Genomic DNA, 268,074 nt, shown 5'->3' on the forward strand with positions numbered 1-268,074 from the left:
GTGCTTGCAGGGTGATAAACATCCCACACTGTAGTATCCTGAATTATACAGTTCTGTCTCCTCATCTATACCGTGCTATGTGTCACTAAGCTGTGGTGCAGACCTGCAGTTAACTTCTACGCATAGTTGTGGGATACCAAAGTGGCTGCAGTCACAGATTAACATGATTTCCGATACAAAAGCACACCCAGGTCAAGGAAATCTCACCGCTACAGTCATGGATTAGTGCATGCAATGTCTTTTACAGCTTCACAAAGCATCTGCTCGCTCTTCATTCAACTAATCCATCAAATGCAGAGGCTTGTGTCCAACCACAGGATCAAGTTTTGCTTTTAAATAAAGGGTGGTGGGGAGCGGAAAAAGAAAGATGCCCACATCACCTGTCCCATGTATGCTTTGAGTAGTACCTATATAATTACCTTGCTAATACCACCATTGTTGCAATCCTCTTCCTATCTCATTACGGTCTGGTTGTATTAATATTTTTTAGCTGCTCAACTCATAGCATTTTTTATATATATACATAGTTAGGCCAAGCACCTTGGTAATAAGAATGTGTAAGATGAGAGAGTTGTTTCCTCTGTTTTCCCCCTACATTACATAAAGAAATACATGTAAAATGTAGAAAAATGAAAAAACTGTATCATAAATTAAGTAAAAATGCATATAACTTTAATGATATTTTCTATGTCAAATTAGTACTGAGAGACAATTTTCCAGTAGCTTGTAACAGGAAATTATATTAATGGCTTATTAGGAAGCAGTTTCCTATGGGCTAGTGTGCTGAGTGTGTAGGTAGACAGTGAATTGCAATTCAGTGTTCCAATTTATAATGGATTATCATATTTAAATGTCATCAATATGTAGATGAAGAATGCTACTGAAAAGTCCCGAGTAGCTGTGCCTTACAGAATCACCAGCTTACCGCCTTCCACTTTGTCACTGAGCACCACAATGTGAAAACTGGTACTGAGCAATAAAAGCAGGCTTACTCTTGAGCTGTAGAGGTTTGGCTCTTCAAATCTAAAACCCAGGCCATTTGGACAGCAGCCATTTAAAGACTGTGTTTCAGTACACTCAGTTGAAAACTAAAAAAAAAACATACTTTTTTCTTTCAAATAAAATGCAAGGAAGTGTTTTAATAATTTTCTCATAATAGCAATATATTGAAATACAGAGGATGGCAGTATTTCTGGTTGCACAGAATGATGATTCACGTACATTCCTTTGCTGTGGTAAGTACATTGCAGGTATGATCATAACTTTGGCCAAAAGCACAATAAGGCAAAAAATGTTCACAGGTTCCCATTATGCAATGAGGGAGCAAGTGCCTCTCCTCTTTGTGAATTCAGCACCTGCAGTCTGCAGCTGTGGCAGAGCTGAAGGGCTGGACAAATGAAGTTAATTTTTAATTATAGCGTGATAGCAGAAAAAAGTGTTCATGTACACTTTGGTTCCAGAATTGTCGAGAAAGTATATTACATTTTTCTCGGAGTGGTAATTCTGTAACAACTAATAACTCTTTGGGGTTTCTTGGAACATTGATGTATCAATGCAGATTCCACATGACCATGACTGAAAACCAATAAACCAATTTGCATTCAGTCTCATTGTAAGTAGCAAAACAAACTGGTTTAGAAATAGGCCTTATCCACGAGATTCCAACCAGAAGGAAATGGGAAAGGCAAGACTGGCATAGGTTAGAAAATCTGTGCTGGAGGGTGGCCAAACAATTTGGAGCTAGAGCTGTCTAAAGCTTTATTCTGAGCACAAGCTTTGTTCGGTCATGTTTTCTAAAGGAGGAAACTGCTGATAGTACAATCTAATAATGTATCCTACGGGAAACCACAGACTCATAATTTTTATTTCTGGAAATACTAATTATGAATCCAGAATAATGCAGGTCACAAGCAGCGTCTCTCGATGCTTCCATTGCAGTTTGCAGAGGGAATCACTTTTTTTGCAGAAGAGTAAGGGTCACTGCCAGGTATCGCTTTTGATTACTGGTTGACAGATGAGAAAGGGTAAAAAAAGTTAAGATCTCTTGAGCTGAAATTTGTGTGTAGATGAACACACTCAGCATGCTGAATTATCAATGAAGTTGTAAAAACTATTTTAAAGACCTTACTGAAGAAATTGAGCTAACCAGATCATTCAAATAGTAGCAAGTGAGAGAAATATTCACTAAATATCAAGGAATTAATAAAAAGTGTTTGTTCCCCCCATAGTTACACACTCTTTTCCCCATAATGGTTATTCATCTAGCAGACCTCAGCTGAGTGATTTGAAGTTTGTTACAAGAATAATACTTTTATTACATATGACGTGTGTTTAAAAATACATTGGCCTGAAATACTACAGGAATTCATTAGGTTTACTATATAAAAAAACCTACTACTAGCCAGATAACTGATGTTTGTAAGAAAATGCTTAGTCAAAAAGAAGCCTATTCATAGCATTTTAATACTCTCCTTTTGTCAAGAACATGGAGTCCAAGCGTTTCCATGAACTTTAGGCCAAACAATTACAGCATATCAAAACAGCAGTTATCTTGCTGGGGGAATTAAATCTTTAATCATTTACAAGACTTTAGCTTAGCTAAGCAACATTAAAATATTCTAATTAGATGTGAACAAAAGGTTCTGCAGGTTCAGTTCTCGTTAGAAAATTTTCATTACCCTACACAGACTTTTCTTTGGAGGAAAATATTCTAAACTTACTGTTCTTTTTGTTTTGTTTTGTTTTAAATAACAGCTTGACAATTTATGCAAATTACATTGTGACCTGTAATGGATTAAAGTCATCATATGCATTTCTTAATTTACCATGGTACCATCTGTCTGCTGAAGTTCTCACTGATATTTGTGACAAAGCTCTCAACTCAAGGTACAACTCTTTATTTTGATAGCAAAAAGATCTCTAAAACTATAGTGTAGGGTATCTTAAGTAAAATAACAATCAAAGTAACCAAACAGCACAAATGTATTTCTCAGATTAATTTTTATTTTCTGGTGTATAATTAATACGATTTCTTAATCTGAGTTTCTAACCATGTATTACAATTTAGAAAAAGTTTTCTGCATCTTAAAAAATTAGCTATCCTTAGGCTTCCTAGGCAGAAGCATTCTGAATATTTTAATGCTTTTTAACTCCTGCTAGTTTGTTCATTCTTCATTAAATATTTACAGTTTCACTTTCATGGCTTCTTCAGGCCAGGTATAGGAGTCAGCCACAAAGCTGTTATAATCAGTACTGTAAACCTGAGAGCGGATGAAGGCTTCTAGGTCCTTGGGCTGAGGATAGGTGGAGGCAGTGTTATTCCTGTAGGCTTCTTCTGCGATCTAGAAGGATGCATTAAAATCCTAATTAGTGCTGATAAACTATTTGAGTACATTTAACAGGTTTTAAAAACAGAAGTTCAAAATCAATGTAAAGTCTTACATCATCTTCTGCGGTGCTGAAAGTCACCTATATTTATACTATTTATACGCTATATACTATCCGGGATAGTATATAGCGAATAAGACTAGGAAACAGGATGATGTTTGCATTTAAGTGAGTCTGACATGCTACTTTTGAATGGGATTACATGTCTTTGCTGTTACAAAGCTCCTCCTCATCCAGTAGTATCTTAGCTTTTATTGTGCAGCAGTGGATAAAATATTCCACAAACCCTGCCTGGACACAGAGTGTCATTTTCTCTCTTGACAAGCAACTGATAATCACAAAGGGCCAAAAACCTTCAGCTGTGCAGCTCGCGTGACTGTAAGCCTGGGGACCAGCTCCTAACTGGTGGACAGTACAGTTTGGGCTCTACAGACATAAACACCTGCTATCGTTCTGTATCTTTGCTTCTTGTGTTTGCACTATATTTACATTTAGGGATTTAATTTTGAAACTGCTACTTGTCCAAGATGGATTGACATAAACCAACTTCAACTTATGTGAAGGTGTGTTAGTTGATCAAATCAAATGCTCGATTATGTAGAGAGCACGGGAAGAAAAGAAGCCACAAAAGACTGAAATTACTTACCTTCACAGCAATTTTCAGTGACACGTGCTGAATAGTGACTAACGGAGGGTACAGACGACCTTCCTGTAAATTCTCCTCTGAAACTTGCTGAGCTATTACCTAGAAATAAAGCAGACATGTTTATCTTGAAATGCGGGTGCAGCTGTAGCTTTATTAGACAGTGATCTACTCTTAAGCAAAGAAATGGTTCCACTTTGGCAAATCACACAGACACTGCTTAATCCACCTAGGCAGTGGTTTTTACAACCAGCCTTATCATTAGGAGTAGCTACACAAGGCTAGAAATCTAGGGAGTTATACCCTTTTCTCACTCAGACCATAAGACGTATTCAAGTCTTGAATAAGTCCATGACACACATAAACTAGCAAATAGTTCACCATGAGATATAAATTCCAGCCATCAATTGTAATCAGGTCAAAGACTGCTAAAATTAAAGAAGCACCTGTTATTCTGACAGTTGTGAAGTCATCCTGTGCAGAGAACAGAGCTGAAACCCTGAAGTGTAAAATCCTTCCCATAAAGTTACTGGTGGCTGAGCAGGCTTCTTGTGCCTTCATATCTAGCCTCTGTGTGATCATAAAAGTAAGTATGATCAAACACAGAACAAAGTAAAATAAAAGTAGGATTATCCAGGGTCTTTTAAAGCCCTGCTGGTCATTGCAGGCAGGTTAGAAATAGAAGGTTTAATGCTAAATTCTGGCTTGCTGGGACAGAAAAAAACAGTGCTGCTAGAAAACGTCTGTCCACTCCGCTTGAAGACTGCAGTGGGTTTGTCATCTCAACCATACCAAGTAACTAAAGAAATTACTTTGTTCTTTGCTTGGTTTTTCACCAGACTGACCAGGGGAAACAAGTAATGATACAGAAGTTCTGATGCACGTCTGAGTGGAGCATCTCCTCTGTGGCCTGAGTACTTTTGCTTGGTCTTCCTATCAAGACTGGAAATGTTTTGTTGTCATCTCCAGCAATGAACAGATCAGGAAAGCATAGCAAGCTGGAGAAGTTGCTTTTTACTGTTTACTCATTGGCCATATGAAAAACCTTCTGTTACCATGAGGTGTGAGGATGTTTTCCACAGAGGAGAGGCACTGTTTGCACTGTCTGCTTATGGGCTGAATTTATGACCTTCCTCTATTCCCGCAACCTTTTAAGAAGCAAAGGGTCCTGAGGCTGGCTTTGGGTCTAATGATATTTCTGTTATCATTAGCTAAAATTTGTTTTTCATTTGGGGATCTGAAGTAGAAAATGGCCTTTCAGGATGATCTAGATTGGGATCTGCTAAGCCTGAGAATTGGCTGATGCCAATTCACTAACCTGTTTTCTACTTTGTAATCTCTTCGGTGGACTTGAAGGTTTCATTTCTTTAACTCCCCACCTTTGTACTTTTTAGGGAGCTGCTAGTTAGAACCACATCTAAATATTGTGTAACCAAACTAAGCACAAAATTAATATATTAAAAATGGTCTGACTTTATGCAGTTTTTAATAGCCACCTTCACTAACATTCTCTATTACAATTCTCAAAACAAGTTATTAAAAAACATGAAGAGATTTGCATCAGCAGAATCCAAATTTCAAATTTTTCTATCTTGCTTTGGGACAGAAAGGAAATGACTGTAATGGAGGGATGTCCTCTGCCCCTTGAACAGCTGGGAACACATTCACAAGGAAAGGAGGTTCTTTGTACAGCACAAGCTCATACTGTTTAAATCTGTTACAGTTTATAAGAAGTTTCCATTCATATTTAGTACATGAGGCTTGCTCCTGGAGTGTATCCTTCCATTTAGTTTCATCCAAAAAGAAACCAGTCCCCCTCTCCTCCCAAGACCACACCACACTGTGGACCAAGGTGGAGCATGTAGGGACACCAGGGAGATGTGCTCCAGAAGACCATTCTGATGCAAAATAGAAGAGTAATGTAGAGGCACCCCGAGAGTTCCCATCAGGAGGATGATATATGTTTGTGCAATTACAGCTTAGGTAACAAAAGGTTAGAACAAATCACTGTCTTGTCCAGGAGCGTGGGGATACTGCTGTGTGATGTAACTTATAGGGGTATTCTGCGGATGGAAGGAAAACTCTGGTCTGGATAGCATCCGGTGGAGCCATGTATGACCCATCAAGAGGTTCTAAAAACACCAGGGAAGTCCAGGAAACACTGTGAAATGAAACTGGTAACATGGCCCAAAGAGAAAGCAAGAAGTGCACTTCTGAGGGAACGTACTAGGAAGATACTTGAAACAGAGCACAAACGGCTTCCTACAGTTCCTGTTGTATGTGGGAAACAGGACCTCGTGTAAAGGAGTAAAGAAAAATTATTTGTTTACATTTTAATCTGGTCTTGAGAAGTGCAGCAGAGATAAAAACTCACTAGGGGGAGCTCAGACAATGTAAGATCTAGTTTTTGCGTTCCATAATAGCAGCTAGGTTATTTTAAAATGATACACAGCCCTTTAATAAAACAAGACGTGCATCTGAATGTGTAAAGAGGAGCTTACATCACGAGATTTCTGCTGTTAACAGTTCACTGGGGCTCTGCAGGAAAGATGAAATCTGAAGAAATCAACAGCAAGTTGCTGTTAGTGTAATACATCACAAAAAAAAGGTTCAGCAGTAGAGTACTTCTGTTTTGTGATGGGGTTGATAGAAAGCAAGCCACAAAACATTTGGGCAGTGCTCCAAGTGGGAGAGGTAGCATGCTTAACTAAATAGATGCCATGCTGTTCTTTCTGACATACTCCTGTAACGGCATTAAAAACTATGCAAAAACCACAGAAAGAAGCATTTTCAAAGAGAATAGCGCCGCCTTCATGTGGTCTCTGAAAAACGCTCCTTGAGAACATCAGTTCAGTGGCAGGGGGAAAAATGGGGAATCAACATTTGGAATTATTAAGAAAATAAGAGGTGATGCAGAAATGTAATTATGCCAATGTATAAATTCACAATGTAACACTGCTTTGAACAGTATGCATTTTTGCTTTACCTACTTCAAGCATGAATCGGGTGGAATCATGACTGGTATAAAGAATAACAAGGTCCTTTTTTTTACAAGGGGACAAAAACCAACAAAATAGACTTGGGGGGAAAAAGGTGAAGACTGAAAGAAAATACAAAAGACAACAGAAGGTGAACACTTCTCAAATTATCAGACAGCAGAAAACCGTAAGAGGAGAGTTTCTTCTTCCACAGAACTCATAATTAAATTGTGACACTAATTGCCAAAAGATGTTAAAATGTATAAACATGCTTAAAAAGTCACTAGGTTAATTTATGAAAGAGAAATCCATACAGGGATAAAGCTTCCATTATAGTACAGGCTGTCAGAAGATGAGAAGCCATTTCAGCAGAAGGATCACTCTGTATTTTCCCCTTATTTATCCTGTTTTCCTCAGCTTCTGCTATTGATTACTGATTACAGGAAGATACCGAGCTGTTTGGATCTTAGGTCCAACCCAGTATAGCTATTAATTCAAATTTTTTAATAGAGAAATTAGCTAAGCCTTATTGCAGAACCTAAATGAAAGGCAGCTAAGACAGGACAAATGGCATAAAGCAAATGAGGGCATCTTGGCTTTTGGAGGACGTATTCCCTATAATGAAAGGATTTAACAGCATTATTTCTGGAGTAACGTAACAGTAGGTCACGCATGCCAAGAATATTTTATTAGTTCATAATTCTCTGTCCCTTTTGTTGTGTTTGGTAGGAATTATAAGAATAGGTAATGACCCTTGTCATCACAGAGCAATTGCCTGCAATTAAAATGTATTACAGCTCACAGTGCCTTAGATTTATCATCCAAAATGAAAGTTACATTCTATTGTACTTGGCAGGAAGAAACGAACACTGAAAGTAGAATGGGTTGTAGATACAATAAGCTATTTGTGACTTTTATCAGATTTAATTGTAGAGGTGGCAAAGCAGGCAGACAGGAGGTGCAGGCATGCAGCCTGGGCTGCTTATCTTTTATACTTTTTTTTTTTTTCAGGTAAGCTACCACTACAATCTGAGAAGGCCCTTCTGTCCAAAATGCATGGTTTTGGTGCTTCAAATTTTGCAGCATCTTGGGTGCTTCCATTTCAAATGGAGAATACTAACCGCTATTCTAAAACCCACATGAAACTATTTTGATTTTATCCTTCCATTAAAAAAGCAAAAAAAAAAAAAAACAAAAACCACTTTTGCCTTTACTTCATACTGTAATTTCAGCTAAGGGCCTAGGCAGCCCTCCTGGCCTTCACACCCCTGACACCTCTTCTGGCAAAGATTCCTCTGAAATCCCTCAGTCGTCGCCTTGCTCAGTAACTGGCTGTAGCCCACCCAAGCCCCCGTCACACACCGCCTCTCACATAGGCAGGGAGACCAGGTGGGACTGCTCCTAGCTCCAGCTGTAAGGCGAGTAGCTATCCATTGATCTTGCCGCCAATAGAGACTTTCCACGCAAGGAAAAAAAAATATATTTTGACATGTCAAACTTTTCTAGGGATTTTACTAGAGGGTGGCAATTATGTAGCAAAACTGCTAGCAAAACAGACGAGTCAGGAGAGAACCTCTACCCCAAGAGAGAATTTAAAAGCTTCCTTGCAATTTCTGATACCGTCTTACTTCCCTGACTGTTACGTTTCTTTGTTAAGTTTCTTTGTTCAGAACTGATTTTTTTGTGACTTAGTAGACTGCCACTTGAAACGTCATTCAATCCACGTATGTGTCACCTTTCATCCACAGAACTCTCTATATAGGAACCATTTCACCCAAACCAAAATGAAGCAACTTCTAGAATTAAATAAGACAACTGTTTAACACAGCAGTTTAGTTTAGACCAGTAAGTGAGGATCATGATATCCAACTGAAATTACAGGGAAGGATTTAAAGGGAGGATATAATTATCCAAAGACTTACGAGATGGATTATTGCCCTCCTAAGATGGTTAAAGCCAGTGGAGACAGTCTGGGCTTTTTACTAATTTTAAAGATGGAAATAGTGAATATCTTTCTTATAGAGGGCAAGCTGCTGGCAAACTTTTTTCAAAGATGCCACAGTACACACCTTAAAAAAACCCTTCAGAAATCCAGCACAGGCAGCGTGCAAGTGCTCACCCTTTAAGAAAGCTTCATATCACATACTGCCAGTCGTAGGATCATGTTGCCTATCAGTTGCCTCCAAGTGATAGTAGAAGGGCATTTTCTTCCCTTTAATCCATGAAGAGGACACAAAGGAGCAAGAATCCTGGAATGCAATATCCCTTAGAGAACCTGCAACAGCTGAGTCAGGCATTCTCAGTTCTGCTAATTGGGGCAACTTTTTTTTCTTCTCTTTATTTTTTTTTTAATTGTTCCATAATAGTTGCTAATAGCACTGCTCTGAAGCTTCCTCTGTGTGTTGCCTACACTATCCATGTATTTCCAAGCATGCTTACACAGCATCTCTGAAGATTAGGACACCGCACTTTCATGAAGTTCTGGGGATTGTAATTTATATGAACTGGACTGGGTAGACATTACCACTGAAGTGCATCTAGGTTGATTAGAGTTAACTTGGTAAAGTGAAGCTAGCCTCCTTCCTTATTTCCACATCCTTTAAAAAAACCCCAAGGCATCAGGCTTTCCGTGACTTTGTATGGACATGGTCAGACCACCATGCACTGCAGGGCTCTCTAATAACCGTCTGTATGGAGCCTGGGCTCTCTCTGGGCAGGGTGAGCTTGGAAGCACATTCCTGGGTGCAGAGTAGCCAGGAGCTTGAGCATCACTGGTTATCACATCAGTCAACAGAAGGAAGCCAAGTCATGTGAGGTTCATTATGTTGCTCCTGGTGCCAGCCAAGAGCAGAACCAACAGAGGCAACGGAGGAGACAGGAACTCCAGAATAGGGCAGGAAGGGGGTGAGGTGGAAGGGGTCAGAGGAAGGAGTAGTAAGGGTGCTATGATGCTGTAGTGGATGAAGAGCACAGATGCTGGACCCAGAAAAGCACAGAAAGTTACAGTTTTCTTAAGTGAGAAACAGCTACAGAAATATTGTCTTACTGTTATTTTAAAAAATTGTGTTAAGCATTTGATTTCAACTAGTGCTGGTAAATTTGTTTGAGTAAGAGATTCTAAAATAATAAAGGGAGAGAAGATTCTTCTCCCGTATATGTTGTAGATACAATCCTGTGCATTTATGATGTCCTACTGTAAGACAGTGGATGTCAGATTTTGAGCAATCCCTGGAAGTAGATGGTGAATGACTCCTAGAACCAGAAGCTTTCTGTTCATCTCTTGCCCACTGAGTGGAGATAAAGAAGGAGACATCAGATGTTGGATAATATCAGAACAAAGTTCATAAAAAAAAGCCTGAAGAAAGAAAAGAACGAATGCAGAAGAGGATAATAAAAAAAATGGGAAGAATAACATGGCAATTGTGTCAAACTCTGGTGCAAGGAACCACATGGCAATGGAGCACTTTCACCAGCTCTTGACAAGGGATGTCCACAAAAAATTATGCCAACAGGTCTGCTCAAAAATAGCAAAAAGCTAAAAAGCTGAAAGAAGTTCAAATAATTTTTGCAAGCAAAACACCCACAAAAGTCACCCCAAAGCTACCAATATGAAGATATAGTTCCTTTCAATCTAAAATCAAACCTATGTGCACCTGTATGCAAACTGTTCATATGTGCATTCACCTGTAATAATACACTACTAAAGTCTTTATCTTTTTTCCTTGCCAACAGAAGGTGAAGTTTATATCAGCTGACCTTTGGACCAAGTATTAACTTTTTAAAAATAACTTGTTCAAATAGAATTTATGAAAAACAACATACCCTGCAAATAAAGACCTTACACAGACAGCACTATTTTTCCAATTTAAAATATAATGTTTAACTATTTCTGTTTAAATGTTCAATATTACCACGTTACTAAATTACGGAATTTAAATATTTTTTTAGTACAATACCTCAGCAGTTGTGAGGAACACGTCCTCGCCAATATGTTTCAGTCCACATGAAATAACACCAAGGGCAACTCCTGGGAACACATAGGAATTGTTACCCTGGCCAGGATAGAGAGTTTGTCCGCTTGGAAGAGTGACAGGATCAAAAGGACTTCCACTGGCAAAAATGCCACGTCCCTAAATTGTAACGAGAAAGCCAAAGAAAGCACGTTAGTTGAGAGGATGCTGTTGAAATACTTCACACATCCTTTTAAATATCTACCACTGTGGAAGCTGGGCTGCATCCATTTAACATGTCTTCTGAGAGGGTGCTAGAGCTATTTGACTGAATATGTTTCAAAAGCATCAGGATGCTGATCCTAGAGATCACTGGCGATTCTCTGTGGCTGCGTGATGTCAGAGAATAACGGCTGCCTTATTCAGGTAAGACTTATCCGTAGAATTTAGAGGAGAAAGTGAAAGCCAGCACTCATTATTCACTTTGTGTATCCATGCTAGAAGAAGGGCACATGGGAAGAAGGTATACACCCGGAGTGTAAAACTCAACATAGACAGTACTGTCATGGTAACAATGAGTCATGCTACTGCATTTTTTCCCAACTGCAGATCATCCGCAACAATGACACTCAGGCCACTAAATGTTGCACTTCTGGATGTGGCAATTTCTGAGGACCTGTGGACAGGCAGAGCTCTCTGTTCCTCCCTTCGTCAGGCCCCTCAACAGAATGACTGAGGTGCAAGCTCTGTCCCAGGAACATCATCCCATGGTGCAACCTAAAGCACAACTTGGTGATGGGACCTCCTCTGCTGGGACCTTGTGGCTCTCCTTATTGTAATATACTGAGCAGGGCTTGGGCACCAACTCAGGCACTGGTGTGTGATCACCCAGTACTGATAAACCACCAGGATGTTTCCCAGCAGATTTTTGGGTAGTGCCAAGTAGCACTGTTGCCACCAGGGCCCGAGCACCATGCACAGACTGGTCCCAGCAGGCAGTAGGGAGAAGCCAGCCTGTTTTGGGGAACTAGAGAATTTACCTGTACGGATATGTATGTTACACCATAACACTTGTCCTGAGGACAAGAGAACTAGCTCTAACTCAGTTTATGTTGTAGTTCATGTGGGACATCTAAATCTTTTCACAGGACCCAAACAGAGGCATAGCTCCATGCTGGCACACAGCATGCATCGGGCAGCTGCAGGGAGGGACAGAAGCCTATGGGGTGACCCAGAAGTAGAGACAGGGCTCATGTTGCTAACGGCTTAACATTAGCTAAGAGGAATATTAGGCTTGGTGTCACTCAGTAGCATGCGTCTTCAGAGCTGTCATACCATCGGAGTACCAAGAGATGGGCTGTCAGGGAGCTGCAAGTCTGACGGAGTCTCACTGTTGCCCTGGAATGAGGAAGACCCCGATGGGAGCTGGTGACGGCACCATCAAGTGCCGTTCAAGGGTGGCAGAAGAGGCACCTCAGAGGTTACTCGCCTGCAGCACTACTATCCAGGTTCTCCCCAGATCATTCCTGACACACAGGGAAAGAGAAGTAATTTCTACAGCAGGCAATGCAGTTTTGGACTAATGAGGGGAGTGACATTGTGCAAGCTCTACATCCGCAGCCCAAAGGCCCCTGCCTTGCTGAGGAGGGAGCACCCTTGAATTTCAGCAGTAAATTTAGGTGGGGAAGAAAACCCAGCCTTTATTTATGCTAGCGTTGCTGAAGTGATAAATGTCACCGTTAAATACTTCAGAGGTGCTTTGTATCAGAAATATCTATGCCTATTTCAGAGAACTGGAAATGTGCATTTTAAAATATCCCACTGTTGCTATTCAGCTCTTCAGAAGAATATTTTGTTTGGTTTGGTGTCACACAGTATTATCATGGCCGGCTTATTATATGTTTTGGTGACAGATCAAATACTTCAGTGCATCCTCTGCTCTGCCTGTTGACCAGTTGTCATTACCCACTATGACCAACCTTTCATGTAGGCCTCTTCCCTGGCTCTTGCATTGTGCTGTAATTGTGTACTGTGCAGTGGGGAACAGGCATGCTAAATTTGTCTTTTAAACACTGTGAAACTGTTCTTCAAACTGCCCTGTATTTGCCAAGAAATCCAAACACAATCCGCTATGAAACACATACAGTCAAGTACTCATACATTTCAAATTCGAGACTGAATTACAGGATAACGTGTTTATTAGCACTTCTGTAATATGATAATAAATAAGCAAGTACAGTTCTCTCAATTTTCACCTATGTTTCCATAATAGAAATCTTTGTAGAATCATAGAATCATTAAGGTTGGAAAAGACCTTTACGATTATCCAGTCTAACCATTAACCCAACACCACTATGCCCACTAAACCATGTCCCAAAGTACCACATCTACACGTTTTTTGAACATCTCCAGTGATGGTGACTCCATCACCTCCCTGGGCAGCCTGTTCCAATGCTTGACCACTCTCTCAGTGAAGAAATTTTTCCTAATATCCAATCTAAACCTCCCCTGGCGCAACTTGAGGCCATTTCCTCTTGTCCTATCACTAGTTACTTGGGAGAAGAGACCAACACCCACCTCACCACAACCCCCTTTCAGGTAGTTGTAGAGAGCAATAAGGTCTCCCCTCAGCCTCCTCCTCTCCAGACTAAACAACCCCAGTTCCCTCAGCCACTCCTCATAAGACTTGTGCTCCAGACCCTTGTAAAAGGAGTCAATTGCCCCAGTTCTTAATAAAGAATTATTTTAAAGATTCTATATCCTGTATTGAACTATTTTCTTACCCTAAAGAGTATTTATAAAATCTCAAATGAAAAGCATGCCACTATTACACAAAGTGGTACAGTTTAAAAACGGGCATAAGGCTTTAATGATTGACAGTTACTGATGCTTCGGTTATAATAAAGTCTGTGAGTCTTTCCTGACACCAATAAAAGTTATTAAATGCTTTTATGAGGGTGCAAGCATGTATTGACTTCAGTGAAATTGTATTGATAAAATCTGAAAAACCTGTTGCTTTAACTCATTTTACCTACACACAAAGACATGATTAGTACTTGCTACTCCACCCTCTGTCTTCCTCCCATTTTAAATTTAATTTCAGATTTACTCTTCACTACATATATAGGAGAGATGTTAATCTTTGGTTACCTCTGTATATTTGTAGCACTGCTCAGCAGTGCATTCTGCTTTGCTGGTAGGATTGCTGAGAGCAAAAATAATAGGACGTTTGTTTAAGGCAGCCATATCCTGAAGAATTTGTTGAGTAAAAGCACCACCAATTGCAGCAACTCCTAAAGAAGAAAAACACACATTTAACAAGCAGACAAATGCAATCGGTTCAAGGTAAGACATGCATGTCACTGAAAAGAACAAAGCTCCTTTTACTGCATACCTCCCTCTTTAAAATGGAGTTCAACCTTTTTCCTAACATGGTTAAAATAAAGTTTTGTATAAAAGATTTTGCAACAGTGAAACTTCAGTATTATTCCTAACGTAAGGCAGAAACTATTCACCCCTGTACAGCTTGGTAAAATTCTCACTTCACTTTTCTCAGGCCCCTTAAATAAAAAAAGTAATGTGTCACCTAACCTGCAGGTAAATCCAATAAGGAGTAGAAAGATACAACTCTGTCTCCTAAAGTCTCATGCAATAGACTGGATAGTTTCTCCCAAATCCAGTGTATTAGATTTCAATTTTTTCTAATGTGACAAGTAAGGTTTCTGCCTTCTACAGCTGATCATTCTGTCATCTCCAGCCTCAGATGATGCAGCATAATCCCAATTTTGAGTCTAAGGCTTCCCTGACAGCAACAATTTTTGTTAACACATCCCTTTCCATCCCACCAGAGATGCTTTTCTCTTCTCTATACTGTACTCACAACCAGAAAGGGGTGTGTGTGCTGTTTTTGAGATGCCAATAAGCCTGTATTTCTGCCTAACCTACAAGGGTTGGGAATTCAAGGATGAGGTCCTTGCTCTCCACGTCTTCAGTGAAAAACAGATAAGCAGACCTTGGAGTAAACCGAAGCATCTTTATGTCCAGGGAGGCCCCTATCACTTGGCTTGTAGAGAAGGGAGCTTCCTCCTCGCTCAGACCCCCAGGGCCTGGCTCCCTGCTCTGCTTTCCACACAGCATCCAAGTTTCAACAGCAGGAAAAAAGCTGTTGTTCCCTCTCTTGGGGGAGCAGGAATGGATTCAAACCCAGGCCAGCAGAGGGTCTCTCTAGGGTCAGTACTCTAACCTCTCATTACTCACACACAAATGAGCATCCCAGCTTTGCTCCCTCTAAAAGGACAGCTTGGTGTCTGCCCGAGGAGAGCACAAGGTACTTGTGAAAAGGGGTCCTCACTTCGCAGAGCTGGCCAGAAGGTCATACACGCTCCAGGTCTAGTATTTCTTAAAGGTGTCTCAGAGTATTTTTTACTGCTTCTATATAATGCATGGTATTATCTTACAGAGGCATCTTCAAGCACAGCCTATGCCCTCAATAGAGAGAGGTAGGTGCCCTACTGAAATTTCCTGAATTGTTTTAAACTGAACTTTCCCAAGAGGTCTACTGAAAGCCCAAGCACCCTACAACAGGCTCTTTAGATGCTGTTTAGGTGCTTAATGTGGGCCCAATAATGTCTAAGACCCATTTGATTTTGCATCTGGCCAAATCTCCTTTGTTCTGATCCCTTGGTAACAAAAGAGGCAACTCCTCAATTGATGGAAATCGATTACTTCTCTCAAAGTTTAAACATCTCTTGCTCAAACATTTCTGTCACATACTACTACTTTTTGAAAATCTGAGCTCTCTGTACTTCACTTTCTACGAATGGACAAGGATGCTTAGATGCAAAAGATTTGCTAGACCACCTGGGCCACAGTATGCTTGATGAACAGTTATGGCAGTCATGATTTTGACCCGCTTGTGTAAGCCTTTTATACACCTTAGTTTCTGGTTAAGTCTGCAGTTGCCACATGTTTAATGTCTTCTAAAACTGATTCTGGACAGCGAATAGTAAGAATGACAACTATCTTCTGATACAAAGTTAAAACAAAATGCTCTGAACAATCTCACTGACTACTTCTTTTTTGGTTTTTGTTTTAAAATTGCGATGTCTTATATTTGGTCAAGCTAAACTGAGGCTTTTCCTTGAGCCGTTGGAGGCGATTAAATTGTGTATGGGGGTTCACTGAGACAGAGTTAAGTAAAACACTGGGAGGAGGAGTATCAACTTATTTCCCCATGACTCCTGCTGTCCAGGGGATGATCCTGAATGACTCATCCTCCAAACCAAAAAAAAAACCCCAATATTAATTTTGATTGCTGTTTCTGTTGGAAGAGCCTTCATTACACAGTATGGATAGGAGAAAGTGACCTTGAGGGAAAGCACTGCATAGACATATATAAAAATGACATAGAGTAAGCATCCATATTTCATGACAGCAAACATTCCCTAAGCATCCACACACCTTTATCTAGATAAATATCAGAGATCATTCAATCTATTCTTCTGTTCCACTAGGTTTTTCAGCCTTGTATTCTACTAAAATTCTCTAGACTACTTGGTCTCCATCTTTCAGTCATATCTTTATGTAGCATAGAAAAAGATAAGCTTCATTTACCTAATTCATGATCATTGTCAAAAGCAGATTTTACTGAACCAGGACCATGTGGTCTAGGCATAGTCAAAAAGGTAGCTCTTAAAATGTAAGATAATTTTCACTGTGGCATTTCAGATTTGCCAGCATCTGATGAATGATTTTACTAGCCAGACAGATTAAATTTCAAGACTTACATATTAAAAAAATGATTCAAGAGTACTTGCAGTTCATTCCTGAAACTGCCACTGAAATATAATAACCAAACTGCAGAAAGCTGAGCAATCCTTTACTGAGATCCCAAATCCTGCAGCTTTTATGAAAGAAAAAGTCTTTGTAAAATCTGTGTTTTGGTCTGCACGAAGGACCGGTGGCTAAAGACCTAAATATGAGGGAAAAGAAGAGCCAGCTATAGCATGCTCGTATTTGCACAGCTGAGTTTTCTCAGCCTAAGTTTGAGGTTATTTGTATTACACCATCCACATTAAATCAGAAGTAATTTAGGAAGGTGATAAGGTTCTCCATCAGTTGTTTAAACCAACTCAGATTATTCCCTCTGTAAAATGGATGGCTTAGAGTGAAAGCAGTGTTACATGCTTGGGTAGCTACTATTTGTTCAGTTGCTTAATAGAGTCCATTATGCGCCTAGTGTTTTCTGAAAACACACAAAGGTAAACTCTGTTCAGCGGAACTTGATCTTGTCTTCAGACAAAGCCACATCCCCATTTTTCTCCAACAAAGAATAAGGTTGTCGGTTTAAAGTAAAAGAAATTACCTATTAGCACAGATGGTTTTATATCTTTAACAATATCTTCTAGATTTTTCATTTCACTATGTTCATGGGCAAAACGTTGTTTCTCAGATGTTAATGAGGCACGCCCCTGAGTAAGGAAAAAAAGAAAAAGATATTTATTATAAATGTAATGGAACCTAATATCCTGGGAAAATCAGTTTACAAAGTATCTGGTTTAACATGTCCTATTTTCATTTCTACTTTTGCGTCTATCACCAAATACCATATTAGACAAAGTTACACTGTGCACAGCTAACACACCTAGGATAATTTAGGATGAATCTATTTCTCTAAGCAGTAGTTAAATTAAATTCAGTAACTTTAAATTCATAACTGCTCTAGAACACTTCTATATTAACAATTATATGAAAGCATCATTAACTTCTTCTTTAAAGTATTCTTAAAGCTGTTTTACCTGTTAACATTTGGTCAAATGATAAAGCATAAATATATTTATATAGCAAACAGTACGGATGTGCCAGGGCAGGGGAGATTCATAACTTAGCAGAACAAAAATAGTTTCTCCTAGCTTTTTCAGCTTTGCTCTCGTCTAAAACTGCAAAGACTGGGGGGGGGGGGTGTGGTGTGGTGTGTGTGTATATAGAATATAGGGGAGCCTGTACCTCACTCCACATTTTTCATATTTAAATCATTCATTCTTAAGGATGGAATAAAAATAATTCTAACCAGATGTCTGGTGCACCATTTTTGAGTTAACTAAATTGACTCAGCTGTGAAACAACTTTCGCCCTGATCTGTACCGGCAATTTCCACCCATCGATGCCCAGCAAGTTTTCCAAATGGAATAGGATAGATGCAGGAAAAAGGGGTGTAGAGTATCGTTGACATTGACTGGGCTGCAAACAGGATTTGAGTTCAGTGTAATGTGGAGCGCAAGGCAAGAAGGGGCCAGAATTTGTGAAAATTACATTAGTTGTCTAAATACGTGGACCTCTGTCTGTACACAGGCATCTGAAAATTTCAGCAGAAGAGTTTAAAATGCATACACCTCCACCCTTCATTTTACTCTCTTGCCTGCAGAAAACATCACTACAAAGGCACTTTTCACACAGCAATCTAGAAGATGGTCCCAGCCCCTTAAACAACTTAAAATTTCAGACAGGAGGACGTAGATGATACAGATATATAGGCAAGTACACAAGGAAAATGGAACACTAAATGTAATTTTGACCAAATAGCCAGAGCAGATATAAATCATCTCCCCAGCCACATCTTTTCCAACTTGTAAGATGAACATTTCCTTAATCTTAGAAAGTTAATTAAGACTATACTGAAGTATTGAAACAAAATTCATTCCACGATTCCACCAAAGTCTACAAATTTGATGACTCCGACTCAATTTAGGACTGCGTATGTTATTGGAATCAAGACAGGATTAGTTTTTTAATGGCACTTTTGCTTAATTTTAGCAAAAAAGAGAAATCCAGTGCTACATTTCAGACAACGATTCTGCGATGTAGCAACATGTGGCTGTGCCAGTTCCACCACCGTAGCTCCTCTGCTGGTCCTTGGACGGCCACTGCAAGAGCTGGTAGGCAGGAGGGAAGGCCATTTTTCATTTCCAGTTGCACGAAAAGCGTTTCCATCCCAAGGGTACCACAGGAAGCCACGGAAGGCTGTTATGTGGTTGGGGCTGACTGAGCAGGTCTGCCCCACAGGACATCAGCTTCTCTTGGCTCACCCGTGATCACAAGGAATTTCCAGAGATTTCTCCTCTTCTACAGACTTTTCTTTTTATATGACCAAAATACAGAATTTTTAAATTAAGAGGGTTATGTCTGGATGTGCTTATACAGGTCTTAAGTGTTCTCCTAGAGCGATTAGCATGGAAATACTGTGATAGGGACACCTGGTTTCCTTTGTGGGTAAAATGTGAAATTCTCAGCCTCGAGAGAATGCCGCAATATTAACAATTTTTGGCATATTCACACTCAAATCATTCCACCGTCAATATGCATTTTGAAGTCTGCCGTGTCCCAGCACCCCAGCAGATGTCCCCACAGTCTAGACGCATCTCATTTTAAAGCAGGAATTTTTCTTACCATTTTCAGGGGAAAAATCTGAAGTTTTTCTTTTTAGTCACCAAAGAAAAAAATGCATTTATGACTTCCAGGCCAAAAGCTTGTTGCTAGGCATAACTCAAAATGCTATAATAAAAGCCACTTTTCATTCTAATCAGCTGGTTGGTTGACACTGAAATGCTTGACGGAGCCTGACTTGCAGGCCAGGTTTCCTGGGGAGCTGGGAATGGGTGCCATGGGCGACCAACCTGGGAATGGGTGCTATGGGCAACCAACCGATCCCACGCTGCTTCTTCAGTTGGTTCCTTAAATAGCTTATCAGGCTGCTGTTAAGGAAGCCATTTTTCAATCCGGTCTTAAAAGCCAGTCTCCAGGAGACTGCCCTGGGCTACCAAGAAAAAAAGAAATCACCTCTAAGAGCTATGACTAGCTCATTCTTCAGGCTGTGGCAGGCTGGTAGCTCTGAGTGCCTCCAGGTTTTGCACGTCTGGGCAGATCTCTCAGGAGAAGTGACCTCTGATTTTTCCACAGTGCATAACAGGTAAGAGGCCAGGCTGACATATTAGTGGAGAAAAATGTTGCTATTCTTTCATTTTTATTTTTAATCAAAACAAATAACCAAAATCCTGCATGAAATAGAGTTACTTCTTTATACAGTTTTACACTTGATTGTCTTTCCAGGACGTATTTCAACATTTTAAAATTAAGGTAATGGCAGAGCTGTTAAAACACTTACTGATGCAACAGCAAAGATTCAAAGCCCCATTTCCTACTGACACTGACAATCATCTCACATTTAATTAGCTACCAAGGAGTGCTCAAACAGTAAGCTGGATGTGATTCATTGCAACCCCTTCCTGGCCACTGGCTAGTGAGACTAGTGCTAGCCAGATGGGTGAGCTTAGGTCAGATTCACTTCTGCCCTATTTTAATTTCTATCTGCCCTGAATTTCACACAGGGCATTCTACCATTCTTAAAAAAAACAAAACAAAAAAAAAAACCAAAAAACCACAGCCCAAAACCAAACTGCAAATAATTTTAAATTTATTTCTTTATTCAGCTTTGGTCTGAATTAGCTTGATCCCGTTAGTCAGAATGAATCATGTCTCCAAGTAAATATTTTTCTAGTATATTAACTAAGAATGAAATATTAAATTCTGTGGCTTTGCAAAAATAACAACAGCTATGTACATAGAGATTTTTGCTTGGAAAATGTTTATAAAAGAAATTCTATGGTTGGGGGGGTTATTATATGTATTTTAAATAGATTGTCAGAAATGTATTTAAATTGTTAATTCAGTGATCCTAAAGGAGCTACATAACACCTCCCTAAAAACTGTGTCCAAGATTTCAAGACCAGCCAGTTGATTTGATTACAAAACTCCAATAATTTAGAGGACAGTGCTTCAGATAGTATTTTTTGTCCCCAAATTGGCAAATTCTTAAGTTCTGCTCTCCACAAAGCAGAGAGGCGGCAGCAAGAGCACGGTTAGCTTTCCTCCGTGCCCTGCCAACAGGGCAAGCAATTACTTGCAGGAAGAAACAATTCAGTTTTGTGCATGCTTAACCTCAAACTAAGGGGTTGCCAGTCCATTTAGTACAAGCTTCCAGACATCCGCCCCTGAATGCCTATAACCGGAATGAGAAATCACGGAGTTTTTGTCAGTCAGAGAGAGCAGAGGATGGAGCCAAAATGCAGGAGTCTCAACTCTGGATTTGTGTGGTTTTCTGTCTTGTCTCCCTCCTGACACTGGAGAGATGCAAAGCAGATGGACCTGTCAGTGCAGAGCTGCTCTGACTGAAAGATCTTCCAGAAGCGCAGAGCCCATCTTCTGACATTCCCATTTCCAGGCCCGGCTTAGCTAGCTTTTGTAACTCTGGCTATCTGCTGCTAGGAAATGAGCTGCAGAGGATCAGCACAAGGCAGCACAAATCAGAACCTGCTCTGGCCTGCTTGCGTCTCCATAATCCTAAGATACTAACATGGCAAACAGCTCACTGATATTTCCCTTCTTCTTCTAATAGGAAAAGGAAAAATTTAAAATATTCGATACTAAGAAAGAATTTGAATGAGCTCTGGGGTTCTGTGTATGAAGCTTTTAGTCTTTTAAGCAGAAACATCTTCTTCAGTCATATTCGTATTTGTCTTCTAAGTCCACAGCCTTGCTCTTTTACAGAATCACAGAATCACTAGGTTGGAAAGGACCTTCAAGATCATCAAGTCCAACCATTAATCCAGCGCCACCATGTCCCCTAAACCATGTCCTGGAGCGCCACATCCACACGTTTTTTGAACACTTCCAGAGATGGTGACTCCACCACCTCCCTGGGCAGCCTGTTCCAATGCCTGACCACTCTCTCAGTGAAGAAATTTTTCCTAATATCCAATCTAAACCTCCCCTGGCGCAACTTGAGGCCATTTCCTCTTGTCCTATCACTAGTTACTTGGGAGAAGAGACCAACACCCTCGTCGCCACAACCCTCTTTCAGGTAGTTGTAGAGAGCGATAAGGTCTCCTCTCAGCCTCCTCTTCTTCAGACTAAACAATCCCAGTTCCCTCAGCCGCTCCTCATAAGACTTGTGCTCCAGACCCCTCACCAGCTTCGTTGCCCTTCTCTGGACACGCTCCAGCACCTCAACATCCTTCTTGTAGTGAGGGGCCCAAAACCGAACACAGTATTCAAGGTGCGGCCTCACCAGTGCCGAGTACAGGGGCACAATCACTTCCCTACTCCTGCTGGCCACACTATTCCTGATACAGGCCAGGACGCTGTTGGCCTTCTTGGCCACCTGGGCACACTGCCGGCTCATGTTCAGCCGGCTGTCAACCAGCACCCCTAGGTCCCTTTCCGCCGGGCTGCTCTCTAGCCACTCCTCCCCAAGCCTGTAGCATTGCATGGGGTTGTTGTGGCCAAAGTGCAGGACCCTGCACTTGGCCTTATTAAACCTCATACAGTTGACTTCAGCCCATCAATCCAGCCTGTCCAGATCCCTCTGCAGAGCCCTCCTACCCTCCAGCAGATCAACACTCCCACCCAACTTGGTGTCATCTGCAAACTTACTGAGGGAGCACTCGATTCCCTCATCCAGATCATCAATAAAGATATTGAACAAGACCGGTCCCAGAACCGAGCCCTGGGGAACACCGCTTGTGACCGGCCGCCAGCCGGATTTAACGCCATTCACCACAACTCTCTGGGCTCGGCCATCCAGCCAGTTCCTCACCCAGCGAAGAGTAAACCCGTCCAAGCCACGAGCCGCCAGTTTCTCCAGGAGAATGCTGTGGGAGACGCTGTCAAAGGCTTTACTAAAGTCCAGGTAGACAACGTCCACAGTCTTTCCCTCATCCACTAGGTGGGTCACCTGGTCATAGAAAGAGATCAGGTTGGTCAAGCAGGACCTGCCTTTCATGAACCCATGCTGGCTGGGCCTGATCCCTTGGTTGTCCTGCAGGTGCCCTGTGAGCACTCTCAAGACCAACCACTCCATAATCTTCCCCGGTACAGAGGTCAGCATTATTAAAAATTCAGAAAAACCAGCAGTCTAAAGACGTGCCCCTTTCCGTACACCAAGCCTTAACACACTCTCACTGTTTCACTGAAGGACTCCAGTGCTTGCCACACAAGGGAGGCATTTTTCCACGGGTTCCTAACAAAGGATATTATTGCACCGTTGTTCAAATAGCAGTATGAAGATTTATCTAGGCCAGACAGCAGCTATCTTAAGTTGTAGTATGCTTTCTATGATGTATAACAAGCATCTTTCCTGCATCAGGTGACACTCCCTAAATCCAAAAAGTCTTTCACACTGAAATCCACAGATGAACTAACAGACTTAACATGATACCTGTGCAGCTATTCAGAGAGGAAGATACAAACTCACACTCTTTCAATAGGAGGAAGGTAAAGTTAGAAAAAGAGACTATATATCCTTCTTGCTTTAACTTCCCAAATGCATTCAGCATCCCAAGAAAGAAATTTTAAAAAGCACCAACATTTCCTTATATAACTTTTCGCAATGCTACGTATTCTTATATTATTTCTTTATCATTTATAGAGTAAGTGATTTGCTAGGGGCATTATAATAAGTTCCCTTGAATAAAAAAAACCAAAAAACAAAACAACATACTAAAGTACCAGGAGGACAACCATAGCATCTTTAATGCAGACTCAGGCTGCCTGAATAAACTATACAATATACTTTCACTAGAATTCTGAAGGTGAAGAATATTAAAAACACTCGAAAAGATTAATACACCTTAAGTCCAAAGACTCAGTGAAAATGTCAGAAATTACTTCAGAGGGGAAAAGTATTGCCTCTATCACAGTACCATCTTGTACCAAGAAACCTATGGGATATTTTGGATTTGAACAAAAGCGAAAAAGCAACCTGAAAACAGATATGTTGCTATATTAGAAGTCACCATGGTATCTCAGATGGAAAGTAATATGAGCTAAATGCTTTATTAGCAATGAGTTACAATGTGGACTGTGTTAAGTCAGCAGATGAAGTACAGAGATAAAGAAACAATAGCAGCATTCTCTGATGGTGACATTATGTATGAAAGATCAAAGATCTTGGCAATCCTAAAATGTCTATACTCCCTAATGGATGACAGTCATTAGTGTTATATATTATTATTACAATAGTAAAATATAGTCACTAGGACACCAGGAGGTTTTAATTCAAGGAGCAAAAGGAAGTAACAGGACTCAGTAGTTAATAGTTTTATGAAAAACTGCTTGTACTTTGGATTTGAACTGAAAGCAGTTCTTAGGTTTAGGGAGGGTTCTTAAGTTTTTTGTTTTAGTGGCTGATGAACAGCAGAAGAAGCAAAGGAGATACTGGGATCAGACTTCTAGCAAATGTACATCACAGTTTCCACAGAAAGTTACTCATATCATCATATTATATAACCAAATTGAGACTCAGATAACAAACAAAAATGACCCATCAATAAAACCCTGAGAAAATTCATAGAAAACAGCTGTAAAAACAGGAGACCAGACTGCACAGCAGACATCTATATGGGATATTACAAAACAGGAGGCAAAGCTTACAAATACCACCAATGTGAAGTCTAATGCCACGGTCTGTTTGAGCCGGTCCTGCCGGGGCTGCCCCATGAAGCAGGGCTGAGGAGCCGAGCAGCTTTATGTCAGCGAGGTGAGGGACGCAGGGCTGGAAGTTCTCCAAGATTTGCCCTTTCCATCAGCCGGGAGGCAGCTGAGCATAAGCCAGAGCATGCCGATGACTGCGCTGTCCCTCATTACAGGCAGTGCTGGCACTCGTCCCGTCTCACAACCAGGGAGGCACAGATCTATTTATATAAACACTTGCCTCCATTTGACTCTGTCAACTGCAGCTTATTTAAACAAGAGAACAGAGATCAGTACACAGATAAATTAATAACTTCATCTGAAGTTCTTCAATACCGAAGACATGAGAACCACAAAAGACATGAGAACTGTAGACCAAAAAGCAAAGCAGTCCCTTAGTAAGCTGAGTATTTCCAACTGCTAAATGTTTTGGGTTTACTTGCATGTTTCCTGTGAGTTCCCTATTGCAGAGTTAAGAACAAATTAAAAAAAAAAAAAAAAAAAGCAGCTGCTAAATCTTCAAGGAATAAGGGGAAAAAAAAGGATGTGGTTAAGAGTCATGGGACAAGGTGGTGAAACATCTCCCTGTTGGGACATGATCTCTACATGGCTTCTTATCTCTTTCATCACAAGTAAATCCATGGTCTAAAAGTTGTTGATGAACCATCTGGAGGGCTCTAAGCAGGGGCTGTAGACAGCGCTGGGAGCTGAGGGACCTCTCTGGAGAGTTGCCCAGAAGCATGCAAGGGAAGGGACAGGAGAGGCAGAGACATGCTAGGAGGGGGCAGGCCGCCCTCCTTAGCCAGAACTCCAAGAGAGTGTTGGTTACGAGGCATCGCAAAATGCCAAAAAAAGAAAGGTGGAGGTATGGATACGGACTCCTTGGTCAGGGGTTACTGAAGCCCCAGGGCTTGCAGGTGACAGGCACTCCTGTGCTACCTCATTTAGGAACCAAAAAGCAGAGATATACGAGCCCTCCCGAATCCCCATACTGTGGTCCTAATTATAAAGTGACTGTGCCTCCTGCTCAGGCCCATAACCTAACACCTAAAGGTGAAGAGAGCAGATTAAAACCAGACGAGGGAACTTGGACACAGAATTAATAAACAGTTGGTTGCCAACTGTGTGAAAAACCACAACATTTTGAGGAGATAATGTCATAATGGTTGGCAGTAAAACGTACGATTTAGGTAAGAAATGTAATTCTGGTGTTGACTTTGAAACACATTGTTAGAAGATTAGGGCTGTTTATTTAAGTCCTGTAAAACCTATAAAATACCCTTTTCAAGTAAAAAAGCACACATGGCAGGACAAAATTTATAAAGACAATTATTCAAGAAGGTAAGATATGAGAAGCAGAGCAAGTCAGGAACCCACAGAACAACAGAAACAAAATGGAGCAAAACAATCATTCATTTCAATAGCAAAGCGTGAGCAAAAGAAATCATAAACCATCCACATTAGGCCACCATCCCATCAGTACATCTAATGTACATGGTGTCAAAGAGGAAACAGTTACATGCTAATAAATTTAACACCCCAATTTTTGGTGGAGTCTCTTTAAGAGAAAGTAATGTGGGTATTCCTTGAGCACACCCAACCAATCATGCATTCGCCTGTCCTCACTTCTTTTCATATATTTCTGACCGAGTATGAGCAATGTCATGAGCATTCAAAGACAAATTAATGTGCTTCCTTTCTGCAAAACTTCTAATTCACATAGAACAAGATAAATGCAAGATGAAACTGTGCAGATTAATTCCCCAGACACCAGAATAACTGATGTTAAAAGCAAACAGGGATTGTTTTTTTGGGATAGTACATGGCAAGAACTGCTTTCAGTGACTGTGGCACCTTGGAGATACCCAAGATGCTGCATCTTTGCTAAGACGCAAAGCAGGTTTTTTGGCTCAAAAAGTCATAGCCAGTTGCAGTCAGCCATAAATGAACTGATCAAGGACAAAAGTAAAGAGAATAAGTGACTGTTGATAGCTAGAAATAATTAAAAGTTAGCAGAAAAGGCAGACATAATATTAAGTGGTATATTCAAGTTAACATTAAAAACATTATCAAATTAGTATCTAGAATGAAATCCAAACTTTTAAAAAAAGCAATTATTGCTAAAAAATAAGAAAATTCCGTAACAATCAGACAGTCAGGATGGGATTCCGTTCAATATTAAGATACCTGATTGTGAGCTCTAAGGCTCTTTCATGTATTATACAAGCTCTGCTGACTGTAACAGGCGTGACCACACCTATATGGCACTGAAATTCTGCTATCAGTCCCAAATGTCCTCCTTTCTCTTCCATCATTCTCTAAGCAAGATTGAACTATGTATTTATCCAGCTTTCACCAAACCATGAACTCTAATCAGGGTCATATCCATGGACAGTTAATTGGTTGTGAGGAACTTTTCCAAATAAGATTGCCAGGGATATTCAAATGGGTGAAGGATGAGGGAAAATGAAAACATTTTGGGGGATTATCTACAGGATTACCTGGGTATCTCCATTCTAATTATTTAGGACCACATAAATTAAGTCCTGTAAAACCTATAAAATACCCTTTCCATGTAAATAAGCACACATGGTAAACTTTTGGGGTCTATATCAGTCCTCTTCTTACAAAGATTCTGAGGCCTTCAGCTACTGGACCTCAACTGATGTTTTTTTCTTGCCATTCAGTTTGGGCTTCACTCAGATGACCTGAAATCTTACAGGGGTTAAGATCATAGATCTAATGGACATTTAAAATACAAAGCACTCAATTGGTCACAAGTATTACTGTGCTGAACTATAAAGCATAGAGTACAAAACTGTCAAAAGCAACATTGCTCCATGTTGACATACTCTTTAAAATTAAGGATAACATTCACCCCTATGTGAGGCAACTTCATTTGTGCACTGGAGATTATGTGGCATAAAAAAATCTAATGCTGTCTTGCATTACAGACAAACTTCACCACAAGGGAAGCATGTTTGGTAGCTGAGGAACACTCCCATCAGCCTGTCATCCAGTGGAGGGGCATCCATTCTTGGCAGAGAATTCTTGCCTATAACCCTACCCCTGTTCTTGGTATTGCCTTCAAAAAAAAAAAAAAAAGAAAAAAGAAAAAAGAAGCATTTGCAGCACATTACTAAAATGCTCAGACAATGGTGAACCTCATGAACATCCCAGTATTGTTTATCACTTTCTGCCTCTTCTCAGCTACTTGACACAAAAGAATTTACTGTCTTTGAAGTTCGTGGATGAACATTTGGCCACTAATATAGCTAAGCATGACACTATGGCAGCTTTAAAGAAGACACAAAATGTGTGCACCACACATCGCACATTTACGTATATTTGTGTGATTAACAGAAAAAAAAATTGGAACACTGAGAACATGTGGGAGACATTACCCATCAGTTTGTTCATATAGGTAAATATCTATTCATTAATCAGCCAGAATGTGACAATGTGACAGAACTCAGAAATTCACAATTAAAGATGAGTCCCAACTGCTTATGCATAATCTCCAAGTACACAAGAGTACAAAAGCAACTTTGAAAGTGTCTTTTCATTAGACATTAAAACTTCCATCTGAATGCACTGGGATACTTAAGACAGGCATTTCAAGAGGAGTCATATCTGTTTCAAGGAGTACAGTCATATAGTTCAAGTGGCAAAATGGCAATGATATTATGATCTGCAAACTTTCCTCATCCACCTTTGGAGAAAAAACAGTTTTGAAAGTTTAAAGCATACTGAACAGATTAAAAAACACCTCAACAACCCCAAAACATTATCAGATCTCTGGAATGAAGTAGAGAACACAACCATAGACAGCATAACAAACATAGCCTTCATCACCAGCTCTTTCACCACAACATAGCAGAAAAGTTGGTCATCAAACTTGGTTTAATGGAAAAAGATGGTTCCCAGGGGAAAAGAAAAAATACTAACAGGAAAATGAAAACACAGCTGCACTTGAACAATTAAAAAGCCACAAAGGAAAAATCAGCTACAAAAGCCCGATAAGTGTCTTCGTGGCAGCTTTTGGGGGCAGGGGAAAAAGAAAAAGGTGGAAATTTTTTGCAAAGTTCCAAGGTTATTTTTCTTCGGTTTGCACTGGTTGAAATACTACAGAAAGTAGATGAAAGGAGAAACAATGTTTAAATCTATAATCATGCATTGCAAAATTAATGATCAAAGGACAGCATAGAATAAAAATGATGTAAAAATTAGTTTAGTTGGACAAAGTAATCGCTGAGTCTTCATAAAGTCTGTTGTTTCCCGTACTGCTAAAGCAACAGATCACAATATTTCTAGGACCGAAAATGTCTCCCTGCTTCAAACAAAACTCTTCTGATCAGGCAGTTTTTGATGGGGCAAATTTTAAAGGACTTCTGTTGAACAGGTTTCTGTGGATAGACCTCCTTAGTAGTGAGAAATAAAAGTCAGTTTAGTTTATGCTAAAGATGGTTAACTGGTGATCTATGCTGTGGCTCTGTGGCTTGGCAAATGTTATCTTTGCAATAATGAAAAGGTTTCTAACAATAGAGTCCTTCCCGTTGTACAGTTTTCTCACCAATCTTCCTCATTTTACTTCTCTCATTTCTAAGAGTTTGGAAAGTCCTTCAAGTCTTGCAGCACTTTTCTGCAGTTAGCTAAAGGCAAAATAATTTCCTAAGTGGACCTAAAATACAGCCTTCTCTCTCAGGCCAGAAAAAGGAACCAGGAATAGCTTAATTATTTACTTACTGTATATAAGACCTTCCAGCACTTAAATCACAAGCTTCAACCAGCTTACGTTGTATTTTCTTTCTTGGGGGGGGGGGGGGGTGTGCTTTTTTGTGCTTTTTTTTTTTTTTTTTACGTTTTAGGGGGAACATTTAGCTGCAGAAGAAAGCCAAGAGAGGACTTGCAGAGCCCTAGACCAAAGGCGGGCTTCCTTAAGCCCAGCTCAGGCCTCGCACTGAAGCATCTCCAGCTCCTAGGGCCAGCGCGCTCTGCACTCGAGCACACCGCAGCAGTAACCACCCACCCGTTCTCAAGCCCCTCCAGGATGGCCAGACAGGGAGACTGATGCTCTCAGGTCTTCCATGAACACCAGCAATGACCCGAAATGCGCACTGTCAGCTCCCGCTGCTGGCATCAACATCAACATTTGGCCACAAATTCAGCTCTAATCTATTTCAGACAGCTGTTATGTCTGGCTATCATGCGCAGTTCGCAAATATACTCCAGGCAGGACATGAAATTCAGTGGACTGCTTTTTGGACAAAACCCAAATTAAAGCCCCACCAAGAAGAATAAGCAGAGGAGAAGAACTTAGAGGCTGTGTGAGATGCTGATTGGTTTTGGCCCCGCTTAAGAGCGTTGAAGCTAGAAGGTGGTGAGGAAAGAACACAGTCACCACGTCACTAAAAATTTAGAAACTGTGAAAGGAATTAGTCACTGCGTACCAAGAACAACAACCCAGCTTCTCAGCTGACTAGCAAATTAGCAGCAAGAGGTATAAAAGAAGAAGGAAGAGGGAACGAGCAGGAGAGAAGAAAGGCTGGTTAACCACCTTGGCTGGACGGACACACAGCCAAGACCTGTTTTATGCTTTAGGGTTGTAAAGTTCCTATACGTATGCCCCTGTCAGTTCGTTTCCCTAACAGCACCAGGAGGTGATTTTAGTTCAGCTGTATTATTTGACAATCCCAGTCCCTATGGTGGAGGAAATTGTGCAACACACCATTCTTCTTCAACCTCTAGGTTTCAACAGCCACAGAAGATACACAGGCCTTCAGTCACAGAATCACAGAATCACAGAATCATTAAGGTTGGAAAAGACCTTTAAGATCATCAGGTCCAACCATCAACCCAATAACCATCACGCCCACTAAACCACATCCTGAAGTGCCACATCTACACATTTTTTGAACGCTTCCAGTGATGCTGATTCCACCACTGCCCTGGGCAGCCTGTTCCAATGTTTGACCACTCTCTCAGTAAAGAAATTTTTGCTAATATCCAATCTAAACCTCCCCTGGCGCAACTTGAGGCCATTTCCTCTTGTCCTATCACTAGTTACTCGGGAGAAGAGACCACCACCCACCTCACCACAACCCCCTTTCAGGTAGTTGTAGAGAGCGATAAGGACTCCGCTCAGCCTCCTCTTCTTCAGACTAAACAATCCCAGTTCCCTCAGCCGCTCCTCATAAGACTTGTGCTCCAGACCCCTCACCAGCTTCGTTCCCTTCTCTGGACACGTTCCAGCACCTCAACATCCTTCTTGTAGTGAGGGGCCCAAAACTGAACACAGTATTCAAGGTGCGGCCTCACCAGTGCCGAGTACACGGGGACAATCACTTCCCTACTCCTGCTGGCTACACTGTCTGTGTTTGGACAAAAAAGTACTTTAAGATTATTAGATGAAAATGAAAAGGATTAAAAACACTCATTAAAACAAACAAACAAAACAAATACCAGCAAAAAAATCTGTGTCTTAGTAGCAAATACCAGCGTTCTTCTGTACCTGATCAGGCTACCTTTGTGCTTTCTGGCAAGGGATGTCCAGGATGACCTTAGTAATACTCTCCCATTTCAATGTCTGTGATTCTACTATTTTCTTTACTTTAACAACATATAATCATACTTTAACAGCATGAGTGAAAGGTGCTGTGATGCTGTTCAATGAAACAACATAGATACTGACTGCAGAATCACAGAATCACAGAATCACTAAGGTTGGAAAGGACCTTCAAGATCATCAAGTCCAACCATTAATCCAGCGCCACCATGTTCCCTAAACCATGTCTTGAAGCGCCACATCCACACGTTTTTTGAACACAATGCATGAATGCATGCTCCTGATGCAAAGGTGTGTGAACTACAAAAGATCCTAAATATTAGACAGCTGAAGAACACTGCGCAAGGGTCCACTACCAAACAAAGATGACCATAAATGCTGCTAACCAACGGGCAAGGTGAGAAAGCAAACCCAACAGGCCTCTCATCCATTTGTTTTAAGTAGCTCACAAACTATTAAATACATAACCACATTTTAAAATATACCAGTTTCTTTATTCTGGCAGATGGAATTCCTAATGTTTCTTTATTTTGGCACACAGAAGGAATGAAGTAAGGGTGACTGATGAAGTCTCTCAGCAGCTTCAAATTCTGACCAGTGTTGATAGCACTGCAGACCACATCTGCAATATGAGCTACATCACTGTGCATAGAAGCTATTTGATGCAATATATCTCAGTTCTTGCAGAAAGATGACATGCTTGCAACACCAGGAAAATACTCTCTTCAAAAATATTTTTGTTCCTTTTAAAAAATCCTTGAATGCTATCCTAATAATGTATCTATACATCTTTGTGCAAAATCGTGCTAACAAATACTAGTCACATTAACGTGGGAAATATTAAACCCACAAGTTGAACATTTCCTTCCTTACACGTCTTTTAATAAACTGCTGAAAAATTCTCTTCATTATGTGCTCATCCGAAGTAGAAATAGAGCAGGAACTCCAAGCATAATCATGCCCTCATCCCCTGAAGTAACATGGGAGCCTGTCATTCATTTAATACACTTTAGAAAAGAAAAACAGCTTGCTGTATCAACAGATAAATTGTTGTAGTTGCTTTCACAAAGAACACATTCTTTCCTTTACCTACAGACCACAAATAACTATCATGATTTTTAAAGCAATAAGAAAATTGTATTACCTTTACTATTAATCCCTTTGAGTCAACCATCCATATCCTTTTGACAGCTGCATCTTTAGATACCCCTTCTTTTTCCATAGCCATAACAATTAGGTTTGCTATCCCCAGTGCAGCCTGAAAGAGAAGAAAAGTATATGAATCTAGAAATGAAAGAAATACCCTGCTCACTTGTTTCCTTTACCCACTATTTTAGATAAGTTTCTTAATTTTTTTTAACAATAAAACTGAATAGTTATTTTTCTCATAAAGTAAACACTAATGAACTGTTGCTACCATTTGGTAATTAGAAGTCATAATGTAGATAAATAGTATAGATAAATCTTAAATCATATAGATAAACAATAGTATAGATAGATCTTAAGATGGCATTTTACAGTGTGGAGAGCATAACAAATGTTTAAACTCTAATTAAAAATGCTAAAAATAACATTTATTCCACATAATCATCTCAGAATACATTAAATATTTTTTCTTCTTTGATATTTTATTTTGTTCAAAAGGGTTTTTTTTGTAATTTAAACCACAGGAAACCATACTCTGCATGCCAGAAAGTAAAATGCAGTCCTAAAAGATTTTTTGCTCTTATCTTTTTTTAAAGTGTCCATCAGGAAGGTAAGTTTCCTTTTACCTACCATTCATGTGTTTTGTAACTCTAGACTTGGCTGTGCTCCCAGTGAAAGTAGGGGCAAGGAAAATTCACTTATCAATATTTTGCTGAAACATGTATCACTCTTGCTAGATTTTATAGTATTTCATCCAACAGATCAAATGTCATACAGGTACAGATTGAAAAACAGGCAACAAAATGAGCCAACAGACCACTCAGTATTTCTGATCGCAAACTCATATACATATTTATGGGATTGATTCTGCTTCTTGTTCTTTATTATTCAGTTTTGCTGAGAATCAAGTGAGATTCCACTTTTTTAGTTAAGAAATAAGTAGTTGTATCAGGAATGAGTTCCCATGGCAGGGATGATATCTACAGTACCTCTTTGCAGCAACAAGCACACTGACAATACTAATGAACAAAATAAACATTAGACCATGGATTCATCTGTCTGTTGAATATGGAGTAAAACCAGGGGACAAAACTTCAGAGAGATGGGCAGTCTTGATGTACAAAGGCGTTGACATGCCAGACATGGATGCAATTCATTCTGAAAACTACAGACCTGATCTCAGTAGCACCAAATATCAAATCAAATTAAAGATACCTAGAATACCCAGAGCTGGATTAGTATATTGCACCTATAGAGGGGTTTGGTGACCATGAATAAGAGTTTTCAGAAGCCTGCATGGGGTTGTAGACTTCATACAAAAGATGACAGCTAGCCACACTGTAGATAAACGCAACCTTCACTTGTGTGTTAATGGCTGAGAAATTTATACTGCAAAGTTAGTATCAAAAAATAATGTGCATTAAAATCTTCAGAAATGGATGATCTCAACATGCAAAATACTGAAAAACTATATCTAATGACAGGAAAAATCAGAGGGGCACTTCTTCTTACTAAATAACACTGAATCGAGTAAATACATTTTATTTCATTTCTCTTCGGTGGCCTGATATATTTCTTCATCTTTCCAAAAAGTTTTGTTTGTTTATAATAAGAGCAGTTCAATAATTTACAGCTGAATTGCTAAAACCTGAAGTTTTAAATGGACAACAGATCTCTGCAAAATGTCCTTGGAAAAATATGAGGCTCGACCAGATGATCAGAGATTTTTCTGTAAATTTACATTTGAATTAAGAATCAACTTTCAGAAGGTGTTAGTGATCATTCTACCCATTTAATCTTCTTGTTAACTGGATACATATCATGTGATTAAATATTATGAAAAATCTTCGTCGTACAATTTTTCCTGACATATAAAAATATATACCTCTCCAGCTCCCTGGAACAACACTGTGTGATCTGATAACCTGTTCTTGGTGATACGCAGAGCTGCAAGAAGACCTGCAACGGCCACAGATGCAGTTCCTGAAATAATAAAAAAAGAATATATTTGGTTATTCTGGAAATAATTACAAAGCTTTTTTTTTTTTTTTTAGTAATTCCACAGCATCTTTTGGCTAAAAGATACAAATACTTAGGGTAGTAACAAAAAGTTCAGTGGAATGCTCTACTTTATTCTTATGACAGTTAAATGTAAGTGGGAATATCTTCAGAGCAACATTAAATAAAACATGATTGACTGATTCTACTGGATGGGCATAATGTCTGGGGCATTCGAACTATTACAAAATAGTCTGGTTATGACCTTTTTCATAAGAAAAGGGTGTGAGACCCCAGACAGAAGTATTTTGAAGGACTCCAGATACTGAAAATTAGGACACTGCTCTCATTCTTCAAATAGATGTACTTCAAATACAGTAAAATACAAGACTAAAATAAAACTATTTCTCACGGGGACGTTGTCAGAGCAGAAGAGCAACTGTGAACTTTTACAGAGAAGCTAAGCTAGCTGAAAGAGTAAGGCCAGCTTTTTTAAGACACCAACTGTCCTACTGCACCTGAAAGCCCTCAGGACTCCAGTCCATTGTGAAAGGGGTTCCAGCTTACTAGCATCGAAAACATTGGAAGTAGCTTTTATATCTAACTTTGAGTTATGCCACTAAGGGAAAAAGGCTAACATTTAGTTTTAAGATTTAGCCTGTAGAGGCCTTTCTTCTCCAAATCAGAAACACAAAGAATGAGATACCTGTCTGTCTGTGAATGGAAAGATTTTGGTCCTCACCATAAGAAACATCCATCAATAAAAAAGTAGGGCAATAAAGGGATCTCAAGCAGGCATCTAACCCAAACCTGTTCACAGTGGCAGGATCAACCATACCTCTGCAAGTGTCTAGCTTGTTCCTAACATCTTCTTTCGAATACTCCTATGATCTCCTCAGCAAGCTATTCCAGTACTTCAATATACTTTTTGTTGAAAATTTCAAATCTAAACTTTTCTTCTTCCTCTTCTTCCTCTACCTCTTCCTCTTCTTCCTCTACCTCTTCCTCTTCTTCCTCTTCCTCTTCCTCTTCTTCTTCCTCTTATTCCTCTTCCTCTTCTTCTTCTTCTTCTTGTCTTCTTCCTCTTCTTCCTCTTCCTATTCTTCTTCCTCTTCTTCCTCTTCCTCTTCCTCTTCCTCTTATTCCTCTTCCTCTTCTTCCTCTTTTTCCTCTTCTTCTTCCTCTTCTTCCTCTTCCTATTCTTCTTCCTCTTCTTCCTCTTCCTCTTCCTCTTCTTCTTCTTCCTCTTCTTCTTCTTCCTCTTCTTCCTCCTCTTCTTCTTCTTCTTCCTCTTGCACTTCCTCTTCTTCTTCCTCTTCTGTTTTGGCCTCTTACCTACCACTCGAAAACCTGTTCTTTTGTGTTTGCAACAAGATGTGTATTATATTTGAAGACTCATGGTGTCCCAATCTACCTTTCTTGTATGGAACAATCCCAGTTTTTCCACTCTCTCAGAAAGTTATGTTTTCTAGAACACAGCGCTCGTTTCTCTCCTCTGGACTTTATCCATTTGTTTCTTATCTGTCTTGAATTGCAACACCCAAATCTATACACAACACTGCAGCTGAACTGTCAGCATTGCCGGGTCTAGCTGTCAGGTCCTGTCATGCTGAAGAAAGTTGTATTTAGTCACCAGGACCTGATATCCATCCCTTCTGATCCAAAGACCAGTTACTCCTTCTCCCCAACAAAGCCTACTGGAGGGTGAAGACCTTCTTTCATGGATTACTGACTTCAGGTAACAAACTTGTATTTTTAACAAATCATCATCATCACTAAAGCCCAGGCACAAGGTGGACCAAAAAAAAGACAGTCAGACTCGTTCTTCCTGCAAGGAACTTGGATCCATTGAATACCGGAAAAAAAATGGAGAAAGTGCATCTGCTTTCAACAAGTTCACAGAACCCATAAAGACAACCTGTGGACAGGGATATGGTAGTGAGGTAGATGACATCACAGCAGAAAAGTGCTCAACATGTCTTTTTAGAGAGATTGCAAAGAACCAATAGCAGACAGCATCGATTTCATCAGAACTGAAAAAGCTGTATCAGCCACTAATGATTAGGTCTTGAAAGTAGAAAAATGGGTTTCAACAGCCTTTGAAGATTTATGATGTCTATCTGATTCAGAAAGAGCTGAACCACAGGGATACGAACACAGGCCCTGAGATGTCCCCCTTGTTCAGTTCTGGGAATAAGAACTGAATTCTTCCTTCTCCAGGCAGTGGCTGCCATTGACTGACCCAAGGAAACCAAAGATGAGGCCGTAAATGATTTCCAGAAGTCTGCAAGAATTTGCAAGGAAGAGATCTGCTGGCTTCTACAGTTTTGTTTCTGATGACCACAGCCCTAACTGCAATTGTCTACAAGCCACCTGGTTGCTTTTGAGGGGAGAATTCACATTGCTACTAATTTTTCCTTCAGAAAAATTATGAAATAGGTATGACCACCCCTCCAAAAGCACTTGGCCCAGAATCTGCTCATTGGACATTTGCCCTCAACATGCAGCAACCCTGAAGGATGCACTTTTGCTATTCACAAGTCTACTTTCTCATAAGCAAGATGAAGTTTAAAGCTGAGATAGCAGTAATATGTACATTTAACTCAAGGAGATGCTCAAAACAGTATTCATATTGCAGGCACACAGACCATTAAGTTTCAAATACATGTAGCTAAGGAACTAAAAGAGCAGAAGTAGCAAGAAGCCTGGTACTGGGTAAACCTCTCCTTAAAAGACATCATTTGGGTGTTGAAGGCTGGCTTTGAATCTGTGGTTCATAGGTGGGATCATCTGTGTTTCATGAATGGTTTTTCTTTCTTTTTTCTTTTTTTAATTTTCTTTCAAAAAGAAAACCAAAAAGTAACCCTTAGTAAAATTTAAGAGCACATTTTAAAGTTAGAAAGGCCCTTAGAAAGTCACTTTTTGAAGTAAACCCACCTGAACAGTTCAAAAACATGTATCTTTAGAACTAAAAAGTTTGTTACGTGCTTTTGATTATGACTTTTCCCTTCAATCATCACAAATACAGGACACCTTGTTCTCAGCCCACTTAATGTTTAGACCATACAAATTTGTCATTTTTAGTTATTTAGTCATTTTTATGACTTGTTCTAAGAGCTGAGATCATTTACTCTCTTCTCCCTCATTTCTAAATAAAAAAAAAATCTAAAAAATGGTTCCTCTGAGGCACGGCTTTGGGAACAACCATTGGGCTGCGACACTTCCGCCCCACAGTATCCAAGGGCTAGCTTGTTTCTTTCCCAGATGAAATTAAGTCTTCCTCTGACGAGTGCCAAATTGGCAAAGACCAAAAATGGCAAAAGACAGAAGTCAGACCACGCTCTCAGTTTCCCTTGGTATTCTACCAAACAATCCTCATAACCGGCAATAAAAAAATCCCATCCTCTCATTGGATGCCAAATTCTTTCTTCTATTTTATATCACACAGCTGTGCTTGAGGGGAGGAGGAAGCCTACATAACATGGCTTATTTCTAAGACCATCGATCTGGTCTCCTGAAAACGAAATCTGAGCTGGAGCACTGTAAGGTCCTGTTTCCAGCCCTTGAAGACAGAAGTCGTGGCCACCGCAGCACTTGGCCCTCGTCAGAGGACTTCTCAGAGAGCTGGGAAAGCAGTTCTTCAAGCCACTTTGGTGACAGAGACAAAATGAAACACTGTCAATTTATAATGAATGGGAACGCTGGGATCCTGCTTATCTTCATGGCTGATGTACTGTTGCTAAGTTTGTTAGCCAGAAAAATGGACTACAATTAAGTATTACCAGTTGGGATACTTTTAGAAACTCTATTACAATACCATCTTCTTTTTTAAGGAAAAAGAAAAGACATATGACACATTAATAAAATACTTCATTGAATATCAATAATATTTTGCATTGATAATTTACACGGGATGTGAATTATCATTACCTGTGAGGGTGATTCAGAACGGAGCTTACAATAGCAATATATAAAGGCTTAAATATCGCATTTCTTACAAATCACGATTTACACAGAAGAACTACTCTAAAAATGGTATTTCAAAAGTACTCCACATTGGTTTTATTCAGCCATTTGACTCTAAAAAGCATAATAACCCAGTTTACTAGATTACCGGGCCCACTATCACTGCTGCTGGCAGTGGCTGTCATCACTCCTCATCAGCAGCTTCCTTTATTCCATCCTACTGAAAGGGGGGCACCGTCAGCGTGAATAGCAGATCTGTTTGACCGGAACTGTTCTGACTAACGGCATGACCTTACATTTCACCCTGAACACTGAATCAAAATGCAATTCACATCCATCTGCCGAAGCCTGACCACTTCTCGTGGACATTACGAAGCAGAAACCGAATTTCGCTGCTTTTCTGACTGTCATCACTATAGGAAGGAGAGAAATGGCTTCGCCTCCCTCTCCCAGAGAGCACTGGCTAAATCCCTTCTGTGCAGAAAAAGATAGATACTGTTCACTGATACGATTTTGAAAACCAATTCTATTTTCCCCAAATTGCTAGAATAACCACAACAAGTTTAACAATGGTGGATATTTTTCCAAAGCAGTGTCAGTTGCTGTGAAAGCAAACACTCTGTAATAGTTTTCTAGGAAGGTGAATCATATCTCGAAAAAATATTGTCGATGTGAAATTTCGAAGTGCAGTATTTATCAAGTCTTTGTTTTCTGTCCAAGATTCTTTAGCCTTACTTGTTTCTGTAAAGAGTATGACTGAGCATGAATATGTCGAAGGAAATCCTAGAGACCATGGTCTTTTGGGGTTGGCACATTATAAATGCTTTGGAGCACAAAGTCTTCTTTCAGCAGATGCAACAATTAAAAGAAAAAAGGGATGAAGAAAGCCCCAAAACATGAGGAATGAGAATTTCATTTTTATTGGATGTAGTTTAATTTAAACTAGCAAGAAATGGCTTATGGCACTGAAGTACTTGTTCATTATCTGAAGTTTCAAAAAATAAAACTTGTAATCAAGTATTAGCAGTTCATTGACGTCATTTTCCCTACGTCATCTTAGAAAGTTAGCAAACAAGAAGAGGGGAGGAATTTCTGCAGCACATCCTAAAATCTGAGCTATTCATTCTGGACCAAAAGATTAGGAAGTGGTAAAAGTAAAATTCGTATTTCTCAATACACAGCATAATAGAAATCACATGTTAACACGGCCAGTCTTCCAAATAACACTGCACAGAGTGCCAGGAAAGAAATAATCCCTCTCCTACAGTTCCTGGGAAAAAAGGTGCGAGTAAAGATCCTATCTTAAATTGTAATCTCAGTTGCTAGTGATGCAAGTGCTATGGCTGTGGGTAGTTCAGAAAGACCCTCTTTTAAGAGACAGGAGCTCCTTCTCCTTGACATGAACTGTCTTTTCAAAGCTCCATATGCGCCCTGCCCCGCTTTGCAGCTGCAGCAGGCAGGCATCGTGAAGAGGGGGAACAGCTCTAGTGAAGGAGAAATGGAGCCTTTTTAAAAGAGCAACCGTTTGGTGTATTTGAAAAGGGACACAGAGTCCCAGAAGCACGGAGTGGCTGAGGATGAGGAGGTCATCTGGTGCAACCCCCCTGCTCAAGCAGGGCCACCTGGAGCTGGTCACCCAGGAACATGATAAAAATGGATTTTTTTTTGCCCAGAGAGGTGGTAGATGCCCCATCCCTGGAAACGTTCAAGGTCAGGTTGGACGGGGTTCTGAGCAACCTGATCTAGTTGAAGATGTCCCTGCTCACTGCAGGGGGGTTGGACTAGATAACCTTCAAAGGACGGACCCTTCCAACCCAAACTATTCTATAATTCTATGAGGAAAAAATCAAACAGAAGAATACTTGTATATACAAATGCTTGTGTATACACATACTGGTATATATGCATGGAAAAGTATAGAAAAGCTACAGTGGGGGATATACTTGAAAGCATACTGATTTCAGTGTAAATTTTCCACCATGTAATAGACAGGTGATATTATGAATATACTGGAAGAAAAATACTCTTCACGTAACTCTACATTATATGGCTTAATATGAGGTTTTTAATGATTTTTAAAATCCCAATGTCTCACAAGGAAGCAAAAGTTACCTCATATTATGAAAGACATTTTCTACAGTTTGCACATAATATCAGAATTTGAGAGTATGATATCAACATATGAGCTATTAAATGTCATTCAACTTTGCATTTTCCAAATCCTTGGTCAGAGAATGAATTGGAAGCTCCATGCCCATCATAAGCACAAAAACAAACTCCAAACCTTCTTTACAATTTGATTTTAAGAACCGGAATTTCAGGGTACCAAATGTATTATTTCTGATCTTCACATTAAAAAGAATTAAAAAGGAGAACGCTTTGTGACAAAGAAATTCTGATTTCTGAGAGCTGCACTGACTTAACATTAAAATGATCATAACGTAACTTCCAGGTATAATTTTCCTAATTATTCAAATGGCAGTCTGCTGAACACTTAGTATATATTTTAAATCAAACCACACATGTAAGATGGAATAATAGTCTTAAATTATATGTGCTCTATATTTTTATTTTAGGTCTGCTGCTTTTCATAAAATTTTGATGCAATTAAACAGCACAGCTGTTAAAAACTTACGACATCTAAGGTCATGATGGATACTGAAGTTAATTCCAATCCAGTGCAATCTCTCTGTGTAAATATTTTTGTTGGCATAATATACAGGCTCTGTGTCCATAACGGTGGCATAAAGTGAAATAGAGCTATATCACTAGAATAAAAAAAGTATTATACTGCATAGAGAAACACTTATTTTACATAGATTGGCTGATACTGCAGAAGTTTGTCATTGTCAATTGATACAATTTTAAAGTACAGTGTGAGGAAAAAATCAAAACAATTGAAATAATTGAAATAATTCACCTGCACAGAAGCAGAAAGACTAGAGAAATTTATGCCACTATTTCAAATTTATCCATGACAGCAATGACTACAACAAGCTACCATGTGATAAGCGCTGAGAGAAAAAAACAAATACACAGCTCCCAAGACGTGCAAACTTGCCTTAAGCCACTGACTGTGCTCAAGTAGCAAAAACTCTTTCAACAGACACATCAAAACCAATATGGGTGTGGAAAGGGAGCACTACAGCAGCTTGCTCTGCCCCAACTGGGTTCGATGAGGGGCAGGCAGGTATGGCCCGAGCTGGTCCCACCCCCGAGCGTGATTTCAGACACTGCAGTCCTGGACTTGTACCTAGGACTTCTTCTTTAACTGATCTTAACAGACTTGTTCAATGTCCCCACAGCAGGGAAGAGAACAGGTTAGTTTCTCCAAGGGGATTTTCAACCTCCTACACCATGAATCCCAACCCTGCCTCCTTCCATGGGTGATCAAGCAGAGAACATCCTCCATCCTTATGAACAGCTCTGTTTGGCAACACAAGCCCCAATTCTTCTTCTGGCATTGGTCTGTTCCCGGGCAGGGAGTGAAGAGAACCACATCCCAATTCATATCTTAAAGAAAATTCCACCCTATCCTTATGAATCCTCCTTCTTAAAGATACTGGAGATGAGCAAAGTTATCAACCTGATCTAATTCAGGTATTTGTAAATGTTGTGAAGCATGACGTTACAATATTAATTAATATTTCTCCCATATAGGAAATTATGATCAAAAATTCCCAATTTTGGAAAATGTGCTCTAGTAGTTAAATAAAAGTATTTGTTTTGAACCCAAGGCTTTCACTGATTTTCATTTCCAAAAATCATATTCTATATGTTTCAGAGAGAAAAAAAAGAAGGAGCAAACTGATGTGTGGTCAGAGTAAAACCAAACAAGAATCCAAGAAAAAAGGTGGATATTTTCTCCCTAAAGCAACATTATTGCCATTGTGTTTGTAAAAAAATATTTTGAAAATATGAAGAAATTCTCATAATCGCAGAGGGAAAAAATTCACCACCCCTCCAAAAACCAAGATGCTTTCTAGAATGATAAAATAAGAGCAATTTTATTATTCCGATACAGATTTATAGCAGTTGCTCAGAATCCTGTTTGCCCTTGTTCCCAATTCCTTGAGTACAGAAAGGGGACGTAGAAAAAGTTACAAAGCTTTTTCCAAAGGAAAGGATGTGATGGTGCTGTAGCAGGGATGGAGACAAAACTGTTTCCAGAAATTCTTAAATATATCTATAGGTGACCCCTTAATGGCCAATCTTTAGTGGTTTTATAAGATCAGTGTTTTGGCAGACACATTTTTCCAAATGTTCTGCAATGGCGTCAGTTAGGGGCGTGCTGACACCCTGCAAATAGCTGTGAGCTAACAGGAGGCAACTGCATTTGTCCAAGTTACTACTTGCAAATGAGTATTCAGCTTGTCATATTTTCTTTATCTTTTACAGTGTCTGGCAGTAGTCAGGATCGTATATTAGTGGTTTTTTTAGATCTGAGGTGCTTAATGGTCCTCGTTGCATCACTAAGTTATATAGGAATCCTTTGTCTGGATACCCTACGGCAGTGAAAAAAGCTTCAAGCCCTTCCATGAAACACATTAAACATTTCTTTTGATCATTAAAGTAGGTTTGGCTTGACAAATATTTGGACTAGAAGTAACTATGTTTAAATATCACGTAAGCACTATCCTCAGAAGGTGATGGCAAATTAGATGCAATGTTGTGTTTGTTTGCTTTTATTGGCCTGATGCTACTTGTCAGCTTTACGGCTCTAAGGGGTAGAAAATACAACTTGCATACAGAGAAGACCACTCTTTCAAGCAGCCTAGAAAAAATTATGCCATTTACAAACTGAAAATCTCTAAGGATTGCTAAAGAAGTTAGCACCATCTATCCTCATTAAAGTTGTCAGGTGAAAGATCCTTAGGGTTTATAAAGCTGGAATAGAAAGAGGAGAAAAGATCACTGCATCTGTATTTGGGCTGTTGTTATTGCACTGCCACATTATAGGGGAAGATGACATCCTACAAAAATGATACTGAAGGTATTTATGGGGATCTCATGACAAACAACAGTGATCAGAGCAGACTAAATGCATCTGCTTTCACCTCTTGGAAGCTACACAAGCATTAAGGATGGAGATCACCCAGAAGTCCCAGACATTGTTTATAAAAATCTCAGATGACCAGCAAACACAAATTAGATTGCAGAAACTGAATGAATTAAAAGACTGCATGTGGCTGCACTTCTAAGGAAGACGAATAGCTGCTACAGCAGCTCAGCCAAAAGCCAAACGGATACCTTCCAACAGTTTTGAACGTGAAGACACCTCCTTCCAAGGTGCATGAGAGAGAATGCAGTGGTTTTAAAATGCATCTAGAGACACAGAAGACTTTCTCAGCTTAGCTTACCCATATTTGGTACACTTCTGCTGAAAAGCTTCCCTTTCATTTCTTTGAAACTACATTCTAGCTGAGTCTCTTTTTGATTTGCGGTGAGGACCTTCATCTTGTAAGGAAAGAGAATTCCCGGTGGGAGTTGGGTCTCTAAACAACTAAGGAAAGTCCCAGATGCTGTTTGGTCTGCTGTATTGGACTATTGTAGCCATGACTACACTCAGACCCTACAGGGTAAGAATCACCGTGCTTCTTACAAAGGGAAATGACATTTTATAATTAGCTTATTTCCCATCTGGGACTTTGTCCTCCATAATCTGTTTCAGATGCAGGAATAAAACTTAGACAGGCTTGTAACAGAACCATAGTTCATGTGGCTAGCCAAGTCCCTAACATCAGAAAGACAAGGGCTATTTGAATCCAGCTCCATGCATTGAGTCCTTGAAATAAGACCTGGGTCCCAAGAATGGCTCAAGAATGACTTCTGGAAAACTCAAGCTCCTAGCACTTGACTTAAAGTGTCACTGCAAACTGTTAGAAATTAAAACAATTAAACTCCCATTTTTGATCCTGTTTTGTCCTGCTGAGGATCCTCCATCTACCAAGGAAACATGAGGGGGTAAGAGGCAGCTGGGTGCCCAGGGCCCTTTTTGGGTACCTCTCTCCAGCAGTTTGTCTGACTTGAGTCTCCTCACAAGGATGGGAGCCAGTGCACTTACTGCCCTAGAGACAGTTATTTTCCAGTACTCTTTTCCTGACAGGGAATAAGGCAACCCAAGCAGTAGGATCCATCACTTCAGACCTGTGTGCCTTTCTTCTCGGGAAGGAAGGGACAAGACGTCCATCTAGATTGAGCACTGGGGGAATCCCCCTTGCTGACTCTTCCTCTTCCTAGGTCTTTTCCTTTTGCCAGCTGCTACAAATGATTCAGATGGGAAAGTAGAGTCAGGGGGATAATTTCCCTCTAAAATTGAATGCAGCCCTGAGACTTCAAGGAAAATTAGAAAGATATTTAACTGAGTTGTCAGTTTAAGAACTGAAATACAGTTTGACATTTATCAAGCAAGCTCTGGAAACAAGCATAAAGGAACAGTGGAGCAGTTGTCACTGCAGGGACAAAAAAACTGAAGGAAGTACAGTCCAGGCCCGAGCTTTGACATTTGCCCAAAGATCTGAAGTTAATAATTTATATGGAAAAGCCATTCACACATTAAACTGTTAAAAAAAAAACCCTGAAGAGTGAACATCTAAATAAAGCATGAGGCATAAATGAGAAGGAAAAGGTTAAGAGCAAAGAGAGCTCAGAAGAAACCCATGCTGAGGAAACCCAAGGCAAAATGTGACCTGTACTGAACACCTTCAAGTATCACAGGAAAGCTGATACATTTTTTCCCCTTCTGGTACATCAGTTAAGACTTATTTTTCTGGCTTGTGAGCATCACAAGGGTGAAGACAAGAAAAGAGTCTGTTACCTTGGATGTCATCATTGAAAGTGCAATACTTGTTACGGTACTTATGCAGGAGGCGGAATGCATTAGCATTAGCAAAATCCTCAAATTGAATGAGGCAGTTCATGCCATACCTAGAAAGACAAAAAATTGTGCATTACATTAAAAATAATACATACTTGTATATTAGAAAGCTATTAACATTTGCAGTCAGATTTTGAATACAAGTTTAATATGATTTATACATCTATTAATAAGTTTCTATTCTATTCCCTATCTTTACCTTCATATAAATTAGAAGGCATAATTGGACTACTAAAATGCGTTGCTCTAAGTTAAGGGTAAAAGATCAGGGGAAAAGGCCTTCATCTCTCTGCAGACGTCTCAGCAGAAGTCTTTGCTGAGCAATCAGCTAGTGAGCAGAAAAAATTGGCCCCATAAGGAAGGTAGTAAAAAGGTAACATATTCAGACCATGGATATTGTCATCATGCAAGTCAGCAGCATGACATCACTCACAATGTGATGCTCGACCATTCTTATTATAAAACAGGTATTGATCAGAAACATGGTTAATCTAGACATGTAATAAACATGTGAGAATACTGTAAGGAAGGAAAGTGATAGCTGCAAATTTGAGTCGAGTTACGCTTGGCTAATATGCACTAAAACTTTGGGTACATGCAGAAATGAGGTTATCTACATTTCTTACACCTACTGCTTCACTGGATTGTCAAAACTGATTTTCTGATATGAATACTAGATGTTTCTTAAACAGTATGCTAAGAATCAATGTTATCATCCATTTCAATGTTTTATCATCCTTGTAGCTGTCCTGGTTTCAGCCAGGATAGAGCTGGTTTTCTTCACAGAAGCCAGTGTGACACTGTGTTTTGGATTTGGGATGAGAAACTGTTGATAATGTGCTGATGATTTGGGTTGCTGCTGAGCAGTCAAGGACAGTCCAGCTTCTCGTGCTGGCCTGCTAGCAAGGAGGTTGGGGGTGCACGGGGAGCTGGGAGGGGACACAGCCGGGACAGCTGACCCAGGCTGGCCAAAGAGATATTCCCTACCATACGACGTCATGCCCAGTACATAAACTGGAGTTGGCTGGGGGGCGGAAATCGCTGCTCGGGGACGGGCTGTCGATCGCCGGGTGGTGAGCAATTGCTGTATTGGGCATCACTTGTTCTTGTACATTCCTTTGTTGGTATTATCATTGTTGTTTCCTTCTTTCTTTCTGTCCTATTAAACCGTGTTTATCTCAACCCACGAGGTTTTTTTCCTAATTCTCTCCCCCACCCTACTGTGGGAGGGGGAGTGAGCGAGCGGCTGCGTGGTGCTTAGTTGCCGGCTGGGGCTAAACCACGACAGTCCTTTTTGGCGCCCAACGTGGGGCCCGAGGCTTGAGATAGTAACAGTTGCAGGTCACAATATCAGTTTATTTGATTTGCATGATGCTCTCGTCTTTGTTGTACATGTTAAGGATCGGTGTTGGTCTCTGCGGGCTGCTGTACTCGCCTGCGAGTTTTGTTTTTAGAGCACTGACCTTGAGCTTAATGTGGTATCATCTGAACTCTGTACTAAAGCCGTTACTGTATTTTGGCTACAGTCTTGTGGAGACGATTAGCAAATTATACTTCTGCCTCTGAAAGGCTTTCTATGGAGGAAATGCAGAATGGTACCTTTGCTACCCTCTATCATAACATTTCCTCCTTCATCACAGTAATTTTTCCGTATTTTGAACACCCTTGGCTGGTTAAAATACCTCTATTGCTACTTCTGGGGAACATTGCTTCGGTTTTGTCTAAGGTTGGCAAGCGATTTAAGAATATCACCCGGAGATCTGCCCCAAGGCTGGATAGTTATGAATGGCAGGGCGTGTGGAACAGCATGGGCAAATGCCTGGGGCGGTGGGCACCTCCGGTGTTTTGGAGCTTCACTCCCGAACAAGTGCAGAATCCTGATAAACTAGCAGAATATTTGGAAGAAGTATGCTGTCAGCCTGGCAGCTCCAAGGAGACACAAATCATTGCCATGTGCTGGGGCCTGGCCCATGCCTACCGAGTGCTATTTAACACTGTGCAAAGGGGAGAGAGGGTCTCTGGGTCTGATGGCAATGTGGCAGGCACTGTGACTACTCCAACCCCTGCAACAGGCACCGTAGCTACTCAAACCCCTGCGGCGGCCACTGTGACTACTCCAACCCCTGCAACAGGCACTGTAGCTACTCAGACTGTTGCAGCTGAACCAGAGAACCAGCCCATCCCAGTATCAGTTGCCCCTGTACAAAAGAAGAAATCTTGGAAGTGGAAGTCAGCTCGTTTAGTAAGGGATGAGGAAGATTCTGCTAAGAAGGAGCTAGAGGAAGAGAGTGAGGAGGCAGAGTGCTCTGAAGCAGGGCCATCACAAGGACTGAAGAGGGAAGAGAGCAGGTCATCGCTTGAAGAGGAAGAACTCATAAAAGAGACGGTAACCACCCTATCTCTATCACTGAGTGAACTGCGAGATATGTGAAAGGATTTCAGCCGTCGTCCAGGTGAGCACATTGTCACCTGGCTGCTCCGATGCTGGGATAATGGGGCCAGTAGCCTGGAATTAGAGGGTAGGGAAGCCAAGCAGCTGGGATCCCTTTCTAGGGAAGGGGGCATTGACAAAGCAATTGGAAAAGGTGCACAAGTCCTCAGCCTCTGGAGACGACTCCTGTCGGGTGTGAAGGAAAGGTATCCCTTCAAGGAAGATGTTCTATGTCACCCAGGCAAGTGGACCACCATGGAGAAAGGTATCCAGTACCTGAGGGAGCTAGCGGTGCTGGAAGTGATTTATGGTGACTTGGACAATGGACAATCATCCAAAGATCCAGATGAAGTCAATTGCACGCAACCTATGTGGCGGAAGTTTGTACGGAGTGCACCATCATCATATGCCAACTCATTAGCAGTAATGGCCTGGAAGGACGGACAGAGACCAACGGTGGATGAATTGGCTGGCCAACTCCGGCAATACGAAGAAAGTCTCTCTTCCTCCCTACGGGCCTGCGTCTCTGCTGTAGAGAAACTGTCCCAGGAGTTCCGGCAATTCAAAGAGGATATGCCCTACCCTCCACCCATACGGACCAGTGTCTCAGCCATTAGGAGTAAGCGCTCTTCTGTTCAAGAGAGAGGATATAGAGGATACACACCGCGAGCCACCCTGTGGTTTCAATTGCGTGACTACGGAAAGGACATGAGGAGGTGGGATGGAAAACCTACCTCGACCCTAGAGGCACGAGTACGCGAGCTGCAAGGGAAAACAATTACAAAAGGGCATTCAGGTTCCTCCAGAAAAATCGTCGCTCCACTTTCCAGTGGGCAGCTCCCCAGAAAGAATAGAAGAGCTGATCTCACCTCTGATCCTCTTGAGGGGACTTCTGATTCCTATTTACAAGAAGTGGGTAACGAGTACTATGAGCAGGACTAGAGAGGCCCTGCCTCCAGCCAGGCGGAGGAGAGGGATAACCGAGTTTATTGGACTGTGTGGATTAGATGGCCTGGCACATCAGACCCACAGGAATATAAGGCTTTAGTGGATACTGGTGCACAATGTACCTTAATGCCATCAAGCCATATAGGGGCAGAACCCATCTGTATTTCCGGAGTGACAGGGGGATCCCAACAGCTGACTGTGCTGGAGGCCGAAGTGAGCCTAACTGGGAATGAGTGGCAGAAGCACCCCATTGTGACTGGCCCAGAGGCTCCGTGCATCCTGGGCATAGACTATCTCAGGAGAGGGTATTTCAAGGACCCAAAAGGGTACTTTTGGTGGGCTTTTGGTATAGCTGCCTTGGAGACCGAAGAAATTAAACAGCTGTCCACCTTGCCTGGTCTCTCAGAGGACCCTTCTGTGGTGGGGTTGCTCAGGGTCAAAGAATAACAGGTGCCGATCACTACCACAACAGTGCACCGGCGGCAATATCGCACCAACAGAGACTCCCTGATCCCCATCCATGAGCTGATTCGTCGGCTGGAGAGCCAAGGAGTGATCAGCAAGACTCGCTCACCCTTTAACAGCCCCATATGGCCAGTGCGAAGGTCTAATGGAGAGTGGAGACTGACAGTAGACTATCGTGGCCTGAATGAAGTCACGCCACCACTGAGCGCTGCCGTGCCAGACTTCATGCTAGACCTAGACATGCTAGAACTTCAATATGAACTGGAGTCAAAGGCAGCCAAGTGGTACGCCACCATTGATATTGCTAACGCGTTTTTCTCAATCCCTTTGGCGGCAGAGTGCAGGCCACAGTTTGCTTTCACCTGGAGGGGTGTCCAATACACCTGGAATCGACTTCCCCAGGGGTGGAAACACAGCCCTACCATTTGCCATGGGCTGATACAAACTGCACTGGAACAGGGTGAAGCTCCAGAGCATCTGCAATACATTGACGACATCATCGTATGGGGCAACACAGCAGAAGAAGTTTTTGAGAAAGGGAAGAAAATAATTCAAGTCCTTCTGAAAGCTGGTTTTGCTATAAAGCAAAGTAAAGTCAAGGGACCTGCACAAGAGATCCAGTTTTTAGGAATAAAATGGCAAGATGGACGTCGACAGATCCCAACAGATGTGATCAACAAAATAACAGCTATGTCTCCACCAACTAGCAAAAAAGAAACACAAGCATTTCTGGGCGTTGTGGGTTTCTGGAGAATGCATATTCCAAATTACAGTCTGATTGTAAGCCCTCTTTATCAAGTGACCCGGAAGAAGAACGATTTTAAATGGGGCCCTGAACAACGACAAGCCTTCGAGCAAATTAAGCAGGAGATAGTTCATGCCGTAGCCCTCGGGCCAGTCCGAGCAGGACAAGATGTTAAAAATGTGCTCTACACGGCAGCCGGGGAGAATGGCCCTACCTGGAGTCTCTGGCAGAAGGCACCAGGAGAGACTCGAGGTCGACCTCTAGGGTTTTGGAGTCGAGGATATAGGGGATCTGAGTCCCGCTATACTCCAACTGAAAAGGAGATACTGGCAGCGTATGAAGGAGTTCGAGCTGCCTCAGAAGTGGTTGGTACTGAAGCACAGCTCCTCCTGGCACCCCGACTGCCAGTGCTGGGCTGGATGTTCAAAGGGAGGGTCCCCTCTACACATCATGCGACTGATGCTACGTGGAGTAAGTGGGTCGTGCTTATTACACAGCGGGCTCAAATAGGAAACCTTAATCACCCGGGAATCTTGGAAGTGATCATGGACTGGCCAGAAGGCAAAGATTTTGGAATATCACCAGAAGAGGAGGTGGCGCGTGCTGAAGAGGCTCCACCATATAAAGAACTGCCAGAGAATGAAAGGCAATATGCCCTATTTACTGATGGGTCCTGTCGTATTGTAGGCAAACATCGAAGGTGGAAAGCTGCTGTATGGAGCCCTATATGACGAGTCGCAGAAGCTGCTGAAGGACAAGGTGAATCAAGTCAGTTTGCAGAGGTGAAAGCCATCCAGCTGGCTTTAGATATTGCTGAACGAGAAAAATGGCCAATACTCTATCTTTATACTGACTCATGGATGGTGACAAATGCTCTATGGGGGTGGCTACAGCAATGGAAGCAGAGCAACTGGCAACGTAGAGGCAAGCCCATCTGGGCTGCTGAATTGTGGTATTGCTGCCCGACTAGAGAATCTGGTCATAAAAGTACGCTATGTAGATGCTCACGTACTCAAGAGTCGGGCCACCGAAGAACATCAAAACAACCATCAGGTGGATCAGGCTGCTAAGATTGAAGTGGCTCAGGTGGATCTGGACTGGCAACATAAGGGTGAATTATTTATAGCTCGGTGGGCCCATGACACCTCAGGCCATCAGGGAAGAGATGCAACATATAGATGGGCTCGGGATCGAGGGGTGGACCTGACCATGGACGCTATTGCACAGGTTATCCATGAATGTGAAACGTGTGCTGCGATCAAACAAGCCAAGCGGTTAAAGCCCCTCTGGTATGAAGGACGATGGTTGAAATATAAATATGGGGAGGCCTGGCAGATTGACTATATCACACTTCCACAAACTCGCCAAGGCAAACGCTATGTGCTTACCATGGTGGAAGCAACCACCGGATGGCTGGAAACATACCCTGTGCCCCATGCCACCGCCCGGAACACTATCCTGGGCCTTGAAAAGCAAGTCTTATGGCGACATGGCACCCCCGAAAGAATTGAGTCAGACAATGGGACTCATTTCCGAAACAACCTCATAGACACCTGGGCCAAAGAGCACGGCATTGAGTGGGTGTATCACATCCCCTATCATGCACCAGCTTCCGGAAAAATTGAACGATACAACGGACTGTTAAAGACTACACTGAGAGCAATGGGTGACGGGACATTCAAACATTGGGATAAACATTTAGCAAAAGCCACCTGGTTAGTCAACACTAGGGGATCTACTAATAGAGCCGGCCCTGCCCAATCAAAACTTTTACGTACTGTAGAAGGGGATAAAGTCCCTGTGGTGCATGTGAGGAATATGCTGGGGAAGACAGTCTGGGTTACTCCTGCCTCAGGCAAAGGCAAACCCGTTCGTGGGATTGCCTTTGCCCAGGGACCTGGGTGCACTTGGTGGGTAATGCGGAAGGATGGGGAAGTCCGATGTGTACCTCAAGGAGACTTGATTTTGGGTGAAAATAGTCAATGATTTGAATTGTATTATGTTAATTGTTACACAATACAGTATGTCATTACTACTATGGTTGCTATCTACCATATCGATGGTATTACAGTAAGAATCACCCAGACTGATAAAGAATGAGCTTCACCGAAACTAAGCAACATGCAGCAGTGATGGAACCAGAACTGGCTTCAGCAGCTTGTGCCCAACAATTCCCTCGAGACCGACATCTTCGACCTGCAGATCATGGACATGGACCATGCCAGATAACGATCCAACACCACATACCATCTCCCCTGCCCTGAGAGACTGCTATGATGGATGAAGCCCAGAGTCATGGATTGAATGAACTACATAGACATTTTAAAGTGATGGCCCATGGACTAAGAAAGTGATATCTGTGTGTATATATTAAAAGACAGGAAGAGTAATACTGAATAATTGGAATGTATTGAAAGTACAGGACCTGGGCATGACGTAAACAGTATGGAATAAGGGGTGGATACTGTCCTGGTTTCAGCCAGGATAGAGCTGGTTTTCTTCACAGAAGCCAGTGTGAGACTGTGTTTTGGATTTGGGATGAGAAACTGTTGATAATGTGCTGATGTTTTGGGTTGCTGCTGAGCAGTCAAGGACAGTCCAGCTTCTCGTGCTGGCCTGCTAGCAAGGAGGTTGGGGGTGCACGGGGAGCTGGGAGGGGACACAGCCGGGACAGCTGACCCAGGCTGGCCAAAGAGATATTCCCTACCATACGACGTCATGCCCAGTACATAAACTGGAGTTGGCCGGGGGGTGGAAATCGCTGCTCGGGGACGGGCTGTCGATCGCCGGGTGGTGAGCAATTGCTGTATTGGGCATCACTTGTTCTTGTACATTCCTTTGTTGGTATTATCATTGTTGTTTCCTTCTTTCTTTCTGTCCTATTAAACCGTGTTTATCTCAACCCACAAGGTTTTTTTCCTAATTCTCTCCCCCACCCTACTGTGGGAGGGGGAGTGAGCGAGCGGCTGCGTGGTGCTTAGTTGCTGGCTGGGGCTAAACCACGACATAGCTAATGAAACAATTCAAACTGACATTTTCTACAGTATTTTGAAATCCCTATATATTATATTTTGAAAATATAGTATGCAGTTGCATCAGCTGAACAATTTCTGTCATTGAGCTCTTATAACTACCTAGTCAGTTCAACAGCACAGGTAAGTAACTTTTGATGAACCTTGTGGTAACAGTCGCAAAGTTAATGCCAGTCACTACATTTCCAGAAACAATTTACGGTGCTATCTTGCTGCCTTGGACCCAATACATACCAAGGCTGCACTACCAACAGGGAGCAAACAGCAGTGTTTTTCTAGTATAGGTAGGTGCCTATTTTGACTTCAACAGGCATAAGGCATCTCAAATACATCTAAAAATTATTGAAGAGAGGAACACAGGAGTATTTTTAATTTTTTTTAAATAAGGAAACTCCAGACTCCCAGCAGTAGACATTAAACAATACCTAACAAGAAAAAATTGCTTGGGTGTGCCAATAAGGTTACTTCTAAAATGAAAGTTAATAACAAATTAAATTAATATTACTACTATGCACATCCTCCAGTCCTTAGATGCATTTCATAATAGTACTGTCTCTGGATTCCTTGCTTAACATTCCCAATACGGCATTTTCAAATACTTTCTTAAAACAAAAACAAACAAAACAAAAAACCCACAAAACAGCACAGACATTTCTAGACAAAAAAGAGTAAAGAGTGAATTCAAGCTCACAGCACACTGGCAACAGGAAAAAAAAACACCATAACTTGAATACTGTTAATCTAAGGGGAAAAAAAATTGAAACATGAAAAGTTTAAAATACAGGGTTAGTACTAAAACTGTACAGATTTGGATCTGGAAATATCACATAAACATTACTCCTCCCTGGAATAATATTACAAGAAAAGTTTTTTTTTTTTTTAAAGTACTTTAAACTTAAATAAACCTAATGGCAGTTTGCACAGACTAAAGAACCATCTGATTAAGACTTTAAAAAAATTTTGCATTAAGGTGTTGCTATGAAATTGTTACCACTAGGGTCTAACAGGGCAAGATCTCAATAGTGCACATCCTGTTTGAGCTAAATGAGGTATTTCTTTATCTGCTTACAGAACAAATCCAAGACAGACAGTCAAGCAGCTCCTACTTCATCCACAAAAGCAATATGTACATATACTGAGCAGTTCAGTACAAATAATCTACCCTAATGTTAACCAAGTTTTTCTTTAAACCATACATGTGTTTGGCAATCATGTTAAGCAAAGCCATCGATATAAAAAAAAGGGACAAAAATTCCTGTGACTAAATTAATTTCCATGGAAATCACATATTTACAGCCATATTACAATTAGCCAAAACTACTGGGATTCCACTGGCAGGAATGGTAATCCCTGCTGAAAATAAATACATCTTCAGGTTTTATGGAAAAACCTGGACTCCTTCAGCAGCATAATGACAGGCAACTGTCAAGAGAATTTGGCGAGTAAGTAATTCAGTACAGTAAATCACACCCGAGTTCAAATAAGAAACTGGAGCTATTTTTCAATAATTCATTTAAATTTCTAACCTGATTCAGTATCTGACATGAATTTCTGTGATTCCGTAAGGGTCCAGGACCTGACAGTTGGGTAATATTATAAAACTAATGAGATTAACACTCTGGAATGCTGGAGCTCGGTTAGAAGTGTTTCTTGGATGTCATTAAGCCAATGTCTGTTTCTTTATTTTACCATATATAACATTCCATTTTCTCATCTGCATTTGATTTTTCTCAATTTTCTTACCCATTGCTTTTGTAGACACAGATCAAAACTCCCTGTGAATTATATTAAATCAGTGTCCCTGTAGAAAACACTCATGCTGTACTGGGCACACTACCCATACTAATTCTCTGAGCAAGATATCATGGCTGTTTAATTAAAATGGAAAAAATGCAGGCAGTCTAATTCCAGGTCTCTGAGATTTTGGTATGACAGCAGAAAAATTTCTAGGCAACATTCTTATTCGTTGCAACTGTCATACACGACACTCAGGTAAAAACCTGTAACTTCAGTGCTGCCCATGACCAGTAGTACCTCATAAGATTCATGAAGTTTGAGGTCTACGTCCTCAAAAAAGTCTAATCAAACCCCATCACTGGGTACCCATGATAAACAAGGAAATGACACGATGTTTCTCTGCTTGGAGTATTCCCACTTTCAAAACCACTAGCAGATGAGGTACTATAAAACAGTTAATCTCTGGTATCCTAGAAAATCCCCTTGCAATAGTGAATTGGCTACACAGGTGCCACACGGTTCTGGAAGCAGTGACCATACCAAAACAGCCACCGATTCTTCTATGACTTCCACATCTTACTATCACAATAGCTTACAGCAGAAAGTCAAGCAAAAACCTAAAATGATGTTCACAGCCAACAGCTCAGCTGCACTTTCCTTCCCATCTCACTCTGCAACAACCGCCCACCCCTACCGCGCTCTGACGGGCGCTTTTAGGTTGTGGCTTCTCCACTATCAAGGGAAACTGTTTGAACCAACCCTCATGCAAGCAGAACGTGTCCTCTCTGTTTGCACCTCATACCCTACTGTCATCACAGATTTTCTGTTTGGAACTGCACCCCTTCATAGATGGGTATGGTAGACAAATGACTGCTGGAGGAGAAGGGAACTAAGCACTTCATTGCTTGCCCACGTGCAGCCATCAAATCCTGTCGTGCCTTCCAAACCACTTGAATTCCAGCTACTGTGAGCCACTGCAGCGCTGTAATTCATATTATCTTTCAAACATTATGGAAAGTGAAAACAAATCATACAGCTCTCCTAAAATGTGACATTCTTAACACCCATCATCAATACTTTATACAGATACGGCACAGACTGACTTCATTGAGTTTCCTCAGATGACACACAGTGACTGATCAGGTAGGTCCAGAAGCAAATAACAGATTTGTGAACTGGGTCTGTGTGGCAAGGTTTTGGTAGCAGGGGGGTGCTCCAGTGGTGGCTTCTGTGAGAAGCTGCCAGAAGCTTCCCGTGTGTCCCACAGAGCCAGCGCCAGCCGGCTCCAAGACAGACCCACCGCTGGCCAAGGCTGAGCCCATCAGCAACGGTGGCAGCACCTGTGGGGGAACGGAGTTAAGAACAGGGGAAAAAAAAAAGTTACAGCAACTGCAGGGGAGAGAGGAGTGAGACCATGTGAGAGAACAGCCCTGCAGCCCCCAGGTCAGAGTAGCAGGAGGGGCAGGAGCTGCTCCAGGCGCCGGAGCAGAGACTCCCCGGCAGCCCCTGGGGAAGCCCATGGCAAGGCCGGCTGTGCCCCTGCAGCCATGGAGCTCCACGGGGGAGCAGATCTCCACCCGCACCCGGGGAGGGCCCCACGCCGGAGCAGGGGGATGCCCGAAGGAGGCCGTGACCCCGTGGGCAGCCCAGGCTGGAGCCGGCTGCTGGCAGGAGCTGTGGCCCCGTGGGGAGAGGAGCCCCGGCTGGAGCAGGGTTGCTGGCAGTAGCTGTGACCCCGCGGGGGACCCAGGCTGGAGCTGTCTGTTCCTGAAGGACGGCATCCGTGGGGGGACCCAGGCTGGAGCAGTGCGTGAAGAACTGCAGCCCGTGGGAAGGACTCACGTGGGAGAAGTTCGTGGAGGATAGTCTCCCGTGGGAGGGACCCCACGCTGGAGCAGGGCAGAGTATGAGGAGTCCTGCCCTGAGGAGGAAGGAGCAGCAGAGACAGCGTGTGATGAACTGACCACAACCCCCATTCCCCGTCCCCCTGCGCCGCTCGGGGGGAGGAGGTAGAGAAAATCAGGAGTAAAGTTAAGTCCAGGAAGAAGGGAGGGGTGGGGGGAAGGTTCTTTAAGGTTTGTTCTCAGTTCTCATTACCCTACACTGATTTTGCCCATGACGGTAATTGCTGAGTGATCTCTCCCTGTCCTTCTCTCAACTCACGAGCCTTTCACTATATTTTCTCCACCCTGTCCAGCTGAGTGATAGAGCAGCTGTGGTGGGCACCTGGCCTCCAGCCAGGGTCAACCCACCACAAACTGCTGTAAACAAAATCAGATTTAAAAACACCATTGAAATGGTTGACTGTTATAGGGGGCATGCTAAAAGCAAAGGGCCTGTAACTGAGTGCCAGCAGCTCCAGGGAGGACAAGATTAGGAGGCAAACATCCTCAAACAAGGAACTGTCATGATAGGAAACACTGTAAGAGATATTTCTCTATATTTTAAAAGTAGTAGACTACATATCATTATAGGCTTGCCAATGTGACACCCGTCTACAAGAAAGGCCGGAAGGAGGATTCTGGGAACTACAGGCCTGTCAGCCTGACCTCTGTTCCAGGGAAGATTATGGAGCGGTTGGTTTTGAGAGTGCTCACAGGGCATCTGCAGAACAGCCAAAGGATCAGGCCCAGCCAGCATGGGTTCATGAAAGGCAGGTCCTGCTTGACCAACCTGATCTCCTTCTATGACCAGGTGACCCGTCTAGTGGATGAGGGAAAGGCTGTGGACGTTGTCTACCTGGACTTTAGTAAAGCCTTTGACAGCGTCTCCCACAGCATTCTCCTGGAGAAACTGGCGGCTCGAGGCTTAGACGGGTTTACTCTTCGCTGGGTGAGGAACTGGCTGGATGGCCGAGCCCAGAGAGTTGTGGTGAATGGCGTTAAATCCGGCTGGCGGCCGGTCACGAGTGGTGTTCCCCAGGGCTCGGTTCTGGGACCAGTCTTGTTCAATATCTTTATAGATGATCTGGATGAGGGAATTGAGTACTCCCTCAGTAAGTTTGCAGATGACACCAAGATGGGTGGGAGTGTTGATCTGCTGGAGGGTAGGAGGGCTCTGCAGAGGGATCTGGACAGGCTGGATCGATGGGCAGAAGCCAACTGTATGAGGTTTAATAAGGCCAAGTGCAGGGTCCTGCACTTTGGCCACAACAACCCCATGCAATGCTACAGGCTTGGGGAGGAGTGGCTGGAGAGCAGCCCGGCGGAAAGGGACCTAGGGGTGCTGGTTGACAGCCGGCTGAACATGAGCCGGCAGTGTGCCCAGGTGGCCAAGAAGGCCAACAGCGTCCTGGCCTGTATCAGGAATAGTGTGGCCAGCAGGAGTAGGGAAGTGATTGTGCCCCTGTACTCAGCACTGGTGAGGCCGCACCTTGAATACTGTGTTCAGTTTTGGGCCCCTCACTACAAGAAGGATGTTGAGGTGCTGGAGCGTGTCCAGAGAAGGGCAACGAAGCTGGTGAGGGGTCTGGAGCACATGTCTTATGAGGAGCGGCTGAGGGAACTGGGGTTGTTTAGTCTGGAGAAGAGGAGGCTGAGGGGAGACCTTATCGCTCTCTACAACTACCTGAAAGGGGGTTGTGGCGATGAGGGTGTTGGTCTCTTCTCCCAAGTAACTAGTGATAGGACAAGAGGAAATGGCCTCAAGTTGCGCCAGGGGAGGTTTAGATTGGATATTAGGAAAAATTTCTTCACTGAGAGGGTGGTCAGGCATTGGAACAGGCTGCCCAGGGAGGTGGTGGAGTCGCCATCCCTGGAAGTGTTCAAAAAACGTTTGGATGTGGCACTTCAGGACATGGTTTAGGGAACATGGTGGTTCTGGATTAATGGTTGGACTTGATGATCTTAAAGGTCCTTTCCAACCTAGTGATTCTGTGATTCTGTGATAGTGTGAAACCAGGTCGTTAATCTGTGTACTGTTTATCTAAGTAGCTAAGCTTGATCATCATATACCTTAGGAGAATTTCAGCTTCCTATTTGAAATTTTAAGACATACACATTTAAAATGTAACCTAAAATCCTTTTAATTTGAATGTGTCACCAACAATAGAGCAAGCAGACATTGTATGCGGCTACAATGCTGCAAGCATGACCACACCTTACTGCTTGCCCAAAACAGGCAACATTTCTCCAGCTACTACTCCTCCTGACGCAGGGATACATAGGGGATAATTGGGGAAATGGAGAAACACATAACTAACACACATGTTCATATTGAAAGGTGGTACAAATAAACCGAAGAGGGATACCCAGTGGGCATCAACCATCTTAACCGGAACACTTGAAATCATGGATCTAGTCCTAGACTACCAAAACTAAGAAAATAAATGAAAATACGGGAGACATTCCTCCTCAATGTGCACCCATAACAAATGTCCTAGTGAATTCTTAACTGTTTTCTTGCTCTGGAAAACACTTCTCTAATAGCAATAGCTTGGCTTGAGTCACCTGGCTAGGACTGCCGGTCTCTCACAGGCAAGTGTTCTGTAGCTGTGAATTCCCCTCTTCCGCCTGTTTGGGATCTGACACTGTGGTAGCTAATTAAACACACATAAATCATCCAGATCACTGTTCCCCCTCATAAACCCTGTTTTGTCACCCATGTCTTGCTGTGTACTTGGATCTTAGTCTCCTGCTTCAAGTCATACAGGCAGTCTGAATCAGGATCCAACAGGACAGAAGTTCAAAGCCATCTTTCCTTTTTCTGGTATGGACAGAAAATACAAGCAAGAGTGGTGGCAAGCATGCAACATCAGATTTGTCATCAAGTATGGGAGGCAAACACTGGACAGTGGATCAAAAAGAACTGTCCCACTGAATAACATATGGTTGCCAGAAAATGCTGTTTCAAATACTTCTCCCAATTTACAACTTATTTTGTGTGACAGACTTAGCTTAGTTTTCCCCATTTATAAATAAATTTATATTCAACTGTCTGTGACAACAACGTTAATCTTTCAAATCATTCTACAGATTATATCTTTATATAACAAGCTGGAGAAAAATGTCCACAGCTCTTTAACCATCCCAAATATACAGTACTAGCATTCTGGCAACCTGATGCTCTTAAGAACCTCAAACAGGGCAAAGCCTCAAGAATCCAGTGGGAGCTATAAAAGTTTGGGCATCATTTTGAATTCAAACCATATGATCAGTAAAATCCATGCTTGCTTCTACAGCTAAGAAATTTCTCTGGAAATATATTTGGATCATTTGTTCTTACTGCCAGCCATTGTTTTGGAAACCTTCCTAAAGGAACAAGTGATTGCTTTTTAGGTTTTTAGAGCTTCCAAAGTCCTATTTGACTATTTTCTTTGTTCATGTGGGCCTGGAACTGAAAAAGCCTTAGAAACCATCAGAAGTGGTTGCTGAGACCCATTCCTAAGAAGGAGCAAAACCAAAATGATAGCAACGTTGGCACGCTCTCCCTTGCCTCCTGCGTCACGCATCCGCTCCGCCAGCCAGAACCATTTATAGTGCACCAGGACGATGTGGAAATCATCTCCTTCCTCCCCACTCCAAACACTGTAAGCTGGTTCATTTCCATATAGGCCACTGCTTAAATCAGATTTAAAGCATAATGGCCACTGCTGTAACCTCTTTGGGCCAGGGCTTTCATGAAAAGATGCCTTTCCACCTTCCCTCCTGACAGCTCTTATGGCCTGGATGCCTTCTCTTCCTGCTCTCCCCCAAGATATCTTTTAAGTTCATTTCATACAGCAACTAAACTGCTGCAGTGAGGTCACACATCCATCCTAGCACCTCTTCCAGTATGATTTTAACCTGCTGGTTAAATTCAATCAAATTTGACCGAGGCAGATAGAGTTTTCCACAGTAATTGCTGCCTATATGTTCTGTGGAAAAAGGTGGCCAAGATGAGAAACCCTCCAGCAAGCACCGCAGCCGCTCTGCAGCAGATGCTCCTACTCACGCTGCCTGCCTACCAGCCTGATGTGCTGCAGCTGCACAGGACAGAAAGCTGTCCAAGGTGTACTCAGCTCTAGCCAGTGCTACAATGCAAAAACCTTCCCCGAAGAGGTATCATTAAGTTACAGATAACTTTCTCTCTCTGTCCTGAATTGGACCAGCAAGTCTGAGACAGGACATTCTTCACAGGAAGAGATTTTCTAAAGAACTTGATAGAAACTGTCAGCATCTCTGCTTTCCATATGAATGACTCTATTTAAATTTATTTTTTTTCCTCCCTCCAGGCAGCCATTGTTTTTATTTTATCTACAGAAAGCATTTACTTCGGAGAATTTTTCATAGCCATTTTCTGTTTCCAAACCAATCCTTGCCCCAATAAGCTCAGTACATATCCAAACTAGGCATGGAGGTAGGGGAGACGGCAGCATTTAGCACCCACCCTAGTACCAGCAGCAGGTACCTCCTTCATTTGTGTTCTCCTTAAGGAACTATAATTCTATGGAAGTTTTCCATGTTATTATTCCCTGGCAAGACCACAATGCTATAGTGTCTGCAGTGCAGCCCTTCTTTGTACCAGTGCTTCTAACATCCCTCTGCTTGTTCTTCCCTTCTCCATGGTCTTCCTACCCCAGAAGTGGTGAGGAGAATGGGCTAGAGATGGCTCATCATTTCCCTCCTTCTTTTTCCCTCAGCCAACAGCACTGCTATGTGTGTGGACTTCACAGGCCTTGGGAATAGCAAAGTTTAGGAGCAGAGCAGTGCTGAATTAGGAAGGTCTTGTGGTTGGTGGTGCTAGAAGTTGTTGCTTGTAAGCAGAGAAGCAAAACCAGATTCTCTGTCCACAGTCAGGCACTATTTACATAAAGGGCTTCTCTTAGGCAAAAAGGGAATTAAATCAAAAGCTTTTGTGGTATGCTAACATAAACAATTGCTACAAGAAAAAGATGGTCTGATTTTTTAACTTCATTTTTCATCAGCTTGGTTGCATCACACTCTGTAGCGAGGACTACATGCTCTTTAAATTGAAGTCTTAGAAGTCCATCCTACTGAAACATTAAGTTGAAAACACTTCTAAACATACCCTGTCTCACTTTTTGTGCATTTTCAAAATGCTGGTAAAGTATTAATATCGATGGTCACTAGCGAACCTGAACTAGTTTTCTTCTACTTCAACAGCTGATTGAATTAACTCTCAGATGTCTCAGGGCTGTAAAACGAAAAGGCTGTGAAATAATTAAATGTAAGTTACCATAGTTGTAATGATTCATTTCTTCTTGATGCAAAAATATTTGTATTTTATTTTGGATTTAGATATTTATTCGAATGTACTTCACAGAACAATGTTGTCAGGAACTGGGCTTGATCATAACTTTGACTTTTCCAGTGCACATGTATAGAGTCTTGTAACAGAAGTAAAGTGGCTGGTATGAGTCAAGTATGAACAGAAATATATGCACTACTGGAAGCAGCAGCAAAACAAAGGTGAAAACAGTGGCACACACAATAACAAAGGACAAAATTGACTGCAGGAAACTAAAAATGTCTTGTTTACATGAAGACGAACAGGCCTGAGCCCCAGCAAAGGCCATAGCACAGCCAACTCTTGGACCAGGACTCTGCACAGCAGAAGAGCAACAACAGCAATTCGCTATCACAGCATATCACATATGCCACTCCTTCCCCTATGGGCACAACAAGAAGTCATGTTACAGTCCAAAGAAATTCAACATGAGGACACACAGACAAATGGACAGCAGAACTGCCTAAAGCTTATGAAGGCTGAAGTAAGCAAAACGCTGAGGCAAAACAACTATGCCAGCATAGCTATTGGATCCTTAAGGCAAAAAAGACCTGTATAAAATCAATCATCACCAGGAGCCCAGAAAAAGCACTGGGGACCTGACAGCCAGAGCCCTTTTGCCTTTAGTGTCGCACATGAGCAATCCTGGCCAGACCACACGAACACATACAACCTGATGCTTTGAGTATGCAGGTGTGAGACTGAGTAAAATCAACTTGTTTAGAGATTTGGTAACATAAAAACACCTCTCTCTTCTGTGAGGTCTTGCACTGAGTGCTGTCAAATTGATTTCCTATGGTAGACTGCATCAAGTTGCCTCCTCTCCACTGTGAAACAGTCCCCTTCACAGGAAGGTGGCTGCATGACACAGTACTGAGATACAGTATAATGCACATAATACAAATAAATTATACTTTTGGAATTTCACAAAGTCAGACATGACCCAAACTCTTACACTCAATTCTTGGCAAACACAAACATCAGCACCAGCAGACTACATCACTGCCATGAAAAAACATACCATGCAAACTTCAGCAAACACAGAACTGTGGGGGTTTGGCTAATCCTCAAGTTAAATCTGAGGAGGAAGAAAACTATATTGTAAATTTTGGTAGTTTTCCTCCTCAAAAAAAAGTTCCATGTAGATTTAAAGTAAACAGCAAATTGAATTACTGTGACCTTTCTTCATGAATTTGCATTGGTTCATTTGTTACTTGATTCTGACCCCACCTAAGTCAAAAGTAAAACTCCGGGAACCTGAAAATGTAATTCTAGCTCTTCTAGCTATTCTACGGCTTTTTCCAGTGTTACCACTTAGCTGATTTAACTGTGACTTACACCAAAGAACAATCTCAAATTACCTTCAGTCTTATATTCATTTAAAAGAGATGAGTGCAGATTTGAGACAGATGATCCGAGAGGTTTTTTTTTTCTTTTCTACCTCTTCAGTTCTTCTTTAGAGACTTGGCACGGTGACACTTTTGGCTGAGGAAGGGAAAGGTACTGAACAGATGTATTGGTCAAATGTCTGAGCAGGCTAAATCAGAAAAACAGAGAACCAAGAAAGAAATCCATCTCAGCTGGAAATAGTGAGTAGACTTATTCCTTGTGAATTTTTAGCAGTAGCTAAAGGTGTGTGTAACGTCCTGCCCTCCCAAATATAGAGTTGTCCTTAGTAAGCCCTTCAAACTTACTTTTTAAATTTAATTAAATGGTTTTACACTAAAACATAAAAGTAACTGCTGCTATTAAAAAAAAGAGCATATAAAATATATTATACTGTACGATAAGTCACCCTACACAGCTTAAATCATTTGAATCTGGTTTCAGGATGGGTGTTTCCTGGTCACTTCATAACTGCAATCTTTAAATGTGTGTTCAAAAGTTCATGATTATTACTGTCTGTTTTAGATTGTCAGGAATTTTACTTTGTCAAGAAAAGCATCAGAAAGCCACAGTTCTGAGGTTTCCTCTATGTTGGCATGCACCTGTACGCTTTACAAATAAGATTTTTAACGTTCTCAATTTTGACAAAAGTTATCAAAAAGAAGTCAGTACAGCAGCACTTGAACAGTGGCCAACAATAGAAACATAGGATAGTTTGGGTTGGAAGGGACCTTTAAAGGTCATCTAATCCAACCCCCCTGCAATGAGCAGTGACGTCTTCAACTAGAGCAGGTTGCTCAGAGCCCTGTCCAACCTGACCTGGAATGTTTCCAGGGATGGGGCATCTACCACCTCTCTGGGCAACCTGTGCCAGTGTTTCACCACCCTCATTGGGAAAAACTTCTTCCTTACACCTAGTCTGAACCTACCCTCTTTTAGTTTAAAACCACTACCACTTGTCCGATCACAGCAGGCCCTGCTAAAAAGTCTGTCCCCATCTTTCTTAGAGGCCCCCTTGAAGTACTGGAAGGCTGCAAGAAGCCTGCTCTTCTCCAGGCTCAACAACCCCAACGCTCTCAGCCTGTCCTCAGAGGAGAGGTGTTCCATCCCTCTGATTATTTTTGTGGCCACCTCTGGATCTGCTCCAACAGGTCCACGCCTTTCCTGTGCTGAGGGCTCCAGAGCTGGACACAGGACTCCAAGTGGGGTCTCACCAGAGCGGAGTAGAGGGGCAGAATCACCTCCCTCGACCTGTTGGCCACGCTGCTTTGGATGCAGCCCAGGAGACGGTTGGCCTTCTGGGCTGCAAGCGCCCATTGCCAGCTCATGTCCAGCTTTTCAGCCACCAGTACCCCCAAGTCCTTCTGGGCAGGGCTGCTCTCAACCCCTTCAACCCCCAGCCTGTACTGATACCGGGGGTTGCCCCGACCCAGGTGCAGGACCCTGCACTAGGCCTTGTTGAACCTCATGAGGTTCACATGGGCCCATGCCTCGAGCTTGTCCAGGTTCTACTGGATGGCATCTCATCCCTCAGGCATGTCAACCGCACCACTCAGCTTGGTGTCATCTGCAAACTTGCTGAGGGTGCACTCGATCCCACTATGTCATTGATGAAGATATTAAAGAGTACTGGTCCCAGTACAGACCCCTGAGGGACACCGCTCGTCACTGATCTCCATCTGGACACTGAGCACTACCCTCTAGCATAGGGCTGCCACAGGGAATGCCTCTATAGGTCTTCTAGGATGAATGATACTATGTTTTATATATCACCATTCATAATTACTGTGATTAGTAGAACCATCTATTCCAAGAAGCCTGGATTCCTAAACCTTGACAGGAAATGTTTCTCTGGGCAAGTTCTCAGATTTCTGTATTAAAATGAGAGCTGCACTTGGAAAAGGTAAAGGTTCCCATTCGGCTGCCCAAATCAGATTTGCATTGACTGTGTGTGCTTTAAGGTGGCATTTGGCTTATACAGGCTTCATCTTATTTTCCTGAGAATGAACCTTCATATATTCACAGCCCACATGCTAATTTTCTCCACTTTCCAAAAAGGGGGGAAGATTTGCATTACAGCAACAAAAATAAAAAGAGATCCTTGGCTGATAATTCTACACCAGGAAGTTTCATAATAATTTTTCAATTTCAGTTATTTAACTGCATCTAATAGCATTTAAAAATACTACTTCAATAAAGGCTAATTTATTAAGGTATTTACTTAAACATATGAGAATTCCAGCTTGGGTCAACAGGATTGTTCCTTTGCTTTAACTTAAGTGCATGCTTTGATGCCTTACTGAATCAGGCCTAAGTGATTTATAGCAAATGCAATGCCTTTTTGGAAAAAGATACTGCATCTTTTGCCAGATTCTAAAGATTGCTAAGTGGCTTTAGGAGGTTAAAACAAGATGCCTGCATTTGCTTACATATTTAATTATATTTGTATGAGTTTATAGACATTTTGCCTAAAATAAAAGATACAATTGGATAGCCAAATTAGTACAAAGCCTGGGGCAGCACATCTGTTCTTTTTCCCTGCTATTTAAGCTATAATGAACAGATGGAAATCTCACTTCCACCACTGACAGCCTTCAGCTTGACTGTTAAAAGGCAAAAAAGTAATGACCTTTCAGAAATGTCAAAGGGAGGCTGGTAACAGGAATACCTAAAGTATTTCCAACAGATTAAATACAAATCTTTGTACTGTTCGATCATTTATGAAACATACCTCTCCCTCCCCAAATTCTTGATGGTGTTTTTAAGGCATTAAAATACCTTATGTACCTGCAACACAAATTACACTTGAGAAAAGAAGCACATTGGAGGCTAGACCAAAGAAATGGAGAACGTAGAATTAAAGGAAGGAGGAGCTTACTATTTTCAAAGCTTTATTTAGACAGCATACTGTTTGGCTTGAGCAACTGTGAATATGACAACTGAATATCACAGAATAACAGAATGGTTGAGGCTGGCAGGCACCTCTGGAGATCATCCCGTCCGCTCCCTGCCTCAAGCGGGGTCAGCTAAAGCAGGCTGTGGTACGTCCAGATGGCTTTTGGATATCTTCAGGGATGGAGACTCCACAACCTCTCTGGGCAACCTGTGCCTATGTTCTGTCACTCTCACAGTAAAGAGGTTTTTTTTCTTAAGCTTAAACTTCTCTTACATTTAAGCACAATGTTTGTTTCTATTTTCTCTTGTCCTGTCACTGGGCACCACTTATAAACAGCCTGGCTCTGTTTTCTCTACACCTTCCTTTCCAATATTGGTACACAGTGATGAGATCCCTCTGAGCTGCTGCTTCTCTGGGCTAAACAGCCCCGGCTCTCAGTGTCTCCTCACAGGAGACACCCTCCCGTCCATCACCTTAATGGTCCTTCACTAGTCACTCTCCACTATCTCTCTCCTGTACTGGGGAGGCCAGAATTGGATACTGCACTCCAGTGCTCCAGTGAATATGGATGATAAAAGCTAACTAACCATATAATGTGTAGAACATTAATTATTTGACATAATACAAAGACCTATTTCTTCTCCAATGAGGCAAGACAAATTTTGAAGTGTGGAAAATAATTTATATGTAAATTAGGAGACTTAATGAAAATGTGGATAGGATAGGATTTAGATAGTTTCTGAGTGACAAACCCACTTCCGTTTACATTAATGTCTTTAGAACTAGATCTAGGTGACCCATACTATAATTATGAAGGTAGCCCTTTATTGTACACAAAATCAGTAACTCCATTACACTTAGACTTGATGCTGGCCATTACTCAACATCCCTAACTGAAGGGGGGAAAAGGTGGTTTCTTCTGCATACATGTAAGCCAGAACAATTACATTTCTAAAGCATTCTTCAGCTTTCCACCCTTCTGGATTACAACTACTTCACTGGCTCTCTATACACTGCACTAACTGTAAGGGATTGAGTTGCTTTTAAATCTTGTGGATGCCTTGAGTTGGAGGTACCTGACATGCCATGGGGTTGGATCTGAAGAACAGACTTCCTTCTTCCACAATGGTTCCACAGCAAACACAGCATGCTATACTGCCTTTGCACTGTAATCTCAATTATGTCTGAAACCTTGAACTGGAACCCCCTGTACTTCACAATGGAGCTATTATTCCAGTGTGTAGAAAAGATTCACCTTTATTACATTTATTCCAGGATCAACTTCAAAGGAGAATTGCCAGGATCAGACAAAATCCTGGGACTTCAGGAATAGTATTTGAGAAGCCACTTGGGACTACATACTCTCATGGTACTTGATGGTAAAAAAACTGGTTCTTTAAGTCCCTCCTCTTATTTTCCCAAGACTGAAAGAAAGTGTCTTGCAAGAGAATTTTTTTGTAGGTTTTACAATTAGTGATTTTAATTTCAAATTTCTACAGTTAAAAACATGAAACATTGCAGTCTACCTTGGACACATCAGACATTTTTTCCAAAATAGCTCATAGCATTAATGATCACCATTTACCTATGTGAAAATTATTCCATGCCCCTAACTGCCTAGCATGGTATATTCCTTAACTCAGTCTTTATTTTCCTTAAGCATTTCTTGGAGGGAAGGGAAGCATATAGCAGAAATTTATCTCAAGCATCCAGGAAGGACAGCTAGGACTTCTGAGTGCCCCAGCACCCACTGAATTCTGTAATGTGGACCACCCCAGCCATTGGTAGCCAATATATTCTAGCACTGATAACTTGTGCGAGAAACTGTTTTTAGTATGCAGCCATTTCAAAACTAGAGAAGTAAAAAAAGCTCAAAATTAATTTGGAATCCCTGCAGCCATTTCAAAACTAGAGAAGTAAAAAAAGCTCAAAAGTAATTTGGAATCCCTTCAGTCAAAATCAATACTGCCGACTCATTAAAAGAGGATCAGGCATATGAAATAATTTTCCTAGATGACTAAATGCATGGGTTGAGATCTAAGTGACATTTCAGTAGGAGAAGATGGAGCCAAGGCTTGAAAGGAAGTGTCACATCTCATCTTAAGCACACTGGGACAGAATTGCATCTTATGCCTGGGGTGTGTACCATAGTCTTAGGCATGTGGAATAAATGCCCTTGGAACCATACACAGGGAGAGAAAATCAGCAGCGATGTGAACTCAGAAATCAGCAGTGATGTGGTGAATGGCGTTAAATACGGCTGGCGGCCGGTCACAAGCGGTGTTCCCCAGGGCTCGGTTCTGGGGCCGGTCTGTTCAATATCTTTATAGATGACCTGGATGAGGGGATCGAGTGCTCCCTCAGTAAGTTTGCAGATGACACCAAGTTGGGTGGGAGTGTTGATCTGCTGGAGGGTAGGAGGGCTCTGCAGAGGGATCTGGACAGGCTGGATCGATGGGCAGAGGTCACCTGTATGAGGTTTAACAAGGCCAAGTGCAGGGTCCTGCACTTCGGCCACAACAACCCCATGCAACGCTACAGGCTTGGGGAGGAGTGGCTGGAGAGCTGCCCGGCAGAAAGGGACCTGGGGATGCTGGTTGACAGCCGGCTGAATATGAGCCAGCAGTGTGCCCAGGTGGCCAAGAAGGCCAACAGCATCCTGGCCTGTATCAGAAATAGCGTGGCCAGCAGGAGTAGGGAAGTGATTGTACCCCTGTACTCAGCACTGGTGAGGCCACACCTTGAATACTGTGTTCAGTTTTGGGCCCCTCACTACAAGAAGGATGTTGAGGTGCTGGAGTGTGTCCAGAGAAGGGCAACGAAGCTGGTGAGGGGGCTGGAGCACAAGTCTTACGAGGAGCGGCTGAGGGAACTGGGGTTGTTCAGTCTGGAGAAGAGGAGGCTGAGGGGAGACCTTATCGCTCTCTACAACTACCTGAAAGGGGGTTGTGGCGACAAAGGTGTTGGCCTCTTCTCCCGAGTAACTAGTGATAGGACAAGAGGAAATGGCCTCAAGTTGCACCAGGGGAGGTTTAGATTGGATATTAGGAAAAATTTCTTCACCGAGAGAGTGGTCAGGCATTGGAACAGGCTGCCCAGGGAGGTGGTGGAGTCATTATCTTTGGAAGTGTTCAAAAAACGTGTGGATGTGGCACTTCAGGACATGGTTTAGGGGACATGGTGGCGCTAGATTAATGGTTGGACTTGATGATCTTGAAGGTCCCTTCCAACCTAGTGATTCTGTGATTCAGTATCCTCAGATGCTAGTTGTGGTTTTATGGACTTCTGTATTTTGGACAGAAATACGGCAGCCTGGTCTCTTGTGACACACTTTCCTTCCAAAGTCAGTCTACAGGACACCTGCTTAACAGAATATCCTCTCAGAGCCTTATAAAGAGGAGCAACCTCAGCTTCTAGTCATTGCGTCTAGAAGAGATACTGAAGGACCAAATCTCAGGACACTGGTAAAATCTCTGTGTCTGTGGTTCACCAGCTTCCCCAGCATGCAGGTCAGCACTGTCAAAGACTAGAGCCCAGAAACGTGGGATTCAAGGCTTCCTAAGAAAATCAGCAAGTTGTATGTCCTTGAGCGCACCGAACCTTACAGATTTTCTGATCCTAAAGAGGAAAGGAAGATGACCTGTTCAGGCAACTCTTCAGTTCCACTCTGACTCAAAAGAGAATGAAAGAAGCACCAAACTTCTGCTACACTGGTGTCAAGATGGTTTATGGGTTTTATGCCCAGTACTGCATTAGAGAAAGAAGTCTGCCCAGAAAAAAACTGAACTTATCCTGTGTGATTTTAAAATTCTTCATAAACATGCTGTGATGATGCAGTTTCTGCTACCATCCTGGTCAGAGATTTTTTTACCTATGAAGAAGTAACCTTGACATTTATGATTGCCTGAAGTCAATCTCACTGTCTTTAGGGATGGCATTACTCCAGAAAACACTAGGTCAGTGTTCCCCAACTCTTCTATAGTCTAAATCTTGTGTCAGATATAAGCCCAAAGGGCATCCAATTTCCAATTTCCCTTTTGACTCTTTTCCAAGAACACCATCTACATGGACTTCAGGATGTTTTTCTGCAGTATTTCTTAAGCATTTGATCTTTTTAAAATTCCACTCTATTTGCATTCTTAACATCATTCAGACATTTAAACTATACAACTAAATCGCTGCTCTCCATTACATACAATCTAAATACCATGGCAAGACAGGTCCAAGGGCAACTAAATGAAAGGAGATGGGGAGGAATAGGAAGAGAAAGAAGCATTTATCCCTCTAGTGAGCCCTATAGGAATTCATGCGTAGGCACAATGTTATTAATTATTTTACAATAATAACAACTTGGGAAAAAATAAAATTGTTATGAATAAATTTTACACACGACACAAAGATTTGGATTGTCATAAATTATGAAATAGAGTGCTCTCTTGTAAGCTGGGCAAAAACAGAAATATATTTATTTCAATGTGGCCAAATGTAAATGTATATAGCAGGGAACAAAAGTGAAGAACTCTATTCAGGAAAGATATATTTCAAAGAAAGCTATAGGTAATGGACATATACCATTGCTCACCAAATATCACAGCCAAACTGGTTAGCATATATAAGGACTGTACAGATAAGTGATTATCAAATATGGATGGTGAATGGAGTAATCTTACCTTTATATTTGGTATAGTATAACTAGTGCTATAGTACTCTTGACCATTTCTGATGTCTATAACTAAAGAATTAAATAGCAAAACCTATTTACTCTACCCAAATGCCTCATTTTATGCAGAAGGTCAGACTAGTTTAAAAAATGTTTTCTGGCTTTATAAACTTGCAGTACACTGAACATGGCTAGAAATGCTTATAACATACAAGTCATCTCACATTCGCTTCCAATCATTCAATTGTCGACACACTTAGCACTCCACAAGATGGTTGAAAAGACTGACGAAAGGTAGGTTTTGAACAGCAATCTGAACAAGTGAAAAAAAGTTGTGTTGTAGACATAAAGAGGGGAAGGCTTTCCACATTAAATATGAAAAAAAATTCCTCTTCAGAAAAAAGTGGAAAAAAAAAGGTGTGGGTAGCAGAGCTGTTTAACTAAAGCAGGCATGAGATAGAGCTGGAAATAAAGCTGTGTAGAACTGTGAAAGAACAAAAATTATGTTGGTGCAGTAAAGCAATGCGCAGCCAATGAGGACATTATCTAAAGAGGAAGTATGAACAAAGCGCAGGAGAGGAAGAAGAGTATGGCAGCAGCATTTGGACCACCTGGAAGGAAACCAGGTGTGTATCAAGAAGGCCAACTATAAATGTTTTGAAGTCTTTTCAAAAGAAGATAAGCATAGAGAAGAACTATGCCCATGGAAAGACAGGGTCATCTGACACATCCTACTGAGATGGAAAGTGCTGTTATTTTCCTCAGAGAAGCTGGATGGGTTCTGTTTGAGTAGCATTGCTAGTGCAATTTAATTTTCCAATAGGTGACTTAGCAGAAAATAAACATATGTAACATTACCAGTGCACATCATACAGAAGATACCTCAAACCAGAAAATGTTATAAAAAACATGTAATTATGTGTTCAGACAAACTCTTTAGTTCCTGTGAATGGTGACCTGCCTCTCCTCAGACAGCATCCTTCCTTCTTTCTGCCCTTCCCTGAGCAGTTACATAAAACAGAGAGAATCTGTATTATAGCTTCCATACCATGCCTTATTGTAAGAGGATCAGAGATTCTTTAAAGATAAATGCACCAGATACTTTTTGGGTCATGCCAGAAGATTACCATTCTGTATAAATAAAAAGCTTTTCAAATCAGTTCCATCAGTGAAACAGCAACCCAAGTTAATAAATATAGGTTTAATCTGCAGCAGTTGGCACCAGCAAGCTAAAGTGATCAGAAATTAATACAAGTTCAGAAGGTCTGCACAGGCTCTACATAGTGCCTTTAAGAAGAATTCTCCTAGACTCATGATGGTTGGTCTAATACTTGAGCACTTCCCACTCAAATATAGAGCATTTTGCATCTCCCCTAGCACACATGGTGTTATGACCAACCCCACCAACGTTACAAAACCAGGTTGCAACTGCTTGGTTGCTCTCTGATTTCACACGTGATGGATGGCTCTGGTTGTTCTGGACCAGGAAAGGGAGGAGGTCAGAGGGAAAAAAAAAGTATTCTTAGATCAATGACCGCAGAAAATTACATCGGAAGTATATCACACATTTTTAAACACAACTTTGTACTGATGAAATTCAGTATTACATGTTTAAAAGTAAGAAAGAAAACAAAACTGAGCGTAGTCAAGTAATTAACTGTTTTTAAAATATTAGCGAGAATTTAAGGCAAACTCACATTTCATTACTACCAGCTAAATTAATTTTTCTACAGGTTTACTAATATGGTTTATATACATCACAATGTTTAAAGCTCCACACAAGGAGTAAACCCTCAGACTAACAAGACCCCTTTTCATTTCTGTTACTACAAAAGTTGCCACCACTATTAATATTTAAATGAAGTCAAGACTTCAGGTATTAACTTCAAAATTACCCTAATTTGATTTATACTTGGGAAAAATTGGAGGAATGTTTATAAACTTTGCCACAGAAGTGGAATACTCAAGCTCAATAAAATGGTATATTTATAAGAGTAATGTTTTTTCCAGAAGTCATCATAAAGAAATAGCAGCCGCTCTTGCTTTCATCGCAGAAACAGGAGCTTTCTGAAATCCCTAGAGAGAAAGGGAAAGTATGAACATTGTATTTTACATTGAAAAACTGGAAACGCTTTCAGCTGCCCTACACTGGACGTATTATTGCAGCCTGTGCTAGCAGCTATGGTTGCATTTTATCATCATGAATTTAGCTTTCTTAAAAATTGCCTTTGAAGCAAGTTCAAACTTTTCAGTCCAAACTGTCTCACTGGTAAACTTATATTCAAATATTTATTAACAATGACTGGAAAAAAGGTTAATTGGAGACTAAATTAAGGTCCCAGAAGCGTTCTAACTCTTTTTTAACAATTTAAGCAGTTGATTAGAAGTTTCAGAGGGCTCCTCCTCATAGTCTCTTCAAATATCCAAGATCCTGGAGATATATCAGTGATCTCAAAAGAGTAATGTATAAAATTATAGCTCTTATAATTGGAAACTAGGTGAGAGAAGGAAGCGGCTCAACACTCCTCAGAACTGTTTATAATCCTCTGCTAAGACCAGTGCTATCTATCCTTTTCACAACATTATTTAGGCCTTCCTCAGGGAATCTCAGATGTGTACCAAGTGGTCTCCCAGTTTCTGGTCCAGACTGAAGTAAGAAATTGATGCTTAACATGCTATTTATAGATTATAGAGGCAGCACACCAATGACATGCAGGTTTTTTTTCTGATTTTATTTCAGTCTGTTTCGAAACTAATGCTACATCTACAGTAGGATCCTTGGATGTGACTGTAGCATATAAACTTTTCACAATACACATGTACTTCAAATTAGCTGGCTCAGATACCAACTTTGGTGTACTGAGAAAGTAGAATGCACAAAATAGTTAAAAAATATTTTTAATGTTCTTTCTAAATTCTATTTCTATCTATACTTTTTTTTTGCATATAATTCCACTTATTCTTTGGATTTCTGAATATTAATACAACAAAAAAAATTCTGTATATTTTAGTGGACTTGGTAAATTGGTTTTTCAGACATGAGCTGCTGGAATTCCTACTAGATTCAATCACTGTTGAAGATTCATAGTACTGTAGTTCTGAAACTACACCCAGGCCTCACCTTTTTGGAAGGACTGAGAGGAATCATGAACAAAATAAATATATACTAATTCCAGACTCTCTTATTTTGGTGTTTGAAGCAGTTTCTTCCAGTTACTTGTAATTACTAGTAAATTATATGACTAATTATTACAAAGGTATTAATACATATGTATTCCCATGACTTCAGAGAATTGGATTGTTTTAACAGGCATGGTCAGGATATGATGCTTTAAAAAAATACTTCTCAGTTACTTCAGGAAGTTCAAGTCCCTTGTTCATGATTTATTGATCAGAGATCCATCTGTCTTTTAAGATTAGTGTCATGGTTTAGCCCCAGCCGCTTGCTCACTCCCCCCAGGTGGGACGGGGGAGAGAATCGGGAGAGTAAAAGTGAGAAAACTCGTGGGCTCAGATAAAGACAGTTTAACAGGTAAAGCAAAAGCCGCGCACACAAGCAAAGCAAAACAGGGAATTCATTCACTGCTCCCCAGGGGCAGGCAGGTGTTCAGCCATCTCCAGGGAAGCAGGGCTCCAGCACGCGTAATGGTTACTTGGGAAAAGAAATGCTATCACTCCCCACATTCCCCCCATTCCTCCCTTCCCCTTCCCCCAGCTTTATACACTGAGCATGACATCACATGGTATGGAATATCCCTTTGGTCAGTTGGGGTCAGCTGTTCCAGCTGTGTCCCCTCCCAGGTTCTTGTGCACCCCCAGCCCTCTCGCTGGTGGGGTGGGGTGAGGAGCAGGAAAAGCCTTGACTCTGTGTAAGCACTGCTCAGCAATAACAAAAAGATCCCTGTATTATCAACACTGTTTTCAGCACAAATCCAAAATATAGCCCCATACTAGCTGCTGTGAAGAAATTTAACTCTATCCCAGCCAAAACCGGCACAATTAGCTAATATTCCTTTTCACTACCCAACAATCTGACTTCTGTTCTTTGTTGTTCTGGTCAGCATTAAAATGCTAACATCCATAGTTAGAATTACTTGGTCAACATACAATAATAATTTTGAGTACTCCAGAATTACATACAGGACAGTGTAGCACCTATTGAGATTGGTCATATTGGAACAGTTTACAAATGCCAGTTAATACAACTTACTCTTCTTTAACAGTTACTCATTCACAAAACTATAGAATTGGATTCTCCAGTCTCCTAAGGCCACCTTGAATCCCAAAAACCAGCATCGTAAGTCACAGAAGAAGTCAAAGAATTTTGCTTGCGTAGGTGAACGGTCCTGTCACCTCAAGCCAGTCAGAAACTTAACTTCTAAAGTAAAGAAAATGTTTTAATAGGTTTTGCAGAAAAAATATGTGGATGTGGGAAAAACATGTCAAAGCATTCTATTCCTGTGCAATGCCTACACCATGTAATCAAGCCCATAATAAAGTAAATCAAAGTAAAAGTACTTTTTTCTTCCTGTAGTGCCGTCTTGAGAATAAACAAGTGCAGCTTGAGCTTCCCTAGCATGGCAGCAATTATTATTACGCAGCGTAAAGCAGAGCACCTGAATTGTCTGTGTACTTCCTGTGACTGCGAGTTTTCTGAAAGAGGTCTGATAACGTATTCATCGCATTAGATTACACAGTCTAAAAAAGCAACCAAAGGCTAATGATGCCTATTCTATAATAATAATTTTATGTTTCTTTCAACTACCTGTTTGGAAGCTATTTTCCCTGTCACTCACCTAATACACGTGAACTTTTAAAAGGCTATCAACCCACCACATGTTGGGATGATGGCGAGTGCAGAACACCCACAAAAGCACCGTGTGACCCAACAGCCTAATGAGTGCCTGTAACTGAGTGAACCTGATCACTCTACTCCATCTTCAGCAGTAGCACTGGATAACTCTCTAAATACTTATTTTTGCAAAATGTAGCAAGGAAGTAGATGGAAGCTGCTACAATCATTTTTCTTCCAGTCATGCAGAAGCAAATATACATATGCACGTGACCATTCTGGTAAGATACACTTAAATGGGAAGAAGTCTTACGAAGAAATGAGTTAATAGAATTAATAATGCTTCCAGCTTGCACACTATCAGGCAGATACTTAAATGCTCACATTAAACATTCACTGTGGGCCCCAAAATCCATACCCCACTCTCTGGTTGCAGTTCAATGGATGCATATGATCCATAACATACTAAATATAATTATGCTATCAAAAGCTGTTCCTTTTATGTAAACTCTCACATACTATCAAAGCAGCTCATCTGGACTCCATTAATGAAAAATTACTTGCTAATCATTTTTTTTTCTCACACAAGATAGCTTAGAGCTTTACATCTATATTTCTTCTTATTCCCTAATTCTCCAAATTCCATATCTCTGTGAGTTAAAGACAGAGCTAAAACTTGGTTTGATTAATATTTTTATTTGCTCATAGGCTTTAGTAGCTAAAAATACAAAAAGTTTCAGAGTGATTACATCATGAGATTTGCACATACTGGCAAGATCATCTGTACATTAAAATAAAAAAAGTAAATAGCAAACGTCTCTACTCATTGCCAATAAACAAAACAAAACTGTTTCAGAACCACATATCGTATTCAGTCATGCTCAAGCAAGGCAGAAGGTAATGAAAAGACCATTACTTCTATTTCAAGAAGCTATGAAAGAAGAGACTGACTAAAAAGAATGTCACAAGAGAGAATAAGTGTTATGCTTTGAAACTGCCTATTTGCTTAGAATTGCAATGTTTCATTTAATAGATTAAACGGGAAGCTCATATAGGAGCAAATGGTCAGGAATATCAGACTGTCCATCTACCCTACTATTAAAGTACCTTGGATTTTCATAATTTATTTTTGTGAGCTGTAATAATCAGCAGAAGTTATGACTTATGTGATTTATATTTGTATTAATGAAAAGGATAAATTGCAAAATGTACTTTTCAAAAGGTTTGGGAAAGCTGCCATTTAAGTCGGCTCTTCGCGATAGGATGACCACTGAACATGGAGACTGCTGTCAATAGCGGACCACACCACTATTGAACATCCCCCTTCAGTATTCTGAAGGAAACTCCTCTGGAATCTGGGAAAATTTCCTCCTACACAGAAACCCAGCCAATTTCTTTTTGTTTTCATTTGTCTTAGGGCTCTGACAGGCAATGATAAACTGAACTTGGCTGAAAATTAGGATCAGATGGTGAACTGAGATTAGTTCTGTAAACTCAAAATTTGACAGTTCTAGCACAAGAAAGTCACCCCTCATTCTACATCTCTCCCCTATATGATTTAGGAAGCTAGATCATCTGACTCAAGCCATTAGCTACTGTAATCAGGGTCTTTTTAATTTAATTTATTCCGTTTCTCATCCAAATGCTCTGACATTGACACTGGGATGGATTTTTGGTCAGGAAACATATATCCATTACACTGCTTCCCTCCCCCCACTTCCCTCAAGAAGGCCAGGAAAGATGTACAATAACTGTAGCTGTCTGCAAAGTCTCTTCCCTAGAGATGGGAATAATGAACTCTTGGAAATGTTTAAAGTCTACTAAATAAGAAAAGCATCTAGCAATGATCTGGTAAAGCAGTTTTAATGCCATGAGATTCCACTCAATATCTCCAGTACTATTATTTTTAACTGAAAAACTAGGACTACAGCCAATTTTATACTTCTGGAATTATTATTGTTTTATAAATTTATACACATACACACACACATATATTTTTAAATGTCTACATTTCCTGGCATTCAATGTAGACAGCTAGTGCTTCAAATCTTGACAAAATTAAGCTAAATAATCAAGTCCCCACCCATCTCCAAATATTTAAAGTATAGATGTGTCCAAAATATTTTCCATTTCTTTCTCTTTGTTTCAGATATTAAAATAAAAAGCATTATGATTTTGCAAATTCCTAAATATTATATCATTTCTGGGATAACAACACAGAAGATACTGGCTCTAGGAATTCCTCCATGAAGTTCCTGGTTGGGAGTGTGGATAGTGCTGTGCAAATAGTTACAACATTCAAACACAGTGAAAAGAATTCAGCTTATGCACTCAAAGCCAGTGTACAATGGGTAGCAAATATGAGCTACTGCATAGTATAAAGACTAACAATCCCCACACAAAGAAACCCTACAAATAAGAGCTCTGGAAATCCATTTGCCAACTTTCAGATATTGTTTCTCACCCTTCAAGCATCAACAGAGGCTAGATGCATCATGAAAGCTAGCATGCACTAGCCCAACCTGCACAGAGTTGGTCTCTTAAGTGTAGCACTCAGCAAGTAAACTTTTTCAAAGCTTGGATCAAGTCTCCAGCAAAAATTCTAGAAGACTCCTGAAGTCATGTATGATAGTGCCATGCCCTGAGAGCTCCAAAGGAACCTCCTCTGTGTGAGGAAGAGTAACACTGTGGCTTTCACTCTGTCCTACAAAAAAACCCTCATTAACTCTCAGCTTTCATCTCTAGTCCAAGAAAATCTCTCCTGCCTTTTTTGTAGCTTCAAAGTACATTAAAAAATTTCTTAACAGATCAACGTGTTTTATAGATGCTGGAATCTCATATTTTTCCTGATATTCTTGCAGTGTTTGCTTGATACAAATTTGAACATCGATCCAGTACGTGTTGCTGTAGCGGACAGCATTATCTTTGTGCCAAGAGACATACAACTTGTTCTCCTAGAAGTACAGGCTATACCCTAACCAGGACTATCTGGACCACACCTCATGTCTGAAAAAACAACAATTTTTCAAACTGCAACACTACAAACAAACTATAGAATCCATGTTTACATTAACACTGAGAACAACTGACCATATTGCACCATACAAGGTGAAAAATAAGTACTTCTCTCAACAAAGGCAAAGCTCACAAAGAATAGAATAGTTCCACTTGGAAGGGACCTATAATGATCATCTAGTCCAACTGACCACCTCAGGGCTGACCAAAAGTCAAGGCATATTATTAAGGGCATTGCCCAGAAACCTCTTAAACACTGACATATTTCCCTTTGGTCCAAGCAACAGCTAGGAAAGAGAAAGAAGCATGTTAGTGCAGAAGTAAGGCTTCACAAAATTTAACCTTTAGCTGGATCCCTTTAAACACGTTATCTCTGCATGTCATTACTTGACCAGAATAAACCTAACTGGAGAAGCTTAGCAAGCTGTGAAAAAGGGGGCTGCATCCCAGACATTAAGACCAGATGGTTGTTACATGGAAAACAGGTGAGATCTGTCACTGGAAAGGAGCAGACACATACAAAAGGAGGAAAAAAGGCATGCGGAGCAAACCTGACTCTCTCAAATACATTTACATCTATTTACAACACAACTCACTGATAATGACCATATGCTTTTGACCGTAATTTTATGTTGCAGCATCAATGTTCAAGTAATATTATATACCAACTGCAGAAACACTCCCCAGGTTTTCACATTTTATTTTTGTTTAGTAGTAGGGTATGTGACTACAAATATTTTAAAACGAAGTATGACAGATTTGGAATCACACCAGTAAAATTCGTAGTAGTGTAGGAGCAGGCCTTGGGACAGTAGGATACGTGGCTAAAGTCCCAAGTCAGTATTCACCACACACTCTTTTTTTGGATATTTTGCAGAGTTTAAATCATAAACAGATGTTTGTGGAAAGAAACTCTGTCTCCTCTTTCTTACATACAATGTATTAATCACTCTAAAATAAGACTATAAAGATAGTATCTTGCTGAGTCCTTAGTACTTAGCAAGGTTACTAAATACTTCATTTACATCCTGTTTGGGACAAAGCTTAAGAAGCAAAATTTGAGATGCTTCAGTGATCTATAAAAACAGTTATAAAAACTATTTAAATATTTATACTCTCCAGGCTGACAAAAGGAACTGGTGCCCCACCATGCTGGATGGTGGCAGAAGACAGAATCTCTGCTTTCAAGGGTTACGGGTCCAAAGAAAAGAAACCACCCTGTGCCCTTCCTGAGACTGAATATACAAGCGAATCATTTTCAGAAATAATGAACACGATTTAGTTACATTATGACATTCCTTTCTTATTTTTAGTGGGGACAGTGATAGCAAGGAAGTAGTAAAGAAGCTGAAAAGCAGTAGCTGTTGCTTATCACCTGTTTATCCCTTATTAAGAGACGGGGAAGGACAGGGCCAGCCAAGGAACCAAGGTTGTGGGACAAACCACAGAGCGTGTTGGGGCTAGGATTTCAGTCCAGCCAGAAAAGCGTGGCAGAGACAGAAGCACGTAGGAGATCATGAAATGAAGTAACTAAATAAGAAAACCAATACTTTTAGAAAACCTCAGACTCAGAATCACGAATCAGCAATCCAGAAAGATATGAAGGAGTGAACAGTCGTGACACAGAAGGATTAGAGATAATTATGGGTAAGAACACAAATGGGTAAGAACACAGGTAGGATTGGGATTGAACAAACCTCTCCAGAGACAAGTGGGCAATAAAGGAGAAAGCAGAGTTGGAACCTGTAAAAGTCAGTCACGAATAAAAGACAACAGGATGAGATACCACTGGTAGAAGGCAGCTACAGGAGGTAAGCGAAAACAAATATAAACAGACAAAAAATATGGAATGAGCAAGTCAGTGAAACGCTGCAGACTGTCACTACATGCAAGCAAGCATTTCAGAACCCTTAGGTCTGATTTCTACACTGACTTAAAGCTCAGACACTGCTCAGACCATAAAGCTGCACAATATTTCATGCTAGCAAGCTGCAATAGATGGTCTGCTACAAACCTTCTCATTTACCAGTGAGGTATGGTGCTGTTATATTAAGCAAAGAACAACCATCACACCAGACAAGGTTTTTGTCTTTAACAGATTCTGTCCCCCAGGGAAGGAAAAATTCAAGCAGACCACAAATAATTGTGCCATGACATTCAAAACCTAACTAAGGTCTATACCATATTAGGGGAAAAAATATGCAATTCGGTCATTCTGCCATCAGCTGCTGGATCAGGAATTCTTAAATCCACGAAATCTGGAAATTTAGGTTTGTTTTTTTTAAATGCCTTCACTGTTCTTAATGCCCAGCACTGGTATAATAGAGGTTGCAGTCATTTAGTGGTGGTCTAGTTCGTTCATGCACAGTGGTCCCTACAGTCAGGAATCTCAGCTATCATTTAATAGCACAAAAAGTATAACCCACCAGTGGACCTCCCACACAGCACATGAAAAGCAAAGCATAGAAAAACGAAACAACAAATTTTGCTGAGCAGAGGACCATCTCCTCCAGTCCTGTCACAACCTCCTTTTGAGGATATGTCATGCCCGCATTAGAGTCTTAAAGTGACTTCCGAGCAGCACAATGCTGGACTTAATTACCTAATTGAGCTAAATGAGAAGGAAAAAGCCTAACATTAAGCTTATTATAAATGCAGGAACACAGGTTCCTGTAAATGTGATATTTAAATAAAATCTTCAACCACAGGCACAATCTGAATCCCAGTATCAGGCGCTGTAAATGAAGAGTGTCCCTAGCATGGACAGTGGTTAAGTTCATGACTGCTACAAACCGAATGACATTTCACAATGATAAAAGCAATCTAAGCCAGGTTCTATTTTGGCATCATCAGCACTGCTCAAAACTTCAAAATCAGTACGTGGCACTGTCTTGCTTTATAACTGACAAGTGGGTAGCATGCTAGCACTCGTTCCCTGCCTCCTACTTCTCCCTAAAGTCAGTCCCTTTTATTTTCATAACATTGTACTACAAAAAACTGCCCAAAATTAAGACCATTTTAATTTTGCATTACCATAATTATAACAAAAGTGGAATTGCTTTCCATTCCAGCCATTCTTATCCAAAGGAGATACTCACCAAGGTTTGTACACACACTGGCAACTCAGCTTCTTTGGGCCTATGTTAAAAACACCTATACATCCATATTTTTCTTCTAAAATTGGGCACCGAAGTGGAATTTGATGCCTTCTCTAAAATAACCACTTTTTTCATTGGGAATAAGCACAAGTTAGCCTTGGCCATTTTTCTTGCAATGATTCAACAGTTCCAAAGTCACTTCTGCTACCCCAGAGAAGACATGCTGTGGAAAACACCTAAAGCCTGTGCAGTTTAATTATCCTTCATTTTTCATTTTTAACTTTTATCTTATAGAAACGGGCATTTGTATAAAAGTCTTTTGATTATATATTTATTGTCTTTCTTCGTTTATATGAGTGTAGTTAAAGTATATACCTGAAACCCCATTAAAACAACTATCTGCAAAACAGTAATTTTGATGACTCAAGCACTAAGGCGCAGAACATTACTTAAAACCTCCAGCCCCATGAGTGATATCACTATCAGACAAAAAAAGTAACTTAGGTGGATTTTCCTTTTTTTTTTTCCCAATCACAGCAGTATTTCTAACTAAGAAGGCAAGGTGACAAAAATGAGATAACAGTCAGAAACTCTTATATAGTGCAGTGTGGCAGTACTTACTGAAGCTGAAACTAGTTTAGCGGTTTTCTTTGGCGCTATGTTCTTTGTCAAGAATCTGTTTTGTCCCATGTTCTGTGAAGTGGTTATTTGACATCGCCTCCGCTCCTTAAGCTAAACCTGCTGCCAACATGCCTCAACTCAGAAAACACTATAGCCCCAGTGACCTTTTCAACTGCGTAAGTGCGTATTAACTCCTTGTTCTCAACCATCTGACCTCCTGCTCCCAAACACAGAGTAGAAAAACCTGTTTTAGCACCTAATTCTGAAAGAAAAATATGTTGCGCAGATATTTGAATCCTAGGAAACGCAGCCATTTCCTTGCCTTCTCCTCCCGAGTTTTCTCTATAACATGCTTTTATACCAATAACTGCAATTACAACCTCCACTATTCTGATATTTTGTAATACAACAAAAGCCCAGAGAAGCAGAATGATGTCTACAACACATCCTGTGGAAGAAGAGGTTTTCCACAAATGCTGAATATTTGCAGAAGGCGCCTTGAGTTCAGTAAGGGCGTATGGGGATCGACTCCAAGGAAAGTATGACAAGATCTTTTTTACGAAGTCACTGTAACAGGAATATTGTTGAATGTAATTTCAGGACAAATATGGCAATTTCTTTCCTATGGGGGAAAAAAAAAAAAGTCTTTTGGAAGTCTATATAAAAACCAAAACAGGGTTTTCCAGAGACCTGGCAAAGCTCAAAATGATTCTAAGCGAACCTTTTTTATATATGTTGTAATGTTGCTATTCTTCATGTACAAAATTTAATGTGTTTCCATAATATTTAGTATTTTTTTTAAATAAAGCAAGTAAAAAACGCCACAGCGTCTTTTTATATTGATCAAATCTACCTTTTAAAATCTCCCATTTTATTAACGTTTGTGTTTAATAGTAAGGAAAAAAATACAAAATAATATTTAGCCCCACAAAAACCCTGTGATACTTATTAAACACGAAAATTGAATGCAGACCAAACGAACTTGGCCCCTAGCCTAAATCAAAGGCCTTAAGAACGCCCTGTTCACTGCAGCCCTGTGTTTGACTCCCACTAACAATCCAACGTGGGTTTCTTCCTTTGGTTGTCAGCATCTCTGCTGCAAAGGCAGGTCTCACTTAAAAAACACGTATCCCATACTCCCAGCGAATTAACAATAACAGCAGCAAAGCAACGTAGTCCGTCTCTTCCCGCCTCCATCTCACTTTTCCTGCCTGTGCCAAAGATCAAAACCAAAGCACGCCTGCCTACGGAGCGTCAAAGGCCATCAAAGCACGCCTGCCTACACAGCTCAAAGGCGGCGGCAGGTAGGACAAAAGCAAAGTGGTGCCAGTTCTTCTCTCCAGAGACCAACCTGGAGCCGCCTGCTCAGATGACGGTGTCTGCTAATGCAATCGAGCAGCCCAGCTGCAACTAACAGATTAATTCAGGTAGAGAGCTCCTTGCTGACGCACAGCGGAGGCTATACACCACGATTCCCTCATTAGTTTTATTTTGGATATGTTGCAAACAAGTCTCTCAAATGCCTTCGGGATAGGCGCCTGCAGCATTTGAAGATGGTGCTGCGACCAGGTGAGGACACGAAGCTCACATCCAGTACTCCTCGAGGTTACTATTTCAAAAACGGCCATCGTGCGACAAGCAGCGTATGCTGGCATTTTAGCTAAAAGCAACAGATGAGCAGCTGGTTCCCATTTTGAAATCTGATTTGGAAAATATACCAAACCAGCTGCACTCAGTTCTCTTATCCTGAAAACACTGTTCTTTTAAAAATATTTTCCATATATAATTTACATCTTCTATACTTTTCTGGTGAAGAAAAGAAAACAAACCCTAACACTGTGTAGTCTGGCTTAAGCTGGAAAATCATCTTTTAAATACAAATTCAGAATCATTAACAAATTTAATAGAACACTTCTTTGTAACTGTTATGACATTCTTAAATCACCTGGTATAAATGTGAGGGAACAATGATTTAACTAGCTTTTTTTCCAGTTATAAACTCAGTAGAATAACTGCAGTCCCACAGCTGAAGAAATGTAGTATTCCAGAAGCCAAACGCATGCTCACATCATAATCAATTTTTCACAAGAAAAGATTAATCAAAGCCTTTTCAATAAAAACTCAATACTGTAAAAAGATCTCTGAATGTCTGGACCATTATGCCCAGCCACAGAAATGGACTTCATAGGTTTTCAGATGACTCCAGGGCTGACAAATGCAAAACCTCTAACAAGGCAGGCTTTCTATTCTCCATCTACTGAAAGAAGCTAAAAGAAAAAAACTTTTAAAAATCCATTCATTTCAATGGTGCAGGACCAAGGTATATGTAAGCAAGTGGACTTAAATATTATTGCTAAATTTGAAGGTTCTTGTAGTTCGTTAAAGCATGAGAGATACGAGATTATTGTGAGAATTGTAGTATTTCAGAGACTTGCACCACAAGTGTTTTCTGTACTTACGTATGGAACCACAAACCCAGGTAACATCTAGGCAAAAAATAAGCTGGTTAAACATTTTCAGAGCTTGTACAGAACCTAAAATTAATACAATATAAATTTAATTCTATGTGGTGCCTAATGGCTAATTAAAAAGAAAGAGCACTATTTTTTCCTGCATTTTTTTCTCAATGTGCTTTCATTTGCAGACTCTTCTGCTATTAACAGCTATCATCACAACATCTCAGTTTATCTAGCAGATGCAAATAAGCTTGCTCTTATTCATTTATTTTGTAAAAGAAAAAAGAACTCCTGTACATGTTTTGTAGATCAGAGCTCTACCCTGAGCAAAAGCAATGTGTTCAAAAAACGTGTGGATGTGGCGCTTCAGGACATGGTTTAGGGGACATGGTGGTGCTGGATTAATGGTTGGACTTGATGATCTTAAAGGTCCTTTCCAACTTAGTGATTCTGTGATTCTGTAATGATTCCAAATATCTATTCCATTAAGATCTTTAAAAGAAGGGAAACAAAAAAAGAAGGAATTTACTTTTAGCAGGAGGGATTAATCACACAGCAGTTATAAAATGGTACTATAAAATTCATTTTTAACTAAATATTTGTGGAAATAGTATCTTCTATCATTCTTACGATTCTAGAAAGAAGTTTTAACTTTTTCTAGCAGTATTTAACTCCGTTTTTATTAAAAACTGCATAGTTCACTTTCAGCAAACCCTGCCAGCAATCTCTTTCCAGTAGCCATTTAGGCTTGCTACAGACCAGCAAGTAGGTGAATGATTAACTTTGATGGTAAAATCCACCAAATTCTGAAATAAAGTTAGCCAATTAAGTGATATTGCTCTCGCTGTTTCCAAAGTCTAATGTTTGAAACAGATAACTTTCTGGTTTTGTACTAAGCTAAACCCCATTTTTAGAAGGAGAAATATCAAAGTAACACTGTGCCAGAGATAAAACAGTGAAGAATTTCCTTCTGCAAGAGCCAATGCAGGGAGAGCAGTAGAAATTCTTCCCCCTCATTATTAGCAAGATCTAAAAGAATAAGAGATTAGGAGAAAAAGCTCTTTGAATCACTGAAACCGCAAGTCTATTTTTCAAAATGTGTTCCTTTTTCCTCTCAAATACACACCCCAGTTATATAAAGATGACCTACCAGATAACTATTATCCGCTTCTGGGGACACAATCAGCATCCCTTGGAACTCCAGAAAGACAGTTATTCAAACAAACTAATTTATAAAATTGCAAAGACCTGTTGTAATTCTGTAATTAAACAAATGCATTAGCTAGACAGATTACATGATTTATTCAGATGTTGTTAGCACTGGCACCACTGTGGGCGTCAATGAAGTGTCAGTTAACTACACTTACATATGGTAGTGGGTCTGAAGTGTCGTATTGCATTTTTCAGACATTTCCAGGCTAATATTTTTTACAGTGGTGTATAAACACTAGTGATTGCTAATGCAGAAATAAGATGTGTATCTGGAATTTCCAAAGTGTCAAAAATTCTGTGGATACCAAGTACTGTCTCCTTACCTCTAAATTAAATAAAAAGACAATGAATCAGTAAAATAAATCAATTCCATGATCCTGCAATTAAAAGCAGCAGTCTTTAGCTCCCTTCAAGTAAGCAAGCTCTCAGTATGCCTTACTGGCATGAAACTGGTATAGAGAGGCTGCATGATTAGGAGAGAGGCAGTTTTAAGCATTCAAAACAAGTCAAATGCAAAATCTGTGTGCAACCTCTAATTCTACCAAAAATATATCCGTATGAGAAGTTGTTCAGGAATAGCTGTATAGGGGGAAGGCTACCCCAAAGGATATTCAGGGTTCTCCTCTATTTGCTATAGTCTTCCTGTGCAACACTAAGAAGGTCACTCAGAGCCAGTGTTTGAAAGCCTTCAAGCACCTAAAGATACAGATAGACATTGGGGCTTGACGTAGATGCTCAAACACAGGAACCTAGTGCCATCCAAGACACTCAAGGGTATCCACAGCACCTGCACAGAGCTGGCAGATATGACAGAGGATGTGTGGGACAACTAAGGTACCTGTACCAGCAGCTGGAGGCCAGACAGGGTATGACCTGGACCCCTGTATTTAGGTGACCTGATTGTGCCCAAGAGGACATCTAAATCCAGTTTTGTCATATAATGCTCCCAAGTATAAAAAGGGAAAAATTTTACTCTACAACAGTGTTAAGGACTATCAAGGGGCCAGACTGATGGAGAATGCAGTAATAGACGCTGGATATGTTTATTATACTGAAAAGACATGGGAAAAGTCTCTACATAAGATGTTCCTGACATAGAAGATACTTCATTTAAGGTACTCTATATTATTTTTAAACAGATCATACTTACTGATACTGATAAGGTACATAACTCCAGAATTCAGTTCTGACATGCTTTCATTGCTATGTAAGGACATATGGATTACTGCTGAAGAGTCTAGGATGGACAGGAAAGCCGCTGAATTTTCCATTGCAATTTCCTAGGAAGACCGTACAAAAACTTGTTTGTGAGCCTTCAATTCTAGCGAGTGCTCTGTCTCACAACAATCTCAAGGAACATGGATAATTAAATTCTGGTGATATTGTGGTTTGTCTAAGCTGGGAGTACAGTTGTTTGTCTAATGTCACTATCCATTTTTACTACAGTGATAATGCTTACAAGAAAAAAAATTTGATACTCGGGTATGAAAAGATCTAAAATAATTTACTTCAGTTCTAGGATATCCACAGAAGATCTGTGGCAATGTGTCTATTCTGTCATGCTATATTTTGTTTTAAAAGGGTATAACTACAGTGAAAAACACTCTAAAAACACAGTTATACAGCAATTTGTAAGTACCTGACATACCAAACAATGAGCCATGATGGGTAAGGTAACAGATGCAGCTTAGACTGCATATATTTGATAGGAGCATATATAATATTGCATATTACATATGTAATCAGAGACAAGTGATACACAAACACCACAGTAGCATCCGAAATCTAAAAGCATATCATATGAAAAACACAAGATGTCAATACTATCACCTGGTTTTATGAGCCTCAGGACAGAAACGGGTGAGGAAAAGGCCTGTGCGGAGTTAGGGCCGCCCATGTCTTGGGGACAGAATAAGTTCCCCTCAGTGACACCTCCCGCTGCAGACGCTACCATAGGATGAAGTTCCTCAGAGACATGTCCTTGAAGCCCAAGGACATTGCCCCCTGCCTCAGCTCAGTATATCCCTCCTGCTTGGGATGCAAGACATTAGGAAAAAAGATCCTTGTCTCCAGTTACTGCTCCCTAACTCGTGTCAAAAGGTTTAAAAAATAGCAGATAACATATTCATACCGAAACATTTACGGTGTTACAATACTTTCTTCCCCCTTTTGTATCATCTGAATCTTTTAGTGTCACTGACATTGTCCACCATTAATGTCGACAGCAGGTCATGATTATATTTATTGCATCAGCCCAGATGCAGGTTTACTCAGTAAATCAGCAAAGGAACTGAGAAGGTATCACAGACTCTCTATTGGGAACAAAGCAAGACAGTCTTTCTGGCAGAGCCTGTGTTGGCCTGTTACTTTTCCAGGTGCAAGTGATAAGGGATCACTTTACAATAACAAACAACAGTGTATATCTCTATTCTCTATGCTAAGTTCTAAACAAAAGAATAGAAAAGTAGGTCATAACCCAGACTGTATTTTCAAAATTATGCCTGCTGATTTTCAGTTTTCCAGCATTTCTGTTCAGAATCAGGTCCAAATGCATCTGTAGATGCAATACCTTAAAGCATTTAATCTGCCAGTCACCTCTAATAATTTCCCTCTACCACATTCATACACTTGTTCCAAATTCTCTCTGAGGTGCATCAATTATTACATTTTTAGTCTAGTCCAGTCAAATAATGTAACACAGTGATGTGTTAATAACCAAAAATAAAAAATCTATTTTATTGCAAAATCAGCCAGCGGCAAAACAAGTTAGTAACATCCATATGATTAACAGGTTATGTCAGTGATATTTATGAATGGCTTATTACTGGTAGGCAACCAGGCACCAACAATGTTTATAATCCATTGCAGACATAAACCAAGGGAATTACTCTTACGATACATGCCACAATTGCATTGCTCCAGACAACAACGGACACTTGGGTGGTGGTGGTGTTTTTTAGGTCCCACCAAACTCATGGGGAAGCTCTTAGATGTTCTGGATCTGGTCAAGTCATGCACTCTCCTGAGCAGTGGATCAGTTGTGCTTAACTAAAATGTAGTGGCCCCACCACTCCCTGGGTCTGCAGCGACAACTCCACTATATCCCCTATATCCTCTTAAATATTTCGTGTTCTATAGTTTGCATTTTATCTCATAAATGCTGTTTCTTTTAAAAACAGAAACTGCACTGCCTGAAACATTTTTCTGTCGTGAAGCACAACGGAGAAAAATATCTGCAGTCTCAGGAGTCTGGGCAGGTTTGCAATATCTAAGTTTCCTTCTTACCCCTGTGATACTTATTCTGTGAGACTAGCAAGCAGATCTGTCTTCAAAAGTTGTAGTCAAGCAGGAGATCAGAAAATTCAGACTACCAACTGTTTCATCTATATCACCTACCCAGGGTGGTCAACAAGTCAGGTGCTAACTTCTTGTAAGTGGCACATGTGCCTCAGAGGGCGCAGGGAAAGGGGAGATCTGAGACTTTCCTAGGTGGGAGATGACCGCGGCCCTCGGTGGGTCCAGGCCCTCCTATGCAGGGCAGGACTGGGCTGGGCAGGGTAGGACATCTCGGTCAGTCCAGGAGGACACTGCTGACTCTGGCCTCAGCAGTATCTCCCGCATACTGTACCAGCAAATCTCTGGCTGCCAAAGCCCCGCTGCTGTGGGCGTCCTGCAGCCCCAGCCTGCGAGCTGCGGCAGAGGCACCCATGGGCACGGGCTGATCCGCGGCCACAGATCAGGAATCTCCGGTGGGAGCCAGCACAGTTCGGGTGTGATACTCTGAGTAAAGCACGGTAGTGTTGCCATCTGGCAGGGGTAAAGGACCAGGGAGATACACGGAGATACCCAATCCCACTAGACAGACTGACAGTGAATGACAGTTTTCCTGAGAGCTGAAATCTAGATAGAAATAATTCTTGGCATGTAACGGCAGAGACAGAGGTGGGATAAGAGGGACAGATACCTTATTACATTCTGATGTGAACTGCAGCCAAAAACTTAATATTTTACTTTACTGGAATTTCCAAAGGAAAAAAATAAATTAAGAAACTGCTGGTCCTGACGGCCTGGAAAACTACTATACTTCTGTAACAACAATATAAACCTTGTTAAAATATTACACTCACACAAATTATTCAAATAAATCAGCATTCACTCCATTTACAATACAGTTGCACCAGCTGACTTCTGTTGAGAAACCTGCCCACCACTTGCTAGAGCTATAAAAGAGGAAGGAAAGTAACTGAGATTACCCAGGCCTTTTCCATTTGAAAAATCCCTTCTTAAAATAGTTCAGAGAAGAAAAGCCTGAGAACAGCGTGTTCTTCTGTTGGGTTTTGAATGACTGCAGCAAGTCTGGAACATAGCTGAGCAGTATTAGAAAATGGATACATCCAATTCTGAGCTCCAAAATCAGTTTTGGTACAAAAGGCATATTAAAAATACTAAAAATATCCCCCATTCTTTCGATCTTGTCCCACAAAAACAAAACAATAGCCTTCTCCCTCAGTACTGTGTTCGAGAATCTCATTACTTTTCGTTTTCTTCAAGGAATGAATGAAGTTTTATTTCTTCAAGGCTCCTCTGCTGATCTTTGCTAAGAATTTCTCTAAAGTCTCGCATTACAAATAATAATAGGACACTCTACAAATAAACTTGATGTGATTAGGGTCTGTCTATCCTGCTATGATTTTGCTTCACTGACAGATTCAGTTTTCCTTATGCCACTTACTGTGTCTGAAAAGTTTGTAAAGCATATATCTGTAACTTTTCCAGCCATCAGATATAATTTAACTTGGCCTGCAGCACTGATTTTTCTTTTTACTAGCTGTAACAAGTTTTCAAATTAATCACAAAATGAATATGCAGAAGTCTTCAAAGCTGTCAAAAGTTATCAGTCTCAAAATCCCCAAAAGATCATATTCCAGAGGCACAGCTGCCAGTGTAACTCCGAGTCTATTCCTTCTGCTCTGCCCATTCTGGAAACCGAGTCAAGCAAGGTTCTAGGCAAAGCCTAGAAAAAGATGACGCCATGAATGAACACATAGCCCATACACAAATAAGACTGGTCTAAAATTTAGATTTTCTATCTTTCCCATGCTAGATTTTACAACTGTAATAGTACTCATTAGCACAGTTTTATTTTACTTTTGGTTTATTTAAAGGTAAAAAAAACCCCCCTCTGATACTTGCAACTGCAAATCTCCTTGAGCTTCCACTGATGAAGGCTTGGGCATCAGGAAGCACAGTACAGACTTATATCATTTGAGCAACTCACCAGATTATTTGGCAACAGAAAATAGCATTACAAGAGCTTCAGAAAAACCTTATAATTGCATTAAAGAAGATTCAGATCACACATGAAATGAAAAACCTAGTGTGACTTGGCCTTCGTGCCCATTTTGCCATAGGGTAAACGTTAAGAAACTGAAATGGCTACTGAGGCCTTTTTTGCCTCAAAGTAGGACAGCACATCCCACTTCTGCACCTTCTCTGAAACATTCCCAGCAGTGTCCACTGCTGCTGCTGTTTTGACTGTCACCTAAACTCAGAGGATGGAATATTTATATTTATTCATCACTGCTCTGGCAAGCTGTCAGCATTTTTCAAGAGTATGCAAAAGAAAGGAAATGATGAATCACAACAGTTTACATCTTCCTGAGAGCCGAGTGTAGTTTCAGATGACAAAGCATAGGCCCTTCCCTTGCCAAGGACATCGACTCAGAGCTTCTGCACAGAATATTCACGTTTGGGAAATGACGAGTGCTTCTCCTGTGACAAGAGATGGTCCTATTTTTAGGAGAGACATGTTGTTATTGGCTATTTATACAATAGAGGCAAACAAAAAATCTTAATCAAGCTGATCACCATTGTGTTAAGCTGTAAAAGTGACAGGCCCAGAGATGGAATAGAAGCAAAAGCTATTGAGAAGGATGAATAGAAAGCACCCTACTAGAAGTAAGATACATACATTTTCTTAAGTTAGGTGGGGCAACTTAATCAAGCAACACCTGCTATCTGTTTTCAAGTTCCCGTTAATGAAAGCACAAATGAATTGTAAGGAAAAATGTGAAGGTAGATAAACTAGTGTCATGAGCCACACATTTCTGCAGTTCTAAGTCCAGAGAGAATAAGCACCACAAAATTTCATGGCTGATTTTGGTGTTAGAGAAAGCAGGATACAAAACTCTGGAAATACAGATTATGGCAAAACAGAGGATGTGATTAAACTGGGGTTTTAAAAGAAGGAAGCAGAATTCGGACTTCCTGCTGCAGGAGGCCAGTGAACTGGTTTTGTCCAGGCGTGTCAGACAACCACTGCCCATAAAATCGATCTTAAGAACTGTAGCACCAACTGAACCAGGAAAGGGAAGAAGAGGGGTACAAGGCATGAAATGACAAAAAGAAAAATTCCTTGCCTACATTCTTCTTTTTTGTGACATATTGTTTGTAAGGATGTTCATACTGGGGTGAGTTAATGTACCTGCACCCCATTACCTAATGGAATATACAAAAGGCATCTGCCTTCTATCCAGTTTTCTTTCCCCTGCCTCAGAGTCCCCTGGATTTGGCAAATGAAGAAGCAGCAAATGTGCACACAACCGTTCAGTCTCAAAAAAACATACTACAGCTAAGTTACTTCTCTTTCTCCCCTACATAGGCAACTCCAAGCAGGGTACCCCACCAAGCACCACAGCCTCGGGAAGAGTTCGAGGTTCCTTAACAAACTTCCTAGAGGTGACATCATCTGTTGAGAATTTAAATGTTGCAAGTGATAATAGTTACAAGTCATCATCCTGGTTAATCACAAAAATTGAAGATTTTCCTCAGGCAAACCATCACAGCTGCTTGAAGTAGAATAAAAAATAAACCCTGATTATCAAAATGTTTGAGTTTACCTCTTCGACAACACTCACCATTATCCAAAGGAATAGTACCTGTTTCAAAACCACAATGTTTTTGAGTATGAGGGCCTTTTTTAATAGGCAAGCAACCTAAAGATCCTCCTGAGTGGTTTTACCTTGTCAGTGCAAAAGTAAAGTCTGCCTGGGAGTCTAGGTGGGCAAGGAAGCCTGAGTCCTGGGACCAGCAAGCTTCAGGGAGAACACAAACCCGTCAATGACTGGAAATAAACCTCAGATGTAACCTCAGGAAGGAACTGAGGGTAGATTCAAAGAGCAATTTTAAGTGTAGTCAAGGCAATGTATGGGCTTTTGACTAAGGACCCACCTTTCTCCTATCTTGCGGTCCACTGTGATCTTCACTAGGAAGGTAATGTTCACTGAACAGTGGAAGGAACATGCAGTCATAGACTTGAAAAATTGGCTCAAAGGGCCTAAGTCCCACTGAGGGACAAAATCTCTAAACAGAAAGATCTTCACCAAGTCTGCCATAGGACAGAATTCTTGCAGCATTGTTACTTCCTGGCATACATTCTGACAGCCCCTTAAACTTGAACAATATGGGAATGTATAGGCATGATACATGTCTTGGTCTTGCACCACCACAGGGCAGAAGAGGACAGAGGCCGATGTTCTTGTACTCACAATCTGTACCCAAATGTACTGTCAGAACCATTGTGGGGTCCCACCACTTCCTTAACGATGCACAGCTACAATCACCTTTTATGTTGACTTCTTACCATTATATTCTCTTACCAAAAGTAAGGGCTGTTTGAATTAATTAAGTTATTCACAAATTCAATTATATTCTAATGAAATCTACTAAATGAAAACACCTATTAAAATATTTGTGTCTTTTTATTTTGTGGATATATTACTCTTATAGTTGTTCTCAAAGTTAGATAAACCGTACTTAACCATAAAACACTGTTTTAAAGTAACACATGATGTGAAATGAAACCCTGCTACCATCTGTGAATAATGTAATCAGGCAAATGAGGAATAATGACTACACCATGGTAATTTAGGACAGAACATACTGAATTACAATTGTCAGCAGCTTGGTTTATAGCTCACAAACTTCAGAAAAGCACAGCATATAAGAAGAGTGGGGACGGATTTAATTAAAATATGATTACAGAAGAGAACATAAAAGACACATGATATTACTTTTCAAGGGTCCACCACTTTAATTTGCATCTTGGAAGTGAAGCTGAAAACTCACCATCACATGCACACAGAAAGATAATTTCAGTGATATAGGGTTGCTTTTACGCATCACAAATCCATGGGGTTTAGCTTATAACAGAATAATAATTCTGCCCAACTCTTTGGGGTTGCGGTAAGTGGGCAAGGAAATAACCTACGGGAATTAATCCATATTCATTCCGTTCTCTAAAAGTTTCCTATCTGTTCACAGGCCAGAGGTTCAAGTCAGTATTGTCCCTCCTCAGTGCACAGTGACTTCCACTGGGCATGGGCCACAGCAGAAAGCAAGCTGGTACGATGCTGTTCTTCCCTATTCTGGCATTTTTTGGAGGGATTCAAGGTAGAGTTATCTTTACCAGATTTGTGAAAATGAAGTCTTCTTCAAAATAAGGAAAAAATTTCCAGACCCCTTAAATCTACTTTTTGCATCAAACAAGGAAATTCAAGTCCCTGTTGATTAAAAAGCGCCTTTTTTCCTCTCCCCGCATTTCTTGTTCCATCTCCGTTCTACATATTTTCCCCTCAAGCGTTTCCATAATTCCTTCACTGTTGTACATTAATACCTCTTGGCCACTGATACATTTCTCTTTGCACCTCTACAGGCAAGTAGGGAAGAAATAGGAATTGGAATAAAAAGATAGAGTTATTTCCTCTGGTTACACAGGAAGCCTTGGTGGATCAATCCCAGCTACCAAAGTCTTATTTAGCAATCCCTCCTCTCAGAGTTTCCTCTGTAAACATATATATTTAAGAACAACTTGTCATTTGGAAAAATTTACTTCTCTGTATAAAATGTTTTATGACTCATTTCTCCATAGGGCATTGTGCTGGTTTTGGCTGGGATAGAGTTAATTTTCTTCACAGCAGCTAGTATGGGGCTATATTTTGGATTTGTGCTGAAAACAGTGTTGATAATACAGGGATCTTTTTGTTATTGCTGAGCAGTGCTTACACAGAGTCAAGGCCTTTCCTGCTTCTCACTCCACCCCACCAGCGAGCGGGCTGGGGGTGCACAAGAAGTTGGGAGGGGACACAGCTGGGACAGCTGACCCCAACTGACCAAAGGGATATTCCATACCATGTGATGTCATGCTCAGTGTATAAAGCTGGGGGAAAAAGAAGGAAGGGGGGGACGTTCAGAGTTACAGCATTTGTCTTCCCAAGTAGCCGTTACGCGTGCTGAAGCCCTGCTTCCCTGGAGATGGCTGAACACCTGCCCGCCCATGGGAAGCAGTGAATTAATTCCTTGTTTTCCTTTACTTGCGTGCGCGGCTTTTGCTTTACCTGTTAAACTGTCTTTATCTGAACCCACAAGTTTTCTCACTTTTACTCTTCCAATTCTCTCCCCTGTCCCACCATGGGGGAGTGAGCGAGCGGCTGCGTGGGGCTTAGTTGCCGGCTGGGGCTAAACCACGACAGGCAGAACGTAACAAACATTTCTGAATTCCAGTGTGATTTACGTTCTTCAGTGATGAAGATATCTGTCTCTTTTTCCTCATGTTATAAAACATTCCTTCCATTTAGAATATTCCTGTTCCCCTAAATTACCACACCAACACAAAAATCAAGAAACACCTGGTGAAGTCAAAAGAAATTGTAGCACCTGCCCTCAGAGAGAGCAGCTGCTGGCACTGGTAATTAATAAACAGATAAATGTATACATATGTAAATAAATAAAAGCTGTTCACTGGATTTATGTCAACAGAAATCCAGATACTTTCCATATGCTTCTGCTTCCCCACATCTGGGAAAAATCACATTATACTAGTTTCATTCTGCCATGATAGCACACTGGATACTGTACCAGAATCTTTTAGTAATGGATGGTTTAAGTTGTGGGGTTTTTTTTAAATCCTGACTCTTTCATAAATAATTGTGTTTCATGAGACGAACTTATTAGGGATGAATAGCAGTTGAGGCTGAGAAGAGGAAAGTATTCTAGCTGATGAAACTATACCTTCATACGACACGCTTTTTCTTTATTACGCATCATGACATTCATTGTGTAAAGGTGACGTTTCAACATGAAACACTATAAATAATGCTGCATCAGCTTATAAAAATCTAGGTTTTCAGAATTTAACAATCCGTCAAGATGATGTGCATGTCTATGAAGCTTCCCTGGAAGCCAACGAAAAGCCTGTACAAAGAGCACTGCCTCGTACAGCTGCCTACTCCTGCTGGTTCCCAGGCAGTGCTGCTAAAACCGGGCCCTAACTTCTATTAATGCATTTGGCTTCTCTGGAGAATTATAAAGGTGAAAAGATCTAAAACAGGCATTTAACACAGTTTTCCAACTTCCTGTCTTTTCTCTTGAAAATATTTGTCATCGTCTTAAAAGCTTGTCTTTGGATTTGGTTTATTAAAAATACACGATAGCCTTGTGCTTTGTGACGTTCATGGTTATGTGTGTCTTGGAGGTGAATACTGCATGGTACTGAAAACATGACAAGAGATTTCCCCAGAACTTCTCCCATTCCCAAAATTGATTAGGCAATGCTAAATAAGATGGCCTGTTCTGGAGTACCATGGCAATAGCTAACAATAAATATGACTAACCTAAAATGTAACAGATCAAACATGCATCTAAAAGTAGCGAAGCCAATACCCCCTCTGTGAAACAGGCAGCATAATCCAAAGAAAAGTGAAAAGAGGAAAAACTTCAGAGAAACTTTCACAAGGAAAAGATAACTAACAGTTAACCAAAGTATACAATTACCTAGATCACCACAGCGGCTGGCAAGAGAAGGTAATACACAATAAAACAAACCATGACCTGCATCTTCAACAGTCAGACCCACCACATCAGAATCAGCTGCAAGCGCTGAGTCTGACAGTGCCACCCTAAACACAAATTTGAATTTAGGAACATATCAAATTATTGAGCAAATGGACTCAATTTTGTCTTAACTGCATCACTTTTCCCTTCTCATACCATAGCAAATGAGTATTGTAATCAAAATAGATGTCAAACCACAGCCAAAACAATTCACAAGTAAACCACACGAAGTTTGGATTATAAGTGCTCCACTTTAAACATGAAATAAATGACACCATTGTAGACCATGACTGATTTAGCTGAGAACAAAGTGATCTTTCAGAAGGTCACGCAAATATAAATTGCTCAAAATTGCTCAAAATTATAGAGTTCTAAAGACGTTTAAGTAAAAAAAGTATGTCAACCAGACCTTCAAACATTATTGAGATAATCTTCTGCTTGACTTTGATTATTTCCTTCAGTATAAAGAACCATGGTTCATTTTAAAGAAAGGGTGAGTTAGTGAATGCATTAAGTCAGAGATTCTCAAAACGTGGCTCACAGAGCAGTTTCTAATGATCTGAACCTTCAATCAGGAAGGTGAAAATGCATCAATTTCATCTGAAAGGGAATACTCGGAAGAGGAGCAAACACATTACAGGGTAGAGCCAAACCAGCAACTTCCACAGCAAGGCTGTTGCAAGAACAAGGCAGTGTCAGCCAGCTGGGGTGGTGGGGAAGGGTATAGTAATACATGAAGGAATATGTGCTTCAGGCATGGGAATTAATACAGTTTCTTTTGCACAGGAACCAGGGCAGGAAGAACGGAGGTGGTGCACATCCAGGTAAGGTCCCAGCATGGAGTCAAAATGCAGATGGGGCACAAGCCACAGCTGAGGAGCTGCATAGTACTTCCAGGTCCCACAGCTCAGCCCCAGCTTTGGGATGCATATGCAGAAAACACATTCTGCTAAGGATCCTGGCACTTGCGCTATTTTAGGTATACACATTGAATGCAGGGGTAGAACTCCAACTATTTTAACAAACAAGGAAAATATGAGCAAACCTGTTATTTGACATGTGAGAACTATTTTATACATCATGTTCTAACAATAAATGTAACTACTTTCTGTATAGGAAAAAAAGAAGGAAGAGAAAGAGCTGACTTGGTATAGGTCCATACCATGATATTTAAAACCAAAACACTGAAAGCTTAGTCCTGTTGTGGTTTTGGTAGGGACAGAGGCTGGGGTTTGCCAAGTATGATTGCTTCTTTCAGGATGCTGACATCTAACATATGAAATCATGGAGACAGAGAAAATCATGTAGGCAGAGGAAATCATGTAGGCATAGTGCTAGGCATAGAAAATTATTAGGCAAATACTTAACAATCCAAATCTCAAAAAAGAAGTTTGAAAAACTAGTTCACTCATGTCAAGATGAGTTTTATCACTCATGCAGTAAATTCATAAAACTGCAATATTAAAGGCAAGTAGTTCAGGCAGTTATAAACTTATAAAATACTATGCTCAAAAAAAAAAAAAGATCAGGAACCTAACAACTCTGTCTTCTTTTCATAAGCTACTAACCTTTATTTCTCCCAGGATGAAGTTCACAGTGGAATTCATCAATGAATAGCACAGATATGTCACATACCTTGAAGTCACAGCTTCCATGAATTCATCAAGAAGATCATCATAGGCTTGACCTCTGATTCTCTTGTGTCTCAGCCCAATATATAAAGGATCTTTCAGCAATGCCTATTAAAAAAAGATGTTTGAACTATTATATGAGCAAGTTACACTAGTAGACTCTAAGTTAATAAGAAGGGGGACAACAATACAGTGTTTGAGGATCAACCCAAGCATATGAAGTACACATCCATTTATCCACCTCTATATAAAGACTGAAGAAAGGCAACAAAGAGATTAAAGAAACACCCTTTTGTATCAAGGAAAAGGGATACCCTAGTCTCAAAGGAAGTGTATTGTTTCCAAGTGAAAAAATGAAAGTTTATTCTAGGAAGGCAGGTTTCAAAAATATCTTTTAAAGCTTTAGTGAGTACTTTTCTCTTCTTTCTTTACATCCTGACAGTTTTCTGACATTTTAAAAAGCTATTTCCTTTGCCCTTATCATCATGTTTCACAGATCTCTCCCAGAGTACACCATTTCAACTGTTGATGAGTTGCTATTCAGAAAATGTGCTGCTTTCTAAAACTGAATATGCCAAAGCATAACAAAGCCTTTGACCTTTTCCTTCCAAGCTTTATAAATTATCAGTTTAGATTCCAGCATTCTCCATTTCAGTTATCCATGTCATAGAATCATAGAACAGTTTGTGTTGAAAAGACCTTTAAAGGCCATCTAGTCCAACCCCTGTGCAATGAGCAGGGACATCTTCAACTAGATCAGGTTGCTCAGCGCCCCATCCAACCTGTTCTTAAATGTTGCCAGGGATGGGGCATCTACCACCTCTCTGGGCAACCTGTGACAGCGTTTCACCACCCTCAGTGGGAAAAATTTCTTCGTTATATGTATATATAGTCGAAATCTACCCTCTTTTAGTTTAAAACCGTTACCCCTTGTCCAATCGCAGCAGGCCCTACTAAAAAGTCTGTCCCCGTCTTTCTTATAGGCCCCCTTGAAGTACTGGAAGGCTGCAATAAGGTCTCCCTGGAGCCTTCTCTTCTCCAGGCTGAAAAATCCCCTCTCTCAGCCTGTCCTCACAGGAGCGGTGTTCCATCCCTCAGATCATCTTTGTGGCCTCCTCTGGACCCGCTCCAACAGGTTCATGTCTTCCCTGTGCTGAGGGCTCCAGAGCTGGACACAGGACTCCAGGTGGTCTCAAACTGTCCATCAGTTGGGTATGATAACTGAATTTGTCTGTGCTTAAAACTTGCACATTTTCTTCCTTGAATTTATGATCCAGACTTTCTCCAGGTCCACAAACACACCAAGCCTGTATTATTCCATGTCTTCCCTACTGGAAGGTTTTGTTTTGGTCTGATTTATTTCCGAATTATAACTTACAAACTTTCTAAACATGTTCAAAATTTTTTGCAATCACTTTTGAAAATTCACTCCAGCTACAGCAAATTCCCCAGCCTCAATGGTTTCACCGGCTTTCCCACGAACTCTCATATTAAGACACTGTTTGCTATTATTTTTCACAGGCCTCTGAAAATGAATAAGCTAATTTCTCAGTTGTATCTAGTGTGCAATACTCTCAGACATGCCCAAACAGCTTGCAGAATCGGTCAGGAGCTTCACTAAACATTTTTAATCCAAAACCAATTTGCAAAACCAACATGGCTGCAGAAATTTGTAGACCAGCTTCCACTGGCCTACAACATCGTAAAGAAAAATACAGACCACCTCTCCTCCCAAGAGAGAGCCTTCAACATGCAACAAGAAGCAACAAGGTTGGATATCTTGCTCAGCGCGCTTCAGGCTTATTTATATGTTGTAGAACTGAAAAATCCTTTGGGTCACAAGCCCCAGTTGAAGACTGGTTTGAATCACTATGAAACTTAAAAGCTTTGTGGTATTCTGCCCCCCCTGGGAGTATCCTAATACAGACCTACAGATAGAGATGTTTGTCTCTCCCTCACTTTTCTCTCCACTTCAGTAAAAAATTAAAGATATCAGATTATCATGTTTAAAAAAATCAGTACAAAAATTCAGCAGGACTAAAAGCTGATTTCTAAAATTGTTGCTAAATTCAGCATCATTTCAAAACAATTTCTATACCTTACTTATTCACTTTCAGAAGTGTTAGTTCAACTGTTTGAATTGGAGAACAAATAAAGTTCAAAATTATGTTATTCTTATCAATGAAGGTGAAGTCATTGTAATATATTGTATTATTATGTAATGTATATGTAATATATAAAGATATTTATTTATATAATATATATAAAATAAATGTAATATATAAAAATACATTGTATTTTATTCGTTCCCTTCAGCAATTCTATCTAGCATTCATATTTAAGTAGCATATTCTTTGGCTAAAATTATTTTACCTGTGTATTTACGTTACTCTATGTACTATAGCAGCAAAATCATAGTTATATACCTATTTTAGTTATTGCAGGAAAAACTGGCAAGAACTTGATGTCTGGTACCTTCCAAAGTAATTTTTCCTTTTGTATGCTCTTCTTTTTTTTATATAATCACTTCCAAATTTGTAGCCAAGGACTATTTCTGGAATTATTTTTTCATTTCCATTTTGAGTTTGCCTAGTTATTTAAAATGACCTGAGCAAAATCTGACAAATCAAGGATAATTTTATTTCTCTAGGGGATAAATTCACAGGAGTTGCAAAGGAACTGTTTAGCAATATGAAATCTTAAGACAAGTTTGGAAACCCCATGGGAGTTGCATCATGCTTCCCACCAGCCTGAGCACACAAGGTTGGAAAGCAGAACTACCAAGGGGCAGGAGCCTCTGTCAGGAGCATCACGGTAGGACTCAGAAACAGCGATCCCATTTCTAAAACCGCATTGCCGCAGCTCTCCATGCCAGCAGGCTTCTGCTGCTCCACGTCATGTGCAAGCACACTGCATGCTCCATGGTCCAATTCGGCGTAACTTATCCCCTTTCCAACTCCCGTAACGCTTCTTTCCAAATTGATTTGCTCTTTTAACCTACTTCCGCAAGATTTTTATTAAAAAAATCAGTCGGTGTTCCCATTTTGTAAAACAATGCCCAAAGTGGAAAAAGATAGATATATACATCTTTGGTCCCTTTATTTTTTTTAAATTCTGAAAACATATTTCCAAAACACTTTGCAGCCAGACTGAGTCACACTGATTGCTTCAAGAAGCCAGGTTATGTTGGGCAGTGATTCTGTGAAAGTTCAAGATAAGTAAGTGTTCACAGTTACGCTGTTTAAAAAGTGCTAAACAAGCCACGGGCCTGCCTTGAAGCATAGGCTCTTGCACTGCTTTTGCCACTTTTGCATCTTTCACGTCTCTGAGCGTTTAAACCTATAGCCAACGCTAAAACTCAGAACTCTGAAACATCTCCACTGACAAGGCCACTATATCAATTAATTCGCATATCTTTGATGCAGCAATTTAATGTGGAATATCTAAACCACAATTAACACAATGTTTCTGGGGTATGTTTAAACTGCCAGCCTGGGAAGTCTCGCAAGCAGAGACAATTAATTCAGCAAGGCATCTCTGATGAAAAGCTTGGCCAGCTATATACCCAGAGTTCAAAATTCCTTTACAGCTCAGTGCATTCTGCTTCACAAACGTTACAGTTCGACAAGAAACAGCCCCAAAAAGTTCCTTTATAGTCCTGTTTGGAACAACGTACGAAGAAACCCGGGGCAGAGACAAAAGAATGAAACATTCAGTAAGTGAAAAGAACAGTGGTCATGTCTGAGCCCCGAGTGGCAAACCATTGTGGGACCGCTCCCTTTCCAAAGGGCACTGAAGAATGAGTAAGCTGCTTAAGCGCATTATCCCCTTATTCAGGTCAACACCATGCAAACCGGGTGTGTAGTGGTTGTTATTTTTAGAGGGTTCACACATCTTGAGAGATTAACATTTGCTATCGACTATTTCATGGCTTTCAAAACAGATTACCGAAAAGAAAGTTCCATCCTACAATCGAGTATGTCAAGCTGACATGATGATTAGGTACTTTTCCTGAATGACTTAGGTTTCTTTTGTTCCTCAGCTTGTTGTCAAAGCTTAAACTCTGTTTTGTTCTTTTGGAAATCGAATCTCCTTCAAAACATAACTCTGCTTTTTTCAGCTCAGTGGGTTTGTTACGCGTATTAAATGATACTGAAAAAGTTGATGCTAGTTTATTTTTAGACACACATACTCTAAGGCTAAAAAAAATAGTTCTAAAACGTTCAGGTTTAGCAATGTGGTACCTACAAGCTTTAACAGAAATAAGCTTTTACAAGAATAAAAGGCTTAATTCAGGTTCTGGTACTGGAAATACCATGTAGATCTACTTAAAATTAGCTGTGTAAAATAACAAAGAGTTCTTTGAAGCACCACCTGAGCATGTAATGACCTTTGGGGTTCTAAAAAAAAAGGCAACCTGTTTATACCATCTTACTTGTGCACACTTATAGTAAAGAGATCAGCAAACTATCAAAGTTCAAGCAAGGCTTGAGCTGTGCACCTGGCTCTAATTTAGCTATAAAAGTCAAACCAGTGAGAAACAGAAAATTGCACACTTTTGTATTTCATCAGTTGAGAACAGACATGCTGAAATGTCATCTATTCTCAACCTTGGCACCAAGGCGTTTCTTTGGAATAGATACATATTTTAGTGAACAGCTTCATGGAAAATTGGAGGTGAAGACCTGCGAGACACCGAGCCTTTCCAGCCACAAAGGTGGCAGCAGAGAGCGTCCAGAACCTCTCCACGCACCTAGAAAGCAGTGTATGGTAATGCTTCAGAGCAGCAACTCCCCTCATGCCATTAAAGTGCCAAAACTCTCCAATTCTGCAATGGGAAATGATTTGCATTAGAGCCACAGTTATAAAATTAATGGAAAACTACATTTGTATAGGACATCAGAAGCTTTGGGACAAAGATATGAAATGAAACACATTTCAGAGTATGATTGGTCTAACAGGGCACACAGTTACTAAGAAAACCGGGGGAATGCTGCTGCTTTTTCAAGTGTTAATATTTTCTTATATTAATACATTGTAAATTCTTTCTGTAAACTTCTTCTTGTATCATTTTTCCAAGGTTGGGGAAGGGCTGATGAGCACAAGGGAATTTCTGTTCTCCAGGAAAGTCAAACATTTCAGACTTTTTTTTTTTTTTTGGTTCCACGAGACTGCAATTTCACTCAATCTGAAACTTTTTCCAATAAAAGAATTAGCCAGTCAGAAACAATGTCAACATTTTGGATTTAACTTCAGCTTCTATCAATACTAATTACCCAGTAATCAATCTGCATTCATTTCAATTTTTGGTTTGTAAGCATTAACATGCTGAATCACAATTTTCTGTCCTGCAAGAACTGCTTACAGCTGCAAAGTGTTTTTTATGGCATTAGGAAGAATGTATAGTATTTCAATTTATATTAAACTAGAAAGCCTTTTTTTTTCATTTAGTAAGCTTATTTTGAAGTCTGAAATACTTCAGGATGATGCCCTTAATACATGTAACAGATTCAGTGTTTCCAAATGCTAACTGAATTTCGGATGTGCCGAATGCTGCAAATAACACTGATGCTAACTGGGTTTGAGGGTGTAGAATACTTTGCAAAAAGAAGTTTCATAATCAGAGAGCTAAAGATTTTTTTATTTTCCTTGAACTAGAATGGCCCCATGATATACTTGCTAAGAAGAGATCATGGCCCCTCCAATCTAAAGACTAGACCTTTGTCAAGACATCTGCAAACTGCAAGGGGCCTCTTGCACAAGAAAAAAGGGGCATTATCATCTGTTCCTCCACAAAAGAGAGAGACCTCATCTTTGGGAGTCCAAGCCAACACTTTACCTGGACATCTCCAACAGACAGGTACTGGCATACAAAGCATCACCTCTCTTTGCCCATAGGAGAGGTTGTCACAAAAGATCCCAAAATAGGAGTCCAAAAAATGGGTATCACAAAGGGACATTCTAGGTATAAATAAAGGAGGAAAAAGCCCACACATTGGACATGAATTTAAAAAGTTGAGCCCAACTGTGCTAGGCTTGCCAAACCCAAGTGGCTGCCAGTACTTGAGACACAAAGATATTGTGTATGCAGACAACAGTTGTACTATAATTAACATTTTCCCATCTGTAACCCTAAAAACATCACTGAAAACCGTCCATTGTCTGTCCAGACAAAATTCTAGACCTGCGATAGTCAAGAATTTAAAAGATAATACATTCATATTCATATATCATCCTTTGATATAAGTCTTAAATACAAGTGCTCGAAGGAAACAATTTATGTGGAAAAAAATAATAGCAAAGAATATTATGTATTTTTGAGACAGTTCTAAATAGAAATATTTATTAATACTCTGATGAAGCAACATCCTAATGTAACAGAAAAGAAGATACAGTATTGCAAATTCTCTTTAAAACAATTTAGGATTGTGCTAAAAAAACAGATAATATATTCTCTTCCATACATGCATAGTGATCCTATAGCTTTGCACAGCTGCACTAGACGTTTCCAGTTATTTCTCCTTAAAGACAGGCCTGACTTATCCAGTCAAACTTGTTCTTTCCTTTCATAATGCTGTTTATCTGTCAATTTGACTTTTACATCCTTTGCTTGCCGCCTTCTCAGGAAGCTTACTCATTTCTTAACCTGAAGAGGAATTACCAGTTGTAGCTTTGCACGCTGAACACCATTGCTTATATTCTAGTTATTTCCAACACAGGCAGACAGCTTTACCCAGATGAAAAATTCTCTGATCCAGCAAACTTTAATTTAACAATAAAAATCACTTTAATGGCTGGAAAGAATGCTTCATGAAGGAACCTTGTAACATGCTACGAAATTACCACAGCCTGTCCCCAAGCAAGAGACAGCACAAAGCCAGGCTGTGCCAAGGACATTCTGTGGGCTGCTTCCGGCGCGTGTATGTGGCACCGAATAAAGGCCCCCGTGCGCGAGGGCTGCGGCCAGACGGTGGGCTGCACGCCGAGTGGGTGCCGTGCCTCCGTCCCCCTCGCACGGCACGCTCCGCCTGCATCCCTCCTTCCCTTGTCATGGGGCTCTCCCAGGAAGCCAAGCTCATTCCCTTGCACGAGCATGCGAAACTAAAGACCATTCAACCCCCTAAGGGTAACATGTACAAAAATACATAAAATAGCGCAAGCAACGTGAGCCGTCGCTAGCGAGGGAGCATCATGTACAAAATCCAAAGAGAAAAAGTTGCTGCAGCAAGAGGCAAGATGCACCTGATTTTTCAAGAGGCTGTCCTGCTGTCTGCTCTTCGAGTCACGTAATGTGTTGCTGTTTGTGTCCATGAGTCAGTCTGGACATCAAGTGACGGGGGAAAAGCTCAAGGGCTGTTGATGGTACAGGGGAGGGTAGCAGTGTTGCCTTCTGGTCTGAGTCTCTTAGGTACATCTGAGTCACTCTCTTAGCTTACCTCCAAAATACTGGAAATTATAAAATACTTTTTAGAAATCAAAAGTGTATCTACTAATTTTTAGGTGTAAATCAGGATTTCCAAGTATCTGAAACTCACAAGAGCAGTTACAGCCCGGTGCCCATCAAGGATGCATATGTCTAAGGAAGTTCCTTTCTAGGCTGACTTTTCCATTCACAACAACCTGGAATTCACAGGGACACCTGAAACTCTCTTCTGGATTGGCTCTGAAAATTACACATAACACACATTATAGCTACGCTAACTGTATATTTGGCCATGCTTCATACTGAATAGCATCTTTTTTTAAAGACAGTAATTTATGAGACGTCAGATGAATCATATCTTTTTCAGATCAGACTTTTGTTCCACCTGCTCACCTTTCCAGTACACAGTGTAAGAGATTCACACAGGAAAGATCGAGCTTTTCCAGCAAATTTGCATTGTTATTTTAAAAAAAAATCTGGCAGTAAAATTTATGGAGACTCTTGCAAAAACTGCTCTGTACACCTTGTTCTTTATGGCAATTTGAAATTAGGAAAGACCTGGAGTACAACTCAACAGTGAAGCATACCCAGACTGCATCTTTGCTAGACAAGAGATAAAGTAAAAAAATAACAGTCTTTCCCTGAAATTTAAGTGCCATTGGAACTTTTTTTAGGTAAAACAGCTTGTTGACTCTTTCCAATCAGCTTAACTTCTAAAAACTATTAGAAGCAAATATCATACAACCGCCATCACCAAATCTGCAGTACAAGCCGTACATCACAAGAAAAGCTGATGTTTTCCTCTGGACTGGATTAGACATTGTTTATCAAGGTACTGTAATTGAAGAAAAAAAACCCCTGCCTTCAAAGCTAGCAAGTTAGTTTGTCAATTTTTCACACTAGAAAGATGAAAAACTAAGGGTTTTTCAATTGTAAACATATGATCGTGCCAACATCTTCTGTTAACTGAATGTTAGCTTCAAAACTAAAATTCATAAACTCCTTGTTTATAGCACTAGAGTTCTTTTCCTAGTACCATGCTTGTGTACCACCACCACACAGATGCATCAGGTCTGTCTTTTAAATCTTTTAACTTCTACACCAAGTAGCAGCCACGCCAAGCATGTCATTACTAAGGCACTTGATTGCTAGGAGGAAGGGGGAAGGGAGACAATTTCTAATCTTGGAATTTCCTTAATTTATACAAAAGAAAGAGTGCAGAATGGTCCATTTTCTGTGTGACTTGTGCCAATCTGAAAATAATGGCATGTTTTGCACAAACAGGGCAGTCACAGGCAGTTGTATTCCAGGGATGAGCACTAAGTGGCGACAAGCAACATTATCTACAGTAACACACTTCAAACATTTAATTTGTTCTTTACTGAAAAACTCTTAAAAAATGCTGACTTCACATCTCCCAACAGATGCCTGAAAGTTTTGTAGGGACAACCAGCACAAAACCTCCCTGAAACTTTTATTTTATCCTTATTTATTGTTTGAAGGACCCTAGATAAATTTAAGTAAAGTTCACCAGAGGTTTTCTAACTCTTCTTCCTCATCATCATCATCATCTGACTATACCCTTTTTCTCCATAGACAGAAATATGTGATTGCACATAAATAGTTACAATGCGTATTTTCTGTGCTACTAAGCTAAAAAACTCTCCCGGTTCCTCAGCTTGACGATCACCTTTCAAGAGAGCTTTATAAATGAAATAAGACTAAAAAAACCCCTCATCTTTCATTTAACAGGATAACGTCAAGAGTGGCTGAAGGATGCCCTGGGTTGAGGAAGCCCTTAGAAGGAGTCACCAGTCCGGAATTCCCAACCAGCCATGAGAAAACCCTGTTCTGGGCAATTCTGACAAGCCCCTGAAAAGTGCAGTTTCCCACTGACAGAGCTCAGACAACAGCCTGATCCTCTGCCTACGATTTTTTTTCTCTTCCTTAGACATAACACATTTGTCCCACTAAATACTGCCTTCTGCCTCTTCCTCTTAGGAGTTTACAAATGATTTTGCAACAAAAGAATTTCACCACAATGTCCAAGGTGGTACCGCTGCAATAATTCAGGCTAGCATGCATCATATGATCTGCTGCCAGAACCGTACCTAGCAGAGCTAGTAAAAAGATCAGAAAAATAAAATAAACAGCAAGATAAATACTCTGCATTATGTTTAACAGACTCAGAGAACTCTCCTAATGTTAACATCTGTCTGCAGGGATAGGGACGATGCCAATTCCACAAATGCCTGTAATTTGAGTTGGAACTTGGAAGACACCCAGAACCATGGTCTCAGAGCAACATTTCATCAGACACAATTTTAGGATGCATAACTCTTTTTATACAGTAAAACTGAAAACAAATGGTTGTCTGCATGCCAGTGGCATTTCTTGAAAATCTTAATCATTTGCCTATTGAGAAAACAATAGTCCTGAAGAACCCGACACCATTTAGGACTTCAGCAGATTATGCTGCATATAATCATTAAGATTTTAACATACAAATAATAATCAGAAATCAAAGAAATCTGACAAGTCTCTTGTATTTTACTTATGTAATTTTCAGACCGCCTAACAAGAAATCTCCTAAAACCCCTGACATCTACTTTCTACAAAAGCTTTTACTGAATCCCAGCAGAGACCCAGACTAACCATTAAGCTCTCTACACAACTGATCTCCAACAGCCCCCATACAGTTAACGACTATCATTTCTTCTTCATGAACCCCAGCAGCTACATGGCTAAAATCTCAATCTGCATGTCCTGTCACACATCAAGAAACATTTAACAATACCCTGCATACTACATCTTGAAATATAGCTGACAGAAAACAGCAACTGAAAGCTATAGAAATAGATCTAAACTTTCAAAGTTTATTGCTCTCATAAAACACGAGGGAGGACATGCTGGACCGTACTTGAGGGTCCAGCAGTAAGTGCTTACAGTAAATCACAGAAGGTGGCCAAAAAGTAATATTCAAGAAGGGCCAAAATAGTGCCCACAGTAGCCTACATAGTACCTTAAAACCAAGTCTAGCCTCAGTGAAACTCTTTATAGAAGTTGGAGATATTTTTCTTAATTTTTTTCCTGAAGAGTTACCAGGACTATAGCCATCTTAATAAATTATCTTCTTCAGCTTAATGAAGAGAGAATGGCAAGATATAGCTGCTTGAGGTGGTTCAATGACTTCAAATAAAACAAACTTTCCTACACCATTTTTGCAAAGCAGCTCACATCATTCCCTTTATTTTCATCCAGTTATATTTCCAAATTTTGTTTGGGACAGGCAGCTGAAATGTCTGAATGCAAAGAGTCATCTCCAGCTTTTGAAACCAGACAAAAAAATAATTAAAAAAAAAAAAAAATCAAACAACAAACCACCAACAACAAATTGAATCAGACTTACCCTTTTGAAGAGGACATCAGTGATGTTATTAAGTAATAACATTCAGAACAATGCTATCTTAATAATTTTCCTACATCTTGTAAATGACAAAGGTAACAAAAACTTTTTTTTAAAAAGTCTCATTTTCATTACTCTTTAATATTCTATTAATAAAAAGAATTTTGCTAATATTGTATCAGCTCACATATGTTTACAGCACACTTTGTGTGCCTTGAGTCCATCACATAGTTAAATTGAACTGAATTTTAACCTATCAGCAGACACACCATTTACAAAACTGAAAATCTTTTTCTATCTTATCAGTACATCTCATTTCTGCATCAACAGTTCTGATATTTTGTTTTGCTTTCTTTTTTTCATTCCCATGTAATCACAAATCGCCATCACCTGTTATGGCCTCTCATCAGTTCTGTTAAACTTATATCTACTTATTTCATTTGCTTCCATAAGTTACTCCCACGTGGTCCTTCACCAAAATATCTTTGATCCTGACATCCCTGTCTCCTGTGCTGACACTCAGCCATTTTCTTCACCAGAGCCAAATGGTTTTGGCTTTTTCCTACACAAACAAGTCACATCAACAATGTCCCTTTGACTGACTGGCAATTATTAAACAAGTCTGGTGATATATTTTGGCACTGGCATCTCAGCTGTTGACTATATTATCTGTCCTACATCAGAAGAGAAAAGGGAAAAGTAGTTCCATGCACAAAATAGATCTGCTAGTGCAAGACCACCTTTACAGTCAACAGGCGACATGTTTTGTCCCAGACACGAGGCCGACTTCTGTGGAGGCACAAATGATGCATCTTACCCTACCTTTTGTGATAATAGCTATATTTATGGCTCATTCCCTCTCTTCTGTTCTGCCTGTCAAACTGCTGAGGAGGCAGATAGCTAGCAGTTACTATTTCAGAAAGAATGGAAGCCAACAAAAACAAACACTATCTGTTGCTGTCTTCTGAGTATGAAGAGTTGGAAATGCCTAATTTATCTTGAAATAAAGTCTGCCATCAGTTTGGTCTATAGATATTCATGCATGCTGTCCAGAATAAGCATTTCCAGATATTCTTTTCTGCCCTCTTTTATAGATCCCCTTGTGCTGAAAAGTGAAGTAAGAAGAAATGAAATGGACTGACAGAACTGCTGGTAACATCGGTACACAGCTCGTTTTTTCTAATGTCAGCTGAAACCGAGACTTAAATCCTGTATCACCATTTATGATCTTTCTGCTGAAGCCCTCTCCTCTTCAACTTCTCAGGTCTTAAAAATCACTGCTGATATGCTCTTTGGTAAATGTGAAAATCTGAAGCACCACCTGGCTTAATCACATTTTCCATGGTCTAATGAAATAGAATATTTCACAAAAGAAATATTCAAAAATAGCATATTTCATAAAAATAAAGGAACAGTCTCAGAAAAAGAATACCTTATATTCCTAGGCAAAATGGCAAAGTGTAAGGGATGACAATGGATCAAAAGTAAGAGACAACTGCTGAGGTTTTCTCATGCACTAAGCCGTAGAATGGCATTTCTCAAAGATAGAAAGAGTTTGTTTATTAAGAGGTTGACTTAAGTTCAAAAGCAAGTTTTAGTCTCTGTAGAAGCCTCCTGAGCCACACAGCAACATGTCAGATGCAGAGGAAGGCAAGTGAAGTGCAAACTGAGTATGAATTCATGTTAACTAACTTAAGAACCTATACTGGATATTTCAATACCTAAGCTAGTCTAAACTCTTTTTATAGTCAACAGACAAAAAAAATAGTTTTAAAAGATAGTTTTAAAAAAAAGAAAGTTTCAAAATACAATTAATCTGACCAATTTCAGACAGCTAGTCTACAAGAAGCAGCATCTGCTCCTCTTCATAAAATTAGCCTAGGATGATTAGCTTAGGTTCAGATGACTCTCAAGGTCCACGTCTCTTTCTTGGTCATTCTGAGCTTACCTGGTTTGGTGTTGGGGCCCCAAATTCTCAAGACTAATAATTCAAACACAAGGTTCTAATTGTCCATTCCACTGAATCTTAAGTATGGGAAAGATAAAAGACAACAGGCAAAAATACTGCTGCCTAAGTGGATATACTAGAAAAGTCTAGATTTGTGTTTACTACACAGGCAACATAGAAAGGCTGGATAGTTCCAAGAAGATTACAAACAATAATCTTGAGTATTTTATGATAGCGTAAGAGGACTTTAAACAGAGGCAATATAGGATGATGGTGGATGTGAGTCTGGCATTAAAATATATAATAATGTGTTATTTTACATAACATACATATTAAAAAGATAGTATGAAACTGAAAGTTTCCTTTAACTTAATTGTACTAGAACAATTGGATGAGTTTTAAAACTTGCAGTAACCTTTTGTTGTACAATGACAACAATAAGCCTCCAGTGAAAAATAAAAAGACTTTGCTCTGTTGTTTTTTTATTTATTTAAAAAGGACTCTAAGTATTTTTGCTACTGAAAGGAAATGTAGATCATGATATTTTTCACCCCCATATTAGGGCAAAAGGAGAGGAGCATTATAATAGTAGTAAGGTAAACACAGAATGCCTTTCTACTATTACAGTAAAGAACAAAGACCATTATAAGTGAATGCAGCATTAAGCAAAATTCTGATAGCATACATATGAAACTGAGAAAAATATTTAAAGAGAATAAAAGTTTAAAAGCCAAACCCATTTATATTTGAGTTTTATTGGTAAAACTGCTGGTACTCCTAGTTGCTGAGCTATGCATAAGAAAATATGAGAAAAGCATCTAAATGAAAACAAGGGAGTTGATGTAATACATTCCCTGGAAACACCATGGTAAAGAATAGCAAACAATCTTCTACATTTGCAAGTAAGCAACAGCTCTAAATATGGTGGGAAATGCTATTCCCCTTTGTACACAATTATTTCATAAAAGGGGGAGGCAATGTTTTGTACTTCAGCTCTCTTGTTTGTGGCATGCTTTAGGATGCACGAGACATTTATACCGTCTTCTACTGAAGGTTTAATACAACCAAGGAAATACATAGTAAGGCAGGAGATACAGAAGAAATAGTAATTAAAAGAAAATAATTGCAGAAGACTATGGACAAAATAGAAGACAATCTCAAAGGTTCTTCAAAAGGCAGTATTTAAAAGACTGAAACACACTGGAAATCTCAGTATCTTACGTAAATTTAGTCTCAAGATTCCCTCTCTGGAACCCCATCTCAACAACACGCTGCAGCCACTTCAGGCAAGGGTTTTAGTCCATAGAAGGTAAAAACCCTGCCTGACTAAAGCCATATGCAGTTTTGAGGATATACTTCGAAGTATAAATTAGGAAATTTATTATTTGCGTATTCAGTAAAAAATTAACATTTGGTTCTTAAATTTTTAACTGCAGAAGTGAATTCTGAAATATAGCGACATTCACTATTAAACCCAACAAAATAATCGTGTGCAACACACCATCAGCAAATTACTTTCTGATTTCTTGCGAGAAAATCATGATGCAAGAGGTCTCTTTGAATGTTACTGAGCTGTGATTTTTAAGGCTACCTAACAGATAACGTTAACTGCTAACATTGGTTTCCTTGGCATTCGCTCAAAGCTGAGGTCCACCTTTGGACTTTGAACTCTTACTGGCTCAAGGAGAAAAGCCAACAGTGAAGAATGAGCCACTTTCCTCTCATTAGACTAAAGACAGCAACTGTTTGTCTAGTAAGGTTTTATGTCCTTTTCTGTTTTTCTCGCAGTTATGATCTGTTACTCTCCATGAGCATTGCTTGATGCATCTTGCCAGTGAGCGTGCCTACACACATCACATCATTGATACGTTTGGGAAAAGAGAGTCTGTGAAAATTGGTCATAGCTCCCAGAATAAATCTGGACAGAAGGCAAAGAAACATACGGAGAAAAAAAAGCACAGACAAAAGTCAGATGCAAGGTACCATGCAGACTGACACATTTAACAAGATTAAAACAAGAAACGCCATTTCCAAATAAATGGTTTCCCCTCATCCAGATCATTGATAAAGATATTAAACAAGACCAGTCCCAGTACTGAGCCCTGGGGAACGCAACTTGTGACTGGCCGCCAACTGGATTCAACTCCGTTCCCGACAACTCTCTGGGCTTCACTGTCCAGCCAGTTCTTTACCCAGCAAAGAGTAAACCTGTCTTAGCCACGAGCCACCAGTTTCTCCAGGAGAATGCTGTGAGAGACCCTGTCAAAGGCTTTACTAAAGTCCAGGTAGACAACATCCACAGCCTTTCCCTCATCCACTAGGCGGGTCACCTGGTCATAGAAGGAGCTCAGGTTGGTCAGGCAGGACCTGCCTTTCATGAACCCATTCTGGCTGGGCCTGATCCCTTGGTTGTCCTTCATATGCCCTGTGAGCACCCTCCATGATCTTCCCTGGCACGGAGGTCAGGCTGACAGGCCTGTAGTTCCCGGGATCCTCCTTCTGGCCCTTCTTGTAGATGGGTGTCACATTGGCAAGCCTCCAGTCATCTGGGACCTCCCCTGTTAACCAGGACTGCTCATAAATGATGGAGAGTGGCTTGGCAAGCTCCTCTGCCAGCTCTCTCAGTACTCTCGGGTGAATTCCATCAGGCCCCATAGACTTGTGGGTGTCCAGGTGGCTTAGCAGGTCCTTAACTGCTTCATCCTGGATTATGAGGAGTACATTGTGCTCTCCATCCCCGTCTTCCAGCTCAGGGGGCTGAATACCCTGCGGATACCTGGTCTGGCTATTAAAGACTGAGGCAAAGAAGGCATTAAGCACTTCAGCCTTGTCCTCATCCTTGGTGACAATGTTCCCCTCCACACCCATTAAGGGACGGAGATTCTCCTTGCCTCTCTTTTTGTTGTTAATATATTTGTAAAAACATTTTTTGTTGTCCCTTATGACTGTGGCCAGATTGAGCTCTAGCTGGGATTTTGCCTTTCTAATTTTCTCTCTACATGACCTAATGAGATACTTGTACTCTTCTTGAGTTTTATTCACCAGAAATGAAGGAACGTTCTAAAATTCTGACGGATGATCAAGTTTGGGTTTTTTTCTTACTTCAGTTAACAGCAAATAATGTAGTTTGAAATATTAGATTTCCAAATAAAATCTGTGGCAAAACTGTAATTATTAAGTATTCCCATGCTTCTGCTTGCTCACTATAGTAATCTGTATGTAAGGCTCCATGACAGTCCATACAACCCAGGGTTTACCTCACCAGCTCAGCAACAAGCAAACACAATCAGACAGAAACTCCTGATCCGCAGAGAAAAAGTACTGAGGTGTGAGACATCCAAAGTGATGGAATCAGCTTTAGGATTTAAATGATAGTCCTCCTCCAGCAAATATATAAATAAAATGCAAAACCAGTCTATCACACTATTTATCAGTGGTTTTAGAACAATCCCATGGATGTGAATCCTTGGAGTACAGGAGGTTTGGGCTCAGGTTTGTAGTGGATTCCAACAGAGAGAACATATTTGATGTATTACTCTAAGGAAAAAAAAAAGTTTATCATATCCTGTGAAGTACTCACCTCATGTCTACAAAAACAAGAAAACTATTCAGGCTATGGAAATATTAATGAGACAAAAACAGTAGTGATAACATACAGCTTATAAAGGACAACACGAAATTTTAATACACATGAAGAAAATACAGAGATTATGATATGTATAAAAGCCCAAAGAAGACCTGAGAGATGTTAGCATTTGCCAATGATATGCTTCTAACATGCAACAGATAAAGCATTAATATCTAGCTAAAAATCCTCTGTAATAATAAAAATAATATAAATAAACCAAAAGCTGCTCTGTAATAAGAAAAATACCACTCTGTTTGAGTATTTAAATTGCAGGTGTTTTGCTTCAGGTTTTTATCAATTACCTTTTCAGTATATATACTTCATGACTGCATAATTAATTATGTCCTTCACTGAATATGCCACCTAAAAACTATTACCCAGAATCTGGAGCATTTTTGGCAGCAATTGAACTTTGAAATTAAAAACCAGGTGCTTCATGATAAGTAGTAAATATTTTTTGTCACCGTATTACACTCATTTTAAAATAATTGTACCTTCAATAGCATGTATAAAAACCTGTGCAAACTATCCTCTCACTCTGATAGGGTTTAACAATTTTGATCAATATTTCCTTCTAAGAGTAAACTAGGCTTGTCAAACTATTGCCTTGGATATACAATACACCACAAGATCACATACATAGATGTTTACTTTTCAATTTATTTCAAGTTTCCCTTGAAGCAAGCTTATTTAATGTAATTTCTTGTCTGTTGCCTAAAGCCTGTGATTTCATTTACTCTTCCTCATCTGTTTTATTACTTTCTATGTGCTCTACTGACCATCCAACCTGGTGAGCTTACAAGATTAAATACCTGAGAAATAGAAAGCTAGGAATTTGTGGAACAGACTAATGTAAAATAATATTTTTGGACAGAAAAAGCGAGCTACAAATTAGTCAAAAGACAGAGTTCGACATATGTCAGTAACAAATCAGCAGTGTACAGCAGAAACATATTCAAACGGTAAATTTAAATTTTTTATTACACTTACAAATTTTTGACACATCTGAGTCAAAACAACTTTCAAAACTTTCAAGTCGTGACTATATTACCAGACATGTTGTGACTGTTCACTAAGAGAACATTATAGAGCAAGAAAAGGAAAGCTCTCAAAAAAATTACTGAAACACATCAGCTGTTGGATACTTGTGATCCACTCAAGCACGTCATCCAACAGCCCTTGCACTGAGGGGAAATGGTGGCTCTCATAAGTATCATCCCTTCCCCAGGTCATTCTTCAGGTTTGCAAGTGTAATCTGGACATTGGCACAGTTTCAGGTGTCCCTGTTATTTTGATACAGCATGTTTAGGAGCAATGGGCAATGCCATATTTATTTTAGAGTCATCTTCTGAAACACACTGGAAAGATGACGCTAAACCCCCCCAGGTTGCACTTGTCCATTCTCTCCTCCAATGCATATTCAGTCTACTCCAAATAACTGAATAGATTTAAAAGGAGATTACAAATTCCTGCAAATTAAAAAAATGTGGGGTTTTTTCTTCTGCACAATGGGCTAGACAGAATTCTAATTCAGAAATTATTTTCCTTTTCAGTACTTCTGAACACTGAGAAGAGAAAAGGAAAAATGACTCATGACATTGACTCTAGGAAAAGTAATATCCTACCACAATATTTTCTAGCCAACTGAAAGGGGGAAAGAGGAGGAAAAAGGAATATTCATGTATTTTCTCCTTTGTTCAAGTGCTGGCAGTGTCCTTCCAGGGAAGGATCTAGCAGCAAGATCTAAGGGTGAAAAAAAATTCCACTTGTAAAATAGAACTAAATTTGTGAAAGAGAATGCAATTATCTCCTACCAGAATGGCATGGAGACACAGTAGCCGAATCATAAAAAAAACCACAGAAGATTTACTCTATCAATAATTTTGCAAATTTTCATGCCTGGATTTCAGCATCATAGAGCCACAGCATTACCTTTGAGCACCTTATCTGGCCTGACTGTTTTGTGGAACATGGAAAAAAGCCTCTCTCAGTCAACAAGGTTAACTTGGTCAGTGACATTTTAACATAGCTAAATGAAAAGCTGTGTATCTAGAAACCTCCTCTTTTGATCACACATAGTGTCATTTGTATTTCAGAAATACTCAAAACTACTAGGGAACACACTGGAGAATATAACCCAGAAATGAGATCCCCATATATGCACCAGATATAAAAATAGATCCTTTTTATATAGACAGGAACAATCTCTATTCATAGAATTCAGGAGATGCTACTACTATTTTACAGTAAAGCTATCACTGAAATGCTGCCTCTAGTTCTAGCAACCATCATTCAAGGGAAAGGCAAAAGGACCTTTTTAAATTTAGAGAGCATAACTATTCCATAATACATTCATTACACAAAAAACTGTGTAAAAGTGCCACTCATCTACATACAAATGCCAGTTGTGACTGCCTTTTTAGAAATCCCTACAGATGTACACAATTCACATGACTTGTTTGATACGTTTATATCTATAGATTGAGAAGATACGAACTTGCAGGTTTCCTCTATACTGAGCTTTCTTCTGTCCCAGTTTCTATTTTGGTTGGAATACGAATAATAAAAGCAAGTTTGTTTCTATTTTCTCAACAGTTTCCATTTGCAAATTCATAGGTAGATATTTTTCAAGAACATGAAACTTGGAAGGCTGGTACCAGCTCTTATTACAATTGGAAGTAATTTGGGGACATGCAGAAAGCTAATGAGCACAAGTTGAAGAACTGAGCTTGAAGTTGCACCTCAGTTTTCTGGTTTCAGTCTTCCACCACAGATGGCTGTCATTCCTCCGGAGGAGTCAGAACTGCCAGCCCAGTCATGCTCATTGACCTATTTAGGGCAACTGTGAGAACTGCCACATTCCTGCATTTAAATGTTTGTAGTAAGTTAAGGGAAAAAAATATTCCAAAGCAAGCATGCAGCAAATAACTTGAAATAGCAGCCCACAAGTCCCTGAAGGGTGGCAGATGAAGGACGAGCTGCCCTAGCAGCTGCCCCTGCATATTTCTCTCTCTTGCGCACTGTTCAGTGCTTAAATGCCTGTATTTGGCAGTTATACGAATAAAGAAAGGCTTCAGAAACACATTTGCAAAAAGTGAACGGACCGTCATGATTCATTTTCATGGCATATATATATGACCAGCCAACTATTTAACTGTCTACCAAGCGCAAGAGAAGGTTTGCAGGTCCAGCTTCTTTGAAGCCAACACAGGTGCATCTGGAGTGACTTCTGACACCTGAGCAATCCTGATGGCTGGCGTGTGGCCACTGCCCCAGCACTCAGAGCACCAAGATGTCTTCTGCTAAAAGCTGCCTATGTAAAAAGTTCTTACAATACCAGCTGTCTTGGCTTTTCCGCATTGTGTGGAAGTACTATTTAAAAGAGTGGAATGCTTTCTACCTCAGCTGAAATTTATGGTAAATTGTTTATATTCTTAACACACAATCTTTCCAAAGCTCCCACAACTGGTCAGTACCAGTGTTGAATTTACTCATGAGATCACACTCTGGCAGCCCTGAACTTGTCAGAGCTTCTCTTGTAAGGTACCAGATAAACACAGTTTTCAATCCTCTGTTATGCATCCATTATTAGATAAAGATTTTTATGGTCAGAAGAAACCCTTTCACCACTGATTTAACTTCTATATAATGAATGCCATCAGTCTTCCTACATTTCATTCCTGCTCCAGCTGGATAATAGTACTTTAACTAAACCATGTCTCACCTATGACCCTTAGACACCAAAAATATTGCCTCCAAGTCATTGATAAAGATACTAAACATCACAGAGCTGAAAAAAAATCCTGAAATACCATCAAACCACAACTGTGTTATTATTGCTTACAGAAATATATGTTTTAAATTACATTTTCTCCAGTAACACAGGAGGCCTGCTTTTTTTTTTTCATTGGTCCAGTTTCTTAAAAGGAACAGTATGAATTCAAATGTGTTATTGAAGGTAAAAAATAAAAGTTAACCAAAAATCTAATTTTTTCATAATTCTTGATTAGTCAAACTTTCTGATTGTACTCAATTCTTTGTCTCAGGTTACAGCAACCAGGACCATTGTGTTTTAAGTAAGAGCCTTGAAAAAAAGTACTTCCTCCCCACCCAGCTCAGCATGGTCCGGAAAGCTTTTACCAGAGTTTTTTTCAAAAGAACTGGCCAAAGCATTATTTGGACATTCTGATTTAAGGATCTTGTCAAGTTTTTAAAGCTTTTGTTTAACATATTCATTTGCTGTTAACAAAATGGAAAATGAAACTTCTCACCAAGATAGGTAAAACTGATATTTTAAAAATATCTACCATATTTATATTGACGATATAATACTTGCACAAGTACCACCTTTAAGGTAAAGCATCAGGAACGACAGAAAATCTCATTCTTGTTTGTAATTAATATGGATTAAGTTTCTTCTCTTTTGTGTCTTTCGCTTTTTTACTGCCTGTAAACCCAGTTTTTTAACTTGGTTTCTATTATTGGGTTTTGCTGGTTTGGGTTTTTTTTAAACTGACAGTTTTCACACCCCTGTAAGCTAGGCTGATTTTTAAGCAACAGGCTTGCCTCAACATTTGTTTACTTTCTGAGGGTTTAATAACATGTTTTAAGCATCAAACAATTGTCTTTCGCATTTTAATGTTTAAATATCTTCCCTTGATTCAGCTTAGTTGTTTCTATCATCCTTAAACCATCCCACTTACAGTGCTGAGTACATGTGTTTCAAGTAGGTCTCCATTAAGTTGTAGTTGCTTGTACCTTGACAACCATTCTTTTTTCCTCCGCAATCTGTGTCTTTAACCATTTCAAGGTGATTAACATAGACCTCTATAACATTAGATAAAAGCCCAGAACCCGGAGATCACATCACCTTAGGATTTCCAACAACACACTCTTATCAGTACTGAGACTAGTACTTGAGTATGTTTTACTTGGATTGAAATCCCACCTGAGAAGTACCATCCTCATAACCTGGAAAATACATGGCTACTGGGTAAGGCACAACTTTTAGTGAGATTGTCACGGTCCGTAGTAAATAACTAATAGTACTCCAAATAATGTTTTAAATGCTTTGGAGAAAAATGTCCTATCAGCAATTACTTGCCTTCAATTTGTCAATGACTTACGAAACAGGCATATTATTTTTGGCAGTGGTCAACCTCACTTCTTTTGGACACTCAGTCCCACACTGATTATATGGAGTAATTTACTAGATTGGTCACGCACGTCTTTCTACTAAGTCAATTTTTACTCATAAGTAAGCAGTTTCCATTCCTCTTGCTTATTATCCAGACAACTGTATAAAAATGCTTTATTTGCCTCTCTTCTCTTTCCTTGGTTTTATGAGTAGCATGATAATACCCCAGCTAAAAATACCTCTGCTAAAACTAACAGTAATAAGATTTTTAATAACCATCAGAAATTGAGTGAGTTGCTCCTCAGAGTTACTGGTTTGGATCCTATACACAACAAAACAATACAGGATGAGAATTTGTGAAGTTTTTCTTGCAATCTGCTTTGGAGTAAGATTTAATCTTTCTGGAGAATTTGCAGGTTCTGCACAACCACATTTCAGTTGCCAAAAATACATATTTTAAAACGTATTTTAAAGCACTGAGGCCCCCACAGAAAGGGAAAAGGAACTAATCTAAATGGAAAACATCTGCACATTTCAAAAAACATGTTCAGCATAATTATTATTTATATGTGCTCAAGTTATGACAGTGATTTCTATTGTGTCTTATTATGGAAAATCCTGGCCAGAATAAGAAAATATAGCATAAAAATACAGTTATTTGTCCAAGAGGTTTAGATTTTAAGATAAGGAATTGCAGTGCAATTCCACAGCAGCTTGACCTAATATAACCAGCTTAGCCAGCAAAATGTGATAGCTTTTCGGTCATTTCAGTTCTCTGCAGTGGCTCACCACCTGGTCACACAAACACCAGCGTTAGGGAAGGAACAGGGATGTGCTGCTGGGGGAGAGCACGGGTGTTAGAGGGAAGAAATTAAGGGAGCTGGTGCCCCAGGACCTCTGACTCTGACTACAGTAGCTAGGGAACTGCACCCAAGCTCCAGTTAATGAATATCACCAGGCCCATGCAGTCTCTTCAGACAAGGGGTACACGAGTAGAGTCCTACCTGTTCATAATCCTACAGCAGAATTCAGAGGTCTCCTTCCCACTTACAACTGTTAGAGAAATGCTTAAACAATAGAGCAACCAGTCCCCGCTAGAAAAACCCACCAAACATCTACATTTTGAAGTGTAGTCTGGCTCAACCCTGAATGAGCAATTGTGCTGCCTCTAGAGTTGACCGTAACCCAACCAAGACTCACAGCCTTGACTTCTCCCAGGCTGCTGACTTCTCCCCCTGCAAAAACCCAGAGCATAAACAGCACTGATCCATAAGCCAATATAATTCCTTGCATCTGCTACAGCACTAGAACAAAACAACAAAAATAACTCTTTACTCCCATTGATTCTAACTTACTTTAAGGTCTCTTGTACCAGTAAATTTAGCTGGGGATTTGACTGTCAGGCAGCGCGTGCATGGAAAAAAAGCACCCCGACAGAAGCAGTCCCATCCTCCACTGCTAACCACCATGCTGGCTGGGGACTAAAACACACTCAGCCTCTCATTGCACTGTATAGCTAAACTGAAGCAGTTCATAATATAGTCCCAAAATAAGAAGCCATATCCCAAAGCGAAACAACAAAATACATCCAGAGCAGCACAGACATAGCTCACATAATTTGTATGCAGCTTGTAATACTTTAGGTTTGCCACGCTTTCATACACATTGAATTCATTGTTTGGTCACAAGAACAATGACATGAAAGTTGAGCTACTGGTATGGGTATGCTTTTTTTGCTACTTGTGTGTGTATATATATATGTTTGATATATTTCAAGGAAATAATATGCTGTGAAAAATTAAAAATGACAGTGAAACTCAGGCATAAAAGCAAAATGTAAAGACTACTGCAGCATCAGAAGTAGCTGATGCAATTAAGTATCTAGAAACATTCAATAATAGATTAGATAACTGGCTCAGCTGCTCAAACCAGGAATAAAAATATTTTATAGCTAATGAGACTTGTATGTGATTTGATATGGCTATGTGCTACAGTGTTCAGATACATCTCACAAGTAAGTCTGTCCATTTGCAGAAGGGGGTTCTTGAGGGATAAAGAGAGAGCAGCAGTCTGTCTCTCAGTTCAGTAATGCTTTCATGATGTATTGTCTAAATTATCCCTGCAGGGCAGGGGTGGAGGTGTGTGTATAAAGTTGAAGATGCACACACCCACCCCAACAACCTAGAAGTCCCAATTAATTTAATGGTACGAGAATGCCCTATTTAGCTATAATAGACATAAATCTCTGATACATTTATCATGCATAAGTTTTAAACACTTCTAGTATAATAATATTTATATTATAACATTTGTTTAATTCTGCTAAACCATAATGATATTTATGATATATGATATTTATTTATGGTGATATTTAATTTGACATCATTTAGAGTCACTAAATCAAGTATTCACAGCTCAGGCTATAGCTTCAAGCTGTCCACCAAAATGAGGGGCACAGTCAAAATTCACATCTGAAATCACTGCAGAGGAATTCTGCAGCAGAATTGGAGAAAGAATGCTGCCTTAAATTGTATTTTTAACTCTATTGTCCTCCTCTTCTTGAGATCTAATTTCCCATACCACTTTTTAACATGCCCGATGTATGCAGCGCATTTTTACAGCAACAGTGTCCTTAATTACTTGAGCCTTAAGAAACAGTCTACACTGTGTATTAGGATGAGACTTTTTCCACAGAACTTTTTAGTTTGCACACAATCAAAGCCAGTATCATAACAAAGAAAAACAACTTTTTACAATTCAACTTTTATATAGTTCCCTTCAGCTAATACTACACATCAGAAAAGTATTTACCTCATTATCTGTTCCCACATCCAACATCACGGGTAGACACTCATGAGGTTTTACTCCTCCACATGCTGTATAAAGTGCCAGTTTGCCAACTGGGATGCCCATTCCATAACAGCCAAGGTCTCCAAGACCAAGAATACGTTCTCCATCTGTCACCACAATAGCCTGGAGGAAGAAATGAAAGCACTGTAAAAATCGCTTCTTTGCTTGTATGTACTAAGTACTCCATTACCTTCCTACCATCATGTTTTAATTTTTATGTAAAAATTCTAACAGGTACAAACAAATCAATAGTATAACAAAGGCCCAGAATTGTTTTATTGTATTTCACTGTGGTTTTGTTACTATTTTAGACTCTTGCTTAACTGTAAATGGGACTTTCATATAAAACTTTTAAGAATACACGAGAGGTATTTAGTAGTACATTACAAGGGAACTGGTATTGTTCCCTATTATGTTTTTCTGTCGACAGTATGAAAACAGAATAGGAAGGGAAAGGAAGTCATCCAGAAAAAAAGAAGAACCCCATGGTTGTCATGGCTGTTTTCAGCCTCTCCTGCTGGCCTTTGAGAGAGCCGTCTATAGCCACCTGGTTCTTACCCTTCAAAGATGTACATATTCCTCCCTTGAGCAAATAACACACTCCATCATACTTATACATATGAGGAAGTATGTGTTTTCATTGATAGGATACAGGAACTCAGTAAACCCCCAAAACTGCGCTGAAAAGGAAGATTTTCGTAGTAAAGGACAGAAGTGCTCAGTATAGCAAGCAGCTGACAACACAATAATTTTCTCGACATACTCTGTGACAAGCCATTTTAGTCGGAATTTAATATTTCTTGTGAGAGAGCTCATCACGTATCATAGGTGGAGAATATTCACCCAAACACCAGACCAGGTTGCCAAGAGATCTTGTGGAGTCTCCACCCTTGGAGATACTCAAAATCCAACTGGACTGAACAGGAGGATGAACTAGATGATCTCCAGAGGTGCATTCCTATCTCAACCACTTTGTGATTCCCCGCAATGCAGAAAAAGCATTCAGGGTTTTTTTGATGCATAAAATTCAATGCAGTTGACCAATTAATCAGTAAAGGATGTCTATAGCTAAACAAGTAAGGCCTCAAACAGGCCTTACTTTGAGGCTGTTCCAGCCTCAAACTTTGGCTGTAACAGCATTGTTTCTATTTTACTGAAATCTAATTGATAAAATCCTTACAAAAATATCTTAACCAAGTCACTCTGGGTGCAAACCAGTGTCAGGCTTGTCACACAACTAAACCTGAACTTACCTTGACGATATTTTCTGGCCAGGATTTAAGCATTGTAGCAATGTGTCCCCGGTCATGGATAGTAATAAAAAGACCTCTGCAAGTAAAAACATACTTTTCATATAAACAGGCAATTAAATAATTGAGTATAAATCAATTAAATAATAAATTAACTCTACGCAAACGTGTTTCCAACATACATAGATTCAGTTCAATAATAAGTGCTCAATTTTGTATGAACGAGTAAATCAAATGTCTGCATTTAGCAGAAGTCAAAGAACATGTAACTCAGTAAAAGCTTCACCGAGCAGTGAGAACCTGCAGGAATCATTTCTGAAAATTGCTAAGTTTGATTTTAAAGCTCCCTGAGCACTTTATTTGTTTAAACATGTTCGTTAATTGTCCCAGACCACAAAACATGTTCATCGTATGACAGTGATCATTAGTGCCCCAGCAGTCCTAAGGTTTATAAACAAGAATAAGCCAAAGTTTTAATCTCTGAACAAAACCTCAAATAAGCCATATATTATCATTACATAAAATAAATCAAGAGCATTCAGTTATGTTTTTAGAAAACAGTCTGCTTATGTAGTTAGATTGCCCCTGTGACACCTACAAAAGTGGGAAATGATCTTCTATATGTGAAAATCTCTTTGATGTAAAAGTGTGTAGCACATCCTACAGCACCTTGTAAGCATACCACTTTTTCCTTTGAAGAGTATTTGTAAATTGGCCTTTAGTTCCATCAATACAGAAGAGTATAAAACAAAATGACAAAAAAGTGCAATTCTCATTTCATTTTTTATTTATTATAGAAGCAAAATCAGTATAGTATCTTATCCTATTCTTCAGCATTTTATTCTTCATTTATTTTACTTGACATGCAGCTATACATCCAGGTCCAGTCAGACTTAATTTAATTCCATTTCTTATCTACTTTCCTCATGTGAAATAATAAAAGAAAAATTCTCACACTAAAGTCAATCTCTCAAAAACCATGAAGAAAACATCCGTGAAGAAGTGCATGCCAAAGATGCCTCCTTGTAATTAAACTTTGAACTAGTAAGTATAAGGAGTTGTCTTCTGGAATTACTCTAAAGCATTTCACCCACCTATTATAAAAATTATTAAGTAAAAATTAAAGAAGACTATTGAAAAATAATTCAAATCTAAGTCTACTACAATATGTCCATATTCATAGAAGTGGGTACATGCCCATGTAGGTCTAAATAAAACTAATCACTGAGGGAAATGCTTGTCAGATATGACTGCAAGTACTCCAAGTCAAGCAAAAAACTTCCTGCAGTGTTAAAAAGTATATTAGTCAAGGCACCAAAATTAGTCCAAAAATCATATTTGATTTCATATGTTTATATACTTCGTACATATTGGATTACATATATTTATATATAATCATATGATATATATTTTTATATTGAATTTTATATTTAATTTCTTAAGTGTCTTCTTCCCCTCTGATATAAAAAATATACAATTGAAAACATTTATTATTTTCGACAAAAGGCAGTGTAAGACACATTGCAATTAACCAAAGTATTTCTTAATCTTAAAGCTAATGATTCAGAAAGAGAAACTACAACCTCAAGTAGCTAATTAACTAAAAAAACTATCGTATTCTAAGAGAAAAATATATATGCACTGTATAAAAATAAAAACCAATCAGTCATTCCTGGCTAGATACTTTTAACTGTTTAAATCTCATTTTATGCATTTTCCCCTAGAACTGGGAATTCTCTGATCCTGGCATTCGCAACGAATTCCCCTTCTGCCTCCATTCCCCACGCTCAGAAGAAACACATTATTTGTATTACATCTACCAGTTGTTTCTGAATAAGTAACGCCTGTCAGCAGAAGACTTCCTCTACCCCAATGGAAGCGACAGTCCTTGGGGGCGGGAGGGTTAAAATTTACAGCATTTTTGAAGAAGTTCTGGCATTTACAGCCTACAAGCATTTCTATTTGTGACCCAGCTACCTGAAAAAAGATATCCCTAACTGTGAAACACCATAAAGAAGCAATGCAAAATACATGCTGATGCATCCCTTCTGATGCATTGTATAGTGAGTCATTTTATAAAACATGGTGTAAACTGTTAAATCATAAAATACAGTTATCAAAGTTGCTAGCCTCAGAGACAGCCAACCGTGAGAGGAGCGTGCGAAAGAAAATGGAGAGTGCGGAGGAAAGCTATCTAGAGGCATCAGCCCTCACCTTCTCACCACCCTCCAATTTACACCGACCTAATAGACTCGTGCTAAATGAAGCAAGATTTTGCATTGATTTTCTAAAGAGCTGGAGCCCAGCCCAGTGTGGTTAAATGACCTCTTCCTTGCAAGCTAGGGAGAGAGGTCTCCATGGGATAAATTCCCCGGCAGAGGAAAATAAAGGCAGGGTGGCTGCTCCAGAAGGAATTTTGTTAGAACATTTGTAAAGACCTTTGAATAAGTATTGAGAGCGTATTTCAGAAAGCTGTCCAAACAGGATCACATTCAAACAATAGAAAATAGGGGCTGAAGTGTAAACAGAGTCATGTCGAAAACATTTCACTCCCCTCCTTCTCCCCTTCCCTCCATTCTTTCTGTAGATTAGTAAAACATTTCTGGACACATCGTCCCAACTGAGAAACTATGCTTAGATTTAAGGGCACAGAATAAGAGACAAGAATCTTTTATTCTTTTACCTGAATCTGTTTTCCCCATCTTTCATTTCTTTAGTTAAAGGACTCTTCTCATTTAAAGTATCCTCTGCAAGAAGCTACCCCAGCTTACAACGGTGTCAGCCACAAGAATATTCAACGTACGTTACTGGGATTGAACTTGATGGCAATTCTACCTGCAGGCAACCATCAAAAGGTAGCACGACATGTTTTTTCTTTTCCATGAGGTCATGCTATGTCCAGGAAAAGCACCAACTGCATAAGTTTCTTACAAGTAGGATAGGATGACACAAGCTGACGAGGTAGCCAACTATTTGGCTACCTAGCAGACGTTATAGTTGTTTGTCTGTCACACCACAGCCATGAGGAGAACCTGGAAAGGGGCAAGCTACACAATTTAAATTGGATTAAATTACATATGTATTTCAGTCCAGAAATAAAACAGAATTATCCATTTGCGCATAATGTTAATAATAAGTACTGCCACGTCAGTGACGCACACCCCGCTCTGCCGGACGCAAAGCAAGAGACAGCCCATGCGATGTGCGTGTCTGACACAGCACTTCAGGATGGGGCTGCGACAGCAGATGGACAAGTAACACATTTCAGCACATGGAGAAAGAGGCAAGATACAGGAAACAAATGCTTAAAGATAAGGTTTCATAAAAAAAAGATGAGGAAAAAGATGCTGCTTGTTTTTCAGCATGCACATATTCACATATCTAAATAGAAAAGCGTCTCATGGGGAAGGAGGCTTAAGTTCTCCTGCACACATCTTCAGAGCAGCCCAGGTTGGCAAGCTCGCTGTAAAAGCAAGTGTAGGTTTTACAACACGGTACAGTCCTTTCTATTTGAACTGACATCTCGGTTATACATACGATCTTTTCTTGCAAGGCAACAAATCGAGACCTGTTGAGGCTTGAAAGGCCAATCAGCAAAACTGTGACTTAAAACTGACTTGAAGCTTGCAGCAGCAGATTAGTCTTCAAAGTAACGTGTTCGTTTTGAACCTGGCACAATGCAGACAATGTGGAACTTGTCTGAGCGCATATGCAGAAGGGCTCATCTTCGTTCACTTTGGCCCCAGTGAGACCTCAGTTCAGCACTGTTTTAGGCCAGTCTAGCCAAAGGGAATAGCTCTACTCATGCCCACTTCAGATAACCAGACAGTACAAGGAACTACAGCGGAGAAGTAATTACACAAAGAAGTAACTATGCCTCCTTTCTTCGTGTCACAACGCAACTAAGACCAGAGCCCTGAAGAGTGAGGGGGGACCCCATGCTAGGACATGGGGATCCACTCAACAAAGGGTGGATCTATTTTGGGTCACTGAGCTCACTACACTGTAGCAGATTTTACCAGTTATGTGGAGGTCATTCTACATCACGTAATTGGGCAGTGTTTTATTAGAACTCTGATCTGTGAGAACAAAGTAAACAGAACCAAATGGAGTATTTGTTTATTATGCTACAAGGAAATAATGTTCCACCAGCAATGTATTTCTCTATTTTCTAATAAAGCATAGTTTGGAAAAATGTGTCATAGTAACAGAATAATCCTTTCTTTCCTTTTGTAATAATAACAGAAGGCAATATAACATGTCTCAGAAAATGCCGAACATTTTTTAATGAAAAAAAGTTCAAATTTTTCTCACAACCCTACATGTTCAAAACTGTTATTTGAATTATGAACTGTACACAGAACTGTAATAGAGGTGACTTTGCTTCCCCAGGCAGCCTAAATCAACAAGCTTAAAAATAATAATAATAATAAAAAAATTCAGGGACCAGCCTCAGTTTATTTCTGAAACCTAGACTTTCCCAAACTCCTGCACTTCACAAGAAAGAAGTAAAAATATTTCACTAACCCCTGGTGAAATTCCCTCCTATTTTTGTTAAAATTATAAAAAGCAGTAAAATACAAGCATTGTATTAGAAATTAAGAGTACCTATATCCCCCAAAAGAATGCTCTGCTCTTTTTTCACCAAGAAATAATAACATTTCTCATTGTAACTGTTCAATATGGTCTCCTGTCATCGTATAAAATTTGCTCAAACTTTTAATTACATCTTACCTTACCACGTTCCTTTTCATAGTAACATTCATTCCAAGACCTCAGAGGCCTAATAAATACAACTGATGGGCTGATTTAAGCAATACAGCTGTTCACAGATTTATTTTTTTTTTACCTTTCCCGCTTTACATTCTGAATTTCGTCACTTTACAATGCACAGGTATTTCTTTCAATAAATAAAATAGTTAATGCTGAAATTGCAGCTGCTACTGACCTTCATCCTGAATTCATCAGCATTAAAGAAACCCAGGCTTTACACTTCCTAGATGTTGCATATTCAAACCACAATTAAACAGAAAAGTTTGTAAGAAACAAAGCAAAAACTAAAGCAAAAAACATAAAAAATAGGAACAGGAGCATTAAGAGAACAGTATGTACTGTTAATACCTCTGAGAGCCTGGAGGTGTACATAAGTAACATACAGTTCATAAACCAGGTAAGTGCTAAGAGCATTTGAAAGACAACGGAGAATAAGATACTAACCCAGAAAAGACATAAAAGTTTATAAATACTATGTGTTATTTCATGCTTAGCATATGGTTTCCTAAATGGTTGATTTTATAAATAGTTATTTTTTAGAAGTAAATGCCTTCAAGTATTCTGGAAAACAGATGCTAACATCTGCCAACGCCAGTTAGCTATACTTAAAAGAATAATGGAAGCCTCATTATAGAGTTTTGTAGTGACTCAAAAGCCCTCCTTGGCACAGGGAAATAATTAAAATGAGAAACATACAGTGTAAATGGGAAATGCTAATGTCAAGGGGTCCGAACAGTCAATCTTCAGCTATTAAAGCAAATCAGCATTTAGTCTTATTTCAAGGCTCCCTTCTGAAAACGCTGTTTCATGGCACTATTTATACAGTGCCAGCAGCCTGTGTTAGCACTCTTTCACATGCCCAAGTCCATCACAGAATCACAGAATCATTAAGGTTGGAAAAGACCTTACGATCATCAAGTCCAACCATCAACCCAACACCACCATGCCCACTAAACCATGTCCTGAAGGGCCACATCCACATGTTTTTTGAACACTTCCAGAGATGGCGACTCCACCACCTCCCTGGGCAGCCTCTTCCAATGCTTGACCACCCTCTTGGTGAAGAAATTTTTCCAATATAAACCTTCCCTGGCCCAACTTGAGGCCATTTCCTCTCGTCCTATCACTAGTTACTTGGGAGAAGAGACCAACACCCACCTCACCACAACCCCCTTTCAGGTAGTTGTAGAGAGTGATAAGGTCTCCCCTCAGCCTCCTCTTCTTCAGACTAAACAACCCCAGTACCCTCAGCCGCTCCTCATAAGACTTATGCTCCAGACCCCTCACCAGCTTCGTTGCCCTTCTCTGGACATGCTCCAGCACCTCAACATCCTTTTTGTAGTGAGGGGCCCAAAACTGAACACAATATTCGAGGTGCGGCCTCACCAGTGCCGAGTACAGGGGCACAATCACTTCCCTACTCCTGCTGGCCACACTAGTTCTGATACAGGCCAGGACACTGTTGGCCTTCTTGGCCACCTGGACACGCTGCCGGCTCATGTTCAGCCAGCTGTCAACCAGCACCCCCAGGTCCCTTTCCGCCGGGCTGCTCTCTAGCCACTCCTCCCCAAGCCTGTAGCATTGCATGGGGTTGTGTGACCCAAGGGCAGGACCCTGCACTTGGCCTTATTAAACCTCATTGAGTTGACCTCTGCCCATCGATCCAGCCTGTCTAGATCCCTCTGCAGAGCCCTCCTACCCTCCAGCAGATCAACACTCCCACCCAACTTGGTGTCATCTGCAAACTTACTGAGGGAGCACTCGATCCCCTCATCCAGGTTATCGATAAAGATATTGAACAAGACCAGCCCCAGAACCGAGCCCTGGGGAACACCACTTGTGACCGGCCGCCAGCCGGATTTAACGCCATTCACCACAACTCTCTGGGCTCGGCCGTCCAGCCAGTTCTTTACCCAGCAAAGAGTAAACCTGTCTAAGCCACGAGCCGCCAGTTTCTCCAGGAGAATGCTGTGGGAGACCCTGTCAAAGGCTTTACTAAAGTCCAGGTAGACAACGTCCACAGCCTTTCCCTCATCCACTAGGCGGGTCACCTGGTCATAGAAGGAGATCAAGTTGGTCAAGCAGGACCTGCTTTTCATGAACCCATGCTGGCTGGGCCTGATCCCTTGGTTGTCTTAAAACCAAGGATCAAAAGCTGCTTATAAATCCCTGTTAGTAAGTGCAGTGCTTTAACAGATACTATAGTAAAAAGTAGTATCTACATAGCAGAGACAAGTAAGTTCAGGGCACTTACAGAACAGTCTATAACATGAAATTAGCCTAAAGAACAGAAAAGTGATCAAACTAACCCAAAAGACAGCAGCTGTAAGCCTGGCATTTGAAAATACAGCCTTGGGGGAATGAGGTTTCAGAACAGAAAGGATAGGGTTTGGAGGAGTAAAAGGCACATAACTAGTAACACAAAGATCCAGATGCTGTGGGATCTTGTAGTACAGATCTTAAAATATTATTTAAAACTAAATAATAATGATGATGATAGTAATTTTTAAAAAAGACAGCTGAGGTAGGTAGCCACTTAAGATTATAATTTTTTCTGGTGCAAGCCTCAGCAAGCTGCAGTGCTCTAGATGCTGCACATCCAAGAACAAAAGTAAATACAGTGTCCATGCTGTGCTCAGGCCTGTCCAAGAGCTTCAACTAGAGTCCATGGCTCTGCCTTGTCTCTCTGATGATGGACACTCTGTACCTCAGAGAGCCTCATCCAGGTAGCACTATCATCAGAAGAGCTGGTTCAAACAACCTCATGGGTTGGAGGAACTTCCAAATGGATTCCCTTTGTCCACACCTTGCGTTTTCCTTCCAGCAATCTGAGTTGGCAAAATGTCACAACTCAGTTGGACTGGGTACATTTTCAAACACAGCCAGGGCTGCCCAGAGACCCGACTCCAAGTCTCAGCCCATCCCCTCTTCCATCCCATGAGGGATTAGGGAGTGGGGAACTTTAGGGCTGCTGTTCAGTAACGTGCAGCAGCAAGCCATCCTGATCCGTCTCCAGGCAGGGGACAGACATTGCCTCATCTGCTCTTCTGCACCTCAGACAGGCTCCAGAGCTTGCATACACTGTGTATTTTATAAAGGTAACACAACAGAGCTGGTGAGAGTAAAAAAGGGACAAGTTGCCTACAGCAGTACAGAGGGCAAGTGAAAAACGAAGAGAAAAAACCTGCACGTGGGCTGCTGTCCTATTACTTTTCTCCAACACGTCTGGACTCTCCCAGCCCTCTAAGTGCCTGATTCTTGCTACCAAAGTGTGTAATCTCTACATTGCTACTTTGAGTGTATAAAGATTTCTCCAAAAGGAACCTTTTTTGCTTGAAACATCCTGTTTTCACTTTGTCAGAATGCGAGTTGAGTAAACTCAGGCTCCAGAACTAGGAAAAAAGTCAGACCTCTGTACAATAAAAAGCAACCCAGTGAAGTAATTCCTTAACTGCTCTCATTCAACACAAAAAACATTACATTGTTAAAATCATCTGAGTAAAACATTACAAGCCTTACACAGTAAAACTTTTAAACAAATTTTACACGGTACATAAAGCAATTATAGCTTGTTTCTTCACTAATAATCCAAAAGTCTCTACTTCATTTTGGAAACCATAATGTGCACCTCAAACTATTTCAGATGAAGATTAAGAATAGTTCATGGTAAAAGCAACACTTCATGGACTTTGACATTGCAGACTTTTTGCATCAATTATATAAAATACTCATTATTGTGTACCTAGATAACACTGTTTTTTAATTAGTGCCTCGCCTCCTTTACTTACAAAGCAAACAGCATAGCATTTCATAATCTAAACATTCAGATTGTAATGATGCATCCTTGTCATACAGCAACAGAGTAGATAAAATCATATCTTCTTTATATTCACATCTTAAAATGTGAATTTGTTGATTTAACTATATACCTAAAGTATCATTCATGTAGTCAATCAGCTTTCAGGCATTGTTGCTTAACCATGTAACAGCAATTTAATGGGACGCGTTTGTTAGAAAAGGAAAAGGCAGACTTTGAGAAACACTGTGTTTTAAGAGCCAGTGCTGGTTTGCTCCAGAAGCTACTTAAATTCTTCTGACAGTTGCTCAATAAATAACTTCATTACTTACACTCTAATAGACACAAATAGAACTATTTGAAGACTGTGAATGAGAGAATGGTTTACCAGAGCCAGACCCATTCATTTTGAAGACAAAAAATAACCCACTATTCTGCTTCAATAGCTATCATGTTTTTATTATTTTATGCTAATATTAACTGCGTAAGACCATCAGCAAACTACATCAACCATGTATCTACTAGGAATCTTGCCATGCTAGTCATGTTTTTAAAAAAACACTTTTAAATGTTATTTAAACTGTGAAGTACTCAAGTGAGATCCCTGTCCTTCTGTTTACTTCAACAGCTTGTGCTGCTCTGGCTCTTTGGAACATGGAAAATTTCCAGTACTTATACAATAGCATCCTTTAAGCCAGTTTTCATTGACCTTTAAATCACCATCATTTGCTCTCAATAACCATTAACGAGGACAAAAGTGAAGTCTTATTAAAAAGGCTTCTTCTTACAGCATGTCCTACTCAACATCCACTTTAATGAAGAAGTCACTTCTGAAAAGAGACACTATCTTCCATTTGTAGAGCTGACCTTATCTGCTGAAAAGGAACCAAGGAAAGCACTCAGTTTATGTCACAGTGGCAGAGCAGTTCCTAACGCAAGGAGGAGCGGTGCTAAGAGGTAACGAGTCAGAAGGCAAGGTAGGCTGATGTATTCGGCTTAAACTCGTCACACAAGATCACCAGCGAGCATCTGGGCACAGAGGAGAGCTGTTTCACCTAGGCTTGAGCTGTCTGCATACAGCATTCGGTGACATCTCCGAGACGCGCACGCCAAGGGCACAGAGATCACGGCATCATCAAGGTTGGATAGGATCACTGGAGATCACCCAGTCCAAGCCCCATTCCCAAGCAGGGTGAGCTGTTGTTCTGTCCTTAGGACCAACAAGATGGGGAAACATGAGAAGCTTTAACAGCAGATGGGGAATTTCAGGCCCGAGTTAGTGCTTTACAGTAACACAAAGTTTCTCTGCTAACAAGTAATCCTATTACAGAACTGATTTCTCAGGTTAGCGATTTTTTTCCCCTCACATTTAAAGATAAGTTTATTGTTTATAAATTCTCATGCAAAATATATAAATCATTGTCTAGTGACAATGTGACTAGTTTTGTATTAAACTGAAATTCCAACTATTTGGAATATCTCATTATTCTCACCATAAGAAGCTAGCAATCATTTTTTTTAATTGGTATTTTGTCCATTTCCCTTTTGTTCCTATTTTAGTGGTTAGGGTCATTGAATAGCTTGATAACATAATTCGACAAATTTCTTATGAAACTTAAAAAGTGAAGTAGCTTTAACAATAATGTTTTAATTAGGCTACACTTACCCGTAAAAACTTTCTAAAAACCAGAAATAAGCCTGACCATTCCAAACCAAACAAAATTGTCTGACTTCTTGAGACACTCATCTTTAAAAAGCATGTAACAACTGAAATCTCATAGGTTAGAGTCTTAGTTAAAATCTGAATAATTTTTAAACACAGATCTTAAGCTAAAATGTTTTAGAAAATTCAGTGGAACGTTACAAGAAGCAGTCTAAATATAGGTCAATTTAGTTTGAACTTCAAAAAAGTGCTGTGGTAGTAGGTCCTTGGTGTAAAAAGGGTTCAGCTGTACATCCATCACACAGCCAATTTTTATTGTTTTCTTTTGGCCTCTCAATTTTAACTAATTTGCTACAATTACTGCACCTATAGCAAAGCTACAATAGTTGCCACCATTTAATGTTCATATTTTCCATTTTCAAAAATATAAGCCTTAAAAATAGAAAAATGCAAACAACGTGACCAGCAGCATTATTTCTGCTCTTACTTCCTGTTAAGTTTACAACATGCATGAATGTATGAGACAGACGGACAGACAGACAAAATTTTTAGGACTGTGTGCAACAACAGCTCTTAACATGGGGAAAAAAGCTGCAGGTCCAGCTCTCTGTCAGACAGAGGAACCAAGAGGCATACAAGTTTATCTTTAAGACTATGTTATCTGATGCTAACAAAGTTCCAACATACCAGTTCTTCTCTGAAATTCCATGGGAAAAGTGAGCATTGAAATTTTACCAGCAAACCCCAGAAAATGTATATTTATATTGTCTGCATGATTTATATTTAATTATAGGGAATTGAATATATTTAAGAATAAACTAGTGATTTTCTGACTCAATTAAAAATTAGTAGAAGCCTTTATCATAAAATTTTAAAAAATTATACTAGATGGAACCCCAAGGTAACATTTTAAGCATTAAACATCTGGAATGTATCTGGCACACTGTCAAAAATTAACCTCACCCGTTATTGGCATACGGTCTTGTACTTTCCCTCCTTTTTATATAAATTCAGTCATGGCCTCAGGTGAAGTTTTTCATTTCATAAAGTCAGTATCAACATTTTGGGGAAAAATGCAGCATGCAATGATATTAGCTAACAGAAACAGCTAATATTATTGCCAGCCTTTACTATCTACCTACATGAAACAAAGCAGCACAGGATACAGAGCGGACATAGCGAGGTGTCACGGAAGCAGTCTTATGGGGTGATGGAGGTATTCAAAAAGCATCACCTAGCAGTCACGGTAGAAGTGTTTCTGAAAGATTATTTGTGAGCTTCCTACCTGTTCAAGAGAGTTGAAGGCTCAAGTCCAATGTCAAAAAGAGGCACAGGTTTTTCTGAGGACATTGCCACCGAAAGTCTATAGGCCATACTTTCAGTCATCTTTCAAAGATGACATTTGTTTGACTCTAAAGCTTGAATGCAATGTACCAACCACTCATCAAATGCCTGAGGTTATGACCATCCTCAAGAAGAATCTCATTTCAGTGCGTGCACTGGAGTATTTTTACATTCTATGTGACGTGTCAAACTGAAAATAGATACAGGTACATTGCTTGCAGCAAACAGAAATAGGGCAGAATTGAAATCTTTTTAGGTATGCTATTTACCAGAGAATCATAAATCCCCTATGCTCTTATTCTAGTTGAGAATAAACCATTAATTAACTGAAGGGGAAGCAAAGCGTGTTCTGTGTTTCATTTTCAGAAGCAAACATCTGCATGTCATGTTTAAGGAGCTCATTCAGGATGGCCAAGGAAAACTCTTCAAGACATGCTGTTGCCTAAAACAGACAGCATGAACAACCTGCCAGCAGTGCAGCAAACCTGTGTATTTGTACGTGCTTGCAATAAATCTAAAGAGGAACTGCAGGAGAAAAGTTAAAACAAACAAAAAAATACCCTCTAATATAAGAAACCTGCCATAATACGGTGAACTTCTGTAAATTGAAATGTGTTGCTGTGTCTCTGTAAGCTACATTAAAGCTTCACCTCAGCAACAGTAAGCTGTTCCCTCCTGGGAACACCCCTCCACCAAAAAACCCAAAACATGAGTTAATTTCCTTATTCTAGAGTACACTTAAATAAAGTTGTGAGGGCTCCTAAATTTTCTTTTTCCTTAAGACTAAACAGAAATTCAAGTTAAATGTGGTTGCTTTGGGAATAACGAGGCAAAAATGAGAACTGGCTTTTGACCATCTTTGTACCAAAGGTATAGGTTCTCATTCAGCACAATCTGAAGCTTGCTTTCCTTTTGTTTTTATATTTCTCAGTACACAGTTCCCCGAAGTCCATCCCTTATTTTTGCCGATTGATTTTATGTCTTCCGCATCAATATCTACCTCTGGCTAGAAGCCCCTGCTTTTCTTACAAGAATTACTTGCTTTGTTCAGTTTGTATGTATTTGTATATGTGTTTATATGTTTGAGAGGCTCCCAGCAGCCCCTCGAACACCTACAGCTGTTTCCTAAGAAACAGTGGTTTTCCTGCATGTGGTTTAATCACTTAATATTCATTAGCAGAAGGTCCTTACGCAAAGCAGAACTGCCTTGCAATGCCACCACTGAACTCAGAGAATAGCGGTCAGGATGACCGACGCCTCACTAACCTTTCTCCACCCAACAGCAAGTTACACTACGTTAATGCTACTCTAGGATAGATTTGGTAAAGTTATTACAGTCTGGTCTTTTTATGTTTGTTTACGTTTGTTATAATTCACACTACTGACACTTTTTATTGAACAGCGCACATAAGACAACAGTTGTATAAAGCTCTAAAACTTTGCTAAAAAGGACGGAAATGCCATGCAAGAGATAAAAGCATTCCTTTCTATCCCAAAACTTTTGTCTCTTGCCTTTTCCAGAAGCTTCATATCAGCAGGGGCATATGGCTCTCTCAAAAGCAGTGTGTAAAAATCTCCCAGACTAAAAGCATCTAGCCGTATAGAGGAAAACAAGATATATTAAAACACACACTCATCCCATTGTTATGCTCTTAAAGGCTGAAAATTTTTATGCCTTCTCTTCACTTTCAGTTTTCCATTTTAAGACCTGACTATTTACCCTATCTATTTAGAAAGCTTCTAGACAGAGACAGAAAACTATGATGTTAGAATATCCAAGCTATTGCAAAGTTAGAGGGATTTTGCTGGGTTTATTCCTTCCTCTTTTGGACAATCACCAAGTAGAGTTACAGGAAAAACTGATTTTTTTTTTTTTAAAAAGCTACTATATCTTGTATTGGAAATGCAACAATGAGACAATGTTGGACTGCTGAGTAATGAGATTATTCTGAACAGAGAAGCTGCTGAATGTGTAAGCAGGGGATTCGGGTGGAGTTGAAGGACGTGCAACAAATGTACAGAAAACCAGAGCTGGAGAAATTCCAGTGTAAACACACCCCTAAAGGAAACCATCCTCTGGACATGGGCTGGAATATGTACAGAATGAGCTAATAAAGCAGTGTAATGTTTCTAAGTCACTGGTGTCTCATTTGAAATACTACTGGTACCTTGTTTTGCATCAGGAGGTACCAATGGGAATTACTGGGGACTTACTGCACAGAGGCAGAGGAGAATTCCTCTATCTCTAGAAGATCTCAATCTAAATGAAAAAAAACAACAAACCACTAAATGCGTATCAATCACCTGTAATAGTTCTTTGCTACATGCTCATGTTGCCTACACATACATCCCTACTGCTGGTGATACCTATTTGTAAACACATGCAGTAATACCATTTCTTTTTTATCCCACTGATATCTAGAAGTCAGTCCTTTCCCTTCCACAGCATTGCCCTAGGAAGGGGGAAAGAAGCACACACTTTTTTCTTAGTACTTCCCAAGCAATGAATTGCAAGTTCAAATAGCCCGTGGAAAGGCAAGATCGCCTGTGACTGCACACGCTTCACATCTCTCAGAACAGCTAACAGCTACAGAAAAGTAGCAGGTCTTCTTCCTTTAAGTGCTTCTCCATGTGTAAACGCACCCTACGAAGCAACCCCTACGGTGCTTGCCCTGGGCAAGCGCTACCTCCTCTAGGAGGGGTTCAGAATAGCCACTTTTATAAAAGCTGAAGGACTGGCATCCAAAATGCAAACAACTCTAACTCCCCAGCAACAGCAAGTTCAACAGAAATGTTAAACAGCCGTTAGCACTGCTGTCTACTATAGAAACACCCAGCAAAGAAGTCACAGCTGCTGCTGTTGAGCCTGGTTGAGAACCATCAGCTGACTCTAATTGTGCAATGAACAACACTGATAGAAAGTAATTTCATTTTAACTACCTCATAGCATCCACGCACTTGTTGTCTCCCTTCTTTGATAAAAGGGAGTCCCTTGCACCACAAGGTAAAGTATAAGTCTTCTAAAAGGACCTTTTTTTTTGTCAGTCTAAAAGGCTAAGCATGTCTGACACTGAAGGTGTGCACGACAGTCTCAATAACTAAGCTGTGGCTTCTCCTCCCTTCCTCACCTCCTTTCACCAAAAACCAGGCCATTTATTCTCCACAGTTAAAGTAGTTTCTAACTTTACCGTTTCTGGCTTGTGTGTGGCTGCACTGAAAGATTTACCTCACCTGCTGCAGCAAATCAGTTGTACTGTTCTAGACAGAAGCCTAGGAGTAAATTAGCGTATATGTCATAGGCAGTGATGTGGTGGCCAGAGTCCTAGAGCAAAATATGGGACTACTGAGACTGACAGCAGAAACATATTTATTGTTATGAAGTATGCTCCCGAAGATAAAAATTACCTGCTCTTTCCCTGAAAGCCATTCCACATAATAAGAGTGAAGATCATTAATGGCAAAAACATTCAAGTCTCCAAGACAAGGGATTCAGATCTTAAAACCAAAATTATCACCTGCTCTATGCTGGAGCCACCAGTATCAGTGCCATATCTTGCTTTACTTTGAACACTGTCTTATAGGATCTGATATTACTAGGATCATCCACAAAGCGATTCACAGTCTCTGGATAAGAGAATCTGAAAATTCAAGTTCCTGTTCCGAAGGCCGATCAGACACCTGAAAAAAATCTTGGACCATCCTGTTTGTTCATGTGGCACAAGCTGTCAGTTGTCTGCGTTGTTCTAAATGAATGCTAGGGTGGTGCAGAATTCTAGTCCACTGGTATGAAAAACTACTGTCAACTGCAGGGCACAACTTCAGGGCTGTCCAAAGTTGCTCCCCTAGAAGGGAGGCAAATATATCTATCATTTTGCAGAAGAGGTAAAGATGAAGTTGCATCCATTTGCACACATTGTGTGGGATTTGATAGTATGTCCTTGAAAGGTGTTGAACTAAGGAAAGTTATGGCTCTCTTATTGAAGCAAATGACTCTTAAAAGGTTTTCTTCCAGGGCCAAATGATGTTGACAATTAGGGGCGGTATAAATCTGGCAGGTTGACAGAGGCTGTTTCATGAGGGGAAAAATTTGGTAGATAAATATTGCTTGAACAGAGTAGGACAGAGCCAATGAGCAGACTTGTATTACCTGATACTTTAGTGTTGCTCACAAGTCTTTGGCCAAGTAGAGGTATAAAAACTAAATAAAATCTCTGACTTTAAAGTACATTTCATTAAGGAATGTACTACTTTGGGAAATCTGGAAGCCCATAACCAGGCAGTATCGTGGGCTGGCATAGAGTCAAAATCTCTCTAAAATTCAGGAGAAAAAGAAAACATTGAAGAGTGACGTGGTTATATATTGGTACAAGTCCTAATTACTGATATGAAACTATAACTTTTCAAAAGAATATTGCTGTTTTAAAAAGGCAATTATATAGTTTATTTGTTGAAAAAGGATAATCTACCTTATGTGGTATTGGCACTACAGAGAAAAGATTAGTCAGAGTAAAGACATTTAACTTGGAATCATGTACTTTCTGTCCAGTCTTCTGCATGTAGATCCACAAGATGACTGTTAACAAACCAAATGAGAAGGGTCTAATAAGCACTGCATTAATAGCTGTCACACAAACTGTCCTTCCCACGTGGTGAAAAGCATCAGTAAGAAACGACTTTGTTTCAGATGACTCTTTTAGTAGGATGCATAGTGGGGAAGATAATCATCATATGCCAAAATGCATAGATGTGTTAAGTTCCCATTAGCTCAGACTGCAGATGCCCTTGAAAATATAAATTTGAGTCCTCCAAATCTGTGGCAGGAGAACTCTCTTTTCTAATCTCAAACAAGACATGGTGGAAAAGTGTAAAAAATAACAGTACAAACCAAATGAGGGCAGGGATCCCCTGCAAATACCCAGGGTAGTGTGAAGGAAGTGGACAAGGAAACAGACAGGTATGGCCCGAACAATAATTTTGGCACTCTTGCACAGAAACCACCAAGGATGGTGTTGTAGAAGGACCCTGAGGCTTGCTAGCTGTCTTCCTTAGAAGACTGTGCCAAGAGGGGAAAGAAAATGACCAAACACTGACTGCTGCCAAACATTTTGAGAGACTCATGTTTTGAGTAGGGATGGCCTCATTTCCTCCAGCTCACAGCCCAGATGTACTCCTTCCAGAAAAAACAGAGCAATGCACAATCAAGAGGTATGAACTTAGGTCTGAAAGCCAGAAATTCCATGCCTGTGATGTGTTTTAGGACAGAGCTTCTTTTATAACCATGATGAAAAGTCTCTGGAAGATTACCTGCGTAAGAAATCACCTACGCAACTCGTGAGAGTGAGAAGAGTCTAACAATAGGTAAAGCTCCAATTCAGACAAGACTAAATGAAAGAATAGCTCAAAGCGTGACTTCTGCAAATACCATTCTTCCACTATTGCTCTAGGTAACACCTACATGCAAACACCAAGCACATACAGAAAATAGCACCACATGGAGGACATTGTATTTCATAATGCTAGGTTAGGGCTATATATTCTCAGTTTAGCATAAGCTAATTATTCATTATTTTATTCTACGCTGCAAGTTTAATAAAAAGAGAAAAATTCACACTATAACTAAATGGTGAAACTTATTGCCAAAATATTATGGAAAGCCACGAATTTAATGCAGTTCAAGAGAGACCAGATGATTACATACATAAAACCTAAAGAATATCTTAATGTTTTCAGAATCAAGATAACTTTTTTTCATTCACCTATTACTTAGAAGGAGAAATTGGTTTAACATTTACAGAGCACTCTAAGAACAAAATGAGGCCGACTGAAATCTTCTATGCAAGATTCTCACACCTTCCCCTGCAGCAGCGTTACTGGCTGCTGACAGACCAAGTTGAATACACCCTGGGCACAATCCAGCGTAGTATGTTTCTAGAAGACAGTCTAGGAAAAGAGTGGAATTCAACACCTTCATGCCGTGCCAATTCTCCTTTTCCAACTTTTCAGAGCAGGGCAAATGTTATGCAAGGAGTATCAATTAGTCTTGCTTTCGAGCTGAGGAAGCGACAGTGTGCTAAGCTAAGTTTTAGCTTGATAAAGATAACAGAGCAGAACAAAATCATGCCAAAGAGTAGAATTACTGGGTGTCATGAGACATCATGGTGCTTGAATTCAATGGAAAGGCTATACAAAAAACAAGACGCAAACGCATCTGGAAAGTGTCAATCGTTGTCATCTTCACAAGAAACAACAGTAAAAATGACAAACGAACATGTATTTCAAAAGTGCTTGGTGAGGGGCTGCAACTGCCATCATCGCCAGGCTTTTGAAGTCAGTAGGAGAAAGATTATCTAAAATTAGAAAAAATGCTACAGCCATGCTAATTCTCTGTCATAAACTCACAGAGTAACGCGCCACCTAAGCCATATTGTTGACATACACAACCCACACCAGTGCCTGTTGGAGAACAAAACTCCAACAGGCTATTTTCAAAGAAGCATTTTATGTCTCTTGCGACACATTTCGATTTCAGAGACTGCCTACGATCCACTCTTACAAGGCACTGGTTAAAAAAAAAAACAAACACACACTTTTTTTTCACTTCCAGGTTAAAATTCTGCACAGTTTTCAGAGAAAAAAATATTAGGAAAAATAACTGTGAAATTACTGCTTTATTACCTCTTTTAATATAATTAATTTTATGTTACACAATAATCAGCTTTAACTAAATGAAGATACTAAGATAATCATCCATAGTAACAATCTGATTAATAAAGTCTATAAAATATATATATATATATATATATATCTCTCTTTTGCCTGGGAAAAAACATCTAGATGCGCTGAAAAAAATCCAAGGGGGCAGTTATACTGGTGAAGAAGTTAAATCAAATTAATCCAGACATTCTGGATCAAGAATTTTCAATCAAGAAAATACCAGGTATCTGTAGGTGAGATGAGAGTCACAGAGAAGGACCAGGAACTGAACTTTCTTGGCTCATGTGATCCAGGACTACTTGACAAGTTTTTGGCCTCCTGTAAGCCAGATCCGTTTTCTGAAGTGACTTGGATGTCAAAGGCATCCAATGGAATTCAGAAAAATCCAGACTCCAATGAAAGCCGCATTAAAAACCATCCCAAAAAAATTTATTAAATGTACCATGGGATCAACCTTGTGCTGGCAAACAGACAGCAACTTCTGCCGACAAAGTCTAACATTTTGTAAGTTCTGCCACAGGAAAGAAATATTTCCCTAGTCTCTAATTCATTTTCTTTATAAAAAAGGGATGCTATCGTGCAGCTGACAATCTCAATATGTAAACATTACTATGTCAACAGAAATAACTCACACTTGCAGCACTTGCATTCAATACAGTGCATCTGAACCATTGTAAATGTAAATACATACAATAAATGCAAATAAAGACATTCCCTTTGAGGAATATGAGGAAATGAATTGATCTCAAATTTGTATGTGCTGAGTCAGTCACACATTTCAATGAGGAGGCAATCTGGCATAATATCAGCCCTTGCAGACTGAGTATTTGACATGATAAATTGACTTTGAAAAGTTGGTAGTAAAGACTGTTAATAACATTCCAAATGCTCTCTAAAAATATCAAAAGAGCTAAACCAAATGCATTTTTAAATACTTATTAAAAGTCACTTTAAAATGTAATTTTGCTTAGACTTCGGGCAAATAAGAGACCTCTAAATATGCTATGTCTATTCATTTGTGAGGAAGGAAAACAAGAAAAACAGTTGGAGTTGAAAGAATTACTACAGACAAAAACTTCTGTGAGAACACTGTGGTGAACAAGATCTGCTTCTATATGTAAAAAAAAAAAATAAAAGAAAAATCACTTGAAAGCTAAGGCTGACATACTTTGCCTTGTAAGAGGCTGCATCTGTATCTTCAATACAGAGCATCAGTTTCAATATAGCGGCTTTAAAAACGGTTCCTAGTCAGCTTGACAGCGTGTGACTGCATCAGGAAGTTATTTCAGAGGAACTTTGCCATGCCTGTGTGGCTGCAATAGTTACCAGGGCTTGCTTTGTTCAAATTCTGTTTGAAATGGCTTTTCCTTCTAGGAATGGAAATACATAAACAGTCACCTAACATTTTATCAACACCTAAAGTCTTTGGCATAGCAATACTTGGCAACTTTTCCTCCTCTCTCTGAATGCCGAGTTTACACAAGAACTTTAAACTCCTGGGTGTTCTCTATACGATGTAAAAAGTTGATTTTGGATTCTTAGAGGAAATTTCCATTGAACTTTCCTATATTTATTCTTTTTGGATGAATAAAGCAATTGAAAGAACTGTTATATTTCAGAAATCCATTTATAGAAATAGATTGTTTCTTGATAAGTCAATAAAAGTTGTCATATGTATGTACATGCTTTGTGCAACTGAAGAATTTTTTACTTTAGGAATTTATTTTTAAATGATGAATAGAAACTCTGCACCAAAAAGTGACCTAGTAGAGATTCTGAGATAATGCTCTTAATGATAGCGTGTCACTGCAATAAAGCCACAACTCCATTACATTCCCAGCATAAGCCTTTAAAGCTTTTATCTGTACAGGTCCAAATTCCTTCTCTGACCTAGACCCTGGAGGAGCCTCTTTCTTCCCTCATCCTCCTCAACGGTTGTGAGGAAGACCAGAGAGACTTGTCTTTTAAATCATGTTTCTGTAACTATGTGGTGTAGGTAAGTGCATGTTACAGATCTGCTATCAGATCTGTACTGTTTATTTCTAAAACAATGCTCTTATTCATTAAACTGGTGGATTTTAAGCTGAATATTCACAGCAAGTAATGCAATTTTGAGCCTTAATTTTACAAACAAATGTCAATTATCCAGACAAGCTTCAAGCCAGTGAGTCAAGCTACTTTGCAGCTGGTTCTCTTGAGAAACATTGCTTAATCAGACAGTCAGCTGGTCAGCCATGAAAGTTTATTCTATAATTGCAAAATACTGCTTCAGGATGAAAAATATCTCGCCTGAGCCACAATGTCCTTCTATAACTGTAAGCACATCACATGAGCCCATACAGTCTTCTAAAAAGATGTAAGGCAGTCACAGAAGATGATTTCATTTACTGATTCCATGCGATCTTATTTTTTAACTCTAAATTAATTTTCATAATCCCTTGCCTGAAGACATAACTTGTGAGCCAGGGGCTTCAAACTCACTTCATAACGTAAAGAAATCTAACTGAATATAAAAAAAAACCCCAACCCTTACAGATTTAAACTGAATAATAAGATATTGCCTTGCAACTTCCAGTGTGACAAATACGATCTGCAGCAGTTGGGTAGTTTTTAACTTATTTACCTACATAAATGAGTCTGTTTCTAATAGGATCAAACATTTTCTGAGCTGTGGGAAGAGACAGTAATAAACATACTCTGAAAAAAAGGCATTCTGAAAGAAAAACATTCATTTATCAGTAAAGACAGCATTTAGATATGAGTCAGCATAAAACAGATACACACAGTTCTTACAGATAAGACCTTTGTTTTAAGGTATGATAAGATCATACGTTTGCCCTGAATTGTAACAACTGAAAAAAAATCAACTAATAAAAAAATGAGAATGTATAGACTGGACTTAATTTTATAGCTTTTAGTCCTTTTCTCCTTCTGTATGTTAAAGTAAATGTTTATTTTTACTTCCCAGTGAGTTCAACTCACGAAGGGTGCCGTTTACGAGGGATGCCAGTACATAATGCTTAACACTAAATGAGTCACACTCTAGAATATCATTTCAAACCAAATGAAGTTGATTGATTGCTTTGCACAGTTGGTTTTGGAATAATTCAGAAAAGGTTTTTTCCTTAGAAAAAAACAGATCTCTCTAACAGAGTGCAGTGGAAGATCACAAAGCGTAGGTATTTCTTAAGTAGCAAAGAGTCTGTCAAAGGGGAAACGCTTTCCAGTCCTTTCCTCCAAGACCTCTAACAACACTGCTATCAGCTGGGTGGTGTGGGAAGATGAGAGCAGGTAGTGAGATAACGAGAACGTAACAGTTGGGAATTTTACGGGAAACAGTAAACAACCAACTTGGCAAATGATCTTTTGTTCTTAAGAAAAAAATATGTATGAGATCATTATTAGGCAGAAAAGATTGTACATGTTTTTCAGCCATCTTTACTTAAATGAGTCATTAAAACACTTATTTGAAACTATTTAGACAATCCAGCAGGACTAGAAATAAAACAGACTTTTATAAATATCTTATACATCTCCCCAGACAGTCAGTCACATGTATAAAGCACACATGTAGTTGGAGAAGCAGCAGACAGCTGAATATAGCCAAGGCTGACTTCAGTAGCTCAAGAATACAACTGAATACCAAAAGACACATCAGTTAAAACATGATTGAATACTGTTTAAAACATCATTCATCATTAGCAGCTCAACTGCAGTGAAAAACACAGTGTGAAATACCAAATTATGGAATGTCCTACAAAGCTATACGTTTTTTAAGTCAAATGATAAGGGAAAGACATTATTGAAGTAGTATAATCTGCCTTGAATTTGCTCACTTTCAATAAGGAAAGGAACACTTTTTTTGAAGAAAAAAATCAGACTTCATTCCAATATCAGTAAATAAAATCATAGTTTTAAGAACACACAAATATCAGGATGCTCAATGAGCACTTGGATCATCACTGTCACCATTCAGAATACCTAAATACATCATCAGAATGGAAGTTCACTATCCATGTGCCAGAATAACAGGCTTTTTAAAGTAGAACAGAGGAAAATCCACAGGGAACATAGAAAGTTAGTACAATGCTATTTATATGCACTAGGAGCTTTATACTGCAGTTATTTTTGGAGTTGAGAAAGTTCAGACTGCTATTCCAAAGCCTACACAATGCATGTATTACTGCTATTACGCCTTGTTTTGAAAGCTTTTTATATCATATTTGAAACTAAAAGGAAAATAAAATGTAAGCTTGTGCTGACATACATTAATGATTTAAACAAATCCATGAAGTCTTACAGTCTACTCAATTCTCACTACAAGAGAGGCTGAAGAGTGGCTTAGTTGCATAATGGAGAACTCAGAGCTTCTTGTTTCCCGATATATCTGTGCTAACTGCATGGCAGTAGTGTGATTCATTTAAAGTTAACTGTACAGATCCATAAATTTATTCATGAGTGATGCAGTGTGAACTAGGATTTTAGTCTTAACAGCTAGATGGAGAAAGATTTAGGGCATCTTTCGAAATCCTCTGCAGACAAAAATTCCACCAATGAAGGGAAAGAAAAAAAAAAAAAAAAGAAAAAAAAAAAAAGGCAAAAGTTTCCTCTCCCTGTCCCTAACTCCCAAATCTTGAGTGTGCTTCAGACTGAAGAATGGAATTCAGGTGTCTGAAAATCTCTGAAGGGGCTGGTGGGTTGTTACAGTTGCTGTTGCAAGCTGTGCCTCACCAGCTGCAAACCAACACTCAGCTGAACTGTTGTCGAATATAATGGGGTTTATTTCTCCACAGACACTCCACGGGTCTGGGGAGAAAGTGAAAAGTACACGCGTGCACAGAGCTGCTGCTTGTGCAATATCCTATAAGGCAGTGGATATCAAAACAAGGGGCAGTGAGACCAGCTTAGGCAAAGACTTGATTTCTAGACATTTAGCACTTCCTGGAAGACCAATAAAATCACCATGGTGGTAAATACTGAGGGGAAAAAAGGAGGTGACTTCTTTTGCTAGGGGAGGCACCTAAAAGCCACAGATCATTAAACAGGTTTAAGTAAGCATTCTTGAGGTCTTTTTGAACTTTTTAATGTGTATAGAAGTGGGAATTCTTGTTTTCCGCAGTTGGCCAGATGGTCCTGACTCACTGTCAGTCACAAGGCCAAAATGATTTTTACATTAACAAAAAAAAAACCTTGAAGCCATAAGTCTTTCCCTCAAATACCTCCTGCTGAAGAATTTTGTGAACAGTCATTTGTTCCCTTTAATCTTGCAAGCTTCTTATTTTCGATCAATGCCTCAATGTAAAAAAAAAACTATTTCTGTTAACAGAGCTATGCACATACAGCTCATCTATCTCTTCCTTTGCCAGAAAATTGTACAGAAGGCACCAAAGTGTTGTTCCAGTTTGCGCTTGAAGGCACTGGTATACACAAGGTTCTCAAACAGCGACCACCATGAATCTCAAACTCTGTAGGCTGATGTTCAAGGGGCAGCGTGAGAGAGAAATAGCTGTCCTTCTTTCATACCACTTCCTTATCACTCCATAAATACAGATACTGTATACAAAATAAAAGCGCTCTAGTAACCTATGAAACAACAAATTATTAAGCAGAGACAGACACTTTGATGATTATTGATTTTTTTAAGATATCTGTAGGTACATATAGATACATATACGTATAGGCACATATAGGCATCCTTAGATTGTATGCATATTATTTTTATATATGTGTAAAATATCTATAATATAAATATTTGTACAGGTAGAAGTCCATATACTTCAGGTTGCTAAGACAAATCTAGGACGAAGGACCCATTCCTCTCTGGTGTTGTAACACGCAGCTAGGATTCCAAGAAAATCGAATTCAGTTAATGAGATTAAAAATGTACCCATGTTTTAACATAATTAGAACAACCATTTGCCCTCTTAATGCAATACAAATTATTGTCTATGTAGACTAAAAGTGTATTTTAAATTATCTCAATTATTGCAGCTTTGGCTTACATTCAGCTATGTTAATAACCCCCTGCAGAAATATGCCAAGAGGAAAATAAGATACAATTACTTTTATTTGAAGTATAAACTTACATACCTTGGCCTCCGAAATGCTAAACCATATTGTTGGCAAGCCAGTCCCACAGTGGGAGTATAAACAATAGGCATGAACCTTTCAATGTCAGAAGTCAGCACTTTATAGAAAAGCTTTTCATTTCGATCCTGAAGACTCATTAGTAGAATGTATCTGTGGACAATTAAATGTAATTAGACAGACATCAAGTGAATGTATAAAGAAAATTTAGAAATAAAAAGGTGGTTAGATAATTAATGAACGTTATGTTTGTTCTACAACAGCCTCCTTCTTATCTAGAGTATTTAAATTCCTCCTTGTCTTCATAGCACCAATGTTTCAGACACAAAGGATAACAAACTGGTTGAGACAGAGAGAAGCTGAAACCATCACAAGGTTGACATACTCTACATACTCAGGAAGCTAAAGCCTCTCAGGTATAAAACACAACACTGCAACTGCATATTTGGTTGGTCAGAACCTAATCTTTACGTTTCAGTTCAATTTGAAATGAGACCATCATTAAACAAAACTTACTCTCTCTACAAAGCTCACTCTCTTGCCTAAAACTTCAAATTAAAAAATGTTAACTGCTTCTACTCTTGCCTCAATAGAAATTTCTCCTAAATCCAGACTAATACTTCAAACAAATGCTTCACCTGAATACTGCTTTCAAAAACAAAGCACACGCATATGCCTTTCGACCCTGAAGTCTATGTTTGTAACAAAATCTGCAATGTTTTATCTCCTAATGGAAATCAAAAGAAAATGAAAACCAATGGAAATTAAAAAAAAAAAATCAGAGACATGAGAGTGAAAAAAGTCTATGCTTAGCTTAACCTACTTTTGACTACCATCACTCTAATATCGAATAAATACACTACTGCTCCAAGATCCCAACAATGAAGCCAAATTTCAATGTCGAGTATGACAGATGATACAAGTCTACGAGTGATGTCAGGTTATACTAGTTCACACAAGTATGACTCCGGTCAGTTTTTGAACACTGAATATTTAGGAATTTGATGATCCTAAAGCTCACCCCTCTATTCACTTGTTTTAGTAAGATTAAGAATTACTTTAAAAATTCAGTAGTCTTCTCTACCAATAGGCTTACGTAAAAACTTTAACTTAATTTACATATACAATTTATGTAGGTTGTTGGTTTTTTTAAATTTAAAATGGATTACTAATTACTTATACTCAAAAAGTTTAACAGGCGTATCATTTTGTTTCACAAGTGTTGAGGAAATGTATACAATACATTCATTCCAAAAGCCTAGAGGTTTGTGTTTAAATGTTATTCACATGAATCTTCCTTCAGCATACTCATGCATCACATGCACCAATAAAATCTAATTCATGCTATAGGAACACACAAATATAGTCCGGTAACTATCTAACAAAGAACAGTTTAGTAAATCTGCATTTATTTCATTCAAGCTTATCTTTATATATTCCTGTATATCAGGGAAGCTTTTCTTTCCCAATCCGCTATATAAACCTTTAACAAGCACTAGAAGCAAGGCTAGTGCAGCCAGTTTGGCAGCTGGTGACTCTAATGAAGTGACAGAAATGAGGCAAAACAGTGTCCCTCCTCTTGTGTCACCAAAGGTGCTTTAGAGCCTGAACAGATAAAGAGCTAGAAACCAAGGAGTTGAAGATGTGCTCTGAATCCCACCACCATGAGGCACCCTGAACCACCTTCCATCATACACATTAGTTTCAAATGTTCTCTAAATTATATCCTGCACTTGTAGTTCTCAGCTACAAATATACATACATACTCATTTTCTTTCATATTATTACATTTCCCTACTAATCTTTCATTTTCCCAGTATTTCATTATGATACAGCGCGTCTTTCAATGTCCTTGAATTCTTGGAGCATTTTCTTTATTAAAACCTTTCGACTGTGGATGATTATCCCAACATTTAGCTTGAAATACAACCTCGTTCACATATAGTTGTGAATACATTTGAAGATACTTTTGTTTCCAGAGGATCTTGAAAGTGATGTTAGCGAATATCATGTGTACTCCAGCCTGCTCTATACCGGAGACTGCAAACATTCATGCACGCCCCATCGTTATGTTTTCAAGCAGTTGCCAGTATACTTTTTTTCTATCGCTCTCGTTTAAAATGAGATGTGGCTATTCAAGACTTTAAAATACCTTTTCATCATCCTTTCTTATTACTCAGAGCAAGCCTTGATTTTAAATGAGGTAAAAGAATCTTTTATAAAAGAGATGAAAAGTTTAGCAAAAGGCTTCCTCAAGGTCTTTAAATCAAAAAACTGTTTGCTAAAACTCTCCATTTTGTTTTTATTGTCTGATAGCATTAAATTGGGGTTTTATTATTTACATTTATCATGCCACTTTTATATTCAGGATATGCTAAATAAATTGCAAAAATAATAAATGCATACTACGTATAATCATATTTTCAAATATTACATACTTGGCCATATCCAAATCAGCATAAGAAATACTACTATAAAATGAAAAATATTTCTAGAGAAGTGCAATTTTGTTCAGAAGTCTACTTTTCAGTAGCATATATAAAATACCTCTTCTTTCTCAGCACAGTAACTTGCTTAGGGGTATCGGCTTTCTCAAAAATTCTTTCTTAAGGGGAAAACCAAAATTGCTTCATCCTCAATGTGGTGTTGGTTATAATGCATTAGACAACAAGTACGCATCTTTTAGCAACATCCAAGTAATATACACAACTAAAAACACGAAGTAGTTTTCAGCATTGTGTTTTAAAATATATTTAAAAAGTAGTATTTCATGGAATCTTTTACTGAAGCCCATATTTAATTGAAAACATAGTGAAAACAAGCAATAAAACACTGAGAACAATCATTTGTGCTATAAAAAGGGAGAAAAATATTATCTGTCCTCAGACAAGGAGTTTTGAATGAAGATTTCAGGGAAGAGTTTCAGAGGAGGAAAACCAAGGTCTGGCAACTAAGACCGAGGGGATTGCCAAGCATTCAAATTTCAGTACATCGCTTTTCCTCCTTGCCTTTACTTCACCTAAGAACTTTTCATGCTAGTCTGCTATTATAAAGGGAATTAAATATAGTAGCAACAAAAGGATACAAAACAAATATCATCCAAAATCCAAAAGGAAACTGGTATAACTACCAGAAAATTACTCATAATTTCTTAGGATAGCTGGCCCTACTATCCCTGGCAAGAATCTCACAAGGCAAAATGGAATGGTAAAAAAAAAAAAAACCCCAGCCCAAAGCCTGTTTGCTCTTTATCTTGCAAAACATGAGAGCAAATAAAGGAAAGTGGAAGAAACACTATTATTTATAACCTCTGTAAGATACTTAGCTCCATGGCTTTGCATCATCAGTATCTATGTAGAGATGCTATGAAAGACAGCAAACTTTAAGAAAAAAGAAAACACAGCATTCTCAGGAAAAGTGATCTGATGGCACCTCTCCTAATGTTCACACATCCAGCAAAACATTTTACCAGTGTGACTCTTTGCAGAAAGAAAGGCCCCAGACAGAAGATGTGTCTGTGTCAGGGCCAATGATTTCAGTGTCAATACAGAGCAAGATGACAGACAATTAGGAACATACAGGGTAAAAAAAGATCAAATTACTTGCTGAATCCATCGCAGCTTTTCCAAATTAAGTTAGAGGAATAGAATGATTTCCTGCTATTGGCCTCCTTGTTGCCAAGCTTACCAGGCAATGTATTTGCTGCTGTTTCACATTCGTTTTCTGTATGAACTCTTGGTACTTCAAAGCACAGCAATTCCACGCTGCAAGTCAGCAAAGCAGTTTCAGCCATGCCAAAACGTGTCATGCCACGGTACTATGAGCTTAACTTTATGAATTTGCACACACCCTCTTTCCAATCAAAACCAGGGCAAGCTACAATCCTGCCAGTGTAAGATGCTGTCATACACAGTATTGTTTCATCAGACAACACCCTTCTGTCTCAGGTACTTAACACCTTCTACCTCTGCAATATTCGAATGTTTGTATTTCATCTTTTATATTTGGACACAAAATGGTATACACCCATTATCAAATCCTACCTCTAGGAGGAAAACAATAGCTTCCCTTTATCTCTTTTCAATCGCTGCTCCTATGGAAGCAAAGACTATGCATACTGGAAGAAATGTTTTATTTCTGTAATTAGTACATTTACATTCAGTAGAAGGCAATAGCCGCATGCTCTTTCACAAAGTTGTCCTTGAGCACCTGCCTTTACAGGGAGTACTGAGACTTTTTTTTGTCCCTCCAGGTTCCACTTAAAATAGTCAATGTCTTCCATCATTCTCCATCAGTGAAGGTATTCAAGGAGTATCTGCAGCAGGATCACAGTCACTCTTCCCTTTAAAATGTTTCAATACTAGTATGAGTACAGGAGACCAGAGTTCACATATTGCCTTGAAGGACAATGGTTTTTTCAATTCAAAAAAATACTCCTGAGCTCACACACATGTAATGCACGTGTTCTAAGAGCAGGATCTCTATTGACATACTCCAATAAAATTTTCAGACACTTGACATAAACACAGCTGCAAATCACATTTTGCTCGTGCAAGTTTTGCACACTCAATTCACACAAGCGTTTTATCTCTGCAAAGGAGCCCAAGATGTCACCGCTGATAATCTTCAAAGGAAGTATCTTCTGCATGCAAATGTTACCAAGTCTTTCAGTCAGTGGTCTTAAATGTAAACCTACACATGTAACACACAAATTATTTTATTTTGCTAAAAACTGGAGAAAACACTACAGCAATATAGCCCCCCCCTAATACAAGAGGAAAGGGTTTTTTTGTCAAAGCATAGCGTGACATGAATAGTCAATTTATGCCTGCTGGGTGTTCACACAGAATACAAATATGATTTCTTAAAGAAACAATGTCATCTTGGGGGGGACCTGTGGATTTATATAATTGTAAGTGCTTAAGGGCCAATCTGATTTAATTTACACAAATTTGCATTTGATCGAACATTACCCCTGAAAGCTAACTTCTGAACTGCTATGGACCTGTGTTATGAAATCGTAGACCAGCTGAGGTTGGAAGGGACCTCTAGAGATTGCCTCATCCAATCCCCTGGTCAGAGTCAAATTGAGCAGGTTGCCCAGGACCATGTTCAGTCAGGTTTTGAATTTCTCCAAGGATAGAGACTCCAGCCCACCTTATCCAGCGCCATAAATGGAGCCACACTTTTTTTTCAGAATATAAGGGGAAGGATAAGATACAAATATCTGGACCAAAAATTACGTCTGAGAAAATACCACTGCCACATGCCACAGAATAAGACTGCAAAATAAACACAGCTTTTAACTTTTTTCTTAAATTTTTCTTAATTACTAAATTCTTAATTGAACTATTTTGACTAGTGTTCCCATTAATGAGAAAAAAGCCTCACTTTTAATAGTTTCAAGTAATTTCTATGAACCAAAGACTAACTAGTTTTCTCACCTGAAGTACATCACTAAAACCCTACTTAACAACAACAAATTTGTACTGCAAAGCTGCACAGTACAATATAACCTTTATATAAAAAAAAAGGCATTATACTAAAAACTGGCTTTATTGTATAAAATGGCAACTATAGTCTAATGCTCAAGACACATAGGTGTAACATAGTGGTGTTTGTGCTTCTGTTTTAGGAATATCCGGTTACGACAGCAGGAAACAAATTTCTTCCTTACCCAACTATTTATTTGGAAAAGAGAAAATGCAAAAGAAGACTCATAGGTGGGAAATAATGATATTAAGATTTTGTTTAATTAATTATATACAGATATTAAACTTAACAGGGACAGATTTACAAAAAAAAATATCTGAAGCAAATGGCTTCTGGAAAACCATTCACATTTATTTGTAAACATAGTTATATTTATTTATACTTGTGTATAATTTGTGTCTATTGTATGTGGATTAAGTGTACTTTTTTTAAAAAAGTTCCTTGCCTCCCCCACACCCAAGAGAGACAGATTTTTCTTTTCTTTCTTTTAACATGCTAAAGCGAGTTTTCTGCAAAGTATTCCCACAATACTCAGAGATAGGTTTTTTTATTTGATGATTCCCACTGCGATCAAAACTTCAGTACATAGTGTTTTATTGTGGTTCAAATGGCACAGCATTCAAATTTTAATACTCTGTCCTTTAAAACTCATAGATTATTTCTTTTTTCCTTTCCTGCAGAAACTGTTCATTTTGGTGAAGAGCCATTTAAATATCCACAATTTTTGCTAAAAAAAAAAGAATTAAGATTTGGAAATATTGCTATTCTTCTCTTGAATTTCACATAGCTAGACCTGTAACTTTCAATCTGTGATGTTTTAAGAAACACAAGTGCTTTTCTCCTATGACATGAAGTAGAAGCAAAATTTCTTTGCTGGTTAAGACACACATATGACAATGGGATAAAAGGTCTTTTTTCTTCCTGCTTTTAAGTGACAGGTGAATAGAAATTCCAGCAACTCAAGTAGAAACAAACAACTGAAACAGCCTTAAAGTCTTAAATGTCCTGGAACAGATGAAACAACGAGCTGTACCACGAAGGGACTACTACTTCAAGGCAGAGTTCAGGAGAAGATGGGGACAGAAGGACAGAGAAAGTTTTCTCCTATGGTAACGCCAGTGGTTGAAGCAGGGGTCTCCATGAAATTTTACACTTTACTGCATGCAGAGACTCAGACTAAAACATTCTAACCTGGGAAGCTACTACTCTGTGATAACTGATAATGCTCTCCCTGAGAGCACTGGAGGATAGTTAACTTAGAAAAGCTACCACAATCATGAGCTCTTTACTTACAAGTAAGGCTACGCTCATCCTATTCTGCCTCCATAAAAAACAAAGGTTGTGGTAACTTCAAATTATAAAAAATCCTTGCCACCAACAGACAGGTATTTAAAAGTCATGTATTACACACAGATAACAAGACAAACCACAACAGAGAAAAGCAAGGCACAGGGAAAAATACAAAGGAATAGTGTTTTATTCTAAGGCCTATAAACACTTAGTGGAAAAAACAAACACATTTGAGTATTGATAAATGTTTAAAGCCCTCCCCATCTATTTTCTTAAAAAAAAAAAACAAACACAACAACACTACATTATTTTCATAATATTTTATAAATTCATGTATTTGTTTTAATGCATATGTATGCATATCCATTGCAGCCTTCCAGTACTTAAAGAGGGCTTAGAAGAAAGATGGGGACCGACTTTTTAGCCTTTAGGGCCTGTAGCGATAGGACAAGGGGTAATGGTTTTAAACTAAAAGAGGGCAGATTTAGACTGGATATAAAGGAAGAAATTTTTCACGCTGAGGGTGGTGAAACCCACACAGGTTGCCCAGAGAGGTGGTAGATGCCCCATTCCTGGCAACATTCCAGGTCAGGTTGGATGAGGCTCTGAGCAACCTGGTCTAGTTGAAGGTGTCCCTGTTCACTGCAGTGAGGGGTTGGACTAGATGACCTTTAAAGGTTCTTTCCAACGCAAAGATTCTATGATATGCATGTAAACACATCGCTGACTTTTCGTTTCACATGAGTTCATTTTCACATGAGTTCACATTTCAATTTGGTTATTGAAACAATCAGTTCATGTGAACAGCACTGGAATATTACAATTTAAAATTAGGAGTTGATTTTTTGAGGAAAGTATTCTAGCAAAATTATATATTTAGCTTAATGATACCCAATCATCAACCACCACAGCTCAAAAAAACCCCACAAAATTTCATCTGTACTACCATAAAAATAAAAAAAAAAGGCACTCATGAAAACTAGGATAAAGTTTCACAGCCATACTTTACCTGTCTAGGTCAGATGTGAGCCTTTCAAATTTCTTAACAATACTATAAACCTGGGCATCTTGACCAAGAAAGCAAGGCGGCAACAATCCATGAATATTCAACTGTTGCCTCTCCTCCAAGGTAAAAGCCATGCCCTGAAAACAGAAAAATAAAAAACATGTATACATATATATGAGAGATACTCCTTTTAAGAAAATTCTGCAGAAAAATATAACACATGTAAGGGCAGCAGTGGAAAAACTATTTAATATTAAAGAGAATTAAAAATTATGCAATGATTTTGGAAAAAGTTTTTATGGAGCTATAAGAGAATAGGCCTGTACGGTACAATTTGAAGCACATCCCAGCACAGAATGAGTTAAGTCTTCTGACACTGCAAGACTATTACCTGCAAAATTACTAAGTTACAGCTGAAGAAGAGAGCAGCAGTATATTCTCACTCACTCATTTGTTTGGCTATGTTCTAAACACAAAGTATGGATAATGTTCATTTTCAGTGTAAACATTATGCTTTTAATATCTGGAAATTTTTCAAGATCTTGGTTATTTCAGATGTCAATGCAAATTTTTAACAGAACTCAGTGGTACAATAAAGTCATCGCTATCATTTTATAGTCAAAGAGCCTGGTCTAGCACCTAGTGAAGTCAGTCAATAGAGACATGGCCATTGCAAGTTCAATGCAGACTTACTTTGTTTTTCAAATTCACATTCAGTTAGAGTAAGAAAAATCTGTACAGACTTTCTGGATTTCCTTATTGCATCCAGAAAAGAGATTTAAAAGTATTTAGCATGTTATATGGACAGTCACAGAATGCTTAACACTCAAACCCAGCTTGTGCATTGGCAGAAACTGCCAGATAGCTGTTTTTTAATGAGTTCTGTCCGTCTGTCTAAAGCATCTTCAGAAATTACCCAAGCTATTGTAAGAAAGAAGAGGCCTTTAGAGCAGAAACATGGCCATGGGTTTCGCACACGAGTATCAAGCACTCTGACTGCTAAAGTTTTATTTTGCTGTGGTAACTACAGCCAGGCAGGACTGACAGACTGGATCAGACCTTTGATAGTTTTAGGGGATAAAAAGGAATGTCAGAGGAGTTTCTTCCATATATGACCTATGAAATCTCTGCATTCGTTTCACACTATAGCCACTGAATCCATAGGCATGTTACATCTCTCCTTTAGCATCACGCCTGCACTGCTTCCACTCCAGAATCAGTACTGGCAGGTCTGCAAGTGTCTTTCAGGTCTCTCTTAGGTTAACACCAAAAATGTCTATAATCTTTGTGATACATTTATCATATAGCTTAACATATTCAAAAGTTAATGTACTAGAGGTTAGATAGCATTTATTACTCTATCAAGAAGATGTGTGTGTGTATACACATATAAAAACAAGCCATTAGACAGTTGTCCAATATTCTATATCTATCATACAACTATATACAAAATACTTCGTTTCTTATAAAAAAATATTTGAGAAAACACCTTGGGAGGTATGAAAGAGGAAAAAAGAGCAATGTAATGTTTCTGCATTTACTCTCCTGTGGAAAATAAATACTACTAGGATACTTTCACAACTACCTCTGTAAATACTTTTAAAATTTCTTTGTTCATGCTACCATTAGATTTAGCTGGGTCAAAAAATGACAGGAAAAAACAGGTAAAGCAAGAGCACAAATACAAAAGGCATCCTTCAGTGTACGCTTGCACTACTCCTGCCCTTTCAAGAAAACAAATTCACAGTTCTTTACACAATGCTGTTACTGCCTTTCGTACAACACCTAGTGAGTAATACGTGAATAAATTCATACCAGCTAGTTTGAGTACCTGGACAGGCTTCATTTTTTTTCAGAAATACCTCACAGGACTTATTCTTACAGAACAAAAGTATACTATGAAATCTTCCTGTCTCTTACTACTCTACACTTCTTACACCACTTTTAACCTAAATAATTTTCAAGAGGTTATGTCACTGTTGCTTGAAAAAAGTAAAAAAAAAAAACAAACCACAACTAAGGCAACCCCACCAATCTGCACTAAAATGCCATTAATCAAGTTGTTACCGTTAAGTGAAATGATGACCCAAAAAAAGGAAGAGAAAAATTTCACAATGAACAGTTTACAGAACATCAAACATTTCCAGAACATGCTTCTCCCACATATAGAATGAAAGGAAACCAAGTTTAATAAAGATCAGCAACTGTTTTGCTATAGTTTTCCATGAACACAAGATTTCAAAGGCTTCTAAAAGTATACACAAGCCCTGTTTTTTCTTGTCCCTACATGAATTTTCTGTGGCCAGATGTGTCATGAGCGTCTTCAGCTGCTATCACATTTTGAAAGACCATGGAAGAAGGGAGAGTCAACGCTCCTCACAAGTTTATTCAAAGTTGATCCCTCTTATAGCCAAAAAGACACAGAAAAGCGTGCTCACATGCACGCACACTTCAGCATCAGTTCCAAATGGTTGGACTTTTAGGGAGCTGCATAGTTTTAGTCTCTCCCTGTGCTGAAAATAAAGTGGCAATCCAATCATTCTCTGCTTCTCTCCTATTCCATTAATTGAATTTTCTGAAAGAAAAAAATTCAAAAAGTCTGTGTTTGCCTTCGATTTAGCAATAAGATACGTATTTTAATTACTATGATAAGGTTTCCCCTCTTACTGGAAAATATATTTTATTTTACAAGACACATGAAAAGTTGATACACCTTGCAAAGTGCCTTTTTAAAAAAAGTACTTTGTCTTGGAATACTATATTTTCCACATATTGCTACAGCTCCTACAGTGAGTGTTAGTTTCTTTTGGGCATTACTACAAAAATACAGCACCCATCTACACCTCCTATGCTATACGTGGTTTTAAAATTCTTTACTTGAATACTCTTCTTTGGCACAGATATTATGAATTTTTCAAATTTCTAAGATGGAATGTTAGTTCCTTTTTTCCCTTCAGATACTGTATATGCTCAAAAGAGAACAATTATCATTAAAAAATATCGCCTGATGATTTAATAAGAAAAGGCCATTTTATGCAATAAATGTATGCTATTTCATCTGTTTATAATAGGATGAGCTCAACTACATAGTTTTGTGGTTTATGTCTGGATTTCTTGCACTAGCTTCTCACATTTTCTACATCAGAATTCTTATTTTTTCCTGTTTGAAGTGTTGTTTCCCAGCCATCCAGCAGAGAGGGCTCTAGGTCCAGCTTGGTTTGTACACTCCTTTCTCTTTCTGAAAGCTGCATTTTGTGCACACCTGGATGGGACAGACTCCCATCATATAAAGTGCATCCCAACTATAAAAAAAGATGTGGAGATTTTTATTTTGCAGTCTGTATTACAAATAAATTGTCCAAGAAGAGCAACAGTGTGACAATCTAAAAGCAGCACGAGGGCAAGAGACCACAACCATAAGTACTAACCTTTGCCTAATTTTGTTTTGATTTATTCACTGCTTTATGCCTTCAAAAGATAACATATACATCATTGAGATGAAAAGTATAGTTATTACTAAGCCTCCCAGGTAAGAGCATGCAGTTCTTCAAGGGTTGTGTTTCATGTGCTTCTTTATATGCTCTGGTTTTGGTAAAACTAAGCTGTTCTTCAGCCACCTCATTATCTTCTTTCTCACAGACCTTTTGGTGGAACTGTTGGGTTGGGTTTTTATTACTCACAAATGCCCTCTCATATTCTCAATTGTACAGAAAGCTCTCTGAGTCTGGGGTTTTTTTTCATTTTCAAGAAGTTCAACTCATTGCAAATACATTTCATTCCGAATTTCTCTCTCCATTTACAATGTTGTGAAGTTAGGTAATTGTAGCAGTGATTTCTATTACTGCACATTGCGCAGTATTCTTTCATTATTTAATCTCTATTGGTTTATCAACTCAGCTCTTAACTGTATATCCTCTGCTCAGCCTATCTCTTTTCCCCCCAAACCCCTCAACTACAAGGTTGCTTTAGTGTAATTACATATACATCAATACATCTCTCGTTCAGTTGCAGTACTAAAAAGCCATGAAAAAGACTAAACAGCACAACATCATCTTGTATGAGATAGCTTTTTGCACTGGCTTTTGACTGAACTCTCAAGCAGTGCTTGAGAAGACAGAGCACATTCAAAATATTTCAAGAGCTGTCTCATCCCCTGTTCACAGTCAGCAGAGACCAGTCTTACCTCTCAATACAAATTAGATTGCATTGACATCGTTTTTGTTCAGCTAGCATATCTGTAGTTCATCTAATTCCTAAGTTTATATAAATTCTCAAGAAAAAGACAGCACTAAAGCAATGTGTGCACCCTGTCTATGCGTTAATGAGATTCAGCTTCACTGAAGGGTAGCCAGAAGCATCTCCAAACAGTATTCATTGCAGGGATCCTCCTCCAATTTCTTTCAAGACCTTGCCCTCTTGTGTTCTAGTGGGCCAAAATTCCCATTTTTAGAAACTCCTACTCATTTAGAAAAAAGCTTGTTTCCTTCTGTTGGACTCACTGCAGGTATGCCACAAAGCTATTAGCTTGAGAGCATGCAGAAGGAGACTGGTTTAGAAGAGGAAACCATGTCCACACCCAAGGTTCTCTAGCTCAGTGACTCTTTCCTCAGCCTCTGGTAGAAGATCAATGCCCATAAGACTTCCGGTCAACCCTGGGACTCCGAAGACAACCAGCAACACCTACATCCAAACTCAGGTACCTGCATGTATAGTTGAGCTGACTGGATCTGTGGAGGGGGGAAGGAAGAAATGAAGAGAAAGGTAAAAACAGGTAGCAAGGAAGTAAATCTAGAAGTACCATCTATTCTACAAGAAAGAAACCCCCAGATTGTTGATTTAAGATACTACTAGAGAAAAAACACAGTCTCTGAAGCATTTGGGGAACAAGAGACAAGTAGGTTCATCATTGCCTCAGAGTCCACCAAAAGTAAAAAACATCTCCATTAAAAAAAAGCACATTCTGTATATCTAAATCATAAAGTGCAGTGAAACAATTTCAACGATATTGTGAAAGAACCACCCAAATCTGAAGGACTCAGATATGCACAACATCTGCAGCCAGGGCTGGAAGGAGGATAGCTGGCTCTACGTCACCTCTTGCATCCTCCCTCCACAGCGGTTGGTAACCCTGAGCAGAGTAAAAGAGGCTGGGGAGCGCTCTGCCAGATGAAGCTCTGAGAAAATTTCACAGCTGCCTGAAATATAAGTCTGCTCAAGATCTGAATCAATTCTTTGAACAAATGGACTTGGAGAACCCTGCAATTCCATATAATTAAGAAAAAAATAAAAGGAAATACAAACAGAACAAATGCTTTGGGCTGAAAGACCAAAAACATTCTCCAGTTAATGGAGAAGAGTTTTTTCCCCAAGATGTTCCAAATGAAAAATCAATGGCATCACTAATAGTTGCCAGTCACACATCATCCCATACTGCTCACACGGCTGTATGCACAAGGTCGTCTCCATGAGAAATTCAACTGCAGGACTAGACACAGTACTTAGGAAAACATGGTTTTTGGTATGCGTAACTGTTTGCAAGCAATTCTTTTGTTGGTCAAGCTTTTGCCTTCACTAATCTTGGCTTCTCATACTACTCTGGTACAGTTAAGGAGGAATCCAAGTCACAGTTAATAGAACAATTTTCTTTTGCTTTATTTTAAGGAAAACTTAGGCTGAGGAAGGAACAAAATGTACACATAGTCCTACTAGGTATGAACTACATGAAAACAATTTCAGGCACCTAAAATATCGTAAGCCCCTTTAAGATCAGAATATTTAAAAACAAAACAAAACACAACCCTGCAAAATTTTACACAATCAAAGAAATTTTTACAAAATCTCTATAAAAATATGGCACACATGAAATTTCAAGTGTTTTAAACTACATTTAAGAGTTTAATGATCTGCAAATCCCTTCGATATATTTTATTTTACATAATATCTATTTTTAAAAAGATAACCTTAAGAACAGGCAAAAATAAGGTTTTACAAGCATTTCCCGTCCATTTTGTATTTTTATTATCCAAACACGACTTCAGAGAAACCAGATACATACTTTAAATATTCCACATCCAACACTCATTTCAAGGCACAATAGCCCAGGAAATAGTTAGAACAACTAATTGAGCACACGCTGTGTAATAAACTCATTCTGCTGAAAACAAATGTGGTTCATGGCAAGGCATTGGGGTTGGAGCACTGCATATGGCTGAAGGTATTAGTGCCAGTTTCTCTATCCCTTCTTGTCCTGACTGCCAAAAAATATTACAAGCACAGGCAACGAATGCAGCTATCTGGATGAACATCTCTTCTGCAACCAGAGCTTTAGGCCAGACTGGTTACAGAAAGTATCCCTGTAGGTAAGAAGAGGGAGCAATTTTTTTGATGGTGTAAATTCACACACAGTTTTCTGTCATCAGGGGCCGTTTTTTGGACCTGAGGAAAAAAAATAGCCTGCAAACTGTCAATTTACATTAACACAGACCTCCACGTTTCTTCTTAGGAATGATCTGTTGTAAAAACTATGTGCAAAAGAGAGTTTGAATAGCAGAATCAGATTTTTATTTTAAAAAAACCCACAGGATTATTAAAATATTGAGAAAAAAATCCTTTTCAATGATACACATGAAGACAAAGGAAAGAGATGACAAATACAATTACAAGTTGACAAGAGGAAAGGATGTGATCACCAGCAGAAAGTTACCACAGTTTGCAGATGTGTAGCATTGAGTTAAGAAATTAAAACTGAACAAGAAAATACAAACTTTCTGTTGCAACACTGGCAACCCACACAGAAAAAAAGCTTAATGAATTTTCAGAAGCAAAGAATATCTAAGGTATTATTAAACTGCAAGTAGAAAAGTCACTGGTGAGACAGAACTGCCATCTTTCAAAAAAGTACAGTTATTTTCCGTCAAAACAATGCTCGGATCCCCATTTGGGCATTCAGTGAGGCACACTGGTTAGCTCTGGATTACACGTTTTGGATTAAGGTTTGAAAATCAGTATATCCTGGTGATTAACAAGTCATTAGCTTTTTTGGCGGAAGAACTGTGGTTTCGTTTCTTTATACACTACCTAGCACACAGGTACCTTGGCCTACAGCCGAGATCCCTAAAATAGCAGCAAATCCTACTACTAAGTTCCGGGACTGGAGTTGGAAACGCCAGCCTCATACAGGTAACTACCCTGGCTGGGACGAGGAAGGAGAAAGCCAGAAAAGGAGGACTGGTGAAGTGTAAACAGCAGAACCCAGTTCAGATAAAGCACTTCTGCTCCTTTCGCTAAGCCCTTGTGCAGGGACATGCATCAGGACTTGTGAGGCTGCAAGGCACACTGAAGGTAAATGAAAAAAAAACCACCAACACTGTAGTTGATGGGCACAGCACTGACCATACAAGAAAATAAGGAACTGTCCTAGTTTCAGCTATAAAATGCCAAAAGGCACAGGTTTTGTTTTACACACATTTTTTTTAAACACTGCCTTTTAACAAGTATTTCAGTTGAAGAACTATATCCTGAGATTTGGCATTTAGAATTTCAAGGTTGTTTTTCTAAAGTCATGAAAGATCTGCTGCAGTGTAGATTTTTATACGCACAGTTTGTAAACACACAATTTTTTAAACAGTTTTCAGGAAAGCCTAGAGACCTGAAGTATATTCACAGCCCAATTCTAAGTCCATAGGATTTTCAAAAGCAAACTTAAAGACTACAGGGGAAACTGAAACAAAAGTCAACACCAGCATCCAACAAATAAATACAGTAGCTAGTAAACACATCCATGGACTTATGACTCAGAACAAATGCAGATGGCCAGAAGGAGATCAGACTTCTCTTGGCAAATTCATCATGGGAACGTGTGGGCAGCTTGGCAGCCTTGCAGTGAGCTGATACAGTCATTGCATACAAGCATGATTCAGACCAGCACATTAGAAATGACACATCAGAGCATTCTTATTTTAGCAATCTTCCTTTAACCTACTGTAAACAATTATCTGAAAGCAAGCAAGCAAACCTATTTTAAGAAACTTTTTTATATAATTGTTTTATTATACATATACACAGTAAAGTCTTTTTGCATTGCATAATCTCTCCTCACCTTAAGTTTGTGAAGGCTGTAACACACAAAACAGCAGACAACAACAAGCTGAACAGTAAAACAAGTCACCAGGATAATAATATAAAAATACATTGCATGCTGTGGTATAATGTAGGGTGGGACTGAGTCTAGCTAGACACTAAATATAGGTGTTCCTATGCAATCTAGGTACCTATCCTCCCATGATAATTAGAGAAGATATAGTATTGATTAAAAGAAAAAGTCTGAAGAAAGATCCAGCTCACCCTAGCATAGATAGATACCTTGCAGTCAGTAATCCAAATTGCTCCAAAGACTATATTGACTAGAGATGAAATTAAAATTGCAAATTATGAAAACATAAGCACCTACTGCCAACTAGAAGGCTCAAAGGTATTGAAGAAATCAACACGGCATAGCTCATTATGGCAATGATATCAACTATAAATCAACTGCATAGGAGACTTGCACAGCAACAGGTGAAAGCCAGGCACAGTACCCCCTCTATCTCAAGGGGCACTAGTTGCCTAAATGTGGGCTGCTACATCAAGCCCCGGTCGTCTTTTTGACTCCTCAATCCACATGTCCCATTAAAAATCATCTTACCCTGAATCCTTCATATTATTAAAGGAATTTTCAATCTCAAAGCAACCAAAAAATTGCTAGAGCTGCATTTGTACACCTTCAATCAGAGTTGGTTGTCTTAAAAGCAGATTTCATGTAATTTTAAAGTCACAAAATCATTTACAAAGTACAACACATAAGGGGACAGAAACACCCAGCACCCCACTCCCAAACTCACAGACGTATAGATCTTACAAGAGCCGCAGCCGAAATGATTAAGATGCTTAGGGAGAGCTGTGTTAGAGTAAGATCCGCAGAGATGCCTAACCTCTCACTTCTCAACGTGAGCACAGCAATTCTGCAGTACAGCAGGCATGAGCTGGTGTGAACGTGCTCCATAGGTCCCCATGTCCGTGGATGGAGACAGTTTCCAGAATACAGGAGGCAACAATGTGCCCGCCGAGAGGCAGCGTGTGAAGTCTCCGAAGACCTGCAGAGCTCCAGAGACTGGTGGTGCTGCTGACTCCACGAGAACTGATAAATTCCTCATGCCTGGAGTCACCAGCTCTGCACTCGGGCCCCAGCACACCCTGCCCTCACGCTGCGCAACTTGGCCCACATCCAGAAAGACGGTGGCTGCTGCATGCAGACAAGGGCTGCGGAGAGATACCCGATGACACAAGGGACCCTGAGGGGCTTTCTGAACACCCAGCTCGAAGGTGCATCAGTATAAGCCTTTGCTTCCCAGCAAAGAGGGAGGCTGCCCTCCCCGCCGCTGCTCCCACCTGGGATCTACAACAAACGTGTGCATGAGCAAACTGCGAGCTGGCTCAATGGGCACAGTTACCTGCTATCAACAGTAACACCTTGATTCTGTGAGTAATAACAGCTAAATTAATAAGAGACTTACTAACAATACTGGTTGTGATCTCTGTCTCCCCTGACTCAATCCCCTAGCAGGGACATCACACCAGCGCAGAGAGACCCAGCTCAGCTCTCTTGGTTGCTGCCAGCAGACAAGACCGAACAGCAGCATGAAACACAGCTTAAGAGCCAAAGAAGCTGAACAAATATTCAGGGGTTCTTTTGTCCCTGGCTATTTCTGAGCCGTTTTTATTAGTTTAAAACTCCCTTGGGATGTACTGACCCTCAAAGATGCCTACTTAGGAAAGCTCTGGTGTCCTGGTTTCAGCCAGGGTAGAGTTAATTTTCTTCACAGAAGCTAGTGTGAAGCTGTGTTTTGGATTTGAGAAAATGTTGATAACGTGCTGATGCTTTGAGTTGTTGCTGAGCAGTCAAGGACAGTCCAGCTTCTCGTGCTGGCCTGGCAGCGAGCAGGCTGGGGGTGCACAGGGAGCTGGGAGGGGACACAGCCAGGACAGCTGACCCAGGCTGGCCAAAGGGATCTTCCATACCATATGGCATCATGCTCAGTATATAGAGCTGGGATGAAGAAGAAGGAAAGGAGGGACGTTTGGAGTGATGGCACCTGTCTTCCCAAGAAACCATTACGTGTGATGGAGCCCTGCTTCCCTGGAGATGGCTGAACTCCTGCCTGCTCATGGGGAGTGGTGAATGGATGCCTTGTTTTGCTTTGCTTGCATGTGCGGCTTTTGCTTTACTTATTAAACTGTCTTTATCTCAAACCATGAGTTTCCTCATTTTTACTCTTCCGATTCTTTCCCCTGTCCCACTGTGGGGCTTAGTTGCCGGCTGGGGCTAAACCATGACATCTGGTAATGGGAACCATTCTGGAAAGAGACAACAGCAGTTTGCAACACCACTTTCAGAATTGTTGAGCATGTTCTTGTGACAGATATCAATTTTCAACACAGTTTACTTATACTATAGATTAAAAACACTGGTTGTAAGCCACTTTAGAGCTCTAATCCCCTGGGTGAATCACGGTAACAAAACTAATCCTGTTAATTACTGCCTTTGTCAATACTGCCCATCTTCCATAGATGTAGCAATGTGCCATTGTATGTTTATAATTTATAGCCACGTGAATTAAAAATTTAATGCACGATAGTGATTTTTTTAAAAATAAAGATGTCACTAAGTTTTAATAGACTATATCTGAAATTCCGCTTAATAAATTAATTCACTTGTACAGTAGATGCTGTGAGTCAGTACTGGTATAACTGTAATCGAGGATGCCTGCGATGCTATCAGTAGAATAACTAACATGGACTATCTATTTATGAAGGGAATTTAGATGAGCATAACATCAGCTGACATGTGAAATATATTGCTAACCAGAATGATTCCAAATGAAATGACAAATAAAAGCTCTCTAACTGTAATGGTTTCACAGATAAAGTACAGTGTCCAAGTATGCAGTCTCCAATATGCAATATTTACATTTGCAAAATCAGGTCTTATTTGAGAGTCAGTCAAGATTTCCATGTAGGTAGAAGAGGAATTTCAGTGACTGCCAAAAATTCCATCTGTCTAAAATAACTACTTATCCAAATACAGGTTAGTAAGCCCTGAAATCCTGAGGGGATTTGATAAACCTGATATGATAAACAGATTTTATTGTTGCCTCTCTGAGACTAAACAAATTACCAACTACTGTATTCTGTGCTTCTGGCAGGACTTAACAACAAGCTTCTCTTCACCAGCATGAGAAATCATTAATAAAATAAATATTTTAAACACTGTAACACAAAGTTGCTTAGAGAAACGCAGAGGCCAATCTCAATATTATGGTCTTTCCCTTCTAGTACTACAATGGTATAAAGAAAATCTAAAGAAACAGCCTAAGATAATGCAACATAAAAGGAAGAGCACAGAAAGAAATGGTAGAAGACACGTTTCTGCAGAACTACTGCAAAGAAGGTGCAGACTTGAGCTTTGTTTTAGTTGGCAATTTTAAAAAAAAAAAAATCTTTCCACACAGATTTAAGATATCTTAAAATTCTATTTTTAAGCATCTTCCTAATTATGGTAAATCAAAAGAAAGTGAATCTTTCCTCTGATAAGCAAGCTAAGATGTTAACCAGGGGTTTCAGCTGGTTACACTTACACTGTTCTGTATAACTGTCACAGTAAGAATTAACAGAAATACTTAATTTTCTTTAGTGGAATATGAAAAAAAGTATTCATGTTTTAAAATTCTGGTTTTGGTAGGATTTGTTTTCAGTATTGTCAGCCTCTAACCCAAGTTAGTATCTTTAAAGCTCTTTAACACAGAGCTTTGCAAGAGCATGATGCCATATGGTACATCACAATATCCCACCAACATCTGCTATATGTTTCTTCATCAAACCTGAATTTAGATTTGCATGTTGAAATAAAAGAACTACTCAGAAGTAGCTGCTACATGCCTTTGACAGAAAGGTATCTTTTAAGAGACAATCCTGTTCATATATTTCTTTTCCTTACTTGATTTTTCAATGCCTTGATTAGCATCAAAATAATGCAGTTCAATGAGCCGGGCTCAAGAAAACTACTGTGCTACAGAAATACAGTACAGTTGAACTCTATTTTCTCTTGTGACTAGGTTTAAGGTGCAGTTAATTTCTTCAATATTACCTTAAAAAGGAATACTTCTGGCTGGGAACAGATGGGAATTGTTACACAGTCTCCTGATCTTCCCACTCCCCAGTGTCTGAGCAGAGAGGCTAAGCAAGCAGAACTCATCCAGCTCCACTAATGGGACTGGGATGAATTGAGAAGTGCAGAGGTGGTGTAGAAGAAGGCTGAGTCGGGCGGGACAACAGAAATGGTAAGAAGCATAAATGATACCAAACTGAGAACTAACACAGCCCTTTTGTGGGATATTGCCCCTTTTGACTCTTTTTACCTGCTTCCTAGTGAGCTAAATTGAAAAAAAACCTGTTTTTTCTCTTCTCAGACAGAAAATGAGATGAGTACACATTTTGCTTTTCAATACAAGAGCATCACATATAAAGTTTATTAACTGCTCAAGAGTTTAGACTGTCTTATGATTACATTACACACTAGTAAGCAAAGAAATGTCAGACTTTGTAATGGCTCATTTAAACTAAGCAACTCTCTTCTTCCTCCTTCTTCTTCCACATGTGGTTTGTTTTAGGAGGTAGTTCCATTCCAACATCATCAGAAAAACAGAAATCTGGCCATAGTGAGATGTAACTATTCAAATTTACATTTTGTGGTGGGAGTCATTTTGAGTTTTGCGCCTAAATTTAAGGGTCTACACAAATATATCTACACTTCACTTACACTTACTGTGCTGTTGACTGTGCTGATTAGATCTGTCTTCAGAAATTCACTCATCAGCAATTAGGTGTTTGTCATTAATCCCTTTGACCTTATGGGAGTTTAGACACTTAGAATAAATGCAGGCCTGTCTATTTAAACATCTTAATTTCATGTAATTCTCACTTTTTTAAGTTACAAGGCTCTTGCCCATCACATAAGGCAGTAGAGTTGTAAAACGTTAAATATCAAATCAAAACAAGCCTTTTTATCTGTTAAAAGTTAATTGAGCATTCCAAGGAATCGATGCCTTATTTTTAACACTTAAAGCAAGAAATCAAACACAGCAAGAAGTAAATGGCTGCAACAAATACAAGACATCTAGTTTTTCTTTACATTTATCCATTGTGGTTTCTGTAAGGACTTACATAGAGTCTCATCTGTACATAAGCAAGTGCTTCCTATTCAGATTAATGTAATTGTTCACATGAATGAAATTATGCATACACTTATTTTAAAGTTGGAAGAACAAAATCCATCCTGTGATATACAGTTATACTTTGATCACTGTTGCTTGCATTCTAAAAATACTCAAACTATGGCATTATTTGTCTTCCCCTAAAAATCTTTTTCTATAGGTAGACTCTTAACTTCTGATTACCAGTGTAGAGAAGCTTTGGTTCGTAATGATTTTTAGGGGTTTTTAAGATCAATTTGAGTTTTGGCATTTATCTAAACTTTAAAAATACTTTAGTCTCAGTTATGATGCATTTTTGTTACTGTGAAGTCTATAACAACAAAAGACAGAGCAGATCCTACACAATGAGTGAAAACAAAACCAAAAAAACCCCCCATAAAAGTAGTTAATAAAACCTCATCAGCAACCAAGCTTTCACAGCTTCTGGCTGAATACATACTATTCTAGATATATTATCTGAGATGTAGTCTGAGATTATTTTGGTTAGAAAGAGATGAGTCAATTATTTGACAAGCCTTCCAGTGAGAAAGGCCACAGTCAAGTAACCTCAACTTCCTTTGAGCTAAGCTGTTTAGAATGAGCTCCTTTTTTAGCTTGAAAAAGCAGGGGTTTTAGAACTTTTGTTTAATCTTTTCAATAAAATAGAAGACAGAACAGAAGACAACAGAAGGCAACAGAAGACCGACATGTTCTGGTAATGTCCTCACTGGCATTTTTTATACAAATAACCCTACATCTTTCTATCCAGTGTTCTTCAGCCTCCATGAATGATTACTGCTTAATTTGCCATCACCTCAAAACAGAGCTTTTGTGGACAATCCCCTAAATTTCTGAGACCCTTGCGCTTTCAGGGAACCTTGAGGTTTTTTTATGAACCTTGAGGTTCATATTTAGCTATAATAAAAAGCACTAGTCAAGCAGGTACAACACACCATGCAATCTATATGACTCAACTATCCTGCCACAGTTATAGACATAAGTTTTCAGTTGTTACAAGAACAAGACAACATTTCCAACCATTTCATTCCATGTAACTGATGCTACCAATATTAAGGGTAAGATTCAGCTCTGGATTCAAACACCTAAATAGAGGTATCTACAGAAGATCTAAGATATCTAAGCTCCCATCCATTATAGTCAAAGGAAACTGAGGCGATAAAAATCAATTGAGCCTAACTACTCTGATTTAGCTCACTTTCAAGTATAGGCATCTAGGGGACAGTGCCTCAAAACGTTTCGATGCCCCAAGGGTATCCTGTGTGGCCTCCAGCCACCACTCCAGAAACACAGGTCCTGTGTCATGTGTGCCAGCTCCATAAAGACTTCTCAGATACCTTACAGCATCAAAAATGGCTTTATAATCTACAGTGCGACTAAGTACCTACATTCCTATTCCTATACCAAAGTTTAGATGTCTTGCTTTTTAAATTGAATCCCAGCCTACATTGTTTCTAGTAAACAACAGATCCAAGACTCAACTAAGAACCTTCCTAACATATCCAACTCCAAATTCCTACTTATATCTAAGTAAAGCTGTCAGCTTTTCTTTAAACTGATTTATTCTTGCAATAAGAATACTGTGTAGCACCAATACACATTTTACTTTTATTATACAAATATATATTTTGGAACCAAGATTTCAATAAAAGTCTCATCAACCTGGTATCCAGCCTCTTAAAGTAAGACTTGTTTTCTGTATAACCCAGATGACTTATTTTACCAACACCAGTATTGAATTGGACTGAACCAAGTGCAACACTAATGTTCTCTTGCTGGAACTTCCCTCATGTGAAATCTGTCTCCAAGCTATACAACCCATTAGCAGAAATGGCTGTCTCCAGTGATATGCATGTGGAAAGCTAACAACAAATACCAAAAACTAAAAAAAGTATGTACAACTGTTTCTGCTATAAGTATCAGCACAACATCAGTTACCCTAAAAATGCAAAAAAAATGTAAGCAAACAGTGCAGCCTTGCAGACTTGGGACAAGAAGGAATAGCTCTTAAGTATCAAACTATCCTCATCTCTAAAAGAACCATCCACAGACAGATGTACTTCCCTTACTGACAATGCGTGTTTGTCAGTATTGGGAAATGGATAGGGCTATCAAGAACATTTCAGTTTCTATTCCAAAAAAATACAGAAGTGCATATATGCAGTGTTGCAGACCTTTCCTTGAAACTGTAAATACCAATCTTTTGCTTCCCCATTCAGTGTCCCCAGAATTTATTGATGCTGCCACTCTAAAAAGCAACTTTTTGCTCCCTCCTTCTCAGGCCTCCCCAACTGAAAACAGCTTTGTATTTTATCTGTGAAGAAAAAAACAAAACTTGCTGTAATTAAGACATACAGAAATGAGAGACAAGCATACACTGAATAATCTTGGAAAGAATGTAAGAGATTAATTATATAGTATGCAGCTGTAGTAGTGAACCACTCTACTAACACAGTCGACTGACATCCTTAAGTACAAGCAACCAGCCAGGCCTTGCAACATGCAGAACAAACTCTGGGCTTACAACCTAACCAGCTGGTTTTTGGATCAGCGTTATGTAGCCATGAATTTCTCTCTTCTTAAAGGTAGTATCACATAACCAATAACTGCAAACAATAAATTGCACTGCTTTCATCATTAGCAAGTAGAAATGTTAGACATCTTAATTGGCTCAATATAGAATTAATAAAAAATACGGTGAAAGATTATATTACTAGGTCATTATACTTTACTATCTGATAAACTATGCTAGACAAGACTTTTATTACCTAAAGTGTCATTTAATTTCCATGGCCTCAACTCTTATTTTCCAGACTACGTCAGTTGGCTATTCAAGAATGTAGAAAAGAAATCTATATGGATCTTAATTGTGAATGTTTTTATCATGTTTAATGCAAAAAAAAAAAAAAAAAAACCAAAAAACAAAAAAAACCCAAACCCTAAACTCTGCTATAAACCTGTGCCAAATACTGAATCCTTGAGAGCTTTATGAAATTTTGGGGCCTATCCTACTGCTCTTTTTGCTTTACTAAGTGGAATACAGTCTAAGTATATAAGCAGATGGCTATGGTAGTCAAGAACTCAAATACTAAGCACAAATATCCCTAGCACTTCTGAAAAGATGCATCATCAAGGGCCTCAAAGGATTCTGACCACGCATAAACCAAACCATTCACGAAGGAAACAATCCTTTTCTCGAAGCAAGAAACTCTTCATTGTAGTGAAAGAATGTACATATAATCAACAGTTTTCTTTACATACATGGTCTCTATCTTGCTAAGTACGTAGTAGTAAAACACCTGTTTCATGACAGCATCTGTTTCTCCATTTTGAATTCTTAAAACACTCAGAGTAGCCATCAGTAGCCACTCTCATTACTAGAACCACACGCAAAAATTATCACAGCATCCAAAATAGCAGCTAAGGGATAGAAGAGTGCACAGAACTTTGTCAGTTAATATTTATACATCTTCCTGAAAATGATAAGCTTATCTGAACTTTGCTACAGAGACTAAATACCGATTTTGTTTTGTTCTATCGCTTTAGTTAAGATATGACGAAAAACGTCAAGGACCAGGTTGACTAAGAACTCTTAAAACATAAACTCAGCAGGAAAAACAAGATACAGTGAGCCCAGAATCTTAGTGCGAGTTCTGATTTTGTTACCTAAAACTATCATTTAACCAGTTATAGAGAGAAAGCAAAGTTATCCAACAGCCTTCCGGAGTACGGAAAAAGTTAGCTGATCAAAGGAAGATTTCTAGTGATGACAGAATAATTCCATTTAAAACTGCTGTACCTGATGGATTCATAGAGCTCTGCTTTTGCCAAAATACAACATGTGTATCAATTGTATCTGCTTAGAATCTGAATAAGAAAGATCAGACTGAAATAAATAATGGAAAAAGCTGTGATAAAAAACTTCTCTTTTTCTTTGATTGCTCTCCAAAAGAGCTAGACTCATCAAAGCAAATACTAGATTAAAGAAAATTGAACATTATGGAAATAAAATTTGAATTGTAGTTAAGGAAACCAGCCAATATAAAACCATCTGAATTTGCTATCAGGCACTCAAGAGTTCTACCTGAAAGACAGGAAATTCGTGAAGGTGAAAAAAAGCCAAGAATCCCCTTCTAGTAGATCTGTTTCATTTCAAGTTGCTACTGTTTTCAAAGCAAACCAGGGATTTACTCGCCTTTTACCCATCTGTATCACTCACAGAAACTCTAGTCTAAAACAAAATGAAAACAAAAACAAAATAGAAAAAAACTATCTTAAGAAAACCATTTCCTATGGCGACCTTGAAAAACATCCTGGCATTAAACATTAAACACAAGCATAGTTGGTTGACTTTTTTTTTTTTATTTTCATGAAGGAAGTGTTGTCCCTCCATTCCCACCTTCCACATTTTCTTGTATCTAGTTATGCAGCCTCATTAAAAGCTTTTTCTAGCTACATAAATGCCACTTCTCTGAAAATAACTCTCACACCGGATCCATTACTTGCACAAAATGAGAACAAAGATCTTGTTTAAACCTGATTAATCTGGAGTGGGCATTAACTACTGCCCTTGATGTAAGATGGTTGTTGTGGACACACTGAGCTAGCAGACCTATTAACACAGCATCTACACGAGGTAGTACAGAGCAATTAGTAACACAGAAAAGGAAGAAGTTTTGAGATAAACACAACATTTTCAGGCTAACAGCTAAGGTACTTCAAAAAACCCCAAACATTTATGCAATGAAGGCAAAGTATAAGACTGTGACAGATCTAAGGAAATATTCCTAACAGGGTTTTAAGTCTTACATGGGGTCCTTCAGCTTACGATACCTATTTGCAACATATTTTAGGCAACAGTGAGTGATCTACTCAGGCTAAGATGACTGATCATCAATTTTCATCAGTTTCATAATCACTTAACTACAAAAAAAGTCTGTTCACTTCTTTAAACATGTCAACAATCCACAGTAATGTGAACCAGACCAGTAACACCAAAATTAAGTCCCTTTCAAGCAGAACTGAACAAAAAATACAGTAAAGAAACCAACCCAGAAAGACATTTGTGTTCTGTTTATTAACCTCCATATTAAAAATTAGCACACTAAACTTGTTTTATTAATTCCTAAAGTTCAAATGGTATATTCTCACTACTCATTACAGAAGACGGAAACATGCAAAAAGGCCCACAAATAACAAAGGGTATATAAAAAGAGCAATCCTCTGCACCAAAGTCCTAGTTGAAATCCATGACGCAGTGGATCCACAGGACTTAAGCAAGCATCACTTCCAGCCCTAACCTCCCTAAACACCCAAGGGAAAGCTTCCTTTGGCACATTATCTTCCTGGAAACTGTTATGCAAAACTTTTTGGGGTGTGGTTGTTTGACATGAAAAGTACAGCCCCTTCTTTGCCATTCTTATTAAACAAAATTTAATGCCTCACAAGGTATGCGATGGTTAGAAGACCAGCCCATGAAGAAAAGGAAAGCATACTACAGAAGTACACTGTACTTCTAGTTCAGCTAGTGCACACAATGTAGCTGAAGCCATTACTGGGGATTTTTTTTTATTAGTTTTACTGTTTCTACACATATTTGCAAGTATATCTTATTTCCAGATAAGGAAAATAAATACCATAAATCTGGTACTAGATAATCTTCAAATGTATTTGTCTCACACTATTATGGGAAGTCTGACGTATGTTAAGGATCTCCACTGTCTTCAAGGGCAAGAAATATGGAGAAAAGAAAAGAAACAGAAACCAAAAAAACCAGCACAGATACATTTTGACATCAAGGTAAAATATTCCTTTTCTGAGTGTCAAGCTTTTTCTCTAAAAGATGAAAGGATCACAATAAAAAGGCTCAAAAAATTAAACAACAAAATACACATACTGATTTTCTCAACTCAGACAGCAAAACAAATTGAACCAAAAGGTTTTCAAAGAGTAGAAAAACCTGCTCTTTAGCTTCAGTCACCCAAACTGCCTTTTTGGGATTATGGTAGAAACTTTCAATGGAAAAGTGGACCACATTCACAATGGTTGTCTGTACCTTGACTACCTATACTGTAGTAATACTGCCAGACAGTATTCGGACCATTTCACATGAAGGTACAGGAGCCTTCAGCCGTTCACAATCACTCCTGATGACAAGGTACCCGAAGCTTGATGGCAATCTAAAAATCTTTTGTTATTTCACCATTAGTCCTGACTTTTGCCAAACGTACCACTGCTTGCTGCGTGAAGTGGGAGTGGCAATCTTCCAAACCAGCATGGCTGGTTTCGAGAAGGACTAGTCTGGCTCTCTTTCTCCAGAAGGGTTGGTCTCAGATGTAGTTTCTGGTGTCATACAGAAGCACCAGTTTTAAATCTCTCAGCATAGCAAAGCAATCTTTGAAAGGAACAATTTCTTTCATCAGTACTGGCACTCAAAATAAGACCATATGTCTAAGCCATAATATGCAAAATTTTCCAACGACGGATTATTTTTCTAGTAGGAAATGTGATTTACATAGATTTAACTTTAGGATCTGTTTACAAGATTCATGAGAAAACCTGGTTTCCTGATAGTAAAAAAAACACTTCTCACTGCTCACAGGAAGCAAACTTTACCACTGCAAAGTCACTGGCCTTCCTGGGAACATAAACCCAATTTAGTTATATCTATCTGCCTCTCACAGGAACCAAAAGAAGTAGCTGACTTTTCTAGAAAAAAGTAAAAAACGGGAAAGGCACAATAAGGAGTTGCTGGGAGCTGCTGAAAGAGCACAACAGAAAGCAGAGAAAGAGTGCAGAACTGAAATGATGTGATTGAAAGCAATGGAAATGGAAAAGTTTAGCAGAAGGCCTAAGCAGCTGGAGCATGAAAAGCCAGCTAAGCAAGTGAAACAGCTACAGGATTTATTTTCTATGGATTATTGAAAGAGAACTCAAAGGTAGAAGTCATGGGCAATATAGAGCAAGTCCAACCTGTGCATGGAACGACTAAGATCAGGGAATGGGCATGAATGCAAATGTGAAGGCTGAAGAAATCAAGCTCAGAAGAATGCAAGAATGAAAAAATAGGTGCTGCAAGTAATTGAGCCAAAAGTGCTTTGGGCTGCTGCATCCTGCTTCACACGCACACAAAGCACCTTACTTTGCTGTTTACTCCTAATTATGCCAGGATGGAAAGCTTAAATCACACTGCAAATGGTAACATTTCCTTTCCCAGGCAGGGGTGGGCAGCCCCAATAGCAGAGGCGATAGGAGCTGCACTGGAGAGTGAGAGAGGGCTTTCCAGCAGTGTTGAAAATTTATAACCTGGTGAATGAGCACTTCTAGTGATTACACCTAGTTACAGACATTCACTAATACCGGAGTTAATGGCCTTGTCCAAGTTACTTGTTTCCATCTAGCAATCATGATCAAAGCTCTAAGTTCATCAGTATCACCACTTCCAAACATTTGTCATGTATCTTGACAGAACAAGCATTCATGTACAACTTTCATTCATGTGCACTTCGGTCACAACAACCCCATGCAACGCTACAGGCTTGGGGAGGAGTGGCTGGAGAGCTGCCCGGTGGAAAAGGACCTGGGGGTGCTGGTCGAACATGAGCCAGCAGTGTGCCCAGGTAGCCAAGAAGGCCAACAGCATCCTGGCCTGTATCAGAAATAGTGTGGCCAGCAGGAGTAGGGAAGTGATCGTGCCCCTGTACTCGGCACTGGTGAGGCCGCACCTTGAATCCTGTGTTCAGCTTTGGGTCCCTCACTACAAGAAGGATGTTGAGGTGCTTGAGCGTGTCCAGAGAAGGGCAACGAAGCTGGTGAGGGGTCTGGAGCACAAGTCTTATGAGGAGCGGCTGAGGGAACTGGGGTTGTTTAGTCTGGAGAAGAGAAGGCTGAAGGGAGACCGTATCGCTCTCTACAACTACCTGAAAGGTGGCTGTGGTGAGGTGGGTGGTGGTCTCTTCTTCCAATAACTAGCAATAGGACGAGAGGAAATGTCCTCAAGTTGCACCAGGGGAGGTTTAGACTAGATATTAGGAAGAATTTCTTTACTGAGAAAGTGGTCAGGCATTGGAACAGGCTGCCCAGGGAGGTGGTGGAGTCACCATCACTGGAAGTGTTCAAAAAATGTGTGGATGTGCACTTCAGGACATGGTTTAGGGGACACGGTGGTGTTGGGTTGATGGTTGGACTTGATGATCTTAAAGGTCTTTTCCAACCTTAATGATTCTGTGATTCTCTGAACTTTTATTTTACACCTGCATGCCCACTTCCAGGCTGACTGTCTGTCACAAGGAACTGAAAAAACAATTTAATGACCTCCCTTCCACTGGGCAGCAGGAAGCACATCTACTGACTGCAGGCCCAAGAGCAGCATCCCTAATTTATCAACTTTGGAAAAGCAACTACATTCTGAAAAGGCACCACAGAAACAATTCTCATATGTTGCAACTATCCCACCAAAAGTTCACAAGGCCGAGCCCTGAATTCCAGTCGGCTTTCAGAGGGAATTACAAATCACACACTTAGAGGAGAATACAAGGGTCCCTCAAACAAAGCAGGTACTCAAAACATGTCAGCCACTGGGAAAGCATCTCCCAGCTTGGCAAGTTTTTAAAGCTGGAAACTTTAAATTACTCTGTTGAACCAGAACTATATACTAGTACTCTGCAAAATGAATGCTTTTGTTTAAGGGCTTAAACAAGCCTATTATTAGTAGTACTATAGAAAACAATAAAAAAAAACCCTACTAGATACTCTAATTTCTCCCACATGTAGGAGAATGAACTGAGCAGCATTTAGAGATTTCTAACCTTTTATATTCTATTATATTCTAAAGTAAGGACACAAGTTATGAAAGATACATATGCAACTCCAATAAACATGGATAATTAGAAAATTCTGGATTTGTCTGCACAGAATCCGCATTTCTCCTGTTACACACAGAGGCATATTCTTGACGAACTAGGTAACTTCCTCCCTAGACTACACAATTTGCCAAAGAAGAAACATCTAATACAAACAACAAAAGCAAAATGCAATTTTAAAGTAAAAGTAATTAAGTCCCGAAGCTTCTGTTTGTGTTATTACCTATGATACTATGGTATATAATACCTGTCATTTCTGAAGTGTCAGTGACAGCCAAGTTCAAGCTCTGTTACTTAAAAGTAGATCCGGAGAACCTCTTGGATGAGCTCGTGTATCTCTGTCCTTCTTCCCATTTTCTTTCTCAGTGGATCATGTACTCACAACTGTGTCAAGTTTGAATGCCTTTTCATTCTTTGCTGTCAGTTACACTGTTAAGGAAATCTGTCTGTTCAAAACCAAACCAAATCAACTCACCTACTTCTAGAGGAATACATTACAGGAAATTCAGTCTTTCAGAAATAAAACTTGTTTGTTTGTTTCAGATGAACATTGCATGAAAATACACAGCATTGGCAGAAGTCCACCAACAAAATCACAAAGATTTCAGCATACTTTCTAACCCATTAAAGCAAAACGTTATCTAAACTATTAAGTATCTCACATCGTCACATCAGCAACCTGATCTAGCTGATGATGTCCCTGCTTGTTGCAAGAGGGTTGCGCTAGATGACCTTTAAAGGTCCCTTCCAACCCAAACTATACTATGATTTTGACATTTTTATTTCAGAAAAAGACTAAGAGGTTGTAGTAAATGCTTTCTCTTCTAACTGCATCATTTTCTGGACAGACTCTAGCAGTTAATTTGCTTCTCTGTTGGAGGGGTGAATACTCTTTGCAACAAAAGAAAGCATAATAACTATCTGCTAATGTACCGGCAGATTTTCTGTGTTTACTTGAACCAAACTTTCTCATTTTAAGACCTTTTTTTTATAGTAGCATCTACTTTTTTCCATGGGAAACTTTTAGTTAAGATTATGAAAGGTGATTCTAAGAGCATCATCAAAATCAAAAATATTCTGTTGTTAAACAGATGGATTTTTCACAGATCATCAATAATTCCCTGCAGTATCTGTTAATCGATCGATACATTTCTAAGGTACACTAAAGAGATGAATTCCAGAAGGGATCGTTTTCATACACATACAGAAAAGTAATTCAGAATTAAAAAAAAAAAAAATTGTTTTTCTTAAAAAGGCAGTAAGAAGTTTCAGCAATGGGGGAGAAGAGGGAGAAAACCCTCTCTCACATTGTTTCAGCTTAAGCTCTGCAGATACCAAGACCTGGAGGACCTCTAAGCATGCTCTTGTCCAATATAGGAGCAGTCCATGTTAAACCAACAGAGACGGTTGTGTCAAGCTGGATCGCGTGGAAGAAGTCACAAACTCTAGCCAAGTAGTTATGTGAGCAACAGCCCTGATGTATGTGCCAGCAGAACACTTTTGGTAGATCAGTCCATGTTGCCTAAGACAGTAGCAAAGCTACGCTGACAAGAATCTTCCTCCTGCAGGCATACACCCCATCTCCATGAGAGGGCTCTAAAGACGTGGCTGCATCAGCCCTCCCTGAGACAGCCTTCAAAAGCAACTCTTCACATCATTGCCACACACAAAAAAAAAATATGTCTGGTTAAATGATTTTGGTCTGTGTAGCTTGTTTCTGCTGAACAGCATGTGCAAGCAGCTCTTTAAACACATACACACACCAGAAACTGCTTCAGTCTGGTCATTCATTTGTAACAAGATTTGTACCAACTTAAATGGAAACTAATACATAACCCTGGTTAATGCAGTACCATGACCGAAATTAAATGCCTTGTTATTCTCCTTGCTGAGGGAGAGCAGATAGCAAGGTCACACAAGTCATTTCTGAAGCAGGGAAGGGGAAACAGATCATCAGTCAGGGCACTTTCCAAGTAGAACATATTTACAAAACCCGAAGCGTTCCAGCTCCTTGAATGAGGTGATTCTTGCATGCACTTCATCAACTTTCTCTGCTAGAAATACAAGAGAAAACATAACTACTTGTGCAATAAGAAAACTTTCTGGAACCCTTTCAGGCTGTGACACATTAGGAATACTGAAGTACACTATTCGTATCCTGCCTTGGTTTTGAAATCTACCTCAAAACCCTTATCCAGACCCAATCCATATCCTACAAATTAACCTTTTTAATTTGGTCAAGGATTAGCATCTAGCCATCAGAAAGATTTACATAACCATCCAAAATCAATTTCCCAGGTGATACTCCTATATAGGATTTTTTAACTCTAGGAGTTTTCACCGAAGTATATACACATCAGTGAACCAAAATAAAAATCAAGGGACACATCACCGATATTATTAATGAATACAAATATTTTTGTATGTTCTTTCCAATACTTCCTAGGAGAATTCATGGAAAAGCTGGCCTGCAGATGGTCTCACAGGCTATCGGAAGATGCTTTACCTGGTTCTTTGTTCACTTCCACATTGTGCTAAAACAAGCTTTAATGATCCCTCCATTAATTTGTTTTCTGGGTTTTGAATGAATATGCCGAAAAAAGTATAAATGGGAGGACCTGCAATTTTTTTTCAAAGTCAGTGGAACTTGGGAATTTAAATGACATGTGCCTGCCAGCACGAGGAGCTGCAGACAGACTAGCATCCTGGTAGCAGGGCAGCAATGGATGAGTGAGGCTGGGAGAATCTCCTCCATTTGAACTCTGAACTGTTTGTATCTTCATCGGCGCTACGCAATAGTAAGAGAGACCTTACAACAAGATACTACTAGTTTAACAGCTAGGCAGTCAGCTAAATTGTTCTTTTTAGTATCTCATAGAAAATAGTACTTTATGAAGACATTACACAGGAAGATAGCAGTAGCCATCCAACAGGAGTAACAGTCGCAGGAATCTCGGCATTAGACTTTGTTACTATATGTTACCAGATGTACTTCTACTTTGTTTTTTCTAACTTACAAATATGGTTGGAGTAAACACACAAAAACACATTGACCCAAAGACTACCCATCCAAAGTGATTAGATAAGAGCCAAGGAAAGGAAGACAAAAATATGCATGCTAAAGGTTTAATGCACACAGCATACAAAAACTTTTGTCAGGAAGGAAAAAGAAAACAACAGCCAGGTCAGCTATTCTTGAAGCTGAGAAGAAATACAGGAAGGACTGCTGGCACTACCAATCTCTAAACCAGTTCTAGATCTTCAGGATTCAATGTAACTATGCATTGAACCACACTTAATCTTTAGAACATTAGGTAAATTCAGCGCAGTGTAAGTATCTTCATCAGTCTGACTCGCAGCGCAAAACTTTTTGGTGGCTCTTGAGAACTAGACCCTGTCTTTGTATCCGCACAGACAGGGTAAGCACTGCTCCCAACCGAGAAGGTTTTCCCCAGGCTATTTCTACGTATTAAGTGGACAGACACAAAAGCATGTTACACACAGGCTGGTCTACAAGTCATTTTTTTCACTCTTTCACTGCTACATTATATAAATAATATATTTCTACCTGAATACGCACTTCAGAGCAGGGAAATGTCAGGACACTCCTAGGAAAGTGCTGCCTGCATTTTGGTACATGTCTAATCTCACTGTTCTTATTTATTTATAGGTGAAATTCTCTCATTTCTTTGTTATGAGAAGGATGGTTGCTCAAGTGGAAAAAGAATGCCAGTAAATCAGCACTAACTTTGAGCCCCAGCAACTTCATATATTGGGTCTGATAAGCAAGTGAAATTCTCATAAAGGCTACTGTCTTCTCTTGCATGGATTTAAAGCACAGCATACATCTATATACATTTAAAACACCCTATGAAACATTTTTACTGCACTAAAAGCACCTATAGAAGTGCTTAAAGCCAGACAATTAAAGGTTTTGAATCCCTTATTTCTTAATGATATATATTAGGTACACACACATTAAGGTTTTTTTTGTTTGAATGTGATGCAGGCTTTTGAATCAAGTGTCCTGATTGTCATCACTCACTGTATTTGGCTCATATTATGGAACAGTCTCAGAGCACTTGAAGTGAATTCTTTTTGGATAAAAAGTAATCAGAAGATATGTTCCAGGAGTCCACTGAATGTGCCTGAGCTGTAAGCAGGCATTCAGCACACAGGATCAGATTACAGTTAGTGTAAAAGTAAAAAAAAATAAAATACCCCATATCTCCTGCTCCCTACCAAAGAAACAAACAAGCAAAAAAAAAAAAAAAACCCACAAAAAATCCAGATCAAAAAACTAAAAAAAAATTTAAAAAAAAAATCCATGTCCCCAAAAAATTTAAAATAATTTTTTAAATAGCTCCAAGCCTCACTCTCCTGGAAAGAATCCTTGACACTGTATACTGTGGCCATCTGGTCTACAGATCAACACTATTTGCTATTGAAAACACAGGCCATAAAGGGCAGAGTGTTTACTACTTACATACAGTTTGCAAATCTATATATGTAAGCACGTTACTTTAATTAAGATATAAGAGATTGGTATGGAAACTATTCTAACATGAACATGGGGTACTGCAAGCGCTCTGTTTTTCTCTTCAACAGAATACGGAAGAGAAAAACATCACATTCTTTTTTCTAGTGTACTTGTTATATTTCCATTGACACATTAACATAAGCAAGAATAATATGATTAAATTATTCTAAATTGTGCAGTCATAAAGAATTACACATGACTCAGAACAACTGCAAATTGAAAAAAAAACCAGCCTGTAATTCCAAGAGGAGAAACAGCAGCAGATTTTGGCTTTCTCCCCAAAAAGAGGTTCCTGGTCAGTGGAGATTCTGAGTCATCAAGATGTTTTGTGCTATTTCTACTCCATTATGATTGATTAGGTCAAGTGCAGCCCCAATGTGTCTTCTCTGTCGGTAGCCAAACTTTATGGTTTATTCTTATCTCTTGTAAGCTCCATAGCTAGTGTAGTTCCAGGACATGTGTTTCTTCAACAGTTGCAGAGATGACTAAGGCTCTAGAGCTCCAGCCTGTTTGAGCAGGCTAAGACCACAACAAGGAATGTGGTCAGTTAGCTGGTCAAATCCATGGAAGTCCTTTAAACCTGCTTTGAAGTAGATGTCACATTCAGAAAGGTTTCAGTGCAACTGGGTAAGCTTTTCTCAGGAACATGATTCTGAAACCACATAGGCATCCCCATTTCCTATAAGCTATAGATCCACCAGACTCCATTTGATCTGGTTTTATTCCATTCACACACATCGCAGCATTTTGAAGTTGCTCCTGCTTTGAGCAAAAAGCTGGACCAGATAAGCTCCAGGGGTGCCTTCCAACGTAAATTATTCTGTGATTCTGGGTCTCAGTTTCCAGGCTATTATTAGGGCATCGACAAAGCACTGTGAATCCAAATGAGCTTCAAAGGTTGCAAAACAACTTTAAAACAACCACAACAGAAAGATAACTAGCATGGGAACAGCTGACAACTGAAAATGGACAGGAAAAAAAGGAGAACAAAAGATTCCAAAAATCAGAGATAGAAATTTAGCAAGATGAATATGAATTGTCCTCTTTTCCAGGTGAGAGAAATAGTTATGACAGCAAGACAGTCCATCTTTTCTACCTCACTTGAACTCTCAACTACAGCAACCTATCTGGAGGTAGCTAGCCAGTAGTTTCAAGTTGCCTTTGCTAGCTTTCATATGAGCTTATTTAATAACAGAAGTAGGACCTACTTAAACAACTCACTCAACTGGAGCAGATGACAGCTTGAAGCAGTTGGTATAGAGGCTTTTCAAACCTTTCATTTATATGTCTCCTCTGCAGCACACTTGGACTGTGGCTTGCTGTTTAATTTCCATGCATCAAAACCTCCGAGAGATCTAAATGAGCTGAGGAAAGTGAAAACAGCTGGGGTACTGGGGGAAGGGGGGTGGAATCATCACAGCTGATTTGTTCTGTTGACCCAGCCAGAAGGTTTTCAACCTGAGAATTACATTCCTTTAGTGATGATGGGATTGTCCACTTAGTAGTTATTAGGAGAATTCCTTGAAATTAATATTAACCATTTTGCTTTAGAAAGAGCCCCAGGCAGCCTTCTCTCATGCCAGAGAGAGCAGGATGGGATGTGAACTACAGGGTTCTGCTAGACCCTTCCCCTGAAACACTTGGGTTTCCCTGAATAAATACTTCCCAGCTTCTCAAAAAGCTGCCCTAGTTGCACTGTATTTCCTTTACAGAAGTGTTGATAGCTCTTTGAAAATTGCACAGATAGCAGCAGAGGAACCAGAGACACAACAACTTCTCTTTTATTATAGTATTCCAAAACTTGTACGACATTGTCAAGAGACTTGTATTCAACAGAATTTATGAGTTTGACAGAGAGTCATGCACATGTGCTATGTGTATGCAGATATTTCTTCCTCCTCCTGCTATATATATAGGGAGAATATAACTGTTTAGCTAAATAACTGAAATCTCTGACTGCAGTAGATATCAACAACAGTAACCAAGTATCAGGCTGACAATCTGTCCTTGTTCTTTGAGTATCTACAATGTGAGTCCCCAGACTGCAGGCCCCTGTTCTTAAAGTAGACTTTAATCTCCTAAACCTCTGCTGAAAGAGCATTGTGACAGGACACAAATAATCCAGGAGATTACTGGAGAGTGTCAGGGATAATACAGGAGATATTACTTGGTCAGCCAGCCAGAGGTGATGCAGAGCTGGATCAGCTCTTCAGAGATAAGACCTGACTGGGGATACAATAAACAATGCCAGCCTTGGGTGAAGTGACCACGGACTAGTACTGTTCAAGATCCTAAGAGGATTGAGGAAGACAAGCAGGACATTATAGACTGGACTTAAGCCAAGGGTAAATCATCCCTGATCAACCTGGTTGCCTCCTATGGTAAAATGGCTGGATTTATGGACAAGGGGAGAGAGATGTCATTTATCTCACCTTAAGGAGGGCTTTCAAAACTGGCTCCCAAAAAACCCTTGTACCCAAGTTGGCATATTACAGTCTAGATGGGTGGACAACCAGCTGAGTAAAAAACTCTTGTTGGATCATGGGGCTCAGAAGGAAACAGTTAATGGGTTATATTCCACGCGTAGGCAAGTAACAAGTGGAGTGTTGCAGGAGTCTGTAATGGGACCTGTCCTGTTTAGCATCTTTATCAATGACCTGGAGAAGGCAGTGGAGTGTACCCTCATCAGGTTTGCAGATGACACCAAATAGGGGCAACCCTTGATACACTCAAGAGCAGGGCTGCCATCCAAAGGAACATAGCCTGGAAGAACAGGCTGACAAGAACAGTATGAAATTCAACAAGGACAAATGCGAAGTGTTGCAACCTGGAAAAGAAACAATGCAAGGCTGCAATGATTCAGGCTGGCAACAGACTGGCTGAGGATGAACAGGTCTGTCAAAAAGGACCCGGTGGACAGCAAGCTGACCAGAAGCCACCAGTATGCACAGGCAACAAAGGCAACCAACAGCACCCTGGACTGTATTAGCAGCAGCATAGCACACTAACAGGAGCACAGATTGAGGGGAATGATCATATTGCTTTATTTGGCATTCATTATCCTGCATCTATGATAGAGTCCAATTTTGGGTCCCCAATACAAGAAAGACACCAATAAACTGGAGCAAGTTCAGTAAAGGACTACCAAGATGACCTGGGGCTGAAGCACATCCCTTATTAGGAAACCAAGCTTGTTCAACCTGGAGAAGATAAGGCTTTGTGGGGACCTAACCTAAGCAGCCTTCTGGCACTATGAGTCTATCAAGAAGAGAGAGCCAGGCTCTCCACAGCAGTACACAGCAGGAGGGCAAGAGACAACAGGCATAAGATGTTTATGGTTTAACATAGAAAAAGAGATGAAAAAGATGAAAAAAGAGACACTCAGACTTACCTCTCTCTCAGATGTAAGGAAAAAAAAATTTCCCCACAAGCACAGTCAAACACATACACAGGTTGCTCAAAGAAGCTGTATGGTCTCCATCCTTAGAGGTTTTCAAAACCCGACAGGATACAGCCCTGAGCAACCTGTTCTCACTCTCTATCCAACCTGTTCTCACTCTCTATCCAACCCTGCTTTGAGTAGGAGGTTGGCCTAGAGACCTCCTGATGTCTCTTCCAACAGAAATTACCCTATAGCTTTATAGTAATATTTCACTCACATTCCCCGTGCTGATATTACAAGCTCCTTCTACTAAGTAGCATTCAGACAGTGATCTTCATAGTTTTAGGAAAAAAGGATCATTTCAAGAAGGACTGAAGTTTTTAGCACCAGACACTGGAAATAAATAACTTCATGGTGAGGAATGCCAGGTACTTTGATTTCAATTGTTTCTTATTATTTATTGTTGCTGATGCTGATGCTACTCTGACTCAGACAGGGGAAAAAAACCAAATACACACTCACATTGGCTTCACACATCTGTGTAAGCCAGCTGAATCCAGGCCAAAGTATTGGAAAGGCTTATTGAGATAGGCCAACTGCAGTGAAATAAACATATACAAAAAACAAATGTTCCCCAAAATTAAACTAACATATTTTGACAAAACATATTAGACAGATAAAATGTCAGAGCACAGAGTAAATTGAATAGGTTAAGTCGTGGAACAGGCTTATAAAAATACTCTCTTTGCAAGGTCCTTAGCATGGAAAACTACAGGAGGGGGAGTAATTTTGTTTAGAAGGTATTCTTTTAAAACCCAGGACATGCTGTTGTGATTACTTTGAATACTTCAGTCCCATATGACGCATCTGACAAAACCCCTCAGTCGTTAACTTGCATTTTCCTTTAGCTACCCATTTCAAAGCAGAGAGTGGAATAGCAGCATAATGATCTAGAGAGGCTGAGGCTGTCTTCACGCTATGACTCAAAAGAAGAGTTTCTAGCCAGAACAGGTTCTGCTCCTGCAAACATGTATTTAATGCTGCAAACAGAAATTCATTTGCCTGTAACAATATACATTGTCAACTGAAGAAAGGACAGGACAGGTAGGGAAAATTCCTGTTCAAGTCATACCACTTTCAACCCAAGCTGGATTTCTCACGGTGCTAGTACTTGGATTCCAACACCCGCAGCACAAAAATGAGATTCACAGGGGTGTTGTAGTAGTAGCAGTAGTAGTACTAGTAGTAGTAGTAGTAGTAAGATATGCTGTGGATAACAGATTCACAGAACACAGGGCAGATTCACCATAATAGATCCAGCTTCAGTTTTCTACTGCTGTATGTCTGACTACTGCACTATTGCTCTGTTCTCCACATAGCAACTTCGCCTGTGTGAAGTAATGAAGCGTAAGAAAGAAGCCAGTACAAAATAAATGGGGCTTTTATGCATGTGCCACGTCTCCCCATAGTATCTGAAAGATTATTTCTATGTATTTAAGTAAATAGATGCATGTAAGCATTTTCAGGGCCAAAAAATGCTTATCATTGTACACTTTGAGAGTTGCACTGCTGGCAATTTGGAGCACGGCCAGACAAGCATTACCTTTCTGCAGCTACTTATATAATTAAGTATTTTCAGGATTAGGTTCACAGATATTAATTCATCTTGTAGGCTTTCTGATCACTGCTGAAATCTCCTAATAGAAAACAGGAATCTATTCTGAAGTAACAAATTATTACAAAATATGGGAGGATTAAGATATAATTCAATATTTTGACATGAAAATTGATTCATTTTGCTAACTGTTAAACCTTCATCGAGTTATCTTTCAAAGAAAATCGTATTTTGCTAGGTCTTTACACTACAGAATGTCATAACAATTCATATGTAAAGAAAATGTATGCAGCTCCTTCTGTTTAGGGGACATACATGTGCATTGTTTTTAGCATACCTAAGAAAAGAAAAGAAAAATTTAAAAAGTATATATTTGAGGGCAATAGTCAGCTCCACTACACAAGGTATGGCAGGAGTTTTATTCAGCCTTTAGACATTTTCTGTGCAAGACATTTTCTCTTGGGAATCAACATTAGAATCCTAAGTGTGGGAAAAGAGTTTATTTCAAATTTGCTTATACAATAGCTAGTAAAGTCTTCAGATAGCTAAATATACCCTTAAGAAAGTCAGCCTTCATTCACATCATTGTATGAACTTAAGACATGGAGACATGAATTCTAGCTTCTTGAAGAAATGAAGTTTCAGAGACTTAAAAACTACCAAGTAGTGGTTAGCTGAAGGTTGAAATACCTTTTCTTTCAGGAAGTATTGACCTGAGCTTCCTCAGACATTCAGCTGATAAATACCAAACACTTTCTCACCTCTTCTCCCCACTCAGCTAGAATGGATGCAACTCTTTCCAACGCTGCCCAGGACTAGGAAGCTTAGAGGAGGCAGCCAAGGGTCAGCTACCACTTCATCTAATTGGAACTAATCTGCATGTGGCACAGCATGGCCTGAAGCCAGGAGCAGGTTTTAGCTACACAGATGGATGATTTCTTCCTGCCTATTCACATTTTCCTTTTCCCCCCAGCATTGAGCACTGGTCACAATTTGCAGTCCTGTCTAATGGATTTTCATGGGTCTAGGAAACTGTACAGGCAGGAGACTGCACATCCACTAAAATACCCCCTCTACTTGTAATTGCAATACGGTGAAAGGTAGAAGGACATGGACAAAATATGTCAGGAATATACAGATTAGACATGGGTCTACTTAGATGTGATTTTAAAAGAAATAGCAGACTGCTGATTGATTACTGCAAAAACTAGAAGATGATTACCCCCACCGAGGAAAGAAAATTGTCAATAGAGACTAGATTATAGACATACAAAGACAACATAGCAAAACATTATCTAAAAAGACTAATTATGCAAGAACAAGTACTTTATGCTAGTTTTCATCCTCAAAATTTCTCAAATGCTACTTGCCTTTTCAGATGAGAAAACTAAATGACTAACATTTAATAATCACCACAAGTGCATGACCTAGTTTCCAGTCCAGTGCTCAATCTACCCCATATTTTGTCTCTCTTGCTGAAGTAGAGCTCACTAATTAAAGGGGGGAAAAAATGCGTGTGCTCATACTCATTATACAGCCCTGAAGTATGAAAAAGAAAGCTTCAATCACATGTTTAAAGATTTGTGAAGTGTACCTCAAAGCAAACCAGAAAGGGTGTCCATTAATCACACACTCCATTTAAATTGCTAATGGAACATTATGACAATTAAACTGTACTTTCCTATAGTCATCTATTCTTCCTACCTGTGTTTTACCCACTACATCTTTACTGCAGAATAAATTCAGAGGACTCAGTAACTATAGAACCAGAAGAAAATTACTTCTTGCCATAAACTACATAGAAGTACGAAGTTTAGGAAATAACTTCAGTATGAAGCATGTGGTTCTTTATCCTACAGATTTTTTTTCCCTAAGAATTATACCTCAGGAGGAAGCACTCACTTTTTATTCTCTACTTTGAGTTTATCCATGTACTCAAAGAAGTGCAAGAGCTCGGTACCTCAAACAGCCCAGCAGGAGAGCAGAGGCTCCAGTTTCACACAGACTCCTGACCTGGAACACTTCTGCTCTTCTGGCAAAGGCAAGGCCTGTAGCTATGAGACAGAGACGGAGCAGTTATGTTTCCCCTGGTAAGATGCAAAGTGAGATGTTCTACTTTTCCTGAGCATAGATAAAGTGATTCTTTCAAGCAGCTGCTGAGGGTGTGTGGTGAAAGCCACCTTCGATGCCGAAAAAAGCAGTACAGTGAGTAAGACACCTTTTCTGATACCTGTTTACACAAACTCACTGAATATATTTATTCTCACCTACAATGGATGTATTTCATTCAACCACTGCCATGTTCTAAATGGAAGAAAGAATTCGTATGCTCTATACAAAGTAAAAAAAAAATTCAGAATTACCAAGCTATTTTAAGGGCCATTCCTTATTTCTTTACCTGACCCTTGAATGACCTAATAAATAGACAGCCATGCCAAATCCCCTATCACATGAGCAAGAGGAAGGCTTTATCCAGCCTTCACTTAGAGAAAGCAATGCAATTGGTAAGCCTCATCCTCAGAGAATTTGGCATGAAATCTCATCTTAACAAAAAGCAACACCACAAAAAAAGATAAACCACACTGCTTTTATGCTCTCCTAAGACTATAAAATCTATATGACTTAAAGACACAAATTTGTATGCCTTAAAGGAAAACAGCAGATATCTTCATTGTCTAGAACTCTGTTAGAAGTTCTATTACCTCAAGCTTGTTGTTACACCTGAGTTATGCACAGAAATAACAGATCAAAGTTCACTGACTTAATGAATAGATATTCGTTACACACAAACTCTGGTAAATTTTTTCTAAGAATTTCAGTGAATAACCTGTGCAGAAGAAAAGCTTTGAAGCATAGTGGGGAACTAGCTCTCCTTCACCAGGCCTGAAAGCTTCTGAAGTCTGTAAAATGACATCTACACTCAGCAGACTTTAAAAACAAGGACTCCAGCGAGAAGAAGGTGGAAAGGGTGTATCAGTGCAACTTTAAACATCCCAGAGATGGTGTTGTGTTGGAATCAGAAGGACAGCTGTCCCGCTTGAGGTCCAGACAAGAGCAAGGTAAGAATTTCAGAGAAAGCCTGGGAATTAAGATGTCAAGGTCAAACGGTCACCTAAAATGTATGATCTGAGGAAGACTGAAAAGCCCAGGCAGGCAGAGGAACAAACTGCTACAAGATCACACTCCTGCAGAAGGTCCAAGAGCCTGAATCCCAATTCCCTGGCAGAAAAGTCTTCATTCCACCCCCAGCACTTGCTCCTAGGACATGACACACTTTTAATAATGGCTGATGCCTTGGCAACACCAAAGCTACACGAACCTGATGTCCTTAAGGAATTACTCCAAATACTGCTACAGTACAAAATCAAGAGTTTGAAATATATTTTATAACAACTTCAGTTTGCCTATAAATAGCAGCAGATAAATTTACCTTTCAATAGTCAGTATCTTGAAATCCACGAGGATTTTATCCCATATATTTAGCATGGACTAAAACTGCTGAACATGTCAGCATTAGGGTTCAATATTCTGTACTTGAAAGAATCTTACTGGTTTTTTCAGCTATTAAATTACTCTTCTACTTAAAGAAACTCAATTGCAATTTTAACACCTTTGACGATGGCAAAAGGATCCTAAAAAAGTGGAATGTCCTTTTTAAGAGTTATAGAACCATATACTTCAATCAGCCCCCAGCTGGTGAAGTACTGCAATTTAACACCTCACATTTTTAACCTAACTTTATTAACTAGATAGTATTCTCTTCAGATCTTAAGCGAAGACAGAGTGGAGTAGCATGTGTGTAAGAAGCAAAGATGCAGGAATATCATCAATCCCTTCAAAAAGGCATCTACCTACCAATCAATACAAAGCTTTCTCCAGGTACACTGCTCCTGTCCAATCCCTCCTAAAAAAAAAAACATCATACAGGACTTGAAGAGATTCAAGTCAAATCAAACCAACACTTAGTGCTTCACAGACTCATTTATTCATTTTACTTTAGCAGTACAGTGTTCTCATATTCTGACTTCTACCTGTAATTATTGAGCCCCTTTGTACTATTTAGGTAAAGAGGCTTTACTACCTCTTTTGTAAATACACCTCCACACACAAATCTGCTTTCTAAAGTGAGATATCTGGAGGAAGAAATCAGATAAGTCAGCTAGAGACTATTACTAAAAATGTCATAACATATTTCATAATCACCGCTCATCTCCAGGACAGATTTAAGGCAAAGGTTTGTTTTTTTTTTAATCATTTACAATGTCATTAGTGAAAGCTAAATTTTGCCTTTGTGGGAAAGAGAATGATGTATTGCATAACAATTATTGTTCTTCTTTTGAAGCAAACTTAAAACTGTATCACTCATAGGGGACAAGAGGAAGAAAGCTAAACTGTGATACCCATCTGAACTGGATGCCAAATCATTTAATACTTCACAGCACCCACGCAATTCCAAAGAAACACACAATCCATTAATAAGACAGATGGATCTAAAATACAAACTCAAGACTGAAGACTGCGTTTATTTAAATTAAGTTACATTGAACCAAAGGTGTTTGGACTTCCTCAAACCACTAGTAGGGATATTTATTTTATGAATACATGAAAGAAAGAGGCAGAACAGTGACTTTAGCTTTAATATTAAACCTTGTTAGCAGAGAAAAAAGTTTTTCTAAGCCAGAAATGGGTAACAGTTGCTATTTGAAAAATAAACTAAGTGAAAACCTAAGCATAAACATGCAATAATAAAATGCATTGCTGTTCTGTGCCTCATTTATACTTTAAGAGCAAAACAGTGATCAGTTTGCTTTCTGAAATCTTATGAGACGAATACATCCTGAGATATTTCTACAGCTTTGGCTGAAAGCCACAGGTATTCAAAGAGTAAAAGAATAATGATGCTTTTTTTTCCCCCCTCAGTTCTAAGTTATGTCTTCTTTATGTAGATGTAAAGTGTTTACTCTGCACTTCCTCTGCTTCCTCTACATTGTAAACAACCTCAAGTCCTGCACAGCGTATTGTGTTTCACACAGGAATAGGCACTAACAGTATCCAAGTAAACCACAGACACTGATTTCAACAGTAAGTTCTCACTGCCTGCAAGAACTGCCTCCAGGGAGCCCTGTGACCTCCTTCTTCTAAGTCAGGATTTTTGCTTCCTGAATTATGCAACAAATTATATTAGCAAAGCTTAAGCTTTGATAAGACTAAAACTTGTCTTCTTATGCATGCAATTCAGCTTTTTTTAATTAACTCCTAAAAAAAACTATGCTGAGGAATATGCCTAAAATAATTCTAATATGAAATTAATTTGGAGATCTTTGTTTAACAGAAACACATTTAGCTTTCTCCACAGCATCTTTTTCACTGAAATCACTTAAAAGATTTGGACTGTTTAAAGTCATCTTAATTACTCAATCAAAAAATGAGATAATGTAATATTAATAATTTTAGGTAAAATTAGACTATAGTCTCAGAAACGTTGAACTAACTAGAAACATTTATCTTGCACACGGAACAAATACTTCAGTTTTCTTCTAAATGGGCTGATAGGAATCAATTTTTAAAAGTCTGTGGAGGTTAAAGGAGCTCAAACTCTCCAGGTGACAAGGTTGGGGGTTTTTTAAGGAATTAATGGACCCATGCTAATTTCATTCCCGTTTTCCAGCAGTTTCCCCTCTTGCATCCCTCTACCATTAATTTACTCTCAGCTTACACTACTAAAACCACTATCAGAATCAGTTCGTTAGTCCTTCTCTAATATCACCCTACATGAATTTATCGTCCTCATAACAGCCATGAACTTATTTGTGGTCCAATATAGATTCCTCACGGTTGTGTGTCATAGCAGTCCTGGCTCCTGGAGGTGTCAGTAATGTGCACAACCCTGACAATCCTTTTAGGCAGTCTTAAAATTCTTACTATCTTGTTTCATATCATGAAATCATGAAAATTAGTCAAAATGAGAAGCCAATATGTAATAACTACACACCAATTTTCTTACCTCTCTGAAAGTGTATCATTATTCTGCTATTGGCTGTGAAAAAAAAAAAAAATTGAAGTATTCCTAAAATACACTTTCAACATGCTTGACACAGCAACCATTTACTGCTCAATTAAAAGTATAATGCTATTTATAAAAATGGTATTGAGAGGGAAAAAGGGGAAGGCAAAGAAAAGTGACCGACATAAAAGTTCAATCTATGAGGGCTACACAGGGTGAATATTAACAAAAACAATTCAACTGTATTGTGACACTTTCTTAAAGTTAACTATTAGATGGTTTCTCCTACATTGCTTGACTTCAGCCATGACTTTGATTTTTTTTTTTAAAGATGAACAGACATACAGCATGTTCCACAGAGAGCTTGCACAGTCGCAATTTCAGAACCACAAGTCAATACATAATTACTGAGAATAGGAAACCCACAATAAACATGATGTCTTAATATACCAATTGGATAAGGTAGATTTCTCATGTCTGCAAGTCCTGCTAGGAAGTAGTGTTGCTGACTATGCAGGATACCCTTCTCCATCAATAATAGGGTAGACTATTCCAGCGTCAAGCCAAATATCCTCTGCCTTACATCTGCTGACTGGAAACCTTCAACATCTTTAAATTTTAATTCCGATGTCAGGTAAAATACTGGAAGCACCAAAGCCTTTGCCCAATCTCTGACAAGTTAATGCATAGTCTTGCTACTTCTGCTTGTTCGTTAGGCATTCTACTCCAAGTCCCATCTATCACAGTTTTGCAGACACATGCCTATTGTTTCAAGTTTGTCTGTAGCTTTGATTGCTGTACAAGAATTTCGCTACCATATATTACAAATTGGTAATCCTACAACATTTTATTGCCTTTTTCCTATACCAGATTTAGCTCCTTGACATTGTGTCAAAGCAGACCATGGAGATAATTACTGTAAAACTATACTCAGTCATGGGCCAAGCCTGCACTACCCTGGCACAAAATAAAAAGAAAGCCCCTCCAAACAAAGCTTTACCAATGGCCTACTACTATCAAACTGTACTACTGTTTTTAATCATGGCAAGCAAGAGAGTCAGAAGCACTGAGAGAAGATGAAGAGGCCTAGAAGCACTGGCCAGAGCCCTGGCGACGCGGCACCTCACCGGCCAGCGCATGCACACAGCACCAGGTGTAACAACATCTGGTTTGTGCTAGTAGAGACATAGCCTCTAGCCTCTGCACTCACTTCTCAGAAGATACATCTGTGGATGGCTGCAGGGTGTGTTCCCAAAACTGGTGCTTTTCCTAGTTATACGATAGCTTTGGACATCACAAAACCTCCTGCTGAAGACAGATGATCCCTTATGCTCAGAAACTGTAAGACTAAGTCTTCCTCCAACGATGGCTTCAGTGACTTCACTGGAGAAGTCTTTTTTAAGTAAGTTCATAAATTACTATCTTTTTCACAGAAGATCATGTGTGTATACCAGCATCATCAAATACAGCACTATTCATGAAATCTAAGGGATCCTTAATTTATACCCATTTACGAGCTAATTAATTGATGCTTGAAACATCTCAGTGCTACTGTGATACCACAGCAATCATGCAAAGAAAAATACACACAATTCTTCAAATTCAGTTCCATGCACTAAAGCCTTGTTGATAGGCATGTAAGTGCACCTCTGGGTCAGAAGTCCACAGGTACCTGTCTCAGAGGGACAGGCTTAACTCTGTGCTGAATGAAGACGATGAGCGCATAAAGATGAACGGACACCCATTACTCCCCAGCCAGCTCTTGACAGGTAGCAGGTCCTTCCTGACACTACACCCATGCACAGCAAATGGAATTGGTCTGCCCTTTTTTTTTTCAAAGCATCCCACCGCATCCAACATTATGATTAAAGGGAAAAAACCAACAACAACGAAAGAAAAAACACCCACAAAACCCACTAGAGGTTTCAGCACATGTTAAATGACCCACTCCTACTAATGCTCACAGAAGACAATTTCTTCTTTCTTTCTTTCAGGTACGTGGGAGTGAACAGACTACCCTTCGCATCTCATTACACAGGCACACAAACCCAACAATTTTCTTATTTCTGTTCTTTTCCCCCCTTGCCACATTACTCTTCCAGCCACAATGGGCCACAGAGCTCTCAGGCAACCACCACACATGTGGTTCAGCCAGGGAGCCCAAAGGACGCCTTACAAGAGCTCTTCAGATTTGCAGAGAGCACAAACCACTTGCTACTGTGGCTGAAATCTCAGAATCACGTCCTCCAGCAAATGATGCTTTTGACACTTCTTCCAAACAGCTGCTCCGTTGTAAAATTCTCTAATATAAACTGGAAAAGCCTAATTGATGGGTATTAATACTCTATTTCAGACCTCCGTCAGTAACGTATTTAGCACAACGGCAGTGGGCCACTTAACCATCAGAGACTGAAGCAATGAGACCTTCGGCATGAAACCCCGCATCAGCCCCTGCGAGCCTGGGCTACAGCAGCCAGGAGCAAGTCATGCACCAAGTACACAGCTCACCTGAGCACCCAAGGAAGGACAGGGAAAAGCATGACAAAGCAAAGATGGCACATTTTAACTTGGGGTCACAGGTTAATAAGAAACATTGCTGTCACACATATTTTACTTCCTCCTCCCCTCAGAAAGGGAAGCACGGCCCAGGGAGAGAAGCTTGTGCCTGCTACGGCCGCAACTTCTGTCTCTGTCAGAGACAGCTCAACACAAGAGACTGATTCAGCAGAACTGGATAAATAAAGCAAAGAATGCAAAACAAGAACTTCTGTACTCTGAGATATGCTTTCTGCAGAATGCACAAATATTCCCTGCAGTTTATTTTACCAATTTCTCAGCGAGCTCTTATCCTACTTATTGTCAGCACCCATCAATAAGATTAAAAAACCAACACCCAAATTCTGTGGCCAGCATCTCTATAAAACCTAGTGTAGAAAAGAACATTTAACCCCTTCTAAATACACAAATCCTGTTTGCAAGGTGCTCTGTGCCAGGATTAATGTTTCTATTCAAGTAGCATTTATAATCAGTGGGCGTAGGATTCCTCAGTCTAAAGAAAAAAGGTCAACTTTGTTTGTGTTCACAAGAAAATTACACAACTGAAAAGTGTTTTTAATGCCTGAAACAGCTTCACAGCAAAACAATTTTAGGTTTCAGCTTCTTGTGACAACTCATGCTACTATTCAGTTGCTATTACTCCTATATAGCTTACTACATAACAACTTCTCCTTCATTTTATTTGCTTTTAATTCAAGTCACAGAACTTTGTTCCTAACTCGCTGTCTCAGCACTCTTTTTCATAACTGCAAGCAAAGAGCGGGAGGCCAACAGGAAGAAAAAAAAATAACACCAACTGCAGCAACTTACCTACTAAGTTAGGAACAAAGTAGTAGGAGGCAATGAATGCTGCAAGCTGTATACATAAAATAGAAGACTGTGGTAAAATAATCTGATTAAAATACTTTGTGCTTTTCCCAACACTTTTTTCCTTATTATGAAATGTCTCCTATGAAGTCAGGCTGAGAGAGTTGGGGTTGTTCAGCCTGGAGAAGTGAACGCTCCCAGGAAGACCTCATAGCAGCCTTTCAGTACAAGAAAGCTGGAGAGGGACTTTTTACACAGGCATGTAGTGATAGGACAAGGGGTAATGGCTTCAAACTGAAAGAGGGTAGATTTAGATTAGATACAAGGAAAAAATTCTTCACTATGAGCATGGTGAGGCAATGAAACATGTTGCCCAGAGAAGCTGTGGATGCCCCATCCCTGGAAGTGTTCAACGCCAGGTGGGATGGGGCTTTGAGCAACATGGTCTAGTGGAAGGTGTCCCTGCCCATGGCAGGGGGGTTGGAACTAGATGATCTTCAAGGTCCCTTCCAAACCAAATTCTATAATTCTCTGATTAATAGTATGAAGGAGAAACCTGCCTCAAAGTAAGAAAGGTGGAAAAAAGCATGGAATTAATTTTTAAAGCCCCTTCACACATACTGTAAATAAAAGCACTCATACAAAAAACACCCTGCATATCACAACTTCACCCTCACATCTCAGGAAGGTGATTTCACGAATACACTGGCAGTGTGAGAACCTGTTCACCCAGTCCTACGGCACCCACCAGCATGCCACCACTGAACTCACACCCTTGCCCAAAACCCGAGCGTACAAGGTAGCTGCAGTTCTGCCAGTCTTCAACTTACGATCCTAATTGTTAAAGAGCAGACAGCTCTGTTATGAACCAACCTCACACTTGAAGAACCTCCTCTTTTAGGTTGCCATTCCACAGAACAGAAACCAGACCGCAGTAATAGATCAAAAATGCAATGCTTGCCAAACACGGAGGCAAAATCAATACAAGTTCACCCTAAAATATTTCAGACAAGGACCAGATTGATTTGCTTTTTGTGCTAGCACAACCACTACACCATTTACTCTTGTCAAAGACCAGAAAAATAGCATGGTCTTATCCCTATCAAGATCAGAACTGCTCTGCTAAGTGATTTGATGTTGGCCAAGAAGTCCAACAGCGTCCTGGCCTGTATCAGAAACAGTGTGGCCAGCAGGAGTAGGGAAGTGATCGTGCCCCTGTACTTGGCACTGGTGAGGCTGCACCTCAAATCCTGTGTTCAGTGTTGGGCCCCTCACTAGAAAAAGGATGCTGAGGTGCTGGAGCATGTCCAGAGAAGGGCAACAAAACTCATGAGGGGTCTGGAGCACAAGTCTTATGAGGAGAGGTTGAAGGAACTGGGGTTGTTCAGTCTGGAGAAGAGGAGGCTGAGGGGAGACCTTATCACTCTCTCCAACTACCTGAAAGGGGGTTGTGGTGACAAGGGTGTTGGCCTCTTTTCCCAAGTAACCAGTGATAGGACGAGAGGAAATGGCCTCAAGTTGCACCAGGGGAGGTTTACACTGCATATTAAGAAGAATTTCTTTACTGAGAGAGTGGTCAGGCATTGGAACAGGCTGCCCAGGGAGGTGGTGGAGTCACCATCACTGGAAGTATTCAAAAAATGTGTAGACATGGCACTTTGGGACACGGTTTAGTGGGCATGGTGGTGTTGCTTTGACGGTTGGACTTGATGATCTTAAACCTCTTTTCCAACCTTAATGATTCTGTGATTCTATGATTCTGTGATGAGGATAAGAACCAGGAAATACTACTGTTAAAAACTAAAAAGTGGTAAAGGGCAAAAAGTTTGTAAGAGAAAAGAGGTAAAAGACAGTGAGAGTGATCAGCAACTAAGCCCCCCAAAATTTCCGCAAATTATACCTTTACTTTCACATGGAGCTGACCATCTTCCAATCTAAAAGATGCTATCATAGCTATCATACCTACCACCACTTAATATGAAATCATCCCTTGCAATATCAAGTAACCTGCAGAAAACCTATTTTACAAATGAATATAGATACTTTTAATATGCAATTTTAAGCAGTATTTTCCTCCTCCATCCACAGCTTCACCACTTTTCTTCCCAGAATATCTATCTACAGCAACAGGATGTTGGCAAAAGCAAAGGCTTGTCTAAGGCAAAAGCAACACTCAGTGAGCAGTGGCCACTCCAGAGGACCCAGAAGTTTAAGATGTGTAAATATGAATACTACCAATGGAAGGAAAAAAAAAAAAAAACTTCTGCTGCTTGGTATTTGATAAACGAATAGATTTATTCCAAGGAGCTTCTTAAATGTTTCTTCTCTTTTATACATCAGATAAAGAAAATCTCACTGCAATGCTTTTGATTTTTTACTGAGGTCTGGGTTTTCTGAGGCCTGCTACAGGGTCACCAACAAATATCAAAGTCGTAACACCTTTTTTATATGTCACCCACACCAATCACAGGATTATACTTTCTCAAAAGCAAATTTGATTTTAGTGAAGCAACTAGCTGTATGCAGAACAAAATATTTTAATTTTGTATAGTATTTCACAAGCATTGTCCTCCCATGGTTTGAAACATAGGGGCAAAATGGGAAGTCCATGCTTCTCTCTAGCTCAGATAACAATTTCACTTTAATTTAAAAAAAAAAAAAAAGTTTACAATTGTTTTTCAGTAAACTAGTACACATAATATGTAATCTGATAGGAAAGACAAGCATTCATATCTTAATAACCCCCTAATAAACAGCCTGGAATTGATTATTCTGAAAAAGTATCACTAGTGGCACCCTTCGCTCTTTAACTCCTCCTGAGGGATCCAGTCGGGCCACTGTCAGAAATAAGATATTGGGATAAATGGACCTTTGGTCTGTTCCAGTATGGTTCTTGTACAGTAAATCTCATACTGAGTCAATGGACTGGCAGCCAACTCCAGCCAACAACTAATGTCACTGCTTAGTTGAGAACCTACTGAGATCCAGGGGCATCACATAAAGGAGGTGGTAAGGATAAAACATCAATGCTATTGCAGGTGGGATTGAGATTGGGAGCTCTCAGATATTCAGCAGCCCCAGCAGACAGTCTGTTCTGAAATTCTCCAGTGCTTTAGTGCAACTGGAATAAGGGGAAAGAAAAAAAGAGGGCGCCCAACAGTTTACAACCGCTCTACATTCAGCAATGATGACAGCAGTCAGGCAGGGGAGATGAGTTAAAACTAAGCAGCTGGGGAGGGGAGAGAACCCTCCAGCAGTTAGATTATTAGAATCACCTATTTCCTGCTCACAGAACCGCTCTGCAAAAATACAAAAGCAGCCTGGAAGGAAAGCACTGCTCCAATAGCAAAGTTTCTGAATCAGGGAAGTGTTTAGACTTGGCAACTAATACAGGCTATTGGAAAAGTTTGATATTGAAATACATGTTTGCGTATCTTCACATTAGGATCCTGAAAATAAGCAGCTTATGGGAAACTATGATTTGCTTTAAGAATATTAAAAGGTAAAAAAATTAAAGATGAGATCAAAGTTTAGTGTTAAATTATTTGTGTGCTTTAAAATCGCAAACTCGTACATTGATTAAAGCATAAATGAGATTTATAGTAGGAGTAGAGCAAATTACTTTCACACTTCTGTAACTCATCAGCTTAAAGAGCAACTTCCAGCCAAAGGTTTCTAATGCAATCTATTTCAGTGAAAAGAAGTGAAACTGTGTTTGTTTTCCTTGTAATTGCTATTTACAATGTGTTTAGCTGCCTGAGGGGAAAAATAAGACAATTACTAAGAAGGTTCTAAATACATTTTTAAACACTACGGACCTAAAATCTCAGACAATAAACTGAATCGTGATTATTGTCCAGAGACTTGGACACATGTCCTCAAGTAATTAAACTCAGTGTGTTACGATCCGCTGTTCCTCATGATTTTTGATGCATCACTGCTGCTGAGATGGCGCAAACCACTCAGTGACCTTGTAGAAGCACCAATGGTTTCATAGGTAGGCAAAATGCCCCAGCATGGGGAAAAAAAAAAAAAACGCAACACAAAACTACCAAACATTTTTATTGTACTTTTCCTCAGTGAAGTTTGTACATGTTTGTGAATTACTTACAAAGTAAAACATAAAAGATTTAAGAACAACATTGCCTACGGCTTCAACATACTTCAGCGCTTAGTATGTTCTGGAAATTTTGCCATCCAGAAGGTAGAAGTAGAGAGCAAGTGGAAAAGAAGAAATCTGGGTGTTTACCCTGGCATTCCCACAGCCCCTTCTCTCACCTCTCATCATCCATCAAGGCTAAGTATAAAAAGTGATGTATGCACCGAGTATGCAGAAATCCAGCTTTATTGCTGGATAAGTGGGGCACTAGATGGAGATAGGTATTTAAAAAAAAAATAAAATCTAGATCCTTATTTCTTCTTACATCTGTTTTTAAAGATGACCAAGTATATATTGTAAAATTTTCCTTTCAACCTGTCTAGAAAATTATTTGAGGACGCAAGCCCCAAGCTTCCACATATTGCAGCATACTTCAGCTTTACCTGCTTGACAGGACAGCTGTCTTGGCTAAGAGATCCTGAAAACACCATTTGTCTGATTTTTCTACAAGTCACTGCTAGATACCACTACCCAGTACTTAGAGTCTACTTTTGCCAAGTATATGCAAATAGGACTATTAAAACTGGCACCGTATCCAAAAGAAAGTGCTGATACCAAGGAATTGCAGGTCTTAGATGGGGCCCAGGAGATAGCAGAAAGTTCTGGCAATTCTGCAGAACTGCAAACAATCCCTGTACTTTAGAATCATTAAAGGAGATATTTTATCTACTTCAAATTGAATTCTGTGCAATCTGCTGCTTGTTTAACAGCCTTGGCAATAGAAAGTGAACCAGGAGCACCAGCTTGTATGCACGCAGGCAGGCCACAAGCTATAAGACTGGCAACCATGTTGGCAGTCCTCAACATATTTGATTGCCCACATATATATATATTTGGCAATAAAAGATATATATGTGTGCACATGTATGTGTTTGTATATATATATATATATATATTTTAGGGTGTAATACATCAACATCCACCAAAAATAACCTGTCTCAGTCAGAAAACTGGCTTACCCATTCTTCACCAGACCAGGACCAGACTCTCCTCAGAAGTATAAAGACAGGATTTTTCAGCTGACCTTTCTAACACCAAACTCTGCTTTAGCTGGGTAGATGTGGCTGGTAATGAACAACTACTTTTTCCTGCTTCTCTGCTGTACAGTACTTATGTGTTATACCACGGCTGAGGGGGAAGGGAAGAATAAAGCCTAAGCCAGGAAATCAAGCAAGACCCTTCCTCTTCAGCACCTCGTCTCCAGGTAAGCTGTTCAGAGGCAAGATGTATGATGTTTGGGGGGGGGAAAGGTAGCAATGAGCCTGCTTTGCCTCTGACTGCACATTATTCAATGCATTTTAGAATAAGCCTCATTTTACTCCTTAAACCAAGGTGGGTTTTTTGTTGGGTTGGCTTTCCTGGTTATTCTGAATCAGACTTTTTTCCATTAATACCGCAGCTGCTTAAAAGCAATCCCAAGCAAAACAGCCTCTCCTTAGTTTCTTCTTGGGAGTTTTATATTTTGGTTACTTTCCCTTTCACCTGACCTCAGGAGACCTTCTCAGGCCTACACACACAGGCATAAGACAACCTCTGAGGAAACTTTGTAGTCAAGCACCAAGACTAATAAAAGCACTATTCATCTAACTAATATATGGAGCTTTTACTGATGAGTCAACCTACCCAGTAAAACTAGAGACATAGTTTTTGTCAATTTATACAACACAGCAATAAGTAAAACGACTGTATATACATTCTAATGCAGAGGTACAAGCCAGAGCACCATTAAAGGCAACATGCAAGAACAAAGCTGGGGCTAAGGACTTGACGAAAGCTTCACGTGCTAGGTATGGTTTAACATCTACCTTTGACTTTATCCATTTTTCATTTTGGCAGCACATCCAGGGCCTGTCAAGCCAGGAAAGTATTTTACTATCTGAACTTTGCATCTTTATCAAACCTGTGCAAACACTTACTTACTCAGCTTTTTTTTTTCCCCAGATTCATTTAACATGGTTAGAAGATTTCATCAAGCTGAATTCCCATTTTAAAGCGAATTAGAGATGCGATAAAAAGGTTTTGCTGTGCTACGGCATCTCTTAAAAGCTCACTGCATTGGTTATATCATAAATGGTGATAAAATGCCTTTTCCACCTGCCCGGCTTGCCCGCGGGAAACAAGGTGGGGCACCCGTGGGAAAGAGGGCTGGAAAAGAAGGAGGGCACCGGGGAAACACAGACACGGCAGCGGGAACCCGCATCAGAGCGACGTAACTTTTAGCATCATCCTCCCCGGGCGGCGGCTGCTGCTTCCCTTCTCTCGAAGGCACAGAGGGGATGGCGCCGCTGCCCGCGGCGGGCTCCGCGCCCCGGGGCCGAGGCTAGCAGGGCGGGGTCCGGCACGGCGCTCAGTGCCGCCCGCAGGCCCCCCGTCGCTCCGGAGGAAGAGGAAGCGTCGCCCGGCCCGCAGGAAGTACCGCTGCCCCGGGCCCGCCGCCCCACTGGCGGCCCCGGCGGCCGCTGCGCGGGGGCAGGCCGAGCGCTCCCCCGGCGCCGCGACAGGTGGCGGCGAGAGGCCGCCCGCCGCCGCCCCGGGCCCGGCTCCCCTTTCTCCTTCCCCCGCAGGCGGGGGGGCCGAAGCGACAGAGGGGGCTGCTGCCCTCGGCGCCCAAGCGGCCCGGGCCGCCGCGGCGCACCTGCCCCGTCCGCCCCTACCTTGTTGAGGTGGGGGTCGCGGAGCACCTCGTAGCCCCTCTTCATGGTGACCTGCAGGGGCCGGCCGGCGTCCGCGCTGTCGGCTGCCTTCCGTGCTTGCATGGCGCGGCGGCGAGGCGAGGCGAGGCTGACTGCCGTCAGGTCGCTGTGGGAGCGGAGGCAAAGCGGCGGCTCCTCCTGCTGAGGTGACCGCCCGGCGGGGTGGGATGATCCTGCCGGGAGGGAGGGGGCAGAGCCGCGGCAAGGCGTCGCCGCCGCCGCGGGGAGGGGGGGTCACCGGGGCGCCACCGCTGACTCACCGGCAGCTCCGCGCACTCCCGGCGGGCGGGCGCCCAGGTGCGAAGGGGGGAAGCGGGAGCGGGGATGCGGGGCCGCAGCCCGGCCCGGCTCGGCCCGGCCGCTGCAGCCTCATCCCGGGCCCGGCGCTTGCGAGGGGGTTTAAGGCCGCCCTAAGAGGTGGCTTCAGAGAGCCCCTACAGATCGCTCCGTGCCCGTTAGAAAGGGGCTTGGCCTCTAACCACCTGCCGAGGGGAGATCGGCCCGGCGGCTTTCCCGCATCAGGCCGGGTTTTACACGGGACCTGGCGTCACCCGGTGCGGGGAGCACAGCCGCGTCACGGCCTCGCGCTGTGACACAGCTCGTGGACCCGGGAGCCGGGGGAGGGGGACTCAGGTGAGACCGCACGCCCAGGCGGAATCCCCCGGCGCGGAAGCTGGGCCTGCGCGCTTTAATACACGTTTCACTTTCCTTCTGCTATTAAAGGACTACGAAATCCAGCCTTTCCCGAAGCGGCTGGTCTGCATAGCTTCGTATAGTCAGGAGTGTGCCTTTGACGTAATGAAACATCAAAAACTTAAACCCCCAAAACTGGGTTGGGGCGGCGGGGGGGTGCAGTGTGTCGGCTTCAGCTGTGCTCCTTGGGGAGTGTCAGGGCAGAGCAGGGCTTCAGCGGCTTTGTACCGCTACCCTTAACGCGTGTTTGCAGTATGTTCTGATATCGTTCGCGTCCAATCCCTCACTCTGGCTTTATTCCTCGAAATTCATGTATGTTAGCAGGAGTAATTTCCATACGGCTACTATAGTCCAGCTTGAAATGTGTGGCTAGAAAAATGCTGAAGGATAGAGGGTTTTGCTGTCTGTTGTCAAGCAGCAACGAGCAGATCAAAAATTTTGCAGCGCTTTCAAACTTAATCTCCTCACATTTAATCTATAGGCCTTATATCCATTCTACTACCTCATATTTTATACAAAAATAAAGCTCCCACAGAATCTGGCCTTTCCTGAGTTTCCTCTTAAGTAGCTCCAAAAAGTTCATTTGGGGTTAATTAACAAAGGAAGGTTGGAAGGGTTCCAAGTCTATATTTCTGGAAACTTGATTAGCAAGTCAGCAGAAAATTCAGTAAATAAACTTTTCCTTCACTCTGCTGTCTCAGAAAGTGTTATGGAAAGTAGTATTAATAAAAAGTTTTGAACAAACTTTAAACCTGGAGTCTTTCTGACTAATTATCCAGCCTTTCTTGGATTTGTCTGGATAGCTGAGTATCTACGTACCCAAGTCCTGAACATTACCTTTAATAGGTATCAGGGATATATCAGGGTAGCATTTCAGGTCTGTCTTAGTTGTGATAAAAATAAAAAGCAACATAGAAACATCCTTTTGCCTTTCTTTGTGGGTACCCTGAAACCATTCTGATAGAATGCTAACGTAAATGCAGTATTTTTGTCCAAGAGAGAGCAATGTGTACTGATGTAATTTTTATCTTCATGTTGCAACACTGCCTATAAAAAAAAATAAAACCTCTTTGATTTATGCCAAAAGTCACTGCAGCCACTATAAGTACCTGTTCTGAGGGCTGACCCCTGCAAAGGACTTGTCCTCAACTTACCTCACCCCAGTTATAAAAGGTCTGTAATGAAACAGCTAATTCAAGTGATGTTCATTTGGATTTTTTTTTTTAAGTGTAATCAGACTTCAGAAACCACTTGCTGCTGTGTTTTAAGTATAATTTTACTCCTCTGTCTTCCTAAAAATAGTTTATTTCTGTTTGTTATGTTCAAACACTAATAAAAACAAAATCATAACTATCTGCTAGGATAAATGTATCCTTGAGTTTTAAGAATGGCAACAGACCTTTTCAGCTCAAAAGGAAGACCAAAGAAACAAGAAAAAGTGGTGTCTCCTGTCACCTGTAGAAGTCTTCCACTCGAGGCCTGGAACGTTTTAGCATTTAACAAGATTAGTAGGAATTTATTTGTCCAAATGTGCTGCTAGTGATTGCTTTCCTTGCTAGTATTTATAACCTCCTGCGAATTTTGTCATAAGTTTGCATTGCCTTTGCAGAGTATCTCTGAGCAAGATGAATTCTAGAGTGACTCTTCAGGACCTCACAATATTTGAACCACAAAACCAGTTCAAAATGGGCCAAAGGAGTAATGTTCAGCAGTTACATCTGCAGTCAGAGGGGGTTATTCCAAAAGAGGACTGCAGTGCACAATAAAGCTGTATAACAAGAATATAAATAAAGCCTTTGTAAGTGGCCAAATTATTTTGTTATGGCTGTGTACATAATGCAGGTATTTTTGTAAAGGTTAGCCCACATACAGATAAATGTTCAGTGAGCGTTGTACATTATCAAGGTGTTTCTGACAGAAAAGTCAGAAGGGACTTTGCCCTTCTGGCAGGCACCTAGTTCTTCTTCTCAAACAGTTTCTATATGGTACACTTTTAAAACTCCTACTCAGGATTTTTCATGAGTACTTAGGCTTTCCTCCCACTTCCTATATTCTATAGTTTAATGAATTAATTTGAAACTTACTGGTAACTTCGTGTCTCTCAAATCTCCCCAGATGTACTATGGATATATGAAAAGTTCTACATGAAATAGTCCTTAAAAAAAAAAAGCTAGAAGGAACATTGGTCGTCTAGTGTACTTTTGTATCTCAACCTAGTGTTAAAAAGCTCCAATAAATAAGGCTTCACAACGTGCTTTGGCAAGCCAACAGTAAGGAGGGACAAGAATAGGAGAGAATATATTTCCTTGTTGCTGAAGTAGTTAATAAAGATGACTGACTCTGTTTAAATATTTAAGAATGCAACTTGTGAGATGTACCTGTGTCAGGTTATGACTGATCAGAGGATTTGGACCCCCTCGAACCATTGTTTGAACCACTGTTGAGTCTGGGATCTCCATATTCTGCTGTGGCACTGGGGAGGAGTTAGCTTCCAGGGCTATTGGTTTGGAAGAAGAGAAAGGGAGCTCCTACATCCTGATGAAAACATCCAATTAGCGACTTTTTTAGGGTGGTAGTTGTAGTTCATGTCTGACTTACCCCATCAAGATCTATCGTTGATCTATTACCAACTGATGGCAACTGTTGGCTGCTCACTGTGGGTCATGGTTCACCAGTCCTGAATTAACGGAGACCTTTACTTTGCATGTTTTACCGATGGCAATTCCCTTTATACTTCTCAGCACAATGTTTGCTTTTTTTGCAATAGTGCAACACCGTTAACTCATGCCGGGTTTGCAATCTGATATAACCCCGTGTCCTTTCCTGCGGGGATGCAGCCTGAATGAGTTGGCAATATTGAGTCAAATTTGGCAGAGACACAAGGTTAGCTTTAAAAAAGGTGTATTGTTTAATGATTTAAAAATAGAACTGAAGCATTTTTAAAGGCTCTATTATGTAAACTTTTTACAGTAGTGTTAACAATCCCGACTTTTTCTTGGTAATTTGAAAATGAAGTTCATTTTTTGATCATTGGGAAGCATGTTTTTAGTTAGGCTGAAGGAGAAGCAAAACTTCCAACGGCATAAGCAGTACAAGGTTATTGTTTAATTTTAATTTTGATAATTTTTAATTCTCTAAAAATGGTGTTTGTAACACAGAAGTGGATTTTTTTTTTAATTTTACTGTAAACTAGACAATGCACTCCTGAAGTTAGCAGAGGAATCTAATGGTAGTTTTGAAATGCCTGAAGTGCCAGCACTCCGAGGTCACCACCAGCTTCCCCACCCTGCCCATGGCCCAGGACCCTATTTCAGCCCGCCAGGGCCATCGGTCGCTGTCCTAGTGAGGCGACAGCAGTGCTGGTCCCCAGCTCCACCACGGCCATGTCTCTGCCTGGCCTTGGGCCCCGCTGGCCCGGACCCTGACCACCCGCGGGCTGACTTCCCAGCCTGGCCCGAGCCAGCCTCGTCGCTATGGACTCACTCAGCGATCACAGGGCTGTATCTGACCCCGGTTACCCTCACCACGCCTGACCCTGCTTCACGTTCAGAGATCAACCTCAGGCCAGCCTCAGCACCGCAGCAGACCTGGACGGGCGGCTGCCCCCGCCTGCCCCCAGCCTGCCCTCCTCCTTCACCGGGGGTGGTGGGACGAGCCCTGGCTGGTGAGACCCTGCCATCTTGGCCCACATGGGGAGCCCCCAGGCCCCCAGCCCGCCCTGCGCCCTGACATGGCAGGCAGTTACTGAGAAGCTTTTGTCAGAGGAGGCGCAATGCCAAGAGGCAGCAGTAGCAAGGTACATCTGGAGAACGTCCAGTCAGGCTCGAGCACAACATTTTCCACCAGAAGGGTGGTGAGCGCCGGAGCAGGCTGCCTGGAAAGGGTGAGGAGCTTCATGCCTGGAGAGTTTCAAAACTTGACAAGGCCCTGAGCAACCCAGTCTGGCTCGTTTTGAACAGGATTGGGCCAGCTGAACGTCAGACGACCTTTCCAGCCTGGACTGTTACGTGATTCTGTGGGTAAGTACACTGCTGAGAATGGCAAATTCTCTGACCGTGCAGGCATTTCTACAGGAATTTCATCACAGCCACAAAAGGATGTTCCTCCTCGTGAATTCACGCCCTTTCTGTGATCTTGCTCCTCTATTTCCATCTCTTTTTGTACTTGGGTGTGTATCTGTTTGGCCAGCGGGAGTTTTACCCAGAACTGTCTTTGTACCCCTCACACTATACCCCTTTCTTGCCAGGGTTTTATCCTACATGCCTCCAATCTAACTAAACTGTTTAACTTCAACAACTGGTGGTAAATATCTTAAGAATTCACGGTTTCGGAATCCGATGCCGGATGTTGAAGCACTGTGGGAGAATATCCACATACGTGGTACCATTAGCAGCTTCCATCAGCTCTCAAGACAGCTGTCAATTAGGGAAAGACACGTGTAGAAGTAGCTGCATGCCTATATAGCCATTGATTTCTGCTGCACAGTATGCCTGGGGTAGAACGAGAATTTAATTCTCCCACCTCCCAGTGTTACTGTTTTGACCTGTAGACCGTGTCCTTCTTATTACAGTAAATCTAGCACAAGACAAATAAAATATATATGCTACAGTGCAGCACGTTCTCAGAAGATATTCTGGCCCAATTTATGATTTGAGGAGATTAAATAATGCTCAAAGTAAACATCCAAGCTTTTTTCAGTATTTGCCCAAATATTGGAGAAAATTCCTAAGAATTTTCCCATTTCAAACAACAAAATAAAAATAAATTAAAACTCTAGAGGCCTAACTATTCACTGCTTTACAAGAATGCAAGAACAGATCTAATGTGAGCAGTAATAGATTTGCAAAGGTGATCTAAAATTCTTCCATTTTTAATATACAGACACTCTGGAGTGACTTAAATGACCTACATAAAGGCGTGGAAAATCACATTCCTTCTCTTCAAACAATACAAACTGCTTGAAGCAAATCTTCCTTGAAATATCCTTTTTAAATTAATTTCCAGAATTGGCTGGTGATGAGGAATGTAAAATATTTCTAGATTCCCAAGCCTGCTTATCTGAAGGATATGAAAGCTTGATAGCGCTATCTTTTCATCACTAATACAAATGCCTTCATTTAACACTACACATAGTTTTAGAAATTTAGATGTGCACATATATTTCCATCTCAGATATTTTAGAGAGAATATGTGGAAGAATGTGTCAGATTACTAGAAATAAAATTTTTTTGACTGTTTGGTTAAGTGTCCCGGAACAAATTTTTCTTGGCTTCATTTTAGTTGCACTAACAAAGAATTTGGAGATGAAGATTATTCAGTGCCAAAATGAAATTACTATGACTTTATGGTATGATTTGTAGCTTAATACTGGGAGTTCACTGTCTTGCTAGGAATAATAGGATTTAGAAAAAGGCCCCAAACAGCATTTTTACTTAAATTAGTGTATCAGATGTACGTTTGAGCAATAAGAGTGGTAACTCTGCAGGACTTCTTCCACTGTTTATAAAAATGGGGTAAATTCTTTCAGCTCTGCCAACTACAGACATAATTCCAAACAACTTCAACACCTTTAGGATAATTTTGTGAATGCACTTCCATTGTTTGCTTCCATGGCTATGTCTGGCACAGTAATTTTAATGGTTTAGCCACTGACAAAGCATGCTCAGAAATTTTCCTTTTTTAACTACTTCCTCTCCTATACAAGGGCAGATGATCTGGGGAGCCTGTGAAGGGCTTTTTCTTTTCCACGTGCTAATTACCATAAATATTTTTGAGATTGTTTCACAAACTCCATTTTGCTTTTCAAATCATTAGCAATGTTAAGAGCAAACCTTCTGACAAAAAAAAGTTGGCAGAAGCTCAAGCACAGTTCCTAGTTCATCAGACACCCTTCCTTATGCAAAAGAAGCTGTGTGGGGTCCGTAAGATGCAGTTCACTTGCCAAAGCACAGGAGGTTTAGTGCATGAGATTCCAGCCGTGCTTAGTTTTTTATATACAAATCATTTAGACAAGACCAATTAAAAGTTAAAATCATCTAAATCAGCAGGGAAGAAGAATGAGGCAGAAGTTTTTGAGATAATTAATTGCTGCCACTCTGCTTTAACAAGAGTCTGTAGACTAGATACAAGGAATCACGGGCATCGATGGCTATGACACCTGGTTTGTAAGTATCGGTAAAAGGCCTAGACAGCTTCAGCATGAGTACAAAACATAAGGGAAAAACAATATTATTTATCATTTTAACAAGCTTAGCACCTAAAAGAGAACACTTGAGTAAAGGCTCATGAATAGTCCCCAGAAATTATTCTTTTCAGTTCACACTTCACTGGAGGATAAAGAAGAGCATTTCTCTCCAACTACTTTTGAGGTCATTCTCAACCTTATGATTACTCAGGTGGTAGCAGTCAGTGTAACTCCCAAGTAACTAGCGATAGAAGGAGAGGAAATGGCCTCAAGTTACACCAGGGGAGGTTTAGACTGGATATTAGGAAGAATTACTTTACTGACAGAGTGGTCAGGCATTGGAACAGGCTGCCCAGGGAGGTGGTGGAGTCACCATCACTGGAAGTATTCAAAAAATGTGTGGATGTAGCACTTCAGGACATGGTTTAGTGGGCATGGTGGTGTTGCTTTGACGGTTAGACTTGATGATCTTTTCCAACCTTAATGATTCTGTGATTCTGTGATGAGGATAAGAACCAGGAAATACTGCTGTTAAAAACTAAAAAGTGGTAAAGGGCAAAAAGAGGTAAAAGACAGTGAGATTGATCAGCAACTAAGCCCCCCAAAATTTCCGCAAATTATACCTTTACTTTCACATGGAGCTGACCATCTTCCAATCTAAAAGATGCTATCATACCTACTACCACTTGATATGAGATCATGATATGATTCTGTGATTCTGTGAATGTCCCATTAATTTATTCTCTGATAGATCTGTTCACCTTGTCATCCAAAGAGCCATCCTGTACATCTCTATAAAGGCCCTCAAAGGTCTGGATAGTATAACTTTTATGCAGCGGGTATGCATACTCTAAATTCTTAATATGGAGCTAACAAGCGTCTAACAAAGATAAACAAAGATTCCTATACAGATAACAATAACTTGCCATACCAAAAATCCAAAAGGATGTCATATTTCTAAGACAATATTTTGAAGATGAACTAACCTGGTCATTCTGAGTTTTGACAATATTTTCCAAATAGCACTGTGTCCTTTTATAATGTTAAGGATATTTCTTCTGAAACTTAATTTGTAAAAATCATAGAAACATAGAATCATAGAACAGTTTGGGTTGGAAGGGACATTTAAAGGTCATCTAGTTCAACCCCCATGCAATCAGCAAAGACATCTTCAACTAGATCAGGTTGCTCAGAGATCAGTCCAACCTGACCTCCAATGTTTCCAGGGATGGGGCATCTACCACCTCTCTGGGCAACCTGGGCCAGGGTTTCACCACCCTCAGTGTGAAAAATTTCTTCCTTATATGTAGTCAAAATCTACCCTCTTTTCGTTTAAAACCATTACCCCTTGTCCTGTTGCTACAAGCCCTGCTGAAAAATCTGTCCCCACCTTTCTTATAGGCCCCCCTATAAGTACTGGCAGGCTGCAATAAGGTCTCCCTAGAGCCTTCTCTTCTCCAGGCTGAACAACCCCAACTCTCTAAGCCTTTCCTCATAGGAGAGGTGTTCCATCCCTCTGAGCATTTTTGTGGCCTCCTCTGGACCCGCTCTAACAGATCCATGTCTTTCCTGTGCTGAGGGCCCCAGAGCTGGACGCAGGACTCCAGGTGGGGTCTCACCAGAGCGGAGTAGAGGGGCAGAATCACCTCCCTCGACCTGCTGGCCACGCTGCTTTGGATGCAGCCCAGAATACGGTTGGCCTTCTGGGCTGGGAGTGCACATTGCCGGCTCATGTCCAGCTTTTCATCCACCAGTACCTCCAAGTCCTTCTGGGCAGGGCTGCTCTCAATCACTTCACCCCCCAGCCTGTATGGGTACTGGGGTTGCCCCAACCCAGGTGCAGGACCCTGCACTTGGCCTTGTTGAACCTCACAACATGCCTCAAGCTTGTCCAGGTCCCTCTGGATGGCATCTCGTCCCTCAGGTGTGTCAACTGCACCACTCAGCTAAAATGTCTAATATTAAGTAGGTTTTTATATTCTAAATAATATATTATACTTATTCTATATTGTGCCTAAAAATAGGTGTACTTATAATTCTAAAAATATAATATTATAATAAGTAAGATATTGCATATATAATTTTATACTCAGATTAATTTATTCTAAATTATTTTTATTATTATAAAGATGTCTAATATTATTTTCTGTCATGCCGAAGAAAGGAGATAACAGAGACTTTGTTTAAGCTGCAAATTTTCTGATTTAAAGTGGCCATGCACAAGATAATTCACCATTACTGTGGATTTTCAGTTACAGGACAATGATGACACGGTTTCAGAAATAATGTGGCGTTGTTGCTTATGCATAGCAATTAGTTAGTGGCCTAGTTCAGATGAGAGTTTCAGTGTTTTATAAAATGTCCAAAGAATAGCTGTCCCAGTTAACATAATTAACTGCAAGGGACAGCTGAAGGGCAGAGTTTATTTATTTCAGGAAACGTTACTCAAAACTTAAATAAATTTGGGCTATAAACAAGCTCTAGGGAGAAATATGAGTAAAAGGGAGATTCTAGGTAAAGTACATGGAGTGGACTGATAAAAACATCACCGTACAGCACTAGATATCTTACCTGGCAAATAATCAGACGTCTTCTTGCTTAAGTTTGTGAGCTGTTTTTTTGATTCATACTTGTAAGAAGCAGGAAGAAATTTCCTGAAGAAAAACGTTACTCAAAATGTGTTTAAGAGTGTTTATGTAAAATACATAGAAAAATTTAAAATCCCTGAAATGGTTTAATCCTATCAGGAGAGAAATGTATGTCTAAATAAAGCTACATACCACTACTTATTACTCTGTCCTACCATCACTGCTTGTAGAATCCCCATAACTCTTTAAGGAACGTTCACAGCATGGATTTCCCATATGTCATTACCCAAAACCTCTAAAACTCCATTAAAAACAGAATGTTACTTATTTTCAGCAAATCCCACCTTTATATAGCCCATGTGGTCTGTGCTGCAACATGCCGCAGAAGGAAGGAACTGCTAGGGGAAAGAGAACAGCAGAGGTACTGCTGAAACAGAGTACCTTTAGGAGTGCCCTTCAAGCTCTCACACCATTATATGCCAACATTAAAGAATTTTACTATCCTCCATCACTCTATGTTGCCAGAATGTGAGCACAGAAAGCATCTTTTCACGATTAACTGCCTGGGCTCAGCCTAGCTGGGACAGCAGTACCAGGTCTATAACCACAGAACCACAGCGTGCAAAAAACCTTGTAATTAGCTTTGCATGGGTGTAGGCTTAATATGGACAATATTAACCACAGTGATCAGTATCCAAATTATTCTGTGGGCAGTAGAATCTTACATACCGGTTGCCTAATGTAAAAGCGTAAATTATGAGAACTGTCATACTTGGTCTGACTAAAGGGCCATCTATCACACTACCCTGTTTTTAAGAGCAACAGGTAGTGGTTTCTTTGGGAAGGATCATAAGAACATAGCATTCCTTGGCACCCCCTCTCAGTTCATGGCAATAACGTGGAGGGACTTCCTGAGCCAGCGCTGACAAAGCAGAGCACCACCTTTTATAGGCATGGATGTTGTCTGACTCTTTTTTTGAACCCCTATGCTTTGGTTTATACAATATCCTGCTGAGATGTGTTTCACAATCAACAATGCATTTTTTCAAAAGGTACGGTGGTGTATGTTCTCAGCTCTCATCTGATAATTCTGTTGGATGACCTCTAATTTTGTAGTATGAGAAATGATAAGTAATCATTACCTGTTTATAACTCTTCACAACCATCAAAATATAGAGAACTGTTTTTTCTCCCACTGCAGTAGTTTCTTTTCCATACTGAAGTCTTAAACTATTTACATCTTTCTTTTGTACCTCAGCCCACCCTCTATACTTTTTCTAGTTTTTGCTAAAACTCTTTGGAGTGGAGACGACCACTAATGTAAACAGTGTCCAAGATGCAAGTGTACTACGTATGACTTTATACAACGTGACAGTCATTGTCTTTCATTTTCAGTTTCTGTGTATAAATAGTTTTTGAAACTGTATTCACTTTTTTTACTGCCTCTAAAATTCTGTGCCAGTTTTCAGAGAATTATCTACAATGACGCAGTGGCCTCTTTCCTAAGTGGTCTTAAGTAAATTAGAGTAATCCATTGCGTGTATGTAATATTTGGATTAAATATAATCTGGCGTTTCGTTACCCGCTCACTTGCTATTGCATGGACTTTTGAAACTGCATCTCACTCCGCCCCCCTCCTTACAGCTGTGAGTGTACAGTCAGACTTTCTTTTGCCAAGCTCTCTGACATAAGGACATAGTTTCATGAGTCAGAAAAGACAAGACTTTCTTGAAATCCTGATATCGTACATTTTTTCTGTAGTTCTTGGAATGGTTCTCGTGAACTTGCCCTGATGGTGAACAAATGCTGCAGGTGACATTTTTGGTAACTGAACTGTGGGTACAAGTATTATCCTTGTTCCCTGCCAAGTGTGAGCTCCCCGTCCTCTGAAAGCCAGAACTGGTCCTATTTCTGATGCCCATAATCTCTGGTCAAACCACAAAACCTCCATTGCCGCAACTGTTTTAATGGTTGATTGGCCAACACTGATCAGGATTGCGGGAGACGTATACAGTTTGCACATAGCTGTACTTTGGAGCACAGTGGCAATTTAACCTCTGCACTAATCAGCTGCTCAGACACTTATGAATCAACTAGGCATTTAAAGTCAGCATAACTGTGATCCTACTTGTGCTGATTCTGTTGTATTAGAAGCACTGGTCTACAGCGGGGCAGTTACGAATTTATTGCGGCTATCCAGTATGATCTAGTTGAAGATGTCCCTGCTCGTTGCAGGTGGGGTTGGCGTAGATGACCAAGTAAAGGTCACATAAAGTGAAGGTCACTTCCAACCCAAACTATTCTATGATTCTATGCCGTGAAGAAATAGTTACCATTTTCAAGCCCTGTATGTTGCGGTCTCACTAGGTGCTTATTCCACCATAAATTTATAAGCAGGAATAGATCGCAAACGTTTGCTAGTTTATACCCTAGTAAAAATGGAAAGAAGCAAATAGAAAACCGAACACGAAGGGTTTTGACAAATACCTTCAAATACATCTGCATGAAGGATGAGGACGGGCAACAGACTTCTTGCAATGCAAACCGGTCCCAAAGCAAGTCCAGCTAGTGTGGCACAATAAATGTGGACTATGTTCCCAGAAATCATAGTGTAGCTGAGCTGCCATGGGTATGAGGTTTAGTGTGTACGTGCCCTTGGTAATGCAGACTCCAGGTGGTGGATTTGGACATGAGGAAACCAAAAAAGGAATATAGGTGGTACTCTTAACATCTATTAAAGAGTAATGTCAGTATTGTTTATCACATGAAATAGTGCATCTCCATCAAAAGGTGACAGATCTTGCCTCCTAAAACAGACATCTAAAGGTGGTGAGATTTTTTCCTTTTGTTACCAGCATAACTGTTAAAAAAAAAAAAAATTACTTCTAGTGCAAGAGCCCCCACATTTAATTTTTTTTCAACATTAACTAGTGGAATTTAGACGGAGTTTTGCAGAAGGCAGGAGGTCACGGTCCAGGCAGTGCATCCATAGAATAGATAACTGAGTATTAGGCATCTTTCTCTGTTATTCTCGTAACTATTTTTCCTTGTAATGAAGTTATACTACATAGTTGCTTTGACTTCTGTGATCATGTGTGCCTCAAAACTGAGCTAATTTGATTTCTTTCCTGCTAGAAATATATTTATTCCAACTGAGAAGCCAGTGTGCATTTCAGACCTGGATCCCCAAAGGAATTGGTTGTTCTAAGAATCAGCTACATGGGACATGCAGTGAGTCCAGACTTGGGGCTTTCAGCAAATTGTTCAGCTGAAAGGGGGAGGGTAACTTTCCTGTATTATAAAGTGTTGATTTTAACTTCTCTTTAAATATTATCTCAGTTCAAATGGTATGAAGTAGTTGCTCTCAGGCCAGATGTTGGTGTGTTCAGTTTTAGCTGTAAGGACATTTTATGGTTGGGTCAGGAACAGAAGCTGTCAGAAATGTAATCCCCATCTCAGGAGAGCACCGCTGTAATTATCGTGTCCTAATGAGCATGACGGTGCAAAGATGCAATGAGAGTGCACGTTTTAGTAACACAGAGCATTTGCACAACATTTAATCTCCAAACTATTTTGTAAAGACCAAGTGAATAATCTTTGTGTCACCTACCTGGAAACACGTAGCTGCACTTTTTTACTTTCATTTTGCTAAACATACCAAGTAAATAAGTGCCCATCATACAAAGTGCTGAGCACCCTGAATTTCTTTTGGTTTCCAGAATGAGCTTTTCTAGAACTGCACCTTTAAATGATTTAGCAGCTTTCATCACAGGGAATATTTTAATGACTGTTCAGTTATTGTTTGATTTTCTGTGGCATTTAGGACCCTGATCTAGAGTCAGGATGTGCTAGTGTAATACTAAAAGACATAGTCCCTGCCCCGCTGAGTTTTAAAACTGAGGTCCCGATCCAGCAAACATTTGTGTATTATATTTTTATATGTGTGAGAGGTTCCCATTAAACTTCCACTGGGAAAAATTTACAGAAAGACCACACCTGCTGAGCTTCAGCCTTCTGGCAAGTGCACTCTAGAGGCCCAGTGGGAATTCATGGAGAAGAAAGGTTGCCTGCATTTAAAAAGGGTGTGAACCCTCCAAGCTCTCAGGGTATGTGCAAGTTTATATTTGGATAACCCAACAGCTATGCATATAAATTGTCAGGGAAAATTAATGAATGGTGCGTGTGCAGTATATCAAACGTCTTGGTGTCTCAACCAGTATTTTCATATGCACCAAAGTGCAAATTCCTTACTGAGGGTTATACACAATGAGACATGTTTAAAGTTTAAAAAGCTTTATTTGAACTTATCTGAATGCAGAAACCAGTGACCCACTTTCTTTAATAACCAGGAAGCACATTTTGTGTTCAGTCATGGATTTCTAAAGAAAGTAAAGGCATTTGTGATCAAGCAATCCTGAGACAGTTCATACTAGAATTTCATTTTGAAGTTTAAAAGAAATAAAATGGAAATGCTATCTCAGCATTTCTAATTTATTTCCCTTGGCCACATTTTTCTTTATGGAATGTACTGTAATGTATTTTTAAGAAGCTATGTCATGTTTTATATATGAAAACCACCATGAATAAATTACATAGCCTTTATCTTGTCCATGGATTCCATGCTACAACTGTAAATCTCACATTTCTTCTTTATTATTTATTTCTGATGACTGATATTAATCTCTTCATACTGGCTTTGGCATGGTAGGTATCATTTATACCCTAAAGTTGTTAGTAGTTGTTTTAATCGGACCTGAACGCTCTACAGCTCTTGCCAGCCTTGCAGGGGCTCTCGGTCCTCCCTTCCCCTTCCCACCCCAAGCTCCTTAATAGGTCTGTTACTTCATCGGAGTTAAGGTACAGCTTGTCTCACTGGTTTAGCTTCTGAATCCTCTCCTCTACACCTATAGGTGGCATTCGCACCAATTTGTAGCATCGTGAGCCTTCCCTGTAATTTCTAAAAATCTGATATCTGAAAATAATTTCTTTCCAATGGTGATCCAGATTCCTGCGCACCATAGATTTAATTCAAGATATATTAAAAAGACTCTGTATGAAATGAAGACTTTAAATCTGCCTTTATATTCAGCTTTTTTTTTATCCTGTTAACTGAACCACCTATTGTAGCTGCCTGCTCATTTCTAAGAGTAGTGATCCCATCTCCTGCAGAGGCTGCCTCACTACAAACTCCCTCCTGCCAGGTGCTGAGAGCTCTGGCCCTCATTCATCAAAGTCTTTAGATACTTAGCTGCTGGACTAAGATCAGTGTCTAACACTTTTCAGGATAAAGTTTTGCTCCAAGAAGGATCGTTCCTTCTTTGCTCCTGTCAGAGGATGAGGCCTAAATAAAGGAATTACTCTATTCCTGGTTTGGTTGTCTGGCAGGAGAGACGCTCTTATGCTAGACTGGAGGACCAGTTACAATATTCCATCTGCTTTGCTCTGTAATTATGCTAAAATTATGATAAGCTGTATATATTTTTATAAAAGTTAAATTAATAACAAAAATAAATTAATAGCTAAAATAATCTAACACATTTTGACTTTATTATTATTTCATCAAGCAATAATGAACTGGGGATTTGGCCCAGTATACTAAAAACATAGCTAATAAATCCTACATTATGTTTTAATTAAGAACATAGAAGTACATGGACTGCACAGAAAAACAGTGGAAAAAAAATGATTCATGTATGTGGTTACTACAGTAACAGTAAAAAGCAAACCTTTTCTTGGAAGACAGTACAGCTTTGAGTTAGGACTTGCTCAGAAACTTAATCCGTGGACTGAGAGGAGAACGGCAAACGGTTTCAAGTGTACGGGGGGTATGTTCTTCAGGAAAGGAAAAGTTTGGGATCATCTAACTGGCACTCATATTTTCACACTGCATCTTAGTGTGAAAAAGGAAAATAAGTTTTAAATGTGACCTCCTTTTTTTAAACATTAATATATAAGGACCTCTCCCCTTACATAGTACCTAAGGCTTGGCTCTCCTCAGCCAACTGAAGTAAAGGTCTAAAGCCTGAGCCGTTTCAGGCAAGCTGCGAAGAGGAAGAGGAGCCTCTTGCCTGTGCTCCATTCTCCTCTGGAGTCAGGGTCTCCAAGCGCTTTCCTAAGGAGGACCAGAAAACCTCGGCTTTCACTCCAGTACCCATTGCATTACTGTTGCTGCTCTCAAGAGAATGAATTCGTTCCCCACAGCCGTGCCGTCTCGTAAATTGTTACTACAAAGGCAAACTACTGATGGCCTTTCTCAAGCCACAAAAGCGTTACATCCTGTTGATAGCATTAGAAGTGATCTATTGCTGTAAGTACACACTTATACAATGAGTATATACTTAAATAAGGATGGACACAAAACAATGTGCAGTAGATGCACCTACTGTAGTCACTAAAGCCACGGTTTGATGTGCAGTGGTGCCACTCCGAGTCACTCACTTCCACAGCACCTCTGTGCTGCCGTAGCTCTTTGTGGAGGTGACACAGTGAAGTGGATCAGCAGCTCAATTTGATTAAAATTAACTATTTTTCCTGATGGATTTTTGCAAACCAAAGTAATTATTGCACTATACCAGCACGTGGAAGTGATGCGAAAAGGCTGGCAGGGGGGAATGCCAGCAATAACTTAATTTGGTACTGGCACTGAAAAGCTGTGCGATATACTCGCCTCTGAGTTAAGCAGTGGAAACCTGCAAATTTGTTTTCAGAGTAAATGGAAAACAAATAATAAAAAGACCCTTTCTAGGTAGAAGAGCTTCGTAGTTCAGACTCTGAAAAGGGCTTGACTTTCTGCCAGAGAACCTGCCTGTGGACATGAGCGGTCATGCAGTTGCTGGCTGTCCCACTTAGTCTGCAGAGCCCTAACAAGGCATGTTGCAAAGATAGGTTTCTTACGTCTGTAAAGTACTCGTGTCAGGAAAGCCAGACAGGCAAGAAGAGCTGGCACGAAAAGCAAAAACATTCGAAAAGCACTCAAGTTATTAAGGCATAACATGGCTTTGTATATGGGTTTCTTTCTTAGAAAGTGACTTGCAGGAGGTTGCAAAAATTGTTTACTTACTATTCTGCAGGAATGACACTTGTCGCCTAATTAACTAATTTCACTTTTTGTTTCAGTTTTCCTGTGACTTACATTTCCCAGTACAATATTAAGAAGTCCTATATTATTTTCATCCAATAACAAATGAAGTCTGGTAATGTTGCACTTGCTATTTGGTTTTTAGATCTGTTGATGTAGGGTGAAGCCAGCTGAGTATTTGGGGTGGTGGTTTTAAGAGCTGTGCAAGAAGATTTTGGTAGGTTTTCTGGGTAACTTTTTCCTTTCTGAAACTTGCACGCTTGTAATCATGTTTGTACACATTAACCCTGTTATCCTTTCAAGCTTAAATTAAGTGGGACAGAGATGTATAATTTAGTTTTGCTTATCCCATTGGAAAAATAAGGTACAGAGCCAGTGTATGGGGTTTGTGTGGCAAGGTTTTGGTAGTGGAGGGCTGCAGGGGTGGCTTCTGTGAGAAGCTGCCAGAAGCTTCCCCTGTGTCCCACAGAGCCAAGGCCAGCTGGTTCCAAGACGGACCCACCGCTGTCCAAGGCCGAGCCCATCAGCGATGGTGGCAGCGCCTGTGGGGGAATGGAGTTAAAAAGGAGGGGGGGAAATGGCACAACAGCAACTGCAGCCGGAGGGAAGAGTGAGAATATGTGAGAGAACAGCCCTGCAGCCCCCAGGTCAGAGCAGCAGGAGGGGCAAGAGGGACTCCAGGCGCCGGAGCAGAGACTCCCCGGCAGCCCCTGGGGAAGCCCATGGCGAGGCCGGCTGTGCCCCTGCAGCCATGGAGCTCCACGGGGGAGCAGATCTCCACCCGCACCCGGGGAGGGCCCCACGCCGGAGCAGGGGGATGCCCGAAGGAGGCCGTGACCCCGTGGGCAGCCCAGGCTGCAGCCGGCTGCTGGCAGGAGCTGTGGCCCCGTGGGGAGAGGAGCCCCGGCTGGAGCAGGTTTCCTGGCAGGACTTGTGACCCCGCGGGGGACCCAGGCTGGAGCCGTCTGTTCCTGAAGGACGGCACCCGTGGGGGGACCCAGGCTGGAGCAGTGCGTGAAGAACTGCAGCCCGTGGGAAGGACTCACGTGGGAGAAGTTCGTAGAGGATGGTCTCCCGTGGGAGGGACCCCACGCTGGAGCTGGAGTCCTGCCCCTGCGGGGGAAGGAGCGGCAGAGACAGCGTGTGATGAACTGACCACAACCCCCATTCCCCGCCCCCCTGCGCCGCTCGGGGGAGGAGGGAGAGAAATCGGGAGTGAAGTTGGTCCCGGGAGGAAGGGAGGGGTGGGGGGAAGGTGTTTCAAGATTTGTTCTTATTTCTCATTATACTACTCTGAATTGATTGGCAATAAATTAAATTATTTTCCTTATGCTGAGTCCGTTTTGCCCGTGACGGTAATTGGTGACTGATCTCTCCCCGTCGTTATCTCAACCCACGAGCCTTCCGTTACATCTTCTTTCCGGGTCCAACGGAGGAGGGGAGTGATAGAGCGGCTTTGGTGGTCCAGCCAAGGTCAACACACCACAGCCAGTAAAAGGACATTTTGTAAGTGCAATCTTTGGGCACGTGACAAAAAAGCGTTTGTAAAGTTATCCTGATAATCTGTAGTGATTTGAAACCTTTTTGTAGTTTCTGTATCACTAGTTTTATTATTTGATTAAAGTCCAGCAGAGCATTAAGGATTACAGTTGACTGAGGATGAATGATTTACAATTGGTTTGAAAAAATAAAGGTATTAAGGAATGTGCCAGATTCATTTAATTGATAAATGAGTGTAAAGCTACTTACAAAACCACTTCAAAATGTAGCAGCACCTGGATCATAATATATTTTGTAGAAGCAATGAAGAAAGTAATTAGTTTGAGAACCATAAAAACAGTGCCAGGAGGTGTAGCTAAGATCTAGCTCACCAGGAATGCAGGGGCTGACTTCCACCGCACCCCACCGGTGTGCTGGGTCCCTCCTGTGATTGACCCGGTGGTGACAGTCAGTAGACCGAGGAATCCGCAGGTAGGGAATATATAAGGGCATGCTATACTTGGGAGTTAGGGCATGGTTTGGTGTCATCCAGCCTGGGGTTTGTACGAGGGGATCATTGTACTTCATTTGTGTTATAATATCTGCTAAAATCCTCAGCCATTTTTGATGCTTTTGGATGGAGAGGGCAAAACACATAAGATACAGTCCCATGAAGAAAAGATCTTTTGTGTGAAAGCACTCCTTCATGTTCCAATAACTTAGTGGATTTTCCCCTTAAACTTGAAACAAAATTAATTTCTTAAATAGCTGAAAAGGTAATTTTTAATTCTCACAGCTTTTTGACAAAGAGTCTTCACAACAGAAGAAAAGTCTAAAGTTAACCAGGAAGTGAGATGCTGACTTTCTGAAGCGCAAATAAATATTCATGCCATGAGCATTTATCCTAGATCAACTACTGCATTGCTATATTACATAGGGATTGAATTAAGGAATTAATTGATGGTTTGAAACTGATGGGTTGCAAATGCCAAGCTTTTAGTATTTTCCAGTTTAATGTCAATAATACTACAGTACTGTTGACAGCTAGCTTTTTAAAACACTACGCTCTCTTAATTTGTTTATATTGGCAACATTTGTTATTTCACAGTAGTGTAGGAAACACCTAGTGGACACTGATTTAAGCCACTTGCTGTCTGTTTTAATTTGATAATGATATTGCTGTGTCAACAGGATCAACAGCACAATGTGCAGCATTGCAAATGTAAAGAAACAAACCGTTCCAAAAAGTCTAACTAAGCAGATTTATGTCTGTAGATATTCGTTAGCTTAGGTTGTTGAGTTCAAGTTTTATGAAGTGTTCATATATTCCATATCTATTACATACTTCACATGGATATTAATTGTTTGTGTTGCATATATTTTGACAGTCCAAAACATTTTAGTGAAACTTCTAAATTTTGAAGAAAAGGTATTGCTAGGCTGCTGGCCACACTGAACTGGGAAGACAAAGAGATAATAACTCTTACAGTCAATAGTACTGGATCATTTCTAGCTGCCGTTAAGGACACTATAACTTTTTCGTTGAGTTCTGTTGCCCCTATATCTGGGATTTTTTCAAATATCTTCTTATAGCAGATGGGAAAGAGATGCAGATTATGGAAAAAGCAGTATAAATGGAAAGTATATCAACCCTTCAGCTCATCTGACAAATAAACAAACCATGATTTTTCCACAGAAACCATGCAGGCAATCTCTGCACCGCTGTTGGATTCATTCAGTGAGGTGCTCTGCAGACACAGGATCTGAATCCCTGCTTCTCTTTGAAGGCCTTGGGGCTTAATGACAGTATTTGCTATGGCTCTGTAAAGAAGGTGGCACTTTTCTTTGTAGTCCTTGACCCTACTGGGAGCTGCATTTCCCACAAGGAGCAGAAACTCCTCTTTTGTTAAAAGAGCAGTGCCCAGCTAAAAACATATGCAGACACTGGCCAGGTAACTTCCCCTGAGAGATATATTTGTTTTTTTATTTCCCTAATCCTTGCTTTATAATTCTCATTATTAAATAGCCCCATACTAGCTACTATGAAGACAATTAGCTCTATCCCAGCCGAAACCAGCACAGACAGTGAAAAATCATTCCCTATTTCCTATCTCCATGCCACACAGGATTTTATAAACCTTTTTCTTCTACATCAACTGTTTTCCAGAATGAATTTTCCATTTTCTCATATTGAACCTGTTTGATACTTTCCTCCTCTTTGTTGCCATTCCCTTGTTTTATTATATACTTTCTGAGATGGACGAAGAGAACTGCACACAGTATTTGAGATGTGGGGACACCTTAAATTCATTTTATTGTGGCATAGTACTGTTTTCCTTTTTTTTTCTCTATTCTTTCCTAACAATTCCTAACTTTCTGTCTGCTTTGACAGGTACTCAACACTGAGGTGATATTTTCATAGAAGTAACTACTTACATGGCATGATTTCAGACCATAATGTTAATCGTCTTCTCTGGGCTCACCAATGTATATGTTAAGCTGAAATTTTTTCTTCCCATACATATCACCTTACAGTAATCTCTACTGGATTTTATCTGCTGTTTTATTACCTGGACACTCAGTGAGTGTCAATCACATCACATTTGTTATATCCTTTTGCAACTCTTCATAATGGCCATAATTTTTAATTTACTTCAGTGACTAACAGCACACCTGCAAATATTGTCTGTGGTACCTGCTTTGTTCTAGAAGGACTTTCTTGGATTTAGCTCGTGTTGTAAGAGTTTGAAAGAAAAGGCTGTACTGAGAGAGGAAATCTTCAAGAAACTCCTGCTCATGGGAGGAAATGTTCCCCTTCCTTCCCATTCCACGCTGGGCTCTGAGTACTTTTAGAAATGGAAGATCTCACGAAGCTCAGAGGAGATACCTAAGTACCAGTGGTAACCTTTCACATTCCTTCCCTAGGTAATTGGACCTCTTCTGCAGTCAGAGAGGCCTAATATATCAGTCTTCATATATTGTCTCCATGAGCTAAATTGCCAGGAAAGTTTATGATCTAACTTCAGAAAAATTCCCTGAGAAAATAAATCATTTATTTTCCCAGATGCCTGGACTTGAGAATGCAGAATGCAATATTCAGGGTAGATAAGCGAAAAGCTAAAAGCAAAGGTAATATATTAAAACTCGCTCTCAGTGAATTAAAGAGGAATTTGGCTGTTTTCTTTAATGAATGACAAAATGCAGTGGTTAGCCTTGGGAATGACACCCTGTCGCAAGCAGGCATGAGGGTGCTGGAGTGCTCTCTTTCTCTTCTGGCCTTCAGGTTCCCTGACTCCCTACTTACCCTCTGCACCAGCTTCCTCAGCCCTTTCCCCTTCTGTCATGGAATTAATGCTGACCTTGTACAGAGAAGTTAATTCCTCACACCTCTTCCTCCCTTATCCTTCGAGCCCTGCAGCCTCTAACCCTAAACAGTATGACAAAGATTTCCAATATTAGAAGTCCTCTTTCTTCTGGGGACAGCAGCCAAGGGGGAATTTCCTACCTCTTCCTCTCAAACAGGCATGGGTTCTCCTCATGGGCTCTAGCCTTCCCGAATCCTGTCCATGTTCTCAGGTTCCCAGACTCATGACTTTTCTTTGGCTCCCTTCTGCCAAGCTGTGCTGCATTCAGTGCTTCATCCAGTGTCTAATTTCACTAGCCTCAGTTTTTCTTGGCAAAACTGTAAAGGGTCTTAATTTGCTGATGTCATTTGTCTATTTAATTATTGTATTTTTATTTTTTCCTGTAATTGATGTCTCTGCCAGAATTGCTATAGCTATTAACAGAATTGTGGTTAGTTCATTAAACTAAAAAATGTTGAAATTATTACCGTATTCTTCTTTTGCCCTTAATTAGGAAAGTATTTTATATAATTTCAAATCATTTATTATGTGAGAAGGAGTTTGATAGCCAGATACAGTAAGAATATGAAGGTGTTCCAAATTCAGATCAAAACCAATGCTGTTTTCATTCGAAACCTGAAATTACAAGTCTAATTTTGACAGGAAATACTTACCCACACAGACAGCTAAAGGAACGGTTACTGTGTAAAACACTTCTGTGATTAAAGGAGCTCATGAAATTCCCTGTACGCATTCATTTTGTGTCTTGTCTTCAGCTACGATATATGTGTTATTGCACAAAGATCTGACAGTTATGAGCCAAGACTTAGTGTTGGTGAAATGGCAAAAAGAAGAGTCCCTTCCTCTAGGTAGAATTTGAGGTAGGGTATCTTGTAGACTTCTTTATTTAGGGCTTGTACCACTCATTTCTGTAAGAACAGGTCAAACATGAATGACATTTATGTGGATTTTTTGCATTCTCCAAAGTCATGAGGTGATGGGATAGGCCTATAAACTAAAGATGGCTGTTTAATTTTCTTTTTCTTAGCAGCTGGATGTTACAACATTTCTGAAGTTTATATAGACCTTTCACAGTTCACAGTGTAACATCTGCAAAAGTTACAAGATCATGTGCAGTCTTACTTTTGTTTTCCTTTTGTGCGTAGGATTATCTTGTACTGGAATTCCAGAACAGTGGGAAACAGAAGGAAGAAAAGAAATACAGAACTAGCATGAGAAACATTGGAAAAAATCATGGAAAGAACGAAAACCTGCCATTTCTGCTAAGCTAACAAATGTGAAAGCTCAAAAATTCAATGTTCGTGCAATGAATTTGGATATGTGGCTCGATAAGGAGTATGACAGCATAGAACACTGATATCTCACTTTTCTCTGTAATTGATATAGTGGAGAAAGGAATTTGTGTAAACAACCACCTCTCAAGTACTGGAATTTTTCTTCTCTCAGTCTGTTCTTTCTTACAGAGAAATGTAAAGCAGTGGCATGGAAAAACAGAATTATAAAGTTTTAAGTTCTATTTATAGTCATAGATTTAGTCTCAAGATACAATCTCTGTTACGTATTTTGAAAAGATGGAACAACATGGATCCAGTCTTCCCATAACACACAAAACTCTGGAAATCATGGAGAGAGAGATTATACTTTACATAAAGATCTGGATTACAGTTCCCATTTAGAGAAATATTTCATGATTAAAGTAACCCCAAAAACAACAAAGGAGACATTAGAAGCACAAAACCTGAGCTTTCAGACTTTATTCCAAAAATCCTTGGACTTTAATCCTTTAATTAGGGATTCACAGTCATTTCCTCATAAGACCACAAGTATCACAAAGGATCAATAATCTAAAAAATTATTATTACCTTGCTGCTTGTTTTTTTTTTTTTAACCTATCAAAAATATTTATTCTTTAATGCATCTTCTAAAATGTTGATATAATTTTTTAAGAAAGTACATTTCAAAATTATCCTCAGTTATACTTATTCATAAACCTGATCCAGGAAAAAAATCATGTTCTTTTCTAATTTTCATGAGTGGGAGACTGCTGCTATAAAATACCTCATGACTAAGTGCACCACTGAACTGACACCATACTGAGAATGGGATTTACCTCATCTAAATTTTGGGGTCTGTGAGGTATTCCAAAAACGTAACTTTAGCCTAAATTTTCTAATTTAATCTAATCTTTCTAGGCTGCCTCTATAGTTTTCTACAGATTCAGAGCCAAAAAGCCTAATTGCGCTGTGTCAACCCTTGAAAGCCTTAGAAACTGCCTCTTCTTTGTCCCACAAGTCTTACTAGCCCTCCTTGTCTTGAATCTAGTCATAAAGCTCCTAGAGACAAAAACTGTCTCACCCTAAATCAGATGGAGTACACAGAGCTACAGAATATTGTGAGCTTGTAGCTTGAGTTGCTTTTTTTCCTCCATTGCTAAACACGATTTGTGGAGAAAATCCAGAGGAAGCTGATTAACTTAAAGATACAGAAAGCTTGTGTCAGAAGTATTGACAGTCTTGAAGTAGCTTATGTCTGTGTCTCTCAGAAAGAAATACAAACGGAATACCTGGAAGATACTGAAGAAAATGGTTTGTAATTACTTGTACTGTGGTCCTGTCTTAGCTGAAATACACAAACAAGTGGACACGTATCAAGTTTAAGCTGAAGGTTTTGTTTGGGCTGAAATAGTTGACTGAGAACAATGACTGGAATGAACAATAACACTGGTGAGGTGTCTCATTCTGGTAGTGCTTATTCCCACACACTGATATTGATACATGGAATGCGTTGAAGTGGTATGAAAGCAGTCAACAAAATGGGGAGAGATATCTGTCATTAATTTTTAAATGAAGGCCACTGCACACAATTTATTTTATTATATTATTTTTTAAGAAACTCATTATGATAGTATTGGCTCGGTTATTTTAACGTTTTTATAGAAGCTGTGATTTATGATATACTGTAGCTATATAAATTCCATAGGTTCTTATTCTTTGATGCTGAAACTACTATGATGTCAATTCATGTGCAATTTCATTTCTAAAGAATGCACTGGAAAACTGACAGCTAAGATAACAATGGGCTGTGAGAGAAATAGCTCAAATGAGAATTTTTTCTTGGCATATACTTTAGTGATTTTATATTATATGAAGCTTACATTGATGAAATGTAAAAGCAGTTCTTTGCTATTAGTTCTTATTAGTTGGTATAAACCATACAGTGTAAAAATTAGCAAGGGTCCATATATTCTCCCTTAGCTTTTATGCCTGGTACTGTGATGGGGCTATCAATAGAGTTGATCAGGTGATTTTCAGCATGGTCAGGGAACAGAAGATGCTTTGGGGTGAATAAAAGGTTTAACAATGAGGCTTGCAGCTATTTCTGTGAGCTTGCGAAGGCTCAAACCAGGCATAAACACCCAGAGTAGATCATATGGCTATCACCTATTTATTGAAAATAAGAGGCCTTTTTCTGTAAAGGCAGCCCCAGACTCCCTCCTTTGCCTTTTTCACCATACGATTGCAGTAGTGACCATCCCACAGAAGTCACCCTAAACAGGACTGACTTTAACTACTTTTCTATCTTCGGGAGAAATTACAATCTCTAACTAGCCTTTATGAAATTATTCTGTCTGTAAATAAGGTCCTGGATACTCTCTTTATCAATCATCAATGCCTGAAACATGCAGACTTTTCATCAAGTACAATACAAGATTCATCAAGTAAAACACCTGAGAAAGACAAAGAGGTGCCTGTGGTGAGGAAGGCTGAAAGCCCCGCGTGCTCCATTGTGGGTTCTCCATCCTGCAAGGTGTGTTGGATCGACTGCACAACTACAAGGCACAAAGCTTAATTTTGAAATTGTGTAGTGGCACTGAATCTGAAGTTTAAGAAACTATTTAAGACTAGCTAAATTCATTTTACTGCTTTAGTCAGTATCTGCAACTAGGGCCTAAAATCAACATGGGTAGAAAGATCATCTACCAACTATTTCAATTTCACTGTTGTGTGCTGGTAATGAAAGAGGAATAAGAAGGTTTTGATTAAGCCAATTTAATTTTCTTTGGTCATTTAATACAAGGTTAATATGAAATAATTCTTTGTTCCTTTAACTTCTGTGATTTGATTGCCTTCTTTCTAAACTTGGTGATCTGGCCAAATGATGGCTTAACCATGTAGTATTTTTAACCCACTGAACTTCTCATTCAGTATCAGTTTAAACCTTGATTTTAAAAATTATTTTAATTCCTACATAGGCTATCAACATCATTAGTACTTCAAATCTTTTTGTAATGTTTGCTTATTACAAAGCAATGGAATTTGCTTTTTGCAAACATTAGCAGAACTGGTTTATTCTTTGGATATCAGAACGGGCTTGAAAAATGAAGAATAGGTAAATTAGCTGACGTACGTTAGTTTGTCCCACTCTACAGAATAAAACCTTTATCCAATAGTACTTCACGCTTTTAGTAATTCATGGCAGTAATTCATTAATCTTACCTCTTTTTAGAATTATATGTTAGAAGTCAAAACAAATCTTTTATTGAAGCAAAATAGGAACATTCCATAAAAGGAGAAATTATTTTTGAGTAACCTCAAAAAAAGATGCATTCTAGAATTAATAAATGAGACTAACCAGTTGCAATTCTGTATGTATTACTAGTAAGAGCTGAGTCAGGGGAACTTAATCCAGTGTTTCCAATTCTTTCTGGCAAGTGAAAGAATAAAGAAGCAAAAAATTAAGTCACGATCATACTTTGGGAATACCATCATATTTTTCTAATGAATCCCATTCAAGAAAATCTTAATTGAATATTTTCGAGTTACGATAATAATGGTACTAAGCAGGAATGCAATTAGCTGAAGTCAACAAAGCATGACTGTGCTAATGTGCATAAGAAAAATTCAAAGTCATTGGATTTTCCCATTAGTCTTATCTTATTCCCTTTGGATTTCATTTTCTGTGCTTTAGTTTTTAACCTCAGAGTCATATGCATGTATTATTAAATCGCTAACAACTGTTTAAAAATCTTGGCTTTCTGTAGCCCAGCCCAGTGAATAATCTGGATTAGCAGTCTACCTCCCTAGGGGAATTTTCCTATGCAGAAACCGGTGTGACCTCCACTCAGTTTGCACACATAATTGTATTTGTCATGGGCTCTGCCCATTATTTGAAAATAATCAGAGGGTTGTAGTGAATCTTGTCTGGAAATTTGACCCATTACATTTGCTTCTTTATTTGTACATCACTTATGTTGGTAAGTACATAATGCATTTTTGTGCCATGGGATACTCAAATTAATCAGATAATTAAATTATGTACCTGACATTCTTACAGGTAGCATATGCCCGCATTATTTGGCCTTCTTTGCAAATGTACACATATGTATTGTGTGCAATGCTCCATATCTATGTACACTTATGCCAACATCCCCATTCAGACCTTCAGCAGGTTCCAGGTGGCAATGCAAACACATTAGTCCTAAGCCAAATGTATCCAACTGTGGAAAATTTTGGCATCTAGCAATCTCCTGTGCTAAAGCCAAGCCAAGCCAGCCAGCTTGGGTCTTTCTTTTTTATCTCCTCCCCTGTGATTTGACAGATCCTGCAGGAAAAGTGCAGAAGGGTTGATGGAGACGCTAACAGCTCTGTAGCTTCCCTCAGCCACTCTGAGGTTCGTACAGCCCATCACAGGCTGGCATAAATGTCTACACATTGTAAGACCTTCCCAGGGTTGAGAAAAAAGGTAATAAACTTGAACAAGGAATTAGCAATGAACTGGGAGAGAATCTCATTGACTTGGGACCCTCATTCTCTGGAGAGTTTTACCTTGTCATAGAGGAGTCCCTTTTATTGTGCTGTTAGCAACTGGGAAACCTTTCTCTTGGCTGGGTGTTTGTTTGACTTGGAAGGCCAATGCCATTTTGTTCTGTAGTAAGTCTGTAAATTAGGCATATAGTCTTCAGCATGTATTTGCCAAAATAAATCAAAGGACCAGGCATTTCCATGTGCTTTTTGGCATCTCTAATCTATGTGACAGCAGCCACTGGTTTCCTACTGCTGCCCAGCACTGACTGTCAAAGGGCAAGGAAGTACGAAGCTGATACACAGTAACAAATTATTTTTTCTAAAAAGCTCATATTAGAGATAAAGGGAATTCAGAACAATGACATTAAAGTCAGTTCTGAACATGGAAAAATGGAAGAATGCTTTCTGGAACAGCAAAGGTATCTTTTGTGTTCTTAGATAAAATTGCTAAACTAACCAAATAGGTTTAAACAGGAACTGCTTCTAGACTGTAGCTTGAATGCCAATTTTCAAATGAGGGTATATTTTTAGACACAGTTCATGAATAAAAAAACCTAAACCGAACATTTTTCAAGTGGAATTGCAGAGTTGTTCCTGCAAGAGTGTGCTGTCAGTAATTGTGATTAAAACAGAATAGGTGCTGGCACAACTGCATCTATTTAAATCTCTTCCAAAACCAGTACTATGGCAACTGAAGTAATGTATGTGCACATGTATTTCATCCCATGCTGCAAAAATTCATTTATTATTTGTGTTATTATTGCTTGCAAAATCTCTACCCTAAACTGGGATGCTAAAGTCATCTGCTGATACGTATTGTAAATGGGACACAGACAGAAAGAGACGAGACAGCTAATAAAATGATTATGGTCAGTGTGCTTGGTTTCTGCCCATCAATAGCCTAAGTGTGACAAGTATTCTCTAGGTGTCACAGAAAGGGAGAGCTTTAAGGAAGGATTTGTAGGGACATCATGAAGTAGAAGAGAAGCTCCTTTTGAAGTGACATGGAGAGCAGAGAGCCAACAGCAGAAGCAGGTGAAGCGTGATGGTGTTTGTTCAAACATATAATGAGGGGGAAATACTGGATGATGTTACAGGCAGCAAGAGGAATTGGCACTGTAATAATAGGCAGCATCTTAATGAAAATGAAATGGGGAGGCACAAGCCACAGATGAAGACAAATAGCTTATGCTTGCTGTGATAGAGAAGCGTTATCCAGTGAGTAGTCCCACAACTTCTGGCAATAATCTGAATGTGCATAAATGTTTGCCTCTGCTGAAAATGAGGTGAGGTTCGTACAAATACAAGAGGCAGACAACCCCACCTCAGGGAGTTTTGACAAAATATACTGCTAATGAGGATTTGGTAACTGAGTCATGTGCAGTTGTTAGTTTAAAAATCTTGGCTGAGCAGAGGTATGTGGATGGGTGATAATTCTTAAGATGAGTATCTGTTTTCCGTTACAAGTTAGGGCTATAATTTTCCACTTATTTTAGCTTGCATAAAATTCTTTCTAAAGACAATCTTCTCGCATCTGTTTTGCTTTAATACAGTTAAACTATGCAAGGAGACTATGGGCTAGAGAGTTAATCAGAAGCAAAAATTGTAATGGGTGGAGGAAGACAATCTATGTGGTTATTAAATCTCCACCATCATTTTTCTCTCTTGAGACCTGATACAAAGGCCTGTGAAGTGAAAAAACCCCTTCCACTATCTTGCTTGAGCTTTGGGTTTGTCTCCCATACCTTATCAGTTGTACCAGCAAGCAGACCAAATAAATCAACAGGGATGAATGTTACATTGGTATCAAATAACCCACAGAGTTGTGGAAGATGCCACCAAAGATGGATTTTGTAGTACATTTAATTCAAAAAGTCATTCAAAATGAAAAGTCTGGATACACTGGGATAATAAAAAACCAATATGCTACAGTTGATTTGATGATACCTCTGAAAGTACTGGTCTGATATAAACTGCTTCCAAGCTTTATTAATGTCCCACACTGCACTGCTTGCATTGCAAGTTTCATTGCAGGTGTTATAGCTTGACAACTTGCTGGAAAGTTTTGAGGCAGAAATGAACAGCAGCAGAACTTTCTGTCCAAAAATTCATCTCACATCATGGTTAATTCAGCTCTTCTGTTTCCAACTACTCTCCAGACTTACCCCCAAATTTACAGTTTTCCCAAGCAACATCTGCGAAAGACAACAAGAACCCATTTTCTAATTTCTATCTTCTTTTTTGTTAGAGCAATCAACATATTTTGTTAATTTGCCTGCCACAGGGGAAAAATGCATGGTGTAGCTTGCTCCTTCTGTCTTTCCTTTGTCACGGTACTGCTCCTCTGAGAGACGCCCCAGCCAATCTCTTTGTGACTGCATGAGGACGCACCTTGCCTTAACCTGGGAGTGTAATGAGTGACAGTGCAAGAGGGTGGGTTGCCAGACATTCTTAGGACATGTCTTTACTAAGATAAAGGTCAAATTTAGGTCAGACTTAAAAAAAAAAAAAAAGCTAAATCATCCCTCAATATCTGTCATGGTTTAACCCCAGCCAGCAACTAAGCACCATGCAGCCGCTCGCTCACTCCACACCCCCCACAGTGGGATGGGGTAGAGAACCAAAAACTAAAAAAGGTAAAACTCGTGGGTTGAGGCAAAGACAGTTTAACAGGACAGCAAGGGAAGTAGTAGTAGTAGTAGCAGCAGTAGTAGTAGTAATAATAATAATGATGATACTAGAATATACAAAATAAGTGATCCACAATACAATTGCTCACCACCTGCTGACCAATGCCCAGCCCGTTCCCGAGCTGCACTTACCACTCAGCCAAGTACTCCCAGTTTCTCTACTGAGCATAACATTACATGGTATGCAATATCCCAGTCTGGGTCGGCTGTCCTGGCCGTGCCCCCTCCCAGCTTCCCGTGCCCCTCCCCGCTGGCAAACCAAGGGAAGCTGAAAAGTCCTTGACTTGAGTATAAGCACTACAACTACTTAGCGACAGCGGGAAACATCACCATTATTCTCACACTAAATCCAAAACACAGCACTAGACCAGCTACTAGGAAGGACATTAACTCTACCCCAGACAAAACCAGGACAGTATCTATTCGTGTTCCCTTTTGAAGACGCTTCTTCCTGTAAACTCTTGAGAACGACACTAAGACCTTCAGAAATCCTTAGGGCACTAGCAGAGTCAGATGTGATTCTGTGCAAATACTCCTGCGGAAATCGATACTGAAAAAGTGCAAAGGGGTCTCTGATTAGGGCGAAGCATTTCTGCCTTCCCTCTCTTTGTTGAAATATTGTTAGCATGTGGAAGTGATTCCAACAGCAAGCTGAAAACCTACAGACAGCTCTAAAAATATTAGAAATATGCAGAGACTTTGAGAGCCAAGGACAGTTATGAGTATTTATTTCAATCTCCTGCATACTATCACCCACAAAAAAGACCCCCTGTCACTTCAGCTGCAGCTGTACGTCCCCTCGGTTATCAGCGTGACTGAGGCCCGCCTAACGCAGTGGAGGTCGGGGAGAAGACATGGGGAGAAGACACAGGAGAGAGCCTATGCGGGGTGCAAACCAGAAGTTGGAAGACGGCATTAAAAATGTGTCCTGGGTGTTGTTTGGTCTTAAGTTTCTTCTGCCAGCTCCAGAGACCCAAAGATAACGTAGGCTTAAGGTGCTCTGGATGGCAACAAGGCGTACTTGGTAACCCCGACGCTCTGTTCACCATGGGTTTTGGCAATAAACATAATGTCGTTTTCCTAATAGTAATTATGGCTCTGAGAGGTGCAAAATGCCTGTGTTCGTGTCAGTGGAATATTAAGTTTGAAGTCTAAAGTGAAACCTTAAAGATTCCAACATTAGTAGCTATTACAGTGTTAATAATTTTAGCAGAAACATCCAGCTATTTCAGGCTTGTGAATGGAATTTTAAAATGGTGTCACCAGGTTTTCTTTGGATCTGACTTCATACCCACAGTTTACAAAGAATAAACAAAAAAGATTTGCCTTTTGATGGAATATTATTCTAGAATGTGGTAAAGTAAATGGTTCTTTTAAGGTGTGGGTTTTCCCTCAGGTTTGTATTCAATTTGTAAGTCATGCAACTATAGCTGAAAAATTAATCTTTTACTCTCCTGGGCACGTTTGCGATGGCATTAACTGGTTTATAGTCACCTTCAGTTAACACTGACAATAAAGACAATATCCCTTACTACCCATGGATTAAGGCCAACCTCTTTTTTTTTTTTTTTTGAGCTCTTGAAAATGCAATCTCTGTTACTGCACCTTTTCCTACTTTGTCTATACTTGTAGAGGAAGATTGCTTCAATATTCAGTTTGGAAGTATCACAGGTACTCAGTTTTATGCCGAATGTCACATTTTCTCTGGTAACACGTTGCTGTTAATTCCTCTATTTCTCAGACTTTCAAAGATGTGCATTTCACTGCCACTGACCCTCTGATGGTTTGAATAGTGAGATTAGGCACCATGTCCCTCACCAGTTCATCTTTCCCTGGAATTTCTTTCCCCAGAATCTCTTTCCCCTCTGTTGGGTCAATCAAGCTGATGGTAGCTAAAATCTTATTTTATCTAAGATGTCAACATCACTCTATTAACTTTCCTCTGCGGTATGCTGTTTCCATTATAGGAATTTAGAGGCTTGGGGAGGGAATGAATATTCAGCTTTAGCCAGGCAAAGTCGGGTTTTTTTCCAAAGCTTCTCAGAGTCTCTGGTCATGCACTTCTTTTCTCCGTACATCAAAATGTCATTTATCCATAGCATAGTATGCTGTATTTTACCGTCTACAGTTCACTGATTTTCCAGTAAAGCTGCTGGTGTGCTGAGCACAATGGGAAAGCCAGTTGGAGAAAACCATTTTCTTCAAAGTAGTATGCTCACAAAAATGGTGTGTTTGTTTTTTTTTTTCTTAACAGTACCTGCCTGCAACCTGCACACATATTGTGTGTATAAAAATATTTGCCATCTGACACATCTCCAGAAGTACCTCTCCTTGTGGAAATTTTCCTTGAGGAAAATTATATATATATTATTATATTATATACATATATATTATTATATATGTATATAATCTCCACGATGCTACATGTCAGGTGAGAATTGTGGGTTTTGCTCTTTTAGCAATGATGAATGAACAATTGACTCTGCTTTTCTACTGCACATATGAATACCAGAACAACGAGCCTGTCCAGCTCCATTTTCAACTGCTCTTCCAGGAGGAGACAAAAACGATAAAAGGCAGGAGTTGGGTGGTGGCTGGGCTATTAACTCACTTCCATTCTGCATAGTTAGAAGAGCTTCTCTCTCCTGTGGGTCATATGCTTAGACATATCCACATTTATTTTTGCTTGCTGCCTCACTGAAGAAAGCATCCTCTTGATTTGACCACAAGCTTGACATAGTTTTAACTCGGAAATGGGACTTCATCTGTTGGTGCTACTACAAAGTGGGGTTTTTTGAGACTGTTATCTACCTTTACATCTAGTTCATAAACTCATATTGTGAAAATCAGGTCACAACTAGACACCTCAAGTTTCACACCCCTCCTTCTTTTTGTCATCTGTAAGTTCTTGTGTCGACAGCATTGCGCTCATTGCTAATATCCTTGTTTCTGGCACCACACTCCCTCGTACACCTATACCCAATTTAAAATGACTAACTACCTCGCCAGCCTGTACTACGATAGCCCATTTGGTCTATGCAGAATCATCCCAAGCTAGCAATGCTGTTGTCGTCCTCTTTGTCCTCACTGTGTGCACTCTTAAAAAATGATCGCTTTATTGCAGTTCTTGCGTCTTTTTCCGGTCTTCAAAGCCAGGGTCTCATACAGAGGTCTGTTTTCTTCAGTGTTTTAGTCTAACCGGTCAGCATTGTGCCACAGGAACCTCTGAACAGCACAATAACCAACCCCAACTGGTCCACAAAACAAAAGGCCTTCTGTGGCAACAAGCTGCCACAGAAGAGACACTACCATGGAGACCATTCTTGATCCTGTAAGAAAGACCCATTGTATTTCACATCCCTTTGTTCTGAAAGCAGTAGGAATTATCTCATGTCCATTCATCATTAGCCAATGTGTTCTCCCAAGTTTAGTGGTTGGGGACTGGAAAAGTGTTAAAGCTCATTAAAAAAAAGCTTTCCTGGGACAAGAAAAGTAGAAAGGAATTGAAACATATGATACCAGCTGAGTTGGAAGAGTATCCAGATGAAGCTTGAGAATTAAAATGTGAAGGAAAGGGACCTACCTGCAGCATCCAAGTAATCACTATTTTTGGAATAAAGTACATGTGTGCGTGTATACGTGAGTACAGAAAGGACTGAAGAGAAGAAAGGAAGAGATTAAAGCTGTCTGCTTGTGAGGTGTGGCTAGGGACTATACACTGCACATTTAATTTGATTAAAGGCATTTGCATTCTTTTTGACATCTGTTTTGGTTTTCCTGAGTTGTACCTGCCTGTTTTCTCTTCCCATATGTCATATGTGAAAGAATATTTTGTGGGTAGGTATATCTACCTGCTGAGGCGTGATGCGCCACATGGAATACAATTTGGAGACTGCGGGCAAGGCACGTTCTCAATACATTTTTCTGTGTGCAAGACCCACAGGAGAGCAGAGTGTGTTCCTCCAGCACCATACGGCCAGATGACATTCCAGGAGCAGCTGCCCAGTCAGTACGTCCACGCTTAGTATATGTTGCCCAAAGGGAAAGTTGAAGCTCCTATCTCAAATTTCTACCTGAAAAAAAATCTAGGAGAATCTTATTTGGAAATATTTTGTAGCTCATTTTGTGGATTATCTACCCTAAGCTAAGAATATTACTGTTCTGTGAATTCACTCAAATCCAGGGTACACATCTGATGGTAAAAACTTGCTTTCTTTTTTCTTTATTTTCTATGTAGATATGCAGGAATAATCTTAATCGAAGTCAGTACATTCTTGATGTTAATGCAGATTTTCTTTATTTTTTTTCTCTGACATTTTTTGTTAAATTTTATTTTAGGTACCAGTCTTTCAAAGCTCAATTCCAAGTAAATGTCTCTCAGTTGGTATATGATGTCAAACTTATTTTTGGAACATGTAAAAATACCAAAAGGGCTCACTAATCTTCTGACGAGATAAAATTACTTCTGAAGGATAAAATTAGCATGCTGGAACTTTTCCAACAATTGTATATTTACAGCCCTACCATGTATACATTGTGTTTCTAAAGAATCATACTCTGAAATATATATACCTCATGTCTTTTGCAAACTATATTTTGAGAAAATTTTCTATGTGATAATTATTTTTTTCCAAAAAAGGTATCTCTAAATTTTTTGTGAAGAATTATCCAAAATGTATAATCCTATTATTGCAAGAAATAAAATATTCTTAATGAAATGGGATTCAAGAAAAAATGTTTTAAAATAGTTTTAAAACATACATATAAATTATGCTTATAAAGCTATCCTAATTTTTCCAAAACAATTTTTTACAGTGTTCTTTTATCTTGAGAGTTTTCAGTGAATCTCATCTGAGAAGAGAGAGGAGTGTGAAAGCAGGAGCCAACTCTATTATTATTAGCCAGTCTTTCAGGTAAAAAAAGAGAGCATGAAATAAATGACCCAGCCTAGGTCCACAATGCAGGAGCGAGTGGAGTGATGCAGCAGAAGCACACTGATCCCATCACCCAAAGTTCAACAAACAGAAACGAACCTCTGCTAGCCTAATTCTCTGAAAGATGGGAAACAAAACATAGGACTAAGGGATCAGTTCTTGTCGGGATGATAGGTTACCAATAACAATCATCTACTGTGCCCTGCACTATTCAATATTCCTAAAAGGTCTGGAAAAGGGATGAGTAGTCAGGTCACAAAGTCTGATGAAGCTATCAAGTTATTTAGGTTAATAAAGATGAGACAATCTTGAAGGTCTGCAGACAAGTTTATGGAAGGGAGCGACTGAGTAATAAAGTGGCAGATAGAGTTCAGTGTAGATAAATGCAAAGTGATGCAGAAGGGGGAAAATGGTCCTTACTTCAGGTATGTAAAGGCAGGTTCTGATTTGGTCATTACTTCTCAGGAGAGAGAGTCCTGGAGCTACGAAAATGGCTCCATGGGAACATCAGCCTGGTGCTCAACAGCTTCCAAAAAATAAAAAATAATGGGAATTGTCAAGAAATCAGTAGAAAACAAAACAAAGAATACCTTTTTCCTGCCACAGAAATCTGTAGTTTGCTTGCAGCTTATGTATAGGTACAGAACCATAGAAATATTGGTTGAGAGGGACCTCTGCAGGTCACCCAGTCCAACCTTCCACTTTAAGCAGGACTATTGCCAACACTAGATCAGGTCAGCTGTGGCTTTGTCTAGCTGAGTGTTGGAATCCACCAAGGATGGCAATTCCACAACCTGTCTGGGCAATTTGTTCCAGTGTTGCATGTGCCTTTTGGTGAAGAAATGTTTCCCGATGTCTAGTCTGAACCTCCCAAGCTGCAGTTGTTGCTCAACACAACTGCCCAGTGCAAGTAGCTGTTGCTCCTTGTTTTCTACTTGCTGCTGCCAAGAAGCGTTTGGCTGCATCATCCTTTGAACGCTGTTCTGGTCCCTGCATGTCAGCAGTAGGACAGAAAACAGAAATGTCTTTCATGTAAAGCACAGCTAACTTAGCTAGAATCCTTCAGGGTGGGAGAGGAGCTACAAGGCGTATGATAAGGAACTAGTGAGCATCAATTGAAGCTAGTAGTAGCCAGGTTGAAAATCCATAAAAGGACACAGGTTTTTGCACAGCACGTGGTTGACCTGTGGAACTTGTCACCACAGCAGGTTGTAGATGCTAGAGATCCATGTAGGTTTAAGGGAAGAGGGGCAAGTGCCTGATGGAGAAATCCAGCAAAGGTTGCTAAGGTCATAGAAACTACATCTTTCTCAGAACATCTCTGAGTTTGAAATGTTGGTGGCAGGGAAAGTGCTGGTGGGGACTGTTGCATGACCTTGCCCTTTACTAATGCAACATGATATTGGTCCAGGAAAGCCCTTGTTCTGACCCAGCATGGAAGCTCTTATGTTCAAGTAAAACTTAACTACCCGACACTCATTTCTGTCTTGCCTTGTTAATTAAACTGGGAATTTTTCAGCTCATTTTCTCAGGCACATGAATAATTATTACTACGCTTCAGTTTGAAGTTGTACAAACAACAACAACAACAGAACTGCAAATAAAATTTACATTTTGAAGAAGTCAACCTGTCTTTGAAATGAAATTGCAGAGTGCAGCTGCTGGCCAAAGCTTTATTCCAACCTATTTACATAAGTGGTTCCATTAAATTTCAAAAGTTAAGTCTTCCAAAGAAAGGATATGCCTATGATTAAGGCAACGAAACAGCACTCCGATCTCAGTCTGATCTCTAGCAACGCCACAAATTTCCTGCCAGGTATGGCAAATCAGTGGGCCTGCCTCTCGTGTGAGCCGAGTTTTCAGCAGATGAGAACATTTCAACTACTCCGGTTAAGCACTTGCAAGAAGTGCTTAGTGAACGAGCTTGCCACCTTGTGCATCTATGTAGTGGTGGAAAGCTTTGGGGAGGACCTTGTTGTAGTGCACGGGGCTGATCCGTGGAGCAGAGACTACCACCCAAAGCTTTCTGCCTTGGGAGGGGAGGCGAAAGGGACACCAAGGGAAGGGGAAGGCGGAAAGAGAGGGGTGAAGAGTAATGTGGAGGGAGGCGCTTCTTACCTGGCCTCTGAGGCCCTGAGGAGCTGGGCTGGGGAGGAGAAGAGTGCTTCTGAAGAGCAGGGCCAGGAGGGTCCCTGAGGAGCGGGGCGCCCCACAGGAGCAGGGCATCCCTGAGGAGCAGGGCCGGGAGGGTCCCTGAGGAGCGGGGCCGGGAGGGTCCCTGAGGAGCGGGGCGCCCCAGAGGAGCGGGGCCGGGAGGGCGGGGAGCAGGGGCGCCCCTGAGGGGCGAGGGCAAGGGGGCGCGGGCAGGCGACGGCTCGGGGTAACGCCAGTCCCCGCAGCCGCAAGCCCCATCCCGGCCCGAGGAGCCTCCTGTGGAGCCGGCAGCCGCTCCTCGCCTTCCCCAGGAACTCTACGGCAGGCCAGGACGGAGCGGCCCTCCCCGCTGCAACCGCCCGGCCCCGTCGTGCCCGGCAGCCCCGGCCCCAGGCAGGTGGCGCGGCCGGTGCGGCGCCTTCCCGCCATTCCCCCGGGACGGGGTCCCTCCGCCTCCCGCCTGTCTCCGCCTCCCTCCCCCTCCCCGGCCCGGCAGCCTCTCTCGCACCGCACCGTCCCGTTCCTGCCCGGGTGACCCCGGCTCTCCGCCCGGCGCCGAGAGGAAAACTCTCCCGCGGCGATGCGCCTGCCCGCCCCGCAGGCAGAGACCCTTCTTCCTTCCCCCCCCGAGGCGACGCCGGGATCTGCCTCCGCTCCCCTCGTCCCTCCCCCTCTCGCCCTCCCGGCCTCCTCCCTCTCGCCTTTTTTTTTTTTTTCTTTCCTCCCTTTTTCCATCCCCTCCCCCGCCTGGGAAGACCTGGCCGCTCCCCCCGCCCCGTCCTCAGTAGCCGCGGGCGCTGGGCGGCGGGCGGTCCGGAACAGGGAGCCTGCGCCCCGGGGCTGTGGCCGCCTTCCACTCCGTTCGTTCTGCGGGGTGCCAGGTATGACAGAAACCCTTCCCGAGGCCGGCCACGGGGGGAGCGGCGTCCCCGAGAGCCCTGGTCGGGGCAGCGCTGGGTGGGCAGGCTAGGAGCCGGGGCTGGGGACGGGAGACCGGGGCAGCCCGGGGACGGGGACCAGGCAGTCCGAGGTAACGTCCGTAAGGTGATTTATTTTGGTTTTTCTTTTTTGCGATGTCGTTCTTCCTACACGGGTGGTTTTAAAAAATGATAAGGCTGAGCGATGTCAGTACCCGGGTCTTGGCAGCTGCAAGGTTTTGTATAAAGACCCTGCCTCTTTAGCCTGATGGATATATTTTTGATGGGACTAAAACGTGACACTTTGGTCCTTTTTTTAATTTTTTCTTTTTTTTTAAATTTGAAGCTGTTTTCACAAGACGGTTTAACGGGATGGAAGCAAGGGGCATATTTATTGGGCTTTCGGGGGCTTGTCTCTGTGCTATGTCTTCTGCGGGGGGCCGGCAAGGAGCCTCTTCACCCTTCAGAACAACCTCTCCTTTAATTCTGATTCATGCCCTCAAGTATTCGCGCTACCATCCCCGCGCTCTTCTGGAACTGACACTAATTTCATCCAGATTCGTCACTGCTGGAAGCAAACTTATCTCGGAATGGCACAAAAAGCGTGCCAAGGTATTTAACTTGCAGGCTCTGGAAAGAGGGAACTCCTTTGGATCAGACGCTGAAAAGCAGAGCCTCCCGCGGAAAGCAGGACCAGGGGTTGGCTTGAAGAGCTGTGGAGCTAAACAGTATTCCTCTCCAAACCCTCGCCTTCCTCCAGGAAAACCCTGGGCTTTAACCCGCCAGTGCATAGGCTGCCAGGGATGGATCCCTGGAGCCGCTCAGCGGCCGGGACGCGACCACCGCTCCGCTCCGGAGGAGCGGGGAGAAGAGCCCGGCGGCGGGGCGGCTGCGGGGAGCGGGGGCTGCCGTGGGCCCGGCCCGGGAGCGGGGGACGGCCGCGGCCGCCGGCTGTCCGGGCGCGCCGCCCCGCGGCCGCGGCGGGGGCGGCCGGGAAGGGGAAAACGCCGTCGAGGGGTGAAGCCCCTGTCCCTGTCTTCATTCATTTCCTCCCCCGCTTTCTCCCCCCCCGCCCCGCGCGTGTGATTTCAGAAATGGCCTGTCACGCCTGCCGTGTAAAAATTAGCTCTTCTTTCCGCCTACTGAAGCCGCCTGAATTTTGTAAGAGCCAGGAGTGGCGGTGGGGTTTTCTCTGTAAGTCAGAGTGGAGGACAAAATCTGTGCACCAAGATATATACATATATAAAGAGAGAGTGAGCACACCCAGAGGAGTGAAGGGGGCAGTGGCGGATAATGTTAGGGTAATGGTGATATTTCCAAAATGTGTTCTCTGTTTTGCTTTGTCAGAGTAGAACTGTGAATTCCAACTTTCAGGCCACTTCAAGAGTAAGGCCAAAAGCAGTTAAAGGAGCTGGTTAGTGTAGCAGCTTCTAATATTTTATGGTCTGAAAATTGCATTTAAAATTATGTAAGCTTAGTTTGAAATGTGCCCACTTTCCTACAGTAAGAAGGAAACCCTAGAGCAGAGGCTGCACCGAACAGACCGAGATAAAATGCTGCCAGGTAGCTGGATACAACTTTTCTCTGTCTGAGCTACACTGACATGTAAATGCACTCTGGGGTAGCCTGAAGAGAAAGATATTCTAGCTCTGCTTGACTACAAGCCTTCCCCTGAGCATATGAGATGCATTCTGCTGGAATAAGGAAGGTTGTACCGACAAAATATTTGAAGGATATCCTGAAAAATTAGGACATGGGTAGGTTTTGTCCCGTGAATGAAGAAAGATTTGATGTTGGAAGCAAGAAGTGAAAAGAACTGAAAATACTTTTTTAATTGTATATGTACACCTGGCAGCTGGAATGCCACCAAACAGGGAGTCCTCACCATATTCAGCTGTGTTTGGAAACTGAAGAAAGAATTTCAACATTTTCATGGAACTGGGGATCTCTTTCACTTTCTAGTTTCTGTCCTCTTCTGTCTTCTCTGAGGCAATTCATCCTACTGTAAAGACAGAGCTGACTCAAGGCTTCTAATTACTGTAAGCCAACACAAGATTTGTATGGGAAAGGAGAAAAGGAAAGGAAAGGGCAGAGCAGCTTGGGGTTTGGAGGAAAAGTGGAGAACAGCATGGCAGAATGTGTGAGTAAGATGTTGAAGGTTTTTTCTTGTGTCCAGCTTGTGACCTTCTCAAGGCCTTTCCTCCTTCCTCTGGAGGCTGTATTCTCTCTCTTCTTCTCTCACCCTGCAAAGGTGTCTTTCCAGCCTTCTACACATTTCTATCCCCATCATCTGGCAAGAGGAACATCTGTGTTCCTCTCTTGCTGGCAACGTGTACTGGGCCATGGCAGCTGCGGAAATTGCCCATGCTTGAAGTTGGCCTTGCTTAAATGGTAGAGATCACGTTAGTAAACAGAGCGTAAGTGCATGGGTGTAAATGACAATGCTGCCTAGTAGGACCCCACTGCTCTGGTCTGTAATGAGAACTACCATTTTCATCAAGTTCCTCATCTTGGACTTCTTCCAGTTCTATTGAAGTGTAGTTAGTTCATTACGAGCAACAAGTGGTTCATTATGAATGATGAAAATTTTGGCTTCCAAGACTGCCTTTGTAAGGAGTGCGCACTTGAGTTTAGTATTTTAAATGGGAGGCTCCAATGCATCTATTGAGGGTTGTGTGTTTGGGATTTTTTTCTTTTTAAAGAGTGGCAGAAGGGAGCCATAGTACTCCACCCATGTGCTTGCAGAAAGTCTCTCTATAAAGCAAAGTTAGTTATGGGTCCAGCTGGGAAGACTTCAGCCATCGCAGTGGAATGACATCAACCTTAGGCATTCTAAGGCTTTCTATATGAACTAGCAGTTAGTGAATGATCTTTCCTTAGGGCTCACAAAATTCAGCTATATTCAGATAAATATCAAATACCCAGGCCCTGAGGAAGGACTGAGAAAGGGAGGTGTATTCTAGGAAAGAACATAGGAAAGGCAGTCTCGAGCCCGATGGAAGAACTGGGTTTCTTAATAACTTACATGTATTCAACAGCTATATTAGGGAAAAGCAAATTAAAACCAGCTTTTCCGTACTAAAATCACATTATTTATCATCAAACCATGCTAGTTTGTGACAGGCTGAAAATAAAGGAGATGCTTCTTCATGCGACATGTAGTTAAGCTGTGTAACTCCTTGATGCAGAACATTGTGGATACAAAACTTTATATGGGTTCAAGGGAAGACTGAGCAACTATGGAAGAGAAATCCACTGAGGTTTCCTCACGCTACAGAAACTACCTCTGGTTTCAAGTCCCTGAGGTGCAACTGGTTGTAAGCTAAGGGGCTACGAGGGAGGAGGGGCATACATGGTTGCCCTATTCTTGTGCTCTACCCTAGGCACTCGCATTTGGCCAGTGTCAGAAACAGGATTTTAGATGAAGTGGACCTTTGGTCAAGCCAGGAAAGCTACTCTTATGTTCTCATCACAGTATGTCTTTATTTTGACACCTTATCATTTATCCATGAATATGTAACATTATCATTCCTCTTCAAATTTAGTATTAATTGAGCATTAACGAAAACAATACTTTGAAGGTAACTTTGTATATAAAAGTTAATATTTAAATAGATGCATTTCTGCTATACCGATAACTTAGACTGGTATATGGTCAACTGGTGACTTTCTGCAAAATCTTGCACCTGGGGGGACTCTGCTCTGCTTTCAAAACCTTCAGATATCTTTTAGAATGACCACATACATCCCAGAGCTTAGGCCTGTGAGTCACTATAATCTCCAGATGTCTTACGAAAGTCCACACATCTTCTCCAAAACCTGAGTTAGCTACTTTAAAGCCAGGGTGGGTATTTTTATACTGTATTGTAAAATGTGTTTCATGTATATGCTAGAAAGTAAACTCCGGGTCAAAGTTGGTGTTCCATGCAGGCGAAGGTGAAAAGCATAAAAAATTATGCTAAAACAAAACCACCCTCTGTATTGGCATCAGAAGCAACAAGCTGTGTTTGAATCATAGTGCTTAGTTAGCTAAAAAGTGATAATTGTTGCCTCTTATAGACAAGAACTACTTCTATATGGTGAAGATGCCTCAAAATTATAGGAGTTGTTGATCCATTATACAGCTTTTAAAGTGATGTTACCACTTCTTTTTCCAGGTTGCACACATACTCCTCTTTTTGCATGCTAGGTCTTTAGTTAGCCTGTAACCAGGCTGTTTCACTGGGTAGCAGTACTCATTCTAAACTAAGCTCAAGAAAAGGAAAGCGGTTATGTTTGCCATTACGATGTAAACCAGAGAGCTTAACCACATGCATATCCTTGAATTGCTCGGCTTTTAAAGTTTAATCACAGGCCCTTTCTTCCTGCACAGCTGAGGTTTCCATGTAACTGGAATGAAGGATAGGAGAATGGAGTGCAGCTTTCCCAATAGCAGCGGCCAGTAGTTGGTTAATGCCACTGACATCACTGCTGCCAAAGGAGAAAAACAGTCTTTTCAGTAACGTTTTGAGCTCAGAATCAAGACTTCTGGGTTCAGTTTCTGGCTCTGCCACAGACTTCTAACGATTTTACATTCTTTCTGTTTCCCAACTACAGATGGGAATAACACTGGGTTTTGCCTTTCCCATTTGAAGTATTAGCTCTTTGTGTGGTGCATCACCCCACCTAGGTGGGGCTTTCCACATGTGACCATAAGGCACAGAGAGAGCAGTTCCTGCAGCCTTTGTGGGATTCTGCAGGAAAAAAAGCATATGATGAGTCAGCAGACTTGTCCCTCCTACTTGGCTGGGCTTTTCTGCGTATATATAACCAGGAAACTCCTCTAGACCAGCAGCCTTCTACTTTCCTCTCTCATCTGTCCCCTCCAACCGTGGATATTGAAATTCTCTGACATCCTGAGAGAGATTCAGACACTCACGCATAGGAAATGAATGAGGTTGTGGTGGCCACGGCACACAGGGAGATACAACTCAGGATCTGCAGGAGATCCATGCCTTTCAGAGCAGCAGAAGCTGAAAGCATTTAAAATGGGACTTGCCACCTTGTTGAGGTGCCCAGATTGCTCCATCTGTCACATCCAGACAACATAAACTTTGAAAGCGGAAAGGAGATCTTTCTAAGTTGTTTCCTTGGGAGAGCAATTAGCAAAGTGCCATTTTCTGTAGCAGGCAGATTCACAGGTCTTAGCTGGGTGGGTAATGCAGAACTGTTGTTGACTTTTAGGTCACCTAAAGCTGCTACTTTCTGGCTACTTTGTGTGGAAGACCACAATTGGTCTGGTTTCTTAAGGGTTCCTAAGTCTCACGAGGGTAGTCTGTCTGCCCATCTCTGCCTGGATCCCAACTTTTGAATGTGACTACTGAATACAGTGGTGCTTTTCAACCATGTTCTACCTACAACCAGTAGCTATAAAGAAGAGAAGCAGAAGCTTAAAACACAATTACATTCCTAGGGGATAAATAAAACCAGGGCACTGTACAGAGTGGAATGACTCAGACTACTGCTCCACTGTGGGAAAGTAGGTAAAAGTCAGCTGTTTCCACCTTCCAGTAGGTAGTTCAACATGGATGCTGACTCGTCTGCACCCATCTTGCTAGAGACCATTGGAAGGGTCAGAGGCAATACAGGGAATAGCTGAGGCATTTCTATTTTGAGTAAAGTGTTAGATTCTGTTCGGCTAATGTCAGTACTAATATTGTGTGATTATTCTTTGAAGATACTAAGATAACTGTGTATATTTCCAACGCTTATTTTCAAATCTCTCTTTTTTGTTTTAGAAAAAAATAGATAAAATGGAGCACATGTTACTGCTATTCATATTTTTCGTACCTATATTGGGTCTCACTAATGGAACAGAAACTGAACAAGATTTTACTTGGCACTTAAAGAAGATTCCCCAGATTGTGAGTGAAAGAACGTTCTCCCTCGACAGCCCTAAATTTGAAGCAAAAACCAAATTAGAGCTGAACAGTGTATGCGGAATTGAATGTCAAAGAGAATTGCCAGTGCCAAGCTTGTCTGACTTGAAGGACCTCTTATCCTATGAGACCGTTTTTGAAAATGGCACACGGACCCTGACTGAAGTGAATGTCCTTGGTCTAGTGCTTGACCCAGCTGGAAACACAACCACACGAAGGTCTTTGAGAAAGAAGAGGCAGATATATGGAACGGACAGTAGGTTCAGCATCTATGACAAGCGGTTTATGACCAACTTTCCATTCAACACAGCTGTGAAGATCTCCACTGGTTGTAGTGGCATTCTTATTTCCCCCAAGCACGTGCTAACAGCTGCCCACTGTCTGCACAATGGCAAGGATTATGTTAAGGGCAGCAAAAGACTGAGGGTCGGCCTGATGAAGACGAAATCCAGAGGCGATGGCAGGAAACGCAAAGGTGCTAAAAGAAGTAGGAGAGAAGTTTCTGCCACCCAAGAGAATCCCGAAGTTGCCACAGAACTAAGGCGACAATCCAAAGGCAGTGGGAGAAAGCAGAGGAGGTCTGGGAGGAAGCAGGGGACCTCAGATGGCATGCCCTCCTTCCAGTGGACAAGGGTGAAGAGTACTCACATCCCGAAAGGCTGGTTTAAGGGTGTCTCTGGGGATATCGCCCTGGATTATGATTATGCTGTTCTTGAGCTCAAGCGTCCCCACAAAAGGAAATACATGGAGCTGGGAATCAGCCCAACAATCAAAATGATGCCTGGGAGCATGATCCACTTCTCAGGTTTTGATAATGATCGATCTGGGCAGCTGGTCTACAGGTTTTGTAGCATTTCTGATGAGTCCAATGATCTCTTTTATCAGTACTGTGATGCTGAGCCTGGCTCAACTGGATCTGGCATCTATCTCCGCCTGAAGGAGCCGAACAAAAAGAAGTGGAAACGCAAGATCATCGCCGTTTACTCAGGCCATCAGTGGGTGGATGTCAATGGTGAACAGCAGGATTACAATGTAGCAGTAAGAATTACTCCTCTCAAATATGCCCAGATTTGCTTCTGGATACACGGGAATGATGAGAATTGCACACAAGGCTGAAGAGAACTGAACTTGACCCACTTAGCACCCGCATTACCATGAAGTCTGCTGCAGCAGTTAGTTACTGGAAGAACATCACTCCACGGCAGGATTGTTTTGAACTCAAAGCTCACAAGTAATGTTATGGAGGAACGCTGAATTGCTGGGGGGTGGGTAGAATTGTCACACAAAATTTTTCTAATTGTAATCAACCCTAGATATGCACTTAAAACCCCAAACTATATTTATGTTTGCAATTCTGATAATTTCAAACCATTCACATCAAAAAAAAAAAAAGACTACACCTGTTTGTAATTTTTTTTTTTCCAAGGGAAGGATCGAAGCATTTCAAACTGGTATTATTAAACGATATCTATTTTTCCAATGGATTTGCTTTTCTCAGGGCTCTATTCCAATTCTTCAAATGCAAGTTGTACATACAGCACATTAATGTATGTGCAGAATGATCCAGAGAACTGCATGAAACCAAGACATTATTTTGGCATTCTCTAAAGACTGCAGCTCCATGTTGAGAAGCAGCAGTCTAGTTCATGCTTGTTAGTTTGGAAAACTTCCTCCTCTGGTTGCTGCAGGAACACTTCCATGGAAATCCCAAATTTCTGTAGCTGAGGTTTAGACCTTGAAGACAAGTTTCACTTCATTGCTCAGTAAAAACAGCAAAAAGAACATAGAAGTTTCCATGTTTGGAAGGAGAAGAAACATCAGGACATAATTTAATGCCCTTAAATCTTCTTTGAGAAGCTATAGAAGTCTTAAACATATGCATTTGCATTCCAATTAGTGTTTGGAGAGCTGTAGTTTAGTTTCTAGTCAAATGTTTAGCTTTACCACTGGGAGAAGTCACTGACTTCAGAAGTGGCTATTTGACAATCATTTAGAGCTTCACAAATGATAGATTTTTTTTTGGATGCTAACCATTTTTACAATTTTTATAAATTACTTTTATATGAGTTCAGCTTCATAGGTAGGGTAGTATGTATTAGACTGGGAGTTGGAAAGCAATATTTTAGTTTGGCTTGATACGGTTTTGCAAAACGTGTAGTTTTAATCATGTAATATTTAGACTCCACCTCAGCATGAGCTACAAAGTTAAACTAAAAATTTCCCCCAACTAAATTATGCCACCTTCTGAATGGTAGAAGAACTATCCTGTACATTATAACAGGTATCTTGTTAGGTAGCAGCAGTAGTTAGGAAATAATTTGGTTCAATATGTCTGCTGAACCATACAGTTAATGAAAACACAAAGTGAGCTTGACTTTTAAACACCGTTAAACACAAATCACCTTTTTAAAAATTGTTGTTGATTGCTACGCAAGTCTATATCTTTTATATCAAGATTTTGAAGCACACAGGAATGTTATGGTGCTATGTTAATCTAACAAAATGAAATGATACTGTGTACTTCCAATCATATCCTTCGGGTTTCAATACTTTCAAGATTATTGACCACTACAACATTTAACTTTTTTGATTATAAGTTTATGCTGACCAAAATACATTTTCTTCCTGTGCAGAAGAAAAAAATAGAACGAGATTTCTAAATAGTATTTGTTTTTTGGTATCTTTAAAATATGCTTGTAATATCTTTTGATGAAATAAGATCATCTTTAATAACCCACTTTTTTGTAGATGATTGAAAGTATTAAACCTGACACTTTGAATGTGCAGGCAACTTTCTTTGTCATATTATTGCCAAAGCATAAAGATTTAAGACTTACTTCCATACCATAACTCTAACAATATTTCATTAATTGGAAGAGATCTCACTTTAAAAGAAACTATTTCTTTCAATGTCAGCCTTTCCAGGGAACATTTAACTTTTTTTTTTTTTTTAAATTTTGTGTGATTGTTTGCAGAAAACTAATAATAATTTTAAAAATATAGCAATTAATGTCTAAGATTTTAAGTTTAATTATTTTTATTGTTGCTAACATCTCTATAAAGACGTATGGCTTCGCTGACAGTAATTTTAAATCACCTCAGACCAGTATTTAATACTCTCACTCTATGCAACGGGCCTACAATATTCTTTAGTTGTCTCTGTACTGTTTTTCTTAAGTGTCTTTTTCCATAGTTACTGTGACAAATAAGGTACCACATCGTTAATCCAACACAAGTCAACCTAGGTCCATGGATTTTGTTTCAATTATTCTCATTGTTGATTTGGGTCCAAAACTGATCAAGATAAGGTGGCTTAGTAAATTCCTTGTTTTGGTGAGTCTTATTTAGGCGTATTCCTTAGGAGCCAAAATATAATCTATTTCTTTATTAGTTTGGGAGTCAGGGACAGGGTAAGAATGAAAAATGTTGATGCCAGCTTTCAAATGGTCTTGTTATAATAACCATCCACTATAAATACCTCAGCCACGACCTGAAGTTCTCATACCAGCCTGATAACAAACGTTTATCCTCAGAGGATAAATAGAAGTTGCTCAGTGCCTCATTTTGTGGTATTAAGAGATTAAAGAGGCTGTCCAGAGCAACATAAAAATTAATCAGAACTTTACATATATTCAAGCCTCTGTGTCTGAGTGCACATGCACAAACACATGCAGCTATATGGGCTAGTAGAGCATGTGCCGTTTTGACGGGGTCAGCGCCTTCAGGCAAGGGAATGCAGGCACAAGAAGACACGGACAAAATGTTATTCCTGTTTTTTCTGCATGCTGGGCAACGTTCCAGTCTGCCACTTGTCCTAATAGAGAAGGAAATGCTTTATGTAGGCATTGTGACTGCTTACTATAGGGACTGCTGACATAGTTCATAAATTGAGTACTTCTTACACACAGCCCCAGGAGGTCAATGTCCCACACAGAGCTCTTGATATCAGCCACTGCAAATGGGACAAGAACTTCTGAGCCGTAATCATCTCAGATTTCCTTAAAAAGACTGCAGTTAGTATCTAGTTACCAATGAGAATATACGGGGAGGGGGCGTTCTTAGTAGATCAGATCTGCTCTTGTCTAGGACACCAGCATCAAGGCTGGGTTCCCAGCCCAGAAGGGGCCAGAGCCATTGTGATGTTTCCCCAAAGGTTTTTTCCATCTTTCAAGCACCACGCTGTACATCATTGGTTTTCATCAGTACTAATGCTGTTCTGTAAGAGTTGCTGTAGTAGATCTTTTTCTTTAATTGTATTCCTGGCTTTAGGAAAAAACAAACTCAGTCAAATCCCTTTTCTGCTAGAGAGGCTACTGGAAATTTGTAAAGTTAACAAGTAAGTTTTTTCCAGGCCAAAGATAAATCTCATATACAAACCCTTGACACACCCAGAGCAGCTTCTGCAAGGCATTTGTGCGTGCGTATAATTTGGGGCTCTGAGACATATGATGGAAGTCAAGGGGACTATCTGCAATGTGAAAAAATTCAGTCTAAGTCTGTATTATCTTAACAAAAGAAAAACACAATGTTATGTAACAGATTTTTTTCTGTTATATGAGATAGAGAGTACCTGATGCCTTAAAAACTGCTTAAAGAAGCTCCTTGACTCAGTTTATAATTTATCATCCAAATTTTACAGATTTATGAGACTGTATGGGGCATGAATCAGCACAGAATATGGCTTCAGTAAAAAAATAATTCAGCTACATGTGGAGGAGAGAAGCAGCTGGGGAGTTCCTCCTATTCTACGGATGAGGGATGACCTGGCAGCAAACAGCAGTTAATACAGAAAGAGAGAGCAAGAGAAGTAGATGGTAGAGAAGACCAGGAAGAGGGAGGTGGTATGCGAGGGATAAAGAAAACGTGAAAAGTAGCAGATGAGGTGGCTGGAAGGTAACAGAGGGACCTGTTGTAAGAAAGAGTAGGCAGGTGGTAAGGGCACCACAGTATAAATTCAGACGTAAAAATCACCAGTTACGTGAACAACCTCCCTTCGCTGTTAAAGATGAGGCGGTTCTTCCCAGCCAGCGGCACCAAGGAAAGGGCTGTGAGAGAGCTCGGGTTCTGGCAGGGACCACTGGCAGGCAGGGGCTTCTGACCCTGACCTACAGTCCCTGCCCGACGTCACTTGTGCTCATTTAGGGTCCTTGGGAAGCAACAGACCTGTGTCCTGGCCAAAAGGCTCGGCAACGTCAACCTTCCAGCACACCGGTCACCAAGAGTGTAGTGAGTAAAAGGAGTTTCTTTCACTTGAAATTCTCAAACCTGACATTTTGTTGGGATTCCTCTAAAGGCTGTTCCCCACTGGAAAAAAAAAAGACCACAAAAAAACCCAAAACACAACAAACAAAAACTCTCAGACTTCAAGCATTTAAATGTTGCCTCCATTTTTTGCAGGTACCTACAAATTCTAGCCATTATTTTTTTTCAAATACTTTCTGTTTGTGTTTGGTATCTTTGCAGAAATTTAATCAACTGCTTCTAATTTTAAAGCACAGAATATTGCAGATATTCCCATCTACAAATTCCTGGATTAAAGAATGAGTAGGTGGGGAAAAAAAAAAGAATATTGTTAAATTGAAGGCTTGAAATTGCACACTAATGTCAAAGGATTTGGAAGTACATTTGCGTCCTTGTTGCACCAGCCTTTTGCTCTGAGTGTGAGATAGCATTTAGGTTAAAAACCTCCAGAGGTAGCTTTGATGATTCTTTAATGTTCTTAACTTTCTAAAGACCAACAGCAAACTTCAAAAAATGTGTTTTTATAGTATTTCTAACTGCACAGAATGACAACTCATTTGGGAAAATAAATGCAAACCTGTGTTATATTAAGATATTATACAATGCACATGCTATGTCAATAAATATTTTCTATTCTTTTTCTTTTCCTCTGTCATGATGTAGTTTGCTAGCTATGGTGGTGTTACACAAACTCCATTCTGCAAACGCTTGTAACAGGTTATCAGTGAATCATCTGGGAAGCGGTCTTACAAGATATTAATGTCTCTCTCAATTTGTTCTGGGGAAAAAACTCCCTGTCTACTCCTGTCTTCAAGATAGTTACTGCCTGAGCAAATCTGATGAGTAAAAAAAATTGTTTCAGCAAGGAAATGACTCATAGACTATGCCACAACTTATTAATTCTGAAATAAGTAATTAGTTCTGTTTCTGCTATTAGCTATTGTATTTTCTACCCCAGAGAGCTGTTGAACCAGGCCAAATTCGAAGTGCGTAAAATATTATAATCCTGGTTCTCAACATTATCTTAACTCTGTGCCCTTGAAGCTGGTGCTGATTTGATCACTGACAGTAAAAGGAGAGATTTCTGGCAAGGACGAGAGCTGCTAGAAGTACTTAATGGAAAGTTTAGAAATGATTACTGCAGTGATTAACAGTGTGTCTAACACAAGCAATATTTAACAGGGGTCTGGCAAGGGCTTCTCCACCAGCTCTGGTGGTCCTTACACCGGGGAGGAGTAAGGGCCACAGGGGAATAAATAGGATCAACAGCTTCATCACCGGGACCAAAGTCCATTTGGCACTGGTAACAGGATCTAAATCTTTTCATCACTGGAGTCTACTTCTGAGAGAATGTCTTGGTGCCCGAGCAGTGATTCTCAGCCCCTATCCAGGGAACCCAAACAGAGACCCAGGGGTGACAGCTGTGCCTTCTGCAGGCCATTCCCAAGCCACTGGCAGGGATGTGGTTGCTCCAGTGGAAGATGAGTTCCGAGAGGTGCTGTGGGTCTCGCATTCTCGAGGGCCCTGGGGGACTTGAACTGGCGTCCTTTCCAAACATCTATTCAGCCCTAAAATGTTCCAGTACAGCCCAGTTCCTTGTGCAGGTGTTTTCCTGGTATACTTCCAGTTCCCATCATCTTTAACAAATGCTCAAGACGCCTTCACAAATAACAGCCACTCAAATCCACCAAAGAACTGGCATCTTATGCCAGTTATTATGCAGGTATTCCTGCCGAACCGTTCATTCCTCCTACTTGGAATATGTCTCTAAGCCTCGATAATGGCCTACACTTCAGCTAACTAAGAATATCAGATATACTGGAAAAGTTACACAAATATTTTACAAAGATTGTGCCTCTTGGCAATTATGTATGCACCGTAGTTATTGCAGCTGCTATGGCTCTACTTCTTTTCCATGTGAAAGAGTTTGAAAACATTGGATGAAACCAAGTTGGGCTGGTTTTCAGAGAAATTACTCAGTTGCCCTTTGGCTGCAGTTGCAGCATTCTCCCATCCCTCCCCTCCAGTTTCATTTCCAACTTTATGGATTAAATGCTGGTTTCAGATTTGCTTAACCAAAGACGAAAGCAGCCAGGAGACAGCACACAGCGAAGGAGCCTTTCTGGCCATACAGAAACTGCAGGTGTTTTGAAGCAGGACAGGCCCCAGAGGGAGAAGAGGACAAGAGAAGGCAATGGTGAAGACCGTGATCAACAGCAAAAAAGCACAGTGCCTTACTGAATGGAAGAAAACATGATTTCTATTTTTCCTACAGTGAAAGGCAACCCTAATTTTTACATTCCTTTGCCTTCTTTTGGATGATTAACTCTTCAGCTAAATATTGGCATCTCTTGTACAGGAGCAACCCAACCCTCTCAGTGGTGGGGATACAACATGCCCTCGAATGCCAGCAGGAGCTTCCCCTCCCCAACACACACAAAAAAAGAGAATGCTAAGTTACCCTGAAGAAGATTTACTAGCAATATGAAGGAAAAAAAAATTTAAAAGTAACCTCTAAGACAAGCGCCATATTCTTATTTAAGAGGGGTATTTTGAAAAATATGTATACATAAAGGCAATGGAGACTTTATAGACGTGTGTGGTGTATGGGTTTTTCTGCCACGCTCGTCTGTGCAGGATGAGGATGCATTCCAGAGCTGTGGTGAGTTACACGGTGAAAGAACAACAAGTTGCTGGTTTTCTATCCCACCATCTCCCCACAGGGGCAAGGATTTACTGTGTTACCAAAATTTGCTGCTTATTGTGGGTTTGGGCTCAGACCTGGTCTTCTTAAATGGTGGACACGAACAGAGGATTCCAGGCATGTGGCCACTGACAAAACTTAGGTTTCTATACATTTTGCTATATGTATCTGTGGTGGGTTGACCTTGGATGGATGCCAGGTGCCCACAGAGCTGCTCCCTCCTCAGCAGGACAGGGAGGGAAGAAAATAAAATGGAAAAAACCCTTGTGGGTCAAGATAAAGACAGTTTAATAAAGCAAAAGCAAAGGCCGTGTGCAGAAGCAAAGGAAAGCACAAGGTTTATTCTCTACTTCCCATCAGCAGGCAATGTCCAGCCATTTCCCGCGAAGCAGGGGATATACTCTTGTTATAGAGTGTTACACACTAGGCATTCATGATCTATAAACAGGTTATAAACAGAAAGAAATAAAAAGGAAACCAATACTCAAAAAGGAAAGTAGCTTTGACAGTCTTCAATTTAGATATGATACTTTATTGCTTGTAAATTAACCTATTACAACAGTGATCTGTGATCTAGTAGAGCTGCTTATATGACTGACATGCCTGAGTCCTTCTCTTCTTACTTAATTGATTTTTTCCTTACCGGTTGGGACTAAATAAAATCAGGCATCTGTGCAATGACCAACGTGAGGTTAGTTCTCTATCCATACTGCAAAAACACTGTCCACAAGCTTTGAAAAAAACCACAGTTGCCACTAACTTCTTCTTCTTCTTCTTCTTCTTCTTCTTCTTCTTCTTCTCATTATTATTATTATTATTATTATTATTATTATTATTATTATTATTATCTTTAAATTGGTAGAGAATTGTCTCTATGGGGTTATGACTTCGGAAGCAGTTTTTGCTCCGTTATTTTCACGTGCAAATCCATGGTACACCACACGCACACACACAAGGAGAGGCAGCTGCGAACTCATCTTCAGCTTCAAGGCTCCGTAGAGTTTGCATTGGCCATCTCCAGCTACAAGCATAAAAGAAATGCCATACAGTACTTCTGTCTTTCTTCTCAATTCAGCCTTCACCTTTGCATCATTCACACTAATGACATCAACTTTGCTCACAGCTAATGACATCAGCTATGCTCTACCCATTTATCACCAGGCTCGTGAAGCATCTTTTCCTGATTTGCTTTTGCATGTCGGAAAGTTTGCATACAGGCTGAACTTGCCGATGTGCTTTTTTCACCTTGATCCTATCCCTAGTAATTGTTTTTCATGACTTTGACTCTTATCTTATGGCAACTATTTTTATAGTGGGGAAAAATCCCGTCTCTCCCTGCTCCGGTAATGTATGGACTTGATGCCGGACAGCTGGGAAACACGTGTCTCCATCCTACAAGAAACAAACTCCATCGATTCCCTGTTCACTTCTGGGTGCTCCTTCAGGCTGCTTTCCTTAGTCTTCGGCCAGCTTCAAACAGCGTTACATCAGGCAGGCACACCGCCGAGGGACGAAGGCGACTGGGGAACCCGTCCCCCACCCCGCCGCAGAGAGCTTGGAGGAAATGCAGCCAGGGTGGGCCCAGATCCCTTCCTCCCAAGTTCCTCATCACCGATGTATGCTGATTCACACTGTCCCACGAATCTCCTGCCGTGCCTCTGCCACCACACACAGCGCACCCTCCCATCCCACCCCATCCCACCCCATCCCATCTCACCCCATCCCATCCCACCCCACCCCATCCCATCCCACCCCATCCCACCCCACCCCATCCCACCCCAACCCAACCCATCCCATCCCATCCCACCCCACCCCATCCCATCCCAAACTCCCTCCAGGAAAGAAAGCTCCTCGACCGAGCGGGACGGTTCCAGCCGGGGCCCCGGCCAGGAGCTGCAGCGGTGGGGGGGCTCCCTGGAGGGCTCACCTTCGCTCCCCTTGCTCCAGCCTCTCCTTCAGTGCCTCGGCTGACCAGAGCATCTTCACAGTCCCGCTGTGCCCACGCCTCCTCGTGATTCTGTCCTTTGGAGCTTCAGCTATTTTGAATGTGCTGTTTGCAACTTCGTCTCACGCTTTCCTGCCCATCTTGCATTATCTCTGTTGCTAATTCCACTTTTTAATTTTTTCATGATGCCCACTTCAGGGTTTCACCTCATTTTCTACATAAACAGCAATCACCTAAAATTAAATCAAATAAATCATGCCCGATCACTGGTGTTGTATAGTGAAGAAACTTGGTTTTCTGCCCAAGACAAACCACTTCAAAGTGCTATTAAGGTAACAGCTGCAAACAGAGAACTAAAGACAAAATCACCGCAAGCAAACCGGTGTTCATAGCTCCAAAACAACGCGTCGAATCTGGAGCCAGCCTTGGGAAACGCTTTCATAAGATCTGAGTCAACCTCAATGCAGGCTGCCAGCTGAAGGAGTGATCTTGTGATGTCCCTTGCAAAACAGCTCCGGCTGCCCTGACAGCTCCTCCTGAGCTGACTGAGGGAGAGGTCACAGGCTCTGGATCCCAGCAGCAAGCACAGGGTTTAATCTCCTAGACATACCCTATTCTCCAGGGGAAGCTTTATTTAATTTCACTGATTTGACTGACTGCAAAAATAACAATAATTTGATGTTATTGATCAGATTATTCTAACTGGGCTGTAAACGGCTCCCATAGCCTCGTAAGATCCGCTGGAATAACAATTTTGAGCAAAAAGTGAACGAACCCCAGCAGGGAGATGTGCCTGTGAGCCACATCTGCTCAGCACCTGGAGAAATTCATCAGGGACCTTCTCGGTAGCCGGCTGCGGGTGAGGTTTATCACACCAGTTATCTAAGCCTGCTGCCAAGGTGATGTCTCGTTGCAGCTGCACAGCCTTCAAAGGCTAATCCAAGGACTAAGGGCTGGGGAAAAAAAGCTGGAGAAGTTGTAGATAGGTCTTATCTGCAGCATTTCTTCACGTGCCATTTGCGAAAGAGAAAATCACAGCTTTACAGAAGGGGTAAAGCCTTCATATTCCAGTATGTACAGCGAAGACCGCCTGCCTTTTTTCCCCCTCAGTACTATTAAACAGCATAAATCTAATACAATGTAAATATCGGAAAGAACTTAGGAAACTCCATGCTTTGTTAGATCCCTGTACCAGCCCTTTTTCCTAACGTGCGAGGTGGAGCCAGGGCTGTAAGCGCAGCCTGTTTGCCGAGCCCATGCTGGCCCTCGTGTTCTCGTCTCTCGCCACATCAGTCAGAGCCCGCGTACGGAGCCAAAATTACACGGTCCTGGGACAGAGGGGTGCAGCCATGTACTTTTCCAGGCCACAAGGCAGCTGGTTTTTTATTTGGCAAAGGCTAAGCTCCAAGGCAAGCGTTTTTAGACATATAAAAAGTCACGTTTCCAGTTCTAGAAGCCAGCTCCCTTCTTCTAACTTGAAAGCAAGATTTTTGTAAATGTTTAGGCTTGTCTGGTAACATCACTGTGGAACCAAGTATATCCCAGTGGAAACATGATAAAGATACAGCTCAGAGATATAAGTTTGATGGGATGGCTACTTATGAAGCAGATAATTGCTAAAATAGCTGTAAGATTCACAGCTGTTCTTAGAAAGATGACATGTTTTTTTCTACTATCTATTGACTAAGTGCATGGAAAGACAATTTTCAAGCAATTAGGGTTTTTTGGGGGGATTGTTTTATTTTGTTTTATTTTAGTGGGATGCCAATGACACTCTCAGCAGAGGGCTTTTTAGGCAGCTCCACCAGTTACAGAATTAGGGGTTCAGCAGGTAGTGCTACAGGCCCTGGGGCAATCCAAAGGACGTAGCTCCCGTTGGTGACGATGATCAACCTTCTACTGAGGAAGGATACTTTTGGCGGATATCTAAACAACATCCAGAATTTATGCCCATTAAAACCCACAAAACTTTCCATGGGAGCAGAGCAGTTCAGACCTGTGTCATGGCCAGATTGCAGCTGGTAGCTGTATTCTGCCTCTCCCTATTGCCCCTTACACATTCATGGCACGTGAATGTGGTGCAGCTAGAAAGCTACCTGCTGGAGGGTGTCCAGAGGAGGCCACAGAAACGATCAGAGGGCTGGAACACCTCTTCTGTGAGGACAGACTGAGAGAGTTGGGTTTGTTCAGCCTGGAGAAGAGAAGGCTCCAAGGAGACCTTATTGCAGCCTTCCAGTACTTCAAGGGGGCTTATAAGAAAGATGAGGACAGACTTTTTAGCAGGGCCTGTAGCGATAGGACAAGGGGTAGTGGTTTTAAACTAAAACAGGGTAGATTTCGACCAGATATAAGGAAGAAATTTTTCACCGTGAGGGTGGTGAAACGCTGGCAGAGGTTGCCCAGAGAGGTGGTAGATGCCCCATCCCTGGAAACATCCCAGGTCAGGTTGGACGGGGCTCTGAGCAACCTGATCTAGTTGAAGATGTCCCTGCTCACTGCAGGGGGGGTGGACTAGATGGCCTTTAAAGGTCCCTTCCAATCCAAACCATTCTGTGATTCTATGAAAAGAAATCTGTGTCTGGATCAGTTAATGCTGATCATCCTTATCCAAGAAGCACCTAAAACTCTACCTTCTGCTATTTCCAGCTACCTGCAGCATTAACATTCATTAGGAGATTCCTCCGGGTGGGCACATGCACCACCCTGAAAGGGAGGACCCTGCTGCTGACCCCCGCCCGCACAGCCGGGCATCTCACACCGAACGCACGGCTCCACGTGCTTTTGCATCAGGGGCAACCTCAAGCTTGCAACCCAGAGAAAGTGCCGATACACCAGCGCTACTCTGGCAAAAACCAGCTGGGGTTGCCAAAGAAGGTATTTTACATTTTCCAACCTGTACGTAGCAGCTTTGTTACAAAGAACGTACCGTTGCAGATTTCTGAGACGCCGCTGAAAATCAGATATCAAGTGTACCCCATGTGTACGTGTATGTATATATATACATGGTACATCAGTGAATACACTATATGTATATAGAACTACGTACAATACATACATAGTAGTGTGATCGTAAATGTGATGCTCAAACTGTATCTGAAGAGGAGCTCATGATGCCGTCACAAGATTTAGCAGTGTGCTGAGCTTATTAATGTCACAAAGAGCCAAACAGTAATGCTCAAAACCGAAATTCTTTAACCTCTCAAATTCATTCCTTTAAAAAATCATTTCCTTTTTAAGTTTTTATTCCTCTTTTTCTTTTTTTTCCCCAAATGGCTACACACTATGCACAAATGTACGCTGAAGGGCAATGGCTTAAACTGCAGCGCTTCAGGAAGGGCTTTCAGAGGACAGAGGAGCGTAGGCTGACTGTGGCCCAACAACGCAGCCCTGCTGGTGCCACGCTTGGATCTCTAGCTGGGAGCCTGGCTCACAAGCCCTGGGACATGGTATTTCTGTTACACACAGCACAGACGTGCCTCCACTCCGCTGCTGTGTCCTGTTTTGGATGCTGAACTTCACGGGAGGCGTGGACCAGTTGAAGAGAGCGCAGAGAATACCAAGATTGGTCAGGTATCTAGAAAACTTGACTGCCAAGGAAAGACTGAAGACAGAGGGCACAGGACAGAAGAATGATGGTGGTAACTGTCCAAATACCATCTTGGCTGCTGCAAAGAACAAAGGGAGCATCCTCACAGACAGAAGAAGTGACTGTTCACAGAATCACAGAATCATTAAGGCTGGAAAAGATCTTTAAGATGATCAAGTCCAACCATCAACCCAACACCGTCCTTCCCACTAACCATGTCCCTGAAGTGCCACATCCACACGTTTTTTGAACACTTCCAGTGATGGCGACTCCACCACCTCCCTGGGCAACCTGTTCCAATGCTTGACCGCTCTCTCCGTAAAGAAATTTCTCCTAATATCTAATCTAAACCTCCCCTGGCGCAAGTTGAGATCATTTCCTCTCAAGTTCAGTGGGCAGCGAGGAGGGATCAGGTAATAGCAGCTTTCTCAAGGTGAAGGTGGTGATGTCCTACAGTGGTGTTTGGAAAGGCTGTGGCATGATGGAGGTCTTCTAGGAAAATCTGTTGGGAATTATACAATTTTGGCTTTAGAGCAGGGGAATAGAGTAGATGGCTTTCTATTTTCTGTGATTTCTATCTTATGATCTTGCTCAGCAGTCTTAAAGTGGAAACTTCACATGCTCTGAATGCATTGCCTTTGCGGTGGAGTGCAGCAAGCTGTGTTGCTCTTGTTTATCTATAGCAGAGAGCCAATTTTTAAGTGAAACAGTGTGCATAGTTATACAGAACTTTTATAATGGCAATAAAATGCTTTGGCCAAGAGAAAAATACTATATTTCACACAAGAGTCTGTTCCAGTACAGCATAGATTGAATCAGTTTAGCTCCTCAGTCTGGCTCAGGGAAAATGATTTCATTTTAGTTGCATCTCCCCTCCATCTCTGACAGATCTATCAAAATACTGGACTTATCAGTTAAAGTTTCCAGCCACTGTAAGTTCAGTCTCAAATGGCAAAGCCTGTCTGGCAAGCTGAACTGTACAACTAGAAAAATACTACTCTTTAAGCCTGCCAGCTATTTTAAAGGTCATTAAATTAGAGAAGCACATCCACGATGGGCTCTTCATGCAAACTGTGCTGAACTGCATTGTAAACAGTCCATACACGAGACCGGCTACTTCATTTTAAGCTTTCCAGACCAACCGCTTGCAATACTGCATTGGTGTAAAGTGTTTTACTTAAGTGAGGGCTATTCCTATGTTAGCCCCAAAGGGGTAAAGGCACAGCAAAGACAACATCGCAGGTTTGAGATGGGGCATTTTCCTTGCTGACGACGGAAAGTGTTGGTGGGATACAGCCGGGCGCAGGTATCGCTGCAGCTCGCAATTCTTTTGCAGTTCTCTGTTCTTCTAGAATTTGCATTTGAATGAAATATAGATGATTTGCCCGTTTCTCGGTACATACTCCTCATCTAAAGAGAGATGGAGGTTGTAAGTGATATGTTAGCAAATTCTTTGAGGTATTTCTAAAAGCTGTTAAAAGCACAAACAACCCAAATCCAGCCCTCAACATCTGTTGGGAAAAAAAAAAAAAAAAAGGAGTTGTCTGAAAAATCCACAAGCCAAGCTAAATGACAGAGTAGGATTAGAGTCAATCTTGATGATCAGTCATGAAGCCAAATGTCTAAAGAAGCAAAATATTTTAAAAGATACATAAGCTACTTTATTACAATAAATGTTTGCCAGGATCCTGAAATCCTGGGGAAATCAATCCTGGATACAAAATACTGTATTTTGGGTGGACAGAACAGCACAACACTTTTTAAAATGACATTTAACTGTACTGATGACACATGTGCAAGATGTAGATACCAAATCCTAATGTTACATTTTACTAACCATCAAGAACATAATCTGTCAGGCTAAGTTTTAAAATTTTCAGAAGAGAAATATTTCACTCAGGAACCATAAGGTGCACTTTTTCTAGATAACTGAAGATATCAGGTTCTGGAGAAACCAGTGATGCTTAAGCAAACATGGAAACAAGTATTTATAACAAACTGTCCTCCAGCAACACGGTTATAGAGCTGCTCGGGAGAAACAGGTTTACTTAGTAGTATCTCAGACTATAAAGTGTGAGGAGCATTACAGCCTTAGACACACACACATTGGTTTTGTAATTACTACTTACGATCCTAAACAATAGCTTAGTATTTAAATGGAAAATCTGCTTACTATCGCTGTGTAATTTATTTACATTATTTTGAAACAGAACAGTATTTTTTGTATGGTCTTTGTTAATAAATGAGAATCAACTCTCTCTGCAGCTGTATGAGGACTATGGTAATAAGAAGGTGATTTCATCTGCCTATCTTGGATTTTTAAATATAAAGGGAAGTTTAGAGAGGAGAAAAAAAAAATAATGAATTATTAGCCAAATAACCAGCCTAATTTAATTTCACATAAAATTAGGAGGATGCTTAAAAACAGCCCATGCACAAACACAGATGCACTGCTGGGTGACGTGTATGCAATCGGTATTAATGGAGCTTTTGTGTCAATTAAAAATTAGCTGCAGTGTATTGAATGCTGCCTTGCCTCTCTCCCCGTCCAGGCCTTAGAGAGTAGAACATTTTAGCCATCCTACAGCCATCACAAGCGGCCCAGTATCCTGAGAGAGAAGCAAATTTCCAGCATGACTTGCCTTGGAGCCAAATTCTGCACAACCAGAACTTCAAGAAGGCATAATGAGGTAAGCAGCTGGATTTCCATCAACGCCGTTTCGGAAGTGAGCGCGCTGCCTCGAGCCACGGGAAAGCGTTTCGCTGACGCTGCTGCAAAGGTTCGCAGGAAGAAACAGAAAGCGAACGGCGATGCTGGTGGCACAGGACCCAGGCAGCAAGGCAAAGCCGCTAGCTGCCTGCAAATTGACGTATGTATTTAATTAAGATATATTTGTTTGTATATTTGTCTTTAAAATCAGGACAGCTCGCGTGCCGCAAAGTGTGGTTGTTCACCCCGGGCGCAGGGATGCTGGACAGGTGCTAGATACCGTCACGGTGGGGTGGAGGGGAGCTGGGAAGCGGCGATTTCAATACACTGCTGGAAACCTCTTCTTCCAAGCACAGAGGGAATGGTGTGCTCTATCCCAAAGGCATGTCCACAGAAACAGGTCCTAAAATTTGGTTCTATAAAAGCAGAAAGACCAAAACCTCAAAGCGGCTGAAGCCTTGTGAACAACAGAAGACCGTTTGTGCAAGGGTTCAGAGGAGAGCAGTAGATTCAGAGATGCTCTAATACCTAAGCCAGATTTTGTATAGTAAGACAATCTTATTTATATAGTATGCTGGTCTCAATATTACTAATTTTTCCCCATTTCTTCCTTTGCTAATCTGCTAAATTTGGTATTTCCACGTTTCAGAAGAGAAGTGATCTATTCTCCTCCTTGATTTTTCAGAGTAAAGCCAAATTCCAAGGTTTTGAAACCACGCTTTCAGTTAGTTGGAGCCACTGTGCGATTATTCCAGTAAGGAAGAATCACTAAAAACCCTCTGGATTGATCAACCCAGATTGACAGGGTATAATTACAGATGCATCACAGATACATAAAGTGTAGTCTAAATTTAGAATTTAACTCATTCTACTCTTGCATTTGAGTAGCATCTCCAAAAAATCCCTTTTATTCATACACAGACACACTCCGAGTATGAAATACTGTGCTGCTTTTAAAGCCTCGTGCCTGCTTGCAGCTGCCCCTGAGCGCATCCATCCTAGCCCACCTCTCTCCCCTCTCCTCAGGGCAATACCAACCCCACTCCCACACAGGCAGCCTCTTTCCAGGCCTGGGTGGGCAAAAGTACAGACAAGGACTATGGGAAGCAGCAACCTGACGTTCATAAGAGGGCAGGGGAGAATCCCTCCTACCCCGCGTGACAGAGACCCCACCAGCCTCTGCATAGTTATCACCGAAAACAACTAACCTGCCTCCCACTACCAGTTTAACTCTGAAATACCGACTCAGTTTTCCCTCTCATCTGAGATCATAATTCCTTGGATCTTTGCATCTTTACAGTAGCTTCACGTAGCACGTGCCTTCAATGTACCTGCTGTGGCGCTTAGTGGTACGAAATCTCTGCTTCCAACAGAGCGGGTTAGTGCTTTGGCACGACCTTCAAAAAAGGCGACTACTTCAGGTATTTATGACATTGAGGTAAAGCGACAAACCTCTTCCATCGCACTACATTTCAAAAATACGGGTCAAACTTCACCATGTTCAACCACGAACATTTGGACGTAGGTGCTTTACAGTGCTGTTCCAGGGCGGACCTTCATCAGACCCTTCACTAGTGCCCCCAGACCACCAGAGAAGAGGTTTGCTCTCCTTAGTCCTTGCAGTGGATGTCACTCCCACATTTCTTTGCTTGCTTCAGTTTCTGCTGCTGCTCTACCACCTTCGCCGACTCCCAACGGCAACTGCTCTTACACTTGTAATTGCATCCAGCGATGCCTTCAGCAACAGGGGAAGCGTCAGGCTTTTGCTACCCACACCATTTGCAGACTTTAATTAAGGGAAAGGGGAGAGGTGGTGGAGCTGTAGGAGCCAAGATCTGGAACAGAAAAAAAGTTGGTGCCGTGTGCTTTAAAGTATGTGTAGCCTCGCTCCTTCTGTAATCGCATCTCTGAAATTCTTGTTTCCTCCTCTCATTACCACTTGGCGTCTGCCACTTCCCACACTGCTCACAGCACTAGCGATATAGAATATGGAAAAAAGGTTTTCTCTTTTAATAAAATTTCTGACATATTTCATGTTCTAGAAGGCCTGGATCACTAACTCAGTGTATCATCTTTGTGTCACTGCCACTACTTCCTACCGCAGGAAGTTTCAGTTGGCTTTTCTGGGCATTAAGAGTTATTGGGACTTTTTTTCCCCACGCAGGGTAAGTTGCCTGAGCAGGCAGCTCTTACTCTGGGGCGAGAGATAGGGAAGGAGGGGCGGGAGCAAAGATTCATGCCAAAAAGACAAAACCGTCTCAGCTGTGGCTACTGGACATTTGGTGAACTGATGGACTTCATGAACATAGATGCTGTCAACCCACCAGCAAGTAGCACCTCGTATTACCAAAGTCTCAAGTGCATTCGATACAAAGCAAATCTCTTCCCCCAGTTACAGTGTTTGCTCTAGACTTTCCTGTTTGGTTTTTAAGGCAAGCCTCTAGCCTTTGCAGTTGCCTTACTAAATCTTATAAATGGAAGTTTGGGTAGCAGCCTGATTTTGCAACCATCCCAAAATGCAAAGACGGTCCGAGGATCTTAGAAGACAACAACAATTTAGTTCTCACCATCCAGGCTTTCACCTGGGGAAACACAGCATCAATCCAGAAGCCCTCAACCCAAGCTACAGTGCATTTTGACAGGCATACATTATAAAACATGGCTAAAAATCCCAAAATAAAGCCAATTAAAATAAATGACAAATAAATGGGGAAGAGGGGTAGGAGACACTGCTAACCCCAAACATTCAAAAAATGAGTCAGTTCCATGGAAGAAGTAGTGGGGGTTTATTTGTTCAAACCTCTACAGTAAGCTGAGTTCATGTTCTCCAGGTATTTACCACTTGAAGGTACCCAAGGCTTAAGAGGGGGCTACAAAAGTCTCATGTGGCCAGAGGTGCCAGCTTCTAAAGAAGCCAGCACACGGAACAGCAAGAGCTTGGCTAAGGGACATAGCAGCCATCTGAAACCATCCCCTCATGAAAAACACAGGGGAAGGAGAGAGAGTTTGTTCCTCCCACAGATGGGAGCCCTCCTCCCTGCCCACTCTATAGCTTGTATAGTGGTTAGTCATAGCAGGACACAGATGCGTTCATGCCCGGATGATGAAACTCAGCAGATAAGAACATGTTCTTGTCTACAGGCCAGGAGACAACCACTTGTTTTCCTTGCAAGCCAGATTTTATAACTCCTTTGTGATGGGGAGAACAAGTCACTTTTGCTTAGCCTTCTTCAGTTTCAGTGCTTTGTAAAAAGTGCTTTATAAAGCACTTCGAAGCAGCCCTTGGCATTCAGTACTGTTTCATCACTTCATTTTGATACTAAATCAAGGTGGTCTCTAGTCACCTCATACCAGAAAGACTGTAATGTACTACGTTACATGAAACTTTTTCTCCTCTTTTCATCCTGCTGTAAGACAAACCATAGCACAAGCAATTCCTGTAGCATCGTGGCTGTGCCAGCTCTCAACAAGCTGCTGAATGATACCTCATAGGAAAGAAAGCAGGACCCGTATTACAAGCCTTCACTGTTCCAGTATTATTCTAGTGTAAGGAGATGAGGGGCTTTAATGAAGACTTCCTGAGGTGTTAGACGTCAAACTAGAGAATTCTCCTCTCCCCTCTTTGTTCGTGGCTTTGTGTTCCGTCTGGCTTTGTATGGATCTCTCCTGTACTGCTTAAGATCAGCAAGAGTCATTACCCCATGCAGCAGACTCCGCAATCAGTGTCAGGACCTATATACATTTCTCCCCCCTCCAAGTGTATTATTGTGCTCAACATCTCAATGATCATGAAACTGGCAACAAGATATTTACTTTGATCAAGGTGTTTATTGCATCTCAGAGGGCACACATGCACTGGGGTTTTTTGTTCTTTTTTTTGTTTTGTTTGTTTTTTTTTTTTTTAACTGAAATACAAAGAAGAGCCATTTTGAAATTAGCTTTTTATAGAACTTTCCCATTACGGTGTATGTTATCCCTACAGCAAGTTCAGATACAACCACTTGTAATGGTACCATACATTGATTAAATAGTTCATTTGAAAGACTTTAGGTGAATATCTTTCCAACCCGATATGCTTT

At 40.3% G+C, this 268,074-nt stretch overlaps 2 protein-coding genes across 2 annotated transcripts; one reads left to right on the plus strand and one right to left on the minus strand.

Moving 5' to 3' along the window:
• Positions 1 to 3,182: 3,182 nt before the first annotated feature.
• ME1 (malic enzyme 1) lies at positions 3,183 to 204,122 on the minus strand (the record flags this gene model as incomplete). Its single annotated transcript, XM_081998048.1, has 14 exons — positions 203,967 to 204,122; positions 156,088 to 156,221; positions 148,299 to 148,448; positions 123,922 to 123,997; positions 122,630 to 122,791; positions 98,281 to 98,384; positions 44,975 to 45,084; positions 34,079 to 34,176; positions 32,192 to 32,305; positions 17,323 to 17,428; positions 14,109 to 14,251; positions 10,965 to 11,138; positions 4,034 to 4,132; positions 3,183 to 3,341 (listed from the first exon to the last, which is right to left on the minus strand). The coding sequence occupies exons 1-14, from the start codon at positions 204,066 to 204,068 to the stop codon at positions 3,183 to 3,185; spliced, it is 1,731 nt and encodes a 576-aa protein (XP_081854174.1). The 5' UTR covers positions 204,069 to 204,122.
• A 43,552-nt stretch (positions 204,123 to 247,674) lies between these two features.
• Positions 247,675 to 249,190, plus strand: PRSS35 (serine protease 35). The gene has a single exon (XM_081998129.1). It carries the CDS (start codon positions 247,684 to 247,686, stop codon positions 248,923 to 248,925), a length of 1,242 nt encoding a protein of 413 aa, XP_081854255.1. The 5' UTR covers positions 247,675 to 247,683; the 3' UTR covers positions 248,926 to 249,190.
• The last annotated feature ends 18,884 nt before the right edge of the window (positions 249,191 to 268,074 follow it).

Source organism: Phaethon aethereus (assembly GCF_964289735.1).
Source record: "Phaethon aethereus genome assembly, chromosome: 3".
NCBI classification, from domain to species: domain Eukaryota; kingdom Metazoa; phylum Chordata; class Aves; order Phaethontiformes; family Phaethontidae; genus Phaethon; species Phaethon aethereus.

Excerpts from the sequence above, each read along its gene's own strand:
- PRSS35 (XM_081998129.1), top strand. The coding sequence starts at position 247,684 with ATGGAGCACATGTTACTGCTATTCATATTTTTCGTACCTATATTGGGT.